We start from the raw sequence: 288358 nt of genomic DNA, 5'->3' as shown, positions 1-288358 counted from the left end.
ATGTATTTTTAGAACTGTGCTAAATTCCACCGGGCTTTTACATACTTTCAATGGTCAAAACTGGACAACGTAAGCAGAACTTGATTATTGTTTTGATATGTAAGACCTTTTGGAAGGAAAATAAACGCATTTATACTTTTTTTCTTTGCCCGACTATTCACTGAATCATCTATATCTTAATTTGTTAGAGCAAAGGATGTGGATTATTCTGTGTTTTGTATATTTTTCACAATAGTTTCATTCATACTTGGCGTAATCTTACTATAAAATCAACGCGTAAAAAGGTGTGTTCATCTGCACTTAAATATTAATGTCAGTTAATGATTGTGTGGTATTTACAAGACAGTTTACTATTCCATTGCATTTCAGTTACCCACATCTAGTGAATCAGTTACCCACTGACGAGATCATAACATGTATTCTGTTACCTTCCACATGGTCATATTTGCATGGCTATTTTCTTCTTTTATAGAAATTTACAGTTGAGCGACACGCTACACGGTCAGTATTGCCCTACAAACATATAAACTGAGGCATGCGAAATCTGACCTAAATCACCGTCGCCATTTTTGTAGAGCGTAACTACAGTTACCCACATCCGGTTGGGTACAGTGTATATTTAAGTTGTACCAAAGTCTATAAACATGATAGTTTCTGCTCCTCCTTCGCGCTCAGCATATAGGGAGTAGGACGACTGGTTCGCCCGTTGTCAGTATTATGCTACTTAGTTGGGTGTGTTGCTTGTTGTCTTCGACGACAAGCTTCAGTGATACATCACTATAAAAAGGGCAGCAGTTCCACTATATAAAAAGACACAACACGAATATACCACAGCCTCCCAAAACACACACTGCTTTCACGCAATACAGCGCAAAAAATAGGAGATCGCCCTTACATGACCCTGGCTGTAAATAAGACGCTAATTTAAACAAACAAACATACAAACATTGGGTTGTACATTTTACATCAACTACTAGGTTTTCCCAACATTTACCCTTGATAAAATATTTGTATTTGATTATGCAAGGAATAAGAACGATAATCGACGGGATCCGGATGAAGCATTTAAATATCGGGTTATTGCTATCAGAATAGTGATGTGCGTGTTGCTAAATGACAAACTATCAGAATATAAACAGACACTCCGGATGGAAAGCGTTGTATTTCAATTTTGCACATTCGCTGTACAAAGTTCCGATTGAGACTCCTTCGACTATAAATTATCCGGAAATAGGAAATGTATAAATCGATATTTCATTCTAGTTGTACAATAGATAAATATTAAAATAGAGACACGAATAAGCACAATAATATTTCAGCAAAACAGATGTTGTCCTCATAACTATTGAACGATAATGTCGTCGCATTTCAAATATAATCAAATGACATATAACAAAAGTCATAACATATAACAAAAGTCATAACATATAGCAAATGTCTGGACATTGATGACGACATCACATCGATTTCTTGTCCACAGCAGATTTCGCTGAAATAATGAATTATAAAAACACACTTCAAAACCTTCGTACGATGACTTAGCGACATTTCATTTGCATCTTTCTCTCCGCATACACTTCCAAATTCTTGAAACAAGTTTAATTGTACGTATAGAGTGATATAGTTGTCTCTTCAAGGGAAATCTCCATTTAACTCAAACAGCAGAGATGTAGGTCAGTAAGTTCGGGGTCACGGGTTTGACCACAGCAACAGCTCGTATCACTTATCTTGTATATTTATTGTTGAAAATCGTTTTTATGCTTATACTTTAGATCTTTGGCTTTGATCTCGTTAAATCGCGTTTCCTTGTCCACCGGTACTCTTTGTAGACGTAATTTAAGCATTCAGCACACACCGACTTCGTTCGGTTTACATCGTACCTTGGAGATGACTTCCGTTGACTGATGATGATACTTCACTACAAGAACGCTGTTTTCATTACAGTTTTTGTAATTCTTTTTCTTGGCATACAGCCAAGTGACAAATTTAGACATATCCATGGCAAAAACAAATAGAACGGGAACAATGAGAACGGCAATGGCCACGCACCCAATGTTCTTGGAGGATTCCCTGTCATCTGGGGCAGATACCAGCTTCCTTTTGTAAGAATTTGTCATCTTTTTGTTCACCTTGATTTCCTCCTGTAAAGTTTTTACCCTTTCTTCGAGTTCTTGCTTCGTCGACGGAACATTGTTGGTTTTGTTCACTTTACAATGACACTCCTGTCTACAGACTGTTGGGGGAGGGCTGAGGCATGAATCTGAAAAAAATATCGACACAAGGGGTGGGGTTTAGTTCTGTTGTCAGGACTTGCTTCGTATAATAAAAAGGAGTATTCATCACACAACCCGATAGATATCCAGTGACGTTAATCGTGTAATAATTTCATAGGCTCTAAATTTACTCTGACGTCATGTCACAATGACGCGACTTTAAGATTCGAGGACGTTGGGTCAAAATGGCAGTTTCCGCTACATTTAACATCTTTATGTATAAAATAATACAATTACGCTTATGTTTTACTTCTATTGTTTCAAATACGAACAATGAAATTAAAATAGTGAACTCAAAAATCAAAATTCAAAATTCAAAAATAGTCAACACAAATGCAATATTAAAAAAGGGGCACGAACAATTTAAACCAATTCAATTGTTTGAATTTGAACATATTTAAATCAATAACAAAACATATCGATATCCTATTTTTCTCTTTGTTTATTTTAATAGGCTTGAATGTTTATTGTTTCAACTATATACAAATTTCACGTTGGATATACATCAAATGCAGTCTTATCAAGAAGTTTCGTTTGGCTTTGCCATTGAAATATGAACAAGATTATGATAGAAAATGAAAGTGTCTTGAATAATCTAAAAGAGTAGAGAGAAAATAATAAATAAAGGATGGACTGGGGTCAGACATATCTTTAAAACGTTTAGAATATATTAGCAGGAATGAATTAACATGACTTACCTTCAACAGTACGATTCGATCTCGGGCAGCGACCTGAAATAAGTAAGTGGATTAGATTTGTTTTTAATATACTGTAAAAGTGGTTGATTTGTTTTTAATATACTGTAAAAGTGGTTGATTTGTTTTTAATATACTGTAAAAGTGGTTGATTTGATTTTAATATACTGTAAAAGTGGTCGATTTGTTTTTAATATACTGTAAAAGTGGTTGATTTGATTTTAATATACTGTAAAGGTGGATGATTTGTTTTTAATATACTGTAAAAGTGGATGATTTGTTTTTAATATACTGTAAAAGTGGTTGATTTGATTTTAATATACTGTAAAGATGGATGATTTTGTTTTTAATATACTGTAAAAGTGGTTGATTTGATTTTAATATACTGTAAAAGTGGATGATTTGTTTTTAATATACTGTAAAAGTGGTTGATTTGTTTTTAATATACTGTAAAAGTGGTTGATTTGTTTTTAATATACTGTAAAAGTGGTTGATTTGATTTTAATATACTGTAAAGGTGGATGATTTGTTTTTAATATACTGTAAAAGTGGTTGATTTGTTTTTAATATACTGTAAAAGTGGTCGTTTTTTTTTAATATACTGTAAAAGTGGTTGATTTGATTTTGATATACTGTAAAGATGGATGATTTGTTTTTTAATATACTGTAAAAGTGGTTGATTTGTTTTTAATATACTGTAAAAGTGGTCGATTTGTTTTTAATATACTGTAAAAGTGGTTGATTTGATTTTAATATACTGTAAAGGTGGATGATTTGTTTTTAATATACTGTAAAAGTGGTTGATTTGTTTTTAATATACTGTAAAAGTGGTTGATTTGATTTTGATATACTGTAAAAGTGGTCGATTTGTTTTAAATATACTGTAAAAGTGGTTGATTTGATTTTAATATACTGTAAAAGTGGTCGATTTGTTTTTAATATACTGTAAAAGTGGTTGATTTGATTTTAATATACTGTAAAGGTGGATGATTTGTTTTTAATATACTGTAAAGGTGGTTGATTTGTTAATTTCGCGATTTTCATTTCTTAAAACTTTCTCGGTGTTGTTATTATCGCGATAGATAAGCTTCAAGAAACAACATCATACGTGTACAAAATGTTACTTTTTGATATCAAGCAACCCTTGCCTTATTCTCGATACTCCAGGGGTTCCGATCCCATACGATCACTACATACCTGGACCCTTCATAGTTAAATTGGAGGCAACAAAACAGAACAGGTAATTTAGTCATTTGATGTACATCAAAAGAGCCGTTTCACGGTAAACTGTGGTTGATAGTGTGGCTTTGAAGTTGGGCGTCGCTCTCTCTTTAGTCTTCAAAGGACAATGTGCAGGCCTGTGATTGGTTTAGATATTTTCCTCTGAGTTGCCTCCAGTTTACCTTTGTCCAGGGGAATAGAGATCGTAAGTTATCGAAAGCCCCGGAGTATCGAGGATTAGTCCAGTCACTTACCAAGACAGGGATATCTACAATATTACTGGCGTGAATTCCATCTATCTCACCCTAGGGTAATGAAAAACTACAGGAGATTCTTGCACGTGCTCATATAGGGTAAAAAGGGTAAGATAAAAAGAATAATTCTTCCTCTCTGGGGTGAGACAGAGCATCTCCAACCTCGGGATATGATTCTTAAGCTGTCAAAAAACTCGGCAAAGCCTCGTCTTTGACAACTTAAGAATCTTACCCCTCGCATTGAGATTAATAGAATCTAACATGGGCCAGTTAGGTGGACAGGGATATCTCAACCCGAGTGGAAGATTTTGGCTAATAAACCCAAGGCTTGCCGAGGTTTGATGATCAAAATCTTTCACGAGGGTTGAGATATCCAAGTCCACCTAACTGGCCCATTTAAGATTCTTTTCCCCCATATCTTAACGAGAAATGTGAAAATTCAGTCTACATGATGAACGACTCTGTGCGCAAAAATGGTCGCCGCATGTACAGATGACGTCACTGTCTAGCATGTGTGAGCTGTCTGTTCCCTACCCCGGTAAAAGACAGAGTTATCTTTTCCCTAGCAACCGCGGGATAACTCTGTCAAGTATGGGATATTCTCCTGTCTCACCCCACAGGGTTGTGAAATAGTCTATTAATCTGAACCCTCCAGAAAGATTTGTTTCCGTGATTAATAACCGGTATTGAAAACTGCATTTTAACCTGGACAGTGGCCAACGTAACATTATCGTCTGTGGAAAATAATTTGGTTCCAGTCTTCATTACCTATAACTTCCACTTCACATAGGGTCAATGGTAGTTTGGTTTTGTTCCTCTTGATAATCTGCACAAATTGCCCTGTGACTGTTCGGGTACAGGGAAAGGTCATGGTTTTATCGTCAGGTACGATGTCTGCCTTATAATAACAAAGTATTGAGTTAAGCCAACGCCTGCTAGTCGTATTCCTGTGTGATGAGTTAGAAACGTTGATTTCAAAATCCGTCAGTCTTCTCTCTGTCAAAGATAAACCATAATGTGTCTTGCCCTCCAGGTAATATGTTATCGATATCGGATTTTTCTATGATTTATTGTTTTCAATGAATGTCATTATCTTGAACGGCAATATCTTTCAATGAATGTCATTATTATAAGTGATAATATTTTCAGTAAATGTCATTATCATCAATGGTAATATTTTCGATAAATTTCATAATTATGAATGGTAATATTTTCTAAGTTTTAGTTTGAATAATTAATCTGGTGCCACCACCGTATTCGTTATTCGGTTTTCAGTTTCATTATCGAAACTCAATAACCAAAACTAATCTAAGGATGTGTTTTACGTTTTCAAGTCTTTATACGATATCTATGTAAGTTTTACTGAATAACGAATAAAGTGCTGACACCGTATTCGTTATTCAAAATAGAAAACCAAATAGCAAATACGTGCTGACACCGGATTCGTTATTCAAACTGAATAATATAATAAAATATTTTATGTGTATGTGTAAACACTAAACCAGATATATGGTTAAAATGTCTCATGACAGCATGATTTATTTGTGACACTCCAGCTGATTTTAATTAATTCACATGTCACTAAGTACACAACTTTTGCTTGATTTCAATATAGATCTAATGTTTGTATAGTATTAAATACAAATTAAACATAGAAATATAAATCAGAATCTATTTTTAACAGTATATCCCGTTGTATTACTTACCGCTTGCCTTTCTATTAGTAACTGTGACGTTTACTATTTTAGCTGTACAGTTAAGGTCAACCATCCACCAGTGTATATCATCGTTTTCCTTGGTATGTGAACATGAGAACATACTTTCTTTAAACGAATTATTGATTTTATCGCCGTCAACAGCTCTTTGCGAGTCATAAAAAGTAGACGACTGGTTAGTCCTTTTGTTAAGAGCTATGTTAGTAAGCTCACAATGTCCATCTGTATATCGAAAAAAAAAATCAACTTGAACGCTATAGCTGTCTCGTATAGTTCATATGTACTATATGAATTTGTGTTATATAGTTTTAGCATTATATAATATGGTCTTATCAATATATGGTAAAACTTTTAGCAATATTAGATTTGATTTGGCCAATATATCATTTGCTTATACAACCACCTTATTATCTTTTCTCATGGTATTATTTTATTTCTTTTTCATATATCGATCTATGTCATCATTATCTGATTTGGTGACATCTTTGATTTACATTTATCTTTTTTTTTAAATTTTTTTTTTACCATTATATTATTTCATTTATCGTTATTTGATTTCCATACTGTCGTATTGTACATTAAGATATGACGGAAACTGCGGGTTTTCTTATCATAAACCGCTTCTTCATCATTAACTCCCTTGCCATCTAGGTAGGGCGTTAGAATTATGCCTGCTGTCTATTTTGCATTTTGTAGGATCTTATATTTTCTCCCCTTCCTAATTTTTATATTCTTCTTCCGTCTCGTTTTACACCGCCACACTGTTGGCCTCTAGTTGAGCGCTCGCGACCGTTTGCGGAAGTCTCTGGTTTCTGTCCCCTGGCCGAAACACACCATATTCTATAAATGTTGTAGTTTCAACTCTTATTCAGTTTTGAGCTTAAAAAGAGCTGGACAACTAGTTTGCCCGTTGTCAGTATAATGTGACCGGGGGGTGAGCTGTCTGATGTCACTTTTAGTGTGCTTCAGTAATATAGCACTATAAAATGGAAAAGAGTTCCACTATCGCAAGGAGACACAACATGGGCATACAGCAGCCTCCTTAAATATCAAGCTAGTCACACAAACACCCTAGATGTTAATATGACGTTAAATAAACAACCCTACTTACAAACATAAATGACAAATGTGAACATATGTTCTAACAGTGTTTAAGGTCAATCCTATATAGATCAAAAGTCTTTGCATTTTGCTTTCTGTAACTCAATTTCAAGATATCTCATTTTTGCATTTTCATTTTAGTGTCACATGCAACTATTTGATCCATCTTTTCCTCGTGCCATGAAATTAGTAGCCAAACATGTATATATCATTTACCTACGAATTGATGAAAACATGCATTTCGTTAACTGCAAAACAAATCTCAAGTACTTTGTTACCAAAATATCACAATTGAAGCACAATAGTTTTGTCGGTGATAGCTTACCTTAATGAATTTGCAAGGATTCGGCATCAATTTTTCACCCCAAAAATATTTTATTCAATATAAATGACAATATAATTTCTGGCTCTCACACCATTTTTCATATTTAAACATTTTAATTTGAAACTCAAACATTAATTACTCTCACTTTATTACAGAATATAGATATATTCAGTAGTTACACTTTTTAATTCATTCATTCATATCCGTTCAAAATGAATAATTGAATGGATAGTTAATTTCATTAATAAAATAATTATTTTCAGCAAATTTAGAAATTTTATAATGAAAATGAAGTTCGACATAAACTTACCATTCGCCCCGGCCGCTGACCCCAATACATGAAGTGGAGAAAACACAAATATCCAGAGCATTGTCATTTAGTTTTGTGCGAAACACTTTACTGCATGAAGAATTCTCAACACAAGTTGGAACAAAACTGACGTGATTTGAACAAAACAGATCGTTTATATCATTTTCGTACGTGATGGTTTGTTGGTGATACGCATATTTTAATCAATATTAAACATTTGATCTGACAGGAACTGAAGTCGCAGATAATTCATGATTCATAGACAGATGGTATATGGCCGGTTTGGTGGCAAAAATTGATCAACATTTTAAGGGGGCATTATGGTTTTAATACAAAACAAGTGTACAAAATTGAATTGGAAATACATATCTTAACTCGTATAATATAGTTGTCCAATTTCTGCCTTGACTGAATCCGGCGATGTCGCACTGGTGACCCCACCATGCGATAGTGCGACAAAGTGCCAAACAAAGAGCGACAGTAAACCAAGGGAATAGCGACAGGGCTACAATGCACCATGCGACAGTGCAGCAATGCGCCAAGCGAAGAGCAACAATGTGCCAACCGAAGAGCGACAGTGTGAGTTATTTGATAAACAACGATTAATAATTAATTAGTTAATTAGAGTTTGTAAAATTATTTGATAAAATCGACCTTATTCTAATTTCCGATTCCAATTTCCAAGAGACCTTGTAAGACTTACATTTCTTTAATATGCCTTTAATACGATGGTAAAATTGGAGTAAAGTAAGTAACTGTTATCAATGAAGATAGACGCTAATTCATCTGCTCCTGTTTTTGTTACAGAAAAAAATACCATTCGTCAGCGGTGTTGCATCTTTAAATGGTATTTGCAGTTCAAGTAATTATTTTACGAAGCTAGAGTGTTTTTCTTGTTAACCTTTCTGGGCTTTTTGTCTTTAACATGGCAGTTACAGTCATCTGATCTGAATAATTAATTATGATAACCTTTACTTATTGTGTTACGTCCGTCGTCATGGGCCGTCCGCCGTTTTTACTTGCGATTGAGCTGTAACGTGCCTAAAATGATAGTGACATGGTTCGAACGAAGTGCTGTTATTTTTTTGTCTCTCCGAAATAAAGGATGGTCCCCATTGTTTTTTACATTTATATTCTTATTTTGATACTTCACTGTGTTTCTTACTTTTCAAACTGTAAATATAATGGCAACGATTCCGATAAGGTTTTCTCTATATGAATATGGATACCTTAATTTTAATTTCATTAAGCGACGATGATTGTAAGACGATGTCGCGTATTTCTCACTGTTAGAACATATCTATACATTTCCACAAAAGTTACTTCTTTTGACGTCATGCGAACAAATTAGACTCTGTCTAATTGTACTTTACCGACGTTTTGGTAATTTGACACTTAGCTTAGTTGGTTTGGTATATGAAAAAGTGATCATTCTCCATGTTAATTAAGATATAACATGCGGATGTCTTTCTGATGACTATCACTGTTAATTCCATTAATTTAACACCTATCAATAAATGTTTATTATATTTATTCATTTCAATTTTTAAGAAATCGTTTCCATCGGCATCGCTGTTTAGGCTCAATTCAAGTTATTATGAAGCAAACATCTCGCTGAGTAGGCAATGAATAAAGTTGATGTTTTGACAACACATTCAAGACAATTATGTTGGAGACGGTCCCTTGTTTTCCAGCAATCAGCGTCCGTACACAGGATTAGTACGTCTGCCTGAAAACCGATGATGTTTATAATATATAAACTATAAACGATATATCATTTACAAGATATCGACCAGGAATTTTTTTTTTCGACCAGGAATAGTAAAAACACAGATTATACGAACCTTGTATGAACCTTTGTTTTTACAAGGGACAAAAATAAATTAACCCTTTTACTTCTATAATAGAGGTCATGTACGCGATTGAAACAATAACACGAAACATTATACAGAAGTATCATTATCTGAATACGACATAAAAATAGGAAATTCTCTATTCCTTGACGCAAAATATATGTACTTTATGATAGTTTTAATGAAATAGAGTCCTGTTTTATTTCTAGTTGATTCTTGACTGTTAGTGACCTTTTGTCATGTCCTTATAATGGTTAACCTTTACCAAACAACGATAAAGATATATGTTTGTATGTAGTTTATTTATAAATGGAGAATTATAAAAAAAATACAATAACATATGTATTGATTTTACTAACACTTCTATTTTATAACATTTATCTTGTTTACACATCAAAACCTTTTAAAGAAATTTGACAGAACTTTAATATTACATTTTGTCAACTCCACAAAATCAACCAGTGGTTGATGAAGCATAAAAAAGCAAAGCCGAAACAATACTCATCATTATGTCTGATCGTGTATATATGTGTCTAATTTACAAAAAGAAATAATATAGAATACATTTTTTTTTGCATTTGGTGCATTAGCAGTCAGAACGTCAATCTAAAAGGGCAAATATTTTTTCATGATGCGATTAATTATTTTAAATATTTGATGTAGAAGTAAAATTTGGTACAATGGTCGTAGTGGTGTAAATAAGTAATTTTTACTACTGAAGAAAATACTAATTCATCCGTTCGTTAACGGTTTAGCATCTTTTAAGATATTGATTAGTTCGTGATTAATCATAAATTCTATAACCCCGTTCATCTTGTGGTTCAAGATATCTGAAGAAAAATCAATGGATCAAAATGACAGAACATTAGCTTCAGTAATTAAAATTCTTTGATATCATTCAATTTAAATACAAAGAAATTCTTTTGGTAGTGAACTAGTGAACATAGTCCGTTTAATAACATAACTAGTGCGTGCTGACATGTCCTGAATATGATATTATATATATGTAAAACTATTATGACGTCGCATTGTTGTCTCGATAAAAGGAAGCGTCACATTTGAGTCAGATTTCACCTCTTTTTATAAAGAAACGAAATTTTAAATCTTGTCGAAATCCCAATAGAGGTGTATTTGTGATAACTATAATATTATACCAGTGGCTATGCAGTACAAAAATTATCACAGTCGTTTAATTAATAGTTTGGGGGTTTAATAGGGGGGCCGCGGTGGCCGAGTGGTTAAGATGTCCGGACATATTACCACAAGCCCTCCACCTCTGGGATGCGGGTTCGAATCCCATGTGGGGCAGTTGCCAGGTACTGACCGCTGACCGGTGGTTTTTCTCCGGGTTCTCCGGCTTTCCTCCACCAACAAACCTGGCACGTCCTTACATGACCCTGGCTGTTAATAGGACGTAAAACTAAAACAAACAAAATTAATAGTTTGAATCAAATGCCCGCAGCAAAACATAAAGGTTTCATAAATTATCAATAACATCAGAAAATATATATCGATGGCCTAAGATGAAGTTACGACACCAAACATATGTAAGATTGCCTTCGTAGTATACGATAACAATGGGGAGTCATTTCGCGGTTTTGCCGTCCCGCCTGGCGCATTGATAGTCAATTACCGCGCGGTATTTAGGACGAAATATAAGACGACCCGCGGTATGGAAATTAACATTTTGATAATTTTAATCGAATTGTTCAAAAGGTGATGATACGTGAATGACGTGCATGGTTTGTAATAATTTGATATAATGTATGACTGTCGATGAACAACCCCTGCAGTTCAAGTTAAAGGGGTTTTACTGTATACATAAGAAGTGGTCGTATTACGTAATAACATATACTATTGTAACAGGAGCTAGAAGGATCCAGTTTGTTTAGCGACTTCTATATTTACAACCCCGCCATACTCCACCTGAAACCCTAGCACACTATAACTAGAAACATGCCCCCATCCTGCCTTCTACTACCCACCTCGATAGACCTATCTGACACAGAAACTCAATCCTTCAACAAATCGATCTGAAATGGACAGAACACCCATCTACACACCCGACAGTAACAATACGCTGGATACAATGACATATGCATGACAGATACACGTCGATAAGACACACACGCACAGGACCATGACACAATATGTATTTTCATAAAACACAAACTATTTACAAGAATCTAATCCTAGATGTAGATGCTTCTGCGATGAATATAAATGGTTTTATTTCATAAACAGCTGTCTCCAATGTTGAAGTAAACATGTGATAGCACGTACACAATATTGACAATATCTGTTATGTTTGTAGAGCGAATAATATACTGTAAACTGCTGATTTTAGCGAAGTAATTTTTTTAGAAGATGTGGAAAACTGTAAATTATGATTTAGTATCGCGAATATAAATTAGCGTGATTCGGTGGTTCAAAACCAGAAATACACTTTTACAAAAATTTAGCGCTGTATATGAATTAGCGCTTTAAGAGCGCAAAAAGCGCTAAAATAAAACTAATGCTTAAAAAGATATGTTTACAGTATACATATATATGATACATCAAAGGTTACTCACTATCTAGATAACTGTACAGCAATAAAAAATAATTGTAATTAACATGTACATCATATAAGACGTTTGACATTTGTCAAAGAAACTACATATTTAATAAAGATAAATCCTCGGTCATTATTTAATTGTCCTAGGGCGATATAACATCATATGAACCTCAACAGAGGTCCATAATTGATAAATATATAATACCTGTACATCTTAGTGGATTCATAGGTCATCTACTAGGGTGATATAACATCATATGAACCTCAACAGAGGTCCATAATTGATAAATATGTAATACATGTACATCTTAGTGGATTCATAGGTCATAATTTAATTCTACTAGGGTGACATAACATCATATGAACCTCAACAGAGGTCCATAATTGATAAATATGTAATACATGTACATCTTAGTGGATTCATAGGTCATAATTTAATTCTACTAGGGTGACATAACATCATATGAACCTCAACAGAGGTCCATAATTGATAAATATGTAATGCATGCACATCATAGGTTATTCACTTTTACATAAAGGTAACTGTACAACAGTTAAACAATACACATTACTGACCAGAAATCGAATTCAGGCCCATGGTGTGGTAACCAGTGCAACGACCCTACAAACTGAGAACCAGAAATAATATCTGATAAATTCTGGTTACAAACTTTATGTTCAAATTTCAGCTATTACATCAAAACAAAACATTAATAAAAATCATCATTGTTAAATCTATACACTTTGTAATATATCAATGCCTGTCCATAACCTGGTATTCCTCCTTCAACAAACCTGACGCGTCCTTAACTGTTAACATTTTGGATTTACCTGTAGGGTAGTTTGTTATGACAGTAGTTATAGTCTTTTTCCTAAAAAGAGTACCAATGCCAACAGGTAAATTTACCTGTAAAAGTTACCTGTTGATCCTTATCTACATGTATATTGATTATCATTATAATTATTTTTAATTCCGATGAGTGTTCAGAATTAGTATCAGAAATATATCTTCATAATAAATGTTTCTGTTAATATCTATGAAAATATAATACATAGAATTCATGAATGAAATTGAATTAAATTCACGATGACTACTAATAGGACGTTATTAAACTAATAAACCATAGCCCAAAATATATAGTTAAACGATGACAGCACGCTCCAATGGTGTCACCTTGTAGTTGAAGTCCTATCTCTTCCGGAGTTGGTGTCCTACTTTCACTTTCACATTCATGACCTACAAAAACCTAAATATTCTTGACAAACGTATGGGAAACAGTTTTTGCGTAGTTTCGCGATCGAGCTAAAACACGAGTTGAATGTTTCGCAAATTAATTTTATAATTTTAAAATGCGAGATTAAGTTTCGCGAACAATTCTGTAGAACGTAATTACGAAACGGAAATACACTGAACATCTGATTGTGGATTACTATATCCGAGAATTACGATATTCGAGAATTTCTATATCCGTGAATTACTATATCCGTGAATTACTATATCCGTGAATTACTATACCCAAGAATTACGATAAAAATTATATATCCAAGAATAACTATATCATCCAAGAATAACTATATTCGTGAATTACTGTATTTTTTTTTACATATCCGAGAATTACTATATAAAGTATATATATCCAAGAATTACTATATTCAAGAATTACTATATTCAAGAATTACTATATTCAAGAATTACTATATTCAAGAATTACTATATCCAAGAATCAATACATTCGAAAATTACTATATACAAGAATTACTATATTCGAGAATTTGACGAAATTGACCAGATATAGTATTTTCAACAATAAATTGGTTTGAACACATATCAAATATTATTCATATGTACGTATTTTAAATGTCCGTGAATATGATTTGATCGTTCAACATAAAAAAAAGTATGGCTTATGTTGCTAAAGTAATAAGTTTCCTTGTAAGTAAATAGTCAGATTTTTTTTACAGAGCCTTCGTAGAAAATCCACTGACCTTCGGTCAGTTTCTGGATATGAGCGTTGACCTTACAACCAAACAGAGATGCAACGTTGGTAATGAGTTGAAACACATTAAGCTAATGCCATATCGAGGCTGGTTTGGATATATTAATGGTAATAACAAAAGTGATTGAATTAAAAGAATCTTTCACACCCTTTGGGGTGAGACTATAGAATCTCAACCCGAGGGGTAAGATTCTTAAGTTGTCAAACACGAGGCTTTGACGAATGTTTGACAGCTTAAGAATATTATCCCGAGGGTTGAGATCTCCTGTCTCACCCCAAAGGGGTTGAATGATTCTTTTTCTCTTACCCCGTGCACCACTTTTTGTCTCTAATGAACGTGTCACTTAGGCAAGCGTCTTCCTCGTCTTTGTAACGTCATTTCATTATAACACTATTTATAACACTATTACCGTGACGTCATGATACTGTTGTCATGACGTCATACCAATGTTGAGCACGTGCGAAGATCTCGTGTAGCTTGTCTTTACCCTAGTGTAAGATAGAAAAATCTCACACTTGTAAAACTGTGGATATCCCTGTTTGGGATATGAGAAATTTATCTTCTGCGAAGGGTATGCGGAGTTATTTTGATATTGGATTTTGTTTTGAACGGAAACATTCGTTATAATGCTTCCTGATGCGGGCATTGCAGTTAAAACTCAATGTGATAAGCAGACCTTGCAGATTCGATAAGACTTCGAAAAAAATAGAAAGTTCCTCAGAGTCCAACAGAACTGCTACCAGTCCGATAATCCAACTTATTCCCATTATAGTAGATATCTTTAGAGAGATAAGTATGTTGCTCTTACTCAAAGAACCTGACATGGATGTAGATGTAATATACACAAATATACAGATGAACAAAACAATGTTACCACACAACGCTAACACTACCGGAATGACAAAAGCAGACAATAAAAGATATATCTGTGTAAGGAAACAAAGTCTTCCCATGTACCATTCTGTAGAAGGCGTTGCGATTACATTTACAAGTTTAGTGGTGAGAACAATCGCCAATGGAACAGATGTACCTACTATAGCGTATTTGATTGTAACAAAAGATCTCTCTCGTTTAGAGAAGGACTCCAAACTTCTGATATCACTGTTTAAGCGAAATAGACAGAGGAACATAAAAACAAAGCTACCAAGCCAGGTGAAATGGTGGAAGATACCAAGCCATTCACACACACTATCTGCGACAGAAAGATTAGCCAACAACATAAAACAGGTTTGGGAAAGCAGTAGGAATACAACGAGAATCATTAACAAATCTGATTTTCCATCTCGTAATATTGGCACGATATGATACTGAAGCAGACAGCAAACTAGACCTATGATGGATAGAGAGGAGCATATAGTGTTAATGACAATTCGGTATTTGTGAGTGGTATCGTAATAAGGAGTTACTCGCTGGTTCTTAGACACAAATGTATCAACACACACATAGCATTCGCCGTCTACGTAAAAGATGTTACTAGGATCAATGCATATTCCTCCAATAGAGAAATTCTGATAATCGCCTGCAGCCTCAGTCGATATGTTTCTTACAGGATTGTTAGTACTGGAGTCGTTTGTGTTTGAATCTATCTTCACTGCAGGACAAGGCATATCATCATTGGCTGAGAATTCCTCTAAAACACATAATGGATTTCTAATTGGTATATTACATTTACATGACATCTTTTGTACATCCTCTATGATTTCCAACAAGCCTTCCCTTATCGGGTCATCGGTGTAATTTCTTACAGCATGGTAAACTCTATCTCTTAAGACTTCGACTGTGTCCGCCATCACACTCTTTTTAACGTTGACAGGAAAACGCCATTGAGCTATATAACACCCGGTTTCATTGGATCTACAGTCAGTAATATTCATATTCCCTATCAAATAATTAAAGGGAATTTTCCCAATGTCAGTTTTCATTACCATTGACAACGGGTCAATCAAACCAAGAACTTTTCGCAACAGCATTCGTGCATTCATAAGTTTTTGTCCTCCTTTAAGTACAAGATCTAGAACCAGTCCGTTGGAAACTCTTTTCACAACTTGACATTTACCCCCAGAAGGTTCTGAGCCGACAGGACAGTACAATCGTCGACATCCAATCTGTAAATAGTAAAACGTAACTGAATATGTATGTATTTTTGGAATCATGCTCGGTCAAATAAAGACTGGTAGAACTTGCTACAGACAGTAGTAAACACATTTGTATTGTAATAAAATAATATGATATATTCCAAACCTCCAGGAGTTTTGTCTGAAAATGCACATTTTTTCCACAAATTTTGTCCAAAGTTAAAATCAGCGTGAAAAAGTTATGCTAATCTTTCGTTTTTGATGACGTCATAATCGATCGTGCACGAGGACATTACTCTCGGAAACTATTGTTTTGTTTCTGGAATCTAGCGAGATTTTGCGGTGATGTATAATTAAACTAGCAGACAATCGTCACAATTCCAAATAACAAATTATGAGATGGTTGTCTGCAAAGCTCTGGTATCTATATAGACCATAAAGTCCATAAGAAGATAGTAGTTTAGCGCTGATATTTATATTATTAACTTATTTTGTCTCTGCATTAACAATGTTTAAGTTAGACCTGGAAAATCGTTTATCAACGACGATTTTATCCACAAGATGGAACAGCCATTTTGACTGTAATCAGTTGACGTAACCATGTCAACATTTCTGACGCCATAATAGTAATGTTTTGGGTGTCAGTTATATCTCCATATATCTCACCTTGCCTTGGTTAGTTTATATCATAGTAGAAGTGGTGAGTGAATGAAGATATTAACTATTGATTTTCTGAATCGATTTGAAGATTATTGACGTTATACAATTATTTCTTACCTCATCAGATAGCCAAACTTCCTTCTCACTGCATGGCACGACTTCAAGGCGGGGACGGAACAATGCGGAGACGTCGATTAAGCTACTCAGAGTTGGTACAGTCGGTAAAGTTGTATCCATGCGGTAAAAACACATTATCTTATCTATGAATTCCATGAATGTTGATCCGTATACATCAACTATACATTGGAAATTGCGATGATATTCTGACATTCAGAAATTCCGAACTAGTATTGGTGTAAATACGCGGTTTTCACACGAGGACATGTTAAGAACTTCAACACTCGTTGTTATTGTGTAGTTATATTCGTGATAGCAGTAGCGTAACTTTGCGGCAGTATCGTCTGGTACATTGAACTGGTACTTGCAATTTTTGTTACTCAACTTTAACATTAAAACGTCGAGCAATGTAAGAGACGAAGACAGTTCATGAACCATCTGATCAGTGCAGGAATAGTCAAGTACCCACGGAACGTATTTCGAGCGTCCATGGCATATCGCGCAATGTCTGTTTTTGAATGTTATATCAAGATCAGTATCAGAGACAGGGAAACGATCTAGGAAATGGCCAGTTGTTGGTTGTTCACACTTTTGTCTGACGTCACTACTTCCGGTCCACGACGTGGGACAAGATGATACCATATAGGCACTTTTTTGATGTATACTGTTGAATTCAATATGTTCACAAGTGGAATTCTGCAGAAAGGAATAAAACTGTTGATTATTCAATCTTCGTTCATTCCACTTTCCTATCCGGTCTTCTGCATCAAAACAACAGTTATCGTAAAATGGATACAATTCATCACAATTACAATAAATGTTATTTTTTCCGCTTGCACACGAGTATAATTCATCGTTACATCCATATATCGCTTCAAGGTAACGAGAATTCTTGTCTCCATCTGTACAAATCATCAATGTGATATAAGAACTAAACGTTAAATACCACAGATGATACATATTCATGATTATGTCCAATGTAGCAATTGAACTTAATATTAAGGAATCAATAGACTTCACACTGAAGATAACTATATACGGCGCTGTTTGCTTACAATATAAAATAAGAAATATAAAAACATCATAAATGATATTCTAATTTTATATGTACTGATAAACTTCTCACAACGCGCATGTGCGGTACTACATCATCAATTAAAGTATGATTGCTCGTGCTAGCCGTAAACTGACGACGCTACCTTCTTATACCATACAAAAGGCAAACCACTTCATGTAATTTGAATCCAAAATGATTTATAGAGTAATTTGAGTGTCTGTCGTTTTCACTTATAGTTTGGTTTGTTTATTTTTACGTCCTATTAACAGCCAGGGTCATGTAAGGACGTGCCAGGTTTGTTGGTGGAGGAAAGCCGGAGTACCCGGAGAAAAACCACCGACCAGCGGTCAGTACCTGGCAACTGCCCCACATGGGATTCGAACCCGCATCCCAGAGGTGGAGGGCTTGTGGTAATATGTCGGGACATCTTAACCACTCGGCCACCGCTTCACTTATAGACACAAATGTTAGGGATGTTAAGAAAAAAAAAAAAGTGTCGTACCTTTGTTTCTATATAGAGTCTATCATATCAAAGATGGTTATTTGAAGTAATTAATTCCCGGTAACGTATTATTAAACTAATTATTGTTGATCATATAACATTTTGATATGTTGGCAAATTGTACAGTAATAACCTTTTGGATGTTTTTAATTATTTTACCAAGGTGAGAAATTACTTCATATAGAATTCTGAAGGTATATAAACAATTGAAAAATAAGCTAATTAATTTATTTGTGTGAATATAATGGGTATGTATATGTATATATCCTAGATTTTGTTACATGGAACGAATTAACGATTTTATTAGATATAATTCATAATATTTTCAAATACAACGCATAGTCATGTTAGAAAGGGATTACAGAATTAGTGTGTTCTTATTAAGGTTAAAATGCAATGATGCTTATATAAAGTTAATTTATGAAAACTGTTATAAACATTTTAATACAGTAGAGATACAATAAAAATATATTGAAACAATGTCCTAGATTTAGCCAGAAGATTAATCGTTCGTTTCAAATCAAATAATAGCATTTTTCTGGTAGACTACTATAAAATGCTTATTATATATATATTAATTTAACATATAACAACACGCATGTGCAGTGACAGTACGGCATCATCAATTGAGGTATGATTGCTTGTGTCAGCCTTAAACTGACGACGCCTATTACGTATACAATACAAAGTCCTACCACCTCGTGTAATTTGAACTCGAAATGATTAATAGACTGATTTAATGTCTGTCGTATTTACTTATAGACACAAGTGTCGGGGATGTTAAGAAAAAGCGTACTTTTATTCTATTTAAAGTTGATGATATCAAAGATGATAATTTGAAGTGATTAATTACCCCGATAAAGTATAATTAAACTATTTATTGTTGATTATGTAACATTTTGATATGAGATATGTTCAAATTATTGTACAGTAATAACCTTTTCGACGTTTTTAATTATTTTACCAAGGTAGGAAATTACTTTATATAGAATTTTGATGATCTATAAACGATTGTAAAATACGCTAATTAATTCATTTGTGTGAATATGAATATATCCTAGATTTTGTTACATGGAACGAATTAACTATTTTATTAGATATAATTCACGATATTTTCAAATACAACGCATAGTCATGTTAGAAAGAGATTACAAAATTAGTGTGTTCTTATTAAGGTTAAAACACCATGATGCAGTTGAAAGTTAATTAATGAAAGACACATGTAGAGACACAGCAGAAACATAACGTAAGCAATGTCAGAATATCAAACGTTCGTTTCAAATTAAAATAATAACATTTTTCTGGTAGACTTATATTATTTAACCGTACTCAGTTTTATGGTATTACGTCTATGCATATTACAGTAATAGCTTTCTTGTCGGTATGTATCCATTATGGCGTCATTGTTTTGCGAGCGAAACTCGTGTCGTTTTTCTGAAAAGTATGACGTTACTCTCGAAAACATATGCCGTCACAATCAATGTCTAACTGCAAGGGCAGATAACCATGTAAAATGCAAATACGGAGTGACATATGACGGTCATTACATTAAAAGTAGTGGTACAAAATGTATATCTTTTGTATGTTGAATTATAGAAATATTGAACATGGCACATGTTCAATTCAGGATTGTGTTGTCGTCGTCTTCAAAACACCCATTCAATAGTTGTTTTAAGATAGAAAAAAAAGTTTTTTATGCACCGGGCTTTAACACGGTGCAAGGAACCTTTGAGATTGTTCTTAAAAATGTTAATACTGTTTGCTTGATGAGCTTTTTAATAATAAAATTAGAATGGAATATCTTATTGACTATAGCTTTGCATTGATCTCCTAAATGAAACGCTTAAAGATGCTCCATCACCGACAGCGAATAAACGATACTATCATTTAATCCTATATATATATATATATATATCTAATAAACACAACAATACGTATGAAATAATTTAATATCCTTTTTTTTGTGTATGCGCAATCAGTACTTCATTCTGTATAGAATATTGTGTCATGGATCTTTTTCGGGAAGCAATTAAATATTTTAATTTGAAATGAAATTATAATCTCAACCTTTTCAACGGTTGTAATGGTGTAAAGTAAGTAACATTTGTAACCGAAGGAGAATACTAATTCGTCTTCTCCTGCTTTTGATAGCCAAAATATCATTTGTCAGCGCTGTTGTTTCTTCAAATATTGATAAATACTGTTGGTAAAGGGGTATATGTTAAAAGTGTTGAAGGAAGACATCGTTACATATCACTTTAAACTGTAATAATCAGCGTTAAGATTACGTCAGGTTCTTAACAAACTTCATGCTTTACATTCTGTTTTCTATTTTATTTCATTCAATAAACATGTAAATAGAAAAATGGAAAAAAAATGAACTAATGTTTCTGTGTGTTCCACAGGGAAATTAAATTGATCGATGTAAGGATAATTTCAAAGATTCACGTCTTGGAGCGTGGAACATCTCAATTGAAATATCAAACTTTCATTAGGTTCTAATTAGGAAAAAACCCAGAATCGATACAAATAATTCTTATATCTGTCAGCGTCGTGATGACATGATGTGTTGATTTCACTCAATGTCTAAGCATTTGTACAATATATCCCCAAACGGGCAAGCATGAAACCGAAAAAAGAGATTTGGTTGTGTGGATACTTCATCCTGCTGTTGACCGACATCGGTAGGTAATAACACATCACCTTATATGATAATCATTTTAACGTCTTCTCTATCTTCAGTAAAGTATTTCTGATTGATGATTAGATATCCGAATAATTTAGATCGTTACTACCTCAATACGTAGTGTTATTCTATTCTAAAAATGTGTAAATGTGCTGGGTTTTGGGAAATATGGCCTTTCGACCCTTTGATTGGTCGAGATTTCAAACTTTGAACAGAACTAGTTTTTCTTGTCATTGTTACGTCATATAACTCTTGGTTATTGATTATGTAATTTTTATAGTTACAAAACATACTTGCTAAAACACGTTTATCCAATATTTGAGCAGTCCGGCAACTTATTCAAAGCAATTGTATAATGTAGTCAAATACAATGTAAATTCATTTTTTAACAACTAATACTATTTCCCGTTAAAGACGTGGAAAGATAGAGGTCACCTGCCCGATGTCATGGATTTCCCTTGGGCACTCCGGTTTCCTCCAACTTCAAGACCCCTTGCGAGCTTACATTTTCAAAAGCTATCGCGACGATAAAATTTAGTGCATTTGAAAATAGAATGCAAATCCCTGTTACTGCAAGGTAATAAGAAATAAATTAGTTATTAGCTTACCGCTAATAGTACACTTTCTGAACGATTTAATTGAATAAATCAAATGTTAATTTTCATCATGCGGGTCGTCTTATATTTCCAACTGTCATCTTAAGTCACGCGCGTTAGTTGAATATCACTGCCGGCAAAATGAATTGCTTTTTTATTTAGGAAAGGTAGTGGGCCTTTAAGGTATTTGTATAATTTGCTTTTTTCTTTAAAGTGGAATCGATGTGGGAGCCATTGATGATATACGACGTTGCAAGCGCCAACAGAACATCCCCGGAAGCTGCATGGAACACCGGATATAGTAACCAAACATATTCAGGCGAGATAGCTGAGGAATTGATTAACTCCCGTCAAAACTCAGAACCGATAGTTTCAACACGCATCAGGGACTGGGATACAGTACAACCAGTCAAGGTAAATAGTCGATATGTTTTGAGGATTATTTTGGTGATAGGAGGGGAGGTGGAGGAGGGTGGATGGGGATAGTAATACCTCGGTCTGTCCCGTTCTGTAATATCATGTCGCGTCCGATGTCCTAAAGACAATTTCGATATTATCTTATGTTTTGCCAATACGGAAATTATTAATTTTTCTTTGTTTTCATTCGAAATCTGACTTTCTGATCGGCTATTTCATTTCTTTCATATCACTATTTAAAAACTTCGTGGCGCGGAAAGCCGACGGTATCGTGACGGCACAATAGAAACATTGACGTTGCGTATTGACTCAGAAAATAATTGAATCGTACTTGTAAACGTATTTTATGTTATCTTGTAGTCTTGAAAATTGATTATAAACATTAATGTGATTATCTTTTTATATCATTGGGTTATGAAATGAATTTTGTTTATAAACTTACACATATTTTTTATTAAACGCGGACTCACACAGTTTGCAAACATAATTTCTTTGATAACCCGATGAAATTTAAAAAAAAATTACATCAATGCTTAAAGCGATTTTGGTAAATTATTATAAAAACGTGTCAAGCGTAGATAGATATGTCATTTTTTATTTAGAAAATTTTGAATAGCTGAACAAGGTTTATGCGAGATGTCTCATGATTTGTAAATATTCATAACATTTACAGATAATATCCGTTAGTTTTTGTTGCTGCTTGTACATTATACCTTCTACATATTGATCGTTCAAAATGTTGAGTAATTATTCAAATTTATCTTTGAATCATGAGTTTCCAGGCAGATGGGTCCTTGCCCAGAAACGTCCTTACATTGTTTTAATTAAACGGGGCTTCACAGTTTGAAAACAAAATTTCTTTTATACCCCGATAATATTAAAAAAAAGTTACATCAATGTTTATATCAATTTAATGTGAAGTGTTCTGTTGTCGGTTTTAGATCAGAGTTCGGGCGTTAGGGGAAGATTTAGAGGAAATGGAAACAGTCTACATCAACACGACGCTTGTAAAGAGCAGCGATTTCAAAGAGTGGTTGAAAGCAGAATACATCATCCAAGACAATGCTACCATCGACGTGACCTTATCCACAAGGTAATGGTTTCAACAGCTTAAATCCGCCTATCTCTAGTAACATTACAATTGTTGCAAATTTCAGCAACGAAATCTTGATATGTAAAAGTATATCCTTAGACCCAGAATTAATAGCAGTCAAACAGCAATATCTCGTAGCATTTCGATGGTCGCAAATTTCATCACCAAAATTTTTGGTATATCCTTTTACCCAGATTTTTTTCTCTCTAAGAAGTCAAAACAAAACAAAATTAAAATGAAATGATAAAAATAATAAAAAAAAGGACAAAAAAAAAATAAAAAAAACTAACAAAAATAAAAACAAAAAACCAAAAACAAAAAACTAAACTAAAAATAACAATAATAATCCGCGGAAAACGTGAGCTATGCAGTATGCTATAGTGCGGAATTCAATACTTTCTAGTAAATTATTTATTCAGATATTTAGTCGTCGGGATATTTTTGCGGTTTTCTACCAAATGGGGATGTTTTGATTTTGAAGTATTTATTTCTGGCCTTTCTTAGACACACAGATAGTGAATGTTATACAGAAGTGCATATAATTATGTTATATAATAAGTATACTCTATACCCCAGAGGTTACTATCACTGTCGTTATACTCAAACCTGGACGATCTCATACTAAAATTGCCTAGTCCTTTGATATATAACAAAGTAATCAAATAACGGTACACTGTGGTTGACTTTGTACTTTGAGGTGGGGCGTTGCCCTCTCCGTCACCTTCAAATGAAATATCTTCAGGCCTTTAATTAGTCATTTTTTTCTCCTGAACTTCCCCTAGTTTTACTGTGAAATAGTCCAGAGTTGGATAAAACGTCAGTGATAGTAACCCCTGAAGTATCAAAGCTTTATAATAACATGATTCGATAATTCACATCGGGGTAATTATGTTTATATGTTTAGGAACTTTGTGTTTGTGTACAACTACATGCGGAACCAATTGCTTAATGGAATGGCTCTGATGTGGGAACCCCTGAATACCGACGGCCCTGGTATACTGCTGATATCAAAGGGAATACGCATTGAGAATTATGATGGCAAGTACCTCAGACGTGTGACTGTTATATTATATAGAGGATAATCATTGTTTCCTGATTAATAACACTTATATTCCATGGAGTACGGGAACTTTGTTTCCTGATTAATAACACTTATATTCCATGGAGTGCGGGAACTTTGCAATTTTTGCAAAAGTGCGAAGCAATAATATGCCATCTATTCATATTTCGTCATTACATAATAGAGTTATCTTCCTTGCGGGTAGGTATCCATTGTGACGTCACCATATTATGAGCACAGCTGAGTTCGCTTTCATGGCGTCAAAATCAAGACGTACTTGCAAGGGGAGATAAATTTGCAACATGTACATACAGAGTATTACACATTTGGCTTCCTCGTCTGATTAGTCTACACCTGAGCTTTACAGAGAAAAAATCCATTCGTCAGCGGTGTAGCCCCTTTAATCAGATGGATATGGCAACATACCATTAGGGTCACGTTCTGGAGGCCTTTCGAAATGACCAATCGAATCGCTGTCTGTAGAACCTTCAAAGTGAATTTCATTGGACGAAATAATTTGAAAAGAACTGTCAGAATTACTTTCGGGTACGTAGTCATCACGCCAAAAGAACACAACAAAGCTAATTGTAATTGTATAATGTGACACAAGGCGTTTTCAATTGATGTATCAAGTTGTAAAAAATGCATTTTATCTGAAGTACAGGTGGTATAAAGGTCATCCGAACATGACCACTTATGAGATGTTGTCAGATCCTGTACTGAACGAAATGGTTAAAAGGATCTGTATTTTAAAGATGCTCCACTGTGACAGAGCATAAGCGATACACACCAGTTGAACAATCATTGTTGTTTAATCGTGTGTATATTTGCCAAATTAACGCATTTTTTTTTTCTTTAGGTACATGCGCAATCAGTACTTCATTTGATATCGGGTATAGTGCCATGGATTTTTTTTCTGGACACAATTTCTTATTTTTTTTATTTTTATCTTGAAGAAAAATAAGACGCTCAATCTTTTCGGTGTTGGTTATTGTGTAAAGTAACATTTGAAACGGAAGAAATTTTTTTATTAGTCTACACCTGAGTTTTATAGAGAAAAAAATCCATTCGTCAGCGGTGTAGCCCCTTTAGTCAGATAGATCATCCTGTGGACCTATTTAACCAATTGTTTATCCTGTTTGTCTTAGATATACGCCACAACCTCATGACACACCAGTACATCTCACAATACCCCGGGATGAGAATTGACACTGTCAACAATCACCAGGAGGAACGGATCAGCTCAAACAACACCAAAATTCGCTTGGCTGACTTTACGGAAAAAGAAATGATTTTTAGCTCATACTTACATAAGGTTCTGTACATATTAGAACCTAGAGTCAGAGTAAGTCTCATAACATTGGACACCCAAGGATCGTTCCTTACAACCTACTTTAATGAATGTGAAGACCGCCAGTGGAGAACGAATCAGGCACATTTACATAGTAAGAGAAAAATAGATAACCCGGACGCCGATAATCTAGAGACCGCCTCACACTCGAAGAACAGATTTGGTTATTAAATGAAATAAATAAAAACTAATAAAAATAAATAACTCTCTCAATCCAGAAAATTTGGACTGCGTATTTTCGGATTATCGAGTATTCACTGTATATAATGCTAACTTTTATTCATTATATTTTAAGGTTGGTTTCCGTTTATTAGCGCCAAATTTTGAAGTAATTTTATAAACTTTGTCCAAAACATATGAAAAAATATTTTTTTTGAAGAATCTAAATTGATTGCAAATACACGGAACCCAATTTAAATGTAAATTGGACCACCCATAATTCGGACAAAAATTCTCAGTTTGGACAGCAATGTTAGGGAACATTATTGTAATGTTACATATTGACTAAAAACAGAAAATTCGGCAGTCCGGAAATTCGTAATCCAGACGGTTTATCTAGTTATCGAAGATGTCCGGATTATCGAAGGTTCACTGTACCACAAAAACAGTGTAAACTAACAATGCTATAGCCCTTCAGGTAGGGCGTTGTAAAGGGTTGCCGCTTTAATTAAGAATATTATCTTTTCTCATTTTTCCTAACGTCTATCTTGACACCGCCTCACTTTTGGCTTTCTATTGAACGGTCGCCCCTGTGCGGAGACACTAAAATCTGTAAAAGTTTCTGGTCCTGCTTAGCGTTCGGCGTTAAGAGAGTGGGACGACTGGTTCGTCCGCTGTCAGTATAACGTGACTGGATGGATTGCTTCAGTGATATAGCACTATAAAAAGGGAAAGCGTTCAACTATACAAGAAGACACAGCACGAATATATCGCAGTCATCTAAAATACGCACACACGCTTACTAATGAAACACTAATAAATGTTGTTAATATTAGGGCAGGATTTTCCACGCTTGTCTCTTTTTATTTGATTAAATCATTCGTGCCAAGAAAAGTACCGGAATGTTTTTCACCAAAATTTTTGTGCGATATGACGCGTCGATTAAAAGTGAATATTCCTTGTTTCTTGATGAACAATTATTATGTTTCATCGAGTTAGGTGTAAAATATCGAAGTTTCAAACATACGAGATTAAATATAAATGTATTTATAAAGAAACAAGGACAATTCCATTTATTTTATTTGTGTTTTCGCTTTTATTTACAGAAGATCGTCACTGCTAGTTCCGCCAAAGGTTATTCCACCATTGTATTTTGGCCCTTTTTGCGATTATTACGTCGTTTTTTTAGCATAACGTCATATTTCTACACAAAAATATGACGTCATTTATGTGCACAAACTAATGACGCAACAATCAAAATGATGTTTTCACTGTCAATGCTGCATTACGATCTGTCAATAACAAGTGAAAATATGAAGTGATAAATAGCGCCTTTATATTCACTGTAAAACCTTATATTTGACTGCGTAATAAAACGAAATACTGGACTGTTTTGATTTCATCGATGTTTTAGGATGGACCACATCATGTGACAAACCCCGGCAATGTTCCCGTTGCGAAGATTGAGATCATAAATGACGATTTAATGGGATTCTCCAACTTTAGAATAGAGATATTATACACGTGTAAGTTTTTCTGTTTTTGTTTTACTAGATTTCTATTTCCTTTATATTAAACCAGAAATAAGTCAACACAAGCATTCAGTGTTTATATTCCTTGTTCCAAAAACTGACTTCTCGTTTTTAACAGTGATATTTTGAATTGATTTTGTTATGTATGACACTAAATACATGTAGTTATTAGATAAGGGAGATAACTCCTATAGCTTTATTATTGATACATCCTATAAAGTTCATATCATTAATTTAGGTTATAGAACTTTCTAGAATATTATCATGTATAAACAAATATGTTTGTAAACAAGTTGATTATAGTAGAGCTCTAGAATGATCTATTTCCAGAAAGTGCTGTGTGTTTATTTGTTTACTGTTTTTAGTTAGATATTTTTAGAAGTAGAAGGTTCTCCAATATTCTTGAATTAGGGTTTAGCTATATATACTCCAGCTGTCCAAGGCTAATCAGAACTGTAATGAGACCTGTAATTAGACATATCAAGAATTGTACAGCGCCATATAAGATTCTATTGGGAGAGCTATTGTGACTTTATCTGTGGATTATTACAACACTTTGTGTGGATTTATTCATACTGCCTGGAACTTTACAAATCAACTGTGGACATTCATTTTCCTCGTGGATTTTTGATTATTGTTCATTTGAAACCTGGAAGGATCAAGGATTATACCAGGACATTCGCATACAGATAAGTAACACTTTAAATCATCGTATTACTCTTGTGCCACCACCAATTACTTGAGATATTGTAAACCATCTCTGTATAATAGTGTTTATATAATTAAATTGTGTTTTGAATTTAGCTGCTGGTTTCTCATTTCTGTTATTCTGGGTCATAACAATTTGTTTATTTTGATTTCAGTTGTACCCTATGATGTTGCCAATTACTTAGTGATAGAAGGCTACTATCGTAAGTATTATGAATAAAAATATTGTATACAAATGTAAGGCACAATTTATACAAGTATTATATTGTTGATGCCTTTTGCTATTTTGATGCTTAATAAGTACACCACCTGGTACTGACTTCTGATTGGTTGCGTTGGGACAAAATGTCAAGATGGCGGCGGACAGGTTATGATAAACAGAGTTATAAAAGAAATTGTTTTTCGAAGACATCAACTACGTATAATGCTACTTTCAGAGTGTTTCTGGAACTGGATAAAAAACCCACGTAATATGTGACACTAAATTAAACAAGGCTTTCAAGCTGATCATGTGATTCCATTTATAATATAATCACGTAATGATTTCATTCACCATGTTATTACAAAATGATTGTATTCACCATCTAATTGTATAATGATTACGTGGATCATGTAAATACATAATGATTTATCTGGGAAATGCATATTGCGATGCACGTTTCTACAAATATCAGGGTGATGAACTTAACCCAATATAGTCAGTTAAGATCATAGTACTGTTGTCACATAGTATTATAGTCTAGTTAAGATAGTACAAATGTATCATAGTATTATAGTCTAGTTAAGATAAAACTATTATCTCATAGTATTATAGTTTAATTAAGATAGTAATAATGTTTCAGTTTTATAGTCTAGTATAGATAGTATTAATATACCTCTACTTTATTTACACTATTTAAAAGATACTTTGTTGAATTTACTAGCTCCCTGCTTTTTCCAAAAACCTCTCTCAGCTGTGTGTTAGTCATCGAACTAGCACACCCCTGGAAGCTAGCACACCCTTGCACTCGGGTATTTCCGTTTAACCAATCAGAATTGAGGTGGGCGGGACTTGTTTCCGATCACGCCATCAGTTGCTAGGTGACGTAACAATTGGACGGAGCTAGGCGGGACTTGTTTCCGATCACGCCATCAGTTGCTAAGTGACGTAACGATTGGACGGAGCTAGTTTCCGATCACGCCATCACCGTTGACGTACTCAGACGACGACGTTAGTATCGATCGGAAACTGTTACCGAACACGTCGTCATGTTTATCTTGTAAGTGATCATATGAGAGGCTTGTGAAAAAATGTAATGGGGTCAGAGGACAATACCTTTTACATGTATGTACAGTTGTTATGTATGTATTTAGGCTACCTGTAAGTGGTTAACGTCTCGGAATTTCAACAATATTTATATACAAATTTAGTATTTTGCCTAGTGGTATAAATGTTGAAATATCGAGAAATCATAGCGGAATCAAATTTTAACCCGCGGTTTATATAGAAGCAAAACAAAACGGACATAGAATCACAGTTATCATCTCAGAATAATTTGTATGATTGAAGATAAGATTACGTAGATCGATTACAATGTAAAAGTATCTCAATCTCCAATGGCCATTGCCGTACGCGACAGGAATAGAGAGAACGTTAGCGTATGAAAGAAATATATATTTTTAGTCTTATCATAGCTTTTGTATGTATCGGTATATTAAAACAGTTAAAGTATGGGAAATAGACAAGTCTCGGGAAACCAGAAACTTGCTATATCCCTCAACCCCATACTTTAACTGTATACTATTGCCTTATAGTATCATAGTCTAGTTTAGATATTACTATTGTCTCATGGTATTATAGTCTAGTTTAGATAGTACTAATGTCTCATAGTATTATAGTCTAGTTAAGATGGTACTTTTGTGTCATAGTATTATAGTCTAGTTAAGATAGTATTTTTATATCACAGTATTATCTAGTGATGGACTAGCAGCTTCGCCTGAGGCTCGGGTATTACTGTAAGTAATCAATGGCCTCTTAACTGGGCCACACTATCTTCAACAGTAGCAATAATTCTTTTTTGATATTTCATTTTATCCAGGTTTTTTAATGGCGAGGTCATAGACACTTTTTTATTATTAAGATATTTTACACCTTCAAATCTTAGTATAAATTATGATGGACAAGCTTTTCAGGACTTTTATCACCGCTGGCATTTGTTAACCACAGGAACCACGAAATTGAATCAAAAATAGCAATAACTGCATCAAAAAATCTTATTTTTCTTTTCTAGCACCACTACCATATTCTGAATCAAGTTCTGCTTCGGCGGTTAATCAAACGACAACCACCGAGTCGATGAATAATAGTAATTCAGCCTCGCATTCAACGGAATCATCTGATATAAATAACCAAATGACAGCCCCTAGCCCTGAACATACAATCACCATCAAAACGACAACCTCTGACGCAGCTGATCGAAACAGTCGTCAAACCACAGCAAACCAAGCACGTGATTCAACTGACCTTATGGAAACTGCTGTCACAAGCGATCGGCTCTCACTAGCTTTCGGAACAGCAAGTTTCACTGCAGAAAACACCACATTGACTGAAGGAACGTCATCATATTTTATACCGCCACAGACGGCAAAGGACGATATGAATGATGTTGATGAATCCACGGTTACCATAGCAACCGATACCGTAACAACATTAGCTGAAGATGTTTCGAGTGCCCAATCAACACCGCTGACACAAATAACAACTACCGACTCTTCGGATACACGCCAATCGACTGAACGAACAACAGGTAAATAGTTTGTTACACGTAACATTAACATTCTGGGTTATGAAATCGCAGTATGCGGTGAAATACCACCAATCTACGGCTACTATGGTTTTCTACAAGATACCTTGAAAGAATATACACTTCTCTTTTAATCACTGTAATATGACACGAGCCCCGTTTCAACATAAAAGACATCATAATGCTGTTGTTCTGGGTGTCACAAAAAGTTCACTTTGGCTTGGTTAGTTTATATAGTAAAGGTAATATAATAGAAAAAGTAATAGGTTAATGTAGATATTACACTAGTAACTTCTACGTTACTTTTTGTTCCTCTGGAAAAGATTGGAATGATAACGGTACTCCGCCTTGGCATATTACATAGTTTTATGTTCTTGTGGGAAGGTACTGATTGGGACGTCATGTGTTTTCGAGCGAAATGTCACGCTTTTCAGAGAAAACGACGTTTCAGAGAAAAATGATGACGTCACAATGGATACCTATACGCAAGGGAGGTAACTCTGTATTATGCAAAGACGGTATATGATTGTGAAAATATCGGGAAAACAAGTAATATAATTAATGTTTTTTGTTTATAAACAGGAATGTGTACAAGAGGGTGCCCATGTACACAGATGGTCTGGGGGAATACTACATTAGCAGATCTGGACCCAGAAACCCTCGCTGAAGTTCTCCAAATGATATTCGAATTGAAGGTTAGGTTGACTGTCGACAAGGTCACTCTCTCCACGTACAAAGCGAGGAAGAATAGCGCCACTGACAAACGAACGTCTGCTTCCGGTATTGGCGCAGTAAGTGTCGTCATCTTTGTTATCGTCATAACGGTTGTCGCCATGGCGGATGTGACTTCCTTTTTAAAGTCGGGAAAACGGACAAGGAGGAAGAAAGACAGAAAGTAGACTTTCTATGTTAAATGACCATTTCATGTACTGCAAATCAAATTATTTTTACGGTGACTTCATTTTATGTTTTTGTGTCAAAATACATTTTCAAAACGATTCAATTTCATTAAAACGCACTACAGTACTTGAAAAATTAAATTCTTCAGACGATTTTATTTTTGATAATTTCAATAGCCCGCAAAATAAGCAAAAAAATCGTACATTGAAAATCAGCTGGTTTATAGTGTTTCATTTTGACCTTTTGATAGAGTTCAATCTGAATTTTGGCAGTACTGCCAAATATGGTCATATTTAAACATACAGGGCAGTGAAATGTGTATTTACGGTCAGACCATGAAACTAAGATGCGGTCTACAATTTTTTATTTTTCCTTTCATAGTATTATTAGTATTTATGCAAGAGTTTTATCAAGTAAATAAATTGTACTACATTCTGTTTTGTCACTAATGGTTATACGGCATAATTCACGTTTGCCTTTATAATTTCCATAACATAATTCGTCAAACCCTAGGGTTTTAATACTTCACCCATTTTTGAAAAATGTAACTTAAAACTTCCATCGCAAGAACAAGTTTTTTTAATCCTTGATTGAAAATTAACCACATTAACTGTTATAATAGCCTGTATAAATTTATTTTTATCATATCGCCATTAAATTTAAAGTTTCAAAAGTTGCCTTTTTTTTTGTCTTTTGCAAAATAAATAAGGTTATTATTGTCGGTCGCAAGTACGCACAGTTGTTAACTGCTACTTTAATTGCAAGGGTGTTTGTCTTTTTTTCTGGAAACATGTAGATCTAAAACCTGCCTAATCGAACCCTTGTTTAGAGAACAATCAACCAAATAATTTTACATAGACCCGTTGGTAAAGTTTCTTAAAGTTTTGTAATGTTTTATCAAAACAACTGAATATAAGTAAGCTACTGTTTTCTATAATTAAAGTCTCGGTTCTCATATAACACTAGATAGAAAAAGTGTGCGTCCTTCTGCTCAAACTCGAACCAGAGAAGCCATTTTGAAATAAGGTGCATTTGCACTAAAACTATTATGTTTAACCTATTCATTGTCAAAATTGATATTTTGAACATTAATTTTAATCTGGATTTACAAATTCATATAATTGTTTTATAGAAACAATTACCTGTCAGAAAACATTTTTACTTGTGAGATTCATAATTAACCAGCCAATCAGTGGCCGTGACAAAATTCTATCCGGGGCACAATCTTTCACACACAGGGGCCATTTCAAAGGTCATTTTTTATTAAGTTATTTGTTTCCTTGTAAGGAAATAACAGTCGCAGCTCTAACGTCCTTGAAAGCGGAATATAGCGGGAAAACGTGGTAGATGAGGGCAGATCTAAAATAATGCAAACCAGCGTACATTCAAGGCGATGTAATTTTGACTTTTCCTGTTGTTTTCATATTATATTGGACCGGTAAGAGAGATTGCATTAGGAGTGACGTGTTACGTCATTTCAGATATTAACAAGCATGGCCACCAGTCCAAGAGTGCCAGAACGAGGCTTTATTATAGTCTGTATAAAAATGACCATATTGGATATAGTTATAATCTGTATCATAAAAGAGAACAACTAATAATACATTTATTTGTATAGACTGTATAATGTCTATATACCTGAAGACGACTAAATTTAGGATATTGTTTTTTTCTTTCTTCTTAACTGACTCTCTTCCTCCAAAGGTATCCCTTGACATTACCTCACTTCTGGCATTCAGGTGAGCGCGCGCCTCTGTGAGGTAGACCCTGGCCCAGACACACCCTAGTTTATAAGAATGGTAGTTTATGTTTCTGCTTAGCGTTCAGCATTAAGGAAGTGGGACGACTGGTTTGGAAGTTGTCAGTATAATGTGATCGAGTGGGGTGTGTTGTTTGGTGTCTTCGGCGGCATGCATTATTGTGATACGTACAATGTACATCGTACACGTAACTCACCACATACATGATAGGCCGCCCTTTCATAGCCCTGCCTGTTGATAGGGTGTTAATTTAATCGAAAAAATAAATATACCAATACCAAACTTCATACTAAAATGATCGAGTATCAAACACAAATTTATCAAATAGGATTTTAAACAATTTATGCAAAGCAAAAGTTCCATCTTGTATTTTTGTTTTATATTAATGCGTATCATTTTAGGATCTACGGACCAAGCTTATCACCAACGAAGTGTGACTACAAATAATATAATACATTTCGAAAATAAATCCCTTCGGAATGTTCTGATAGGATACAAAAAGTGTAATACAGACAGATCAGAAGAGCGCAAATCATACAAGGTCGCTTTTAAAAGAATTCGAAATTAAAATTGAGTTCATTTCTAAAGATAATTTTACAGACCCTAATTAACTTATTTATTATTAATCATTATTTGTTTAATATCGTTCTATATCATAACAATGACTTTGTATGGTATACTGATATATGCGAGACATGGACTTGTTTCTTTTGATCGATTTGAAATCTTGTATATTCGAATGTTAAATTAGATATAGAAATATCCTTGACATGATATCGTACGATTCACTTTTTAATTGACTGAGATACCTATCCGCGCCTTGATACTTTTAGATCGCTGTGCGTCATAAGTAATTCATGATATTTACGTACGTCTACAATATGTCTAATCAAGAAACCAAGCCGTGGTCTACAATCCCATTGTCACATTTTACAGCGAAGTTAATAATTATTAAATGACTTCTTCATATATGTTTTCATCTAAACATACATAACGCATAAAAACTGTTATTAAGAGCATACATTATGTTTTGCTGCAAATGCTTATTAAGCAGCCTTCTTGTATGTCATAGATTTGGAATTATGTTCACAGTTGAAATCATCAACCCTCATGGTTTCAATAGTATAGAGGGTCTTACGTATTGAAAAGAAGCCGTTCATAAGATTTTAAATTGTCTGACGTACATGTATATGACCATAAATAAAGATAAGGTCATTTATTTGAGTAAACTTAATAAATTGGTTTCCCTTCATCCCAGCATAATACAGACCTTATATCATGTTTTAAGGGAATTTAGCTCTTAAAAAGATGTCGTTTAGTGAAATTAATCCATGTGATTAAAAGGTCAAGATAAAGGCCAAATTCATTCATTAAAACAAGCCTTTAGCCCAAGCATGCTACATGCCCTATGTGAGTACCCTTGGCTTTTCGGTTATTGATATTTTGAATGAAAAGTTCACGTGGGGTTAATTTGATTTCTTGGCTATAATGTCAAATGTACAAAGTGGTTATGGTATTTCCGGAAAGTCAGTTTATGAACTGTGAATATGAAAGAAAAAAATCTTCACTGCGCATGCAATCAATTGCGTGTAAGTACGTGTACCAATGAAGATCTATATTTATATAAACATACATGTACATTAAATAAAAGCGATGAATCAAATAAAAGTTCTCTCAGCGGTTTATTCTAAAGAAAAACGCTATTTAAGTCGGTGGTTGGATTAAAATTTTGTGTTTTTCGTTTTTGATCAAATCTAGAGGTAAAACTGCCGTGACATCTACACTATCGGATCACCTCGTCATTTTCTCTGAAACTAGACTCGGAGGTAAGAAGTAACCATTTTGGACTACTTTTTGTAAAGATGGCGGCGCCAATTGTAACACGCTTCATCGTAATCAGTTAGCGAAAAGAGGACATTCGTCTTCGGCTGCATCTATGTCTTCTGTACATAGTATTTAGATAATGTTTCCTTTCATTTTAAATACGAATTATAACTAGAAATTTGATAAAGTACCTTGTTTTTTATTATGATAAAGTCGCTCTCTTTTGGGGCATTGTACAGCCAACAGCAGGCCTTGGTTTATAAGTTCCCACAAGAAACAGTTCCGTTTATATTAAAATTCATTAAACATATTACGACTTTGTTGTTTATTCATTTTTCAACCGTTTACGTTGTATATATACATGTAGTTCAAGAATGTAATATGACTGAAGGCAAGGTCTTAAAGGGTACAGCCAGATGTTTGAGTAACTGAATATACAAATTGACAGAATTTATGCAATACTACGAAAGTGAATATTGTCACAGTATGAAGTTTCAAACCTGACAACAGATAAACTTGATTGAAAGGTTTTTTCTTGAAATTAACAATAAATTTCGAAATGTGCAAGATGATATTCGTTGAAAATACGCGTATTTACAGTACATGTCTACAAAACTTTGACATTCGTTTACTCTTCAATGACGCTGTGAAAAGAATGGGATTCAATTTTCATAAACAAGGTCTGGAAAGCTTCATGAGAAAACAATTCCTAATATTGATTCCTGGTTTCTTCACACAGCCATTGTAAACGTTGAATATCCTGAGATCCAGCCCTCGTAAGAGGTGTTTAACCCTATAATACAATTTATCTTCGTTTACCAAGGTGCCTCGGTGAATTATGTTTTTTTAACCATTCAAGTGCTGATTGTACAGTATATCTTCGTACATTAAACTATTTACTTGTGTCGTTATTTGCCCACCAACGCTTGTTTATCATTGCAGTCCGGTATGTTTCTCGTGTTTGTATGTCATGGTTAAGAGAAACAAAATCCTTAAAGATGCTCCACCGCCGACAGACCATAAATGATACTCATCATTTGAACAACAATTGGTGTTTAATTGTATATATACATGTCTAATTAACACAAAAATGATATCAAATAATTTATTTTGCTTTTGGTGCATGCGCAGTCAGAACTTCATTCTATATAGAGCATAGTGCCATGGAATATTTTCGGGATGCAATTAATTATTTCTAATATTTTTATCTTGAAGTAAAATTAGAAGCTCAAACTTTCCAATGGCGGTAATGGTGTAAAGTACGTAACTTTTGTAATTGAAGAAAAATACCAAATCGTCTGATCCTGTTTTTGATAGTGAAAAATACAATTTATCAGCGGCGGAGCATCTTTAAAGAAATCCCAGTTGTTGTATTTATGTTCACAAATCAAGAGCCTAGGTCATTTAAGTGATTAAAATTCCCATGCATTAAGTAACTGACACACGAAAAGAAACTATTCCCATCACCTGGTACACCAACTACGCGATGAGATGGTTGACATGCTATGTGATTTGTCAGAGTAACATCATCTTCTTTTGAATAAACATTATCATAATTGACGTTCAATTTCCCCTGCATAGGTGGATACATTTTATTTGTTTGTGCAGTATTCAGGGTTTCAGCGGAGGATGTTTGACCAATGGTACACTGAGAGTGGATAAGATTTGTAAGATCTTGTTTGTTTGTTTGCTTTAATGTCCTATTAACATCCAGGGTCATGTAAGGACGGCCTCCCTTGTATGCAGTGTGTAGCGTGTGTGAAGTGCTGTTTTTGGAGAATGTGGTATGTTCATGTTGTTTCTTTTTGTATGGTGGAACTGTAGCCCTTTTTATATATAGTGCTATATCACTGAAGCATGCCGCCGAAGACACAAAGCAACACACCCCACCCGGTCACATTATACTGACAACGGGCGGACTAGTCGTCACACTCCTTGTTTGCTGAGCGCTACCAAGCAGGAGCAGAATTACCAGTATAATAGACTTTGGTGTGTCTCCGCCAGGGGACAGAACCTATAGCTTTCCTCATAACGGCGAGCGCTCAACTAAAGGCCAAAAGTGAGGCTGTGCCAAGGGAGGCATTAGGAAAGATAAAGTCAGTTAGGAAGAAGAGAAACGATAAGATCCTAAATTTAGTCGTTTTTTACGTTATGCAATATCGGCAGCATGTACAGTTCTAACGCCCTACCTACAGGACTTATGTAATGTATGATCAGATGGTTAACCGTTACGATCAACTGTTCTTGAATGAGTCAAATAGCTATGGTCGTGCTTGATATTTCTTTCAACGAATTTCTCGAAATCTTTAAAATGGGAAAAATAATCAGATCGTGGTTAATAAAGTTTCCAGCGGGCAGTCATGAACGTTTTGAAGATAAATTTGACTCTCTAATCACAATCTTTTGTTGAGAAAACATTACTAGTCTATTCGAAATCTTGATTACAAGCTGAAGACTGGTACAGCAGACGACACGAATGTCAGACGTTTCGCCACAAAATTTTCGGTTGAGTCGACATGTCCCAGACGTTTCGCTCCATAGCTAATTTATATTCTACATTGAAAATTTATATTAATTCGGATGTTATTAATTGATATATGTTGTAATTTAAATAAAACAAATGTATTCTTAGAAATTAACACAGTGTATTTTATTTTGAATAATGTTGATGTAAGTCCGAAATATCTATGTTTTTACTGTTTTGGACTTTCAATTTGCCCCAGACGTTTTGACTCGTTTAGAATTCAACATTTCGCTTGATTCAAATATTATGAAATTATTTATATTATTTATATTATTATTTTAAATAAAAAAATCATTCATTAAAATTAACATATGTAGTTTACTATTCACAATTTTAGTATTAGATTGAAACGTCAGGTTTATTTATAAGTTGGTGACTAAGTGTCGTTAGTGAGGCGAAAGGTCTGTGGTTTTTCCAAACCACTAAAACGCTTGGAAATAAAGAGTAATGGCAGTGAGTTTCTGCCGGATGAAGATTACGTCCGTCGGATCATAAAAGCGTTTGAACCGCTCGATTATATATAATAAGCTGACTTCAAAGCATCGCAATCACGCTGATGGGATTGTTAACAGTTGGTATATAATGGCGGCTGCAAACTGAAGCTGTCAGTGTTTAGGATTGAATTTGGAAGATTGTGGATTTTTTTTTTTTTACATTTTCATGTGTGTGTTACCTTAGAAGTGTTTCGCATTTCGTGCCCTTTGGGCACGACACCGCCCTTATGACAGGCCTATTATATGTAAAGAAATTAGTAGAAAGCATAAGTGTAAAATAAAGATGTTCTTTTTTTTTAAAATCACTTTCATAAAATGCTAGATTATATTAATGTATGGAATCGATTTTCTGTATCGGTTGTAATAATTAAGCATTAATGTATTTATCACAATTTGGCTTATTGGAGGGGATCAAGTGATTCGCATTTCTCTTTTTTAAAAAAATCTATCCTTGGAGTAATGGTAAAGAAAATGTTGGTCTAATGATTTATTTTCCCCATTACGTAATCCAACTATGAAACTGATGTCCCATAGTTGTTATGTCTTCAGATTTCTTGTAGTAACGCGACATTGTTCTGAAAAATATTTTTTTTATTACAAATATTGAAGTACCACTGGGAAAGAAGACGAGTTAATTGAAAAATCTTAAAATGAAATGCAAATGACCTTGTGCATCATCACATACAAGGCAACCTTTCTGATTGAAGGAGGGCAGTTTTTTTAACACAAGTCTGTTCCGCCAGGTGCATGCATCCTGCTTAAATTATTGTAATTGTATACATGGATGCAAAACTGCAAATATTCAATCAAATTTGTTTACATGCTTCATCAGTGATTTCGGTCGCGTGGCATCATCAGTTCAATCAACATATCATTAACTATTTAATTCTTTATATTTATTATTACCTTTATTCCCCAAATTAGAGATACAGAAAATAAGATATATAAATACAATGTACATCTACATATACAATAAAGGAAAATTATAATCGTAATTATTACAAACCCCTTTTCTGATTTTATTAATCAGTCTTTATAAGTATACATGTACTACTTATTCTTCAATCAATATACCGCTAATTTTATTAGTTTGTATTCATATTTTTCGAGAAGTTCATAGAATAGACGTAACCTTTAGAATTATATCCTCAATTGGCATTTTAAGAATAGGTGAAGATAAGAAAATTGCATATAATATTTTTTATCGCATGTATATTTATTTACATAAAAAAAGTCTACTTTTACGTCAGATTTAAAACGGTGACGGTTGCTAGGTTGGGTAACTACGGTAGTCAGGATGACCGAAGATATTGTTCCGATTGTTGAATGTTACAGCTGCAGTTTGAATTGAAATAGAACAATGACACCTTTAAATTATTTTTAAATATATTTTTTTTTAATTTGATAATATATCAATTAATGTCCATTTCGAATAAACAATGAGATAACCGAGGCGGAACGACTACCGGTACGTATCGTTGTCAGGGTAGTGATGCGGTCCGAAGTGGAGCGAGCTCCAATATTTGACCGAGGAAAGTAACTTAATATAGCCTATTGATGGTATGTCCATTGAGCTGCTGAATGTTTGTCATGTATGTGTCGGTCTACAAACGCGATAGAGTCTAAATTCTTTATAGTCATAACTTTTATTTCATTGTACGGAGGATAGACAAGTGTTTGTATGGTGTATGTAGGCCTATTTTGAATGCAAAGACGGGGGTAAAGCTGATGATACTGTTGCGGATAGGGTATTACCTGTAATGTTGTTTTCTTCTTCTGGAAACCTGTACATGACCTGTTCATCTATTGTTCACTTAGACGATCCCAGAATTGTTCTCCGACAATCAGATGTTGTGTATATTTAGGTGAGATGAGTGACCGTACACACATAAGTTGACGTAACTACTGTACTGAGTATGGAATTTCCCCGAACATTCCCAAGGAAAGCCCCTCGGTTGTAGCTCCGACAAGCGATTCATTTTGTTGTTTTTTACTGTTACAATGCTTGAACACATCTTCTGTTTTAATGTCAAATACATATATTTAATTGGAGCTAATAGAAACTCTTTATTGTTATTTTGAAATCCGTCAAGACTCAACTTATGACGCAAAATATTTTCGAAGCGTGAACTAGAAGTAGTCCGAACCTGCACTGCGTTTGTATTTATACGTCATAGCGATTACGCTAATTTGAACACAGCTCCCCTCCCATTGACTATGTAGGGGCATATGTAAATATATCGTTTTCTTATTTAAAAAACCCATGTTATATACACAACGAGATGCACACTGTATGTATCTTATCTGGTTTTTGGAACTGTCACCACACAAATATAATAAATATTTTGGTACAATAAAATCGATACTCTGGTATTTACTCATGTAAATGTATGTCTAATAAACACAAAACTTGAATTATGTAAAATAGTCTATATTTTAGTACATGCGCAATCAGTACTCTATACCACATAGGACATAGTGCTATATGTTTGGACTTTTTCTGAACGCAATTAATTATTTTTGATATTTATCTTGAAGCAAAATAAGAAGTTCAAACTTTTCAATGGCGGAAATGGTGTAGAGTAAGAAATTTTTTAAACTGAACAAATACTGAATCGCCTGCTGTTTTTGATAGAAAAAAATCCGTTGTCAGCGGTGTAGCATCTTTAATGATTAATAACGGACGAACTGAAGTACATTTAATGAACATTGTTCAAACAAGTATAATGTATTAAGGTATATATTCCATTTATGGAATTAAAGCTGACCGTTGTATGATTTTTTTTTCTAAAAAAAAATCATAGAAGAAAATAGTTTTGTCCGATGATTCTTGTTCGAACATGCTCATTCTAATAAATTCATGCAGATCACTATTTCACACATGTCTTGTAAAACTCAAATTTAGATACTATAAACCAGAGAGCTTGTTTAAGATCTTCTTTGTGATACAAAGAGCTATGAAACAGACGAAAATTTACGCTGTATGTTTCACAAGGGAGGAAACCCTCTGTGATACAGTCCTACAGGTAGCAGTAATTTGGCCGATGTCCGGCGGATTACAAAATACATCATTTTCATGTGCATTCATACAGTTAGGTTCGAGCCTATGTTCGAAGAAGTGGACGAGATGTTCAGATAGCTACACTTGGAAAGGTCGCCATTTTTAAATTACGTCATTACTGCATTTACATGTACCAACGCTGACAGAACTCTAGACCGTCGGAAAAAATGTTTCAGAATGGAAGGTAAGTTTAGTTGGTTGAAATTGGCATTATGTATATATCTTCGGTAATTGTTTATTTGTCAATGGCAAGTCTTATGGTATTATCAATTGATTTATTCTGAACGCACCCATAGTTTATTGACCCAGTTTCTATGAAAAGAATACGAAACAAGAAACATAACTACCGGTAACAAAGGTGAAGCTGCAGTAAAGGTCAATTTTGCCTAAATACAGATTTCTTCATTTTGACATAAAATTTACATCCATATTTGAGCTTAAATGGCTTAAACAGGCCTGACGAGGAGTATACATTGGTGATGGTTCATTGCACATTTTAATTATTTAAATCGTTAAAGATGTTCCACCGCTGACAGATGGCATTTTTTCTCCATCAAGAAAAGGAGTGGCGATAAAGTGTTTTTCTTCAGATACAAAAGTTTCTTACTTTACACCATTACCGTAAAGTCTGAGCTTCTAATTATAATTCAAGATAAAAATATTAAAAATAATTAATTGAATCCCGAAAAAATTCCATGACACTATGTTCTATATGGAATGAAGTTCTGACTTCGCATGCACCAAAAGCAAAATAAATTATTTTATATTATTTTTCGTGTTAATCATACATACATGTATATATACATGCTTAAACACCAATTATTGTTCAAATGATGATTATCATTCATGCTCTGTCAGCGGTGGAGCATCTTTCATTTTAATATGTCTCATTTAGCAGAATCCAGCATATAAACTGTCCATCCCCTCCCTCCCCCCCCCAAAAAAAAAAAGTTTTGTTACACGCGCATTTTTACAAATGTACATATAGTATGGAAATTAGTAAACCCTTTTGGAGGGCAGTGTATACCCAGAATACTCACACAAATAAATTAATTGGTGTCTTTTTCAGGCGTCTAAAGATCTTCAGAGTTCTATATGAAATAACATCCTACATTGGTAAAATAATTAACGGTATACAAAACTCTTCAGAGTTCTATATGAAATAACATCCTACATTGGTAAAATGATTAACAATATACAAAACGGTACTACAATGATGTTAACATATCTCATATCAAGACGTAAGATGATAAATAGTGGAATTAAATTTCGCCGGCGTCACTAATTACTTCGAATTACCACCACTTTGATATTATAGACTCTAAAATAGAACTAAAGTACGACTTTTTCTTATCATCCCCATATTTGTGTCTATAAGAAAATACGACAAACAATCTAATTACTCTATCAATCATTTTGAGTTCGAATTACACGAGGTGGCTGGCCTTTTTATTCTATACGCAGGTGGAGACGTCAATTTACTGGCACGAGCAACCATACCTCAATTGATAATCAATACACACGAGTTTACCATTTCCTATAAAACCAGAATTTGTTCTGTTGTGTTTTATATTTTGTATTTTATATTCTGAGCAAACAGCGTCGTATATAATAATCTACAGTGTGAAGTCCATTGCTTACCTGATATTTGGTTCAATTGCTGTATTGTACATAATCATGGACTTGTATAATCTACGGTACTTAACGTTTTGTTCTCATATCTTATTGATACTTTGTGAAAATGGAGACATGACTTCTCGTTACCTTGACGCCTTATTTAAATGCAATGATGATATTTACTCGTGTTCAAGCGGAATATATAACATTTATTGTAATTGTGATAAATTGTGCCCTTTTTACGATAACTGTTGTTTTGATGCAGAATCCCGGATAGGAAAGTGGAATGAAAGAAAATTGAACAATCAACAGTTTTATTCCTTTCTGCAGAATTCCACTTGTGAACATATTGAATTCAACAGTATACATCAAAAAAGTGCCCATATGGTATCATCTTGTCCCACGTCGTGGACCGGAAGTAGTGACGTCAGACAAAAGTGTGAACAACCAACAACTGGCCATTTCCTAGATCGTTTCCCTGTCTCTGATACTGATCTTGATATAACATTCAAAAACAGATATTGCTCGATTTGTCATGGAAGATCGAATCACGTTCCATGGGTACTTGAATATTCCTGCGCTGATCAGATGATTTATGATCTGTCTTCCTCTCTTACCATGCTCGAGTTTTTAATGCTAAAGTTGAGTGAAGAAAATTGTAAGTACCAGTTTAAGTTACCTGACGACACAGGCGCAACGCTACGCCGCTGCTACCAAGAATTCAACTACACACTTGAAACAAGTGTTGAAGTTATTAACATGACATCGTGTGAAAATCGCGTATTTACACCAATAAGAGTTCAGAAAGGATACGAGCTGGTGGAATATTATCGCAATTTTCAATGTATGGTTGATGTATATGGATCAACATTCACGGAATTTATACATAAAATACGATGTTTTACTCGCATGGAAACAACGTCACCGACTGTACCAACTCTGACTAGTTTGATCGATGTCTCCTCCTTGTTTCGTCACCACCAAGAAGTCGTGCCATGCAGTGAAAAGGAAGTTTGGCTATCTGATGAGGTAAGATATATTTCTAAAAGTTCAATTATCTTCAAGTCGTTTAAGAAAGTTTATTATTATTATATAGCAGCGTTAAATCTCGCTAGTTCGCTATTTATCCGTTTCTATAGCAAATTCTACCGGCGTGTGTTTGACCGAACTTGACTTAACAAATTCATATTTATTGAGTTAAACGTTTGAATATTTGCAGATAGGATGCCGACGATTGTACTGTCCTATCAGCTCAGAACCTTTTGGGGGTAAATGTCAAATTGTGAAAAGAGTTTCCAACGGACTTGCTCTAGATCTCGTACTTAAAGGAGGACGGAAAATAATGAATGAACGAATGCTGTTGCGAAATTTACTTGGTTTGGTTGAACCACTGTCAATTGCCCTGAACACGGATATTGGCAAAATTCCTTATAATTACTTGATAGGGAATATGAATATTACTGACTGTAGATCCAATGAAACCGGGTGTTATATAGCCCAATGGCGTCTTCCTATCAAGGTTGAAAAGAGGGTGATGGCGGCAAAAGTCGAAGTTTTGAGAGATACAGTTTACCATGTTGTAAGAAATTACACGGATGACCCTGTAAGGGAAGGTTTGATGGAAGTCATAGAGGATGTTCAAAATATGTCATGTAAATGTAATGTTACAATGAGAAATCCTTCATATGTATTAGAGGAATTCTCAGCCAATGATGATATGCATTGTCCTGCAGTGAAGATAGATTCCAACAAAAACGACTCAAGTAGTAACCCTACTATAAGAAATCAATCGACTGAGGCTACTGGCGATTATCAGAACTTCTCTCTTGGAGGAATATCCATTGATCCTAGTGACGTTTTTTACGTAGACGGTGAATGGTATGTGTGTGTAGATACATTTGTGTCTGAGTACCAGAGAGTAACTCCTGATTACGATACCACTCACAAATACCGAATTGTCATTAACACTATATGCTCCTCTCTATCCATCATAGGTCTGGTCTGCTGTCTGCTTCAGTATCGTATCGTGCCAATATTACGAGATGGAAAATCGGATTTGTTAATGATTCTCGTTGTATTCCTACTGCTTTCCCAAACCTGTTTTATGTTGTTGGCTAATCATTCTGTCGCAGATAGTGTGTGTGACTGGCTTGGTATGTTCCATCATTTCACCTGGCTCGGTAGTTTTGTCTTTATGTTCCTCTGTCTATTTCGCTTAAACATTGATATCAGAACTTTGGAGTCCTTCTCCAAACGAGAGAGATCTTTTGCCACAATCAAATACACTATAGTAGGCATATCTGTTCCTTTGGCAATTGTTCTCATTACTAAACTTGTAAATGTAATCGCCACGCCTACTACAGAATGGTACGGGGGAAGGCTGTGTTTCCTTACACAAAGGCATGTTTTACTGTTTGCTTTTGTCGTTCCGGTATCGTTGGCTTTATGTGGTAACGTTGTTTTGTTCATCTGTATATTTGTGTATATATCGTCTACATCCATGTCTGGCTCTTCGAGTAAAAACAGCATCCTTATCTCTCTAAAGATATCCACAATCATGGGGGTAAGCTGGATCATTGGGTTGGTAGCAGTTCTGTTGGACTCTGAGGAAATTTCTCTTCTTTTCGAAATCTTATCGAACCTGCAAGGTCTGTTTATCACATTGAGTTTTACCTGCAATGCCCGCGTCAGAAAGTATTATAACGAATGTTTCCTTTCAAAACAAAACTCAACGTCAACATAGCTCGGGATATCTTTCCGCATTTTCAATCACTTCTCTCATCCTCTTGTAGACCTGTAGTCATTAACGCGCCCACGCCCCCACGCCCCCCCCCCCCCCCCCCCCCCCACACACACACACACACACACACACACACACACACACACACACACACACACACACACACACACACACACACACACACACACACACACACACACACACACACACACACACACACACACACACACACACACACACACACACACACACACACACACACACACACACACACACACACACACACACACACACACACACACACACACACACACACACACACACACACACACACACACACACACACACACACACACACACACACACACACACACACACACACACACACACACACACAACACACACACACACACACACACACACACACACACACACACACACACACACACACACACACACACACACACACACACACACACACACACACACACACACACACACACACACACACACACACACACACACACACACACACACACACACACACTTAAAAAAAACAAAAAAAGGACAACACGATATTGTCCGTTGGATTTAGTTGGTGGGGGTGGGGTGAGGTGGGGGTTGGGAGGTTCGGGGGCAACGGTGACTGGGCTCTGAAGTTGTTCCGACACATTAAAAGTTATGAATCATCTCTGTTTGGATGAGAGATCAATGGTCGTGTCGAGTAGTAGCCAGATACTGACCGTAGGTCGATGTTTTTTCTCATTGATCCTTCTAACTCTTTCATCAGCCACAACCGTTTGGTCCACAAAGGCGTTTCTGACTAGTTACTTACAGGAAAACTATACTAAACAATAATGTTTTTGTGTTAATCTTGAATGATCAAACTATTTCCGGCCATGTCTGGCGCGAAAGTGTAAAAAAGGAACTGTAAATTATTCATAACGTGTTCAATGTACAGTAAGCCATTGTTTTTTTTCGCGTATACTCTTTTCCCATCTTTGTCAATTTCAGCATATTCCCGGTTCTAGTAATCCACAATCGAGGCCTATCTCTTAGTCGCAATAGCATTCGATAGATTTATTCACGAGGCAATTCATCTCGCGTTTAAACTAGCTGGCGTAATTGATCTACTGACAAGATTTGTGATTTCCTAATTACATGTATATAAAAGATCTGGCTCGGTTGAGACGCCTCAGTTTACCGATAAAAACCATGCGACATAATATTTTCATTATAGTGTTATAATTGTCATTATATTTATGACATGGTTGAACGGACAGAATTTGACACACTGGTTTTATTGAGTTTATTTCGTCCTGTTAACAGCCAAAATGATTTAAGGAAGGCATCTAGTGGATGTGGTGTCGTGTGTATGTGATTTATGATATGCATGTCTTTGTGAGGTTGCAATATATTAGTAATTGTAGACTTTTCCTTTGGATAGTGCTGACACTAAAACACGTCACCAAGGACAGCAAGCAACAGAACCCACCTGGACACATTATACTGAAAAAGGGCGAACCAGTCGTTCCGCTTCCTACAAATAACGAACTGATAATAATTTCTATATTTTTACATGCCACACCGCTTACGAATAATACATTTCTTTGTCAAAAATAGAGCCGACTAATTGACATTTGTCTTCAGTTACAAACGTAATTTACTTTACACCATTATAACTGCTGAAAAATTTGCGATTTTTTTAAAAAACTAATTCAAAATGAAATAAATAAATAATCAATTGCATGTTGTAAAACAATTTTTGGCACAATGCCCTATGTAGAATTACTGAATTCACATGCATGAAAAGCAAAGTAACTTATTTTATATGCATTTTTGTACTTATTAGACACACATATACACGATGAAACATCATGTGCTTTCATCGGCAGATCATCTATAAGGAATAGCTTTGCAATGGATTCACTTAGGACGTTGAACATTGTTTGGTTTCTTGAAGATGTCAAAATGAAATATCAAAATACTTTTAATCATCCTTTAAATTCATCGATGTATAAAAAAGATTCATCTATTTTGTATTGTATTTTGATAATTTTCTCTTCATTTAAATTTGTCCAAGTGTAGTAAAGTATAATACATATTTTATATTAATTCTACTTTGTATTGTAAACTGTTATTTCAAATTTATTGCGTGTTTATAAAAGTCATATATATTTCATGATAACTTTTACAACTTTAAACTTTCTGGCTTTAAGTGAAGTGTAACACCTTTAAAAAATTGCTATTGTTGTGTAACTTTATGGTGTATAATTCTACTTTGTATTGTAAACTGTTATTTTAAATTTATTGCGTGTTTATAAGAGTCATATATATTTCATGATAACTTTTGCAACTTAAAACTCTCTGGCTTTAAGTGAAGTGCAACACATTTAAAAAATTGCTATTGTTATTGTAACTTTATGGTGTATATAATAAAGAAAAAACAAATGTATTGAAAGTTGTATTGTATTTTCATTTTTGTTGTTTTTGTTTTGTAATTTTAATCGAAATGTGTTAATCTGTTATCTTTTACTTTGTAGCTGGTGATTTTCTGAATTTTGATTATCGTGATTATCCATCAGACCCACGAAAGAAAGAGCAATGGTTAAAACATTCCCTTTATAGCCTTTTAAACCGCTGATATTTAATTTTCTCGTTTTCAGCAAAAATCACGAAAATGTTGACGCGACAATTATTAAATACTGTATTCTTTCTTTACTGTTGTTTTCGCAGACCTTGTTGCAGCAATATTAGCGGTGTGCCTATGTGTTGCTACTAAACCCAATGTATGATAATTTCTTGTATTAACATTGTCAGTTAGGCCTTGGTGGCGTACTCATACCTTCATCAGAATTAAATAGGTCTCGAATAGACCGAGTTTAAGTCTGTGTAAAAATTCACCAAAAGAATATTACAATATTATTAAAATTTGTCAATATGAACATATATTATTATTAAAAAAATCATTTCAAATGGATTGAAGTCTTGCATTTATCTTCGTTTATCCACTTTGTCGATAGGATTATTTCATTGTTTCATTATTTCACTATTATTGTGTAGTCGGTTGTCTATTGCAACACACCAGAAGGCGCTAGCACCCATTGTTTCCCATAAATCATAGGCTGTTCCATCAAATGATGTTTTCTATATGCAGATGCATAAGTTTATCTTCTTTTATTTCTTTTCTCTATAAAACAGAAATTACTAGTTTATGGTACGTGTTCTATATACAAGCACATCCATGTTCTTAAGCAAAACTGGTCAAAATATTTTAAGACGACTATCCTATACATGTATATTATATACACATATTCATCTCGATTAAAAGATAAACGCGTTTTCCAATTAATGAAAAGTCGTTAATCTCACTGGATGATGATTAATGGAGGAAAGATCAGCTGTTTAATTTTACATCCTTTTAAAAAGAAACTAGAAACCATAATAAGTGTATAAAAATCACTCGACGCTCAATTCCAAGGATCAACAAGAGGTGAGAAAGGATTCTCTTTCATGAAGTACCTGTATATTATGTTATGTGATTGCTTCAATATCATAGTAGTTCTCTATCATATCATAAAACAGTGGTTCAAACAGAGTTCGTGTAAGCTTTGTTTTTACGATTGCTTGCCAATATCTTGTAATTGAATAATCGGGGCCGAATAATCGTTCATAATGGTATAATAGTCAATTCGATCTTTCGTGCTACAAATAAATTTGATTTAATTCAATATGAATTTTAAATGTAATGGAGTGAATTTTATTTTCCATTGTGTCAAGTTATCAAATTTAAAGATGCTCCACCGCTGACAAATGATATTTTTTCTCTATCAAAAGGAGCTGAAGAATTTATAATTTAGTACTTTTCTTTAGCTTCTTGAGCTTCTAATTTAATTTCAAGATACAAATATTAATTAAAAAAATAATTAATTGCATCCCAAAAAAAAATTCCGTGGCACTATGCTGCCCTATATGGAATGAAGTAATGATTGCACAAGTAATAAAAGCAAAACAAATTATGTGATATTTATATATTTTTGTTAATTAAAGATGCTCCACCGCCGACAGAGCATAAACGATACTCATTGTTTTAACAATAATTGGTGTTTAATCGTGAATACATATATGCCACTTATTTTTTTCCTGTATGCATATTTAACTGAGAGGAATTTATTCGTTAAACAGTTTATAAGTGACCTAATACGAAAAAAATATTTGACTCACAATACACATGTATCATGACTTTGCCTCGCCCGATACAAGTTTATTATAGTCCCAATATTTAACCATATTAGGTCACTAACAAATTGTGCAACACATAGGATATAGTCTAGAAAACACGACGGAATGTCTAGTTTATGTCAGGAGAGATAACTCTTTCAGAAATATATCACCCATGCATTTTGAGAAATATGTAATTTTTTTCGATATTCAACAATCATCGGTTTTCTTCGTCATCGCTTAAATAAATGTATGTCATTGTTTCATAGCTGCTGTTAACCATTTTTCTTTCGCGGTTATTAAATTTCGCGATTTCCATTTCAAAACCAGTTTGCGATGATTAAGATTCACGGATTTGCGAAAGTAAATCGTACGGTAATAAAGGTATGTATACTGTATATTGAGAAATTTGAATAATAATGGTTTCTCTATTTATTCCTATATTTCGTTGTCTAGCCTTAAATACTTTATTTTAGTTATCTTAACACCTGTTTACAAATACGTGTTTTTGATTCCATTCCAGGAAATTAATGGAATTTATCTAAAAACCATATTTGCGAAAAGAGACGGACATCTCAAATTTGTTGTTTTGATACCCTTATGAGTTGATTTTGAAGCCTTTGCTGGTTAATTACTGGCGAACATTGATGGACAAAATATAATTGTCACATATCATGAGCCAAAGACGGTCTCCTGCGCGTGTGAATGTTTGAAACGAGATTTAAACAAGACTGAAATCGCAGCAGAGAGAATCTTCAAAATGTCAATACACATTCAGACTCTCGCGAAACCATACAAAATACAGTGCAATAATGGTACCAACCTTAAGGAACATTTGGTAGAATTAATAACCAGAACCGCCATTGTTGACCTTTAACCTCTGAACAGATTCTGGCATACTAATGCTGGCACGTATGCCAACGGTGAACCAATGATAATGTAAATATACCAATTGCGCACTATTGAGAAAAATAGCTGGCTAAACGGATGTACAATGTATAATGGGCAAACAAATATTGAAGATATTCCACCGTTGCTTATTTTACAGCAATAACCTCCATTGACAAATTTGAGCTACTAATTTTTCTTCAAGATAAAAATATTAAAACTAATTAATTGCCATAAATTTCAAAGCATTATATCTCATATGGAATGGAGAACAGATTGCGCTTACACCAAAAGCAAAACAGGTTGTTTTATCTGATTTTTGTGTTAATTAGATATAGACGATTAACACCAATTATTGTTCAAATGATGAGTATCGTCTATGCTCTGTCGGCGAGGGATCATCTATGATGTAAAACAGAGGTAAAACTATACTGTTAGTTCGTCTAGGTGAAATAATATACCGAAGACAAATAGTATCCCCATTACTGCACAGCTCCAAAAACTAACAAGATGCAAAATACAACAAAGTGCATCTAGACGTTAAAGATTGGGGTCTATTTGATCCAAATGACCTTAAATGAACCTCAAGGTCACTCATATGAACATACCTGGTAGCCCCTCATTAAAGCATGCTATATGCCCAATATAATTACCCTAGACCTTTCGGGTAATGGGAAGAAGTCGTAAGTCGTTTAAATGAACACGGCGCACGATGACAGACGACGGAAGCTGACAAAAGGGCAGTCGACCTGCAATGAAATGATCTGGACAAACTTATTTAATCTTTTTATTATGTTCTTGTATCATCAATCTCATACTTTTATACTACTGGTAATTGCACATATACATCGATATCGATTCTCAATCCTGATATTTACCTGTAGTAAACTACATGCGTTGGATTTATAAATTATTTCAGGATATTAGTTTATGGGTATTTCTCAAATAATTTGTTAGTGAGGGTTGTAGCAGTTATCTCCCTTTAAACTATTGGCTGAAATTACATGCTTGGTATTTATTTTTTAAATTTTGTTACTATATAAGCGACCATGCTGCAGTGTTATTTTTGTAATGTTATAAGGGACCATCTAAGCTAAAAAAAACGCCATCAGACAAGCTAATATTTACAAGTGAACGCTGATCCAACAATTAGCGACACGTTTTATAGATTGTTATTCAAAGTTAACCTTTTGATCTAAAACACATCATGCATATGTGTTTGTAGTATTTATAACATATCAATGAAATACAATTTAACAAAGGATGGCAATTTATTGAATTTGATCCGTGCCCTATCCAGGCCATGAGCTCACCATCTACGGCACCAAATCGCTATATGTATACCGTATAGCCGTTTAATTGTGCGGACCAAAATTTTCGCGATTTGATCTAAAAACGAGAAAGTCATATGAAAGCCATTTTAAATTTTCGCGATATGGGTTTAAGGGTAAATATCACTCAACCATTTCTAATTATTTCGTGGATCAAATTTTCACTATCAATGTGCCGCGAAATCTCGAATATATCATTCCCATGAAAATAACCGGAAATACGGTATCCCAGCAAAGCCAGTGGTATGTTCTAAACTAACTTCTTAATACGCTGACATGGTGCTAGATTGTTATACCTACGGTAAATTTTGATTATTATTGACACAATTAGTAAACCATTGGTAACTATTTTTGCAATTGTAAGTCAAGGCTACCATCGATAAATTGCCACAAGGGCAGATAACTCTATAATATGCAAATACAGAATGAACGCACCCACAGATTAGTGACTCTATGTCTATCGATAAAGTACACAATGATGGAATATCAACTTTCAAACAATCAACACGACTACAAGTATGAAATTGAAAACATTGTACATCATCATTGATAAAACCTTAATATGTCTCACGTACCGAAGTATATACAGTCATCAACTCTAAAATAGGAAACAAGGCGTGACGTTGTGTGTCTTAACAACTGCGACATTTTTCGATATATATATGTATATGTGGATTTTAATCACATACAACAGACCTTCAAGCCAAATTTATTGCTTTTCCCGTCAATTCTTTCCAGCTCAGATTTCTTGAAATGCTTGGTCTCTTTATTGTGTCCGCAGGTGAACAGTCAGTTAACGGTCAGTTTAATGCTGGCCTAAGAAACCATATGTCCATTGGTGATGGCGTTCCTTGACCGCACATGCGTATGGTGAGAAGTTAATTAAAAGCTATAAAACCAGAATGTCTTTGTTTGTCCATCTTGGTATTTCTTATTCTGAGCAAACAACGCCGTCGATGATACATCTACAGTGTGAAGTCCATTGCTTCTTTGCTCTTCGATACAAATGCTGCATCGTACATAACCATGCACTTCTATTTTTTAGTGTACTTTTTTAAAACTATTTGCTCTATCCTATTGATACAATGTACACATGGAGACGAAAGTTCTCGTTTCCTTGAAGGCTTATATAAATGTTCTAATGATTTTTATTCATGTTCAAGCAGAACCAATTATTGCAATTGTGATGAATTGTGCCCATTTTACGACGATTGTTGTTTTGATGCAGAAGGCCGGATAGGAAAGTGGAACGAACGAAGATTAAACAATCAACAGTATTATTCCTTTCTGCAGTGTTCCACATGTGAATATATTGAATTTAACAGTATAAGTAAAAAAAGTGCCCATATGGTATCATCCTGCCCTAAGGTATGGACCGGAAGTAGTGACGTCAGACAAAAGTGTGAACAACCAACAACAGGACGTTTCCTAGATCGTTTCCCTGTCTCTGATACTGAACTTGATATTACCTTCAAAAACCGACATTGCGCGATTTGTCATGGACAATCGAACTACGTTCCTTTGACCCTTGAATATTCCTGCACTGATCAGATGGTTTATAAACTTTCCTCGTCTCTAACGATGCTCGAGGTTTTGATGCTAAAGTTGAGTAACGAAAATTGCAAGTACCAGTTCAAGTTACCGGAAAATACAGGCGCAACGTTACGCCACTGCTACCAGGAATTCAACTACACAATAACACCAAATGTTGAAGTTCTTAACATGTCCTCGTGTGAAAACCGCGTGCTTGCACCAATACAATTTCTGCGATTCGGAATGACGGAATATTATCGCAATTTTCAATGTATGGTTGATGTATATGGATCAACATTCATGGAACTCGTAGATATAATACGATGTTATTACCGCATAGATACAACTTTACCGTCTGTTCCAACTCTCAGTAGTTTGATCGACGTCTCCTCCTAGTTCAGTCACCATCAAGAAGCCGTACCATGCAGTGAGAAGGAAGTTTGGCTATCTGATGAGGTAAGATATACTTATAAAATGTCAATTAATTTTTTAAGTTTATTGTTATTATATATCACAGGTAAATCTCGCCATGATACAAGAACGAAATAAAATGTTCCGGGAACCAGATTGGGACCCTGGTACACCCTATCCTTCCCCATCTAAAGAAACGTTTTTTAAATACATTGATTACGTAATCCGCTCGGAATAAATTCGCTAGCAGATTTGAAACAAATTTCTGTCACCATATAACCATGCAATACTAATGTCTGTAGCATTTTCTACCAGTGTTTGTTTGACCACACTCGACTTAATAAATGCATTTATATCAAGTTCAATGTTTGACTATTCACAGATTGGATGTCGACGATTGTACTGTCCTGTCGGCTCAGAACCTTCTGTGGGTAAATGTCAAGTTGTTAAAAGAGTTTCCAACGGACTGGTTCTAGATCTCGTACTTAACGGAGGACGGAAAATAAGGAATGAACGAATGCTGTTGCGAAATGTTCTTGGTTTGGTTGAACCGTTGCTACTGGCTCTGAACATTGACACCAGAAATATCTTCTTTAATTATCTGATAGGGAATATGAATATTACTGACTGTAGATCCAATGAAACCGGGTGTTATATAGCCCAATGGCGTTTTCCTATGAACTTTAAAAATAATGTGATGGCGGCCAAAGTAGAAGTCTTAAGAGATATAGTTTATCGTGTTGTAAGAAATTACACCGATGACCCGGTAAGGGAAGGTTTGTTGGAAATCATAGAGGATGTACAAAACATGTCATGTAAATGTAATATAACAATCAGAAATCCTTTATATGTATTTGAGGAATTCTCAGTTAATGATGGTATGCCTTGTCCTGCAGTACAACTAGATTCAAACACAAACGACTCTAACAATCCTGTAAGAAATCTATCTAGTGAGGCTGCTGGCGATATTCAAAACTTTTTCCTTGGAGGACTATCCATTAATCCTAGTGACATTTTTTACGTAGACGGCGAATGTTATGTGTGTGTAGATACATTTGTGTCTAAGTACCAGCGAGTAACTCCTGATTACGATACCACTCACAAATACCGAATTGTCATTAACACTATATGCTCCTCTCTATCCATCATAGGTCTGGTCTGCTGTCTTCTTCAGTATCGTATCGTGCCAATAGTACGAGATGGAAAATCAGAATTGTTAATGATTCTCGTTGTATTCCTACTGCTTTCCCAAACCTGTTGTTGGCTAATCTTTCTGTCGCAGATAGTGTGTGTGACTGGCTTGGTATGTTCCATCATTTCACCTGGCTCGGTAGTTTTGTCTTTATGTTCCTCTGTCTATTTCGCTTAAACATTGATATTAGAAGTTTGGAGTCCTTCTCCAAACGAGAGAGATCTTTTGCCACAATCAAATACACTATAGTAGGCATATCTGTTCCTTTGGCAATTGTTCTCATTACTAAACTTGTAAATGTTATAGCTTCGCCTACAACAGATTGGTACGGAGGAATGCTCTGTTTTCTTACACAAACATACGTTTTATTGTCTGCTTTTGTCGTTCCGGTATTGTTGGCTTTATGTGGTAACGTTGTTTTGTTCATCTGTATATTTGTGTATATATCGTCTACATCCATGTCTGGCTCTTCGAGTAAAAACAGCATCATTATCTCTCTAAAGATATCCACAATCATGGGGGTAAGCTGGATCATTGGGTTGGTAGCAGTTCTGTTGGACTCTGAGGAAATTTCTCTTCTTTTCGAAATCTTATCGAACCTGCAAGGTCTGTTTATCACATTGAGTTTTACCTGCAATGCCCGCGTCAGGAAGTATTATACCGACTGCTTCCGCCGTGCAAACCAACGCTCAATATAAATAGTTCGGAATGTCTTTTCCATGAGACAAATCTTCATTGCCGTAATCATTAGTGTATCCATCCAGCCTCAATATGGAATTGGATTATACCTCAGTCACTCTGCTCTGATTTGAAGGACCACTTAACAAAAAGATTTTTTCCAAAACTTTCATAAATTTCCTATCTTAATTATCCCCCCTGTCAGAAATAGATTTAAAAATATCAATTTTTTTTAATATCCACATGTATTGCCCAACCCACGCATTAAGTACAATGTATTTGAAACTAATGCAACCTTAACACCCAATCAGCATGCTCTGAAACATTCACCTCTCTGTGACATATTATGCCCAAATGGAGATGTGGTTTGATTTTGAAGTCTCTTTAATTATTTCCGATATATTACCCCAAATGCTGCATCTGTGTTTGGAATTTAGTAATAGCCGGATACTTGGCGTAGGTCGATGGGTTTCTCTCCATGTTCTTGCTTATTATCTAACTCTTTAATCAGAAACGCCTTAGATAACCCTAGCAGTGAAAATGGAGTTAAACAAATAACAATCTGTTAATTATATATACGTTTTGGCGTATTGCGACACGCTTTATCCGTCAAAACGATCACAGGAATCTGTTCCACATCTGATGGAACTTTTTTCTGACCAAAACTAGAACAAGAACTTTTCGGTTAATGAAGCGTCATTCAGTCCCGCTAAAAAAGTGACGTCACATTCACCAAAATGACGTCATCTTTTACCATATCAAAAATCACGAATGACGATGTCTTCTTTTTCTTGGCTCATAGCAAAGGTATTTATTGTAAAGAAATTCTTTCATGGGTAATTATTGTATTTTGAGTATTTTCATATTATTTCAGAAATATTACACACTGAATAGAATTAATGGAACTGTTTGTGAAGGCGCTTATCTATTTCCCACGGTAGTACAAAGGAATGCACTCTCATTCGGTTTAATGAATGAATCTCGCTTCGAGCTAAACCAAATAAATAACTGGCAATTTGCTATCCTATTGACTGTCATAGTCTAGTCATCTCGGCTTTCCTAAACCTCTCACTTAATTAAGCCTTATATTGTAAGATAATAACCATGTATTCTCTATGTGCAAAAAAGTATATGCATGTTTCAGGTTACATGTCTGAAAAATAGGGTAGGTCGGTGGGGATTTTTTTTTTAAATTTTATTTTACTTCAGGAGGGGGGAGGGAGTTCAGTTTATTTAACATAACATTACAAAGTAATTTGTCTTTAAAGGCCCACTACCTTTCCGAAACGGCTTTTAATTTTTAAAATGGGACTGTAAAACAGGATCGATAACTTTGTAGAGTCTTAAAAAATATTAACTTACCGTTAATACTTCATTTATCATCCCCTTCTGAACGATTTGATTAAAATAAATGAAATGTTTATTTTCATAACGCGGGTCGTATTATGTTTCCCGCCGTCGTCCTAAATACCGCGCGGTAGTTGACTATCACTGCGCAAGACGGCAAAACAGAGAATTGACTCTCCACTGTTTTCATATATTACGCAGGAAATCTTGCATATGTTAGGTGTCATAACTTTATTTTAGGTCATCGGTATGCATTTTCTGATGTTATTAATGTTTTTTAAGATGAGAAAATATACAATTATATAATTCATATTGGTTTTGTGTTAATGCTGAACGATCAAACTACATATGTATATTCAGTCATGTAAGCTAAAAGATATATACATGTATATTACGTGTTGCTAAAGGTTTACTGAGAACAACCACTTTTCTGTCATGTATACGTATTTTCGAGTCTGGGTTAACTGTGGTAAATTCTTGGTTATATAATTCTCAATCAATGGCTTTTCAGCGTATTAATTTCAATAACGTTCTATGGAATGTTTCTCGAATAATTCACATCGCGGTTTATCTAGGTCGTAAAAAAAGCAAAAAAAAAGTTTTTCAAGAATCTTTATATTTCTGTAGGTCGTTTTACAGACGTGAGAGTGAAAGTAAGAAGCTCTGTAAAAGTTAAGATCTTAATATATACAATGAAACAACTATGGAGCGTATACTCAGGGACATCGTAGAACCATTATATAAACTTTATCTATTTTACATCGATTACGAAATAAGTTATACAACTTATGCAAATCACTCTCGATGGCCCGGATGTAAGCGCGCGAGGGATCTTAGTGTGGGAGGAAACTGGAGTGCCCGGAGAAAACCCACGTGATCGGGCATGTGACCCCTAACCTTTTCACGTCCTTGCCGGGTATCGAACCCCAGCCAGCTAGGTGAAAGGCGAGTGGCTTAACCACTACACCACCCGATCACCCTTAACCATAGAACCATTGTGTTATGGTTTATTAGTTTCACGTCTTGTTAACAGTCCGGGACATTTAAGGACGTATCAGGTTGTAAAGAGGAGGAATTTTAGGCATTTATACATTCAAAGTATATAGATTTTACAATGAAGATTTAGTATAAGTATTGTGTTTTCTATGCAGTCTCGTGTAAAACCAGTGGTTTGGTAAAGTTTGACCATATAGGAATATCCGATTGCTATCAGTCATCCGATGGGCATTTCTTCTGGTTCACTGTTCGTAGGGCCACGCCATCAACACAAATTCATTTTCAGTGGTGATTTAAGATTATTTTTGTGTTTCGATGTGTTATTATGTAGTTATGTAAAATATGTATTTAGTGAAGTTTGTACGTAAAGGTATTAACCGGCTTTTATCTTTTAGACAATACGTCTTGTTCTCAGTTTGTAGGGCGATGGTTACCACACCATGGACCTGAATTCGATTTCAATTATTAGTTATGATAAGTTTTGTGGTTTTTATGTAGTCTAGTAAAAATGAGTGGTTCGGTGAAGTTTGTACATAAAGATAATAACCGACGTTTATCAGTCAACTGAAAGAGCATGCTTCCGCTTCACAGTGTGTAGGGACGTTGGTTACCCTGCGAAATGATCTTTTTAAATTGGATCAAGGGTGTATATTAATATTAATATTTTATTGTTGTACGGTTAGCTACATAGTGAATCACCTTTGATGTATTATATATTTATTAACTATGTACCTTTGTTGAGGTACATACAGACATTGATATATTAATAAGTTTATATGTTTAACAATAATGATTTAGTATAAGGATAAAGTTTTCTTATAGTCTCGTGTAAAATGAGTGGTTTGAGGAAGTTTGCACATTAAGATAATAACCGGCTTTTTCAGTCATTCAAGGAGTCATTGCTTCTGGGTCTCCGTTTGTAGGGCCTTTGGTTACCACACCATTGACCTGATTTCAATGATGATTTATAATATTTTTTGTGTTTTGATGTAGTCGTGTAAAAATAGTTTTAAGTGAAGTTTGTACGGAAAGGTATTAACCAGCTTTTATCTGATTGACAATACGTCTTGTTCTCAGTTTGTAGGGCCGTTGGTTACCACACCATGGATATGAATTATGATAAGCATTGTGGTTTTTTATGTAGTCTTGTGTAAAAAGTGGTTTGCTGAAGTTTTAACATAAAGGTAATAACGGCTTTTATCAGTTATCTGAGGGATATAACTTCTGGTTCTTCTGGTTTGTAGGACTATTGGTGACCTGAATTTGATTTCAATGACTGCTTACGGTTAGTAGTATGTATTTGTATGTAATTTTGTGTAAAATAGCTATGTGGCGAAGTTTGTACATGAGATATCAACCGGCTTTTATCCATTAGACAACACGCCTTGTTCTTATTTTGTTAGGACGTTCTTTACCACGCTAGCTAGGAATGTGTATTATGTTTTATTTTGTAAAATTACCGAGAACGCGAATTACTTGTGCGACATTATACTTGTCACGTGACGAGGTAGTCCAGCCATGTGATACACTATGTCATAACATCGTAAGACACACGTGTAATAACAGTATTATATTTACATTTCACCAGAGTCTCACTATGTATTAGCGCAGTTGGCATTCATATAGTCAATGAACTTCAACCGCTTATTATACCCGGCAACTGATTGGCTGTTTATTTCAAAAATAAAAATGTTTTCTGACAGATAATTATTCCTAGAAAACAATGACATGAATTTGGAAATCCAAATTGATATTTATGTTTAAAATATCCATTTTGATGATAAATACGTTAGAATATCATTATTTTTTGGTTCAAAAAAGTTGTTTTCTATGTTGTAAATTTGTTCTGTACAATTTGTTGTAAACCACTGAAATGTGCAAACATAAATGACAATGTAAATAGTGACAGTATAGATAGATAATTTACAGCAATTCATCTCTGTATTCACACTTTCATTCATGCTGCTAGCGATTATATACTGGATATTAACAGTCTGTTCGAATATTGCGACCAACTATGAAAGATGCTCCACCGCTACATGCGAAATCAGAACGTCATTCCATACAGTGCATAGTGGCGTGAATTTTTTTCGGGACGCTTTTAATTATGTTTTTTAATTATTTTTGTCGTGACAAAAAAAGCTTAAAATTTCTGATTATGCTAATGTTGTAAAGTAAGTAATTTTTGTAACTTAAAAACCTAATTCGTTTGCTCATATTTTCTATAGAGAAAAAATACTATTCGTCAGTGATGGATCATCTTTAAAGATGAATCAAAGTTAAATTATTTCTGTTGTTATTGTCACTTAATGCTGTATGTAATAAAAGTAGAAGTATTTAAATTTGAATTAAATTTTTTTGTTAATTTTGTATCAAATTGCGTTTATCGATTACCATTTATATTTGTAAAAGATCACACAAGAAAGTCAGCAAAAGATAGAAATGATTTGAGTATTCATTCCATTCAAACGAGAATTCGACAATTTAAAATAAAATTTAAAAAAAATGGTAAAAAAATCTCAAATAAATTTCTGACTATGCGATTTTATGAAATACTCAAGCCTTCTATACTTCAGTTTTGTGGTGTTCGCAAAAACTGTAACTGCTGTGAAGCATACGGTAAAAGTGAATATTTTCACGGATGGTTAAATTACGCAAATATCAAGCATGCAAATTTCGCGTTGGGGTCATTTTAGCGAGTCATTTTGTGACACAAATCACACATTCACAAAATGTTATCCGATGGAAAATTCTTTTACGAAGTAACCTTCGCGTGATTAGGGGAACTGTCCCTCGCAAAAATTAATGTTTTACAGCCGTTTGAAAAATAATAATTAAAAAATATAATAATAAACTAAATAGATAAATCAATAATGTTAAATAAAATGAAAATCAATCATACAGCAATTGTGATTTGAATACCGCTAAATCTGAAACATTGTCTAAATTACCGAAAGAAAGTCAAACATATATCTCTGTAAATGGAAGCGAAAAACATATATTAGTAATAAACATAATATTCCTTCTTGTTTCTTAATGGATACCAATAATATTTCATCTCGTAAGGTGGAAACTTTGACGTCTTTCACTCATGCTTCGCACTCGTAACGTTTCTATCCCACTCGATGAAATATAACTGCTATTCATCAGGAAACCAGGAATATTCTCTATATCTACAGAAGAAAGATGTTGGCATATAGAAGATTGAAGAAAAATCCACGGAATGACATATGCCACCGGACTTTTATGTCGATGCAGAGAGCGCTTAAGAAAAGGTTTCCAAGTTGTCTTCAATCCCATGTTAATTATAATCATTATAGCGCCGTGCTAGACAACGTGATATATTAAATAAGCGTTAAACGATCTCCATCTTGGTATATATATTTTTTTTCGATCAAAAAAGGCTTTGATATAAGTACAATATATTACAAGTATTTCCGTCATTTATTATAATCATATTTTAAAGTGTCCACTCAAAGAATTTTTGTTGTGTTTTCACTTCATACTTACGAAGAGAAAACCAATTCTTATAGATTTATTATCATTTTATCACCGGGAAATCCGTTTCCGTATTTTCTGTCTTTTATTCGGGTATGGATGGTAACATGCGATGCCCATGATTCTAAAACATACATTAACGATTGTCGGCACAAGGTATAAGCTGATGAAATTCCGTTGATTTTTTCGTTTTGAAATGCGATAATTCCCCGATCCGTGTCAACTAAACAAATGCTTCTGGTTTTACGTAAAAACTACTGGCATATGTTCACGGATAAGTCTGATATTCCGGGGCGAACATGTTTTTATAATAATGTATCTCAAATAAAGGAAACATTACAAAACATAGCCGAACATTCCTAAAATTGTGTTAAATAGCGATTCCACCCTTATACAAGCGATTTCCCCGCGGTACCGCCTACACACGATGTGTGTAGAGTTATACATAGATATATATATATACTAGAGCTACATTATATGAAACAGACTATAGTTATACTATAAGCGCTTTATTGATACAGACTATAGCGGAACCTCGCTCCGGGGTTACCTGCCAAGATGGCTGCTGTGTACTAACGTGTTATGTTTACCATGCCAATTGAATACAGTTATAGAGTTTACCAGTGTCTCTACGTCATATATTCAACAACACAACAGTGTGTATGGTGAGAATTAGGGCCTAGTTTCTGTTACATAACATAAACATAGAAGTCGAAGTTTTAGATCGTTTATTACGTCCAATTCATAATTAATACATCAGAGGCGATACCTTTAACAACAGACACACCCTGTCACTCGGGTAACGTGCTTGGCCAAAGCCAGCATGGACAAAGCCAGCATTCAAAATCTACTTTCTGTCAGAGTTCCATCTCCGATTTCTCTCGCTCAGTCTCTAGTCTGGTTTTTGCTTCTCCGTTTCTCTGACTCTGTCTCGCTCCCTGTCTCGCTCTCCCCCAGTAGCTACCTTCCTACATATCCTTAATCTCGTGTGAATAGAGAGAAACATATGGCTAATTTTTGCAAGTATTTCATTTAGTGATCAATTAGTGATCAATTAACGCAATAATAATTGCAACTATATTATATATTATTAACATTCACACGGACTTGAATAATATTTACATTAATATCAATGTTGGAGACATCACATTGTCTCCGGCAACCACTGGAAGTACGATCAAATACACTTGCTAGTATTAACTGTCAACCAGCACCCATATTAATTGAGATAAATCACTCTCGGCGCCCCATTCCTTAATACGATGACAATTTAGAACATTGTTGTATTGAAATAAAATGCCTTCTCTCTAATCACACGAACTCTAGCTAGTACTATAACCTAAGAATATTCTACACAGTGTATGGATACATGATACAAATAAACTTCCAACACCCATCCAATATACTTCATTAATAAATCAATTAGTTATTAATTGATATTAATTACTATTACTATAATGCTATTTTGTTACATTTCATGATCCTTCTTTAAATTTAAGGAATCCCTTCACTAAAAATTTTCCATGGGAAAGCATTACGGATTTTAAGGAAGGCTCCTTAACTTCTATAATGTTTTCCTATGGACAGTTTTAAGTTAAGGGATTCCTTAAAGCTAAGGATTGTTCATGAAACTAGGCCCAGTAACAATTATAAGTAAACATAAAAGTCTTTAAAGTCTGGAATCGACAAGAAATGAAGCTGTCTTTTTCATTATAGCTATCAGATATACCTATGTTTTGCGCTAAGTTTCGGATAATTCCATATGTTATGTAGTGTTCAACAAAGGTTCAAACAAAGTTCGCCTATGTGTATTTCACTATAAATGTCCTAAAATGGTCAGAGATCAACAAGAAATAAAGCACGAGTCTTTACCCAATATAACTATTCTGGTATATCTATGTTTAGCGCTGTGGTACGGGAAATTCAATATTTTATGCCGTGTCCAACAAAGGTTCATATACTATAAAAGTCTTTAAACGCTCTGGAACCAAAAAGAAATATAACAGGATTCTTTATTATTCTAACTGTCATTATGTATTTAGATTTAGCGCTGAAGAAGACAATCCTATATTTAATGCTGTATTCAACAAAGGTTCAAATAGAGTTCATGTAAGCTTTGCTTTTACGATTCCTTGTCAATATCTTCTAAATGAGTGATCGTTCATAACTTTGTACTAGTCAACTCAATGATTTAGGTTAACAAAATAATGCATAACTTAGGAACAGTCAGTTTATTTTATACATTTTGTAATTTAATATTGAATAATCTTGTATTAAACTTGCATATTATTTTCAAATTGTACAGGAAAAAAAAATTAAGTTTAATTCAGATTTTTTTTTTGTGCTCACATTTTTATCTTAATAAATAACATATTTTAAACTTCTATCGTTTTGAAAGCTGAAATGTTAGTATTTCCCATTGTATTAATGTGTTAAGAAATATTTTTCTGAAATTCTAGATAATATGCTTTTTCATACTATCATTCTGATATGGCCAGAAAACGCTATACACTACAGGTTTAACACGACAAGCAATAACATAATGTTGATATAGCACTATAAAAAGGGCAACAGTTCCACTATACAAGAAGACACAACATGAATACACCGCAGTCTCCCAAAACACGCACCTCGCACAACATACACGCAACACACCGCATACATGGGAGGCCGTCCTACATGACCATAGCTGTTAATTGGACGTTAATTAATCAAACAAACAAACAAACATCCTTAAAAATGCTACACAGCTGACGATTTTTTTTATTGTTTTCTCTATACAAAACAGAAGCAGACGAATAAGTATTTTCTGCAGTTACAAAAGTTACTTTCTTTTCATCAAAACCACCATGGAAACGTTTGAACTGGTTTTTTCCTGAAGATAGAAATATAAAAATATAATTGTGTCTCGAAAATCTTCCCATGACAGGCTTCCCTATATAAAATGAACTTCTGATTGCGAATGCACTAAAAGCAAACTAAAAAATGTTATATGCATTTTTTTGTGTTGATTAGAGACATATCTTCACGATTAAACATTAGTTATTGTTCAAATGATGAGTATTATTTATGCTCTGTCAGCGTTGGACCATCTTTAAAATCTGCCAAAAGAAAGATTTTTAAAATGTGTAAATAAAATATGTTTTCACATCGCAACGGATTGTATCAATATAAACCTATAGATTGATTGTCACTTACGAGTCTTTTTTTTCAAATTATAGCTCCTTGCTAGATAGTGTTTTATATTATGTATTATTTAGACGAATATTATAAGTAATACATATTTTAAGTTCATACCGAAAAAAAATATATACACGTTTTTTCATTTGATCAAAAGTCGCAAATGCCCCTGAATGTTAGTAGATCGGGGACCAATACTTCTATATGTTTATCGTTGTTTGACGGAGATCAGCAATCATTAATGGATCGGTAATAGGTCTTTTCATTCTCGATAACCCTAAGGTTGCTATAATTGACATTATATCTACTCCTGGACTAACTCATAGTAAAACTAAAGGCAGCTCAAAAGAAAAGATCTTAACCAATCACAAGCCTGCAAAGATTTACTTTGAAGAATACCGAGAGAGCGACACCTATTTTAAAGACACAAAGTCAACCACAGTGTACCGTTATACGGTTCTTTTGATGTACATCATAGGACTAAATTAACTGCTCGTTCTCTTGCCTCCAGTTTTACGATGAGATAGTCCGGGGATGGATATAACATCAGTAATAGTATACCCTAAATTATCGAGGATGAGGTCGTTTATGATAGGCATTATGACGATTATGAAATATAATCCCCTGTTTTATTTCTTTCTTGATTGCTGAGTTTGACCGTTTTATGTAATTATCATTAGGTATACAATTATATGTCATGTTTACTTCGGATATCATTCAAATAGAATCATGTTTTATGTGATAGCGAGGCTCGAATTTTGCAGAAATCATTTCAACTCGTGACTGCGCCATAACAAAATAAAATACGGTTTTAGTCCCTTCTTAAATTAGCGAATATTTGTATTCCTATATATCACTTATTGAACATTACTTAGTTACTAAAAAGTGTCTTTGCATCCTGACCTTGGAAATTACTGTTGACTCGTAGATTGGTGTTTTGTTTGTAAATTTTGGCAAAATATGCAAAACAATGTACATTTTAGATTTCGGTACATATTTCTGTAACCAAATAACCATGCCCTTATATATAGCGCGCATCATGAAGATTGTCTGCAAAGCTCTGGCATCTCTTAAGACCATAGATGCCATAGGAAGATAGTTTAATGCTTAGATAGCATTCTTTGTATTAATATTAAAATTTGTATCTGTACGAAAGAAATAGTTGTAGTGGTAATGAATTACTATAGGTATCTATAGTAGATAAGGGGCAATGGGAATACCTAGAGGAGTTATCTTTCTTTTATCTCTAGTTATCAATACCATCAATGTCCTTTTGAAGGATGTTCAGAAATAACGACATTCCTTCATTTAGCGATAACGGAGAAATAAAACGATGATTGTTTAACATATTGAATGGCATTTCTCTCACTGAAAATACATATTTTACATTGCTGACATATTTCTGCAAGAGTTTTCTCTCTTGACATCATGCGGATCAGCCAGGCATTTTCGTTATCTATTGTTAAAGTTTATCTATTTATCCATCAGACGTAAATAACCAACACAATATGTTAACACAGAGGAGGGATGTCGGTACGAGATGGTAACCTCAGTGTGTAAGCGTGACGAGATGGTAACCTCAGTGTGTAAGCGTGACGAGATGGTAACCTCAGTGTGTAAGCGTGACGAGATGGTAACCTCAGTGTGTAAGCGTGACGAGATGGTAACCTCAGTGTGTAAGCGTGACGAGATGGTAAAAACTGTCGACAGTTGAGCTCATGCTTATAGTAATACATCCTCGCACTCGGCATGTTGTCAGTCCATTCGGCATGCCACTCGGCCTCACATTAGAGTGGCCGAATTGACTTCTGTAGAAGGATATTAAAAACCTAATAAAATAGAAATAATAAATTATATTTTTTCACTTTTTTTAATATGTCAAATTCATGGGCCATTTTACAGTTATTTAATTGAAAAAGCCTTTGACGGGATTAACTCGCTACACATTCTGTTAGGGACCTAATACCGGAAAATATTGGATCTAACACGTTTATGAGGATCGGCTTCGCTCTTTTGTTTAAATTTTTAATTAACCTTTTTCATTAACATTTTAACAAACATTTACTTAAATAGATTCCATTTGGCGGACATATCTTATGTACGTTAAGATTAATTACCGTATAAATGAATGGTGATCAGTTCATTTTCCATTTGAATGTTGCTATTTTTTTTTTGAATTTTTAACATTTTTATTGATAAAAGACTCATTAAAAGCTCAGTGATATCCATGGTAATTAATATAACTCTTTTAATGTCTATTCAGCTATGATTTTTCCACTTTAACGATAGTAATGTTTATTGTTAATACAGTTTGTAAAATTGAAATATTTATTTATTTGTTTATTTTTATTCAATTTTCATCATAATAAACACTACAAGACAGCACAAAACATAGACTTGCATATAGCTCCAACATTAACCATATCAGATCATTAACACATTGTGTAACTGATACTGTGTCAGTTTGAACAAGGAAAACATTTCTATTTCTCTTCGGTAACAATGCGGTGCATATCAACACCACAAACCTGTACGTGTTTAATACAAATTTTATCTCAGTTTCAGTTAATGATATTTACTTTGTTGATTTTTATCACGACTTCTACTGTGATATTGATACAGGTTGGTTTTCCGGTTTCACCACGACAGTAACACGTATAGGGTCAATACAAATTATACAATACGTATTAATCCATGAAGATTTAAACAATTCATATGAAAAGAAAAATATAGAACATATTCGCTCACACTCTCACTTCATACTCTGATTAGAAAAATGGATGAATGCTAGATGATAGGTGTTTATAATTAGTCGTGGTAATAGGTCTGGTCCCTAGGATACAAGCACAATATTATTTGTAATTTTTGTTTTGTCATTTGTCAATTGATTTATTATTTGATGTATCTAAAACTTGTTTTCACTCAATTCAGCTGTTGACTACTTACATAGTTCTATACTATAATTTAAAAACAATAAAAACAATAATCCCGCACAAACGTTATCAGGTATCGCGTGGTACGTACATAAGTGCATTATAATGATCCTGATAAAATAACAGCCATAAAAAGACCGGAGACAATAGAACAGGTAATCCAGTTCTTTGATGTACATCAAACGAGCAGTATAACTGTATGATGTGGTTGTCTGTTTGGCTTTGAAGTTGGGCGTCGTTCACTCTGTAACATTTAAATGAAATCTTTGCAGACCTATGATTGGTTAGGATGTTTTCGCTTAACTATAGGGTCTGATGGAACTTTTTCTAACTTGACCAAAAACTTGAACCTTCCGATGAATGAAACGTCATTCATTCCCGCTAAAACGTAACGTCACATTCACCGGTATGACGTCATTTTTACGATATCGAAAATCTCATATGGCGGTGTCGTCATTTTCTAGGCTCATGGCAAAGGTATGTGTTGTAAAGTAATTTTCTAATGGGTATTTATTGTTTTTTGAGTATTTTCATTCTGTTTCGGTGATATATCACACTGAAAAGAACTACGGATACTGTTTGTGAATGCGCTTATAATTCCCACGGCAGTGAAAAAGAGTACACTCTCATTCGGTTTGGTGAATGAATCTTTACCTCCGCATCAAAGAAGCGTCTCGCTTTTCGTTTTTTCAATTTGCTTTCGTTTTTAATGCCATAATGGTTTCAGGATAAACAGAATACACGGTCAGTATCTTACAATACAAGTTTTATTTTGGTGCTCGACACGGAAAGCCGAGATGACTCGGCAAAGCCTCGCATCAATATAAACATTGTATTGTTATTACGTAAGATACTGATCATGTATTATCTATTTATACCCAGTAGTATTAAGCATGTATCCCATCCAGTTCATTAACCCCTCTTAAGCTTCGCTAGCCAGGTTACCAACTGTTCTTTACTCAAGGAAATTTAATACTTCATCTAAAATAGGACAGAGCTTATAAAAACAATGTATCAATTGAACGACAAAGGAACCAGTTAATGATAAAAAGAAAAAAATAACATTGAATCAAATAAGCTGTTTTTAACCATTTTAAAAGTTATTTTTTGTCAAGTTTCAGGACAATGTGAAACGAGTCGCAGTTTGCTGACGTCATCATTTAAACTAAACATGACTTATTTAACGTGACTGGTAATACTGTTAAATCCCAGGATATATTAAACCTTATATCGTTCTTACATTTACATTTTCAATTTACCCTTCTCATTTAAAAAATGGAACAGACATTTATTTCAATATATTCTATTTCACGCATAAATGTACATTAATATCAATTACCGTATAAATGACGTCATAGACGGACGGTGATCAGTTCATTTTACATGTTTATATGGCAAATTAAGTTTTGATGATTGAAAAGTCTGAGTAGATCCGTGCTTTTATGTACCATGGTAGTTTATAAAATCCTTTAAATGGATATTCAGCTGTAATATCACCGTATTAAAAATGCAACATTTATACAATTTTAATCATCTGAATTTTCAGTATTCGCTAGCCTTAGGCAAGCATTAGTGCGACAATTACTTATGAAACTCTTATAAATCGAAGTAGTATTTAACCCCAGTCCATGGGGTAAAAACAAAAAAAAAAACAACCAGATCTATCACCAATTGCACCAAATAGAACATAACATCACGAGTACTACGACATCTATAATTTTCTAAACATTCAATGACACATATAAATTACAGTATATTTTATGTTTTTTTAAACAAAAATCTAAAATTTATTTACTTGTAAACAGAATCCTATCTGAGCGTAAAGAGAAAATTATATGCATATTATTTAAGCTTTGAATTTTTAATATGTTTTGTTGATTAAAACTGCACGGAGACTATAATGTTACAATATATTGCCACACGTCCTTCACGCCCGTGTTCCAAACCTGACTTTAGACAAGGTGTTGTTTTTTAAATCTGGATTCTATTGTTTTCCCACCTTCTAAACAAGGCACGTCCTTAAATGGCTTTACTGTTATAATTTGTTTCTGATACTGATTTTACAGATTTTGTTTTTCATTTACACATTTATATTTCCATGCCATGATTTAAGTAAAAGACAGCTGTTCTTCTACCCAAAATTATTTGGTTTAATATTCTCAAACAGAAAGTTATAAATCTTAATATATTGTTCACCATGACAGTTCGTATTTACATATTACAGAGTTATCTCCCTTGTTGGTAGCTATTGATTGTGACGTCATTTATTTGCGAGTGTAACGTCATACTATTCAGATAAAACACTCACAAAATTATTACATCACAAAACAGAACCTAACTGCAAGGGGGTAAATTTTGGTAATATGCGCTTAGACGGCGTAGTGATGCGGTTAGTCGTTGTCCAATTGTAGCCATAACAAACTGATAATGATGTTTGTTTTATAATCATATATGATGGATTTGCAAACAATATTATGACTAACAAAATAAGGAAATGTTAACGGCTAGCGATTCTTCATTTACTAAATAAACAATTTGTTTGTTTTGTAAAGTTCTAATGATGCTGTGAGATATATCATCATTATCTTTGACAAAACACAGATATATATTAAAATCCTCCATTTACAAAATAAACAACAGGCAAATATCGGAGAACTGATTTGCCTGGAAGATCGATATATCTCTTTGGGTGTGAGCGATTCCACTATACGTGTATCAAATTTCTATGATGCATTTATCTGTGGCAGATTACTGTGCATAAAGAATAGAAAATCGTCACTATTCGAGACAATTTTCATCCATGTTCAATGATGAGTATTAAATCGACCAGTCATTCTTTAGGTAAAATTCAATCAACCATGGCAAGACCAACGCGTACAGTAAACAATTTAGATTCCACTACGGGACAGCCGCTGTCCAATATAGCGGGACTTCTCTGCCTGTGAATAGATATACGGATATCAATATTCAAACACGAAGTGGTTTTATACTGAGCAGCTTGTCATACGCTGGTAACTAAATGGCGACTTTACGGAATGTATATCTGTCGATCATTTTCATCCTTTACGGTAAGTATTTACATGATAATACAACGTTCTTTTTGTGGTCAATTGCATGTTTTATTACATTATGATGATGATATTTATGTCGTTGTATTAGCGTAGTCGTTGTATTTGAATTATATCCACTAACCTTTAATGGTTAGTTGATCTAGAAGCTTATTGTGATAAAAATAACAATAAGATTAGAATCTATTCATCTTCTTTATGTTTAGCGATATAATATTGTATTCCATGGAAATTGTCACAACATCATCGATTTATTTTATATCTATATATACATGTATTATGGTAAATTAATGAGCCAAAGGGAGGTTTTAATCTTTAACATAATTTTTTGATCTCCTTACTTATAAATTACCTACACCATTTACTGTAACCCACTCTATTTTAGCGGGGTACACATTTTCCGCGTAATATTGCGCGCAAGTTCGGAAGAATATTGAAATATTTCGTGAATAAATGTATGATAATTTGATACATGTATGAATGCACGACTGTATGTAAGAACCATTGATCGCTAATTTTAGAAATCGCTAATATGATCAAAATACCGAAAACGTGAAATATTGTTATATTACCCGAAATATTATTATATTACACGAAATATTGTTATATTACCCAAAATATTATTATATTACCCGAAATATTATTATATTACCCGAAATATTATATTACCCGAAACATTGTTATATTACCCGAAATATTGTTATATTACCCGAAAAATTATTATATTACTCGAAATATTGTTATATAACCCGAAATATTGCTATATTACCCGAAAACAAAGTCGTTTTAAGTACAAAGTAGGAAATCTTCGTCAACATTGTCCGGTTTATAGTCATTATTTCCATTTCCCTATATGTTTTATGTTTAACATATTTTTCGTATCATGACACCAGCTGTTGAACTTAATACAAAGAATTCGGCGTGCTAGGGATTATCCGTTTGACAAACTATTGTTGTTGCCGAAACAGATTATAATATTGTGCAGTGCCTAATTGGTAGTGGTCTAAAACATAACTGGGTGATATCTTTCTGCCATCGTGCTATTTTACGTCGTTTTAAGGTTTCTCGACTTTGCTGAGAAAATCATGTCTACTAGCCGAGTTGTAACATAACTTGTTGAAATATTTTTTGTCAACATGATAAGCTTTCACATTAATTGTCGACATTATCATTTTTGAATGTTGAATGATGTCATTGCAATTGTTTCATTTTCATAAGCTAAGTCGACATTCGTCGCTTTGTAGATTAACAAGAACCTTCAGTTTGAAAATATTTTAATGTACTCCATTCAATTCATTGTTTCACACCTTACGTCTATGTGCCAATTCAATAATTAGTATATTATATACGTTTTAAATTATTCCAATACGACTTATTTTAGATTCACTTATTGATTCTTTCCCGTGTTTGTTTGTATATGGCCTATTGATATTCTATAAATAAGGCAATCCCATTAAAGTTAATTAAAGGATGGAAGACTTGGACATAAGTTTGGTCGATTTATTTCTTAATTAACTTAATAATGCTGTGGAAAATATTTAGATAGAAAAAGGATAGAGATATTTTGTATCGTAAAGTTGACAATGCGTCCTCATATTTTATAATGTTACATAATAGCGTATTTGAGTATATCAAGAAAGAATAATGAATTGCAAACTTAAGGATACAATTTATCACCTCGATGGAAAAAATGCATCGTTGGTCGTTTTGTCATTGAGTGGACTTTTTGTATCGTTAAGTTGACAATGCGTCATAACATTTGAATATCGCCTGAAATGTATTTACACTTTTACGGTGCTGTAATTACAATTGTCAAACATAGGTTATAAATAGTTTTCTACCACAATGTGTCATTATGTAATATTAGGATTGATCAACTTTATTGATATATGAATAAGATGAACAAAAAATGGGGCCGTTGTGGTTAAAGATGTCTCGACGTATTATCACAAGCCCTCCACCTCTGGGTCGCGAGTTCGAATCCCACGTGGGGCAGTTGCCAGGTACGGTCCGCTATCGGTAGTTTTTCTCCGGGTACTCCGGCTTTCCTCCGACAACAAATCATGGCCCTGGCTGTTAATAGGACGCTAAACTAATAAAACCAAGATAAATAAATTATTCTTCAACTAATTGATGCCGACATCTAAACTGCGATATCGATAGCTCCGTTAATGTGACATAGGTTCCTCATGGGATTCCGATCTATTCTTAGACACAGCATGCCAGGTAATCGTCTGATTTGATGTTATTAGTATAACTTCTATTAACCATTGCCCCACACAATTTTATCAATGGTACACAATTCAATGTCGAGCAGACACAAAGACATCAGAATATCATCGATTATTTTGGGTAATGGAATTAAACAAACGACAACTGGGAAATAGTAACGATTATGATGAATGGGGTGTAACAATTCGAAACGTATCAGTTAAACTGTGATATGTTAACTCAGAATCGTATCTTTTAAAGGCTTACTGCATGTAACTTTGCAAAATGGATTTTCCTTTTCAAAATGTGTATCGAGATTAATAATTTTGTTGAGTCCCAAAAAATATTAGCTTGCCGCTAATACTACACTTAACATCACTTTCTGAACAATACATTAATTTAAATGTCCTAATTACCGCATGTTAATTGACTATCATTGTTCCAGACGGAAAAACCAGCGAAATGAATCTTCCCTGTTAATATTTATTATACAGGCAATCTTGCATTTGTTTGGTGTGGTAATATTATCTGAAGCCATCGTTATGTATTTTCTGATGCTATGTTTTGTTTTTAAGAAATTTTGAATTTGTGATTCAGTATAGTAGTGAGCCTTTCAAAAATAATTTATTTTTCTCGTGAGATCTGTCAAGTGAAACCCTATATACAAAGGTCCTTTGATTTGTTAGATTAAAGTCTGAATTTAAATTGGTGGATGGTGTATTTTATATATATTCGCATTTTCAATGAATTCACTATTGTAAACACAGGCAAAGTATTCAGGGACTCTTTGACGTACAATAGTTAAAAAAAGTTATAACAATCGCCTTATCGTATAATTCAAACCTCCACGATTATGCCCTGTATGGAAACCGATCTCGCGATATTTAAAAGTCAAAACAGCATTCAGGTGCGTTCTACAAATGAAAAGGTACAATAACAATTAGTCTATGAAGTTCTTGGCTTATCACTCGGTTAAAGTAAAAGATATTGGTAAATAGTTTTTGTATCATGTTTATATATTGTTATCCTCAAAACACTTAAACATGCTCCACCGCTGACAAATGGTATTTTTTCACTATCAAAAACAGGAGCAGACGATTTAGTAATTTTCTTCAGTTACAAAAGTTACTTACTTTACACCATTACCACCATTGAAAAGTTTGAGCTTCTAATTTTACTTCAAGTTAAAAATATGAAAAATAATTAATTGCATCCCGAAAAAATTCCGTGGCACTATATCTTATATGGAATGAAGTAATGATTTGCGCATGCACCAAAGGCGAAATAAATTATTTTATGTATTTTTTTGTGTTAATTAGGCATATATATATACACGATTAAACACCAATTATTGTTCAAATGATGCATATCATTTATGCATTGTCGGCGGTGGAGCATCTTTAATAACTATTACTTTAATAGAAAAAAAAAATATTCTCGCTGATTTGAATTCTTGAGAACATTATTTACATTTTTACTTGACTCGATTTAATTTTATTCCACAAACACTAATCAAAGATGAAGCCCAACACTTTAAAACAAATATAGAAAACTTTAAAACAAAATCGTTATGGGTATTTCCAATCCGTCACGCATAGTTTGCTATATGCATCTTTTCAATACACGCAAATAATTTAGTGAGTAACTGTAAATATATTCACAGATTATCATCCTGAATCGTTTCAAAAATATTTTATCAATGAATTGTTAGCTTTAAATTAAAGTCTTTTCTTGCTGAAGATATGCCATATCTATATATAAAAATGGAGGATATAGCCTAAACATGTATATAAGTACCTAAAATATCACAGGACGCTTCAATGAAGGAAAAAACAATCACTTTTGAAGTTGGAGTTTTCCAAGTACTTTAAAGTTATATGGCTGTTCCTATCAAATATCACAAGACGCTTCAATGAATGAAAAATACAAAAACTTTTGAAGTTGGAGTTTTCCAATAAATGTGTAGTTTTAAAGTTATATGGCTGTAACTTTAGGGCTGTAACTGGGTGAAAATTTTGCCATGCTACTTTTTCTTCAGTAATCTATCAAATACCATTAGGTTGAATGGTTATAGCTGGGGTAATCATTGACATGGACTGACAATTATATATGATGCCTTATACACATTAGTCAGAACACAGGCGTTATACATTGTAACGTTCTTGTTTTGTATGACCTGTGTATGTTTAGATGGAAACATACCTGCAATAATAAATTTACAATTACTAATATTGCAGTAAAAATGTGAAATGAAATTGTACACAACAAGTTGGCTTCATGTTCTGACCGTATGTACTCCCTTTAGTGTACTGCAGATGTTAATATAATAATTTTTGACAGTACTTCCACAAATCATCTTGTAAAAATTAAAATCTTTAAATTGAAAGTATTGTAATTCTCAAAATGTCAGTATTTTTTGTGGTGAATAACATATTAAGTACTCTTCTTGTTTCGTGAGTATGACAATTAAGGCAATTATAACTTAAACTATGTATATATTGTGGCGCATGTGTCTATTCATTATCGATACTCCGGGGGTTACTATCACTGACGTAATATACACCTCTGGACTGTTCCATAGCTAAACTGGAGACAACAATAGACACAGGTAATTTGAACCTTTCGAGAAATTGCATGGAGACTGCTTCTTAAGATTGCAGAGAGCGACGCACAACTTCAATAATGCAACCACAGTGTACTGTTGTGAAATACTTTTGATCAAAGTATTAGATTATCCGTGTTTTCAGTTGCCTCCAGTTTTAGAATGAAATAGTCTAGGGGTGGATATTACGTCAGTGATAGTAACCCCTGGAGTATCGAGGGTGCGTTCTTTATATACTCCATCAATGTTGTTAAAAGGAAGTGCGTTTGAAAAATGAAGCTATCCCATAGCCAGTTATCTTCGCCGTCAAACATTTTCCCAATTTGGAGTAAAAGCAAGAAAATTTACTCTTAAAAGTTTTAGAATTTCGCGATTTGGCTGTACAGTATATAAATATATGTCTTTTTTTATACAGGTATGTTACATAAAAAAGCTTCAAATATATTTTTTCTCGATATTTCAGGGGTTACTATCACTGTCATTATACCTACCCCGAAATATTTCGTAGCAAAAAGGATATAATAACGATACACTGTTTTTGACTGATTTTTAAATTGGGTGTCGCTGTATTTATAATCTTCAAAAAAAATTCTCTGGAAACATAATCGGTTATTTTTTCTTCTTCTGAACTGTATTCAGATTTGCTAACAAATATTCAAGAGGTGGATATAACGGCAGTGAAAAAACCCCTTGACTATCGAGGATACAAGAAAACATGATTGCTAAACATAACTCGTGTTCACACAAGTCGCCTAACTGACACAAATAAATATGATTGGAATGTAACGGCATTAATTATTACTACAAACAACCAAAAAAGAACAACATACTGACTTTTCTAAGTTACCAGAAACACTGATACGTTTGAAAACGTCATTGGTACGGCCATTGATATATCTTTATTTCGTTGTGTCTGTGAAAACACCTCTTCATCAATGAGTCAGATATTGACACAAGCTACTTAACTAATAGAACCACTAATTTATTGTGCTCAACTTCTCAAACTCTGTCATCGATTCAACAAATATCACTTAATTGAACAAAAACTGATTCGCATAGCCCGAAATAGTACAATCGTTACACGGTAGACATATTGTCGAACGTCGACATAGCAATATTGGCTAGCTTTATATAATGGCTAGCATTTTTGCCTACAGGAAAACTTTTTTTCTCAGAATATTAGATCAAATATGCATTATTCGGAATGTTACCTTAATAGAATGTTTTAGTGTAAATATTTTTTCTATAAATGGACCAAGCTATAACCTATTTTATGATTATTTACACTGGTACAAACACGTACTGATTTAAGAGATCTACATTTAAAGGACACTTGAATAGTGTACTGTATACCTATCTAATAAATCAACGTGAAACAATATGAAAACAGTCCACCTATTTCGATTTTCTAATAAGTAAATTAGAATTAACAACTAGGAGATAATGTGGGATTTATTGAAACGATTCATGGATAGCTTTTATAATTATTGCTCGTCTAATTTGAAGTTTACGAAGTACTAGAAAATGTTCATATCAAATGGATTCTTGTTGTTTTTTCTTTGTTTTTATTTGTACGGCTCATCGACCACTATCATTTATGCTCAATAAGGTGTAATGAGTACACGGCATCAAGTACATTGCATGATAGACTGATAGCAAACATAATTCAAAATTTAAAAAAAGAGAAAACCCTTCGATCCCTTGAGCTTAAACGAAAATACTGATAAAATAACCATTAATTGTATAAAAGAACGAATATAACTTAACAATAACCAAAGTAAGATGTTATATTGAAATAAGATTAATATTCATCAATAGTGTACAATCTATGAATTATGAATACAATTACCCACGTGATAGATATTTGAATATTAAAAAAACAATAATGTTATCCATTCATGTCAGCCGAATGTCTCAAGGTAACCCTAAAGCAGAAATATTGCGTTAATTTTAACAGAATAATTATCTTCATGAAAGAGTGTATCTCTGATTGGTACATAATGTAAATGTCAAATCTTAATTAATCATACCAAATGATGCGTGAAATTACAGACCATCATTAGACCATATCATTTGGGAAATATACCACTCTAAATCTCAGGTGTATCATTTAAGGACTGATTTTAAATTTTACGGCATATACGGTTGTATCAACGCAGTTTGTAAAGAATATACTTTATGAAAAGCGTTATGGTCCTTTGAACTGAGTTCATATTACCGTAAACGCAGTCAAAGACCGAGCCTTATATTTACAGCATTGCTTTGGTTGTACACGGAATGAAGCTGGTCAACACGCTCACCATAAAATTTGATTATTTGTTTGTTTCTTGGTATTAATACTAGTACGGCTCATCGACAGCTAACGTCATTTATTGTCAATACGGTTAATTTCGATATAGGCATCAAGTGTATTGTATAGTAGGCCAATAACAAACATAATTCAAAATTAATAAAGAGAGAAAAAAACAACTTTGATCCATTGAGCTTAACAACAAATATGGATAAACTAGCCATTAATTGTGATGTATAAAATACGAATATTACTTAACATTATACAAGAGTAAAATATTTATAATCATATCCTTTATAATGACTCATATTAGCAAACACATATATCTGCTGTCGTGAGATAAATTATATCATTTCCATCGTTTTTAATCAAAATCATCTCTGTAAATTGTTTATATTGTTATTAATTTTATCTATTGATATAATTATTATTAACGAAACGTTACTTTTGTTGCAATATTTATATACATTACATTAATCCTCTTATTGATATAATGCATTTATATGACTATACAACCAGATACTATTATTGATATTATACAATTAGTTATTTTATAATTTGTACAGTAGCATTTGTATGAGTAATTAGGTAGCAGGCAATGGTGATGATAAGTTGTTACAAGCAAACACACTTTTGAAACATGCACATTCCATGTATAATGTTTACTAACAAACAGAGTTGAGTATTTATAATACAAATGTACAATTAATACCATTATCAGGTCATAGATAATAGGTCACCTTTTCGAACATGAATTAAATTGACCCTTAAGTAATTAAAAGCCTCCATCTAAAACCCCATTCACATAAATGAAGATTTTCTGTCAGCTCAAATTTTACACTTAGGTAATGCAACCATGCATTTGGAATTCTATTCTTCTTTGGAAAGCGAAAGAACTTGTTTAAAAAAACTTACTTTATTTTAACTTATTTTATTTCTGTGATTGTTATAGCAGCCATAAGCAGCACATTGCACCACACTGAATTTATAATGACAGTTTGTAATTATTTCATGTGAAACACAGGATAAGATAACTGTAAATTTAGGAGTTTAGCTCTATTGGTGTCTGTCTCATCAGCAGCGGTGAGCCAGTCGGTGAACCAGTGACGTGTGCTGGCTGACAGCCTCGTTATCGCAATATTTTTTTTGCATATCGAACAGCTGCCTAGATGGCCCTATGTCTAGCCTGGTATCTCAGTGTACGTATTTGCCATCACCATGGAGTTGGGGGTATTTCGGTGAACTTAAATGGGGCCCAATCTATAGACAACGTATCACTTTTAGTGTCACAAACCCTTTAAGAAAAAAATTCTTAGTTTTTTCAACATATGATTGAATAAATTCGATCTCACATACGACCGTGTATTCATCAATACTTTTATCAAATATTTCGCGAAATATTATAATTTTCTAGTTATTTCGCAACATTACGCGAAATTATGTTTCTTGAGAAAATAAAGGTATTTGCAGTAATGCATTATTTTATCGTGAAAGTGTTATTAAAAAGACAGCTGTTTAAATTTCACTTGATCTTCATGCCTTGTCGTTCTCTTCCAGCATTCCAATACGTCCATGCCTACAGCTACGCTTCTGAAAATGGACTTCGTACTCTCATATTCACAACAAACTCATACCAGATACAGGCAAGGCCATCTGCAACAGTAGTCGTCAACATCACGCTAAATATCATTACTTTCAACTCACTGGTAAGTTTGACAGAAATAAAAAAAAATGTCTCGTTGATTCTTGGAGTTCATGTTGGTACGAGATGGAAAAGCTCAGTGCGTAAGCGTGTATGAGATGTACGAACTAACATACCTTTTCAGTGTAAATATATTGTACTACTAGTCATTTACGTCTGATGAAGATAACAGTGTCGTTATCGAAACGTCACGGCTAATAAACTCGTTGTTTGTGTCAAATATCTATTTATATAACATTCCTTACCAACTAATAGAATATGTTTCACAACGTCATCGTTAAACTGTTTTTGGTAACCAGGAAGTTTATCGATGCATTATTTTTCTTTGTGTGGCAGGACGTTCGAAACCAAGCCTTGACAACGACAGGCTACTTCACGCTGGTGGGTATCTACATTTTTTAGGATTTCCTTCCAATGCATACATTATAGTTGTTAATATTCGTCTGCGTTTTAAGATCCCTAAATTGCGGATTAATCAAATATCGCGAAATTGAATACCTCGCGAAATTTATCAAAAGTATGGTTTCACGTATTATAGCTTGTCGAATGAGACTTCATTGACTCCATGAGACTTAAAATGTTAGAAAGATAATTCGCCAAAACAAATCCCCGTGAATAAGTTCAAAATAGTAACTCATGAAATTTACACCCGTGAACAACTTGCAGTGAGTGTTAAAAATATCTTGTCGAGGCTTTAACACATGGTAATGATATAAAATGACTATGCACTGTAATGTACAGATATAAAATTCAGTTAGTGTAGTGTAGTATTTCGTGATTTAGCCTCAGGTAATATGATGTGATATATATAATTATTATTATTATCGTTTCCCTCTGATATTGGATTGGTGGCTTTCTAGAGGTGGAGTGATATGCGACTTAACTGGAGTAATAACCCTACATACAACTCAGATATAGATGTGATATATTCCGACGAAGAAACAGTGTGGAGACCGCCTCTTATCTTAGAGAACTCGTAAGTAAACACGTGATATGGACCATTAACGATACTCCAGTGGTTACTATCACTGTTTTATATCCACCCCTGGGCCATCCTTAGCTCCAATGGTTACTATCACTGTTTTATATCCACCCCTGGGCCATCCTTAGCTCCAGTGGTTACTATCACTGTTTTATATCCACCCCTGGGCCATCCTTAGCTCCAGTGGCTACTATCACTGTTTTATATCCACCCCTGGGCCATCCTTAGCTCCAGTGGTTACTATCACTGTCTTTATATTCACCCCTGGGCCATCCTTAGCTCCAGTGGTTACTATCACTGTTTTATATCCACCCCTGGGCCATCCTTAGCTCCAGTGGTTACTATCACTGTTTTATATCCACCCCTGGGCCATCCTTAGCTCCAGTGGTTACTATCACTGTCTTTATATTCACCCCTGGGCCATCCTTAGCTCCAGTGGTTACTATCACTGTCTTTATATTCACCCCTGGGCCATCCTTAGCTCCAGTGGTTACTATCACTGTTTTATATCCACCCCTGGGCCATCCTTAGCTCCAGTGGTTACTATCACTGTTTTATATCCACCCCTGGGCCATCCTTAGCTCCAGTGGTTACTATCACTGTTTTATATCCACCCCTGGGCCATCCTTAGCTCCAGTGGCTACTATCACTGTTTTATATCCACCCCTGGGCCATCCTTAGCTCCAGTGGTTACTATCACTGTTTTATATCCACCCCTGGCCATCCTTAGCTCCAGTGGTTACTATCACTGTTTTATATCCACCCCTGGGCCTCCTTAGCTCCAGTGGTTACTATCACTGTTTTATATCCACCCCTGGGCCATCCTTAGCTCCAGTGGTTACTATCACTGTTTTATATCCACCCCTGGCCATCCTTAGCTCATGGTTACTATCACTGTTTTATATCCACCCCTGGGCCATCCTTAGCTCAGTGGTTACTATCACTGTTTTATATCCACCCCTGGGCCATCCTTAGCTCCAGTGGTTACTATCATCACTGTTTTATATCCACCCCTGGGCCATCCTTAGCTCCAGTGGTTACTATCACTGTTTTATATCCACCCCTGGGCCATCCTTAGCTCCAGTGGTTACTATCACTGTTTTATATCCACCCCTGGGCCATCCTTAGCTCCAGTGGTTACTATCACTGTTTTATATCCACCCCTGGGCCATCCTTAGCTCCAGTGGTTACTATCACTGTTTTATATCCACCCCTGGGCCATCCTTAGCTCCAGTGGTTACTATCACTGTTTTATATCCACCCCTGGGCCATCCTTAGCTCCAGTGGTTACTATCACTGTTTTATATCCACCCCTGGGCCATCCTTAGCTCCAGTGGTTACTATCACTGTTTTATATCCACCCCTGGGCCATCCTTAGCTCCAGTGGTTACTATCACTGTTTTATATCCACCCCTGGGCCATCCTTAGCTCCAGTGGTTACTATCACTGTTTTATATCCACCCCTGGGCCATCCTTAGCTCCAGTGGTTACTATCACTGTTTTATATCCACCCCTGGGCCAACTTTAGCTCCAGTGGTTACTATCACTGTCTTTATATTCACCCCTGGACCATAGTCGATACTACAGGGGCTATTATCACTGTCATTTAATCCACCCCCCGATCATTCTCGATACTACAGGAGCTACTGCCATTATCGTTATATTCACCCCTGAACCACCCGCGATACACCGGGGGCCTCAATCACTGTCGTTAAATCCACCCTTGGAATATTTCATAGCAAAACTAAAGGCAGTTCATGAGACAAAAAAAACCGGATCAATTACAGTTTTCCAGAGACCTGCTTTGATTCAATTGTTTTGATGTTCCTCAAAGGATCAAACTACCTTTTCATCTTTGTTTGCATACAGAACCTTTAGTTTTGATATAAAAAAAGGCCAAAGTATAAAAATAACACATATCGTCGATTAATGTTCATATGAGTCTTTTTTAGAAGTCATTAATTAAGAATTTACGGTCGCTACGAGTCGTTAATTTTTCATTACTGTAATCAACAGAACGTTTTTTGGGGTGTTCCATAAATATTGCAGGGATATGTAATAAATCCTTCCAAATGATGCGTGAAATTACGATACATCAGCGAAAGATATCATTTGGGAAATATGCCACATAAAATCTCAGATGTATCATTTAAATCTGATTTTAATTTAGACTGTGTATACGTATGACCGCGGTTTGTAAGGGATATACGTTATGAAGTGTGTTATGTTCGTATAAGCTGGGTTCATATTGTCGTATACGCAGTTTAAATGAAGATCAAGCCCTATATTTACAATGTTGCATTAGTTTACACAGAATGAAGCTGGTAAATACGCTCACCATAAATAATAGATAGACTGGGTTTACACTAAAGCTGATAAAGAGAATGGCTGATATTTACTATTAATATACATTTTCTCTTCATATTCAATCAAGTACGAAAAGATAAAGCTTTTAATTTGTAGTGAACACATGGGAATCCAGATGCATTGAAATGTCTCACAGCGTTGTTCGACGACATATGTAGATTTCATTCTGATTTGATACTGGGTCAGGCTGTTCTCCCTTCAGAAAATAGCGATTAATTGATACCACATTTAAATAAAAGAAACTACATCTGTTGTCGGATCCGTTTTATCAGCGTTAATTCAAATCAGTCAATTCGACCACCCAACACTTTGTAAACAGTTCAAATTCACGTTTATTCATCAGTATCATCAAATATATGCATTTCTTACCGAATACCAATGTCTCCTATCTTGATTTGCTGAGTTACACAGTAGTTGCTAACAGTAGTGGTGATAGATTAACCAAAATGTGTTTGCTGATATCCAAAATAATACCGACAGATTTTCCATTTCCGGTGCAGACAACCCAAGGAGCGCAACTCTAAAGGCGTGTAAAAAATAGGAAACGTCTGCCAGACAATATATCCGGAAAAAATATTATTCACCCAAAATCGGCATTTACATACCGGCCCCTTAATTGCTGCTGTTCTACATAGGAACACAATTATCTAGATTCTAAGTAAATGCACCAATTTTGTATCTAGATATGATAATTAACTGAAATTCAACTTATTGTGGCAAATAAAATGTTTCGAAAACACATAAAACTGTATGACTTCGAATCTTAATTTTCTGAGTCTCTTTTCCAATGTCCTACACATATTAGTAGTTTTATTCTCAATTATACGAGTCATTTTTTCTTCAAAGTTCACATATTACACATTAAATCATGAGTGCTCACATGTCACAAACATCAGATTCCAGAACGAGGCACAGTTTCTGAATTGGTCGCGTCAGAACCGAAGAGGCGGTCTTAACCTTTACGATTCTTACAGTGTCTTTGTTGTCCATGATAACCTCGAGCACTCGTCCCATGTTCCAAGCGTTTCTAGGAGAACTGTCCATCACTAGCACGAGATCACCGACTTTCAAGTTTTTCTCAGTTTTAGTCCATTTTTGTCTGCTCTGAAGCAAGGGCAGATACTCCTTGATCCATCTGGTCCAGAATATGTCAGCCAGATACTGAACTTGGCGCCATCTCCTCTTAACGTAATTGTCCGTTTTCTTGAAAGTTCCAGGAGGGAACCATTCACCTGGTCGAAGTAGAAGGAGGTGATTCGGTGTGAGTGCGCGCATGTCATTCGCGTCGTTCGATAACTCGGAAATTGGTCGACCATTGAGGATGGACTCGACCTCACAAAACAGAGTCTGGAGATTTTCATCGTCTAGCCGGACGGGTTGCTCGCGCATGACTGAATGTAACACCTTTCGAACAGATCTGATTAGCCTTTCCCACACACCACCGAAGTGTGAAGCCGAGGGAGGATTGAATTCCCAATGAATTCCTTTTGCAGCCATGCTGTCGCGAATCTTGTCACTATTAAGCCTCTGAACCTCTTCTCGCATTTCTCTTTCTGCACCAACTAAGTTAGTTCCGTTATCAGATCTGATGAACTCCGGTCTCCCTCGACGTGCGATGAATCTTCGAATCGCATCAATGCACGAGTCTGTGTCAAGAGAAAACGCTAACTCAAGATGAACTGCTCGCGTACTTAAACAGGTAAAGATCACTCCATATCTCTTCACGCAGCTACGACCACGCTTAGTCTCAAGTGGTCCGAAAAAGTCCATTCCGACTTTTGTAAAGGGTGGTTCGTCGGGAACCAGACGTTCGCGGGGTAGATTGGCCATCTTTTGCCTAGAACACGGAGCCTGATACTTTCGGCATATAACGCATCGCGACACCACTCGCTTTATTGACGCGTTTGCTCTGATAATCCAATACCTTTGACGAAGTACAGTCAAGATTGAGTTTTTCCCGAGATGTCCAACAGACCGATGTACGTCTTCGATTAGAAGTTGAGACATTCTCGATTCCTTGGGTAGAATTATGGGGTGTTTCGCGTCAAACGACATATCTGCGCGTTCAAGTCTTCCTCCTACACGCAAAAGGCCGTTGTCTATGTAAGGGTCCAGATCGCGAAGCTTCGATGACTTATTTACTTTACCACAACGTTGAAGTGATTCAAATTCCTCTTGAAAGTCTGTTCGCTGTACATACCGCGCGAGTGCCATCTCAGATCGGTTCAAAGCATCACTCGTCAGAAACAAAGATTTCACTCGTTTTGGCGCTTCTGCCAACCTACTTTGTCTATCGGCAAGTATCGCTGTTTCCATCATTTTTTCACGGTTCCGCGTGTTGGATTCAGATGACTTTATACGGTCAGTTATGTCTTTTGTCCGTTGAACAGCTGCTTTCAGATTTCCGATTGCCGTTAACATCCATGCGGTGATTCTTTTCAATTTCGTGTAATCCGAGAATCGCGTTAACAGTCTGTCCATTCCCTCACATGAATTGGTCTTGTCCAAGGATGCGGTGTTCACCACACGTTTCACTTCCGCGTCATCGTTTTCAATTGTTTTGTCCAGTTGGTACTCTGGCCATTCCGATTCCGATTTCCACAGGAAGTCTGGTCCGTTGATCCATTGCGGATTCTGCCGAAACTTGCCGATACTCAGACCACGAGAAGCACAATCAGCAGGGTTCTCTTTCGTATTGACGTACCTCCACTGATTTTCCTCTGTAGCTTCGCGAATGACCGATACACGATTGGCGACGAAAGTGTGGAAACGAGCGTTCTTATTGGCTATGTATCGCAACACTGATGTACTGTCTGTCCAGTAGAACGTTTCATTGATTGGGAATCCGAGTTCTTCCTTTATCATTTTACACAGCTTGACGGACGATGAAGCCGCTGTAAGCTCCATTCTTGGTACCGTTACAGTTTTCAATGGCGCAACTCGTGATTTCCCTAGTAGGAAAGAACAATGAATGCGACCGGTTTCGTCGATAAACCGAAGGTAAAACACCATTCCTAGGCCTGTATCACTCGCGTCCGAGAAGCTATGAAGCTGAACTGACGTCACATTCCCGAAGTCACTGGGTTTGTAACACCTCTCAACTTCAACGTTTTCTAGTTCATGTAGTTGCGAGATCCATGTGTTCCACTTGCGAAGATCGGTGTCAGTAATGTCGTCATTCCAACGTATTCCTTGTTTACACAAATTCTGTAGGATCGACTTGGCGGTCAAGATGAATGGCGACGCGATACCAAGAGGGTCATAGACTGAGCTGACCATCGAAAGGATTCCTCGTCGTGTAGGGGGTTGGTCTTTCACGTTTATCTGAAACCCCAGCGTATCTTTTTCTGTGAACCAATGTACACCCAAAGCACGTTCGACTGGTGAATCAGATTCAAGGTTTCGCTGTTTTGATGTCGCGCGGTTTTCCTCTGGGATTGCCTCTAGCACAGCCGCACTATTACTTGTCCATTTTGTGAGACGGAAGCCGCCTTCCTGACACAGAGCCGATAGATCGTTGATCAAAGCCTTTGCCTTTTCGTCGGATACGGTCGAAGTCAAGCAGTCGTCGACATACATGTTACGCTTGATGGTTTCCGTGATAATCGGTTCAAACTGATGACCTTTTTCTTCTGCTGTACATTTTAGCGCGAAGTTACAACAGCTCGGAGACGAGGTTGCTCCAAAGAGATGACTAACCATTCTGTACATTTTGGGTTCCTTGTCGAGATTTCCATCTGGCCACCAGAAGAACCTCAAACAGTCTCTATCACTTGGTGGAACGATCACCTGATGAAACATAGCCTCCACGTCACCTACGACAGCCACCTTTTCTTCGCGAAACCGGATTAGAACACCTAGCAGTTTGTTCGCGAGATCCGGACCTTGGAGGAGCTGACTGTTCAGAGATACGCCCATGTACGATGCAGAGCAATCAAATACGACACGGATTTTTTCAGGCTTTTTGGGGTGGTATACACCGTGATGAGGCAAATACCAAACACGACCGTCGTTTCTCTCAAGCTGATCATCAGGAACTGGCTCTGCGTAACCTTTGCTCAAAAGATTGTCCATAAAATTCACGTAGTCCGATCTGAATTTATGGTTTTTGACCAACTTATTTTTCAGGCTTTTGAGTCTCTGCGTGCCTTGCACATTGTTGTTTGGAAGTTTGACGTTGCGATCACGAAACGGAAGAGCTATACAGTAGTGACCGTTCTCAAAATGTACAGATTCCTCTACCTGTCTGAGGAAATGTTCGTCTTCTACAGAGTTTTCACGTTTGTCGTCGATAACACGCTCCGGGAAATCATGGTTGAATGATTTTCTAACAAGTTCATTTAACGTGATATCGCTTTCTACTTCTGCCCGATTCACATCCAGTTGTGATGCATCATCTCGTATGATATTCCACACGATCCAACCCAAGCGCGTTCTTGTGGCGTGAGGCGAGCCACTCGGACCGATAAGAACCTCAAATGGGGTGTAAGCGTCTGGGACGTTATTTCCCAACATGATTCCAATGTTCGCATCAATGTTCGGTATCGATATGTCAGAAAGATGAGACCACTTCGATATTTCTTCATGTTTCGGTATATGGTGCCGCGAGACTGGCATCTCCTCTTTAGTGTACACCTTTGGCAGACTGACTACGTTTTCCATGTCTAAGTCACAAACTTGAAGTCCATTCAAGGCGTAAGTGTTCATTTTGTAGGGATTACCCATAGTGTTCAGAGTAACCTGAGTTTTTTGACCACTTCCACCCAGTTGTTTCATTACGTGCTCCGTACAGAACGATACGCTGCTTCCGGAGTCAAAGAACGCGTAGGTTTCTACAGTATGAGGTCGATTCTTAAGTTTAACTTTAACGGGGATGATCGCCATAGCACATGAAACGTCTCCGGCCCCTACTCGACCTTCTTCGGCAGAATAATTCATATTTACGACGCCTTTCACATTAGTTTCGTCGCTTTGAGATTTCAGTTTTAAGTTCACTTTCGATTTGTCATGCAAAATCGTAGGATGTTGTCTGTTGCATGTCGCGCACTTCTGTCGATTTCTACATGTTCGCGATAAGTGTCCTTTCTTCAAACATCCAAAACATAGGCCTTTCTCACGTAAGTGTTTATATTTGTCTTCAAGGCCAATTGCCTTGATACCAGAACAGTCACCGACTGAATGTGAGCTAGAATCACAGTACGTGCACTTGAGTTCTTGACTAGGTCCAGTAGATTTGGGAGTTGCTTCAACGTTAGCTGCGTTAGAGACTGCTGTACTTTTCTCGATGGTTGGGAATTAGAAGTGCGTTTCGCTTGAACTTTGCTACTTTGTGAGCCGTTAACAGCTGCGGTTCCGTACGTGGGATCGTTCGCCTTCTTTGCTTCTGTTTTTACGAATGTAACAAAGTCTTTAAATCTCACACGACCTTTCATCTCTTTGGTACGGAAAACAATATTGCGCCACTTATCATGCATGTGGAAAGGTGATTTACACATAAGTCGCTTAATGTTCTCGGCGTATTCCAGAACATTCCCAGAATTCATGCTTTCCGCCGCGTTGTCGCATTCAACAAGAAATAATGCGAACTCGTCCAGCGATTTGGAGTCACCAGCACGTATTGTAGGCCAATCTAGAGCTCGTTTAATGAACGCAGTCGCTGTGACCTCACTGTCGCCATATCGCTCCTCTAACTGTCTCATAGCTGCATTATAAGCGCGATCTCCACTCAGATGTCCGAATCCTGAAACCACTTTGTATGCTTCCCCAGAAGTTAATTGTTCTAAATAATTCATCCGCTCGTCATCATTATCAGTGTTCGCGACAATCTTTGCCTGAAACTGTCGAAGGAACCTCCTATATTCGAGCGGATCACCGGTGAACTTTTTAATCTCTGGCATCGGTTTCCTCAGATGTTGAACAACAGAGTTTATAGCATCTTTTGTTGAATTAACAAGCGTTGCGTTATCTGTAATAGGCGTTTCAACGTGAATTGCATCATTCCGTTCGGTAGTAGGCGCGACCGGTCCGACAGAGTTCGAAAAGAGAGCGCGGTTTGGATTTGTTGTGTTTTGTCCGAACGAAGGCGCACTGGTTCTAATTGAGTTTGACAAGAACGGTACGTCATAATTAGTCGTGTTCTGTCCGAACAAAGGCGCACTGGTTCCAATTGAGCTTGACAAGGACTGTACGTCAGGATTTGTTGTCTTCTGTCTGAACGAAGGCGCACTGGTTCTAATAGGGCTCGACAAGAATGGTACGCTAGGATTTGTCGTGTTCTGTCCGAGCAAAGGCGCACTGGTTATTATAGAGTTCAACAATAATGGGCTATTATCACTCGCGACATAACGTTCGGGGGTAGGAATGTTGGGTTTGGCGTAGTAAGTTTGGGGAACAAATGCCTGTGTCCTACATTCACTAGCGTCAGTTTGTTCTAAGTCACTGAGCATTTTACTCTTTGCATTGGCTACAGCTAAATCTGTGTTTAATTGAAGTTCTTCCTCCTGAAGTTTTAAGGACACCTTGGCTATTTCAATCTCACGCCTTTTCTGCAGTGCCAGCTTTCTGGCTGATAATTCAATTTTTAATTGCTCTTCTTTCAGTCTTTTTGCTGATATTTTGCTCGATGATGTCGACCTGCTACTACCAGTACGAGAACCTTCATCATCTTCATCATCTTGTTCATGCTGACTTTTGCTGACAGATACTTTAACGAAATACTCCTCTATCTTAGCTTTGAAGTCTCGGAGAAACTCATCGCGGGCAATAAACGATCCGGTATAGAGGTCCCTTTGATCATTATCTGTCTCTCTTTGTAAATAATGTTCATGTATTTGGAGAAAGAGTTCATAGTTTTGCATCCATGACGTGTACTTTTTGCTTATTACTTTTACTGAAACATTGTCCGAGACCATTTCACTAATATAATCAGAAAGTCTCTTTAAAACTTGATAATGGTTGTTTAATTGATCAAGACTATAGTTTCTTCCGGTTTGTGTAAAAGTTCTGACACGTTGATCATGACGTTCGAGAGACGAACGTTCATCATTTATTTGGGCATCGGACGTTTCGGCCTTCATATTTTTTTGTTCTTGACCGTCGGTTTGCCTTTTATCTGCATCGACCTTGGAGAGGTTTTCAACATTACCGTCTATATTTTGACTCATATTGTTCATTTCGGTAATGTTGACTCACAATTTTGGTTAATGTTGTCGGATCCGTTTTATCAGCGTTAATTCAAATCAGTCAATTCGACCACCCAACACTTTGTAAACAGTTCAAATTCACGTTTATTCATCAGTATCATCAAATATATGCATTTCTTACCGAATACCAATGTCTCCTATCTGGATTTGCTGAGTTACACAGTAGTTGTTAACGATAATGGCGATAGATTAACCAAAATGTGTTTGCTGATATCCAAAATAATACCGACAGATTTTCCATTTCCGGTGCAGACAACCCAAGGGGCGCAACTCTAAAGGCGTGTAAAAAATAGGAGACGTCTGCCGGACAATATATCCGGAAAAAATATTATTCACCCAAAATCGGCATTTACATCTGTGATAAGAATTCAAACTTTTGTTTCAAATAAAAAATCGTCATCAGATATATTGAACTGTAGCAAAACTGAAGTGGGTCAATCACCGTACAATGTAGAGCTAGTAGAAGAAGAGATGTAATTTTCGAGCGGTTAAGCTTTTCCTGAAATTTGATTATTTCCGCGAAGACTTATCTTTGTGATATTTAATTGTCCGGAAGACACGCAAAATTTAATCGCACACAAAACATAAAAAAGGAAGAAAAAAAATCATACAACTGGTATTTCGGAAAAAAAGGTTTATCTTTTCGATGCCAATTATTTCTCTCTGTCAGGGTAGAAGATTATACAATTTTTTTCTATGTCAGAGATGAAGATTATGCAATATCTCTTCATTTCAGGGTAGAAGATGATACCAGATTTTTACAATTCACTGTTGAAAATTATACAATATTTTTCCATTTTAGAATAGAAGATATATCGGTGATGAGTGATGACTCTATTCCAATCAGAGTAGTTAATGACGGGACGCTCTCGTGGACGCCGTCAGGTATTTACACGACGCTTTGTGAGACTGACGTCACCTTCTACCCGTTTGACACTCAGACGTGTGACATCAGCATCAGTACCTGGGGCTACACAGCGAACGAAATCACACTCAACCTCGACACATCACCGATCGACTTCACCTATTTCAAGGAAAACGGAGAGTGGAGATATATATCGTATACCACTAGTGACAGAGATAAAGGAAGGGGAGGCAACTCCTTTTCGACCGTTTCCTACCATCTGGTGTTTAAGCGTCGCCCTGTCTACCATGTTCTAAATACGTTGACACCTACCATGCTTCTGGCCTTTCTGAGCTGTATGGCCTTCAAGCTACCGCCGGAGTCCGGAGAGAGAATAGGGTTTTCTTTAACAGTTCTATTGTCATACGCTGTTTACCTGACATTGGTCGCTGATAATATACCAACAACGTCTGTCAACACTTCTTTGTTGTGTAAGTTTTTTTGAACGTTAAGTATTACGCATCCTCGTTACAGGGGTTCTTATCACTTACGATGTCTTCACCCTAGACTATCTTATACTAAAATTGAAGGGCAGCTCAGCGGAAAAAAGCTGAACCAATCACAGGCCTGCAAAGATTTCCTTTGAAGACTACGGCGAGAGCGACGCCCAACATCAAGTCACACAGCAGAACGATGTACATTAAACGACTAAATTACCTGTTCTGTTTTGTTGCCTCGACTTTTTCCTATGGGATAGTCCAGGGTTGTAAGGATCGTAAGTGATCGGAACCCCTGGAAGATCGAGAATGCATTAAAATTTAGATATGAGTAGTTCGGCGGCACAGTCGTAACTCGAATTTTTTTTTTCAATAAAGAACAAAAATATTCTATTTTATGTAGTGTGACAAATATATATATTTTTTACGTGCTCACTTAATACATTCTTGGTAGGGCAGGATTGTTGTACGTAAGTGAAAACTATAGTTTTTGTAAGGGAAGATATCTATTTTGAACGTAAGATAAAAACACATCTTTTAATGTCAAAAAAAACAACAACATTGCATGTAGGTTGAAAGTATTTAAAAGTTTTACGAGAGCACGTAAAAGAAAAAAAACCCACTATATTAAAAAAATGTTTTTCATCATACAAAAAACAATCTTTTAACTGAGCTACTCTATTAAGAGACAACTCTCTTTTCAGAGACCACTTTTCGATTTCCTTTGAGAGGTCGCTTAAGACAGATTCAACTGTACATTAAAAAAAAACATGTCACTGTAAACATGAATATATTTCGGCGAGTGCTTTATTTAGTCTTTCATGATTTAGATAGGTCAACATTTCGCAACGTTTTATTCTTTTTCGATAGATACAACTAACAGAACATGGTTTTACATTGTATTTGTACAGAAAAAAAAAAATCACGCTAAAATGTCTTTGCGTAGTTAGCGTAATTTTTCCCTCGCGAAAATAAACACGTTAACAGTATAAAAATGTGTATTTTTCCACACAAAAAAATCCGAGATTCTGATTCTTCTTGTTAGTTCGCTGTTATAATATCGTTCTATCATCAGCTGTTTACTGTCGAAGTGAATTTTAACTAATTTAATTAGATCAACGCGCAGCTATATACTAATAAGCAAATCTTGACACATAAATAATTACACTATTGGTGCATAAGTTTGAGAACTGTGTTCCGTTTATCGATATTTTAAAGTTATCTACCTTGATGTTGCATAAAGATGCCTTTGTTTGATGAACGAAACTTACATCGTTTATGATGAAAAGTATGACGTTACATTCGCAAAATATGACATCACAATACATTATTGTAAATATGCATTTGATTCTTGTTAAAAGAAGGAATTTATTACCTAACGTGCTTTTTAATATTAAAAATGATCAATATAAAGGGATGTCCTTCTTATTTCTATTTCAGCCGTATACCTCGTATTCATCCTAGCACTAGGGATGGCATCCGTTGTTCTGACCATACTGGTTCTTGAATGCCACCATTCAGACCCGGAAACGGAAGTTCCGCCATGGCTTTTGAAGATTATCACCATACTGACGGTGATCACTTTCCAACAGAGAAAAGGACAATCCCATTTATGCTGCTATTCTAGGAAAAGAAACAACATTGGCAGTATGGAAATAACAAAAGAAAAACATCAAAGTCCTAATAAGGATGCCAAGACAATGGACGAAGTTCATGATGTTAAAGATACCATTACTAACCTTAGTTATACATGGTTGGAGGTCGGATATCTAATGGACAAAAGTTTCTTGCGAATGTTCCTAGTAACAGTTCTTTTTGTCACGGTTGGACTGTTGCTTGCACTCAGTATTGGATATGCTATACATTAGGAAAAGGCGTGGCAGTTTCAAAGATTTTAAAATACGTTTTACGGTCATAAAAAGTTAACTTTGTCGATCACAAATAATTCTGTGAAATTTATGTAAGTTGTCTATGACTTTTTGTTTAGCGACAGCTTCCATAAGAATGTTTTTTTTATAATATTTTTTTTGAGGAAAATTTTACATATACAAAAATACATTGTTATCTCACTCACAACATACACAACCACTCACGTTATATTAAGCATGATTTCAATATACTGCTCTCCTTATCATCATCAAATTACATTATTTATCCTTAAAGGTAACCAAACCCAACCAAACAAATACTTTTTTGTAAAATCTGATAAACGGAAGAAGAAATGGTGAAAAAACATATTAAAATAATTTCAATTTAATTTCTTAATGCTTATGAGATTGAACAAGTGTGTCTTGAATACAAAGTTGAAGGAAATCCTTGATTCATTACGATCGTCAGGCTGACAGGATAGTATGCAAATGAAGCTACGATGGATTGTGTTGTCGATGTTTCGCGCATGCGCATTGTTACGTACTATAAGTAAACAAAATGGCTGAAGGAAATCGTGTGAGAAAAATGTATTTGAATCGGCAACAAAGAGAAGGAAATTAGAATGGAATAGGTAGCACCCTAGGATATCTCTAGGGAATGAAATTCTGAGATTGCATGTAGCAATAGAAGAAACAGAAGCCACATCTCAAGCGGAACTCGCCCAGTGGTGAAATAACTCGTGTTTCGCCCAGTGGTGAAATAAATTTTAACACATATGCCAGCGCACATACAGCAGCAGACCAACTTTCCGTGCGTTCCATTTGCAGATTCGTACCAGTTTCACTAAAGTGATACGGCACCGCCAAAAGGAACGCGTTTGGATTTTTCCATGATGGCGGCACCCATATGAAAGATACGCTTCAAATATAAAAGCTAAGTATTTTCGGTGTTAACAATTAAATGGATATAAAAATAATACCTAAACAGCTTCATCACATATTGAAATAAACGATCCATGTAATTTTATCGGATATAAATACGCTCTGCCTTGTTTTCAACAAAGAAAACATTCCGGTGACAAATGAAGAATTTTGGTTCCGCCATCCTTGATACAAATGGTACGCTTCTGAAAATGAACCATTTGTACCGGTTCGGTTCGGCGGTTACAGCGCGTTCCATTACAGATACAGCGGGTTCGTACCACTTGTATCTGCAAATGGAACGAACGTGATATGTATGTTTGATGTACTAAGCTATAGAGTGTATGTAAGTAACTTGAAGTGTTAAAGATTAAATGATATGTATAAACAATCCATCGCACTTCGATTTGTTGTTGTTGTTTTTTTACTAAACATGCCGTGGCAAGACTGTCATTTATATCTACCATTTTGTTGCACGCTTCCGTTTGTTGGTGCGGCCTCGTTTTGGAAAAAAACACGTCATATTCTATGTAAAACTTGACTTCGATCTATTTTTAGAGGAGTATTATCCTGGTAAAGATAGGCAACTGACCACCCATATTGTTCGCTGTATGCATAAAAATGATCTGAAGATTATATCTATGTACAGGATATATTTCAATTTCGTAGTCTTTATACATTTTGTATTCCATTTAGCGAAACCTACCTTTAACACCATTTTACAATAACATTACATTTCAACATAACGTCAATATATAGTATCATTATCAGCCTGCCCCAATCATTATAATACACATACAATGTCTAAAAAGATCTAAATTTCTGACACGTCCATACATTACATGATAATAATAATTAACTTACATAATATATAATAATAATAATAAAAATACTGTTTACATAATTCCACCTGTTCCGAAATCAATACGATGTTTTTAGTGTTTCTGCAAAATTAATGTATTTTGATTTACTTACTTTTGAAGAAAATCAACTTTTTATGTCCCTGTTCCCCCAGTGCAAATATTCACTTGGAAGGTCTCTATCGCTACGGTGTTGACTCCGGTTGAAAACAAGCGTTCTGACGCCCTTCGAATTTGCGAATTTAAAATCAACAAAAGGAACGGAACAATATCAGTAAACAAGATATTTCCATCACTAATATTTAGATTAGTCAGGCATAAAAAAATCGATACCGGATAATTTGAATTTCCTGCAACAGTTACGATAGGAAAAAACTAAGATGTGAGTAAATAAATATTTAATTTCTTTTCTTTGATTACAATTTCTAAATTTGAGGATTTGATCCCGAACATTGAAGTGACGTCACTTTCTAGTCCTAAATAGGCCAGGGTGATTCGACCTCGAAAGCTGGCGTTTTGAAGGAATAAGCATGCATTTGAGGTATTATGTGCAGTTTGCACTCATATACAACATAACATAATTTGAAATATTTGTGTAAGTTTTCCTTGAAACATTTAATCACTTAAACGTCACTTTGACAAAAAGAAAAAGAAACAGTAGGCCTTGACTATCTTACTGCGTTTGTCGATGAAATTCTTCGTTTAGTAAATGAAATTCATGAAATATTGCACAAAAACATCATTAACATGCTTCCGAAACATATAGTTAATGATTCGAATTGAATATGTTTGACATTGCGTGTAAAAACTCTATATTGAGTTTTCCGCCGTCGAAAAAAGATGAAACCGGGGTACTGGGTCGCGACTAGTTATCGTGATTTTTTTCGTGTTTTTTTTTTTATTTTTTTTATAAAAGCAGTGATCGTTGAAGACCTAAAATTTATATGAACTATCTTTAGTCAAAAAGTTTCAGAATTAGCACTCATTTTCTATATTTTAGATGAGTGCATCAAATCGGACCTGTTCCCGACATCGGCTGTAGGCCTACAAGTTATCGTGGTTTTTTTTCAAATTAGTAGAATTGTACGATGCATACGCAGTAGGCTCGATCGAAAGATATAATATTAAAAAAATGATAGTGTTGTACAATTTCTCACATCATATAGATTTGATATTCCATGGTAGCGTTATAAAATAAAAACTGTCATTTTCTCCGTATCAACAAGGGTCTGCATGCATCCTCTCGGCGAAATCCAACCCATCCCCCTCTAGGGTGTCTTAACCGACGTTCGAGTATTTCGGCAAAAAATCGATAAACAACAAACAAACAAAGATTACAGTATACCAGGTATATTAATGAACAACAAAAAACTTTTGACATTTTTTGATTTGTGATCAATGTGTTATCATCATTTTTTCACTTCTCTTCATGTTGAAACCATGTACATGGCATTTACAACAGTTCTTCTATTAGGAGATACTAAATGATACATCATCAAATATTGCTAAGATAGGTGATTAAAATAACAGTGTTATCTACTTAATATAAAAATATCACTATACATATATAAAAAAGCAGGAATCTGGCTTAGTGTTAACGTGCAGATCTTCTGATCTTTCGATTATCACCACCGGCGGCAATTTTTTTTCCAACTTTTTTAATATATCACGCAAACATGCCTATTCAACTATCTCCAAAATATGGCGAGGGCTACATGTACATGTAGCTATTACTACAAAATATATTATTATATATCTGAGGATTTACATCGGATCGACGATCTTAAAGTAGGCCTGCAGGTTTTATTTTGGTGTCGACACGCAAAGACGAGATGACTCGGCAAAAACTCGTCACCTCATCTTATCGCACAAACGATTCAAGCATCGATATTGATAACAGCAAAATCAAAATGACTACCGCTGATAATATGGGTTGGTATATTCATTATTTACATAAACCATTCTAGACATTACAACAAATCATTTATTTCATCTAGGAAAATTATAATTTGCAAAATGCCATACACCGCCTGCAAGTACAGTAGACGTCCTAGGTCTATCGCTACCAACAATGCATTCAATCATGGTCTTATGTAACTTTACATCGATTATTTGCTCTAGATATATCAGTCTTCAACAGTTATGTTTAGAATTTTGAGTATGTGGAAGGAACCTGTGGACAAGATAAAAACAACCCATCTCTCGACTGGAAAATGTAATATTGGTCACCTCAGCCCAAGCGCAAGGACACGCACATTATTCATCATGTAAAATAATTGCTATGTATGTTATGTCCACATTACTGAATATTACGATAAATGAATTGTATGTAAATATCGGTAATCTTGTAATAAGGATATAAATTAATATTATTGTATTTTACATTAAATTCCAGTTAATATATATTGAGATTAGAACATGGAAACATTGGATTTATCCTAAAATGGATTATTGTGTGAGTGTGTTTAGCAAGTTGTTTGGGTATACGTTACCAAATATACACAAATCACCGTATAGTAAGCTTAAAAATGGAATTATTTCAACCCTTTTAGTGTTATATTTCATACCCAAATCACGTTATCGCGTGCTTCACCAAAGAATTCATAGTGCTCGGAACTCTAGTGATTTTATATTAACACAATAATGATTATAATATCAATAAGTATAATTAATCTAATTATTTTTTGTATTAAATTCCAGTTGATATGAGAAAGTATCTGTTTTACTGATGTCATGCCGTACGAGGTCTCCAAAGTTTGAAGAAGAAGTTGCTTAAATGGAAAAGTTGAAGCCGGACGACCATAGGGCAGGTGAGCTAATAATTAACAAAATTATATTTTATATTAAATTTCAGTCAATATCCTAAATTAATTGTTTTAATGATGATGTACGTGGTACGTGTATTCGATGTTGCTTTCCTCCAGTTTGGTCGGACCTTTGGCAGGTGTTTCAAATACAAGAAACGAATCGTTTTAAATCAAGATGGAATCTTGTCAACCGTTTTATAATTTTACATCACAGTTCCGTTTATTTTCTTATGTGACCTTTTTAAACTGATGACATGCCGTACGAGGTGTGTCCGACAATTCCTCTAAGTATTGAGAAATGTCTACATCAATGTCTAACGTCCTTGCTAACTCTAAAACTTCGCACACAGCTTCCAGTAAGTCTTTCCGTTGTGCCGCAGTGAATATGTTGTCTACACTGGTCTCCGTGAGGTTGCGTGGTGTCCGATGGCGTTCTCCTTCCCGGTTCACCCACGTACACCAGAAATCCCGCGGTGTAACCTGCAGACCCAGAAACCTTATAAGTCTGCATAATTCCTTTGTGAGATTATTTTGCATGTTTTCATAAACAAGAATCATTGACCTTCCTTTAAACAGCTTTATCCAGGACATATACTGTCTTTTCCATCCCTTCAGACACGTGGCCACATGTTTTTCCCATTCTAAAAGATAGACATACACACATATGTACTTCAGTCAGAGGAACAGATAAAACATTCAAACACATCAATAATTGTATTCGAGTATAACAAAATCTAATAGGTTTCAACTGAAAAAGCTGGGTTTTTTTAAATAAAATCTGAAACACGGTTGATTTTAAACATTTTGATCCATTTAGAAGCTCGATTTCTTCAAGTTGTATTTCCTGTAATATTCACTTGAGCAAATTGTTAAAACATACAATGTGTGAGTATGGATTCATATATATCGTGCTACAGATCCATAGAAACACAAACACATATTTCAGATAGAGGGAAAGGATGCCTTGCACCATGTTAAAATTTTTGGGTAATATCGGAAACCTGAGATGCACCACGTGATCGACGTCGGTGTAAAAAATCGAAAATTCCCGAGTCGTACATGTATCACGCGGCAAAACCCGTACCGATTGGAATAGATCGGAACAGTTCGGCCAGTTACGAACAATTTTAAATGTGGTACGCGATCAAAATAAATATTTATATTTAATATTTAATCGCTTTGCTTATACGAACAAAAGTCGGCAAATATTAAAGGATAAAAAAGAGAGGCGGATACAAATATGTAGAACACTTTAAATGTTACGCAAGGGAAAAACATTGTACAACTTTAATTAAAAAATGTGTGTTTGTTTTGCTTTCGTTTTACCAACAAAGAATCAACACGTTTATAGAATTCAGTGACTGAAATGTTATTCCTGTTGTTTGAGTTTCTATGTTTAAGTTTAACGGTTCACCGACAACGAAATCATTTGGCGCCAAGAGTAAAATATAATGATATATTGAAAAGTACATGTATTATGTTAAAACTAAGAAATGACGTTCTTAAAAATCAATGCTTCGCGGACGTTTAAATAGTTATGGTTTGTAAAATATTCTTTCATTTAAACAAGGTAAAAATCACATGAAAAAAGGCAAAAGCGATAAAGTGACAATGTCTTCTGTTCTATTAGTAAATTACCGTCTGTGGACTTTTCACCTTTTATGAAACAAAACAGCTAAACATAGATACTTATCATTATGTGGTCATGTTAAAATAATCACGTGGATGGTCATTAAAAAAATCAAATACCACGTGCACGTGACATAAAAATGAAGATCTACGCAATACCCAAAAGATATCGAGAAAAGGTCAATCATGACCAGTAAGCGTCTCCTTTCATGTGGCGAAACCCACAACACAACAACACAACCCCCAATCACAAGTGAAATGCGAATACATGTCACAATTTCAAATACATGTAGATCAGTAGCCGACCACATAACTACATATTTTAAATATCGCCACCCCTGTTGTACCGCCAAAGTGGCACTAGACTACTTACTAATTTATTCCTATTTTTACTCAGTACTTACTTGGCGAGTAGAACAAAGATGTATTGGCGTACGTTTTATGTTTCTCTATGTCGTTACGCTCTGATGAAGGTTTTATGCCGTCTTCCCCGTTTATATAGTGGAAGTAGGACTTTATCACGTACAGCGGGTTTCTTACGAGAATGATCGCATCAGTGAGTAGGGATATATCCAAGTTTTGTAATTTGTGACGTTTGTAAGTAATGCAGATTTTTCCACTGCGGTTGTTCAATCTGACGCTTTCCCCTTGAATTGTCACCCGTGTAACGGAACACGTGTAAATTCCTACAACACAGTAGTTTATATCAATCACAAGTCATTTACAGCAACACTATGATTTGAGAGCTCTGCTGGTGGGGTGTTGAATTGTACCTGCTGCCCCTATTGCACAATCGTAAAACACAACTAAATTTAGGATTTTTTTCTTTGTTATTCCTAATGTCTCCCTTTATACCACCTCACTTTTGGCCTTCTGTTGAGCGCTCGAAGTAGGCTCTGGGTTCTGTCCCTTAGCCGAGACACAACAAAGTCTATTAAAAACGGTAAAGTCTACTCTTGCTCAGCGCTCAGCATACAGAGAGTCTGGTTCGCCCGTTGTCAGTAAAATATGACTAAGTGGGGCGTGATGCTTTGTGTCCTCGGCAGCATCCTTCATTGATAAAGCAATATCGAAAGGTCAAGAGTTCCACTATTCAAGACGACATAACACAGACATACCGCAGTCTCCCAAAACACACAAAACGCACATTACACTACATACACGCTACACATGCATACATGAGAGACCATCCTTGCACGACCCTGACTGGTAATATGACGTTAATAAATCAAATATATAAACTAGGATTGAAAACCTATGAAAGTTAAGCAGTTTTCCATATTGCTAACATTACCTGAAAGATTCTCTACAAGATGTCTGGTCCAAGAACTCCCAGATGCCTGAAAACTTAACATTCCGGTACGTCGAGGAGTATTGCTGCTTAGTAATCCCAGCTTTCTTTCCGGACATGAATCATTTCTAAACGTGTCATGTAGTTTTCCCAGGTCATACTTCCAATCAACACTCGTAAACGGTTCTTCTCTTAAGGTCACACTATCCAGACGTGGATGTTCTATCTTGTGTGGTATGTTCTTTAGAGGGTTTACACCTTGGTTAAGATATTGATTTTCGGTAATATATATTAACACAGATAGAAAAGTTAAATAAACTCCAGTCATGATGATAATACGTGAATGTTGCAGAATTACCCTCAGAGATACAGCCATATTGGCTTGGCGTTTGTATGTCGTCTGAAGAAACGTAACCTGCAACTAAGACTACAACGTAAATTACCACTGACAGTTGATGGTGTGTGTGTATATATACGGTTATTTTTATACAGCTTATTACGCATCACATAGTTTGAGTGGTTATTAAAGACCAATTTTTAAAGTGTGCTTAAAAAAACCCGGATATGTATAATGTATAAACATATCGCACTTTTGGGATAATATGAATAAGACTATGTAATGACACTGAACCGTGGCAGTTGATGACTTTACATATTAGCCGAGTCTTTTTTTTAATCTTCACTATGCATAAATGTTTACGCTTGCAGTACGATAACATATTTTCTATTCATCTAATTTTAATACGAGCATTTTCAGTATGCAATATTTTATTATTTTTTTTGTCGTGAAGAATAATACACTATATCTGTCGTAGCATGCTCACAAGCATCCTTGATACTCCAGGGGTTACTGTAACTGACGTTATATCCACCCTTAGGGTAGTAGTATTATTACATGCAATGGTTTTTAAAGGTTCTGTAGTTTTACTAGTACATGTACTATCTAAATCTTTGATAAGTTCCATGCTTGTTACAGTTACCTCCCTTTGCTCAGGGCATGACTTTTTCGGTAAGTGCCGAAGGTTCCCGAATGCTCCAGAGCTATTTAAATTTCTCGTTTACAGAAATTGCCGAATTGGTCTTTTTCTGTTATGGCCAGTTTGTTTTCTCTTTAGAAATTTTAGAATTTCATGACGGCTGTTTAATGATCTGTTATGTCGTTTCCTGGCTAATCACAAAATGTAATTGATAGAATAAGGTAGTGCCAAGATGAGACTACATATGAAGTTACAGAGACATATCTTCAGTTCTTGTTAGATTCTCTTCAAATTATAGAGAGCGCAGCGAACGGGCCAAAGGCCCGTTCGCGAAGCGAACTCTTGTGATAGAGGTGTCTCGGTAACGTTATTCTATGTAACTCATCCATATATGTAGAGTTGGAAAACTTTATCAAAAACCGGAAACAGGAAGTCAACACAAGTTCCAGCGTTGCGCAGGACAGTATCCAAAGCCGTACTATCGCGTGATAACAAAATCACACTCTCGCATGATTTCAAACAAGTATGTTTTAGCACTCAGAATAGAGAATTTGTTTCGTTCATTCAGCCATTATTAGATATTAAATATGTACATATTGATATTGACATATGATTGAAACCATACATGCATACATACAAGCATACATACAGATACACACAAACATTCAATAATACATGTACATACAAACATACACTCATACACACTACATACATACATATACACACAATCAGCATAATTACATAACATACATAGATACATACATACATACATAGATACATACATACATAATTACATAACATACATAGATACATACATACATACATAGATACATACATACATACATACATACATACATACATACATACATACATACATACATACATACATACATACATACATACATACATACATACATACATACATACATACATACATACATTACATACATACATACATGCATACATACACACTTACATGTACATACATACATACATACATACATACAGCCAGACAGACAGACATACAGACAAACATACATACATACATAAACACACACACCCTTCCACACACAAACATACAAAGACATATACATACATACATACATATATATAATGTACCATATAACCATAACACATTCATACATATATGTTTATATATATTACATACTTACATGCATACATACATTTTCAGATTTTTTTGCTGATGTACATTTCTCGATGTTTTCATCATAGTGCTTTTACAGAATTTTAACTTTTATTTACTTATAATATATAATATTTGGGCATTTATTGGTACAGTATTGAATTTCTGATAAAACATGCGAAGAAAGTAATGATTTTATTTCAAAACAAATATTAAAGGTAATTGGGTATTTACCAGCCCGACACAACAAGTCCATTTTGAAAAATACAAGCAAAGTAAATAACTCCTATATAGCATCTTTAATATAATTTTACATTTGTTGTAATTTTTTATATATGTTAGAAACCACATCAACAGGAACTGTTTTCTTTTGTTGGGATTTGCAATAAAGCCAAAGTTCATTGTAAATCTGTCTCTTAATAAGGATTTTTGAATGTTCTACATGTATTTGTTTGTTGTTGTGCTTTACATCATTTCTATTCTTCCAAATTATCCATTTCATAATACAAATAACTCTCTTTACTAAGATAGAAAAATCATTGCTACCTTGGTAGACGAGAGTTACATTTTCTTCAATCTGTAGTATTTCGATAGTGTACCCAGGTATAATATCTTTCATTCAAGTTTCTACATAGTTTGGTATATTCACATTTAAAAAACAGATGAGAGATATCTTCATTTTCTCTTTTACAAAAATGACATTTGCCATCAGAAATTCCGAATTTACGTATTTTCATTTCTGTATAAAGAATTTGATGTACACACTTCCATTGAAGTTCTTTTATGTTTAGACAAGACAATATATTAAAACAGTTCTGCCATATATTAATCCACATGGAAACTGTTTTAGGTATACATTTTCCCACTTTGTTTGTATTTTGGGTTCTACTTGATTTCTCAACTTCTCGATAATATGCTCCATGTAAGTTTTTATATTCAACAACAGTGTTATTCCTATCTAATGTTCTCAATGCAGTGTCGATAAAGGGATACGCCATGTTGTCACTAAAAGGTAATTCCCCTTTAAGTAATTCTTTTTTATATTTTTCTGGTAAGGCTGATTTAATCCTTGCCATTTCAGCAATACAGTTTCTTTTATCAGTAAGTGTTTCGTACATTTCGTGGTCGTTTTTAAATTTTTTATGACGTGTATCCCATATGTCTTCAATTAAGTGTATTCCACTTTTTGTAAAGGAATTAAAGAACAGTGGTTTACTGTTAAATCGAATCATGTGGTTGCCAAATAGTTCTTGTTATTTAAGATCATTTTAGTGTTTCTTGGCTTATTGGCTTTTAAGAACTTTGACGAATATACTAAGAGATTTCTCTTTAAAATATATAAACGTGTGAGATTTAAAGAGTTGGTATCGGAACATTTGCAAATAAAATTATCTACAAGAAATTTGCCTTCTAGTGATTTCAGCCAGTGTTTACCTATGGCATTCCAAATAGTTGTTTCGTCGTGTATGATTTTATAAATCAATTTTATTTGTTTGGCTTGGGTAAACAATGTGATATCTGTAATACCGAATCCCCCTTTAGATTGGTTTGAGCAGATTACTTCTCGTTTTATCATTTCTGGTTTCCCATCCCATATAAATTTATAGATAACTGTTTCTTGGCTTATTGGCTTTTAAGAACTTTGACGAATATACTAAGAGATTTCTCTTTAAAATATATAAACGTGTGAGATTTAAAGAGTTGGTATCGGAACATTTGCAAATAAAATTATCTACAAGAAATTTGCCTTCTAGTGATTTCAGCCAGTGTTTACCTATGGCATTCCAAATAGTTGTTTCGTCGTGTATGATTTTATAAATCAATTTTATTTGTTTGGCTTGGGTAAACAATGTGATATCTGTAATACCGAATCCCCCTTTAGATTGGTTTGAGCAGATTACTTCTCGTTTTATCATTTCTGGTTTCCCATCCCATATACATTTCTAGATAACTGAGTCCAAGTCTTTCAAATATTTTTCAGGAATACCACGGGCTTCTATTTCATACCCTACCGAAGATATAATCAGTGATCGAATAATATTTTTTTTTTCCGAAAAGGGAGGGATAACTTGTTTTCCAGGTTTGTAAACAACTTTGAATCTTATTTAACTTTTCCTTCCATAGTGCATCATCATCAACAATATTTCCATATAAGACTCCTTGCGTTCTAACATATGTCGTTGACCAATTTATAGCTCTAAACTGCAAGGCTTTATTTTTCCATCTACCAATGTAGATACCGGTTGTTTTTTCAAAGTTGACTTTTGATCCAGAAGCTTTTTCGTACATGCTAATAACTTTAAAAGGCTCGGTAATTGATGGTTCATCTTTTAAGAATAATTGGTGAACGTCTGCAAACAAATTTAGCTTTGATTCAATTTGACCTGGTAATAATATTCCATTTATGTTATCATCCTTACGTATAAAGCAGGCTAAGGGTTCTGCTTGAATAATATATATTATTTGCGCGATAGGACAGCCTTGCCTCGCAGATCTTGATACCGGGACATATTCTGATAAGAAATCATTAGTTTTGATACATGTTTTCGAGTCTCTAAAAAACATCTGAATCCAACCTCTGGATTTTCCTCCCAAAATTAAACCTTTCCAAACATTCATCGACCCAACCCCATTCATCTCTATCGAAAGCTTTCTGCTGATCTAAAAATATAACGGCTCCCTCCTCATTTTCGAAATTACTGTATTCAAATATTTCTTTCATGAGTCTATTTGCTACCGCTATGTTTCTGCCTGGAACAAATCCCTTTTGGTCGGAATGAATTATATATGGAAGTAATAATTTGATTCTATTGGCCAATGTTTTTGCAATGATTTTGTAATCCACATTCAGCATCGTAAGAGGTCTCCAATTTCTGATATCCTCTCTATCTCCGTTTTTGTACAGCAATGTCAGAATTCCTTTTGTTTGAGATTTTGATAAACTATTATTCGTGCATATTTCCTGTATTAATTCCAGAAAATCTTTCTCCTGTTTTTCGAATAAAAGCCCGGTGCCTTTCCAAAACGAAAGATAAAAGTTCCTTAAAACAATAACAATGCGCGAAAATGTATATTGTGGTCTCAGATGGACTGATATGCATTCGTTTTACTATGAAATAGTCCAGTAGTCTAGTGAACGGAGCCCCTGGAGTATCGTGGATGCTTGATTTAGGTCAAGCCCCGTAACTTAAGATATATACTATGCATAAATAGGAACCAAGCTTAACCTACAAATCAACGGTAAATTTTGATAAATGTTCTCAGAAGGACGGACCAGTGACGAAAGGCGACTTGAATATATATTATTTAAGGCAAAGCCTATCTGAGAGCGCAGCAGTCAATCCATTCTTTCGTTTGTTGTTGTTTTTAAATGTGTATCTAAATAGATTTTAACTGCGAAAGAGTAATCTCCCCTGACCTATCAGTCTTATCGATATTGACATGTGTTTTGTTTTTATAGCTTATTGGGTGCGCTGAATAACTGTACTGCTAGAAACCATTTATATAATGATTAATTATTAGAATCATAGCTTTGCTGAATTACTGGCATTGAGTTTGTAACAAGAAAAACAATATTGAACATACATGTAGAATACTTCTACTTTCACTTTCTGTAAAAATACGTGACTGCGGCTACAAATTATATCTCAACGTCATTCTCCGTTGCCAGGCGGAAAATTCCGAAGCAACTGCTCACGTAAAACGGCTTTCAAATTAAGATTCAGGAGAAAATGTAATTGTAAGATTCAGGTAAGAATAAATTGGAAGGTTTATCTTTCACTAATGTTTTTATTTTGAATTTTTCCAAGCGTTACTTGTTTTTAATCACGCGAGAGTGTGATTTTGTAATCACGCGAGAGTGTGGCTTTGGATACTATCTTGCGCGATGCTGGATCTTGTGTTGACTTCCTGTTTCCGGTTTTTGAGAAAGTTTTCCAACTCTACATATATTGGATGATTTACATAGAATAACGTTACCGAGACACCTCTATCACAAGAGTTCGCTTCGGCCCGTTCGCTGCGCTCTCTATAAATTTATGATGTTATATAACCCTGTATTTACATGACATTGAGCTGCGCTCTTCTGAGGCTTTGCCTTAAATTCATATTATCTGTTATTATATCACTTTGAAAAAAACGCTGATTTTTTTTAGCCAAGTATTGTAGCTAAATGATTGACCTTGTCTTTTGCGGTCATAGGGTTGGCTGGCATGATTGCTAGACGTTTTTGTAGTTGCAGATTTGAAAATATTATTGAATCTTGACAGAAATATCACGCAGATAATGGAAACAAATGTTTTTAAATTTAAAGATGTTCCACCGCTAATGAATGGTATTTTTTCTCTGTCAAAAACACGAGCAGACGAATTAGTATTTTTCTTTGGTTACCAAAGTTACTTCCTTTACACCATTACCACCATTGTAAAAAAATTGAGCTTATTATTTAATTCAAGATCAAAACTTTAAGAAATATTTAATTGAATTCCGAATAAATCCCATGGTACTATGGCCTATTTAGAATGAAGTAATGATTGCGCATGTACCAAAAGCAAAAACAATATATTTTTTTGAGTATATCAGACACATCTATACACGATTAAACATCAGCTATTGTTAAAATGGTTTATGCTTTGTAAGTGGAGGAGCATTTTTAATCAAATCGGACTGCAATGACAGTAATATATCAAACCGTATTTTATTTCGTACTAGCAATAAGCAAAATACATAATTTCATATAATTTCAATTAAATAAAATAATCCAACAGTTCATATTATAATTAGATGTCACAAATACAAGAATAATTGAAAAAGTACAATATGTGCATTTAAAGGTCCACCACCGGTTTTTTTAAAACAACAATAACATAATAAAACGTATATTAATATCCAGTAAGATGAGGTTACAACACCAAATCAATGCAAGATTCTCTCCACACCTATATTAATAATGAAGATTCATTGCGCTGTTTTGCCGTCAACTAACGCGTGGTAATTAGGACGACGGCGGTGAGTACAAGACACATGTGTTCAAAATATTTTAATTAAATTGTTAAGAAGATGATAATGACTAAATGGTTAATTGTAAGGTAACAAGTTTTCCGACTCTACAAACTATCAATATTGTTTTACATTTCCAACAATGAAAAAAGGTAGTGGACTTAAGTATGTAGTATCATGGTAAGGGAGACAGATCATGCAGACGCTTGATTATGACAGTTCCCCAAGCTCTTCAAGCATTTTAGTGACCGCGATTCGATGAATATCCCCTTTTCTGAAGTTTGAATTTATGAATATATTATTTTATTAGTTTTAAAAATAACAACACTAATGACCCTATCAATCTGATATTGCTATTTTATTGTACATATATATTGATTAAATTTTTTTAATTATTTTAAAGCCAAAAGTAGTAACATTTAGGCTATATTGTAACAGGAAAAACTACAGTGAATGTATAAAACGTATTTATAATAAAGGGAGATAATTCTTCTGTAATTAACTTTTTTTTTTCAATGAAGAATGAAGGTTTTCTGGTGCTAAAAATGCAACAATTGTGGTTCAATTTTCTTGAAAAATGAGGGATTAAAAACAACCATGTAACTTTTTAGTTTATCAGTTTTATATGAAAAGTTGAACATCACAATTGGAACTTTTTTCATTTTTATGAGAATGTTTTAGGTAATTTACATGCAATTTTTTTACTTACTTTCCACCAAAATTTTCACTGAAAACAAACAATGACGAAAAGTAAAGTGATTTTTCTTGAAAAAAACCCCATTGATATCTATCATATTTCAATATACATATATTATGCAAATTTTTTTTACAGAGTGGATTTAATACATACTAAAGCTGTTTACGTGTCACGTGTAGAAACTACTCAAAAATTGCAAATTAGAATATTTACAAATAAGATCTGAAAATGATTTGACAGTACTGTCAAAATTACTGTCAGACCAGGAAGTCAAATTGTTGTCTACAATTTCATTTCACATTTTGACAGTATTACTAGTAATTGTAAATTGATTTATTCAGCTAAACATACATATGACATAAAAACAAGTAGTTTACAGTGCATAACATATGTGTTCTAACTAACGCTTATAAGAAATCTTATCTATTTGTCTGCCCTTTTGAGTAATTTTCATTTATTACTAATAAACCTCGTGGTTTTAAAAATGTTACTGAAGAAAAAATTACATGTCAACATTTTCGGACAGTTACGGTACAAAAACTTCAGAATTAATGCAATAGTATAATACACATACTTATATGGGACCTTATGAACGTCAGTATAATGATACAATTTTTACAAAAGTACATGTATTTAGAGTCTAAATCAAGCACATCTCCATATTATTTTTTGGCATTTTGAACTTTATTATGAATTATTATTTCCAAAAATCTATATTAGAAACAAACAACTTAGTCATTAAATTTTTTTAACTTTACACCAGAGAATATCCATACAGCATTTACATTTAATTGAATCACAAATGTACGGTTTACAGCGGGTATGAAAGCTACGATAAGTGTACTGTTATATATTCATTGATATTCACTTGCCACTTCTAATATATATTCGCGAAACACACAGCAATGTTGCTAAATACATTCAAGCATTGCTAAAATATTTTGCTGTTTTTGACAATTATATATTGTGCTAAATATTAATTGATTCCATGACATGATAGCCATTAAAAATATAAGAAACAGTGAATTATTTTCATTTGTTGTCGATGCCGTAATGCTGCGGGAAACGTGGCGTCATAATCCCACTTATTGTTGAAACATATGAATGGCTCAAATATAATCAGATGATCAATCGAATTCGGTGTCAATGACGGAACAGGAAAAGAATATGTGTATTTTAAAATATGCACCTGTCATGAGAATAAATAATATTCATTTGGGTAAAAAAAATTAAATATAAGAAATCAATTTTTGTTTTGTTGAGGTTATGAGCGTAATGATAATGGACCCATGTAAATTTTATGTAAACCAGCATCGCTAGGGTTATATAATTTAGAAGCGAGGTGACATAATTTACACGTGTAACATTATCATTATACAATCATAACCTCAACAAAATAGAAATATAATCCTTATATAATTAACACAGAAAACGTGACCATTATTACTTATGTTTAACTGGCAACGTCAATTGATCACCGTCAAAATGGCTGTTACATATCGTGCATTAAATCATCAGTGATAAATTATTTTTCTGGTCTAACGTAAACAATGTTAATGCAAACAATCTCAAAATTAGATAAAAATGTAAATATAAACACTAAATTGTCATTTATTTCCACCAAAAATTATCACTGAAAATTAAGAAGTAAACCACATTTTACTGAAAAAGCATTGATATTTATCATATCAATTAAACAATATATATCATGGAACATTTTGTTAAAGATTTTAATTTACGAAGCGAATTTAGTGCATTCTAATGCTTTTTTACAGGTGTAGAAAATACTCCAAAATGAAAAATAAGAATGTTGATATAGAAAAAAATGGATGGTTCAAATTCTTCGACACTTTGACAGAAGATCCATACTTCATAAAAATATGAAAAATATTGAAAATCGGGGAATTTTTTTTGGAATGTGAGACTTCCACCTTAAACTAGCAAAATGATAATTCAGGGAATTTTTTTCTAACAATCGCCAAACAACATTTACACATGTGAATATTTATCTTAATCAGTAATTATGCATAACAAAAATAAAGAAAAAAGTAAACAGGTTTTTATTTCAACTGCCTCATGTCAAAGATAAAGGTAATATTTTAAAAGATACTGTAAGGCAGACGAACTGTTATTTTTACTTTATTAATATAATTTATTTTACTCTTCAATATCAACAGCATTGACAACTGAAGTATTCTATTCTTTGTCTTTCTTTGTGTCCTCTTTGAGTCGGTGTTGTGTGTTGTTGTTGAGTAAGTTGTGTATAAGTCAAATGCTGAGTTGTGGTTTCAGTACTTTATTCCTCATGACAAAGTATGGCCCAGTACTCATGGTCGAGTACTGGGGGAGTGACACTATAAAATGGTTTCGATGGCGTTTATATAAGCCAACATGTATGTGTTGAGTAATATCTATAAATCAATGTCAATCACAGAGTCATTCTAAGTTACATCAAAATGCTGACCATTAGCAGACATGATAAATCACAGTCATGTGTAACTGTTCGGTTAAATATAGCTTTCATTGATGTCTGGACCACATGTTACGCGACACGACGACAGGTCCCTAAGGCTACATATACAGACATGGGTTAAAGGGATGTACAGTTTACAGATAATATATTTAAATTAAACTTTTCCATATAATACCACACAACATATATTTTGTATTTAAAATAATTAATTACATCCCGAAGAACAATGCATGTGGAATGAGGTACTGATTGCACGGACAACAAAGGCAATATGAATTTTTTTATACAATTTTTTTTGTTTTTGTAAATTAAACATACATTATAAATAGATATAGAGAATTAGAAATTGATTATAAACCAAATGATAAATATTGTTCATGCTCTGACCGCAATAGTGTATCTTTACTCAAATACTATTCAAATGAAGACATGGCATTAAACTCTGATTAAGAATACAAGAACAATAGTTTGTATAGTTACACAAGAAATGGTTGTAATTATTTGAAATCGGAAATTTAAATAAGCATTGCTTACAGTAATTGTAATGCATACCTGCCTTGGCTTCGATTTCTTCACAAAACCAAACTCATCGATGTCGTTTGTCATTTTTGGAGAAAAGTCCGTTTTAAATTTCGCCCGTCGTGAAGTTTAGTATATAAAATACATGTATTTGTTTCGAAGATGTGTTAATAAAAAGCCATCATCTTCATTATCGTGTGATTTCTATATCTTCTTACATTTGAAAATGTTAAAGAATGCTATCTTAAACTCTTCACAAAACAGAAGGCATGCACATAGATTCCCTAAAGCTGACAATAACGCGATACTGTCAAGAATAGAAACCAACATATCTCTGTCTCTCTTTTGAAATGGAGATCCTGACGAAACTATAGAGTGCATTGAATATAAAAACAACGCTACCGTATTTGGTAATTCTGCCACCAGAAATATACACACATTTATAAGTGACATGTGTACTATCTGAGTTAATTTTTCGCTTGTTGTTCCTCCTGGCTTCTGTAATGGACCGCGATTTCTTATATACTGCACGTATAGACGTATTCCAGTGACCTCAATCATAACCAAGAGAAGGCAGGGTATCAGTTGGAGTGTCACAGTTCTTATCAGAAATCCGTATCTATTCAGAAGAAATATGTCGTCGTTGAGACCGTTTACAAGAGTTAACATGGCCAATACATTTGTATTATATTGTTCCTTTGATTCCACCACGATCGACTCGAGTCTACTGATCATTAGTCCGCCCGGTAGAAATACTAAAATTATAAACAAAGAACAAAGGATAATGTATATGCGGGCGTATTTAGTCTTTAGATAAAAGCGAGCCTTCAGAGGGAAACGGATAATAAGAAATTTCTGAACAGAAATACCTAGGATTATCAACATGGAGAAAGAGTGAAATACAGGAGGGAGCAATTGCATTGACACAATTATGACAATACAGAGATAATATGGTATGAAATCTGTGTAGCCCTGAACAACGATAAAGTAGAAAATGACAGGAATTTGGAAAAGGACTGTACATGCATCAAAAATCGATTTCATACGTAGTAGATAGATGTTGCAGTTAGTCGACATGCGCCAAAATAGAATGAAAAAAATGAATCCGTTTATCATTGTGGTGAATATTCCAATACTTGGTAAAATGTAAATATAATAGATCTCATTCCATTGTGAATCCAAATATTGTGATTCGATACTGAAGACATATTTCCGTTTGTAATAATACTCGTCACAGATGTTAGGAAATCCACTTCCGTTACAGAAAAGCTCAAAAAATCTCCATTTGGTTACGGCTACATCCGGATTGGCGGTTTCGAACCGGTCTACCATTTCAAAACAGTTCATGAATCCGTCAGAGGTCGTGTCGTTAAATACTTCCTCACAGAATCCAAATGCCCTCCCATGGTCAGTCGCACATAACACATAGTCGCGTACCACATCAGGTGATAGTCTATCACAAAATACAACCAGTTTGGTAAACCATGTCAGCATTAACACCATAAAGTCAGATGGTGCGTCACTGAAGTGTAACAATATTTCTGCCATCATTCCTAAACAAAAATCGTATCTGGCCTTCCCTGGGTAATCTCGGTTCCATTCAGTGCAGATACGGCTGGTGTTTACCATTTTGATATATACCCTTATCACACCTTATATTCGTATGTAACGTTTTTGTTAGGCAAAGGTATGAAATATTTCCGGCAAATTGTCGAGCTGATGAAAACGTCTTCAAATTGGTTAAACGTTGTTCTCTGAAAATTCAGTCCCGTCGACCCAGTTAATGGAGACAATTTCGTATGACTTGCAGAAACGAAAGCAATTGATGGATCGCCAGCTGTCAATCAAACCGCACATGACTTGACATTTTGCATTGTGTATGCTACTATATTTGTTCCGAAATTGAATATGTACACGTGCGTTTGCGAGCACGAGGCGTGGCTATATTACACCTTGCGATAGCTCATTACGTCGCTGAAGTCTATAAAGACACCTAGTAAGGATCACATAGCTGACAAAAATGGATTTATAAAAGATGTAGGTTCAGTTATATATGTAAAATCTGAATCCGAACCTATTGACGTAATTTGTTATCGCATGAATATCTCTCTACGTACTTAACAAATTGTATCTATTCTGAACCCTCACGATACCATTGGATTAAAAACCTATTGGAACAAAAAACAACAAAAATCGATTTATTTGGGGTTATCGCGACATACAGATGACATACATCATATTGAAGTTTACAAATTACCACTGACATTAAGATAATCGTCAAATCATAGATATTTCAAAGTAATTGATTCAGTTGAGTTGGTATGATGCTTTATAGCAATCATTGATTTCGTAGGCATCGTATTGCTATTTATTAAATATGGTATCTCGCTTAAAGTTTATGTAATAAAACAATCGCTATATACTATAAGACTCTTTCATATGTGGATATGAAGGATAGGGATATTCTACCCGAGGGTCACAAAATGTAGTAAAATCCGAGGCTTGCCGAGGGTTTTGCAACATTTTGTGATCTCGAGGGTAGAATATCCCTATAATTCACATCCACTTATGAAAGAGTATTTTTCTTTCATACCTCGACGTTTTATTGCAATTTTACAACTACAATATCCCGCCATTCTGGAATAAATTCGAAGAAATCCACGGCTGAAAGTCAATTTTTCATAAATTACCTGATATTTTCAACAAAACTTCCGTTGTTTGCATCTTTTATAGTAAAATCAGTCAGGTTTGTGAAAAAAGGTAAAAATTGACCGAGGAAATACAAGTTTTGTTGACGCCGTGACGGCACGAGGCTTTATTGCATGGGAAGCCATGCAATACAGCCTCAGGCGGCATGAGTTTATTGCCCTAGACCAGCCAATATTACACCCGTAGGTATGAAAGAAATGTACTTATGGGGCTTTTATGTGCTATATTTTTATACTCACGAATAAAAAAACAAAACATTTTGAGACTTGCTAACAATATTTTCAATACATAGGTTTTAATTTTACAAATAAGAGCTGAAAATAATTTTGATAGTGCAGTCAAAGTTACTGTCTGACCATGAAGTCAAATTGTTGTCTACAATTTCATTTCACATTTTTACAGTATTGTAAGTAATTGTAAAGTAATTTATACGGCTAAATATACATATGACATATTAAAAGCATGAAATATACAGTGCATAAAATCCGTGTTTTAACTTACGTTTATAAGGAATCATATTTATTTGTCTGTTCATTTGAATAACTTTCACTACTTTATTTATTCAACATCATGCTGTTAATAGGGTTACAGAAGAATAAAAAACTTGTCAAAATGTTCGGACAGTTACGCCACGTAAAACTTTAGAATTAATGCAAAAGAATAATACACATACTTATATGGTACATGTACCTCAAGAACGTCAGTTTAATGATATAATATTTACAAAAGCACACGAATTTACATTCTAATTCTAGCACAACACCATATTATTTTTATGGCATTTTTAACTTTGGTATTAATTCTTATTTCCAAAAGGCTATACTAGAAACAAACAACAGCTTAGCCTTTTGACTTTACACCAAAGTAGTTCCTTATAGTGTTTTCATCTCAATTTAATCACAAATGTATGGTTTACAACGGGCATGAAAGCTACGGTAAGTATCCTGTAATATTTTCATTGTTATTCATGTCCATTTGCAACTTCAACTATATAAATTAGCCAAGCCAAAAATGAAGTTTATGAGGATATATTTAGTTTGTACTGGTGTGGATTCAATAAACATGCTTCGTAGTATTATCATTATCAGTGTATAACGATAGTAAAACACAAGCGGCGATTCTGTTGTGGAGATAATCGATCAATGAGGGTAACTCTATAAAAAAAATCGGATATCAGTGCGCGAAACATACAGACATGTTGCTAACGATATTTAAGTATTGCTAAAACATTTTGCTAATTTTGGCAATTATATATCGTACTAATTATTAATAGATTTTATGACATGGTGACCATTACAATTATAAGAAACGGGAACTATTTTCTTTTGTTGTCAATGCCGCAATGCGGTTGGAATCGTGGGGTCATGAACCCACTTGATGGAAACATACATGTATGGATGGCCGATTATAATCAGCTGTTCAGTGCAATTCGTTGACGATGACGGAAGAGAAAAAATATGGGTATTTAAAAAATATTCAACTGTCGCGAGAATAAATAATATTCATTTGCGTGAAAAACTGTAATTATAGAGAATAGATTTTTATTTTGTTGAGGTTATGAGGGTATAATGATAATGTATATGTAAACCGGCTTCGCCGGGGTTTCATAATTTAGACGCCGTGGTTACATAATTTACACATGCGCCATTATTATCATACCCTCAAAGCCTCAACAAAATAGACATATAATACTTTAATAACTGAAACCAAAAACGTGACCATTATGACGTCAGTTATGTTGACATGGCAACGTCAACTGATCTGTCAAAATGGCTGTTCCATCTCATGGATTACATCATCATTGATAAACGATTTTCCTGGTCTAACTTATACAATGCTAATGCAAACACTCCCAAAAGTTGTTAATAATGTAAATATAAACAATAAACTATTTTCTTATGGAATATATGGTCTGATACCAGAGTTAGAAGCTAGCGCGCATTATGAAGATTGTAATAATATATATGTATGTTATCATAAGTTTAATAATCAACATTTCTATCACATTCTTAATGTGCTGTAAGAACACATCTCCAATAAAAATCAAACTCTAGGTTACAGTATTTTAACCTAAAATAACTCTGCTAGGTATTTTACGTACACGGGACCACGGTGACCTGCGAATAACATATCTTCTGATTTGTTAAAAAAAACTATCCTTAACCACGTCTTTACTCTTTATTTCTTTTCAACAAAATGGATGTTGCCAAATTAGTAATGCTTTTACATACATGACGATATAAGATGTCATTGCTATAACATTGAGAGCAGCCGAACAAATAGGGAGCTATAACTAAAACTCAGAAACGAAAGTAATCTGTAATTTAGCGTTTTGGATAAGTTTCTGATGTTACATAAACATCTAATAGCAAAAACGCAAAACTTTAGCACTAGTCTAATGTTATGTATACATGTAGTCGCTAATATTCACCAGGTTTTTAATTTCGCTAAATTTACGGACCCATCCAAATTAGCGAAATTTATTTTACTCCAAAAATATTAACAAAATCATGGTTTCACATATTATAGCATGTCTAATGAATGACGCTTTCAAATGTGACATAGATGATTCGCAAAGATAAGTCCCCGCAAATATGTTCCAAACAGTAAATCGTAAAACTTTACATGCATCTGCGAAATTTAAAGTCTATTCACAGTATATAAACATGTTTGTGCATCTACGTTTAATCGTTTTGGAGTTACAATATACTGTTATTTTTTTATTTTTGTTTTCATAGTAACAGATAAAAAACCAAAAATAGAAGGTTCCGGACAGCAAAAGGTACAACTATGACCCTAGCATAACATATACACAAAGTTTCGTGGAGATAAGTTGAATGGTGTCGGAGTAAGGTGACTTTAAATCTGTTATTACATATGCAATTTCCAGCTTGCCTCATGTCGGTGAAGTAACAACACACATACATTGATGACGTCGTTAGCAATGCAAGACGTGACGTCAAAATTCGATAAAAGCAGATCGGCCAAGATCGGCCCTGTTGCAGTCAACGTAAAAATCAGTTCGGCCAAAATCGGCCCTGTTGCAGTCTAAGGGTGAAAGTCGGGATTTTTGTATGCCTATATATCTTATATATCTTAGTTTTACTTGAACATAACTTATTTGATGTAAATTGTCTCTGCATCCGTCTTAACCTTAGATATCACTGTTAACTCGTAGATTGCTGTGATGTTTGTAAATTTTGGCAAAATATGAAAAAAAATGTACATTTTATTCTCGCAAGTTCACAGGGTATGGTACATATTTCTGTCACCAAATAACCATTAAAATTTATGTAATAATGTTATTCCCATACTAATGGCTAACAGGCAATATTTTTTTACAATTAATGATGAGAAATATATTCAACATTTCCTTTTATACTTCGTTATAATGTCCTTTGGCATTATGCTATTGTATAGTTGTTATATTTAGCGGATGCAAAATTTCACGATTTATTGTTGATAACTTGTTCACGGAGATTTACTTTCGAGATTTATATTCTTGAAGCCTTTTTAAAATTATATGTGCAGTCACTGGGCGATTTTTTTTTGCATGTTATTTTTTCTTATTTATCTATTGAAAACCATAAGGGTTGATGAATTAAGCCGTGGAAATCATTCAAATGCCTTCAGATGCCTTATAAACGTTAGTTACAACATAGAAATTTTATATATTCTATATAGTGACCTTTCGCTTGATTCCTTTAATGGCGATAAGAAGTACTAATAATCAATTTTGCTTCCATGCGTTGTATACAGAAACCGGTATAGTGGTCAGGGTGACTTTCTAGACCTGTTACAAGTTCGCAAGGTAAACAATTTACTGTAGTACGGTTATTGGTACACATGACCTATATATCGTTTGACCATAGCATTCCAAGGTCGATAAAACCTACCATTCACACAGTCGCGTTTGGTTGATGTTTCGCACAATACAATACGCTTGGCTAATTACGGAATGTATTGGTTCAGAAAATAGAATGACAGGTGAGAAAATGGAATGGTTTGGATATTTTCCTGATCCTTCTTCACCACAAACACATACCAGTTGGTTTTACTCCATGATTCGGGGACGGTATAGACAAAACAATTCATGATAATAACAATAATAATAATATAAAGTATAGTATTATAGTAACCTTCGCTTATTATAACTATAACTGATAATGTAGTTTTATTTATCTATATTGTCCATAACTTTAGTACATTCGTGTCTCGTAAGCCAATCAATGGCTGGGTAGTTTTACTATTGAAGGATATTTTTGTAATTGTATATAAATGCACCAAAGGGAAATAGCAATTATTTGATATTATTTTTACGTTCATTAGGCTTTATATATACAATGCTTAAGCACCAATTGATATTCAAATAATGAGTATCGTTTATACTCTGTCGGCGGTGAGAGTGAAAGTGACATAAATAAAATCAATATATTTCTAGAAAGTACCAAAAACCGGAGAGAATGTAGGTCTGATAATAGTACAATAGTATATAGTAGCAAATATGTTCCTAGGTTATTTTTTATGATTATGTGAATCGATTGCTTTGTCATGATATCGCTAGATTCCGAGACTCCCGTATTGGTATAACTGTTACAGTTTCTTGTACGTATGCTTGTGAGAACACTTTTGATATAATTTGGTACCATCATGCCGTTCAATGTTTTAACAGCAGCGATGTTTATTTCAAATTTTGACGAATTTTTACTTAACATCAGTATCTAACAATTGCTCCCAATGTAAATAATACATGTACATGTATATATTTACATTTTGCCACAGCGACTCCCATTACTCTAATGATAATCGTGATCTGCATTATGAGCCAATAAATGCAGTCCAAACTGGGTGTAGTAATATCTACATAAATGAATGCGATGTTTTGTTTACTGATTCTATGTTAGTCCGCGCGGGAAAATTGACATTGTAGTTGAATGAACCAGTTTGGTTATGAAAATTATAAACAAAATCTTTACAATGTCTGGATAATTAAGCTAATAAGTAAACTGAATAGCTATTAAAAAGCATTGAAGTTTTGTTATCTTTTCAATTTTTTATAGGGACTATTTTTATCACATTAATCTTGGCTGTTGGCGGTGGAGCATATTTGATTAAGTGTAAAGTATACATACATAGTTTGCATATCACAGAGATAGAGAAATATATATTGTTCATAAAGAGTTAGTTCCCTTTGTTATCAATTTCCAGTACGTAAAATTTAGTTATGTCCCTTTGCAAGACCAAAGGATCATGTGAAGTATTTTGCAAATGCAAGCCTGAAAAAAATGTTGTCAACAAATTTTGATTTTCTGATTACCATACATTTCATCAGTTATTTTCACCCACCAACAAACTCCAATTCATATTACATCTGATAAAGATGCTCCATCGCTGACAAATGGTAATTTCCACTATCTAAAACAGGAGCAGATGATTTAGTATTTTATCGGTTACAAAAGTCACTTACTTTACACCACTACCACCATTGAAAACTTTGAGCTTCTAATTTTAATTCAAATTAAAAGTATGGAAAATAATTAATTGCATCCCGAAAAAAATCAGTGGCACTATATCCTATATCGAATGAAGTACTGATTGCACATGCACCAAAGGCAAAATAAATTATTTTATATTATTTTTTGTGTTAATAAGACATATATATATATATATATATATATAATTAAACACCAATTATTGTTCAAATGATGAATATCATTTATGCTCTGTCAGCGGTGGAGCATCTTTAATGTAATAATCAATGTCTTTTGTATAACATTGTTTTGCTAATGTTTCTATAATGTGGTGGAGTATGGTAACCCCAACACAAACTTTTTGTTTTATTTTTTTTGTAATTTTTATTTCGATGTTTTCATTTTCTTATGTGTTATAAATTCCCGTATATGTTATAAGGGGTGTGTCATGTTTTTACAATGCAATGTGTATATTGAAATTTTAATATTTAATATTAAGATTAAAATGTCACCATATATTTCAATTTGGTGGCCATGATCATTCAAATTCTTTTAAAGTTTTTTTGTGACAGAACTGAAGATGCATAAATCATATACATCTCATTTGAGATTTTATCAAACTCGACTCGAACTTTTTATTTTTTGCCTGCTTGCCAAGGCTTGCAAAAATAGAATCCTTTTAGACTCATTTCATAAATTCTCATATGAAATATACTCATTTAAAGTTATCTGTGTCGTATCTGTGCGAAAATTTTGACTCGCTATTTTTTTCTTCAGTAATCAATCGAAAATCATCATGTATGATAAATAAAATTGAAAATCATTGAAATGAACAGACAAACATGTTTGATGCTTTAAAACCAATAGTTACAACACAGAATTTCTGCACTGCAAAAATTATTTCTATGCCTAATGCATGTTATATGGAAACAACCTGTAGAAATTACTGTATAAACAATAATACTGTTAGCATTTGAAATTAAATTAATACCTCAACTTAGTTTCATGGTTTTACCGTATGTTTTCATTCAATGCACTGTAAATGTTAAATAATGTTGTTTTTTCAAACCTGCCAAATATAATTTTCAGTGCTTATATAATATGTGTATTTGTAAAAATTAAAACCTATGCACTGTAAGCATTGTAATTTACAAAATATTGGTTATCTTTTTGTTGCAAATGAAATATTAAAAGCTCTTTTTGATTCGTGGGTATGAAAAATAACGGCACATATAACTTTAATATCCTGCTATATATAAGAATCGTGTTTGTTGGTTTCGACTCGTTTCCCATACTCCTACACCGATATACCCTCTACTACGGATACGAATGGGTGAGTATATAGACTGTTCTATTCCTATTACCAAACGTAACAGGCAAGCACAAACACGGCCACGCCGTGACGACATGTATAGGGTGAATATCTATAACAACACGAATGTTACGCGTGATCGAGCAGTTAACCTTTTGACCTGTTACTTCGATCATATTATTCCGTTAGAGTTTTTTGGGGTGCAGGGATTAATTAGATTTGCATTTTAAACTATGTCGGTTTAAGTATTTGTAGTTAACATCAGGTATAACTTGAAGGCAGAGACCCTTAAAAATAAAGACAAGTGCGCTATCATATTATTCCTTGTTTGAATTAGTGATATTGTGTATGCTTTTTAGACATACCTTAACATATTTAAGTTTTTAGACATTTAACATTTATCGGGGCTTACCTTACACATGGATGTTGCTTATTATAGTATACACATTAATGAGGAATCTTCTAAGGTTTAACCATAATTACACATTATAAAACAATACATTATTAATACAGATCTCCTAAAATTTTGATGCTGTCATGAAACGGTAATACATTTGCATGAATTTCGTTAACGTCGATGCCAAAAATACCACATTATACGAGATAAACAGCTTAACTGAAGATTAAGTGATTTCTTTCAAGCTTTTCTTCTTATTATATAATTTCAAAGTAATTCTTGTTAATGTATTTTTTTTATTTAATTTCTTCCACGGACCGTATCTCCAATTCATCTAATGACAAAGTAGAATTGAATAATTGATGCATTGTAGCAAATATTAGTACAACTTCCAGGGTTGCGTGGCACTAAGTTTGCAATTTTTTACACACAAAAACGCCATCATTTTCTAACATGTTTTCACATTTTACGTACTTTGATAGAAATATATAAAAATATAAACAAATAATAAATAAAAAAAAGATTTTGTTATGGATATTTTGTATTGGGGCCTTTGGTAGCAGTAGGTTAATGGTATATACATGTACAAGTACTTGCACTACATAACCAATACCCTTCTGAAATTCAACCTTGTGCACTTGAACCTGATCAATTACTTATACCATATCATCATTATGATAATTAAATATGCGTATAGAACGATTCTCTTTCGAGATTGGCTAATACATGTGTTTCTAAACAGGTGAGAATACAGGACGACATGGTCACGCTACAAGCGTTCTGTGTTGGTGGTTACCATTCTGAAGTGAAGTTTATTTGTGTAAGGTATTGTGGTGAGTGGCGAGTATAAAAGGCAGCGATTCCAAAGGCAGCGGTACATTAGGCCTTCAATCACAGTCGGACAACAACCAGACATTTCATCTCATCCCCACCGTACCCATCATACCAAAATGCCACCTAAAGGAGCACCGTCCAAATCTAGGTATTCTCTTACATATTTTAATGTAAGGGCTCGAGGCGAGCTCTCAAGACTCTTGTTCACGCAAGCCGGAATAGCGTTTGAGGATATTCGAGTGGAACAAGCTGATTGGCCAAAGCTAAAACCAGGTTAGTATTCGAGACGTGTGCAACATATTTCACTCAAATCTACAGGTGCAATACTGGCTGGTTTCGTCATACATCCGAGTGCACTACTTGCTTGCCTCGTGCAATACTCATGCCGCCTGAGTCTGTATTACACATGCAATTCATCTCGTATAGTCACAGCGTCAATATTTTTTCTACAATTTTTCTCGATATTTTGTTCAGCACATGTGCTGGTTTTATTATGAAATATGTAAACAATAAGAATTGGGTTGAAAATATCACACAATGTTTGTGATTCGATAAATGACTTGCGGCAGCGTATTTTTTTCGCTCAAAATATTTTCAAAATAGCTGTATATCAAACTAATAAAAACAAATAAAACATATTTACTATTTTCTCGGTATTTATTTCCAGATACTGGACGTTTTACAATGAAAGATGCAAACGACGGGATTTTCTTTGAAAATATCACACAATTTTCATGTTTAGAATATTTAATTCAAATTGATGGACTGTCATAGTTGTAAAATTTCAATTTTGAGGTATTAGAGACAAAATAGCCTTTCTCATTTGAAGATATGAAGAACATAAGGATATTCTACCCTCGGGATAAAAAAGATGCATGTAAACCCTCAGCAAGCCTCGGCTTTTATAATATTTTGTTGCGTTGCGTAGAATACCCCTATGCTTAATATTCACGTGTGAAAGAGCATTATAATGTCACTCGTTTCATAAAGTCTCATATTTAAATCTGATATATATCATAAATCTGATATAGACTTTTTCACAATGTGCATATGAAGGATCACAAACATTTGTGATCCCGAGGATAAAATATCCCTCATATCCACGTTTGAAGAGTATTTTTCCTTCATACCTTGACGTTTTTTTGAAATTTTACAACTATAAAAGCCCGTCATCTTGAAATCAGTTCGAAGAAAACAGCGCCTACAAGTCAATTCTTCATATATGCATAATCGCGTGATATTTTCAACGCGAATAACGTTATTATGGTTCACTACAGTAAAACCAGCCTAGTTTCTGAAAACAAAAGTTAAAATTTTACCGAGAAAATAGTAATTTTGTTGACGACTTCACGTCAAGAGGCTGTATTGCATTGGCAGTCATGTAATACAGCCTCAGGCGACATGAGTGTATTGCATGAAATAAACCAGTATTACACCCGAAGGTGTGAAGAAGAATTATTCATATCGTGATTTCATGACAATATCGCCTATCCAATTATTAACGAGTTTGATAAATTTTATATCACATCGTCACGAGTGTCAGATTATATTTATCACTTAACTTTAATTAATTGCGATATAAGTAAAACTTTTAATTTCGTCTCTATATGATAACGTAGAGCTTTGATGTGACGTTTCAGTCTACTAAGACAATCATGCGACGTCATATATATATATCATGACGTCAAAACTACATGTGACTTCATAATAGTGTTATTACACAAGTGTCTTACTATTTATGACATGGCCGTATGACATGGCTGGACGGGCCAGTTATGCGATGAATATGATATTTACCGTCCTTGTTGTATATATTCCGGCTCCCAATTTTCTTTGATGGGTTTTGATTAGGCTAGCGTTTCCGCTGAATATATTTTGTGTTTGCATATTACAGAGTTATCTGTCCTTGTGGAAAGGTATTTATTGTGACGTCATATGTAATGTCACCTTTTTCGGAGAAAACGACATGAAATATACACACACAATAATCACGTCACAATGGATACCTACATTGTACTTGCAAGGGAGATAACCCTGTCATTTAAAAAGATGGAATATATATTATATATATACACATTTCTATTATAGTAAAAATCAAATAGTTTCTTGTGAAGGTATTCAAATGAAAATTAAACGAAGAAAAAAAACCAAAATCTCGAAGATTTTTTCGCAAGGCCTTTCTGTCTTCGCGGGCGTTTTCAGGCTTTAATCTTTTCCTTCATCCTGTTCAAAGTCTGAAGTTTTAACTGGTATATACCACTATTGGTGACATACATGACATTTTGCAAGTCTGAACACGCCTGCGAAGGCAAGGCAGAAAGACCTTTTTTTAATTTTTATGTGTGTGTATTCATACATGTGAAACAAATATCAAAACAAATCTAACATACTATCGCATATAAATGTATATATACTATATTTGTTTTGATATTTGTTTGTTGTTTCATATTTTATTTCATCACAAGGACATACTTCATTTCTTTATTCTATATATTTAATTTCAGATACGCCCAACGGAACATTGCCAGTATTGAATGTTGATGGGAAGAAATTTGGACAGAGTATGGCAATTGCTAGGTATTTAGCTGCTGAATTCGGTGAGTGTTGTTCCTCTTTTTAAAGTCATATAAAGATTTGTCTCCCGTGTTTTTATTTTTTTCTTGTAAAAAATACGTCTGTAGTCACATATAGTAAGTTGGTTGTGTATTTATTGTGATTGTTTATATTTAAATAATGTGAATGTATGGTTTGTAATAAAGAGAGAGAGAGAGATGTAAGCTTGTTTTAAAATGAAATTATGAAATATGGAAATTGTGTGAAAGTCCTTCTACGAAAGGAATATACACATGTATATTGTATAAAAATGTAATTTTTTATAAAACATTGTAAAAAAGTCATAGTCTAGACACAGTGTGTTATCTGCATCCGATACCTGGTACAGGGGATACCGTGATCAGCAAGGTGGTTTCTGCCAGTTGTCACATGGCGGTTCACGTAGGTGTACTACCCTATCCCGTAACAGGTCAGAAGGGTGGGTTTGTTTATAAAAAAAGTTATCTGAATCCGAATTCATAGAATATGAGATACGGTTATTCAAATTTTTATAAAAAACTGTCGGTGTGCATACAACCATCCTTGCTTGTATCACATGCTAATATAATGTCTGCAATATTCTGAGCAGGGGTTAAAACAGGACTGATCAATGGAGGGCAACGACTGTTTCTATCAGACCAAAAACATATGTCTGTTTATCGTTACATTGGCAAACAAATAGGGTCCATAGGTTGAGAGGATTTTTTGTGTGTCTTTCACTCTAAAATATTGACCGGAAACGCAGTCTGAGATCGAAATCCCGACTTTTAATTTTTTTTACGTAGAAAAGTGGGAAAAAAATAGGGTAGGAGATTATAAAATTTGGGTCGATCGGGTAACCCTAAACAGACATATTATTTGGCCTTATATAATACTATGTACATTAAGTGAATCTAATGTTTGTTTCATGTAGTCTGACCTGACGGTATGACACATGCATGTAGATACAATATCAACATTGCAATTCGACATTTCCATTGTTTGCAGGATTATACGGAAAGACCAAGCTAGATAACCTTGCAGCTGATGAAATGTTATGTGAAATCGTGGATCTGATGACTGAGGTGTTTAAACCAATATTTGAACAAGATGCTGCTAAAAAGGTATATCATATCACTACTGGTATATAATTTAATTTCTAATGTTATACTGATTTCTATTGGTTAGATATTCGGGGTTATTTTTCCAGAGACCGTAAAAATTGTACGGCAAGTGATTTCGTAAACTATGTTAACAGTGAAGATTCATTTCGCTGTTTCGCCGTCTGGCGCGGTGATAGTCAACTAACGCTCGGTAATTAGGACGACGGCAGGAAACACAAGACGACACGCATTATGAAAATCAACATTTAAATCATTTAATTGAATTGTTCCAAATATGTTGACAAGTGTAGTATTAACGGTAAGCTAATAACTTTTGCGATTCTCCAAAATCATCAATCTCGTTTCACATTCCCATTTTAACTATTAAAAGTCGTTTCGGAAAGGTAGTTACAGATGTTTAAGAGTTAAAGACATTGAATATGTTTCACCGGCGACAAAGCATAAACGATACTCATTTCAACAATGACTGATGTTTTAACTTGTATGTATGTGTCTAATTCAAATAAAAACATTAAAAAAAAATATATATATTTTGCTCTTTGTGCATGCGCAACCAGTACTTCATTCCATACAGGTCATAGTGTCATGGTTTTTTCGGAAATCAATTAAGTAAAATAAGAAGCTCAAACTTTTCATTGTTGGTAATGGTGTAAAGTAACTTATTTTTGTAACTGAAGAAATTCACTAATTCGTCTGCTACGGTTTTCGATAGCGAAAAGATACCATTCACCAACGGAGGATCATCTTTGATATATTCAAAACAACGAAATTTGTAGATTTAAAGATTCCCCTCCGCTGACAGAATATAAACAATACTAAAAAATTACGCGGAAATGGGACAATTTTATGTGAAAGTAAACAGAATGACAAAGATTTTATTTTGAACAATAAATTATGTTAGATTGTGTATATATTAGCCTTATTAACACAAAATATAAATAAAATGACTTATTTTGTTCTTGGCGCATGCGCAATCAGTACTTCATTCCATAGAAGACCTTTTTTTAATTTTCGGAACTCGAAACTATTTTTAATATTTTTTATCTTAAAACTCGAACTTATCAACAATGAAAATGGTGTCAAGTTAGATACTTTTGTAACCGAAGAAAAAATATTGTTCGTCTACTCCTGTGTTTGATAGCGAATTTTTTTTTTAATTCGTCTGTAGTGGAGCATCTTTAATATATCCAAAGTTGTCATTTGCATTGTCCCTTCATTCTATTCCTTCGTTTTCCATTTGGGTATGTCTGGAGCTGTAGTGTCATAGTTCGCCGGTCCGCACTTTATCCGCCAGACAATGTAATGTATGGACATAAGGTTTATTCGTCGCCCAAACCAGTTTGAAAATAAATTTCATTGTTAATATCCTTTTTTCAAGGCTGAGCTTTCAAAGAAGCTCGACGAAACTACTATTCCTGGATTTCTAAAGAGGGTTGAAGGAAAAATCGGCAAATCTGGTTACATCGTAGGAGATGGGGTGAGTATCTATCCATGTGCAATGTACCTCAAACTGCAATTTTGTTATTTTCTTAAAACGTATTCCTTGGTGGATACACATGTACACTATCTAATGCACAGTTGCTAATATTCGAGGAATTTTAAATTCGCGAAACCATCCATATTCGCGAAATTTAATGCATGTACCTCGCAAAATTGAATACCTCACAAAATTTATCAAAACTATGTTTACATACATGTATTACAGCCTGTCGTACGAGTGTCGGTTTCGAAGGCTACACAGATATCCTTCAAGAATTCTGTATTTTCATAATACTGAGTTATCTGCCCTTGCGGGTAGGTATTGATTGTGACGTCATGTGTTTGCGAGCGTAACGTCATACTTTTCGGAGAAAACGACGTAAATTGCGCTCGCAAAATAATGACGTTACAATTATTGATACTTACCCGTAAGAGAGCAAATATGTGAAGACAGAATAATCCCCCGCGAATGAGTTCTAAACTGTCAATCGCAAAATTTTACATCCACGAAATTTAACACTTATACAATATAAACAGTTTGCTTAGTATAGTGTATAATAAATACAGTTAAACAGGGTTTAACGAACCTCTGGAGACCAACAAAATAATACTTCGTAATACACATAATACAATATAACAGGATAAATCGCTTCGTTACAAGTATCGTTCGTTATAGTCCGAAGGTTTAAGCTTCATTTTTGGCCGAATCGTTCACTTTGTGATACGAGTATGAAATTCGGTACACCATTACTATAACCTAAAATAATGTATTACTGTATTAGGTCGTAGTAATGAAGCACTGAAGTTCGTGCTAGCATCACAAAGTGCACGATTTTATGCTTAAGCATCCGGACTATTATATACATGTACATTATACAGATATATTATGGTAACATTGACGGGACCGAAAATCGATACGTTATAACTATGAATTCATTGTAATGGTATTCGTTATAAACGTGTTTCACTGTACATCTGTCTAAGAAATTCGGTTATGATTGTAAAGTAAAATGAATATGACATTTTTCTTTCCGCCATTAGTCGCTTCGTCATTATTTCATGGTTTAATGTAGGCTAGATCGGTGTACTGACTGACGTTTTGATACAGTATTCTGGTATTTCGGCATGCCTATACCTCCAAACCCGATTAACCTCAGTCATTTCAAAATAATCGAAATAATAAGCAAACCGATCCAGATGACATCTCACCAAGTTCTTGTTTCTTTTGCTGCAGATAACCGTAGCTGATATTGGATTTTTAGACGTCATGAGTGGTATCATGGGCAGGGGAAACACTACATGTCTAGATAAATTCCCAAAGGCCAAGGCTCTTATGGAAAAAGTCAAATCACAACCGAAACTTAAGGCATACCTTGCTAAACGTCCTGATTCGCAAATGTGAAGTGTTCAAAGTGTTTAATCATGGCTTGTTGAAAACATTACCTCATTTACACGAGACGATCTCCATCTGTAGTATACAACGGTATCTCTATTGCTGCCGATTGTGATGATCGTCGATCGACAAAAGTGTTTCTGACTGACCGAAGCAATCGCCATATAAACTCCCGAATGAAAAGTAGTTCGTTGTGCATATACATGTAGAGCAATACATTTAGGATTGCCAATTCTTAAATTATATGAAATAAAAAAATAAAATCGACATATCAGTAGTAAGCGTTTTCATTGTGTTTAGACGGGTCTTTAATTTTTTTTTATTCGAGACAGATATCGACGTCACTGTTTATATTTAAATTGCCACTGTACATAACCTATTTGTTGCTACTATACATAATGATTTACGGTTAGCCTTACGGAGTTACGTCCCTTGAAACATACTTTTTAATAAGAGTTATTCTTCTTGGTACTACGCTAAGTAAACGTATTATACATTTTGTTTGTAATGCGACAGAATTGCTTACAACACCTAATAATAATTATAGTTAATCATTTCATCTAGTATTTTAACGCAATTGACGAGCATTAATTTATGTTTTATAATTTCAATATGTAAATTGGCGTTAGAATTAATGCGTAGCCAAAATTTTATACTAACTCTCTTCCTATCCAGAGGATTTTGCTAGCCAAATGTGGTTACAATCCATGCATAACTCTATAGCTAGTGGCGATTTTAAAGAATTTACCTATATTTCCTCTATTACATTATCCTGTATTTCCTGTTCCATAGCAACAGACCATGACCAGGTATTCATCAATTACTGGACATTGGAACATATTCGGGTATTGACCAGTGACAGACATAGACCTGTATTAAACTCGTCTGTCAATTAAAAATTTGGTTTTGAAATAACTGTTGAACTTATACACATTAGGCCATGGGCTAGGAGGGTCTCACATGCACCCCCCCCCCCCCAAGCCTAAGAACTAATATTTTTCTTAACCCTTATGACCCACTGATCACAAATCAAAATGTTAACATTGCATAAGTTGGGATGAACTTCCGGTTATGGCATCATCAAGATGGCCGCCATCTCGAATTTCACTAAAAAAAAATGAAAAATAGTCATAACATTGACATTTTTCAACCGAAGTAGACAAATGAGGTATCAAAAATGACCACAATAGAAACAACAAATACATATCAGGACCAAATAATCTAATATACGTAGGGATTTGTACGCAGGAAATGAAAAAAATACGATTTTAAGCTCAAATATGGAAATTTTGCAGCATTTTTTTCATATTTGGATTGACGAAGCAAAAATGTTTCCCAACAACAAATTATTATTCGTAATAAGTTATTTGATCTCTTGTCAATCAGTAAAAACAATAACAAAAATATACAGAAATTAGAAATGCAAAAGAGAATTATTGTTATACCATCATTTAGTTTACAAAACATCACCGGATACGTATACAGGGCAGTTGATTGTTATCTAAATGGGACTTCAAATTACGAATTTGAAATGCATTTGGCGATTTAAAAACAGCATTGGCGAAAGAAAATTTTTCATGAACCCAAAGTTTTCCTCCCACTACAAATATTCCATACGGCGAATACGGTGAAATTCGCCAATTCTAGCCATACACAAGACAAAGGGGCACTGGCTTGATAATTAGGTAAACAAAAGAGGTGCGAACACTCCCTGACCATCATCCAGATCCCAGTTACTAATTACCTGCCTGGGGCTGTTTCCACCCGGGCTTGGTAGTGTCACACGTGTGTATTACAGTGAAGTTAATCGGCCGATTGGGAAGACAATTACCTGGCCTTCAATACATTTTGTGATTACAGCTAGTGAGCATCACATCGAAAACAAACACAGCTTACAACTGTAAATGATTTACTCACGTTGGCCTAACTGTCCCCCAAGTCACAAAGTTTGCAATCGTAATGGCCGCCATCTTGGATAATTGTAATAGTCGGCCCATATCGGTACAACTTCAGGATTTCATTAAAAATCATGTTTAAAAAAATAGGAAGGGATTTTTTTTCGAGAATTTTTGTGTACATATTTGAAAAAAAATACATTATGAAAAAAAAAAATATAAATACATTTTAATCAATTAAATTTTAAGAAAATTTCACTTTTTCTCTCTCAAATTAGATTTATTTTTTTATTATTTCAACTGATACTGTAACAGGTTTGACACAGTTTTTTTTAATTAAGTACTTCTGTTGTGATGAAAATTAAGTTAATATTTCCATTCAATTAAGCCCCGTATTTTATATATATATATTTCAATAAAATATATAAAGGTATTTGGATTGAAATACATGTTTAATTGGCATTGTTTCCCCTTCTTTTAATCAATATAAAAGATATAAAAAAATTGTCCTCGTGAAGAATACCCAGGTAGATCGACACGCGACCCGCAAATTTTAATTGGCGAATCCAATTTTTGACCCAGAGCTAGCCCTGTAATCCATTTTCATATTCGAAATTTTTTAGACTAGTAGCGTCTCAAACTGAATTATTACAGCAAAACGCCAACTAATAGCTACATAGTATCAAATTAAAACTGAGACAAGTCTGTCATTCCGTAAATACCATGACACTTTCCGAAACGTTTTGTGTCTTTTAGAATGAACACATCCATTGTTATTTCCTGTGTATAACGTAATGAAATGTCAGATGGTTACTACACTGTCACATATTTCTTTCACTGGTTTCTCGCCTCGATGCTCTATCAAATGAAGAGAATCGGGCATGTCTGGTAGCGGTAGCTGGTAATCAGAGTAATCGAGATATCAGTATCAAATTCGTAAGTAAGTCAGTAAGTGTTGTGCTGTAATAATTTTTTTTGAGACGTTGCTAATCTCCAAAATTTCAAAAATGACAATTGATTATGTGAAATTGTGACTTGTCTAACCGAGATATTCTGTCAACTTTACATTATTTTTTCTACTTATAAATCGTCAATAGTTAATGTTCTATTTAAGTAAATTATAATACACCAGGAAATTTTAGTGTCAGCGGTTTGGAGTTCGAAAAATAGCATACGCCCATTATACGCACCCTTGTTTTGTAAACATAATGAGGGTATAACAATAATTTTCGTTTGCATTTCTATATATTTTTGCTTTGTTTTTTTCTGATTGATAATTGATAAATAACTGATTACGAATAAATTTGTTGCTGGGAAACATTTTTGCTGCGTCAAGCCAAATATGAAAAATTTGCTGAAAAATACCAATTTTTGAGCCTAAAATCGCATTTTTTTTTCATTTCCTGCGTACAAATCACTACATATATTGGATTATTTGGTCCTGATATGTATTTGTTGTTCTATTGTGGTCATTTTGATACCTCATTTGTCTACTTCAGCTGAAAAATGTCCATGTTATGACTATTTTTATTTTTTGGTAAAATTCGACATGGCGGCCATCTTGATGACGTCATAACCGGAACTTATACAATGTTAACATTGGTTTTTTGTTATTGTTGTTTAAACTTATTGATAAGTTATCAAAAAACTGATTAGAAATAATAGTTTGCTATGGGGAAACATTTTTGCTGCGTCAAGCCAAATATGAAAAGTTTGCTGAAAAATCACCATTTTTGAACTTAAAAATCCTATTTTTTCATTTTCTGCGTAGAAATTCCTACGTATATTAATTTTTTTTGGTTCTGATATGGATGTGTTGTTCTATTGTGGTCATTTTGATACCTCATTTGTCTACTTCGGTTGAAAAAATGTCAATGTTATGACTATTTTTCATTTTTTGAAATTCGAGATGGCGGCCATCTTGATGACGTCATAACCGGAACTTATACAATGTTAACATTGGTTTTTTGTTATTGTTGTTTAAACTTATTGATAAGTTATCAAAAAACTGATTAGAAATAATAGTTTGCTATGGGGAAACATTTTTGCTGCGTCAAGCCAAATATGAAAAGTTTGCTGAAAAATCACCATTTTTGAACTTAAAAAATCCTATTTTTTCATTTTCTGCGTAGAAATCCCTACGTAAATTAAATTTTTTGGTTCTGATATGGATGTGTTGTTCTATTGTGGTCATTTTGATACCTCATTTGTCTACTTCGGTTTTAAAATAACTGTTGGCCATGGGCTAGTCAATGTTATGACTATTTTTCATTTTTTGAAATTCGAGATGGCGGCCATCTTGATGACGTCATAACCGGAAGTTCATCCCAACTTAGGCAATGTTAACATTTAGATTTGTGATCAGTTGGTCGTAATAAGGGTTAAGAAAAAAGTGGTTCGGATGTGGTGGGGGGGGGGGGGGGGGGTGCATGTGGGACCCTCCTAGCCCATGGCCTACATTTAGTTCATCATAAGCCATATGTAAGTGTTGTTATACCCGTTGAAACATCGTGAAATTTACAAATTGCGGTTAGTTGGACACTCATCTGTCCGGCGAACAACACGATATGAAAGACAAATCGAGTAACTCACCATAATAATATATTGACATATTTTGACAGAAGAATATGATACCTATGGTGACTTTCTATCACTTGAAACCGCTTTTTTTCAAAACATAAATGTTACAACCGTTATATGAGTCAAAATTTCCCTTCATATATCGCGTCAATTTAAGCATTCTATTCAACCCGTTGTATTGTAACAAACTATCCGTCCTATATTTATGCAATCACATTTCCAATGACGTCATGATAGCAGGATCTATATATCGTAACGTTTTCCACCAACCTAATCTTAGCACGCTAACTTTCAAAATTCATTTTATCTTGTCACACTGGCCAGACTTCTTGAATTAAAGGGAAACTACTCCTACAAACGTATCACTGTATTACCTCCCTTATCCCACTATATCATTTCACAGTCGTTCTTTGTTGTTGAGAATTTGTTGCCATTTAAGTCGGCGGATTTTCTCCGGGGAACTCTGGATGTCCTCCACAAGCATACCTTGTATTCACAGCTGTAAATAAGACATCTTACGATTCTCAAAGGGCACACCCGTGTATACCGAGCAACATGTCAAGTATAAGGTTGACCTCATAATTTAAGTCGACCCAAGTTAACGAGGTGTTGACATGTCACATACCTACGGAGGAATTGAAAAACAAGCAAACACAGTCTTTCATCAGTGCATAGGTTTATTAAAGTTTTGTCTTCTGAAAAATCATGTTTTCCTTTCTTACTTAAGAATAGAAACAACGTTTTCCGTGTATTTTCTATATATATATATATACACACATATATATATAATTTACAGCTAGTGGAATGTAAACAAAACTTCTATAAATAGCACTGATGCCATAAAACACACTTTATACCACGTCATCGTTCTCTAGAAGATTGTGACGTCACATTTCTAATGTTTAACTGTGGTAAATGAAGAAAAGAATGCGCCCATTAATAATATCCCCATTTAGATTCAACATGTAGCTAAGCCGAAAGGAAATTTTAAAAACAACAAAAATCTGATAAAATGTCAACTACTTCTAACAATCTAAGAATCTTGTCAAATGTAATTTCGAAAAGCAAGATATTTGATATATTTCTTTCTTGCTTTTCTTTTTTAATCAGTTTCCCCCCTAAAATTTCAGAACTTAAAAAATCGTCTTGTGAGTTTAGAAACAACATAAAAGATGAAAAAGTACAATATATCACTAACATATTTCCACAATAATCCTTGAATTGGTTTCATGAGACCAAAAGCAACAACAAAAATGAAAAAAAAAAACATAATTCTAGCTCTGAACATATCGCTACAAAGAAGATAAATTCAGAATACTAGGCTTAGCCGACACACAACCAAAGCCATCAGCAAATATACCTTGGATCGGCTTTACTGTATGCATAGGACTGACACGGGAATAGGTGATGATACTATTTAGGCCATATCTGTAGGTCACAGGATTATACATCTTTTTTCCACATAAAGTGTAATGTGTGGTATTATCAGAACAATTCCGGTCAAACTGTATTTACTGTATGACGATACAAATATTGATCACAAAGTAGAAGTAACAGGATTCCGTATGGCTATAATTTTTCGAAATTGTTGATGTGAAATTGCTGAAGGCTATTTGAGTTTTGAACCTGGATGAGGCAATATGTTTTTAGTTGAACAAATAAAAGTTGTATACTGTTTGGCTGTATCTTCACAAAATCAAATCAATATTATTACGAATGACTTGGTACTGTTACGTGTTCATTTGACAAATATATGATAATATTGACAACAAATCTTCACGTGTTTAAACACAAAAAAAACTTAAATGAGAGATTGGTATTTGAATGGATAAGATATGAATTTTGGCATCAAATATTAATTTCATTTATATTAAACTATACATGTATCAACAGGAAGAAAACATTTCATAATTAATACTTGGCTTTGCCCCATGTGCTGAGTGATTAGACTTGTTGTACGATGAGCATGCGCAGTGAAACTAGAACACACTAACGTCACTTATCCTGCTGTTGCATAAAAATCGAAAATAAAATTTTAAGTTGTCATGTCATCTCAATTTGCATACAAATATATACAGGTAAATTAATCAGAGTTTCGATTTTAGACTCGGATATCTAAACGATTTTCGTAATTGTTAATATTCTGTGTAAGTTTGAATGCACAGTTACATCCTGTACATGGGAAATTATATCGAAATCAAATTCCAATGATATTAAATATGCAAATGTGTTCGACCATGTTTGTATTGGTATGAAATATACGATAATCTTAATGTTCTCTCCTTGACAATCTACACTCTATGCTAGAAGAAAAATTGAAAGATTGAAAAAGGGATGCATAAATATACACTTGTACGTAAATGTATATATATCTATGATATATGTACATACACGTATACTACTTGAAGATATTTCTGACAGTGAAATTGAAAATGAAACAATATTTACAAAAACAGCATCACTAATTCAATAATATGGAATATGTTAACATTCAAACTTCCAACGTCTTACTTAGCGATCATGCATTCGTTCATTTACTCATATATGTATATTTTTTACACACACATCCATTAACACTTACCATTAACAAAATGATCAGGCTTAAAAATAAACCTGGAAATTTTGGCGTTTTCTAACAACTACAATTTTGTGTCTGTTTGTATTAAAAGTAAAAAAAAATGAATTCATCGTGCTTTTAAAAGTGTAGGGGAGAGACACTTATGCGAGGGTTTTATCATTTAAGCCCCTCCCACACGATCACGCCAAAATTACTAATAACCAATCACAACAGCACACTTATCATCAAAAAAACCAATGAGCATAGAGAATGATAATAAAGACACGTTGTTCACACCACACTTGTGATTGCTTGAGACATTGAATTGAATTTTATTTCAGGCAAATAACAGTCATCTAATTTAGAAGAGAATATCACATGACTTATGATATTTATGATTTTGTATGATTTTCTTTTCAAAAGACAATAACCAAACACGATTTCAAAAGATATAACTAGAATTTAAAAAAAGTTTTAAGCATGGTTTCTTTGGGTATTTGAATGACTTTAACAATCGGGAATATTTGAATATATCATCAAAGTATTAATTTAGCTGCTAGCGTCATATTCATAAACAATCTTACCGATAGTGTGACGTCATAATATTCACAACCAATCAACGCAAAGACAATGACACACCGAATTCATACCACGTCACACTTTTAAAACTTTTAAAATGGCTTATTGATACATTGAAATTGAAAATTAAATTGATAATGTGCTTTTGTTTATTTCGAATTCACTGGGGTTTTTGTGTGTCTTCAAAACCGAAAACATCTGTTAAAGTCAGTCCTTGAATAATTATAAATCCAATTTTTACTATTTTTACTACTTTTTAAAAAGAAGAAGTTTTACAATATTATTTCGAGATTTATTTGAATTGTGTTATCGATGTAATAATCAATATCATTGACCCCCACCTTTTACCCCTTCCAGTTTCCTCATTTATACATCAAGATTCAGATTCAGAACGACACATTTAGGTTTCATCCATATATAGAAACACATCGAGATAAATTACTTTCGTACATAAAATAATATAACAAATAAGTTGTGTTTTAAATACTATAAATGACGCCCATTACGTCACAGATTCGGTGGTATTGTCATGGTAACAAGATGGGCGTATTCATCACAGTTTGCTTCAACGCATCAACCCGAAATGTCTTTTAACACTATTCTAATATTTTGCTTAAAATAATAGACTATCCGAATAATTAACAATTCACAGTTAAAACACAATGTAACAGACTACGAGTATAAAAATGACATTTTCTATCTCTTCATTTTAACAGAATTAGCGAAATTAGAATCATATCTTCAAAACATTTTTTTGTAAACAAGTAAACAAGAAAAGGAACCACAGTCAAGGTTCCACCTTTTACCATATGCACTTACTACGTCTAAACCTAATTGGTATTTAATACACACTGCGTTTTTATCGTCAATGCAATATTCTAATAAAAGTAATGACTATTCATAAATATATCGCAAATTAAGTGGTAACCATTTTGTTTCATCCACACCAAGTATGTTGGCAAATACATGTAGTTAAGTGGTAGAACACATATAGTTATCATACGGCTTTCTTTTTTTTGCAAAATTGTCTAGAAATATAATACATAGCAAATAGGTTAAGTTTGCTGAACAAACAAAAAAACGTATAAATCCTAAGCAATACTTGCTTAAGGTGGGTGTGAGAATGATGCGATTCATTGCAATTGCAGAGCATCATGCTTCACAAAACATGTGCCGAGGCCAAGTCACAGGTTCCATATCTTTGGTAGGTTTTTCTTTTAGGCATTCTACTTGGTACTTTGGACCTGGTAAGGACCCGTGAAGAATATCGAACCCTTCCAGGGAAATATCCGCCTCCAGGCAACCCTTAATACACATGCGTAGTCAAGTGCAAACATGCACGTAGAGCAACAAGTTAAGTTGGACGGTGACTTGTTAAGCCCGTGTGTTGGTAAATCGTCTACATATCAAGTTCAATTAGGCATTCCATTCCCACGCTTTTATCAGAAATGTTGTACATAAAGAGTTTGTTGTGGTGATTTTTCTGATTGCCATCATCGTTTAAACCTCTGTTTCCAAGCATGAACTCGTAACTGTTCCATTCGTGAACGAATGGGACATCAACGTCTGGGCCAGTGCCTGTCTTTCGTCTTGTGTTTCGGAGAGCGAATAGTACTGGATTTTCACTAGTTTCAGAAGCTTTTGAGCTTCTAGTCAAACGTTACTATTGTCATCACTAATTTGGTTCGCATGTTTGATTAAAGGTTTATTTCTGTAATGATTCCAAAGTTGCAAAATGATTTCTGATACTAGCACGTCATTAGCATTTTTACCCACCAGTCTTAGCACGAAAATACCATCCTGACGAAGGTATTGTTCTGCAAATTTTACCGCCATCTTTTTGTCAAGTTCTGATTTGTAGCAATCATTGATGCGTAGGAATTTCTTGAGATATCGAATACGATGTTGTCTAAATATCATTGTATAACACCACACAAGAAAATTGGCCGAACTTAGAACTGATACGAAAACCAGCCAGAACCAGATGAAAATAAAGATTTTTTCGTTAAATAAGTTGATTGGTAAAACACACTGTACAGTATAATCTTGAACTGTAGCCAGTTTTCGAATTCTAAAATCACACAATGTAACTCTCGGAAACCTTGGTGATTCCTTCCAGTCTATTCCATTGGCCAAATGGTCAAGAACTTCAAGCCCGTAAGCATTGTAGTTAGTGCCCAGGAACTCGTTTAATATAAACAACTGTCCAATAGCATTAGACATGTACAGTAGTTTTATAAACATATATATTGTAACCAAGTAGTTCCCGTAGCGTTTTCCGCAGACAATACAACAGTACTTTGATATGGTTTGACGCAAGCGTATGAAACACCCTGATCTGTATTCGCGTGCATTTTCAAGCCATCTGTCCATGTATCGTACGATATGTTTAATAGTTCTTTCCCTATCGTCTGGAGATATGTACTGTGTTTCTGCGGCGAGTGTCACAATCTTATCAAGATTGACGCCAGCCGATGCTGTTAATATACGCCAAAGTATGCATGGCACCTTGAATAGGAATGCCTGGAACAATAGAATCATGGGAACCCACTGATAATACGTAATTTCCCGCTCGGTGCGCACCGTCCGTTCCTTGGGTATATCGTCATCGATATGTACGTAGTACGTATTTGAGATCCAGCAGACGTTGTTTGTATAGTCAACCATGGAATCCTCGAATTCGGCAGGACACCAACAATGGATCGGCTCGCCAACATACTGCTTGGTGCTGACGACGATGGTGAAGATGATAAATATGATGGTAGTGTACAAATGATTCAGGCGATCGATCCAATCATCATCATATCGACCCTTCAACCGTGCATAGGTGGCGAAGCTCCCCAGAACACTGTCAAGCCTGAAAAGACAAAAGAAAGCAGTCAGTATACACTTAAATGTTGGAGTAATTAAAGGATGATGGCATACATTTCCAACGAAAAAGGGAGATAATCAGTGTCCTGAGGTAATTCATTTGAGAAAACCAAGGGAGATAATTCACGTGCAGTGATAAAAGAAGACAATCAAATAAGGAAAATAGTTAATTGATATTCAGTGATTTGATGCAGATAGCGGAATTAACATACGGCAAATGTTTAACATATCAGCCGGAACATAACTAGCCAGATCCATGTAGAACTGAACTTTTTTTCATGAAAATAATGTGTCCCGTAAATAAGTATGGAAGATACGTTGGTAAGTTAATACGCAGTGCTTTGATTCAGCTATGTATTTAACATACTGCAATCGTTTAACATATCAAAATTTGGTCAGTTTGTTAAAGATATAGAAACCCTTCGTATATATTGCAAGGCAAAGAAATAACAGTTACTTTAGTTACGCTTTACAGCAACCGTAAATATCGCAAAGATGAATAATGCTAACTAAAATGTACCATCTACAATGCCTTTCGATAAAATGAAGCACATTTGGTTTTTCTTAATGTAATGAATTAATAAGACTTTTGATATTATAATTGGTTTTTTTTTTATTTAAACGTAATTAAAGTTTAAATGAGTGTTATTGTGTAAAAAAATAATAACAATATTTTGTAACAATTCTTCCATCTTTTTTAAGGAACAATGATTTTGCCTAAACCTCAATTTACTACATCGTGTATAGGTCAAAGTTCATATAACAGCTAATGCGGATGTTAAGGGTTTATATAGCTACCTGCATATCCGATTGGTCATTTATAAAGTGACGTATGCATATACGGTTGGCCATTTATATGTGACGTAATGATTTGAACTACGGATGTGGTAAGTGTCATTAAATATCCTTTAAAAGGTCTCTGGGGATAGATGTACGTGCGATAGTGAACAATCTCAATACGCATGGAAATCATCCGAGATCGATATTGTAATTTTACAACCGGGAAATACCGGGTGCTATTCTATGAATAATTCACTCCGAAGGATGAAAATCGCCCCGCTCCTAATATGAACAAGTCGCATAGAGGCCCGAACGGGGTAAATGTGTCAGGTCCTGAAGCTAGGTTATAAATCATATGAGTAATTCGTTATTTTTATCCTCGACTAGGAACTGTAACAGAATCAACAATCATAACTATACAACTAATTATAGTCAAAAAATGATTGTTCATTCTTCATGAATATGCATATATATGTACGCAGAGTATTGGCTCCAATTTCTCGAAACAAAGGTGCAGACGTAATTCAAAACTTACGTTTGTTTCCTTATGTAATTTATATGAAAACTTGAGACTTACGTCAGTTTTTTACTTCAGTTTGTTTAGAGCAATCTAGGCCTGATCGTTAAGAATGACGTTATAAGATATACGTATGTGATTGATAAGAGATGAAAAGTCAGCTAATTGTGAATAATTATGATAATAATCATAGAATAAACAAATGAAGAGCTTAAGAGGATGTTGGAGGGTTTAGGAATGACATAACAGAAAATGTAAATGATCAATGAGCAAATCATGGAATGGTCTGTCAGAAAGGCTGTCAGAAGAATGTTTTAAAAAGTTGAATGGAATATTCATATGCAAGTTTAGGCTATGATTATACAGTATATGGGAGGTAAATTGGTTTTTGGTCGATTGAAGGGTTTACGAATGCGGTTGTAAAGTACTAAGAGTTCTGAAATATATCCCTGTTTACGAACCAAATATGATTCGTTTTGCTTCATATTAAGGAAATTTTAAGGTATTTGCGCATTAGGATACCGTTCAGACAGTGTACAACACAAAGGTTCAATCCTAAAAATAATATTTTATGAAGTATTGAAAAACACTATAATTTTACTCATTTTTTAGTAATCAATTTAACACACACCTACACACAGTCGGTGGGCCAAAACTGTGCTATCTTTTTAATAGCATCCACCGTCCTTTTACTCATTCACCCCTGAAATTTCATAATGAACTGATCTAGTCTTTGATATAGAAAAGTTTAAATGTGCTTTTAAGGGTGAATGAGTTAGCTCTATTTTATTAACCACCTCTAGGGTTTGACAGAAATGGCAGTTTAATTGTACCTTATCAGTCGCCACTCCTAGGGCCTTTTTATCACGCATCAATCACATTTTCTGGACCATTCAACACCATAAAACATGCACCATTACAGGGAACAATGCATTCAAGATTACACCCTGTGAGTCCCGCAAGACAAAGTACAAGGATAGAGTACATAAGCATGATGTTCAGGCTAGGCTGAAAGGTGGGGTGGGGTGAGGGGGGGGGGAGGAAGGGTAAGAACATTGACAATATTTCACATTTCTGATATCGAGCAAGACATTCAACACGTTGAACATGCATTCTGCGATTGTGACGTAGCAGAAATATTTCTTATAAAGAAAAGTTGTAGAATATATGTTTATTCATTTTTTTATGAAATCGGTTAACGAAAATCCTTTGTTTTCCTGAATATGGATGAAATAGTCCCGTGACTTAAAAAAACATGAAAAAAATATAAAAATACCGTAATAATAATAAGATATAATACATGTTTATATCAAGCTGCTTGGATATCCCATTCTTCATTCCTCGATCGAAATTACAATATAAATGTAAGTGAACTGATTTTGTTTCATGCAATCAATATCAATTTCAATAAACCAATGCTATATCCCATTTTTAATCAAGAATGTAATTAGATATTGGTAAGAACTATAAAGTATTTCCATAAGAAAAACAAAAAATATGTATTTATAGATATTTTGATAAAACAAAATACCTAAATAAAAAAAAAGTATATGATTTCTATTTGTCGCTATCTTTGGTAACAAAGTCTTCTAAGGCTTTATAAACGGAAGGTCATTGTTGGATTGATTGATGGTTGATAAAACGTCCTATTAACAGCCAGAGTCATTTGAGGGATGCCCCGTGTGTAGGTAGTGTGTTGCGTTGGTGAAGTGCGTGTGCGATTGGGAGACTGCGGTATGTTCATGTTGTGACAATAGAGGAACTTTTGCCCTATTTATAGTGTGGCCTCACTGAAATATACCACGAGAGATATAGAACAAGCACACAAAAAACTACCAAACAACAATATGCAATCAATACTCAGAATAACCAAGCGTGATATTTTAAGACGAAATTTTATAGCCGTATTTCAAGCAATTCACACAGCCTGGAGACAGCCTGCCTGAATACAAACATAAGTAGGCGATGCCTTAGTCTAGTTCAAAACTTGGGAGCTTAGCCTCATTGTCATATCGTCGCTTACTCGTGGAGTAACTGGTCTATACAATTTTATATTGAATTTTGATGATCATGTGTGTGTTAGGTGTGGTAGACACCACAGTCTTGGAAAACATATTGCCGTGCCTATCGGCTTTCTAGGTTAGACTTGGAGCTTTGCATGTGGCATTCTCAAGCTGTCGATCGATAACCAGAGACGGGTTTATCTTGAATGCTATCAAAACTGTAACACGGTTGTATCGCCGTACAATAAACCCGTATCCATGTGGAGTATGGTGTGTCTGTACTTCGAAACTACCGCCAGAGTGATCAATGTAGTTTTCATGTGTGGTACAGAAATATTCTCGGCGCTTTTGTCATTTGTCGTAGTACTAGCCCGAGGTGTAGTAATGGTTGGTGCCTGTTATTTTCTTCGTGTGTTGCCCACTTTCTCCCAGTCAACATGGAACTTGCAAAGCGATGCATTGCACTGCTTTTCTGTGTTTCACTTCATTTAATCATAAAAACTTCATTTGTGTGTGTAGCACAATAGTTTGTGAAGAATTGTTAACCAAACATATAAAGGCAATTCTTTGCCTATAACCCCTTTATGGAGAAATCTTGTTGAGAAGCATTACGTTGAATGCTAGGGTGGTGTTTATATTTTTAATATGAAGTAATAGTTGTAGTTTTCATCGGGGGCACGATTACTTACTACTCTTCCATAGAATTAGGATATCGATTATTTTCTCGTATGAAAGGTTCAAATACGCGCATATTCCAGTTATGTTGCTTCCTCTGTCTAGGTTGACGTCATGGTAATAAGTAAAGTGTCCATGGCACAAATAAGAGAACATGGCTTTGTAATAACTTCTTGGACGTTTTCATGCGCTAGTATCATCGTTAATATGCTACCTAAATCATCAAACTTTGGAGAAGTTCAATGATGTAAGGAGGAACGCTCATACTTAGGGAACGTAGCGGATGTAGATATCGGTAGCCAATCATAACCTGACTTTATTAATTATATTCTTTAATACACAATGTGATAATAAATTATTGATCACGCATACATGTGGATATATGGCTAAATCTTTTTTTCTTTCTTTTTTTTTAAATTTAGCCAATCACACCAATTCAGTTAATGTTGTCAAGGAATGCGTCCAACAAAATGGACTCAAAGAAATGTAAGTACCGCATATGGAAATAATGTTATTTAAATAGTAATACAATGTTTATCAATATTATATTTTGATTATGACGAAATTATATTATTTCATACATATTTAAGCACTAAACGAGTTATAAGGCAAATGCTATGTATACATAAATACATGTTTCCTTTTATAAGATGTCTGGTCAATGTTAATCAAACAATATTAAATGTCATTAGCCTTGGCGTAAAAACTTAAAATATTTCACTATTAAAACAAAACGAAAGTTTACACGTAAAATATAGTATGTTTCCATATAAGTAATTGTCAATTATGCATTTAAATGTAACAATACATGTGCTTTTGGATTTCACTATGTTTGACAGAGAAACAATAAGAACTGATAACAAATTTCATAAATCATCATATTAAATACAGGAATTTCGAGATACCAAACCGACGTGAGTAAAATAAGATTAACCGTCAATAAATTTCAACTTCCGGTGATTGTGACGAACAAAACACCCTAAAATATGACGTCATAATCACCGCAAAGTGCGACTAATCGACCATCAATCATACTTTACCCACGTCGATTCGGTATCTCGAACCCGACATATCAGTTTCACATTCCTTTCGCATGGCCTAATTCATCAGAAGAATCAATGGCGTATATCAATGGTGAGGCAGAATAAAGTTCCGTTTGTATTGACATGTAAATATGACTTATGCAATAAGGACGTGAGCGTCAGATGTGAGATGTAAGGCGATTTGTCTTCCTCTGAAGACCACTTGACAGAGAGCACGAAGACCAAGGGTAGAGCATCTGTCAACATACCATGGTTTTATCTATATATACATATATTATAGCCATTGGTGAATGCAATGATGCTGATACTATTTTCGATAACGTTTAAGATGGCGACTTAAATGACTCAGTATTCAGAAAAAAATATTTAAAAAGATAAAAACGCAGCACAATAAGAAAAACCCTAATTGCAATTATTTAACGATACACAGACAAAGATAAAAACGAAAAAGGAAAATTATAAACATGTCAGTAGACTATACAAAACTATTTGGTTTGAATTTTTCGTTTAACATCCTGTGAACAGCTAGGGTCATTTAAGGACATGCCAAATAGAAAGCACACTGACCAGTGGTCAGCACCTGGCAGAGGGGAAGAGCGTATAGTAATATTTCGGGATATCTAAACAACTCAGCCACCACTACATAAACATTTACATAAAAACACTCCATAGAGATATATATTTCCAGAACAGCAAATTCCGCCCACATCATGATGAATTATCATAATGGGATGTAAGTATCATTTACTCTTCCAAAATTTGTTACATGGAACTAAAATATAAACAAAGCTCCTGATTATCTCATGAACATTTGAAGTATACTACTGTATAGATGCTATCATTCGCGGGGAGGGGTGGGGTTTGGGTATTAATTTCGCTAAATTCGCGGATTTATCCAAATTTGTGAAAATTAATCAATAACATTCGCGAACATTAGCCCCAACGAAATAAATTCCATTTTTCCCGCAAAATTTTAAAACTATACAGTATAAAACATTTTAGTCTAGTAAGGTTATTTGACCCATTTTTCAGTCTCCAACCTCACGATCGAAATCATTAGAAGCTACTGCCTCATAATCTCTAACGATATGACAAGTTGAAAGGTCATAAAGCAACATCCAATCAACATGTCCGATCTTTTTTTTAAATTGAAGTGTAATTTGGTAAAATGATTCTGACATGCTTGTAAGGGTCTAATGTGTCAAAGATATAAAGCACATTTTGATCATGACCACTAATCGAAGCTTTAAAGCAACGAAAAGATGCCCATAGGATTCACAGTAAAACATGTAAAAAGGATGACCTGTTTGGTATTACGTCTAAATAGGATATGAAGTTTAATGGTGTGCAAAGAATGATCTATATATAAAACACTAGCTTCTACTTGTTCATATACATTATCGATTTTTCATGTCCTGTTAAAGGCAATTTACATTGTATAACTGACTTTTTTGCAAATTAGCATGGAAATCAGCAAATGTTTTGTTTTTACCAAGTATAATGCATTTATTCCCAGGAGTGATTCTAGATTAAAGGAATCGTCTTCTGGCAACAGTCTCGTTCTACGATAGAGTTCTTTGATGCGATACAACCGTAGAATGGGTCGTTTAGCTTACGCAATGGGTAAGCTAGTCTACCCACATTGTCTACAATGTAATCTTTTGTAAAGACCAGATGCAGTAAACTATAATGAACATTCACATATGAAGCGTCTCAGAGGATCAATTGAAACGATACATCCATACGACGATCAATCTACAAGAATCGATCTTACTTGTGGGCCAAGTTACCTAACACTTTTAGTCAGGGGCACAGCTCTCATTTATCCATAGACAGTATTCATGGCGATTTTCCAACAGTAATTCATTTCGAAATTTACCAGCAATGAAGATGGAACAAAGGCCTCATTTTACTGGCCTAATGGCTCCTTCGCAGAGAAAGAAATCATTAACGAATACAAGTTTGAAGATTATCTAAGATGGTTGCCTTCCCTCCCATTATTTTGCATTTCTGAGTTGAGTTGGCATTAGAACTCTGGCCGGTATAGTCCGGTATGGTTTGTTTGATGTGTGGGATATGGTCGTGGAGTTTGGAGTCGGTCCATGGTCCCGATAAAGAGTCTCATTACTATGATATAGACTTGTCGAGGCAAACGATTGTGAATAGTATACAAAACACATATACAATATCTGAATTTTGCGCATTGCGAAGTGACATATAACACTTGTCTCCATTGTACACAAGACATGCACTTCCCCTAATTGTACTAAGAAAACTTTAAATAGCATACCAACTGCTGTAATTAGAGTACCATGTAATCATCTGTGAAATATCGTTTATATTACACCATCTACAGCAGTGTATCACGCTCGTTTCAAAATAACCTAAAAATGTCTCTGCGGAGACGCACAATCGATATTAGGTGCTTTTTAATGGAGCAAAAAGACAAAAGAGAGATGATAGCCTTTTCTATTCGCTCATCCTCGTTTATGAATAAACCTTTAGTATCACACGGGTGGGAAGCAGATCGTTATTCGTGTAACCAAGAGCAATGAATGCCAAAACGTAATCTTGAAAAATAACCTCGACCTCGAAAAACTAGACGCCGAATATTCTGTTATTACCTATAACTAAAATCGGGATGATTTCCCATGACAATTCTAAAGCAATAAACACAGTCGAGTTTACATGTGAGAAAGGCAGGGGCAGACAATTATCATAGACAAAAGAATAATTGATGAAAGAGCATCAGTTATAAATGTCTATTGGTAAAATGGAAACACGTCTTATTGACGAATAAGGTTATTTGTAACGAAACAACTTCATAAATATGTAATTATGCACTCCAAGGCGTGAACATCGACAAAAAAGATATTTGCAAAGACACATTTGATGTAGTACTGTACCTACTTTCATTTAAACCTTTCATCGTCAGGCAAAATATGCCAAATTCAAGGTCAATCTACACATTTCGCTTTGATGTCACAAACATTCACTTCCTATAACATCTTCTTAATTCCATAATTGGTTCCTTCCACAACAGTAAAACATAAACATTCCAAGAATATCGTTTCATGGTAATCATATTTTCTAACAAGTTGCTGGAAATCAACCTAAATATGCTAGTGCTCACTTTACATACCGAATATGACATAATTTTGGTGCAATTTTATATAATTCTATTTGAATTTCATCGCTATTACCCTGCTGAATTAAAAAAACAAACCTCACGCGTTACTCATCGTTTTGAATCTACCTATTCGTCAGAAGTAGACTTGGTCGACGCCACCATTATCGGGTATTGATCTTTTTATCTCGAATTACGTCTGATTAGCAATGTAAGAGTGTAAATATACTTACAATAACGTCGACATCGAAATAAACAGTACTGAAGACTCCATGTATAAGAGACACTATCAACCCCATTGGGTGACAGTGAACTTGCATCAGATTTCATTCACAATCGTATCATCACGAGATTTAGTTCTACACTGCACGAGGTTTACTCTTGCACCGTAAAGGTCACATACCAAACAGCTCTCTTGCTGAATCGATTTCCCAATCAATTAATTTATGCTGAGATCGTGATTCGTGGTAAAACATGAGGTATTCCATAAACTGACTTGCATCTATCCTGATGATCTCTCCAATGATGTGTATATAAGATTCTTTGGACAGGTAGCGATATCTGATACTATCACTTTAAACAATATGTCTATATAGTGAAACAACGCTTACACGAAAGGGTCGTCTCTGAAAAGACAGCATTACAAAACTTTCCACCTGTTGCACAATGTCACACCTTCTGCGAACTGTTCCGCAGTTCAGTATAGTATGTGAGCAGGCGAGCCGCAGTGTTGGCTCAAAGATGTATTGTAGATAAAGGGATATCCAGTATTGGGTTCGACAGGATCGTTGATGTGGGAACTGAATATATATCTGATTATGTATTGGAACTTACCTTTTCATGTGAAGACCCGTTAGCTAGAAGTGTTTTGGAACAGAACCGTGCCATACACCTTGCATAATTAATGTCACTTTCTAGTTACCCGCTATGTAATTCGGTAGCCATGTTTATTCTGGCCGTTGCCGAAGACTAGTGTAATTTTACTAGCCAACGTTTATTCTATTAAGTCATTCCGCCTCACTGCACAGTATCAGCCGTTTGTTGTGAAACACGTCTTTCAATCGATTTATATTAATGGTTTTAATAAGTAATGGTGTCTGTATGGCAAGACAGCACTTTACTATAAGGCATTGAAAAAGGTAATTTCCTGGTTTGTTTCAAAGTGGAAATATGTAAATCTAGGATTAGTTTATTATTAATAGAAGAATTGTGAAGAAAACATAAATGACACTAATGTCCTCAAAAGGTAACACAACACTTATATCTTAAACATTATCAATTTAAGACCACCAACGTTGAGCCAATATCACAGGCTAATTGCAAAAACCACAATAAATGTAGTATCCAAGTGATTCAACATTAATGATAATCCTATAAATATCGTCAAAATAAATAAGTATCAGTAATATTCAGTAATATATATATATATACCTGTTCTGAATTTGTGATTCATTATGATTTTATGCTTATCGGTTCACTTTATTACTCTTATTGTTTCAATACATGTAGGCATTGCTCTCTTGTGCAATTTTATTTCATTTTATTCTTGAAATAAGATTTTGATGAAATCGAAATTGACATTTTCGTCATAATTCTAAAAAAATATGGTGATTTGGAGAGTTTTGGAGGTGTTCGTGGGTTGCAATATTGGTGGTGAGCATCACGTGTCAGACAGATTTTTAAAAATCTTGCATTTGTTATATTATTGCTTTCATGGCAACTATTTATACAACGGAAATGTCTACACATCTGATCACCATTTGGGCTTCGAACCCCACAACTTATTTTTTGTGTCCAAAACTCTTTGGCCTTGAACTATGGTATTACATCTTATTTACATAAATAGACATCAAATTTTGTTGATAGAAAATTAAAAAATTCCAGGAATTTAAAACACCAGAAAACCACAATTTACATCACATAGTTATCCGACTTGTGATCTAAATTTCGGAAGAAAAGACCTAGACACCGGATTATTGTTTTATTGTTACACCAAAAGCGGTGACGTAATCAAAAGCTGTATAACAAATCACAATCAGCGGAACATTTCCCTACAACAGATTTATCCTGTGTTTGACCTATATTGCAAATATTTTGTTTTATATTAATTAATGCGTATTTGACGAATATATATATATATGTGTGTATAAATATTTACCCAGAATGATAACGAGGCTTAGTGTCAGGCAAAGCCACATACGGAGCAATACTATGTATTCGTATACATCAGTGTATGGATTGATCAGACCATGCTCGTGGTAATTGAACCAGTTCATCTATGCCACACCAAACAAACACAAACTGATGGGAATAGATGTTCTGTCAACACAGAGGATTTACTAAACCACTAGACAAAACAAGTTCTGTTCTCCCTCCCCAAAGGATGTTTGTGGCCAAATTTGGTTACAATCCATGCAGAACTCTAGGACAAGTAGCGATTTATAGGATTTACCTCTATTTCCTCTATTGGGCCCGCCCCTCCTGCCCCCGTAGGGTCAGAGCCAAAATTTATACAAGTTCTGTTCCCCCTCCCCCAAGGATGCTTGTGGCCAAATTTGGTTACAATCCATGCAGAACTCTATGACTAGTAGCGATTTAAAGGAAATGTTGACGGACGGACGGACGGACGGACGGACGGACGGACGGACGGACGGACGGACGACGGACGACGGACGCCGCGCCATGACATAAGCTCTCCGGCCCTTCGGGCCAGGTGAGCTAAAAATCTTGCATTTGTTATATTATTGCTTTCATGGCAACTATTTATACAACGGAAATGTCTACACATCTGATCACCATTTGGGCTTCGAACCCCACAACTTATTTTTTGTGTCCAAAACTCTTTGGCCTTGAACTATGGTATTACATCTTATTTACATAAATAGACATCAAATTTTGTTGATAGAAAATTCTAAAATTCCAGGAACTTATAACACCAGAACACCACAATTTACATCACATAGTTATCCGACTTGTGTTCTAAATTTCGGAAGAAAAGACCTAGACACCGGATTATTGTTACACCAAAAGCGGTGACGTAATCAAAAGCTGTATAACAAATCACAATCAGCGGAACATTTCCCTACAACAGATTTATCCTGTGTTTGACCTATATTGCAAATATTTTGTTTTATATTGATTAATGCGTATTTGACGAATATATATATATGTGTGTATAAATATTTACCCAGAATGATAACGAGGCTTAGTGTCAGGCAAAGCCACATACGGAGCAATACTATGTATTCGGATACATCAGTGTATGGATTGATCAGACCATGCTCGTGGTAATTGAACCAGTTCATCTATGCCACACCAAACAAACACAAACTGATGGGAATAGATGTTCTGTCAACATAGAGGATTTACTAAACCACTAGACACAACCCTGTCACAATCAACAGGCGTCGTCCGGTTTTGATAATTACGGAGTTATCCGCTCTTTAAAGTAATGTTTGATTGCTACATCGTTGGATTATGTTGAAAATTACGTCGCTGAATAAATTATGACGTTACACTCGCAAACCTATGACGTCACAATCACTTCCTATAAAGAAAAGAAAGATAATCACTCCGGTGTATATTTATTTCAAGTATATATAACCATTTTATTAATGTTTACATTATATTTTTTACTATAATACTATCCTTATCATTTCGTCAACAAGCATATATCATAATATCTTAGGTATGAATTATAAAAAAATAATAATTTGCAAAATTGCCAATTAAAAGCTTTTTTCAGGACATTTTGAAAAAGGACGTAAATCTATCGCTGATATCATGTAAACTAAGTTATTGTAATAAGTTTTGTGATAAAATTCATGGGGAATTAAAAATCACGAAATGTAATGGCCGAAAAGATATTTCAGGCACAACAACAGCAGACATTTATATACATGTCAATCTAAATCGCAATGTTAGTTGGCAACAAAATTGCGCTTATTTGCAGTACTGTAAAGCAACTTTCTTTCGCGTAGGATTTGCTTTTGCGAATTTCGCGATCTAAGTCAATTTCGCTAATATTTGTCTCCGCGAATTACCATGTAAATTATATTTTTTGATAGGAAATTTTATTTAATTTATGAATCTGCGAGTTGCAAACTTCGCAAAATTGTTTTGAGATGAAAATCGCGAAATTTAATAGCCGCAAAAAAAAGTTCATTACAGTATCCTGTCCTGAGAGTGAGGATAAAATCATACAACAAACATCAATAAAGTCCCGGATGTTTTACGCTCACTTCTATTTACACTATTGATGTGCCGGCGTAGGAACATTGTACTGCAAATATCTCACCAGCGAAGGTTGAACTTTGACCTATTCAAGTACTTCTCCGAAGTCAGGAAAGATTACCGTTATATGAGGAATATATTACCGTCATCAGATGTCTTTTCCAATGCTCGTCAAACTTTGTCCATAAAGGTTCCGAAGCAGAAATATACAGGGATTACACTTCGATTTTTGTATGAGTAATCCCAAGCGAATTTCCTGACAATAACTTATTGCAAACAGTGGGGCTAAAGTGGTCTAAAATTAGATCTTATATTTGTTCTTTCATCAATGTTAGATCAATGATTACAGTAAGTCTGTCGTAAAATATACTTCCAATCTGTTCATCGGACATAATTCGATAAGATCGAAAAATGCAGCACACAGGACTTAGGGAAAACAAAATCAATAAACGTAAATATATTAAGATGAAAAGACACTTTTCGAAGACATCTGCTTATTTCAAGACGCATGAATAATTCTCAGTTGATGGCCTACATTTCACTTGCAAAATAATTTCAATAAATTATATGTCTGTATATTTATGCATAGAAAAAAGTTCTGCGTATTGTTATGCCGTACAAACAGCTGCTAAAAATTAAAAAAAAAATTAAAAAAAAAAAGCCAGACTATTCACTGTTTTACTACATACAATGTACCCTAATAAGTACATTAAACTTTAGCTGTAGACTTTGAAAGCGCCATTCATGAGAAGAAAGGGGTGTGATATTCAAAACCATTACGAAGCGATACATTTTGCGAATTTGGTGAAATGCAACACCCACACCCTCTTGCAAATATAAGCATGTATTCAGTACGTAGAGGTGAATGGATGGTGGTTGAATGCCATCCGTTTTACCTAATAATATTAAACCTCTAATTAATATCTTAATAACACTTCTCCTTCGACAAGATTTCTTTATTACATTTGGTCGCATTATCTGTGTAAACCGAGTACGTTATCGATGCTCTTTATGAAAAATTGAACGTAAATCAAGTTACAATATGCAAAGATATATTAACCAGGGACTCTTTATGTATATTTTCTGCCTTTTCTATTACTGCTACATTCAGTTTCTACCTCAATGCCTTATGTCCCTAAAGAGGGATGAAACGTGATTGTAATAGGTCAGAAAAGCATATTAATAGTGCTGGAATCCCACGACAATCATTGTATGGCATTAATTTAGCTAACTTTAGCGTGTAATCATTCAACCGTATCTAATTTGATCAGTCACGAATACTGAGTAATTGTAAAATATATATGTTGGCTTCAGAGTTCCGGATGAGTGAATATATACTTATCATCACATTGCTGTGACTTGTCTGTCTTTGATACGTGATTTATGTCACATCAGAGCTTTATATTAACTATATTTAGAAATATTTTGAAATATTTATAGATAACAACAGCAAATCAGTGAGTGTATATTTCGAATGAGTCTCAAACGCCTTCGACATGCCTCTGAGTTGAAAGTTTTAAATAATACTGGAAGCATATGCATGAAGTCATCTAAATATGACTTCTTCAATGAACGCTGTCGTTCATTTATCATTAAAAACTTTAGTTCTTATAAAAGAATGTCTATGCTATTAAAACCTAAACTCAAACTCAAACCAGTCACCAAAATTGTTATCATAATCTTCGCAAATCGCGCAATATTAGAATATCCAAATTGCGCAACTATATTTCGCAAACAATCTGAATAATTTACCATTAAAGACTTTAGTTCTTATAAACGAATATTTATGTTATCAACACGTAAACTAAAACTAAAACTTATCACCAGACTTGTTATCAGAATATTCACAGATTGTGCAACATCAGAATATTCAAATTGCGCAACTTCATTTCGCAAACAATCTGAATCATCTTTGATATTGTTCTTTTTACACACATTTGTACGCGAAAACATTACAAATATGAAAACACGAGCTAAACCAAAGTTTTGTTTAGTTTTCAAAAAACACAATTGTGTCTCTTTCCTCTCAGAAGTAGACAGAAGAATTGAATTTGATGTAAATACATTAAAATCAATTTTAAGTTTGCTGTATATAGAAGTGAATCGGTATGATTTGCGTTGCCGTGGTGTCTACAGATATATTCCAGCAGGAATTCTGGCGCTTGTTACTCAGTAAAAACATACGTTTGTATATATAAAACAACGATTTATATGCCGAACCATAAATCATATCTAATAGTTTTATACTGGTAGTAACACGTTATAAGATTTAAATGATTTATTTTGTTAAAATCAGATTTTGATAATGCTTAGATTTGTTTTGTTTCTGCCAATTTAATGTAAGACTTCATTGCCAATTTAGGTGTAGAACTTCATTCAAGACATTACAACTTAATTTACTATGCCGTCGCTTATGTCAGAATTATTGATGTTTAATTAGTCATTTCAAGTGAAAAATATGAATAAATATACAAATATATGTGCATACAAATAAAACATATTTTTCAGGACGTCGATATTCAAAAACCGAAGTCTAGATACCAAAGAGTAGAGATGAGTACAATAAATATGTTCCGCATTGCCATGACATCACATCCCGTTTGACAGCATCTGTCACGTGATTAGACTTTTCAAGAACCCGGATGTTGGTGCAGCCCCGAGTGTCAAGGGGTATCGGGCTTAAGCTGTTTGAGAGTTTGCCAAAAACGCCATAATGACAGAGTCTTAGCCTGAACGACATGCTTGGCAGACCGACTATTTACATAGTTACTGTACGATACGGCTTTTATGCAGCTTTTTGGATTGACTAACAAAGAATTATATGGAAGGTTGCCATACACCAACATCAAGACGCTTCCACGCTTCAACTTCAAGCACTTTACGTTGAAACCCAACTTACCTTCGCAATGACTTACGTTTGCGTTTTCATGACTAGCGATTTTTTCACAGTGATTTAATCCCGCGATTGATTTATAGTTACAAGAAATTGTTGACTTACAGTTGAAACGTTTTATTTTCATGTATTGTAAACGCCCGCAAAACGCACGATATATAGGACCTTTCATGAGTGACTATGTGATATGGAATTTATCAAATTCGTTAAATTATTGATTATGCTACTCGCCTAAAGGCTCGTGGCTTATCAAAATTGTTTAACGAGTTTGATGAATTTCATATCACATCGTCACGAGTGTAAGATAATATTTATCACAAAAATTTTATTGATAGCAACATAAGTAAAACTTTTCATTTCGTCTCTTTATAAAACAGTAGAAATCTGGTTGGGTGGTGGATGAAAGTCGGAGTACCCGGAGAAAAACCACTGACCAGCGCTCAGTACCGAGCAACTGCCTCAAATGGGATATTCGAACCCGCATCGTGTGACGTGGCTGGACGGGCCAGTTATGTGATTACATGTAACCACACTCGAAAATCATTCGATTAAAACTAACCGATATTACGCAATCTGTAATGTTTGAGATTTACCCTATCAAGGGTTAACGATATTTTACATCGCAAATCGTTGAAAATAAATACAGTTTAGATACAGGACTACAATTTGTCCTCTTTTCCAGTAACATTGATAAAATAATTGATATTTCACTAAAATATCATAAAACACTTCAAAATATAATATGGTTTTTTTCGTAGTTGCAATTGAATTCAAAATAAACCATTAAAACTAAAGCCTAAATATTATTAACTACAAAAATGTCAAAGTCTCAAAACACGGAAAAAAACACAAACGACTATTCAAAATCCTAAATAGTTCCCATGATCACAAAATACATGTAAGTCCCATATCACGGGAAAAAACACCCATAGTATTCCGAATCATAAATATTTCTAACCATAAAATAAGTCCAAAATCAGAGGAAAAAACACCGACGGTATTCAAATCCATAACCTTTTAAACAATAAAATAAGTCCAAAAACACCGAAAGGTATTCAAAATCTATAACCTTTCTAACCATAAAATAAGTCCAAAATCACAGAATGGTATTCAAAATCTATAACCTTTCCAACCATAAAATAAGTCCCAAACCATTGCAAAAGCACCCAGAATATTTCAAATCTTAAATATTTCTAACCTCAAAATATGTCCCAAACCTATGAAAAAAATGCCCACGACTTTTGTATGTTATACTACAATACATACACATATACAGACAATCCCATCGTGGGGATACGAGATCTAAGGTAACTCGGTACACTATCGATCTTTAACTGTAAATGAAACGCAGAAAAGGTGCAGAGGCGGACATCCCTGATAGTTATCCCACGTAAAATGAGTAACTCTCCAGTGACAACGCCTTTTGAAATGGCAATTCAATAAAGATTACGATTTTTTCTGACTCAGATTATTAATGTCCGAGTTGCCTTTCTCGGCTCATTTATCTTAATCATGCTGATTGATTGTTTTACAAATAGAAAACAATTTCACGACTTTCGTTATGATATTTATTTTCTGAGAAAACAATTCGCGTTTTCTCACCATCAAAAATATTTTAAACCATATAGATTCTTGTCATTCTTCAATTTAATTTGCGGATATTTAATTTCGAGGAAAATAAAGCGAAATTTATGATCCTGCTAATATAAGTCACTACTGTAAGCGAACTATTTTTCGCGTACTATTTATTCTCGCCAATTCCGCGATCCAAGTAAAGATTATCCACGCGAATATACGTCTACATCACGTATTTTGAATGGAATTTCCATCCGTTTTTTTTGTTTTATAAATCCGCGAATGATATATATAAACTGTATAGCTTATTTTACATCGATTACGAAACAAGTTATACAACTGATAAAAACAACTTACGATTTCCCGGATTAAAGCACACGAGGGGCCTTCGAATAGGAGGAAACCGGAGTGCCCGTAGTATGAAAACCCAGGTGATCGCGAATGGTACTCTTCACAAGCTTGTCTTGAAAGTTAAGTCGCGAAATCTAATAGCCGCGGAGGGAATATGAATTACGGTATATAATATAAGGAAGGTTCGGATTGAAAGTAATGGTATTTGATATCGATACGCCGAGGACTGACAAGTCAAGGTTGAGGCCTATATCGCCTTGTCGTCAAGGTAAATTTGTTGTTAAGATCCATCGACAATATCTGATTGTGCTGGAATGCGAACGTGACTTTTTTAGAGTTGTTGGAACGCCGCGATGAAAGTCTTTTCAACAATAGGTAAATGACTATCGATTTTAAGGTAAGATATTATGTTCAATAATGGTAAAGAGGCTAGAATCGTCTGAATATTTCATATCGTAAAATTTCATGGCGTAATAATGGTCAACAATGTCTGTGCTACGTGCGGCATTGTATCTAAATAAAGACACGTTGTTTCATCAATAGTATATATTATTCACATGTGATCGTCTGCGAAATAATGAATAACACAATGGATGGAGGATTTCAAGAAGCCAGTCAATTGTTTTACAACAGTTCAGTCAACCTACTATTCAGGCTGCATTGTCTCCTAGACTTAATTACACAATGCTGAGTTCATCTGTTTTTTTTTTTTTTTTTTTTTTTTTTTTTAATTGATATATTGAACATATCAGTATTTTTGTAAACTTTACTCGGATTATGGTCTGAATCCCTATTTTATGATATGTTAAACGCTTGATCAATTTTGTGATATTTTGATATTTTTTTTCATTTGCTATGCCTAAACATCTGGACTCACTTTCATATTAATGCAAAGTCGCATACCAAAACACACAATAATGCATTTAAAACATTTTTTTTAGAAAATTCTGAATTGAGAAATTGCTTCATGAATATCTTCTCATAAAAATCACAAAGAAAGCACTATTTAATAAAGTAGATAGACATTTTGATATATAACTGGGCGGGACCTGATTTTCGTTTGTAACTTTTCTTTTGAAATGAGCTATATTAAGATATATGTGTTAGAAAACTTTATAAATGTATACATTATAATACATGATGATCAATTTTATGAGGCCAATTCGTAGCCTTCTAAATGTATCAACTACAGGCATAGGGCTTATAAGCATTTACACTCTTGTGAATGCTAACTTCTTCATCTATGAACATAAAACCCCACACATGTTCCGTATTTTCTATAAATTAAACAACGGATGGGACGGTGGTGAACTGGTACTAAATTAAACAAACAGATCTGACCAGTGTCGGAGACAGATAAATATACAAGACCCACCATAATACCACACAAACATATCCCCATGGAATGTAAAACAGTTCTGGATAGCTGTCAAATTAACTCGTACTGCAAATGTGAACATTTTGGTGTGTTGATATTTTCACTAAGTCATTTTTCAAACTGTTTATAGTGTAATATGTTTCGCGGTGTAATATTTTTGCGGTGTAATAATCTTCGAGGTGTGGTATTTTGAGCGGCATGGATTTTGTAGTGGTATGGTATTTTTAGCAGTATGGTATTTTTTGTGATATGGTATTTTTGGGGTATGGTATTTTTATGCGGTATGGTATTTTTTGCGGTATGGTATCTTCCCCAGTATGAAAATATTGGCGCTGTATATGTATGTCTAATTTTTCGTTCCTCAAATTTTGAACTTATTAATATTTTCGCGAGTCGATTTGCATGTATTCGCATGATTAATATGTCATGAAAAGGAAATCAGCCAATATTGTTACAACGCGAATACCTACAACTTTAACAGTATTCATATTGAATAAAGAATGTTCTTTGTGAAGTTGATAAAAACGATTGTTATTTTGTATGCTAAGGTATCTAAAGACATCGACCCAACGTGAGAACGGAAATTAGTTGTTATATTGATCGACTGCTGATGAAAGCATTTAGAACAAGAAAACATGTTTTATCTACTCCATATCAATGTTCTTACCGTTAAAAATCTAAATTCGTCGAAGGTCAGACCACAATTTAATGTTAAGCAGATATTTTAAAGATCCAAAATAGAGATAATTATCTTTTTCAACAACTTATGATATTATCATATAGAGAATGGATACAAAAAGATATGTTTGAATTTCAAAAATTCTTCAATCGATTGCTAAATGTCTTTCTGGAGGAAATCGATATTTAGCTTTGACAAAGAATTAATGATTATTTTTGTATTACGAAATGTTCAGTTTTTTTAGACATTGCGAGTGCCTTTGTAAATTATTGTTGGATTTTTCATGTGGGAGGCTACTGTGTAAACATATAAATTTTATAGGTAGCCAAGTCGGAAATTTATAACTCTTTACACATCATGTCAAAAAAAAAAAAAAAAAAAAAAATACACCACAGATGTCATGGCAATGGATGAACATGTCGACAACTACGCGAGACAGCCAAATCAACATTTATTCAAGGTATCATATCAAATATTTATGAAGCCTGATAGTTGATATCAACCGATGAACAGTTAAATATACTCTGATCTCAAATGTAACAATAACTTTCCGGCAAAAGATATTGATTAAGCATATCTTAATATTGACACGATGTGTAGCGAGGCTAATTAGCGTTCATTATCAATAAGGCATAGCATAATAGCGTGAATTATAGATTATATAGAGTTTAACATGAAAATACACACACAGAATAACAGGCTTAAACTCGCTGTATCAGAGTCAACATTGAAGTATGTCGTAGTAAAATTACAAATATATTATTTTTTATCTTTTTTAGAAAGCATTGGCATTGATAAATGGACTAACTGGATGAATGTAAACAAAGCTAACACCCAATAACAATATAAAATAGAGGCCATTTTCGGAAGGAAAATAGTCAATGTTTTGGGAGGGAAAACTTTACAATACAACAATATACCTGTATAATTCACTGTGAAATGTTCAATACTTTGGGTATGAAAAATACAATACAACAGCATATCTGAACATGAGAAATGTTAACTGCTGACACGAATACTCAAACATGTATATTCAATATTTTGGAGGGATTGGGACATAAAATGTAATAAAATCGTGCATAATTCATTGTTGAAGGTCATATATATTTTGAATACTTTAGGAGGGGAAATTTAAAAGGCAACAGCATCGAACGTATTTAATATTTGGAGGGGGTGAGGGGGTATACAATTACAACAGCATCAGTGTATGTTACAATGTAACAGAACGCATTTCTGTTTCATTTGTGACAAGGAAAGATCGGATGTGTGGCGGGGGGGGGGGGGGGGGGGGGGGGGATCGAGACACAATATATTGTAATATTATAAATGTGTGTTCCATTACATTGTTGATATGAATACACATATCCAATGCTTTCGGAGGGGGAAAATCATTGTACAATCTAAAAGCTTACATGTCTATCTCATTGTTGATATGAATAGACATAATTATTCAATGCTTGCGGAGATATGCGTGTATAATGTAGAAGTCTGTATGTATGTTTCATTGCAGATATGAATACACATATCCAATACTTTCGGAGGGGGAATTATACGTGTACAATGTAAAAGCTTACATGTTTATTTCATTTTTTTTTTTTGACATGAGTAGACATATACAATGCTTTGGGCTTTAGGAGGAGGGAGATACAATGAAACAGCAGTGTATATTTCATTGTTAACAACTAAACGTACAATGGAAACAAATGCGTACCATTCACGTCCATCATTGTAATTGCTGCGACCCCTATCGGTAATCGCTTTTTTTTTTTTTTTTTTTTTTTTTTCAAAACCTTTTTTTTATTCAATAGTACATGTTGAATATAATACAATGTCCCTTCCACCGAAGGCCTCTCTTACAAATTTCCATATTTCTACATATTTTACTCTCTCTCTCACCCATCCAATATAGTACTTTATACTTATTTATATACATGTATAAATATATTTCTTGAAAAGACTTTTCTTATTTTAAGTTTTAAATTTTGTGTTTAATTGACCACTTAAGCATTATTTTACAGTGCGGTCTACAATATCTGCATATATATTGAATTATCAAAAAAGGAAATGTTAATATATAAAGTTAGAGTTTTGATATTACAGTAGATAAGATATTTGCTGGTAATAAATAAGGGGAGGTAACTCCTTCTACAAAGAGAATTGTATAAGGGAGACAACTCCTATATACAAACCGTATTATTCCTTCCTCTCATTTCTCATTCACTCTCTATTCATACCGCAACTGAAGTTCTGTACATAGTAGTTCAAATTCTATATATAGTAGAAATAATTCAGAAAGATTATGATATTTTGACTATGCTATGGCATTTGATAACATTTTGTACAGTTCCTTTTTTCTTGAATTTTGACATTTCAAATAATTCCCAATATTTTCTATAATAATGCTTTTAAAGATAATAAGTGCAGATTGGACACTTATATTCTTGTTTTGGTACTTCACAATATTTCTAACTTTCCATACTGTAAATTTAGTGCTGATAACAATTGTTTCCAATAAATCTTTCTCTTCATCTTCATAATTACCTAGCAGAAATTTTGCTTCATTACTAAATATATCAATAATTTTCTGTTTCCAAGTGATTTGATTAGAAATATTGTGTTTTATACAAGACAAGAGATTTTGGACATAATTACATGTATAAAATAAATGACACAGTGTTTCAGCATTTTCACAAAAATGACATTTTCCATCCGATCTATTCATTAACTGCAATTTTGTTTCAGTAAAAAATGATTCTATGTAAAAAATTCCACTCAAATTGTTTAATTTTTTGTGAAATAGCAATATACTGAAATTTTGTCCATATTATTTGCCAATTCTTTTTATCTAAATTACTGTTTTGGAAATATTCTTTCCATTTTACTTCTGCAATGGGTTCACAATCCGGCATCAGAATTTTTTGTATATATTTCTCTTTTAGCTTTTCAGAAGAAATTAGTGTTTCTTTATTCAATTTGTTGTTTTTAATAATTATTTTTAAATCAGAATTTATATACTGTTCAGTATCTTGAACATAGTTATCTCTGAGTATTTGTAAAAAATTTTGTGGAATTGAATTTTTAATAATAGTAAATTCTGCTATCCAGTTATTTTTTTTGTGTAGCTTTCTTAGAAGTAGCTCACTATCAATGAACTTTTTTTCATCTTCATTCCAAATATCTTTAATTTTTGTCAGCTGTGACCGTAAAAAGGATTTAAAACATTGTGATTTACCATTTACCATTAAATTGGTATTTCTAAAAAGGTTTTGGTTCATAATTTCATTTTTACTAGTGGCAGGGATTTTGGTTCTGAAAGTTGACCATGCTTTGATACATTTTTGATAAAAGACAGGTATTCCACTTAAATCTAGTCCTTGTAGATTGGAGCAATTACATATAAAATATTTTGTGTTATGTATTTCATCAAACTTTTGTAGGAAGTGTTTCCCAAATGCATTCCAATTATCCAATTTTGACTGCAGTATCCTGTATGTAGTCTTCACATATTTACTTAATATAAAAACATCAATATCTACCATATTAATTCCTCCTTTATTTTTATTGTTACAGCACGTTTTTCTATTAACAAGATTAATTTTGCTATCCCATATGAAATTCCATACAATCAAGTTAATTTCATTTTTGTACTTTTCTGGGATACCTCTAGCTTCAATTTCGAAGCTTATTGTAGATAATATTAGAGACCTGATAATCAACACTTTACCTCCAATACTAAGGTTTCTAGTTTTCCATATTTGCACACAGTTTTTTATTTTTTGAACTTTATCCTTCCATAGATTGTCTATATCAATATTATATCCATGATGTATACCTAAAGTTTTGACAGAATTTTTTGTCCATTTTATCTTATCAAATACTGGTTTCTTATTTTTCCATTTCCCTAGATATATAGCTTCAGTTTTATCATAATTTATCTTTGAGCCTGATGCTCTCTCATATATTTCAAATAGTTCAAAGGATTGTGTAATAGATTCTTCAGTTCTGTGAAAATGTTGCAGATCATCAGCAAATCCATTTAATTTTACTTCTGAATTATTGGTATTTGGTAATTTGATTCCTTTAATATCCGAAGTTGCTCGTATAGTACATGCCAGTGGTTCTGCTTGTAAAATGTACATTATTGGCGCCATTGGGCAACCCTGTCTCGCTGATCTTGATAACTGAAAATATCTTGAAGTAAAACCATTTGTTTCTATACAAGTTGTAGCATTACCTACAAGCATTTTTATCCAATTACAATATTTTAGGTCCAAAATTAAATTTTTCAAAGCAATGAAATATCCAATCCCATTCTATTCTATCAAAGGCTTTTTGTTGATCAATGAATACAATGGCTCCATTCTCTTCCTCAATATCACAATATTCAATTATGTCTTGTAATTGTCTGTTGGCATTCATGATATTTCTTCCTGGCACAAAACCCTTTTGGTCTGTATGTATAATTTTAGCAAGAAGAGGTTTGATTCTATTACTGATAACCTTTGCAATAATTTTATAGTCTGTATTTAGTAGCGTTAGAGGCCGCCAATTTTTTATATCTTCTCTTTCACCCTTTTTGAATAGTAGCTTCAGTATTCCCTTCCCCTGAGATTTAGACATAGTATTATATTTAAATACATATTTTATTACCTCCAGAAATTCTTGCTTAATTATTTCCCAGTATTTTTTGTAAAATTCTGCTATAATTCCATCCTCTCCTGGAGATTTATTGTTTTTAAGAGTTCTTATAGCTGAGTATATTTCTTCATCTTCTATATCTCTGTCTGTTTTCTCTTTATCATCTTCACATATTTTATTTTCAATGAATTGAGTTAAATATTCTGCATTCTCTTTATCCCATCCTTCTGTTTTAAAAAGTTTTTCATAGAAATTCACTTGTTCTTGTAGAATATTTTTTTATTCCAGTTTTATAGTTCCCATCTGCAGATTTTATTCTATACCACTGCTTCTTCTGTGCATTATTTTTCTCTAAATTAAAGAAATAAGCTGTTGATTTTTCGTTTTCTTCAAAGTTTTGTATTCTTGACCTTATCCGTGCAGCATTAGCTTTGTTAGTGTAGTGTTCTTTAATACTTTTTTCTAACTTTTGAATATCTTCTCTGAAACCATTTTCTTCCCTTAACTTTTCTAATGTTTTCTCATCCTCTTTTATTATCTTATCTTTTGTACTTAGAATTTTACCAATTTCCATAGACAACTCCTTTATTTGAATTTTAGTCACTTCCCACCATTCCAATATGTTTGTATATTTATTAATATTAGTAACCCAGGATCTCCAACAGTTTTTGAAAGCTTGTGAAAATAGTGTGTGTTCTAAAACTTTAACACTCATCTTCCAGTTTCCCGGTCCACGCTCTATTTCTTGTGGTAATAATTTAACTAATATCATATTATGGTCACTATATGGACAAAATTTTATACAAGGGTCACTGAAAAGGTGTCGCATCTTAGAAGGAGTGAACATATTGTCAATTCTTGATTCTGAATGACATCTCTTAAATGTAAATTTCTTCTTAATAACATATTGAGAACGCCATATATCCTCAAGATTTTTTTCACTAATCAGGATGCTTAATTCTCTTTGTCCTATATCTTGTTTGTTAAGTGCTGGTTTTCTATCTATGCTATTATTTAGCGTGCAATTAAAATCTCCCACTAAAATACATTCTGATAATTGACCTTTGTTGTCATCTATTATCTTACTTGTTTGTGTGAAAAAATCTTTACGTTCATTACCATGGTTAGGTGCATACACATTGTACAGTTCAAATAGTTTATCTTCAGATTCTATGTTGGCTGATATAATTCTGCCATTACCACATTTGTGTTTTTCTGATACATTTGCTGCAAAAATATTTTTCCATAAGATTGCTACCCCCTTTGATGAATTAGTGCCATTATTCCACATGCTTCCACCCCCCTTAGTTATGTCTTTCCATTGTTTGCTCCATGAAATTTGGTCAGTGTCTGTGCAGTGAGTTTCTTGTAAACATATTATATCTATTTTTTGGCTCTGCAACCAATACATCACTTTTTCTCTTTTCTTATTGTCTCTCAAACCATTTACATTTATACTGCTAATCGTTACATAATTTTTGTTTGCAGATGGCATTATGAATAATGTCTATTATGAGGAACCACTTTTCATTGATTCCCTTACCTGTTAACACTATGTGGAAAAAGTATACACAGAGAAATACTAAATGAACTACAGATATAGGGTAATTTACATTATAGGTTTGTGTTTGCATTAAGAAACTTAAGATGCGATTTTCTGTGTTTTTTTGGATAATCTATCCTCTGGTGGAGTGGAATTGTCACTTAACAGACGTTTCTTAAAATTTGGATCGACTGGGGTTTTGGGTCCTTCATCGTTATTAGCAATAATGTTGCTAGCACGTATGAATTCCCACATGACACTCCACATTTTTTTTGCCCCGTCTTTGTTTACATGTACGCCAGATGCGTCGTTCTTGTCATACATACTACCAATGGGATGACCTTCTTTAGTCAGACCCTCATAGCAATCTATCAAATACAGATTATCCTTGCTATTACATAATTTCTCAAGGAAAGTATTCACCTTCAGCACTGCCTCATTGAAAGCTTGAGGCCTAGTACCTTTCGCCTTCCTTTTCAAAATCGTACATACACCGATTTTTGTGTGGTCCGGAAATGCCTTGCCGACTTTTCCAAGCGCATCTATGACCCTGATCATTACTTGATCAGTGTCGTTCTTGGTTGTCATAATATCGTTAGTGGAAGGGTGAATATAACATTTCCTATTTGTTCATTTGTCATGTTTTTTGCCTTATCAATGAGTCTGTCTATTTCTCCAAATGAAGCACCATTGATGGACGCGTTGCAAACGTTGTCATTAACAATGTCCATTCGGTTCGCGTTAGATGCTCCCAAGATGACTGTTGGTACACAAGGCGCTTTTTGTCCGTCCTCCAGATTCGTTTGCGGTATTTCCTCATTGTTTATGTTTTTGTTCTCGTCATCAGTACACACGACCTCGGAACACGTGGATATGTTGTTGTCCTCCTCTATCTCAGCTGCGTATTCTCCGTATTGTTCGAAGCGAGTTCGTTGGAGACAGTCACGTTGAATATGGCCTGTTTCTTTACAGAAGTGACACTGTCTGGAGGTGACAGTGCAGTCTCTGATAAGGTGGTCAGAACTACCACAACGATGACATTTTCGAATAGTCTCATTCTTATTCGGACATTGGTATGAGGGATGGCTTGTCTGGCCACATCTAAAACACGGTGTCCGATTGTTGTCACCGAATAAGCGGACCGAGAAACGCCCAAAGTTCGCTGTTAAAGGTAAGGCGGATACACAATTTACAAGTGACACGTATCTTGTCCCATTTTCTATATCGGTCCCCTTGATTTTTCCTCTTTTCAGCGTTCCACTTACCACTTCACCATATTTTGATATCTGTGCACAAATAAATTCGTCTGACATTTCAACTGGAGCATCCTTTATGGTAACGTTGGTAATATTTTTTTCAACACTAGTGAAGCGAATTGTCTGGTAGTCTATCACTACACCGTCTTTTAAAAGCGATGTTTTAGATGATTCGTCTTTTAATGTTACCACACAAGTTTTGTCTAATATTTGTATAGAACGTACTCGTTCTTTGTTGATTATTTGTTCAACCGCGTAAAGAATTTTTTCATGGGTTAGTCCCTTCAAAAATCCGTGATAAAAATGTACAGACATCGGTCTAGTGAGTAGGTCTGACATACTGTACCGTATATAATGTGGTAATCATGTACATGTAGATATGTAGATCTGTAGATCTGTATACACACTAATCGCTAATCCTTAAAGTCAGCGTCCGAGTAAGTGGTCACGTGACTTGAGAGAAACATTGATGATTAATACGGTGGTATTAATGGGCTTACAATAATCAATAAACATAATTCATGAATAATACAAATAGGTATTACACATATTAATGCAATACATCTAAAATGTCAATACGTGCGGTGGAGGTGTGTGTGATATTAGACCCGATACACAAACACCGTCACCTCTCGTCTCATTAGTATCATTTCACATAGATAACATTGTGATTGAGAGACAATATCATATTTCATGACATTATCTAGCTTATGATTTATCTCATTATCGTTGTTAAATATACGAGAGGCTTGTATGTGAGGATTCATTAAGGGTTGTGACAAGCATCGGATTCACAATTTTATGCGGAATAGATTTTCGGTTTCGCCTGTAATGTAACATAGAAATAGTGTTTATCACCTATATGACTTTGCCTATTGCTAGGTTTTGTCTCACCGACTAATGTTAGTGTTCTGTCGGCGTATACCTATGATGTATCTTATTACCAATATACACCCACATTTTGTGAACACTTATAAGGCATTGAACCATGTACTTCAGGTCAATGAATTAACGCTGAAATCTCGTTTCGTCGAGTTTTGCTGAAAATTAGCATTTATAACCAAGTTAAATCGCGCTAATTCTAGTTTCTACTCATATGTGTGTTAAATAACATTATATAGCTATTTCATTCTACTATAGTAATTTTTTTCGCTGATATTTAAAATCTACTAATTATCATTTATTATGTACAATCTTGTTCTAAAACTTGGACACGCCATTCGAAAACCCAAGAGTCAAATGTCAACCACAATTGTCATTCTCACAGCTGCATGACATATGCTTTATATGAAACATTGCCCCGTGATTGTATCTCTGTAAATTTTGCAGCCATCCTCAGCAACGGAAACCCTTAGCAACTATGTGCACAATCTTTGATTCATAACTATTTATAATCAAAAGACATTTTGTCCAACTGATATAAGCAATAGTAAGCTGTGTTGTTATAAGCTTACTACGTTTAAGCAATAGTAAACATGTGTGCTGCTACAAGCTTACTACGTTTAAGCAATAGTAAACATTTGTGCTGCTACAAGCTTACTACGTTTAAGCAATAGTAAACATTTGTGCTGCTACATGCTTACTACGTTTAAGCAATAGTAAACATGTGTGCTGCTACATGCTTACTACGTTTAAGCAATAGTAAACATGTGTGCTGCTACAAGCTTACTACGTTTAAGCAATAGTAAACATGTGTGCTGCTACATGCTTACTACGTTTAAGCAATAGTAAACATGTGTGCTGCTACAAGCTTACTACGTTTAAGCAATAGTAAACATTTGTGCTGCTACATGCTTACTACGTTTAAGCAATAGTAAACATTTGTGCTGCTACAAGCTTACTACGTTTAAGCAATAGTAAACATTTGTGCTGCTACATGCTTACTACGTTTAAGCAATAGTAAACATTTGTGCTGCTACATGCTTACTACGTTTAAGCAATAGTAAACATGTGTGCTGCTACATGCTTACTACGTTTAAGCAATAGTAAACATTTGTGCTGCTACATGCTTACTACGTTTAAGCAATAGTAAACATTTGTGCTGCTACATGCTTACTACGTTTTAGCAATAGTAAACATGTGTGCTGCTACAAGCTTACTACTTTTAAGCAATAGTAAATATTTGTGCCGTTATAAGCGTACTACGCTTGTAAATTGTAGTGTGTTACACATGACCATATGTACTGGACAGCAATTAATTTGCCCCTGAATCCGATAGGTCCCTAGAGAGGGCGCTAGGTGTTAAAGTAACCATTAACCAACAGGGAGCTGTAATGAGTGTTGATTGGCTACATCTGACTCATAAATGCGTATCAGTGAATGGTCAAGGGAACTGTTGCTATGGACGCCAATAGTCAGCCATCTTGTTTAGTTTGCTTATATTCACGGAAATGTTTCAACCTATATTTCATAATTTTGACCAGAAAGTTTATAAAGAAATACAATATTATTCTATCTGGTATGACAGAGAATTCTTCTACAGTATATTGTATATGTATTATGCCTGAATTGGAAGTTAATTACGCCATTCTAATCATAAGAAAGTTATTTTATTGTTTATCATAGATAGTAAACAATACCAGAGGATATATTCATTCATATCGATATATTTAGATTTTGGTAAATGACCTTATCCTCATGATTATAATGGAGATGAGATATCTCCAAAAATATTATACAAATGTATCATGGTATGAATTGCATAATGGCGTCTTGTTCAATCCACCATTATTTTATTTCAACAAAATTTATTGCATACGCAAAATATTTGACATCAGCTAAAAAAACTATATAAGTCCTCTAAACAACTCCAGTATGGAGCTTCAGAATGTACGTTTTATTAATTCATAATAACATCTAAAATAAAAATTGTAACATACTAGTGTATAGAGCCTATGTGAATCTTTGTGGAGTTTAGTTTCAGTTATGAATTATAATACACGGTGTATGAATGTACAGTACTAGCTCATAATGTTTATGAAATCATAAAGGATCAATCATTATTATTTCATTGTATAAAACCTCATTGTAGAAAATATTTGTACCTAAATATCATAAAGTTTCGTTTTATTTTTTGTTGCATTTTTTTCTACAATTATATACAATATTTGTGTACTTAACTCAACATTTAGGTTTTTAATTTAAAGAATGATATGCAAATGTATCTGTGTATGATGTCCTTGTATTTAAAACGAGAAGTGGAATTTAAAAAAGAATGTTGTAATAATTGTTTTGTGCACTTTTTGTTTCACTGTCTTACAAAATCCTGACATGTTGTATTGAACAACTTATGATATTACATCATGTCTATATATAGAATTTATTGACATATGTTCGTACAATGTTGCATAGGGTTCCCAAATATAGCATGCCGTGTTCATAATATGTCATTCATAATTAAAGCAAAATTAATATACATAAATCACTACGCGTCGATTAACTGTTTGTATTTTATAAATATATTGATCATTTCATGTAGATATATAAGAAATTCTATAAATAGTTATATATATTCTTTATATAAATATGATTGGAATAGACTACTGTATAACTTAAAATTTATGTTGTGTAGATATTTGCATATTTTCGTGTGTGACGTAAAATTCACGAATATAAAAACACCAACGAAATCTGTTTTAAATATGATTGGAATCAATATTTCATCGGAATATAAACCTATTGACCACGAAAGTAGAATCCCGCGAATATTTCATAATACACAGTATATACCAGGACATATACTGTAATTGTTATCAGTCTACCATAAAACTACCACTGACCACGAAACTAAATACCCGCGAATATTTCATTATATACAGCATGCAGAGCAAAAATAACCGTTATCATTTTACTATAAAAATACTACTGACCACGAAAGAAAATACTCGCGAATATTTCTTATTTTGCGGTATACAAATCACTTTATCATTTTTACTATAAAACAGAATGTGTTAAGTACATTTGTACCCCTGACCTCCCCAGCCCTCGTCATCAAGTCTAAATATAGTAACAGTGACACATGATGAGGATGGACACTAAACATGTTACTCAATACTACGCCCACCGTCACGAGCCCACGTGCACTAGGCTATAGACATTGCACGAGAGATGATGGTCTAGGTCTTTATATGGTATTATTCTCACAAATTTATACAAAAATTTCTATTTTCAAACAAATACCCAAGATCCAAACAAGTATATACTTCGAATGTTGTCCTAAGCTGAACTCAAAATGATTTTTTTTTCAGCAGCACATTAGATGTACAATGCATTCTTTTCAGAAATATTTTATTGCAACAACTTAGTAAATGGAAACAGACTGTTCAAACACATGGTTACATAGTTCTGTGGTAAATGTTCATTACGAATTCCCAATGCGTTTGTCCATATAGTTACACATTTGATAATAATATAACATGATTGATTGAAATATGCTAGGACCCGATTAGCTAACATGTTACATTAAATATGACAACCAGATTACATATGTGTCGCGTCCCGACTCCAAATGATATTTTTAACCCTAGTCTTCAAACAATAACAGTATAGGGAATCTTGAAATCAGATTTGAAAACACACTATTATGATTGACTCGATATTCGAGTTTACAAACCAGAAACAGAAAATGGAGTTTTGATTGATATACTTACATCATTTCCTCTTGTGGAGCTGTTTTATAAAATTGCGTGTGTTTTCTAAAAAACGTACATATCATCCTCAGGAATGTCGGTCTATCACCTATTCAATGATCGGCCGCCCCAAGCCAGAACCATTCTCACTTTATCCATAGGAACCCTTCCAAACCGCACAATCTAATCCAAAATGGGAGTATGCTACTACCCCACAACACATATCCACCACAGCATCCGACAACCTCGGCCTCCCATACTCATTCCTTCAATAGCTTTGCCTAAGCCGTGAGCACAAAACAATACACACAGTACCAACACAGTGTCTTGTTAAGCGAAGCTTGTGTGGCGTTCAATGATTACCATAGGCAGGCAGGCCATCTCTCCGATATTCTAAACCAATATTCTCTACTGAAGCCAGGCAGGTAAGCAGACTCCACAGTCAAGCCACTATACAGAAGCGCCAGGTAAACGAACGCCAGAGAAAATCAATTGTCGTTTTAAGGTTTAGCCTGTTTTTGTATTGGGAAAAGAAACTTGTTGTATGGCGTCTGTACACAGCGCTTTACTGGGGTAAAATGCATCAATATTTAAGTTCATTTTAACCTCTCGAAAACCAGGTTATTGCTATTACCGTGCAAACAACTCCATAATTTTCTCTTTGTTCAGTGTAATAGATTTGAAATACAATATTTCATTGTAGCAGCACATGAAAAATCAATAATTACCTCCCTTGGGACGCAACTTCCTCTGACATGCAGAGACTCTCATGGCTGAGGTGCGTTCGATGTAGCTTATAGTTAGGTGAATATAGGCGAGTTCGATGCCAGTATTGTCTTTTGAATAGGCAGACCTTTTCGGATCAATATTCAGCATGAACAAAGACATACGTGTCAATTTCGATAAAACACAAAAATTCGAGAAAGGGAAAACAGAACATTAAACATTTTGTAAAGATGGTTGGAACGCAAGCTTTGTCTCAGGTGGACTGGGAACAGCACACGAATCGATACAACAGCGCTAGTACCTTTGTACAACTTTCACAGAACCCCAGACTGCGCTACAGTGCCGAGAACGTTTCTTAGGCAGGCCATACTCGGGCGGAAAAAAAGAGAGACGTCTATAAAATATGTACGAACAAGCGATTAACTCCGATCGAGTGTGGTAAAATGAAGATATCTCCCGTTGCTTTATATGCTTTAATTGTCGTTGAAAACGTTAAAGGAAGTTTGTCGTGAATGCTTAAGTATACGTAAACTTGTAATGGAGAAAATATATTTGGTGGCTCTCATGCAAGTTTCAGTGGGTAATGAGAAAACAAATTGCGATTTATTACGTGAAGAAAATTAGGTATCAAACAACATCCATCCACCAAAGATCATTAAAACTCAATTAGAAAGATAAATTGAGTGTTCTTGTCTTCCGAGTTGTGGGTAAAATTATCACCAGCAATGCGCATGTTTTTGTGCTTTGCTCATGCGCTTGAGTGGGCTTCGGAATTTGTTGTAGTGTGAAAGGCTGGGAGAAGCGGTGTCGGGTTGGTGTACTGGTACAACGATATTGTCAGTTGTACGATACGCTTTTCGCCATTTCATTCCGGCATGGCACCTTTCATTGGCTACAGGCAGGTTGTAAAGCAATGGTGTTAAAGTAATTTCCAAAACGGGAAAATTTCACGAGGTGTAGTAGCGTAGGAGAATTATTGGTACTAAACCACGAGCGCTCGTAACCTTTCACCTCGGATTCCTAGACATTTGATTGTTTGCATTCTAATATATCTACTTCAGATAGTTTGTTTACCACCGACGCGAAGGAGATTTGTAAGCAACACTCACGACATTAGTCATGGAACCATGTGTGTCAATTTGTACGTTTATTATCTGAAATATTCTTTAGATCTGGGCAAATATTTATATAACTCATGATTTATTCTCAAATTTGTCTTTATTTGTAAATATAACAATAATAAATTGGAGTTTTACAAGGAAATGTTTAAAGAAATGTTAGTGAGGTATCACACAGATTATTTGGTGTGTTCCCGCTACGCCTACATTCTATAACAATAGGTAAAAAGATCAAAGAAAGTGTAATTATAGTCTGTTTCATACAAGTTTCTTATACCTGTACTTCGTCTACTTACCTGGAGTTTACCTATGTGTGCATGTAGAATTATTGTAATTTACTAGAAATGATAGTAATATATATATATTACATGTACATTATAGAATCGTCATCGTGATGAAATATCACATTATAATACATTTATTATGATTAATACATTAATGGAAAAAATATATTGATAATTTCCTGCAAAAATGTGTTGTGAAATGCACATTCTTACGGCATCATAATCTTCGTCGTGAAAATATGTGATTTGTTACATCATATTCTCGATAATTAAACCTGCAGTATGTACACTATTGAATGAAATATCACCTATAACACTCTCTAAGTCACATCATACACCACACTAATTTGTATATGATGATTTGGAAAGAAGTTAAACTTACAAAAATATGCATGTAACTATGAAATATCATGTTGTATGCGTTCGATTTTAAGGTTTGTAATACCTATTTTTTCTGAATACATGAAATTTTGCTAATTCCCCTAGTCGTTGCCATAGATTTCACATCATTTTTTTTTTTTTTTTTTTTTTTACAAAATAAATGTTAGTTCTCCTTACGAATGTACATGTAGTTTGCTGTTCATTTGATCAGAAAGTAGAAATCTCATAAAAATCCGTATATTTTGCCATGGGTTGTATAACTTATGAACTTAATTAAGGACTACATGTATGGATTGTGCCCTTTTTGTCTCACAAACATTTTTCAAATTTGTTATTCAGGATGAAATTCAAATATCGAGTACAAATTCCTTGATACAATAGATATAACGGTTGTACAAATGTATAGCATTGCGGCTGCAGTTGTTATGGTAACCATCCTAACATGATATACATAAACTACATAAAAACAGAAACTGGAACTTGTGTCAGTTATTTGATTTGCTAAATATAGAAAACATAGAGTGCATCATTTAACAAAACTTATATTTATCTTCTATCACATTAAACTTCTCTCGGTTTTTATTTAGAATACTACAACAAGTTCCGGTTCGCCGGTGACTTTCGAACTATGGTAAATAAATAATAAAACAAGCGCTATGTGCCGTGTTATTGGGACCAAATGTCCGGAATATAGGATATTTATTTGAATTAAGATATTACTTGAAAGCTAATGCTAAATTGTGTATAAACGTTTCATAAATATATAGACAAAATATCGTGAAGGTCAAATAATATCCAACATATTGTCGATTTTTAAGGTCGTTCTTTGGGATTTATCTATTATGTATGTACTTCTAGTTCCGGTATAAATGCTTCACGTGCTACAGACACAGCCCAGTGGCTCGTCGCTACGCTCGAGTACCTGTTTTCACACATAGTAATCTCTCTGTACCAGACGAAGCCATAAATGATTCAATTATACCGATTGTTTGCCTAAGTAAAGCTCAAAGTTAAATATGATCAATGACTTAGATTAGGCAAATAAAAAGTGATATACTCCTGAAGCGTCAACAAGCTTCAGGGGTATACTTGAATAATATATAGCTTTACTTTGCGACCGTACGATGTTCTGTTGACTGGCAAAAACGCCAAACGACCGCATTTTACGGGTGTATCCAATATCAGTGTACATTTATTACCTCCCTTTGCTTGTGTATTTAATAGCAGTTGAATCTAATTGCTGTCTAGATTTAGATTTCTGATAGCATGAACGTAATGGCAATAAATTGCTGATTACATTTACATTGAAATGTACACGCGATGTCTATGTACATAGATATCGGCTAATTTATACACTAGTTTCCTAACCGAGTAAAAACTTAAAATATATACAATGACAGTTATGAAGAAATAATTTTACACGCTTGCATCTAAATTATTTTTTTCTTCTCCATGGACAAAATGTGACAAATTTTAGGAGAAAATTATGTATGTTAAGTCATCAAAATACAGGGAAATGCCACAAAGCTGAGGTTAACATGTAAAGTGCAAGTACACCGACCAAAGTAATGATATTCTCTTATTGATATATACACGACAGTTAGCAAAAACACCTCATTTCTCATACCGAAAAGTGAAACAATTGAATCACGGTACAAAGTAAACCATTTTGAATTTTATATTTTACAAAATATTGATTACTAATTTTTTATATACTTCATGAAAAGACAAAATTTTACTTTTTAATTTGCTATTCGAACGTACAGCAATGGAATTATCACTTGAATTGCCAACAAGCAAATGACACATTGCAACTTTCAAATTATACATTTTCTGTAAAAGTAGTAACGATTGTATATCAAACTAATTCAAAGTCCTTGATGGTTTTTTTTTTATTTAAACATTGCATCATAATAATATGCCTCAAGGATACGCAACAATAATAATTTTAATAAACTAACTTGCATTATCATTCATTTTTACGGACCCATTCTTCTAGACCGTTGCTATCAACTAGGTTGTCTAAATTTTAGCCAATCAGAGTGCTTTTCCGACATTACCTCCAACAACATCTCGTACTTCCTGTTTCACTTTGCATTATATTGGTAACACTCAATGGTGAAATTATGTTTACAGGGGATTTGTAACAATAACACCAGGCCCGGATTTCTCGAAACAAAAGTGCAGACTTAAGTCAAAACTTAAGTTTCTCCTTATGTAACTTATATTAAAATTACTGACTTAAGTCAGTTTTTGACTTAAGTTTGTTTCGAGAAATCGTGGCCTGGTCCCTATTTCACGAACATTTGTTAACTCTCAGTCATTTCTTAACTTAAGATTACCCATAGGAAAGCATATAAGAAGTTAAGGGAAAAAAAACATAAGTTAAGGACACTTTCTGAAAATTGTAATGTTTTCTATGAATAATTCTAAGTTAAGAAATTCCTTAAAGTTATGGATTATTCATGAAGCTGTCAACAAATATCAAGATAGGGTATATGATATCATTTTAATACCGCTTCCCAAACCGAAGACTAATCTAGCGAAATGTGAATACAGAGTGAAATATCTATATTTGCAATCAACAACAAATGTCATTAATTTAGATCTTCAACGTATTTTCCCTTGTAAATATATACACAGACCGACCATAAATGTCCGTCCCATCTCTCCTAATGATACACATACCATACACATCAGTTAAGGGTCTTAATTATATAGATTGATGTGCGTTCTCAGTCACAAAAGACTCTCTTAAGAATGGCCGAACAAGTATAGGGGTCAGTCTCCGGACACATATTGACCAAAATAAATAAACGAAAGAAAAAATACACATATTAGGGGATAGAGACATCTGACCGAGTGAGATACTGATGCATCGTGGCAGATAAATACTGGTCAGTTTTTAATAACATAGAAGGGTTCTTATAAACTGTTTGGCTATATATCCGACTGACCAATGGCCCGCCCGGCCGCAGACTTGACAGAGAAAATATCACTTAATTAATGTATATTGTGATAAAATTGTGTACCGCTGGTAACAAAACAGTGCTTACGATTCATTCCAGAAATAGTGGGAGCTGAACATATTGACCAAGTCCATCTTGATGAATTACCCTATATGTACAATGAAACCTCGATAATCCGTCAGCTGATTGTCCGGAAACCTCACAATCCGGATGGAATGCCAGGGAACAGATTTTAATATCAACCAAACAATTATGTTTCATCAGTACGGAAAACTTACAAACCGTACGATTTGGACTGAGGACGCAAATTTATGTCCGGATTATCGAGGTTTTATTGTTTATAATGTAGTTTGAGTTATGTATCAATATGATTATAGCGGTTTAATTAACGTCAGTTCTACTTTTAATTCGTCCATTCATGTAATCGTCATTGTATCTATAGAATACCCAAACACCATTCTTTCTTCCACGGACTTATGCTTTCAGCTTTACTCTGAGATGGTCAAGGGGTGGGTATAACGTCAGTGATAGTAACCCCTGGAGTGTTTGAGAATAGAGATCAGCATGCCTAATGTTATCTTAAAATGATTCCACTTCTACGATAGAAAACAAAGTATGTAATACAGAATGTGACATCAAATGACGTAATGTACATTTTGTACATGCATAATTTCCTATTTTCACTGGTTTTTTCCTTTTGTCTTTTATATTATAACTGTTCCTGCTGTGGTTCTCCGGTAAATAGACAGTGATCTACAACATATATATTCTTACACTAACTGGTCTAAGATCATCCCAATTTGACCACTCTAGCCGATACAGAACCAAGTTGAGACAGTAATTCCATTATAGTCTCGGTGTAGCTGCTAGTTTTAGGCATGACCAATGAATGACAGCTGACCAGTCGCCAAGCGACTTTTCCGTCACTCTCGTGGCGGAATCAATACTTCAGTGACACGAGAAAAGTTAATCAAAGTAAAACCCACGGCCACATATAGATCTCAAAATGATTAGCTACAGCGACTAGATGTGTCCTCCCCATCACCGCGCGCCATTGCTGGACTGTTCAACGACTTTCCCGCGTAATATCGATCACGTGTTGATCAGTGTTCTGTCAGAGCTTAAGTTTTAATCAACTTCTTTCCGTTGGTTTAATCACCTAGATGACTCGGGATTTCTACTTTGATCTCCGGAAGCTTACTTATTAGCCGTTAGTACACTGTCGCCGTTGTTTACCTGTCGAGAAAAGCTCAGATGCGCATCGTACATTGTAGCTGTGACCAAGAATGGCAGACATCTCAGTTTTCATACATATGCAGTACGTATATTTCGCGCATTTACAATAATGCATGATATTTGACGTTCCACCATGAAATCGGAGAAAGGAAGTTTCTTAATGAGGTAAAAACGGTATAAAGCTAGTATATTAATATTCCGAAATAAAAGGCAAAAATAAATTCAAAATTAAATCAAAAATCATTTCTATGGAATATATATTCAACCACTATTGGGCCTTCTTCAGTCCAAAATAACACTAACACAACGTGTTCGTCTACGTCATGTTTGTTTACATCTATTGTCATAATTTCTGACTTTTGCCCTGTCCGACTGCGTCCAAGCATGTCTCCTCGTTTGCCATCCTTAACGCATTTTGTTGTCAGAAGAAAAGATAAAATGATGGGGGAAAGTTATAAAAAACTAGATAAAGCCCTTGTACATCCATTTTTTTGAATCGGGTAGTTTTGAGATTCACTTTGGTGAATGTTTTACTGACATTTCTTTGCTTATTTATATTTATATAATATTTGTTATTCAACATTTCAGTAAATGGTACCAATTTCATTTCGATTTCACCAAATGTAGTGACGCCATTGAATACAAGTGGTTAACATTCTGAACTACTCTGTGTCTGTACTCAGATTCATAAGAGTTACTCCCCTTCGTTTCTCTCCGTCACTACTGACGGAGTGGGTGAAGCAAAGGGACCTAACTCTGAGTGTACGATTAGAGACCAATTTGCTTTTTCTACATCGGTGTTAATTTTGCATTATAGCGTCAATTTTCTGTCAACTTTAATTTTTTTTTATTTATTAATTTATTGATTTTTGGTGGTTTTTTCTACCGTTTCTATCGCATTTTTTCTCCACTGTGATGTTTTTTATCCCTACGCAACTGTGTATCGTATTAACAAAGACCATTTAATCAGACTTGCGATACATGTTTCCTGATAAAAGGTAAATTGATCAGTCAGACTACCTGTATAATGTTACAGGTAAAACTATCGACCATAAAATGCATCCTCTACAGAAAGATTAAGCGAGTCAAACACACTATTTATGATTAAAAACATGATTACAAAACCATCATTTTGTCCCAGTAATCTTTTTGCTCTTAGCTGTTTTGATCATATGACTAATTAGCTGTGTAATCACATCCGTAGTACTTGTACATTGTATTTATCTATATACAGTAACACCTGTCTTAGAGACCACCTCTGTATAAAGACCACCTGCTTAATAAGATCACCTTCTTACATCCCAAATAGTCTATTCCCACACAATTTATTGAAACATATGGTTACGTAGTCAAACCTGTCTTAGAGAGCACCTCTGTATAAAGACAACCTGGTTAATAAGACCACTTTTCTGGGATTCCAAATGACCAATGTCAGCATAATTCAACTTGCGTATATAGACCACCTGAATATAAAGACCATTTATCCTCTGTCCATTGCAGGCTCATCCCCGATATTTCAGGGGTTACAATCACTGACGTTGAAACGTCAATGAGAGGAAACCCTGGGGTATCGAGGCTATTGTAGGTTTGACTGTTTGACATATGTATACAACATAGATAAAATGATCCTTGCTGAAGAAACAATAGGAAACAATATGAATATAGAATGAATCTAATATATACATGTACACTGTCCGCCTCATGACAAAGTCTGAGTTTTTGTTTTGCTATTTTTTCCATGTACATATTACAGATATATCAACTACAAATCTACACAGGTGATTCTTCATTACTCTTTTTAATGTAAAATATTACAGTCCTTGATGTATGAGCCCAAGCATTACATAATCTTCAAAGCAATCGACTTCCTTGATGGCATTGCCGTTAGGTAAAATCGATTAAACTCTCGGTATTGATTGCATTACATGTATCGGACGTATATTGGCATGGTCTTTTTCAATTAACATAATTTTAATTGAAACCTATACATACACCCTCGTATGACTACGTTTTATATGTTTCCATCAAATAAAATGATAACGAAAAAAACTGATGTCCTATTGAAAAGACGATTCTGATTATAAATTCTTATCAGTATTTTCAGTTCCCAAATGTACGTGCGCAAATTACACAGGTGCGCAAATTACACAGGTGCGCAAATTACACAGGTGCGCAAATTACACAGGTGCGCAAATTACACGAGTGCGCAAACTACACAGGTTTTATGATATGAACGAGGTTAGTAGTAGAAATTAAAAGCCTACTTTATGACTCTATTACCCACTTCGGTGTGTTAATATGTGTATATATAGGATCCTGGTTGACAATTGAAACACATTTCACATATTTTCCAACCTTCCCGATTTATGTGGGAGTCTCACGAAAAATAATTGAGATTAGGCATATTCCCGTTTTGATTGTGATTTCCTGAATTGTTATTGAATTTCGTCCTATCATCGATATTGTAATGAGAAAGACAAAGTTTCCGGAAATAAACCACAACGCTACACTATTGTCAACTTCCCCAGTTAGTCCCTAATGTGTGACTCAGGACATATCATGTATTCACATCATTATATACTTCATGGTTTATTGAGAAATGTATTATATCTCCATAACATCAAAAAATATATTCAAGAGAGTCCTCAATCGACATATATATTGACTTGAATTGTCGTGCTTTTACAAACTCCGTAAAAAATACATGTTAGATGACTCAAACCCATTCAAACGTGTTTGGCCTTGGGTCTGTTTTGGTACCCAAATCCAAACATCCGGAATTTCCGTCCGTTTTCGGTTCAATAACTATTTATTATAACATTAATCAATCGTCTGTATGGGGCGACAATACGGATGAGCTTATTTAGTATTCATTACTTAATAGCGATGGTCAGCGTTCATAGGACGAGTGACCATTAAGGTCAATAAAACTCGTGGCCGGAGTATCTTAATGGTCGGACAGAGTATTGTTGATATTTATTTTGCTATCGGGATTCGACTAATGTATGTACTTGTCAACAGTTAAAGATATATACTGGTTAATTCTATCGGAATTCCAGAAATGTATAAAGCAAACTTTAACCATGGCTCCACATATTACTTTTGTATTGATTTCCGTTTTTTCTAAATAAAAGAATAATATTACATTCTTCTTCTTCTATGTAGTCAACGGTCTATTATACATTCTGTAGTTTAAATGATGTTACCTTTTTTGCATAATAATATTTTTCACGTAAATACTGGAGAGGTTGCATAGTTCATTTCATTCTACAACAATTGATCAACGAATGAACAGTAAAAGTATGTGGATAAATTTTCTCCATTTTTTCTTTGAGGAGATACATTCCATGATCAAATGGTTGATAAATATTCATATTCGGAAAGAGAGAGAAACATATGAATTGTTTTTATAGTAAATTGATACATGTTAGCTATGCTGTACATATATACAAAAGTATACTACTCCCGTGTCTAATCGTAATGTTAAATACAATAGCGATTGTACTTCATTTATATACAAAACATTATGGATTATAGACTTCGTAGCTTTACTATCGATATCTTTTTTGGATAAATCCATATGATCCCATTTGCGAGCTATTTGAAATACAATAGTTAAGTTATAATGCATCATACAATGTAACATGGATTGAAATACAGTTGTTCCTTAGGGTCCGTTGTGTCCCCCACTCGGCACAAATAATAGGATCGAGTTGTTCATTAGTACAAATATGTATAGAATTTGATTTTTTCCGTTATCATTACCCATCGCTTTGTCTATACATATATATTCTGCTTATTTCCTTTTTACCTGAATTAATGATTTAACTTACAGGCACATACTTATTGATACATAATAAACACATTTCTTACACTTTTGTCTACGCTAACGGCAAACATCCTATAATTTCCAGACCGGAAGTTACGTGCGATTATTTACCGCGGGACTGATTATTTACTGCGGGGCTGTAATTAATCATACTACCCATTTCTTTCCGACCTCGGGTTCTCACTCAGAAGCAGACGATCGATAAAACGAAAAACAAAATTGAAATATAAAATGCAAGCTCAATAAAACCACAGTGTTGGAACAGTGAATAAAGATCTACATTGCTGGAGGCTGAAATCGACCAGGTCAGAAAAAACAACGTTTATTGGCAATTTGATAGATGAAAAATGCACCATGGCATTTGCAAGTTTGAGCCTGGTGTGTGTGTACGACAGTTGGTTCTATTGAATTTGAATTGAACGGGAAGGTCATATTCGTTACTATGTTATTAAAACGGAAATTGAAGAGTGCAAGAATAAATAAAATTCAATTAAAATGACGCATTTCGATATGTACTCTATATGAAATTTAAATGTTATAACAATGATGCAAATGTGAAGGAATTTTTTATTATTCCACGGAGAGGAAATGTAGTTATAGATTTTATAATACTTTGATAACAACATGGGATTATATTTCAAAAAGAAAAATAGTGAAAACACTATAGAAAAAAGCTGATGAAGACTATGATGAAAGATAATACATCATGTTTCAACGCATCTCATTAAGACAAAATGCTTTTAGGCATTAAAAACCAGGTGATGCATTAATCGGGTATTTTCAGCGATTTCCGTAAACGAGAAAATATTTTCTTATTCAATCGGAAACTTTCGTCATTTTCCGTAAACAAGAACATATTTTCTCGTTTACGGGAAGTCTCGAAGGTTCCCGATCGGTTGATACATTATGGAGCCTCACATTGGGCAAAACGGTTTGCTGAACATTTAAAACAGTTAACACCCCATGTGACTAACTTATAATTTCATCATATTAATCGAGTGTTTAACCTGTGTGAAAAAATATATTGAATATTTAATGAGTAGTTATAAACGTGTGAATGACACACGTACACCCGTATCGAGCTATTTTTTACTTTAATCGATGCCATGTTTATTTTAGCAACGTGTCGCTAAATTTTTTGTAATGTTTCGAAATGAAGAAAGTCAATATTGAGTTATAAATTCGATAACCTATATTGAATTACTCTCTAACGGCGGTCAATAAGTGAAATGAAATATGAAAAATCGTTGTGTGAACATAGAGATAATTTACAAGGGATATCTTTATTAAATTAAGATAGATGTAGAAGTATAATTCAGCCATCTTTTCTCGCCCAAATCAACTTTTTCAGTTACGCCAATGAGGTATTCATCATGATTTCAGCAAAAATAACCTGACCGTTATCACTATGAAAAAACGGCGAATAAACAAGTGTCCTTATTCTTATTCGCATATTATATCTGCTGGTATTCTAAGCGTACACAAATACATATCAATAAAATTAATAGTATATGGGAATTTTGATTTTGCGTCTTGCCAAATGATATGATGAGAAAGAAACGAAATTTGTGATAATTTAAAGCTAGAGTTCAAAGAACAAAAAAAAAAAAATAAATAAATAAAATAAAATAAAATGTCTCGAACCCGTGACCTGGATATTGACAATGACGTCATATCGAAAACAAAACAGACCAATCACAGGCCTGCAGAGACTTACTTTGAAGATTACAGAGAGAGTGATGCACAATTTCAAAGCAAGACAGTCAAAAAATACAATTTCTTTTATGTACATTAGAGGATCAAATTAGTTGGATCTTATATTGCCTCCAGTTTTACCAGTAGATAGTCCAGGGGTGGATATAACGTCAGTGATAGTAACCCCTAGAGTATCAAGGACACCAGTCGACAGTTCTTTTAATTTCTAAAACACCTGTGGAATACAGTTTTACTGAATGACATGCGTTGACTTGATGTGTACAAATATTCCTGAAGACATATTTAGAATTATGAAACATTCAAGAAGTATGCGTTCTTCACCAAATCTGCCTGACGGCCTTATTATAAGTGTAAACAGCTGCGGAGTAGTTGCTATGTCCAGAAAAAAGAAGCGAAAAATCGATAATTAAGCATTGTACATGAATAAAATCGCTATAACATTTCTAGCGATTGAACAATAACCAACTGGCCCTTGTCTCAATTCGTCTGTCGGCGCAACATCTTACATCGATGCTGAATCTTAAGACTCTGGATTTCTATAAATCAATCGATAAGTTTACATGAATTCTACTTTATACAGAAAACTTTGAAAGACATAAAATATCATGTTCATCTTTATGGCGATATTTTGACGTAAAGCATCAAAACAACTTTGCTTTATGAGAAGAAGAAACTATTTGTATCGACTTTGCACGAAGTACAGAATTAATTGATATTGATATATAACTGAAAAGTACACAGCAGGAATATTCGATTGATATTTGGAAGGAGTTGTGTCCCTTTGCATGATACAGTCCTATAGAGAAACATACAAGTCATAAAATACTAATTTTTTGATATGTAGAATTACCAAGCACAAGTATACAAAACAATTAAAACACCACTGAGTACAATGTTAAGTGTGTAATACGAAACGGTTAAACAGGTTTAATTTCAGGCAATACAATTCGATATTTATAAATTAAAAGATGTAATTTTGCATTTTGATAAAAAAGTTAATGCGAACAATTTTAATGTTTGCGGGATTTAGAAATGGCCTATAAAAAGCTAAGATCCATTTAAAATATGATCTATCCCTTGAATGGGTTTTTGAAAGTGTAGGATGCATGGGAAATGTGTTGTGTCTCCTTGCGATATTGAAATTTCCTTTTCCCTGTCATAGCTATACATCACCAAAGCGTATTGCCCAAGACACTCGGTTTTGCATCCGGGTACTCCGATAAGAATTCGCTTTGATACCTTAAGTACTCTCAATAGTGCTCTTGGGGTTTTAGACTCGACGACTTATAGCTTTTATATAGCAAATTAAACACATTGGTCGCACCACGCAAAAACTCATGAATATGTAATTTATTCATAGCTATCAAGAGTATACTTAAACAGGGCTCAGAGATATTAACAATGGGCTGCTCATTGACTACTATTCAAGTTTATCCTTATATTGCAAGGCTTTCAAACAATTTCATTTATATCCATAGATCCAATAAGAATGTTGGGAAATTCACAACAGGTGAAGCCTTTACTCATTTCATATTTATGCTCTCCCCCCACCCTTTCCCAATGATTTCGCCATATTCTGGCGTAGGTCGATTCTTCTACGAGATACTCCAGATTTCCTTCACATTTTTAACACGCATCGTTTTTAAACTTAAACTGGTCGTTAGTAGGCTGTTAACAAAAGTTGACCAATTCACAAAATGTCATATTTTAGTTTCTTTTTAATAATTTTTTAACAAATGGTAGAATTGAAAAAATGAAATAAATAAATCTCCGAATGCGCAACGAGAAAGTGCACGTGGTTACCTACTTCCGGTATAAAGGAAAGATGGAGTTTATATGTCTTAACCACTAATCCGATTGTAATCATTTTTTTACGAAACTAGAGGTGGGCAAGGTTTCCGGAATGGCCCGTTTGATTTCCGGGACGAATCGCAGGTTTTTATCCGGACCGACAATCTTGAAAAATGTAAGCTTATGTAAAATGACAATTTTATTAAGATCTATGAAGAATAAACTATATAGACTATTTCTATCGATCGATGAGTTATGATTCACACTTTACATTGAAAGGTGCGTTCTATTCCGTCTGTAGGCATGCTCGTCATGATCACCGATAAAAAAAGAGCGTGTTTGCAGGTTTAGGCGCGTTCCATTCTAGCCTTACAGTCTCTGTTTATCAATGGTATGCCAGGGGTATGTGTATATGAGCTGAGAGCGACCTAGATTCCTGGAAAACTCAATTCTACGTCAGAAAATGTTTGTTTGATGATTCAATAAAGGAGTGTTTTCGTTTTGCAAAATCTAATTTTCACCAAGTGAGGGTTTTGGCATATAAACTGCCTGCTATTCCCCATGGAGTACGCTCCTGTCGATATGCGTATGAAAATTTTCAGTTTAGTTTTGTTGCGCAATAGCCTAAAACATATTATCAGTATATCATATTTAAATAGCCTTCCCGGTACACTTTAAACATCCAGATAAGCAGATCTATGGGGGGGAAACGTAGTTATATCGAATTGTATGCTACAAAACGTACAATAGTTAATGTTTTCTCAATAATAAATTCTGATACGAGTTAATGTTGCCAAATTAATGCGAAATGTAATTTGTACTCCCCTTCATTTGTATTAGTCTCTCATGAATTATAACCTCTTTTTTAGCTTCAGTATTTAGCAATCCTGTGCATTGGAATACTATTAAAACAGTTATACAAATTAAAAACGTTTTAATCCGCAAAGTCCACGGAGAAACTAGAAATCCTTTCAAGGAGTATATCTTTTTCAAAAAACTTACATGTAACCGACCCCGGTGATATTTCACCCAAAACATTCGAGCTACCGTATTTTTCACAGTGACACTAACTGCCTTTCAGCCTGGCCATTTATATGACAAAGGTGACTTTGTACACATCATACTTTTAGTTTCGATACGTCAAACATAAAATATTTACTGGTTGTGCAACAGAGCCTTTACATGAAAACAAAATGGCTGTCCAGAACAAAGCTAATGGAGACATCAGTCCATTGGAGCGTGACCATAAAACGCTTACTTGTTATAATAAATTCTACATTAGGAAATACAGTAGAACCCAGCAACTTCATCTTTATATTTAACTTCTTCAATTGCATCCTCGATACTCCAGGGGTTCCGATCACTTACGATCTCTACATCCCTGGACTATCTTATATAGTAAAATCAGAGACAGCTCAGCGAAAAACATTTGACCAATCGCAGGCCAGCAAAGATTTCCTTTGAATACTGCAGAGAGAGCGACGCCAAACTTCAAAGCCACGCAATCGACCACAGTGTACCATTATACGGACTTTTGATGTACATCAAAGGACTAAATTACCTGTTCTGTTCTGTTGCCTCCAGTTTTACGATGAGATAGTCCAGGGGTGTAGAGATCGTATGTGATCGGAACCCCTGGAGTATCGAGGATGCTTCTATTGGAAATAACAGTAGAACTAAAAAAATCCTCTATATTTTTTGCACAAGTGAAAAATATCAAAGTTTCCACCTCATGAGATAAAATATTACTGGTATTCATCTAGAAATATTATCTATTAATTGGGAAGACGCAATAGAACTCACCAACTTCATATATATATATTTAATATCCTATATTGGGAAAAACAGTAGAATTCAACAACTTCATCTTTAAAAAAAAATAAAAACCATTTCCTTTAAACGTTTTTCTGTGTCCCTAAAATATTTTACCATTACACAAAGTCCAAAGCTATGGAACTGCCTTTTTTGTCCTTTTGGTGGTCAGTTAGGATAGGTTGGACTATTAGTAGTATAGCAAAAACGGAAGGATAGAAATTACAAATGTACAACATCGAGATCAGGTTATACATCAGTACGTGCTTGTAATAGTATCCTTTGTAACTTCATCAGAACTGTATAATGCTGTCTTTCTAAAGCATACACCTCGCATTTTGTACCATACCTTAGCTAAATACACACTATTTTTAACGGAAATGTCAATTATTTTCATCATAAAGTAAAAGATATTGAAGCAAATTTTAGAATATAACGATATTATTATACCAAGAAATTGAAGCGTTGGGTACAGATTTCGTTAAAACAAAGGTTAGACATAAAACAATGATGTTATTGTTGGCTGTATTGTTACTTATAGCATATGGTGGCATCCGCAATTGCAGAAAGCTGCATTTAACATTTTATGAAATAAAATATTGTATTTCTAACTGAATTTGATTTTTTGTGTATATATATCTGCATGAAGACTGTTTTTGTCATACGTATAGACATGGTTGAGACATCAGACAATATATACATGTATATCATTCATTACGTAATTCAAAGCAGAGGTTATTGTTGAACGATGATAATTTCAAGAGTTTCCCATATAGGTCATGGAGATAAAAAAACACCAGTATATTTGAAGAAACAATACCATTGACCAATGCTCAGCAAATGGAATCTGCCCAATATGGGCCAAGCATGAGTGACCGGGAATTTTAATTACTCCACTACCGTTAAAATCAAGTAAAGCATTTATCGACATTGCAAAAATATGTACTGCAAAACCAATTAACTGTTGTCATTTCACAAATGTTTACGGAGTTTGTCTATAAGAAATGTTAATTAAAGGCATGCTTTGTCTAGAATCAGCATCGCGTGCAAATTGGAAAAGTATTCTTCTGGGAAGGTTTCCAGCAAACAGCAGACGGCGTCAAAAGAATACATTTGCAGGTGGCAAGGTTCAAATGAGAAACATACGCAGAGTAATTGACTTATAAGGTTAACATTGCGCATGTCATTTCCGACGGACGTAGTTTTCAATAACAATGTTTAATAAACATATTGCTGAATATTGAGGAATAAGTATACATTTGGCCTTCGTCAACGTTGCTTTGTCGTGAAATTAAAGGTTAAACCAGTTTTGTAGTCGATATGAGTTTAATTATCGTTATTTTGCTCTGTCACGTTATGTACATCAAATGAGACTGGCAACATCTTCAGTATACCTTACGATTGTATGTATATATCTAGTATTACAAAATGTAATAACCAATAGCATATAGTCGCAAGTTTATAAAGCCTAATTAATTTGTTAGCGTCTACGTTAGATATTTGAGCGATTGCCCTTCCTTCTTCAAAGTAACTCTCACAACTAAATGAAAAACGTCATCTTATTTCTGGTCTGTGTCACAATACCTGTTTTATAAACTCAATTTCTGTAAACCGACTATCTTTCGCGCGAGATTTATTTTCGCAAATTTCACGATTTACGAAAATTCAAGAAATTTTCTATCTGCGAATTAATATTATCATCACTTTTATTTATTAGAATTTTCATTCAATTTGAAATCCACGAATGTCGATCCTTGTGAAATTATTTTGAAAAAGTAATTGTGAAATCTGGCAGCCATGAAAAAAGTTGTTTTACAGTAACATGTGTTCGATAACTTATCTGACTAAATAAAACCAGTATTTATCAATTATATTTTCACTTTCTTAACATTAGCAACAATTGACTCCATGATGTATCATGATTCAAATGTTTGTCTTTAAATTGACTGAGGATGCCAGCAAATATAAAGACCACTACATCTGCAGTTTAAAAATGTCCTTCTTAGAGGTTATTAGACGGATGGGAATTGCTTATATATTTTTCTTTATAATTGAAAAAAAAAACAGTATGAGAAAATAAGATGGGATACGTTATGTGTGGGCTTACTACACCCATGTACGTGTTTCTAAACATGACGTACTTTTTTTAATTAACCTAATTGATAATTAAGCTAGGTTTGAAGACATCTACTATCTTACCCGTCCGGTATGAAGTATTCCGCCAATGTGTCCATGATGGATTCTCCTCCGCCATGGCGGCCATGGTGACCATGATGGCGGCCCCCATGGTGGTGACTTCCGTGTGCGTGCGCACCATGCGCATGCGCACCTGGTTGCAAATGATGGTGAGCACTATTGTGGTTATGATGTGCTTTTGCAGCGACGTGTCGACCCGTCGGCATTGAGAAATCATGTGATATCAACAAACAATAAACGGGTATTACATCCACATATGATACTGTAGTGGAGACTCCATTTTACCACCAGACGAGTATTTTGAAAAGGAAGACAGCCACTTTTTACACAAGACAGAGAAAAACTTCTTCACGAATTCACCAAATATACTAAACACTCCAAAGAATAATTGGTTGATCGAATATATTTTTGAGTAACCAATCAGAAAGTACTAAGCAGTATGAAATATTTTTCCTGGTTCAGACGCATGCGTACTCCGTTCTCCAGACGCGTTGATAACAAAGTGTTCAAAAAGATATTAACCAACATGAATTACCTCCCGTCACGCACCTGATGTCGAAAATCACACATATAGCTGCCTATCCGAAGACTGGTCATGCATTTCCCACTAACATTTCCATTTTAAGACAAATTACTGTATATGAACCTGAGCATAAAATTCCCGTAATAACAGAATATATCACAAAACTTGGTCGAAAGCAGTAAACGTACTATGAAAAACAATGCTAAAACGGTAAATTTGCATAGATGTTATAAGGAAATCGGAAAGATCCAAAAACAACAACTTCAATGAGCAGTTCTTTTCACCGAAAATTTAGAAATAAATTCCAGCATCAGTCAAAATCCGTTCGACTCTTTTCTCAGGAGCTAAAGAATTCGAACACTTTTGCATTCCAGGGTTTTGGACTCGGTTTATGTCCCGTGATGGCCTCTCGAAACAATAGATTTTCGCTTGGTGTTTTCTTGAGATTTCCAGACAGATAGCACCACACAGAAATCTTAAAACACAACAAACTTTTTAAGATAAGATGAACTTCCGGCTACACTTCACTATCTCAAGTTCACGTGACCCTAAAATATCTGAATCCCTCTAGACCTCCAAATTTCTCTCTCTGGCAAAAAAGCTCCCTGAAAATTTCCAATATGGCTACCGGTCTACTGGTGTCTGTTTGCTCAGAAACACAATCTTGTTCGGTTAACGATGTATCTATTTTTAAAATAAGCTTTTGCAACATTATTAGTTACAACACGTAAGTATATGCGATTATTTTCTCTACACGGCTGTTCAATTTCGCACGTTCTTATTTGTTCTTGGGACGGAGCGATCCTGAAGGAACGGTAGCCTGATCAAAAACTAGGGAGATCACGAAAACTGACTAACACTGTACTAAATATGAAATATGAATATAACATTTCCATTCAGAGTTCATTGTCCAAAGTGTAGCACACTGCTTATGAAAAATTCTCTTTCATCACCATTACTTTTCCATTCAGCAAATGCTAATCCCAACAGAAAATAATAATTATACCTGAGCCAATTAATTAATTGCATTTATATTTTTTCCGTCTGCGCATGCGTAATGAATGTCGAAGCTAATTAGCATGACAGAGTACTCGCTGGGGAATAAAAACATATGCACTGTCACTATTGGCGACACAGATGATTGGAGTCAAACTAACAACAAATGTACAGGTAAGAATACTTCAATCATTTGATGCAAACGTCAACCTTCGACTCTGTCTCCTTGATCAGGTAAGTTCTAAATAAATGTCTTCATTAAGCCGATGATGTCTTTTCTGTACCAAACTCACCTTGAATGGTAATGATATCTTCCTATATGAACACCCTCAATGGGGTATTTCGAAAAACCACCTCCCGAGTAATTCCAAAAACGTTTTCGAATAAGCCATATAGGAGTCACCTGTTTGACACAAAACGCTCTTTAACTCAATTTGTGGCAACCAATCGGGAACCACCGGTCACATTCTAATACCACACGTTCAAAAATTCATGTGTCCATTCTTTAAACGTCATCTCTATTCCCTTAAATGGGCGTGTAAATGACGTCACAGGGTCTCCTCGACCCTGCCAATGATCCTAACACAGAATCTTCTAAAGTGTGTCTGGAGGCATCCCGTGGACGTGAATTTGGCGCCCTTTTCCTGTGAAGTTGAGATCTGGTAGCACGATGGAAGAGCAGCCCCATGTGGTAAGCTTTCTAAAGACCCGGTCCGATATGCAACTTTAGTTGTTCTACCTTGCCTTTCGGCCCAACAATTTGGCCGATTCATCTTCACATGTCCCCCTGAGAGTTAATGAAGAATTCTCCTGGATTTATAATAGGCCGGTAATCAAGCATGAACGATCACCCTTGGGTCCTTAGGGAGCTAGAGGTACTACGGAAGACTACGAGGCCCCTGTCCGCATGCCCAGACATCCGATGTATAGTCGCTCATTACCATACAATCATAGACGTGTTAGGGTTAGCCGAGAAAACTTTATGAAAACACATGAATAGGATGTGATATCGTATCTGAAAACGCTTCAACTGGCATGGAAATAAAATAAGGGAGACCCTTGTGAATTCAGAGACGATTCCAACTAAACTGTAAGCTGCAAGATAAAAGATCAACATAGATGATCACTAAGTGAATAATGAGGATCGCGAGGGGTGAACCCTGACAGAAAACACTTTGAAGTCAGTCATCATTCTTTCCTCCAACATCATTCAGAAGTTAACTTGATAATATTGGCGGCTGTGTATTCCCACGAGCTGATTTTAAAAAGACATAAAAAATGATTTCATTGAATTAAATTCCCCTGGCTGTTATCGTTTCCAAGTCATATATTCAGCACACGAATTTTCCTTCCGATAAAGATTCCCGTTTGAAAAACCCCTTAAAGGTGCCCCTGTGAAACAATCTGCAACTTCAACAGTCGTGGCCAATGTCAAATAAACTATGGCAGGATCATACCGTCTGACAGAACGCAGTTGTATAGGGAGAACACAATGGAAAAAAATATCTACACATTTTACTGCAGAATATATCAGATAATCAAATACAGGCGTTGCTGAAGGTTCCTTCCTTGTCTAGGCTCCATTCATAGACATCAAAATGTGATTGGATGTGGTAATTAAATTACTAACGGTATTTCACGCGTAAAAATTCCAAACGGGGTGACGTGAGAGCGTATCTGAAATACGCCGGAAACACAATTATATCTACTAAATTTCGGACCAGAGAGAGAGAGAAAACCCGGGTTATCGTTTTTTACGTTTGTATGCTATATGTTAGCATTGCAAACACAAATTTAATGAATAGGCCAATTTTAATGGAAAGTTCGTTCGCTGGACGGCAGTTGCAGTTACTGAAAAGGTTCAATTCATGGATTATAGTGTTTCTTAAAATATATATATGCATGATGGACAGGATATTTTTTTAATGATTCGTTTTAAGATCCAAGTGTCTTGTAATCACCAACCTATGACATCAGATGACGTCATATCCGGTAGGTTTGTTTTCAGATTTCAAATTTCAGCAGATGGTTGCTCGGCATGTCATCACTAGGTCATTTTAATCCGAACATATTGGTTCGCTGATTTGAGAACATATGCCGTCAAATGCCATATTTTGCAAATATTTGACGTCATATCCAGTTCACGGCATACATTGACTTAATAAATGGTGTTTAGTGAATCCCTGGTGACGCTATGGGATTGATTAACATGTAAATCTACACAAGAGCGTAAAATGTTGATCTAATTCGGGAATTAGAACGATCTGACATCGACATAATTTCCTATTGACTTACCATCCAAATCATATTGTATTCGTAAGTAATTAGATAAAGAAAAACTGATGTCTGTTCCCGAACAATTTGATAAATCGCAGTGAGCTTAATTAACCTTAACCCATAATTATTGCTTGTGAATTTAGGTATTTATAATTGGATTTTACAGTTATGTCCAAGTATTCGAATAAATATAAAGTAATATGATTGGCTCCAAACGGCATCGATAGTCTTTTGTTTACTGTTTTAAATGATTTTGATAAATTTGCGTCAAATATCTTAATTTTCTATAAATTACGTTGTCAAGTATCCGGAAATCATACCATTGTGTGTATTTGAAGAATTGACGATTCAAATTTAAATTGCAGACCATTTTGTTTACAGAAACAGGCAAACGCTTTCTCGTTAATTATCCTTTTTAGACAACGCGAATGTGATTCAGAGACGGAAATAAGAAACCCTTTCATAAAAAACAAAATGTGTGATAATTCATAGATTGATCAATTTCCTTTTAGAATGATGGATGCGCAATTACACAGGAAATTAAATTGCCAAAAACTAGTAGATTTAATGATAAATGGTTATCTATCGAACCTTTATACGGGCCATGCACTATACGCTTGAATATAGCTCTTTTTAAATGTATATATATGCTATTTATGGTTTCTAGCAGTTTCTGGCACTTTAGAGAAGTATGTAAATGATATTTATGTTTCCTAGCACTTTATATAAGTATATGAATGATAGTTATGTTTTCTAGGACTTTGTGAAGGTATATGAATGATATTTCAATTAAGAAAAAAAAATCTTAATTAAGAGATCAGGAAGCATTGCTTAATATAGACCGAAATCGGGTATATACATAGTAGATATATACACACATACTGTTCGGCATCTTTAAAATTTGGTATTCACTCTTACTTTTCTACCTCTAAGTCAACGTGACTCATATCAAATCATATAGTTTACATGTTACTGATGTTGCATCTTGATGTTGGCTAGTGCGTAGTTTGCTTCCAGTCCAAGCAAGTAAGGAACGAATAAAGTCGGAGAAAATGCTCCTTAAATCACATGTTTAATGATTGCGATGAGATCAAACTTCGCACAACATTGTCTACATAAGTTCTTTATATCTGATAATATGTCAAAAGTGTAGAAATACCTCCACATTTATATATTCATTGCATGTGTATACTTGATAACATTCTTCTTGTAGGCAACTATGATGTTCGAAGTAACCCGAGTGGAATTGACACACGTGATTGAATCATTAAACATACATAAACACCAGAGGAACACCGAATAATTATAACAATAACATGCGAATTGCGTGACCTAAACAATATTGTTTCACACAAGGTGTTATTAATGTATATTTCGACATCATTTTAACATTATATAATAACTAGACTTTGGGGTCTATGTCTTTGATTTGTAAGTAATTTAACGATTTAATTTATGTATCAAATAATGATTAGCAGTTCAATGATGAAAATGTTACGCTACAGTTAAGTCAATGTTCTGTGGCAAAACGGTAGCTTGCTGCAAATAGCAGTGATACGAATAACTTCGTATATCCACCTTTTTTTGCGGAGGTGATTTTTTTTTCAAATTTGCGGGACATTGCTATGATAGCGAAAAAAATAAATACTTAATATTGTGAAATGGTTAGTAAATATTTACACTAAAAGTAGGATCGGACAATTATGAAATCTTTCTAATTTAATATATGGTACATACATGGTCACAATGCTATCAGTGTCCTTTATTTCAAACCTCTGTTTTTTCATTCTTGGTATCTTAAACTTAGTTTTAGAAGACACATGTGCGATGACAATGTGTGACAACATTAAGCTGTATCCGAGGTCAAGAATGTCAAGTGTGATTTGATTTCCTATTACAAAAAACTGAGGATAATCCGTCAAAACAGTTTTTAAAGTTTGACCTTTTGCCAATAACTTGTAAAACTAATAAAGGTATTTTAAATATCACATAATGTAGGAGTATCAATGTCTGAAAACTATAAGAATATAAAGCATGGATCTGTAACACTGAATCGTAAGTCGTCGTCAGGTTTGAGAACTGATATGCTCGTGAAATGTTATATGTGCCATCTTAAAAAATCAATAGCTTTATATAAGGACACGAACTGCCTGAAAGGGTCGAGAAAGTCGTATCTATTTCTAAGAATAGACATGGTATTTCGTCACGATAGGATCAGCTTTCTCTGTTGAGTGACATAACAGGTCAAGGACACCGGATAAACATGTTGTCACGTGACCTTAAGATTTTTAATAATTTCCTTTCGCGGACCTGACTTAAGCAATAACAATTATCCCATATTGTGTTATTATGTTTAAAATTAAATATGTATTTGCGGCTCGATGTAGAATGGGTTGATGAGGTAACGATGAACAGAATACTGTCAACCAGTCTGTTTTTGCGTGCTATTTTTTCGCGATTTTTGCGATCAGAGTTAATTTGCGAAGGTTAATTCCCACGAATTACACATATCTGTATTGAAAGAGATTGCCAGTCAATTTTTAAATTCGCAAATGTTAATCTTCGCGAACTTGTTTTGAAATGGAAATCGCGAAATTTAGTAACCGCGAATGGAAGTTGGTTTAGAGTGGTTCGAGTGATGTTAAAGTTTTCATAACCTGCTAAGTGGTTGATAAGAGCTTTATCTGAAAATAAATAAATCTAGAAAATACCAAGACAAAAAATGTTATCAAGAATCATTTTTTCTGTTCTATATATATATATATACTATTCAGAGGTGTCGTCACAAATGGCGAAATTTACTTGTAAGCATAGATGAGAAATACGACGACCAAGGTTTTGCAGCAGGGCCTCAACAGTCTTGAACCTTTTTATCGAAGGTTGCGCTTATCTAACAAAAGGTAATGATTAAATTATACAGAATCAGTTATTTTAAAGTATTTCCGTGTAATCAAACTTAGAAATATTTGGAAACATTCCAATTTCAAGAAATAATATTTCTTGCTTCCTGTTGCATATTGATTTTTGTGCATTAAATTGACTTTTTTTTTTCTTTTTTTTTTCTACTTTTCAAAATCAAATTATCAAATACAAAAGTGATTAATAACGTTTTAATAAACAAAATTGTTTTGATTAGAAATATAAAATCAGTTTTTTAGACAATACTATCGAACAAAATAACACTATAATACAGAATTATTTATTTTAAAGTATTTCTGAGCAACCAAATTTGGAAACATACCAATTTCAGGAAAGAACCTTAAAAGTTCGGAATGCAACTAAGACTTGGTCTAATTCTTTTAATTATGAAAAAGAAAAATCATATTGACATTTTTCAGTAGGTATAATTGCATTTTAGTAACATAAGCTGTTAAAAAGCCTCAAAGGTACATTCAATTTAATGAATGACAAATTACATACGTCACTGCCAGTAGGAACATATGGCATGATGCTACAGAGGCCGTGTATAAAGTATAAGGTGGAGGTTCTCCCAGAATCCAATAAGACAGATCTTATGGAAGAGGCATAAACATTTTCGAATCACCTGGGATTTATTTACCGTACCAAGGAACCTTATTATCAGGAAAATGTATGATCACAATGGAAAGTATACGACATAATATAGAAATAGACATCTACGTAAGAAAGAATCATCATATTGAAAGAAACAATAGCGAAGAAACGCCCAATAAGAACTATTGATCAACTGTCAAATTATAAGCTCATATCAAATGTTTCGTTCGTTTAGGGCGAGTTCGAATAACGTGAAGGGAGAAAAACCACTTTAATGAAATGGTATTTCACATATGGAGTTTAGGTAATGATTATGTGTCGCATCGAATATCACGATATGATAGATACATTTGATAGATAAGGGTTTTTTTAAATTCAAAGACAATAAAGAATGTCACATAAAACATTATTTTTTGTACAACAATAAATACGTCAACATTTTTGTGCTAACTCTGAATGACACACTTCCTCTATAGACGAACTGTGTTGTTGTCATGGAAACCTTGTTGTGTATGTCATATTGGATTTTGACACATTCTGCACCAACAGAATAAACAATGGCATCTCAGTTGTCTCGGTAGAAATGATATGCCATGTTTTGTTTTGTTTACCTTTTTCACGCGTACTCGTTTTTATTTAAGCTAGGTGTAAGTGGTACGTAATATACAAACCACTATACTATTAACTTTCTCAGTGATCTTCAGCATAACATACAAACTCTAAAATGATGATATAATGACAAGGAGTTTAAAGTACGATCAATATTTTATGTGTCTATTGATAAATCATTTGAATCCAAAAAATACCTAAATATCTACTCAAACCCAGTTTTTTTAGAAAATTGAATTTAGGCGTATGTTATTCAATCACAGTTTGACATATATATTCGGTAAGCAATAGACATCCTGTCTTCCTAAAACAATTTGTTAGAAATAGTAGGAGGTCAAAACGTGGCATCTCTGTCTCTGTTTTCCTTAAATGTCTTGGCAGCAGCCGTAAACAGTTGACCTACTTTTCAAACCGTAAAATCTTTTAAACTGTTTTTGGTACACTTCCTCGGTCTGCGTGACTTACTGCTATTGCGAGGTTTTACGCATCGAATGTATTTATGTTGAAGAACAGGAAGCACCTTTGATTTGGCGCAGACGACAGCTAATTCAGACTCGACGATTGCGCCCGCTTCATACACAGACAGGATTTTTTCGTGTCAGTCTACCGTTAGTTAGCTTAAGAAGACCACAGGCCATTTTGTTGTAATAAATTTATGAGATTAATGTTTGATGTCGAGGACCAGGGATTATTTTGAGCATAAAAAATAACAATTTGCTAACACATGACGATTTTCTGGACTTACTGCGAGAGATTTATGTCATAACCATAAAACTATGATCGTCAATTTGCACGCACGGTAATATTTTCCGAAGTGCACGTGCGTCGCGAACACGCACGTTGACCGGAGGTGTTCTTCAGGGCCGGACATTATATCCCCTCGTTTTTTATGTTTATTAATTCTTTGGAATATCGATACTCGCGAGATTTGTCTCATAGCCCAAAGTCACGGAACAAAAGCCATGCACATTAGACTGTAGGTTAAATCACACTGTTTGTTAATATGAAGCCATAAACAACACGATATTATTAATGAATAATTTAAATCAGCAAGCATGACGATTGTAAATATCAAATACATAATTAAACACAGTTTTATTATCTCTCTTGTTTTGCCCTTTCATAAGCGTAGTTAGGAGTTTGATCTTTATATGCGTATGACACGTGCATGTGACTCGCAACATAAAACAAAACATTATTTGTTTTGTCTTTATTATTTGTTTTTGTTTATAAAGTTTGTGTATATTTACATTTTTATGTTTTTATTTCTATTTTTTAAATTTCACGTGTCTATGTATTTACCGGACACTTTTAGATATAAGCAATAATTAAAACCAAAAGGATTGATCTGATTACTGCAATAACTTATAAATATCCTACCTCCATGACATTAGCGTTCCAGGAAATGTTCATACCAGAGCCATACGTTTGTTTTAGCGAGCTGGTTGAACTAACAAAGTTGAAGAGCTTTGTAAACACGTAGACGTTCAGTGATGTTATGTGCTCCTGATCAACATCAATGACTAGTAAGTTCATACACATCAATACCAAGCAAGGCAATTAAAGAATATCGATAATTTCAAATATTGTGTAGAGTAGATTTCGTTCCGTATGTTTTATCAATATATAGGTTATCAAGTACGAAAGACATCATGTCGCGACGTCATGTGAAAATGTTAAAAATGAGGTGGTGACACGGAAACAATTCGAATTCAATGGACTATTTGAATTTATTGTCACGATTTTAATAAAAAAAAACTTAGTGATATTATGAAGTGACATCAGTTTTAAACTTTTTTTTTTCCTTCAAAAATTAGGGTTTGATCTAAGCCGGAATATGCTCATAATGTCCTTACGCCTTGTAGAAATTGTTCATTCGAACAAAATAGATGGTTTCAGAATGAAGTCACCAAGTTTTGTTGTTTAATAATTATACTCGTGCTCTATGCTAGTTTTGCTAAAATCCTTATTGAGCAAAACAAGTTACAGAACAATACAAATAGCACCTATTATGTTCAATCTATCCCATACAAAAATAACTCAATATTAATCTGTTTTTAAGATGCTAATGAATATCAAAACCACGCATGCCTACGTCACTGCATTCTGCGCAAAAGAAATTAATTAATATTATATGTCATAGATTGTTTCCACAAATAAGAAAGAGTAAGGATAACAATAATTCTTCAAAACCTAACAAACATGTCGGTTAGGCTTCCATTCACTGTGTTCATAAATCCATTTATCCACCTCAATAGAGGTAAACCATTGGAAAAACACATTCAACATTTTCGATTTTGCAGTTCAATAATCAAGTTCCGTTTATTGTAACATTTGAAAAATAAAAGAATCAGAATGGCTTATACATTGATTAGTACTATACAGCCGTGTCACTACAAAGTCGTGGGGAGGCATATTATCTGTGCTGGTTAACCAGCGAATCTCACAATAGAGGTGTAGTACTCTCATGGCGGGTTGGACACTTTTGGCAGAAACTGATTAGATTTAGGAGCCCACTGACTGTTACATTGTACTCTTAAGTAGCAATACGGGAATAAAAGAAATGTCAACCAACACCTCTCACATAATTTTTTTCATCAGCCCCGATGGGGGTTCTCAAACCTACTCCAACGCATTTTGCTTGTGTGGCTTCAAAAGTTCTGAGTTCAGTCAAATCATGTCATTGTTTATTTACCTACACCAATTGTTTATAATGGTAACTGTGTGTATATGTCATCTGACTCAATGTTGACGTCATTCTGAGAAATTGCATCAATAATAGTTTTAGACCCTTTATTGTTGATCAAAGCATAATATCAAAACATGTTATTGACGTAAATCATGCGTGACGGTTTAAACAGGTGGGATGCGCATGTGGCGAACATCTTTGAAGTTTAAACAATATCATCAACAAGGGACGTGGAAATAAATGAAGCTATGGAGATGTGTGTGGGATTATATCGACACACTCCAGCGAGTAGGAAGGGGGAGAGGTCCCGCTGAGGAACGGATCGATACCGAATATCATACACGCATAAACGTGCTAACAGAATATCTCCGGGCAATTGCCTTATAACAGCAGAGTTATCTAACCTGAATCAATATTTGACCAAGGAAAAAATAAGACGAGAAACAGACGAACCTGCTATAAGTGATACATCATTCTATATAAAGTACTGACAAGTCAACTTCATTTGATAAAATTTACTCTATAATTCTCTTTGTAATTTGGTTTGGTTTGTTTATTTTTACGTCCTATTAACAGCCAGGGTCATGTAAGGACGTGCCAGGTTTGTTGATGGAGGAAAGCCGGAGTACCCGGAGAAAAACCACCGACCAGCGGTCAGTACCAGGCAACTGCCCCACATGGGATTCGAACCCGCATCCCAGAGGTGGAGGGCTTGTGGTAATATGTCGAGACATCTAAATTCTCTTTGTAAAGAAGACCTGCTGCTTATTAGGGCCTTTGGATTCATTGAAAAATTAAAACATTTACTATAATTTAATATACGTATAGGTTATAAATCCAGTATAAAAAAGTATTGAGATAATTTTTGAGTTTTTTTTGCATACCTTATGTTAAAAGTACATTTAATTGAAATTTGATATAAGTAGGATTGGTAAAAAGTATTTGAAAAAAAATCACGTTTGATAAGAATATTATTGAAATGTTTCTGACAGAAGCCATCGTTTTGGAAATAGGAATGTGTAGCATGCATGAAACACATATACACATATTGAATGCAAGATGTGGAAACACAACAGTATTTGCAACATGCATGTCCATTTCTGTGTGGGAAGGAACTCATGACCCCGAGCTGAAGAAGAAGAATAACGGTCGAAAGCTAGAAATGATTCTCCTGGTTTTTCTTCTGATCGATCCAGACGCCAGAATATCACTAGAGTGCTAACCGGTAACAGGAGTTGTCCAGGAACACTGTTATTAATAGCATGGTAAAAGATGGCGTTTCAATCAAACGTATGATTAGGAATCAATAACGTTAAGGATGCTCATCCCGTATTTAAATTCATGACGCACTGGCGGTTAGGGATAACTGTATTGCTGTAATTATCGGCATACGCCCTGCTAACTAACCTTGCTTATCGGGATGAAATCAATTCATTTTTATATTTAAAAAAATACAGATATATGATTGATCATAAAATATAACAAACAAACAAAATTCGATATCTTTACATACACGTATAACTTTCTTATCATAAACCCATAATAAAAGTTATAATATTACACGTAAATCAACACTATATACTTATTTGAAGACGAAATTTTTTTTAATAATCATTGTTGATTTTATCGAATACAATAGTATTTTATTTAAAACAAAAACAAATAAATAAATATATTTATTTTCCACGTTTGGACTTTTTTCAAGAAACACTGAGTTAATTATTGTTATTGAAATAATTTGTTATTGTTATTTAGATATAGAGATTGCTCAATTTAGAAGGTTTCCAAGAGATGGTTATCGATAGTTAATTATGAAAAAATATAAATCCAATTCAGGAGACAGAGCATCCACTAATACCCAATGAGAAATCTGATTGTCATTTAATGTTGATATCATACACAAAGATCACTTTCATATCCATTTTCCCTGCTGTGGTAACGAGTTATCATTACCTTGCGTAGTGATACATCTGAAACATGTTGCGGTGACAACATAACCGGAAGTGGTCTTCGTTTAACAATTAAATTTGATTGATTATCCTGCTGCTGATAATTTTATTTCATTAATTTCAATTCATTGATTTTTGTCATATTGATAAGAGGTTAATAATGAAATCGTCGTTCAAGCATACATATCACAATGACCTTTGACCTAAGCCTATCAAAGTCATCTTTTTATCTTGTGCGGAAGACTGATAACTTCCGTTTTGTAGCGATACAGCGCAGACACACGTCAAGGAGAAACATGATGAATGTCGTGAAATCTTGCAGAGTCATCTAAATAGAAAGTTGCTGTTATGAAACAATTTCATAATAAAGCAATTTCATCATTCATAACGCTATTCCGAACGGTGGATTTGTAGACAGTTATTTGTTTACATGAATGCGTTTTATATTCAAATGTCAGATCGTCTATCTTAGAGAAATTATAACATTTGTTGGATTACAAATATATTCAAATTAAATTACAGTATTTGTTTTAAATATATTTGGGATCATTATACTCTGTATTTGCATATTAAAGAGTCGACTTTGACGGTTAGGTGATAATTGTGACGTCATGTGTTTGCGAGCGTAACGTCATGCATATAAAACGCCTTTGAGTTCGCTCAAAAATCATGACGTCACAATTAATATCTACACAGAAGGGAGGTAACTTTGTAATAAAAATGAAACGAGCAATTCACCGCTACTATATTCACGCGACAAGCAAAAACTAAAACGAGAAATGGCACCAGCAGAATAATAACTACCTAAAATATAATAGTATAAAATAAACGTAAAACATGAAAAAGATTTCCTTAGCAAATATCAGCTTGAAAAAGTTCACAATAAAAATCCCAATGGGATTGCATTTAAGGAAATGGAAGATGTACATGTACCATGGGAATATATCGTACAATGGCGGATGAAATGAAGTGCGCATGCGTCAAATGGGTTGTAATGATTTCAGACCTATCATGCATACCAATAACTCATATTTTATGGCATTTATTAATGGATTATCATAAGCTTTTGTTATTTGCAGCTGGGTTACCTGCCAAGACAACAAGCGTCGTAATTCATCTCGCCACCATGGGAATGAAAGCTGTCACTTCTACAAGGACAAGTCCATACAATATTTCGGGATTTCTTTCTAAAGGAATTCACTTGACATCACCGTCTTGTATAATGAATTATCGATGTAATATTTCATATTTGGCAGCTTATCTCATATATTCATATAAAAACTTAATCTACATATGTAATTGGGTACTTACTGGTTTGTCATTGTTTATATATAGAACATGATCTGATTGGCTAGCAGGTTCGGTACGGCGCGATACCATACTCGACAAAAGAACGGAAGTAACTTCCGGTTAGGCTATGATGGAAAGTGTATTTGATTTTCACGAAAACCAATTCATCGCATTCTGAATTTCTAATAACGTATACAATTTCTTAGCTCTGCATATTTACATAAAGCTAATTGTGTAGTTTCGTACGAATAATCAATATTGTAAATCTTTCTAAGCTTTGTTCACGCCATTGGATAGCTATAGTTCGATTCTCCTCCTTTTCGAATGTCAATATAAACATCATAGTATCTAAGGAACCACCTCATCGAACGAGCCCAAACACAATGACATCCTTCATACATTTCAACTCTTAGCTTCCCCGAAGTGTATAAGAACACGTGAAACTGTTCCATAGTTGTAGCTACGACTCACTTCATCAAGGTTGAAGAGGAAAACTAATATATACAGAGGCTTACTTGATAGCATAACATGAGACTCGATAGGCTAATAAATACATGAATACCCACTTGAAGTTCCATGTAAAATTTATTTGATTAGATAACTACGATGCATGCTAAAAACCATTTCAACTTTGCATGAAATCGGGTATTTAAAAACAGTTAAAATTGATATCTACTATGTGATGACAATTGATAATAAATATTCAATATTATATTATTATCAATATTATGATAGCGTTGGTTTGTATTTTTCATGAGATGCATTTTTTTCAAATGTCATATGTTAATGGACAATTCCATCCCTCCGATCATAAACTACAAAGAGGGTTTGCCGGCATGCATTTTTAAAGCTAAGATTAATTAAGTCATTGAAGATTTAACCTAGATTGTATTAAATACCAGCAAATTGTATTGGAAATGATAGGATATATAACAAATATATTAATGCATATTGTGTATGTTTACATGTAATAAACCATTTCTACTCTTCAAGTTTGTTTTTACTTAAACATAATACGTAAATGAGTTATCCAACTTTGTATTGTATTTCTATTTATGTTATTCCATCTTTGCATATTACAGAGTTAGCTCCCTTGCGGGTAGGTATCGATTGTTACGTCATTATTTTGTTAGAGCAATTCGCGTCCGAAACGTATGATGTGGCGCTCCCAAAGACATGACGTCACAATGAATACCTACCCGCAAGTGCAGATAACTCTGTAATATGCTAATTCGGAATTGATATTTCACTAAAATAACAGGACCATACAACCTATAATTCATCCTGAGCTCATCGAGTATTATCGCGGTAATATCGATGTAATATCTATTCCCCGAGGAGTTCCGCATGACCTACAATTAAGTATTGTCCTCCCTGAAATGTTTAACCATTTCCCATCTCATGTATTGATAGGAAAGTGTAGATTACGTGCATGTATGAAATATCGCACAAAATTGCTCGATCTTTTGATTGTAAAGCAGAATATCTAAATTATGAAATGGCAGTTTTATATTTTGCTTTATTCTATGTATTTCACAGGTTTGCAGGTAACTAGCCCTTTGGTTTTTTTTGGGTTTTTTTTTTTTTGGGTTTTTTTTTTTTTAATTCTAATTTTGTTCTTTTTTATAGCAAAACGTGTTTTCGGCGTGAGTACACTGTTGCGAGTTAGCTTTGAAACCGGATTATACGGAGAAAACCTACCAACCTACAGTTTGTACCTGGCAACTGCCCCAGTAAGGAAATATAAATAAACCACAGCCTAAACAAAATGCATGCATAGCCATCAAACAGACATAGGCAAAAGTAACATAGGATTATTTATCATATAAATCGATAAAACACAAAACAAACACAACAACGGGATTTCCAAGGCAACAAGCATACGGATGCAAATCTTACTTTGAATAGGTCTTTCATATGATGTTCAAATACGTCGATATAACACAAACTGATGTAAAAGCAAGTCTGAACGGAAATACACTCTTTATGATAAATAAAAGCCTTAGAGAGTTCACTTTTTTTTGGCGGTGATTTAATTTCGCTTTTTCACACCTATCGACTTTTTTCACGGCAACTTATTTTCGCGATTTTAAGTTCCATGGTACTTATAGTTGAAATAATATTAACAATATTTGCGAATAATAATCGCCCGCAAAATACGCAAAGGTTTATTTCTCGCGAAAATTTGCTGGTTTGCAGTAACTGATCTGATAAAGGCTTGTATATTTCACCTTGCGTATTTCGGTGACAGGGGAAGGACACCATGCAATTTTTATACTATATATATTGTATGTCCGTACCGAGGTTTACCAGACTCTCTCCAGTTTTTGTTTGTAATTGTTGACTGAGAAACTATCTACCGTCTAATAAGTCTGGTAACATCGACACAGTCGCGTGTCTTCCGATTTTCTATTAATAGTCTCGAGCAGTTAATCACACTAATTGATTCTAAGCCATGTTAATTTCAGAACAGCGAAACGAATCAGGAAATATATTTCATATTTTTTTTCGTTGATGGAGTCTCCGCGCACGGAACAAGAACGAGAAATCGACATCGATACTCTACCATTGCCTCGCATTGATAACGTGTCGTCTAAACGGACAGGTCGATTTAGCATTCTGTATTAAATACACACATTAATCATTGTATCGACATTACTTTGCTATTCGTAGTTTTTTTAGCTCCAGTAGTAAAGCTTGATACATTTCGTTTCTAAATCAAAATATTGTCTGTTACTGATGATAGAAGCGCCACTCAAGTAGGAATGCTAAAATATAAATGACTGCTTTTTGAAGTTAATACCCATGTCATTATATAAAGCAAAAACATGTTTTGACGGGTCTTAAATAAGACTTCGAAATGCATAGTGATAACGTATTAAATATTCATAGGCGATCAGGGTAAATATGATATCACAAAATTGGTTTGCATATTTGTGTTATCAAGTTCACCTCTGCCATCGTACTTAGTGGTATATTACGAAAATGGTAATCATGTACAGTATATACTATACTATGCTAGGTCCCTGTCCAGTCGAATTCGGTGTAAATGGTTCGTAATAATTCTAAGTGAATGATTCGTCTGAAACAGAAGACCCTATGAACGAATTGTTTTAAATATATCAGGGCCCAGTTTCATGAACGTTCCTTAAATTTAATGAATCTCTTAATTTAAAATTCTCCATTGAAAAACATTACGGATTTTAAGAAGGGTTCCTTAACTTAAGATTGTTCCTTAACTTATACAATGCTTTCCAATCGGGATATTTATAAGTTAAGAAATTCCTTAAAGTTGAAGACTGTTCATGAAACTGGATCCAATACATGTTAGGAGAAAGACATCTAACATTAGACCTACCAATAGCAGATCTATCAACCATAAAACGGTAGCGCCATCTGTCATATAAATATATCCCGAAGAATGCGTCGGTCCCGATATCAACTTCAATAAGACGAAATCCATTGTTCTTTTAATTTGATTCAATTAATGTCAACGGATCAGCGATAATTGGGCGAGATCGCCGTAAACAGTTAACGTAACCCTGTTTTATAAGCTTTTATCAGCGTAACTGTCCGCACCAAATGCCGTTTCCACCGTTACACCATAAACATTGATAATAAACAGCTATTTTCAATTTACGTTATGTTAAAACATTTTTCTTTAAACTATGTCTTTGAAGGGCTTTAATGGTTCCTGTTTAGCTTAAGTGTCGGTTTGATATTGTCTTAATGTTTCCATGTGGCATTTAATCTCGCTATACAGAAGCATACGTTGGTGGTTTCACATGGGGGTAGAACAAAACATTGCTGGTGACACATCGGTGAATTCTCGTCGTGGTCCTTCAAGTCTATGTCATCAAGTACCAGGGCATTCGGTAATGTTATAAAGAATATGACCGAATGCACTTTGAAAAGGTTCAAATGAACGAACTAATATTAACACTAATGGTATTTATATGTACAAATTGTTTGAAAAAACGATATCAGAAAGTATCCCGTCTTTGCATACCACAGAGTTAGCTCCCTTGCGGGTAGGTTTCGATTGTTACGTCATTATTTTGTGAACGGAATATACGTCGTTTTCTCTTAAACGAATGACGTTACGCTCTCAAACACATGACGTCACACTCAATACCTACCTGCAAGTGCAGATAACTCTGTAATATGCAAATTCGGAATATGCAAGATGACATTTTTGTCTCTATCGTGCGATTAATATGTTTTTTTTTTATTATTATTTTTTAAATTCATTTGTTGTTTTTATAATCCAATATCATTAAAACCCATTTGAGTTGTTAAATCGATAAATGGTAAATTTAAACATCGCAACAAGCTATAAACATTAATCATCTTAGTCAAAAAGATCCTTTGAAAACAGACATTTTGATTTTTCGGTTGGGGGAAAAATGAGAAATATATTGAAACTGCTCCAATTGGTAGATAAATGATATTGGAAGGTTCCACTTTCAAAATACATATGTCTTTCTACTGTTATACAAATTGATATGTTTCCTTCTAATACTCGTGTGTTTGAGACACAAATAGGGAAAGAATTGTAAAGAAGGGGGGTAAAACAAATCTCTTGTAAACAATAACGTTATTTATGAGTGAGTAACACATATCCTTGGCATGTCCCTAGCGACATATCAAATATCCTACTTCTCGATACTGGCGGATGCTGGGAGAAATCTGTGCTATATTTAGCCATCGAGGCTCATTATTTTCATTGAATAATCGCTGTTTGCTGGTATAAACAAGCGATATGTATAAAATTCGATATGTTCCGCTGCCATGGCTACTTTCAAACCGCTCAGACGAGGTACATGCTGTCGACCAGTACATATTGCATATGATTTCTAACTCTACATCATGTCAATAAAACAACATTTAAAAAAAAATGTTATATGATTTTAAGACACTTTCAACACTTAAAGCTTAGAGCAATTTATCGTCAATAAATCTGTACAAAAATGATATTTTTGAAATCATTTCTAAAACTCAAATTATTTCGATATTGTTCAAACGCGGTTAAAATAGCAAAAATAATTATTTGTTGTAAGAGAGTACTTAACAAATATGGAGTTATGACCTACTTGGAGTATAGTAAAAGGGTTTTGAATTAATCTTTATCTACATATTATGCATATTCAAGTACCGTAAACCATATATGTCTCATCGAATCAGAATATTTTATTGAAATGTATTTAAATTTAATCAACTTATCTGCAAGATTTATCTCCGAGAACCTAATTTGAAACGGAAATAAAGATTTAGTACTTGCAAAAAAGATAAGTTGGTTTGCATTTCATTGTTTAACGCTACTTTTCTTAAATGATTAAACATATATGAAACACATTTTCTTAGAAATAGTGCTAACACCAAATGCCCTGTGATTATTTCTTAAATGGTCAGCAGAATTCCCCGAGGACCTGTTTGGGGTTTAATTCTCAGGAAAGGTCCGGATACGAGAAATCCAATTTGTAATGGCATTTTCTAAATCAGGATTTGGCGACTGAAAAACAATAATCTATCGACATCAATACGGCCCACAATCCCTCGACAACCCTCGATAAATTGGCTTTTCTGCCAACACGCCAAATAAAGAAAAGGCGTAAAGATCGACAATGGTGCGTCAACCACAGACAGCATTAACAGCTTCATTCAGCGGCCGAATCAATTGTACTTTAAGATTTGTGAATGAAAAAATAATAAAAACTGCTGAAAAACCGAATAATAAAATTTTATAATTCATTATAAGGCTTTGTGGTATTTAAATCATTAAATGAATTTTCAGAACGGTTCTTCTTGAACGTGTAATATATGAGTCTGTTGTCATAAATCTAGCCCTTGGCGAAATTAGAAGTGCTACCAGTAGCACAGCTAGGGTATAAATCGTACATATAAGATGACCTTCAATAACCTTCGACATTATGTGACCGAGCCACCAGAGGCCGTATTACAGGAAGTGACCAATTGTACCCACTACGGCCAGTATGGACACAAGTGTGATGACCGACCGTATACACCTTTCACTCTGAATCGTCATTGTCCAGCAGATTTGACATTACTCTGACTTATTAGGAAAAATTGAATTGTCACTCGGAGTACGAATATTCTATCACAAATATCCTGTCTGGTTGTTAGATGTTTCCCGGCTTCTATCTCCCCCTTTTATGCCGTAATGGATTGCCTCCACCATTGATTTGGTCGGCCCAAACTCAATTTGAAGGGAGAAGCAAGATGAAATCTGACCAATTAGTATAAAGAGAATTGACATTTCTGTAGAATGTGATTAGGGTAAATCTAATAATTGTTACTGGAGTGTGTGAATGGACGTGCGGACTACTCGGTATGGTACATATGTTACACTAGGTCATTCACTGACCAGTTCTCGCACACTCGGTAGTGTATCTCTAAACAATAGGCATTGTATCAAAATCTAATCAAATATGAAATAACGTTATATACCATAAAATAATTAAATAATGGCATTGTATAAAAACACAGTCAAATATGAAATAATCGTCATATACCATAAAATATTTTTATAAAGGCATTGTATAAAAACACAATTATATATCAAATAAACGTCATATCTTATACAACAATTTCAAGATAAAATAATGTTAAAATATAATTCACGAGTAATGAACAGTATTCATCGTGTCAAAATCATCATTACATATTAAATAAAGGTCATGTAATTATTATAAATGTTAATGAGATTAAAATGAAATATATAGCTTTAATATCATTTCTGTTCCTAAAAAAGTGTAATGAATAATATCCATTTTATCTAAATCACTTTAAAAATATGAAAAAAACATAATTAATTATACAACAATTTCAAAATAAAATATACAATTTTGATCACATTTCACATCCTAATGGTACCTAACGGGTGAAGAGTAATAGTCATTGCATCAGAAACACAATTAAATATGAAGTAATTGTCATAATTTTTTCAATAATTTGGAAAAACTGAATGTATATTTTAGATGAAATTCATGTTCCTAATGGAAATAAGTGATGAACAGCTGTCATTTTTATCAAAAGCACCATTAAACATGAAATAAATGTCATATATAATACAACAGTATAAAAACAAAATTTATATTTTGATACAAATTCTATTCCAAATGGAAACGAGTGATGTGTTTAACGGCGGGAGGTAAACGTAACACCTGTTGGTCGATGACCGAATTATAAAATATTGTAAAAAAAGATTAACGTATTGCTATTGATATTGAAATTTGTTCAAATAAACGGAAGTAAGAATCAAAGAAGACAACATTAAATTTCCTTCCACGAAATTATACAACTGTACTGCATGATGAAAAAGACAAAACCTGGTATTATGAAGAAATACGTATTTTACTGTTTCCAATACTGCAAACACATAAATGATACATTACAACAAAGAAAAAAATCCTGCAACTTGCAGCAACTCTGACCCCAAGTATAGTAAAAAGTCTTAACCCACAATGAATGATAAATCCATCAGTTTTATCTTACCCGCGTAGGAATCTAGAAAGACATATTCCCTATTGAGGGATAGAAGAAAGGATAACGTTAAAGAATGTATGTTCTTGACGTTTACATGACCTCCAAAAAGGATGTGGAAATGTTTAAGATAAAAGGTTACTAGGTTTTAGAGCCTAAAAGGTAGGAGGCTGGTCGTCAACCTTCCTCGGATTATTCCCGTAAAAACTTTACATCCGGACAATAATGTCGTAAAACCAGAACATAAACACGTGTGTTAGCATCATTATGTTGTGCCTTCCCTCTTTAAGATTTTGTACACGGAGCTATGCCGTGACAGATAATTCGATTTCTCGCCTCCATTCATGGGATCTTACCCAACATATATATCTGACAATGCACTCTTCTTTGCGTGCGTGGAAAACGTTGGGGTATGAGGAGAACAGTGCCAACAGCGTTACTGCTTTGGTATGAATATAAACCCTGTAGGCCAAGAGTAAAAAGGATCTTCTTAAATATGTAAACCACATTTAATGGAATATCTAGAAAATGTATTTTATAGACAATGGAAAGTAAAACAAACGTTGTCCGTATGTCCGTATATACAGATGCCATAGCGAAAAATTCAACAGAATGTACAAACATCAAAGAGTGCATGACCTTAAAACGCTGATAACGCAGAATTGCTATTGTTTAACGCGTACCAAAAGCCCCTGATACAGAGTCAAATAAACATCACAAACCTCATTGAGGTCAATTAGTACAAGGAGAGAAAAAACAATTTCTCAATGAGTCAAACAAATATTAGAGTAAGAGTCGTATCTTGTCATTTGAAACCAAATACACATTTGAAAAAATATCATCTTCCAATATGATGGGTGGCATCCTGTCAAAATAACAATGAATATAGTGGCAAATAGATCGGATCATTGTCATATGAAGTGATGAACAATGCGACAGAAATACCCTTCAAATATTAGCCTTAATAACGTTAAAAGAGAATATTAGCACCACATTATATTATTTGATTAAGCCCATTAACATGAAAGCCCTATTCAGTATTTTGGAGATAGTAGCAATAAAGGAAAACTATTTCGCTGTGTCACAGAAACTAATTTGCCTGTAGTTTGGCACCTTAATAAAAACCATTATTGACTGACTTGATTCAATCAAATCTGGTCTACCATTAGGGGTTAATTAGTAACTTGACGCATGATGGATTAATTAGGGTCAGCTAAAAGGTGTAAAAGGTCGTTTTTGTCTATTTCATTTACCAAAGTCGAATCTCAGATATCACGTATCTTTATAGAGTTAAGTGGTTGAACGAAACCAAGCACTACCGCTCCCTGGAAATGATACATCTCAGAATATAGGCATCCCTGCTTTATGTACGCTAAACATAGAAAAAACTAAATTGGATGTGTCATACATTTTAGCATTTCTTGAACAATTACTTTGTTTTTGTATCTCACGACTTTTTGGTATTTGATGCTTGACAAGATTTCGGTTAAGCCTTTATAGCATCTTTGGTGTGTAGTATGTTTTGTTGTTTTTCTTTTGTATAATACAAATGGCCAAGTTAAGATATTCCTTCATGTTATCGTTAATCATTCATTTAATAAATCACCAATGATTATATTGGTTGTTAATAGGACGTAAAAGTAAACAAGTTCAAAACCATAATTACATCAATAAATTAAAAAAAAATATGATTGGTATTCCTCTTCCTCCTAAAACAGCCATTTACAGGCTCCTTGACTTGTAGATTGAAACACCGAAAGATTTGGTACCAGAATGTTCTCGCCACATCAAGAAATGTTTTGTACGTATTGAACTTAGTCTTGGTCGTCTAAGGACACCATCAAAGATTTAAATTTTACAAATATACATATATGTCATAACACGGCAAAACCAAACATAACTTGTTATTATGGCATCATTTATGTATTAAAAACCATAAGGTCTGATGAATAAAGTTATGAAAGTCATTCAAAGGCACTAATAAATATATATCTCATATATGTATGATCTCTTATAAACATTAGTTACAATTCACAGGATGTTTGCACTGTAAATGCTATTTTTCTTTTTTCTTTATATTTGTTTAGATGAAAACGTTTCATCAGAAGTATTTTTTACAATTTCTAATAACTCTTGTAACAATGTTAAACGAAACTGTAGACTGCAACCTTGAATCATGGTTTGACCATATGTAACCCTCCCGATGCACTGTAGACGTAAATCTTATTATTTTTGACCAGTACGACAAAAATACACTCTGAGCTCTTATTTATTTGCGTAAAATTAAAATCTAATATATTGTAATTACTGTTATTACACAAAGGTGGTGAATGACATCTCGAGAGTTCTGTATGGACATAACAGCACACAGAGGAAGATAATGTAAACAACCTTTTTGATTTTTCTACGACGAGATCAATATTTTACTACTAAAATAACAAAAATAATGTGAACAGAAATTAAACAGGGTTTATTTTTCACAACGAACCTATTTAATTCTAAAAGTTTCAAGATATCACCCTTTAGCTTCTATAACAACCTGACCGAACTGAACTAATCCGACTCGGCCCTAATGTACCCCATACCACCAGTCATATATCAGATCCCGTCCAACCTGACACGTGTAGAAAGTAGTTTTCTATCAATAACGTTTTCCGTATAAATCCCGTCAGTAAAACAGCTTACATGTCCTAAATACGTTATAGATGTACCAGACGGGTATAAGAGCTGTCTTAACTGTTGTAATATATCGCCCCCCGTATAATAAAAATGACACCGCCAACCCGATCAATTTAAGATACCAATATGAAATACGTATTCCATAATTTTGGCCTTGTCGAACTGCGATAATAGCAAAGCCATCGCACGTCCTCCGTGACCTAAGTCTAATAGCTATTCTTTATAATGTTGAAAGCTATTTGCTTGCAGAAATAAATATAGTTCAATAATATCAATTTATCAGTGTCTTTGGTGGTCTAACAAATGATTCTCAGATGTTCCTTGGAATTGTTTGTAATAATAAGTACACTATTTGTAGCGTATGTCAACAGATTGGCAACGCTGTATAGTATGGTAGTAAAATTCGCAATAACGTGTCTTTTGAAAATTAATTTGAATATTAGCTGGCTGTTGTCATGGCAACTCAACATTAAAGATATGGGTAATTTGATTGAAACAACAAACACGACGGTTGGTTTTGTTAAATTTTACCGTGAAATTATCCTTGACATACTACACGTACATCCTTCTTTCATTAAACTAACACAAAAGGACAACGAATGAGGTATTTTAGCTATTGAGGCCAATGAGAAACGGAGTAGGATTATACGCCCCTGTGTTCGGGAATGTAACATGATTAGGTCTAGTTTTATTCTTAGTTCACGTTATATATTTTCATACGTAAACTGTTCACTTGCTGGAGAAAAATATGAAGAATACATCGAAAACTAAATACGAAACTATAAATACGAAACTATTAATTCTGACTTTTGTGGTACAGCACTTTAACGCTTTAACCACTCGGGAACTGCTCAGTGTTAATGTGTCTTATACTCTATCCTTTCTCTTATTCGTGACAGCAAATACTTTTACACTAACTTGACAATTGTAAGGAACTTTGGCCATCTTTATATATGGAAATCATTTAAAATCAGAATAATATTCATCTAAGAATCTTTTGAAATATTTCTTTGTATTTCTAAATATTTTTTTAAACGGGAACACAAATATAACAACCAGAAACTTATATAAAATTATGAACGAAACATAAAAAAGAATTCTGTTCAAGACACATGATACTTCGTTTCAATGGAAACTGTTAATGAACGCGACATGACTTACTATAGCGTTAAGGGAGAGATGGACAAGAATACCGTTAACCGCCGCTCTGGTGAAATTATTAATTCATTTATCCCTGATAATCCTAAATGGACTGTTCTAGTCTTTGAACTAGACGAGTTCAAATGTGTCTTCGGGGTGAATAAGTAAATGAAATAAAGCATATCGTCGTTTACTAACGTGGTAGTGCTTATTTCCTACATATCAGCCGATTTGACCCTCAGAGCTGGATATTTAATGTGATTACATATGAACACCTTGTTCCTATCACAACCCTATCGGCATGGATTTGTTTACATGTACATCTGACCGTATTTCAACCTTTCTGTACATTCCTCCGAAATCTGACAATATTGTAAACAATTTATACCAACTACCAACAGAAGGCCCTGCTAGAAAGGCTAACAGTATTAAAATACACCAACATATCTGAAGGTTTTCTAAATTTTATCAAAATCTATGTACATCATCTTATATCAAATTGTTGTGAAATTATATTTCAAACTTAATAGATATCACATGAGTTTTGAAATCTATGAAGTTTAATTTCCATGCAACTGTCATCCGCAGGGAGAAAATATACAACTTAAACAATAGAAATTCTTTGTTCACAAATTATCGTTCTATTGGCCATTCTCAGGCACAAGAGACAAAAACAAAAAACATTTTAATTTTCTTGTCTGATAATGACAACAATTTCAATATTTGTATTCGTTATCAACGTCACAATGTTTTGATAAACCGCAAATGTATATCATATAAACATTATGTCGCTCGAGTAAATCAAGTCAAAATGCAATAATTTGCAGAAAAACATATTACGAAATAAACGACCACACATCAAATATAGTATAAATTTTATCATTGTTATATGAACTACAAAATGTGGAAAAATAACTTAGAAAAAACAATCTTCAAATTATTGTTAAAATTACACACCAAACAACGTCAAACTAACTGCATAGACAAAATAAACACTAGACTAGAAAATAAGACGTTTTTGCAGTATAAAATAACATTATGTGCACTTAATATTTTACCATATTCCCCAAAATTAATATTTTTTTCTTTTAAAAATATTTTAAAAGACAAAGCGGCCTGTGAATTCTACAGATTTGCCTGAACTGTCTTACTCACATGGATCTGTTAATTGCGATATCACTCTAACGGGGCCGTACAATGGCGATGTTTTCTGCTAAAATATAAAAATACAAGCTGGTCTGTCACTAGAGTAAGAACGAATCGGTCATGTTTTACCCTTTGGAGGTCATTAGTGACACAATTCTTTTACAATATTATAAAATCAAACACTGAATTCCAAAATGTTTTATGATATTACGGGTTAAGCCAAAAGTTTTACCTATATGTGAAAAGTTTTATTTAACTAGCATTTTTTTAAAGTTACTACAACTAATCAACCTTGACATAAATGTACGTATTTCAAAAAAGAAATATCTTAATGGATACTTTTCTTAACGTTTTGATTAGCAGGTTTTGTTTCATTATGAACCCTAGGTATTTACTTTTGGTACAAGAACTTAATTTATTTATTACAGTAAATAATTTGCGGTATTAAATATGCTATTTTGTAGCAATTAAAATAATCTTTAATATTGATATGTTTCAGTAATTGTTCAAACATAGTTGATGACGCAACAAAAGATGTTGAAAGATGTAAAGTCAAATATGAATAAAAATAGACTTCCAATTTATTATTTAGGATACAAACTTTTTGGATTCATTATCTTAAATTGCAGTTTTAATGGATACTCTCAAGGGGTTAAATTATTACACAGCTATACAAATATAATCTGCTTGGTAAAATAGACGAAGATTAAGTGATAGTGAACTGGAAATTTATATATTATGTTTCCGTATATTATATAAGTGCGTATTTTATAGAAGATATCAATTCGAATGGATTGAGTAGTTATTGTTATTTCACAAAAAGAAATTGTATATTGATGTGTTAGGCTAGTATTATATCACGCGTTAAATTCAGAACATTATTTCTTTTTCTTCTTTGAATTATATTTACTAACGATAAATATTAGGATAAAAACATAAGATAACCCTTTCCTCATTTAACGCCCGTGTGAAGTAAAACATCTATCAGATGGGAAAAAAGACTTTGCACACGTAAACCGAATCTAGGTTTATAGATATGAAACACAAGTACTACATCATATTATTTAACCTTATCAGTAAGAAATTATGCTACATAATATATATGTTAATCGCAAAACTGAATGAAATTTTGATATATGATAGATCTATTGATATTAAACTAATTTAAACTAATTTGTATTGAGAAAATGTCAGAAAGGTGATATAAAAATAAATTGTTTTGACACTTATGGTTCAAACTAAATTAATTACTTAATCAACTCTATAATTGATCATGCACGCTGTTGTCTATTTCGTTTCATAAATTAATGCAAATGACATTGATGAGCATGTAGTAAATAACCATGTTAATTTAATATCTCTATTTAATGTCGGATTATGGCTGTAAAACCACGTGTGCATTTTCCACACCATGTCCTCCTATCTAATAACCATGTAAATAAGGGATGCTTAAATAACCAGACGTAATTGAATATCTCACATATGACCATCATTTATATGCAGGCTTTTAGGGTTTATTCATAGAAACCAAATCCACTTCGGGGATTTTTTTTTATCTACTATGTTATCCTGTTTTATACCTAATACCAATTATACTGTGAATCTGTACTTATAACATGTGACGAGATGAGTATCCCCCCAAACCAAATCAACACTCTGTATCTCTCCCCCCAATCGATGGCCGACCTATATATCGACATGAATCTTCACCATCACTCAACACATGGTGATGATGGTTACTGGCCGCCATATTTAAAACGAATAACAGTCATAATCAGGTATTGATGGTACTATTCCCGCAGGAGCAGAGCGGCATTTTAACGATTTATTAGACTAACATAAAACAGTACAGCCTGATTTGTGTGAACATAAATACATACAGACAATGTACAGTATGTTAGACACAGAGAAAACCTTCCTGATAAAATTACCATCATCTTCACCAAATCTGGATTTGATGACAAATCGATCAATACTTTAAATACAAATGAACGATTTTTACCAGACGTTCATGACAAACATGGTTGATACTGGGTTAGCGATGATTTCGTAATATATTTACATATGTTTTTTTTTTCGTATTGGCGTTTCTCCCATATGGTAGAACCGGATGTAAGCATATCTGTCAACACAGACAATACATGACAGTCTAGCACATCGACAACTAAACAGACTACAATATACATAGGATTACAACATACAAAATAACAACCTAACTGCCGTATAGTGTATTTATTGATTCATTAAACCCTGTGGTCTGGTCCCTACAGTTGACAGGTTACCATTTATAATTTACACTCTAATATTATATACTTACAATCCGTGATGGTGTTGAAAGCTGTGCAGCATTGTCACTCAGTCGGTACCAATGACATTGGGTAGCATGTCCGTAAGTCGACAAGTAGTTCAAATATTAGGTAAGGCCGAACAGTTTCTATCGCCGATAACAGAAATAAAAACCAGATGAACGTGGAACGTTTGTTGTCACAAGGCTAGCTGTTTCCGTCTGAAGAGACACACGCTTTACAAGCACGAGGCGCGACACTGCCACGCATCCAATGGGCGACAACGAAGATAGTCAAACACAAGGCGAGTCCTGAGACTCAAATGTTCTGATCAGTTGACGTATAAAGTCTAATGTCTAATAGAAAACGAGATATCGGTTGGTGAGAATGGAGGCTAAGCAGGATTAAACCGGAGAGATGATCAACACTACATAGGCAAAGCAATTGCTAGTTGTAAGTCTCTGAGGGAAAATCAATCCATCCTGGTGTATCACCTGTGCCTCATGGCTCACAACAATCGCCAGGCTATCACCACGACGCACAACTCAGATTGGAACCTAGCAATTAATGGACCCACAGCTACAATGTCACAGAGAGAAAAATGGCATGCTCAAGTCACCAACGCGTGGACATTACACCGCCTAGCATCTGATAGTGACCACTACTGACCACTTCTGACCACAGAAGGAGGTGATACCATTATATGGTCAGTGGTATGGGCAACACTTTTTAGGCCATGACGTCAATTCTGGAGATCGATGACCAGCAGAATGTCACATTGGTAACGTAAACCTGCAGGACACTTATGTTTTGGTGGCAATAAATAGCTGAAAATCGCATTTGTCTCGGTATTGATCCAGAGGTGGCTTTAGCCAAATGACCGGTAATTGCTAAAGAAGATTGGTTCACGTTCGATTATGTTCTACAAAAACAATGTTATCAATTCGTGTTTTTGCCGGATATGAGAGAACAGTTCATGTGACCTTAAAACTGAAAGTTGTATCCGGTTTCATATATAGTAAACGCCATTTAAGCATGTCCACAAATATGGCGGCTGTCTGTTAGTCCAGCGTCATCACAGTGTTTACAGAAACACAATACCGCAGTAAAGAAGGCGTTTAAACAATATAAACGTCAACTGTACACGTGGCTGTCAGATGCGATAAAAAGGCAAATCACTGACCATTCTTTGGTATCAATACAGCAAATCCCAGAGGGATAGCAGGCGACTCGTTTAGTAAAAACACCCCAAACACTTGGTCCTTGTCCGAAACAACAACGTTATCCTTTGGGATCTATGGTGATGTGTTATACGCAAATATGGCGTCGGTCCAGTAATGTGTACAAATATACAACGATACCCCAGGGATAGAGTATGCTAAGTCACTATATAGTGGTCTACGTTTTACTGTAAATCGTCTTCCTTGCACGTTAAGTCCAGCGGGGACTGATTTAAGTAGTATAATTCTCTTGTGTAAATGTATTTGTTTGACCACTTATCACTGATCAGAAATCACATTATTTAATAGGATGCTACATTAATGGTTGTAGAATTATATTTTGTTGATGACACAGATTCTAAAAAAATATCCAATCAATCTCGCCATCACGTTTTCGTTGCCTTTGATATGCTACCTTCATTCAAACTTTTCCCTGACCTAGATAGTTTGATATCGTGATGTCGTTAGGAAAACATAATTATGTCTCGTTTTAGTGGTTTTTACTTAAGTAGAATGCAGACAATATGAATTAAATGCTCGATGCCATCAGCTTAGAGACTGGATTGTTTAGAAGTCTAATATCGCTGAGATACCAGGCATGGTAGCTATTTGTCACAGTCGCTGACCAAGTCTCAGAATCGATGACTGCAGGGGAAAACTAATACTGGAAGAATAATTATTCTGGAAATGTCAAGAAATCTTCCAATTTCTTGATAAAAATGCCATTTCACTACATTGAATGAGTAGATTCGGACCGTCAGTGTATCCAATTTATCGTTACCGTATGCAGTCCAGCGTTTTCATCAGGGTCGCTAGATAGGCAAACCTTTTAGCTAACTTAGGTTGAGTAAAGAATGCCCATGCTAGTGTGGTCAAATGAAATCTCGTTTATTAACGTCATTCACGTGATTGCATCTTGGCACGCGCTATAGAACAGCCACACGTACAAATCTAAACATATCAAGTAATTCTACGCACTACAAGGTCTTGACTGGGTTTTAGTGGATCAAGAAAAACCAGACCCGCTAAATGCAATGAGAATTTCTCTCAACATATGCTCCATACTACCGTCCATCTGATAGGTTCTCTATAGGGCGGTCGTTTGGTCAGACCACCGCTTTCCAACAGTTTGAAGCGTAAACAAAATATTACATCAATGTTAGGGTATGGGAGATGAAGCTTCTGTGGTGAAAAACGGAACGAAAGAGTAATGTTCTGATAGATGGGGCCCAAAACGGGAAATGCAATATTAACTATTTTACAAAAACATGTTTAAAATTCAGCGATACAAATTGATAAATCAATTTGAAATGAGATAAAAGATTACCTCAGCGGTATAAAACAGTTTGTAGTTTCAATTCCGATTGTGTTTCTCATGTTTTCTTAGTAATTAAATGCGGTAAAAAAACTTTATTTTTAAATATATTATAGCAAAACTAACTTTTGAAGAATGAAGCTGATGATTTTGTACTAAGTGTTAATGATAATTATATTTTTGTTATTTACCCTAAAGGATTTTACATACGTATCTTGTTGTTTGTGAGTTTGTTAGTGTTTACCAACCTTTAATCCCAAAATATATTTGTGTATGTGTGTGTTTTTCTATTTCAAATCGTTTTTATAGAACAAAGTTTATGACTAATTGATGCAATGAAGTTTATGCTTTGTATTTATCTGAAACATAAACGCAAGTTAAAGACATAATTTGTTTAAGCTACATTCAAAACCGGTGTTTTTGTTACTTTTCTCTGATAAAAGCACAATCATGCATTTGTATTACTGGTTTTAAGATACACAACTTCGCTGTGCCAGATGTTGCTGACAAATGTTTGTAGATAAATTCTCTATGACGTTGAACCCTTAATAATGAACTTATAAATTAAAAGTGCAGCTACGAAGAATCGTGTCCCTGGTTTTACTGATTAATCTCAAGGGTATTGTTGTGGTTTCGATACAATGGTTTTCCATTTTTGAAATTGCACCTTAAGGCAGGTTTCAATAAGTTAATAGCGAGAGCGATTTCGGTATCCGGCACCTAACCGTGGGATTAGAGACAGATTTATGTTCATAAAATAAAGTAAATCGTCAGCAGGATTTTTGACCTAATTTGAAATATTTCCAATGTTGGAATTGTAATTCTTTATTAGGGTTCATTTTCGAGGGCTTACTATCGATTGGAACACAAAATCGTTATTTCGAGCTTGATGCATAGCTTAAAAAAGGTATTCGTCAACGAACACAGATAAAGTATAGGTGTTGAAAGATTTCTTATTATATTCTAAAAGTTCTAAAAGGTTATATTTGAATACAAATATAAAAACCAAAAAAGATTTTATAACGAAATTGAACAGAATGTGTTTTACTAAATGTCAAACTGTTTTTGATTTTGAGTCATATCCAATATAGACAAAATGAAAATCAGTTACGAAAACACTAGTATAATTGAGTTTCATCCCCAACCCCCAACCCCCAACTCCCCCCACCCCCACCCCCATCCCACAAAAAACCGACCTGTCTGTCTCTTATACAAATCGTTACCCATTCCATCAAAAATATAAAAACAAGAAATATCTAAAAACAAACAAAAACAAAAAAGGAGATAAAAAACCTACACAATTTTTCTTTGTCAGGATAATTCTATTTGATCTTAATTTTATGAAAAATTTAAAACTGCCTCAGCGAGGACCCAGCGGTAGTGCTTTGTGGAATGCAGTCTTCTGCGCTATTTTTGTTATCTACGGCAATGTCTGACAGTGTGTCGATGTACCAGGTATATGAACTGCCTTTGTCCTGAGTCCTTTATTGGAGTTTTATTAGTATTTGGTCAGGAAGATTGCCTTTGTATGGACAGGATGCTATTTTTGATACTAATATTAAATTATCTACATTAGTTCCGGCTCGACAACGTTGATGAATTGAATTATATAGTACGATGTTCATATGTGTGTGTCGAATTGTCTTTACAAATGTTCAAGTGCATCGAAGCATGAAATCCCTACATATTCAAGCCTTTTATTGATTTATCAACAGGAATGTAAATCAATTGTTCCCTGAACCGTTTTTATTGTGCTTGCCTTATTTATCAATAGATTGCGGATATATATATACCCATATACTGAACAAACAAAAATGATAAATAATTTTCGTGGTGATTTTATTTTCATGTTTATTTTATCTACAGCTTGCGACTTCCTTTGGTCTGGGCATATGTCTCATCAATGGCGTAGTAATATCTTACAGGAAGAAGTCCCCCAATTATTTTGGAACTTAATTGGGAAATATTGAACGATAAACGATGGTTCGTCATTTTAGTATATGAACGCTTAAAGCTTAAATGATTAATTAAATTATAATAATCTCATTGGTTACAATACCTGCTTATTGCGTCTGCTAATATATATTCCGTCTTTTCATATTACGGAGTTAGTACCTTGCCAGACGGTATCCATTGTTACGTCATTGTTTTGTGGGCGCAATTTGGTTCGTTTTCTCCGAAAAGTATGACGTTACGCTCGCAAACACATGACGTCACAAGCAATACCTTCCCACAAGGGCAGATAACAATGTAATATGCAAACACAGAATAACATGTCGTTGAAAACATTTGTTAAACCTGCTAGTTTCCCAAAGGATATTTTTCGTTGTTTCAGGGCAAATACATATAGTAGCAAAACTTTGTTCCGCGAAAACATACAAAATGTGTACATACACGTTTTTTTATAACCCAGATCCCCATAAACTATATCATAACGCATAACGAAAGTTTCTTTTATAATATATCACTCAATTACTATACTGTATATTGATCTGATATAGTATAAGAAACAACTTTTCAAAGTTTCCAAATAATTCAATTTCGTTGATTGGGTACATTAGGTATGTTTGATGTATGTTTTCTCAGCGTCAAACAAATTTGTAACATTAATAAGGCCTACGAGCAAAATTAAACCGTTTCTATTTTCGTCAGACCTGAAGGTCACTACCGTGAGTCTGTTAAGGAACGTGGTGCGCAATATGGCTTAATGAATGCCATTACGTACTGCAAGCTAATCCATCATTCATAGACCCACCAATCACACATTAGAATGGCGTATGTAGAACACCAATAAGGCAAAATATATTTTCAAATTTATATACACGGTATTGTTTTGTCATTGATATATACTGCGAGGAGGTCGTCTAGCTTAAAATGAAAAAAAGAGATTCTTCTTGAGTATACGTATATGTAACGGTGTTCACGTCTTTTATCAAACGAATTGGAATTCAATACTCTTTGACGTCATTTATAACTAAAAAAGATTTTATTCACGTTACCATGTTTTTTGTTATAATTTAGCCATTTGGACAAACTGTTCACATCCCTATAAAATATTAATGAAGAAATAAAGATATTTATATTGTTGTTTCGAAAGTAATTTGCAGTGCGTGGGAAAACATTCTGCTGAACTTTGATGGCATGATCATGTGTGCTAACTTGACCATTTGGTATCGTTAGAGACTGGCCTTATTAAACAGGTATATTTGAAACAGGTGTGGTCGCTAAGACAGGTTCTACTCTTTATGCACATCGCATCAGTAAACGAACGAAATACCGATCCAAAGAAAAAACAGAAAGAAAGTCACATAGCAAATAAAAAAGTATGTTAAACAACTGGTCGGACGCATCATGAAGAATCGATCGTAGATATTATAACATAACTACCTGTCACAAGGGAAGAACAGATATAACAGAGATGAAGTCAGTATAATGGACAATTTGAAAGATTATCTGAATGTCAAATAACTCTTTAAGATAATATCTTTAAGACCGGATATTCTGAGTGATGAATAACTTGTGATAAAATACTTTTCTGAAATGCCAGTGATGCAAATAACTGAAAACGTGATAAGTTTATCATTTACTCATTGTATTATGAATGCATTAATTTTTTGAACGAAGAATATAAAATGTGTACAAAACATCTGGTTGTTAATTCCTTTAAGGACTGGAGACTAAATTGATGATAAGTGAAATTGACAGTCACAATTTGCGTTATAGCGTTTATCTCTAAAATAAAGTATCTTCACATAAACATGTGAGTCTTGGTGATATGACTCATTTCAAGTATGATATTAAGACTTATCCCGCCTCAGAAAAGAATCTTGTATTCCTATTGGTTAAAATGACGTCACGTGATATCCAATATATAGCCGTATTAGGTTAGTAGAAATCGTATTAGGTTTGGACGATAGAGTTATCGTTCTTTGCCCCTAACGTCATTAGCAACAAGATGGCGGTCAAGTAACGCTTCGCGACGACGGCAATCAAATGATATGGAGACAAAATGTTTGAATGATAGCGCTGATGACCACTTTCAAAGCAAACCGAAGTCGCCTCGCCCTATACAATTTTATTTTAGACCCAATATTTCCCCGTATTAGGTCACTAACAAACTGTGTAACTAATAACATTAATTATTTCTCTTATCATTTTTGTAATGCGATAAAATGTATAAGGTCTCATTTTCCAGAAACTTATATAATAACGTTAGAATTGTTATATGCCAAGTTCACAAAGACTGGCGAATGACATATATATCTTTAATACCTACAGGTGATACTCTTGCTGATCTCATGCAATACACTCATGTCGCCTGAGGCTGTATTACATGACTGTCAATGCAATACAGCCTCTTGACGTCATGGCGTCAACAAAATCACTATTTTCTCGGTAAAATTTTTCACTTTTTTTTTCCAAAAACTAGGTTGGTTGTACAATGTACTATAACTATGTAAAAAACGGGATTTGCGTTGAAAATATCGCATAATTTTCATGTATGAAGAACTGACTTGCAGTCGCGGTGTTCTTCAAACTTATATCCGAATGGCGGACTATCATACTTACAAAATGGCAATACATTTCACATTTTTTATGTTCATGTCATCATTTTTAGTTAATAAATTTATTTAATCTTCTAATAAATATACACAACTTTTGCTTTATATAGATTTCCTGTTTATATAGTGATCGCCCAAACATACAATACAATGAATAAATCAAATTTAAGTGTATATCAATCAAAATATATTTTCAAAAATATGATGAAATATTACATGTGTAGAAACATACGTTTAAACAGAAAATAATTATTATATAGATATTTAGGTATCACTAAAATGATAGTACAAACAAATTAGACCCCTCAACACGGTCCGTTTATGGAGACGATTTTGCAAATTTGATTGACTGATCGTCCCGATAGCACAGCTGTGCGGTGTGCGATCCGAACCGCATAGCTGTGCACACGATGTGCGGACGATGTATACACGATGTGCGCACGCAGTTTTTGGAGCGTTGTGCGGTCACACAACTGTATAACGTCAAAAAGCGAAAGAAATCAGAAACCTTGGGTTTTACATGTTGTGACCTTAGGGTAGAATATCCATATCCTTCATATCCCACATATTAAATAGTCTCATTATATATTACAAATGTTGATTTTTGTTGACATTTTTCTTTTGTTTGTATTTAACACATTTGACTGTAAGTTTTGATAAATATTATCAATCAAAGTGTTTTATCTTATTTAATTGATTAGTTGGAATAATAGCCTCCTAATCAAATATATTTGTACATTTTTTTCTATAATTTTATTTCAACATGGCGGACATATAAAAACACATTTTTTTTTTATTTTTTTTTTAAAATCTTTTGTCAACATTATTGAATTTGAAATAATATCTCAAACAATGTCAGTTCAATATACTGGGATCAGGATGTGATACAGCAGGGAAACATACCGTAACGCTGGCGGGCGTCTTGAAGTCAAGAAACAATTTTGGCTTCAATATAAAAATCAATTTATGACATATCATGCAAATTTCAAAAATAGATCGAATCTATATGATGAGTGTTGGACGTCTATTGACACTGGGTAGATAAAAAACTAAATTAGTCTTTCTTGTTAAATATCTTATGTTTAAACCATATAAAGAACTAAAGGTTGATAGTCAGCCCTAGACAAGAAGAAATCGTTAAATTTCGACAGAAATTTCATTATATTATCAAGTATCAACCATTAAAAGAGCAAAAACAATTCAAAATTAATAATTTGATAGTGATTATCATATATTAAGTATTGTATAATTATAAATAATAATCAAAATATGTAAATTATTGCAAAATTAAACACGCTTCAAAATGTTCAGGTATATCAATTAGGATACTAAGATCTAATAAAAAAATGATTACATGACAAGTTTAACAAACCCCCTAATCAATATGTAAAACATATTACCAGTGTCGACATTCTACTTTAAGCAATCGATCAATTTCCATCCAGGTGACCAAATATAACACAAGTTTTACCTTAGTCAAAATCAATTAATAACAAAGCATTCATGTGACCTAGATGAATATACATCTCCGGAACTCTTGTAACGCACCATAATACAAAACAATGACGCAGTGTTTAAGAACAAAACGGAAGAAAACAATTAAGTGCTCTTAGATCGATGGTTGAGCACAGTTTACCATGCGCTGCCATGTTGCTAAGGGCATCTCTTGTTTCAATCTTCGACTTGGATGTTGCATGAAGTGTTGGTTAACCAGGGTCTTGCGTTATCTTGACTAAAGGGTGACATTGGTTAATTAGTTATGCGTTTGTTTTCTTCCAGCATTCTGTAATGAATTAAGGCCAGCTTTTATAGGTTCACGTTCTTTTGAATCATTACGGTGTTTAAACATGCCGGTAATTAAATTACAAGATACATGACTGGGTAGAGATGTGGTCGGCAGAGCTTTAACCATGATGATGAAACCTCAGGAATTTTGTCTAATACCGTGCAGCATGAATTTGATAATATCAATAAAACAATTGAATATTGCGTTAAACAGGTTTAAACCCACTGCATCTACGATTCAAATAAATAGCCAAGCGTGTATGAAGTAATATAATAGCTCGGGTCGATTTTTTTTCAAACTTTAAAAGACTGAATGAAAATGTAAGGACTGTTTCGTAATTAAAATATTTCATAATGATAAAAGTTGCCCTGTAAATTAGACTTGATTTCACAAACACATTGAGTGTGTTTGTCAGTGTAAAAAAATAATTGAATTCAATCTAAACAAAATTATATTTCAACCTGGCACCTGTCTATTTTGATAGTGTACATAAGGTCTGCGGTAAATGTATTATCCTCAGGGTAAATTTAACATGGTGAATTAAAGTCATTCATTTCGACAACGATGTAACTATTTTACATGAATATAAGAAAAACTCCGAGTATTTTATAGGCTTATTGTACTATACATATACAACAAATTTTGCAGGTCTGTGATCGGTCAGTATCTTTCTCCTGAACTGCGATTTTCCAGGGGTGGATATAACGTTAGTGATAGTAACCTCTTGAGTATAGATGATGCTAATTTTGCGACATATTGATGTTAGAAATATACAAGTAGATAACATGCATCCGTTCACATTGATTAAGTAATTATGACAGCTATATGAAACATTTTAGCATGTGACTGTCATTCGGAACCCATTATACATATTGATTTTTACTAAACACTTAATGCTATCCTGTTTTTACCTCTCGGACCGTACTGGTGTGGTCTTGGATATTTCCTGGTGAACAGACAGGAGCGATTCACTTTTTGAAGCAAGGCCAGCTAGTTCCATTTTGTAGCACGACATGAAGACGAAAGAGGATAAGCAAATGTGTAAATGACCACTGACCCGTCTTTATAACCCTACTTGCATTGTGTTATTATGGCCACTTGACCACTAATGTGAATAATTTTATTCCAGATTTATTTATCAACATGCCCCAACAGCTAATGATATAACGTCGATAATTAAAGTGTGTCAATTCATCTCTAAATTAATGTCCGTATTAATAACATTCTAAACCGCTTGTATTTCAATCAACGACCAACTTTGCCGATTTACAATACAGTTAAAGATTAAAAAAAATGGCTCGTTTCGTTCGGTAATTGTAAAACACTGGCGGTTCTACTAGAAAAATTTACAATGTCCAACAAAGACACATTAGCTATAATATTATAATAAAATTTGAAAAGTTATATTACAGTACCGTAATATCCATACTCAAGAATTAAGAAGAGCTTTTATACACCATCACAAATGACCATCCTTTTCAGAATTTCTATACTTATAATTCCTAGGTTTTAATTTTACAAGTACAAATAAGAGCTTGAAATGTTTTTTAGCAGTACTATATTATATTGACATCTATAGCACAGTGAAATAAAACAAGTTGTGGTCTACAATTTCATTTCACATTTTGAAGTGTCATTAGTAATTGTAAAGGGATTTCTGCATGTATGTTGCCATCTTTACATACATAAGGCATAAAAACAAAAAAAATTACAGTGCTTAAATTATGTGTTGTAACTAATGTTTATAAGGCATCATACATTTTTTCTGTCCAATAAAATGATATTTATAGATTTAAAATGCATCAAACCATGTGGTTTGCAATAGATTGCTGAAGAAAACATAGCAGTTTTTGCTATTTAGTTTCTTTCAGCTTAATAATAGGGTACTGCAATTGACTATTTGACTGTGCAGATTGTTTTTATTGACGTTATAGAGTTTCGGGATATCCAATAAAAAATAAGTTAAAAAAAATGTTTAAAGTTAATTTCCTTTTTTATTTGATCTTTATTATGAGGCAATTCATTTAATGTTATCTTTATATCACTAGTGTTCCATAAAATGCTTTGGGACTTAAATGACTTTGAAGATAGCCGGCGGCGGTCATCTTGTTGACCTTATTAACTATAGACCATCGGTTCCGCGTAGGACATCTAACATTATTTAATCCTCTGCAGACACAAAAACACCCATTTTCTATTAATGTGCACGATCAATAGGCGTTATAATGACTTAATAGCCATCAAACGGCGTAGGAATACACGGGCAATTCACGCAGACATAAACACTTGTTACTATATAAAACACATAGTCCGCATGACAACCAGTAATTACTATAGATACTGGTGGTTGTCCCATATCTAACCAAGCACCGACGTCCAAGCGCCCCTCCCGGACCTAAATCTTCGTGATGGTAGTAGTGTATGTGACGCCAGTACGTTTGCTGAGCAAGGAAAGAGAACTCGCAGACGACTTCCCGTCAACACAGTACATTCCCGATTAACCTCTAATTCATGGATGAATACATCCGTAAGAGATACAGACGTTTATGGTATTTTAAATATTTGAAACATTATTCAATTGCAGTAAATATATTTTGTTTAAGTACAAAAACGGTTCGAATAACAGACATAGCCTACATCAAATTATCTCCCTAAATGAATATATCATTAAACTTGATCATACATAGCAGATATGGTTATGAAGCTGCTTCTATGATCATATAGCCTTTCTTAACTTAACTTATTTACCCTCTTCTTATCAAAATTATTTGCAGTTCCTACATGTCATGAAAGAGATTGGATTCAGAAATAAGAACAATTTAACCCTCGCCATTTAAATATCTATAACACATAATCAATTGGACAGTGCTGTTTATATTTACTATGGGTTATCGGTGTCAAAGTGCTTTGGTAGGATAAGAGGAAAAAGACCTGCTGCATGGATTTTGTATTGGGAAATGATTTTTACATCAGCTCACATGATTGCATATGTGAAGCCTATGATTTATTATTGTTCAATATGTTTGATGGTATTCTTAATTCTTCCTCAAACATCCCGTATTTTATAATAAACCACGCACTATGTGACTGAATTTTCATGGTTTACACCAATGTACGTCTATGTATAACTAACGGGTACTTTTCCAGTACGGATAATCTCGAAATTAACAAAACTTGTACCATGGAATAAACCCAGGCGCGGGTTTTACGTGGGAAATAACTGTGAAAGAGCTTTATATCTCGCTGAAAAAATATCACGTTCATTTTTTTTTCTTTTACTATTTGTTCATCATCATATTATTTTACTTAAAAATATATATATGAAAATAATATTTTGTTAACTACAACAAAAATGCATATATAGTGGTCAAAACATACCGAAAGCTTAACTCGCTTTTGTCATGTATAATATTTTGAAATGTAACATCTAGATAAAGGTAGGACAGAATTATGGATCAATATACACATTTTAATTGTACCGTCTGCTTCTATATTGCATAAATACTATTGATCGATGGCTGCAGGTGACTAGGTGGCGATCGGAGACGTCAACAGATCGATACATATACCACACAAATTAACACACAAGTCATTATACATCAGAGATCAGAGGCTTCAAAGATATCGGTTTGTACGAGTTACCTCCCTTATTCTCTGATAGAAAGAAAGGCTTTTCCCTTTGACATCTGGTGGCTTAGTACGGCCATCTGATGATGTCGTGTTGCCGTTTTGTCGTTTTGCCGCGGTTTCAAATTGCGACAACACTATATTTGATAAATAAAATGTCGTTTTGTCGCATTTTCAAAACACGCCATGACGACAACACGACAAAGCGACAACACATCACGATGACATTTTGAACGTGTTAAGAAGAGCATATAGATTGTCGTGTTGGTTTAAATGTCATGTTGTCGCTTTTAAAGATAAAGGAGGTAAAAATATTCTTCCAGTCAATCAAAGATGGCATGCGTTATAATAGTAAGCTGTTCAGTAAAGCGTCTATTTGGAAACGGGGGTCGTATGTTTGATATCAAGAAAAAATCACCGACCTACACAATATACACGAGGGAATTATACGTCGTGCCAAACGTTCAACATTATTTACCTTTTAAAACGACTCCATCCAAAAGAAAAAGGGGTATACATTGTGTAGTAAAAAGGCCGAGGTCAGAGCATTTGGAAGATTTGATGCAATGTCATCTCAAACTGACATAATTAGCTACCATTACACTAGCTGCAATAGCGTGGCTCAGAAGACTTTTAGACAGATAATGGCGATGTCTTTTGAAAGGTATAATAGGCCGGGTACGTATATTCGTTCTACCATTACTGTTGGATATCATATTTAACTTCTTTTTCTTAATCAGGAATACCATGACATACAAAGTGAAATTTTAGAAAGATTTTCCCCTATTTGCTCTTGTACATGCAAGACACAACATACTGTAATTCTAGGCAAATTAATATATTAATCATATTAGCTATTCTGGTTTATAGCAGAACTCCCGGTTTCAGTTAAAAAGTACAAAGTGCACCAAAAAAACTAGATATCCATTTGCTGTTAAAATAGAATCCATTAGAAAAAATAAATCGTCTGGTATTAAACATTTATTTTCATTCAACTCTTTTAAGTATGGCATAAACGCTTGCTGTTATGGCAAAGTGTATATTCATTTAATGCACTTTTAAATATCAAACATAACCAACAATTTCCCAGACATTGAACCAATATTTAACTTAAAACACATTCTGAGCATTATAAATTCACATTAACATTTTTATATATCGGCTGATGACGTCTTTTATCTTCAACATGGATAAACTGTCCTCAAACAAGACCACATTTAGTTGTTATTTATGCATATATTCACGATCACAAACAGAAAATTAATATGGGTAGGTGTTTTAGTTATAAATTTCAAACTGAAATAAATTTCAATAAATTATCGATAATAATGCAAGTATTGTTGTGATGACCGAACGGAAATACGACCATCAGACATAATGGTCAAGTAGCATCACATCAAACGTGTTGGGTGTATATTGATATGGTAGGTAAATACTGACGACATTCAACATACCACATCTATTAAATGGAAAAACCATAAGGTCTTTGTTACAAGGTGACTGTGACTATAATTCACATTGTAATTCATGCAATATTATTGAATATTGTGTTTAGTATGACCTTGTCACGACGAAATCAATTATCATTTCCCATCAATAAGATCGCTCGATGTTGTATTAAAAGTTACAAATCCCGACAGAAACGATATTTTAATCAGAAAAGGTCGATCTTCGAAAAAAAGCTGTCAGAACTTCGAATACAATGAATTCATTAAAAATTATTGTCATTTATTGTAAATTTATAACATTCTAATAATCTAATATTTTGTATCCATTTGTAAGCGACAAAAACGTTGATGTAGCATAATATGATGAGAAACAACCAGTATGTTGGATGTGGTAGTAAATGTTAAGAAAGCATTATCATGTTCAATATGTTTAATATGCCAGGTTTGTTGTTGCAGGAAAGCCGGAGTACCCAGAGAAAAACCACCGATCGGCGGTAAGTACCCGGCAACTGACCCAAATGGTATTCGAACTCGCGACCCAGAGGTGGAGGATTGTGTTATATATAATATGTCGATACATCTTAACCACTCTGCCACAGAAGCACAATCCCCACCCCACATGATGAATAGAAAGAAGCGACCAACATTAGTGTCACATGACCAACATTAGTGCCACATGAGAAAAGAGTTTTGAAGAAGTCGTTGACTATGCTATACAAACACATGGAATCCAAAATCACTCGATCAGACGAAACACAACTTGTCTCATATGATTACATTGTGTTAATGGAAGCAACTGAGCAAACTTATGGCAAAACACACAAACACATATGTGCTAAATTTAGACTGTTGATTTCTTATGAAACAGAAATTGCATCGATAATTTTTTTCGGTTTTGTTCTTTAACCACGTGTATATTATTCATTGGTTTCATTATTTACACTCACTGCTGCCAATTATGTGTAAAAGACAACAGCAGCCCAAGTGTCCTATATACCAATCCCTCCCAGACAGGATTTGATGGTTAACACATGGCTGTATTAACTCTGCCTCTTTTGGAACATGTCTATATCTGATTCAATGAATCGAACGCACCCATTCTAACTCTCGCATGATCTCGTTTATCTAGACGTAACCGGAAAAAAAACGAGAACAGATATCGATATTTTTTAAGTAGGTACACTGTGAGACATTAATGAGCCCGCTCACTCTGACAAAGAGTTTTGATCTCAAGTGTGTTATACAGAATACAGTTAAAGAACATGGCGGCGAATTTCTGCCGTCGTTTAATTTAAGGTTGAAATAATGATTAATACTTTTTTTTTTTACTTTTTTTTCAGATAAAAATGCTAGTGCACACACCTAGCATGATACATTTGTATATCGAAGGTACGAAGAATGGCTACACAAATAGTCCAGGAAGGAGTCAATGCATTTATATTTATTTTTTGAGATTTAGTAGAAGTTATTGAAATATTTTCAAGAATAATTTGCTATGTTATTTCGATCAAAAAACGAGACTAATAAAAATAAGCAATTGAACGGACCGACGTTGCGATACCATTATATGAAAAAACCGGCATTGCATGACAATGCCATTATATTATTCTTAGTCGACTTTTGAAGATAAAGGTCGACCTCCGATATAAATATCTCAACTAGTCGACTAGCCGCATTATCTCGACGATATATATAACGATGTCCAAAATATTCCGCCATGAAGAAAAGTCACGTGATTTGCATCAGCCATATCGTTATATATGTATATTGCTATATAAATCGGTTATTAGTAAACATTTGTATACACTATAACTGGTCCGCTAAGCCATGTTAAAAGGCTATATAATACAGATCGCGTAAGACATTAATGTGACGTCACTTGTGATAATTACGTCATTATCCAAATATGACGTCGTACGATTGTCACGGCACAAGGAAACGTCACATCCGAGGCTGATTTCGCCTCTTGTGAATAATGTTAGGAAATTGAATATTTTGTCTATAATTCCAAAAATATTAGTATATGTGAAAAATAGAATATCATATGTGTATAAATATAATGTATACAAATCAGCAAAATAGTGAACTGGTTAAATAGCATAATCAGATTTTTTATGTATATACATATGGATAGTTTATCTATGTTTGCAATGGAGTATTTGAGCTCAAGAGTGCGCTTTAACATAAGGTATGGCGTCTGATGTCATCACTCTATTTTAATATAAATCATTTACTCCGCAGTACATTGTATATGATAATATTGATAAGCAGGTGTTTACGTATGAGTGCGGATTATAGTCAGCTTTCATTAAGAGCTAATTAAAATACTCATCGCAAGCGAATTGTTTACAAACCGATGAACACACACGTGAAGGATTCAATTATAGACACATGAGTTGATTGCCGCCATTAATATTTCAAGCGTCTAAATGACAATGATCAATTTAAAGCGTCTCGCGGGAGCGATTTACCTGTTTTCGTCATGGCGTACCGCTGATGTGTTAAGACACTGGCACACTAGCTATCAACACAGTATCCATCATTTAATCAATTAGGTGATGTTTTTAATGTCGACATATGATGCTAATTAGAGAGTTAATATATAGCGTTATAGATTGATTCAGGTAAATGTAGTAAAGCAAACGTAATAGCATTGTTTATAGGCGGTTATTAGCCATTATGGCGAATTCGATGCGTTGGAATTTTGTTAATTGGTAATAGAACAACAAATTAAAAAAAAAAAGATTGGTCAAATTCGGTCAATGAAATTCGAATATTTCATAGAAAATTTACTTTTTGTTTCACTCTGTCACAACGTGAAATGCAATACAGTAATAAAGATAGACTCTTCACAACGCTTTAAAATAGTTGTAGATACAAAATATATACACCTATTCGTATTCTGCTTTTAATTACGATCATGTTGGTACACAATATTGTTTTATTACCAAAATTCATAAATCATAATGACATGCGTACACTGTAAACCTATATTCATGACGTATCTACAGTCCCACTCATCGCCATTATATAAACAGTGACGAAAGATCAACATGTTCACACTTGTCATTGTTTATGCATAGCATTGAATACAAAAGCGCGAGAATATATTTGGACAAACGTATATGACGGCTTTACAACTCCCTTGAGTTAATATATGTCATCTACAATTATTCCTTGTATTGTCCATTTACTGTTCTCGCTGGTAAAGAAGACCTTGGACTATGGACAATAGTTCGAAAGTGACAATAAAAACTCTCCCTTGATATCTGCTAGTGTTTAGGGAAATCAATTGTCGCAAAATTACCAACAGACCTAGTTTTTCGTAAAAAATAATCATGACGACAAGAACAACACAGATAGTGGACAAGTTAAAGATAAGTTGTCCGAAATTCCGATAAAGTACTCTATTTAGAGCATGAGCAACATGGCGGATGTGTGAGCATCAATCTAATTTCGACGGATGTCTGTCATTTGATCTATAAATAGAACACGCCACATGGAAGTATTTGCAATGGCAAATAGACGTTCATTTGAATGAATTCGTTTGTTTGCATCAAATGCCAGCGCGAGATTTTGCTGTGCATCTGAACACAGCGAGGTGTTGTGTAGTTGGCCTTTGACCCGATAATTTGTTTTCCAAATGTCACAAACAATAGTGAAGATGCATAATGAAGCAAGAAAAAATGCTATCCACAGATTTGTCAACGCTAACCACAAAAGTTCTGAAAATAGCATCAACCGTTTTACTCAATTCCCAAGTCACAATACTGTCTTGGGGTAAATAGCATTAGACTTCCCAGGACTGTCATCAAGCTAAATCAGTGTTACCGTCATTTGAAACAGCGGATAAAGCATTGTTATGTAACAAGACACATATTTAATAAGGATATGCTAAGTATTAGTGGTTTATCCCAATGCACTTTGTTTTCATTTTTTTTGTCTTTGTTTTTAATGATCCAAATTTAGATATCTCCGTCATCATAATGATGTTAGACAATATGTACATAGCCAACTGTTTTGTCGGAAAACTAACGTCAAGTTCACCATTGAAAAATTGCTTGGTGGAAAAATTTTCACTTTTGTAAGTCTTCGATTTTGCAACCCTGGTTCAAATTTGGTGCTCAAAACAGATATCTTTAATTCGAACACCGCATTACCAAGGTCATCTTTGAAACCCCAGGGGTTACTATAACTGACGTTATATTCAACCGTAGACTATCTCATAGTAAAACGGGAGGCAACAAAACAGGTAACTTAGTCCTTTGATGTACATCCAAAAAGATGTACCGAGGTGAATCTCCACAAATATGTCTATATGTATTGAATAAACTGTTATCACAAATGAACTCTGATGAATCCTGTGGAAGTGTGAAGGACCCATATGCTATCTGGTCTCCGGTATCCAACTTGATCTAATAACAACAACTGGACGGCAGTAATTGAGCTGGCGTCTTAATAAGGTTACGCTAAGATCAATGCATTTTTTTTCCAGAAGACAATAAAATAGATACTATCTTTACGCCGGGGAGCAGTAGGAACTGATAGTGAGCCTCACGTATGTGTCTGCGTGTTTTGTGTATATAAATGTATTTTTCAATTGTGATATATATTTATTATTGATTGTAAATTGTTTCAGGAGAAATCCCAATAAAGAATTTGTGTAGACTATAAACAGGGGCTATGTTTCAAAAATGTTATTTTTAGTCCAAATTTATGGGTAAAATCACCCAATACGTGTAATGATATGTGTACTGCAGAATTCGTCAGTGACACTAAGAAAGAACAACAAAAATTTATTGAGCACAAAAGACATGAAACATCGTATATAATTCCCTAACAAAATAGAAAAGTCCACACAGAATTAGACTTAAAATTCTTTTTAGATTTTTCTGTACCCATTGAAATTCTTTTCAATGTTCAACTAGCTTTTGCTTTACTACGTTTGTCATACCATATCATACCTAAGTTTAATTGGGTGGATTCCGTAACAGTTCCTTATACAGTTCGAAAGAATAACATTTATTTGATTTTTTTTTTGTGCTGAAATAAATGTCAGAGCCACATCATTCGGCATGACTTTATGGCAGCAAGGCATTTTAATACATGTTATCAAATATCTAGTATTTACTTTATGTTAAGAATTTTCACACTTTCTTGACGTTTTACAGGAAGGAAGTCCCTGTTATGGTCGTATAGTAGGCACATAAATAAACGTGAAAGGTACTGATAATACGACGCTAACACGTGGCCGCTTCAGAGGCTTGGTGTCAAGGAAAAATCATTCGACACTGGATTAGAGGAAATGAATGACAATTAGACATCAAGAAATGATGACGATAATCAAAGAACTATGTCAGAATTGGTGTCAATGAGACACCAACAGCTATGGACACATGAACAATTGTGTCCATGAGACACCAACAGCTATAGACACATGCACAATTATGTCAATGAGACACCAACAGCTATGGACACATGAACAATTGTGTCAATGAGACACCAACAGCTATGGACACATGAACAATTGTGTCCATGAGACACAAACAGCTATGGACACATGAACAATTGTGTCCATGAGACACCAACAGCTATGGACACATGAACAATTGTGTCCATGAGACACAACAGTATGACACATGAACAGTTGTGAATGAGACACCAACAGCTATGGACACATGAACAATTGTGTCCATGAGACACCAACAGCTATGGACACATGAACAATTGTGTCCATGAGACACCAACAGCTATGGACACATGAACAATTGTGTCCATGAGACACAAACAGCTATGGACACATGAACAATTGTGTCCATGAGACACAAACAGCTATGTACACATGAACAATTGTGTCCATGAGACACCAACAGCTATGTACACATGAACAATTGTGTCCATGAGACACCAACAGCTATGTACACATGAGCAATTGTGTCCATGAGACACCAACAGCTATGGACACATGAACAATTGTGTCTATGAGACACAGACAGCTATGGACACATGAACAATTGTGTCCATGAGACACAAACAGCTATGGACACATGAACAATTGTGTCCATGAGACACAAACAGCTATGGACACATGAACAATTGTGTCCATGAGACACCAACAGCTATGGACACATGAACAATTGTGTCCATGAGACACCAACAGCTATGGACACATGACCGATTGTGTCAAAAAGACATCAACAGCCTATGGACACATGACCAATTGTGTCAAAAAGACAACTACAGCTTTGGACACATGGACAATTATGTCAATAACAATTGACAGTGTCATATGACGCTTTGTGTCAATGATACACTAACTGTCGTAATAAAAACCTTAAAATAAAGCGTCCGGAAGACGATATATGCTAAAGCAGTTTATGGGCCGTTCCGAAACCGTACGGATTACTATTTTTTTCCTCCATTCAAGCTGACAGTGTACACCTTTGTTTATAATTTCCCTTATTTGTACCCTTAATTTCCAGTCGTAAGAAAATGGACAGGAATCTCACCTACTTTTCAATTTTCTCCCGCTGTTCGGTATATCGGACAAAGTAGTTCTTAATTGATTGGATGTTCTCTGCCAGGAGACGTTCAGGGAATCGATGGAACGAACCATTCCGGTCCAATTCGGAATCCTATATACGTCATGAATGAAACCTATTTTTTGAATTTAGCCTAACAGTTATGTTATTTTTTTACTGTGTGAAAAAATATAGATAAAAAAACATACAGAACAGATAATGACAAACTAAGAATATGATATATGACACAATAGAGAATAAAACGCACAAAAATAATATTATTTCGTTATATAAATATCAATGTCATGCTTGACGACGAAAATGTGCTTGATGCTCTGTTTGGGATACGGCGTAAAACGCGACCTTTTTTATTACTAAGATTTTTTTATTGGAAATATTTTCCATTTTGAATTTAAAGTCAAGTTCACGGTCTGATGTTATTTTCATATCAAAACCTACATTGCGTTTTATTGATTGAATTCTGCAGACGTTCGTGAATTTATTTAAAATACTCCCCCCTGCCCCCTTCCATCATAAGGTCAAATATGTCGACACCTTTTAATCATGATTGCTCAAAGTCCTATTGTATTAAGTTTGTCTCCCACATTTCTTCTTTCATGGTCACCATTCCAGACAAAAATCGTCCATTTTGCTGTTATTAATATTACACAGAAGACTGTTAATTCTTATTTTCGAAATAAAACAAAATGATTAGCTTATTATGTTCCTCATATAAGAAACCGTAGATTGTAATAAATGTCATGCTGTTATAGAGGAAGTCTGTTATTAGCTATCCTATCATATCTACATTAAATTTGACCTAGTTTGGTATGTACATGTATCCATATTGATTTCAAAAGCAGTGACGATTACGGGTCGAGCCGCCCGCAGTCCTTAAGTCGTTGGTTGGTAAAACAATGACATGGCCTGATGCTGTACACAAAAGCATACTGTGTTCTTAATATAGTTATTTCAGAATAGCTCTATATGCTTGTATGTGACAGTTTATTTGTTGCTATGGTTACAAGAACACACTAGACAAGAGTCGGAAGGGCACATATTTCGTCACGTCTGAAACAGGACTTGGCGGATCGTCATTTTCCATGCTAAGTCTATATATGTATGCATGGTTCGTGAATTGTCACATTGGCCCTATTACTGACCATGTTACTAACATGTCTGAATTTTTATTATTGGTATATGATAAACAATATAAAATTGATATCGTTATTTGAATATATATGCATTATGTAATATGGATGTAGTGGAACCCGATCGATTATATTGAAATACTGGTTAACTTGAAAGAATTATAATCCATGCTCAAACATATCAATATTCTTACTCTGTGGTTATATTTAAATCTTGATAATTTGAAGCAATTCTACTTTCCCCATTCACTTCAATAAAACAAGGTTCCACTTTATTGTTATGAGCAATAATATCATATACTAGTTACATATCACATATTTAACTGAATACATTTCTCTGTAAATTATTTGTTATTGTCATATTTGAAAATTAATTTAAATATGTTGTTATGTAATGTAGATATAACGTTGGTTTTGATTTGATTAGTTTAAGGTCTTGTTAACAGTCAGGGTCATTTAAATACGTAGTGGAGGAATGCATGAGCGTCTGGAGAAAAATCAACGACAAGCGGTCAATACCTAGCATTAACTTCCCCACATGGGATTCGAACTCGGAACCCAGAGGTGGATGACTTGTTGTGATATGTCGAGCGATTTTAACCACTAGGCCACCGCGGCCCCCACTAAGACGATATAACAAAAATACTTAATTTACTCTAATCATAAACGTCGAATTGACATTACATATGACGATGTCATGTTGTCTTTTATAGACTGATAAACTAAAGTCAATACAAATATAAGCACAATTGAGTCCTGTTGAAATGGATGAAATGTTTATACCATCATTCACTTTAATATCACATTGAATGTGACCTTGATATGAAGGTAACGAAACATGAAGGTGACAACACATATAATATTCAGCAAGCATGTTAATAATTCAACATGTTCGCGTACAGGATAAAGGCAATAAAACCCAACAACACATGTCATCTTCATTTCCATTTTTACAATGATGTGTCATTCGAAACCAAAATCACAAGACTTTTGTGAAAGTCTTATATAATCGAAAATTATCGTTTCACAGAGTTTTTATATATATAATTATATTGATTTTAGTTACAAGCACAGTCTTCATTTTGCCTTTTGACCATTCTAATTATAGACATGTGTATTTTCAAAAAAAGTTCATAGTAACTAAGCATTTGAATAATGTAAATACTTAAACCATAAATACTAGTCTATTTTTGGACATGATATCTTTAATTAGCTACTTTGGTTTCTGAAATCAATGAAAGGCGAACGTCTTTGTTACATAGATGCATATGCTAACAAAGAGTTAATCAAAACCTGCAATAAAATAGAGTTGATTTGTATTTCCCACGGCGATAGGAAATGTTGCATACTGCCACATTCTGATACATTTTACATGAGATTGGCGGAACAGGTGAGACGGCTTCCTGTCTCAATAACACATCCTTATTTGGGCATAAACAACTCGGCTCGTAAGGCTTGTAAGGCCGCTAGTCTTTGTGAAACATATTGACCTCCTTCTCCAGCATGTTAGTATGTGTTGTGAAAAGTGCATGGGATTGTGTCAGATTTTGAGTTCAGTAGCAAGCCGAGCACAGGTAGGGAAAACCCAGTTAAGGCAGTAGTCTGAACAACGTAGTAGAATCTCTTTTACACAACACTAGGCCTGCCGTGACTGGGATTGTCAAGAAATTATATTGAATTGTGGTCGATATTGCACAACATCGAGTCATTAAGTGGGTAGGTCTGATATCGAGGTTCCCCAACAAGCGACTGATGCATTTCATGTTTATCAAATTCGAGTAAGTTAATTTTCAATTTTAGAAAAGAGAAAAAAACAAAAGCTTGTTTATCCCATAACTCTTTATTCATACCATGGCAACCATTTTTCATTGAGTGAATCTTATTACATGTACCACACAATGTGTAATGATATCTTTCCGTCTTGAACAGAAAACCAAAAGTAAAATCCACTGTGAAAAGAAGTCCGAAGTTTAAAGCCAATCGGAATCAAGAGGTATTAAAACTGACCAATCAGAAGCGCCGGTTTACAAACTGGGGTATGTAAGCATAAACAATAACCAACTACTATGGAATTTATCACATGTTTTTGTAGGTTTTTTTCATGGGATAATCATATTTGTTTTACAGAGGTACGTTCTAGCGATCAACTAAAGAAGAATCAAAATAGGACTAAGTATAAGTTTAGAAAGAAACCAAACTGTCGAATAAAGAGAATCCCTGGTAAACATAAATTGGATGAAGAGTATCAATGGTGAAGTTATATCGTACAACTGTAAATCACGACAGCCTACCCAAATACATTGACTCAGAATTGTATAATCCCTGAACTACAATTCAACTACAATGTATGTTGTGTGACCAAGTTGTTTTGAAAATAGAAAACAACTAAAGGTGCTTAAGACCTTTTATGTCCCGCATAGTTAATTTAGTAAGGACATGTTTTAACATTAGGGAGGCAATACAGCAGAGCCAAATACTACAATGAATGTGTCTAGAAGTCGTAAGTGGATATTTTGCGTACAATACGCTTTCATTAAACTGGACTTTAGGCCGAATAGAACAAATTCATCAAACACAACAATTAAAGACTGCGACTAAAATTATTCGTTCACACCAGGATTTTATCAAACAATAATTCACAGAAAATACCAGATATATACCATATTCGACCCAATCTCTATTAGCGCCCCCTTCCCCTCCCTCGTTTACCTTTATAGTTCAGTTACATTAAATTAATCGCAGAATGGAAATATGGAAACTGTGTAGGTTTCTTTATGAGGCAAATTGGGTTTTTTTGGGGTTTTTTTTGTGTAATGTTTTTGAGAAAGATTAGTACGAGTTTCGTACTATTAAGCGCCTCCTTAATTTTGATTTTTTAAGTGTTATGGGCGCTTATTGGGTCGAATACGGTGAGTAGGTCTATGGTATGACTATGTTGTCGAATTTAATAGTGTTTATGATATGTCAATGTAAAATTATTTCAAGATGAACTACACATTAACATGCTTCGTTGTCGACCTTCTTTTCACCGAGATCAACGGGTAACACAATTTATGAGATACTTTTATTGAACTGTAGCTTGAAATGAAGTTTAACTCTCTTCAGATAGTTATATTACTAGCGCAAATGCGAATATTATCCTTTGTCTTGAATAATACATATCTTGCAGGTTTTGTTTACTTACTAACTTACTGACTAGGAAAGGCGAAAATCGACAATCGACCTTATACCGTAATGTACTACTACCGTATGGTAAAGTAAAGTTCTTATGTACATGTACTCATTTTCGTTCAAAGAAGACGATATTGTTTGACCTAATCTATATATAGTAACATTAAATTGTTTCGCTTTATGACCTTCTTTATCTTTCATTTGTTACTATTTCCATGATCAATAAAACAGAACTGATCCGTTTGGAAATCTCTGGTTAAAAGAGACTTAATACTATGCTGTAGATCACGTAAACATTTATCTCAATGTTTCCAAATAAAAACCACTTATAGCTATGTCTAATATATAATTAAATATTGCGGTATATACGAAAGATCCCCTTCTAATGTAGTTAATAAATCTACGGTTGCTAGTTCTTTGCGACGCTTCTAGTCGGTTCAATTCGACGCTTGAAACAAATTATTTGGGTAGTGCGCTGGGTTAACCAGAGCGTACTGTGTAGAGTACGGGGACATCCATCTTGACTGTGGAATCATGGGAGGGGGGAGAGGATACTCATATATCTTTTGGAACACAATAGGGAACGAAGATGTACGGCATTGTGGCCCAGAAACTCACGAATCTGTATCAAAGACCCGACACGATGGCAAAATCGATACTACCGAGCCGGTGCTTTGTTTAAGTGTAATTTTACCCTCATTTCACAAGCCTTTGATCCAGCGTATTTCTGTGTAACTTGGTACAGATATTAATTTTCCAATAACCTAGAAATGGAATGTCAAAGTCTAGACATTTGTTATTGAATATCTAAATGTGACATTCCTAATGTGTGACTGCAGAATGAGTTCTTAACTGACTTGAACAGTCATTATTGTTCCGAAGGCATGGTATTTGGAAATGAACCACCTCTACAGTTCGTAATTTATAGACAATGATAGAAGAACTGACAAACAAAGCATGCGGGTAGCATCGGTATAGTACACAAGCGATGTTGGTTTCATTGTTTCTCTGGGACACCTCCGAGTACTTCAGCACATGTGAACAGTCTTTAAGCTAAATAAAATTAAGTGTTTCCTAAAATATTGACATTTAGGATGAAATAATCCTTCTTCTGTTGTAGTACAACTTCTCTGTAGTTGGAATACGCGCCTGTGATCACATAAGAGTTGTGTTTATAGATTTCAGTATGACTGCGCTGTACCACATCTGACAACGACCTTACAATGTATGGAGTGATTGTTGAAGCTAACGTTATATTTCAAGATGCACCATAAAGCGTAAACGATACCCATAATTTGAACAATAATTGGTGTTTAATCGTGTATATGTTAACACTAATTAACACAGGCAATAAAACATAACTAATTTTGCTTTTTGTACATACATGATCAGTACTACATTCCATATAGGAAATAGTGCAACGGAATTCTTTCGGGATGCAATTAATCATTTTTAATTTTTTGATCTTAAAGTAAAATAAGAAGCTCAAATTTTTTAAAGATTGTAATGGTGTAAAGTAAGTAGCATTTATAACTGAAGAAAATAACTAATTCGTCTGCTCCTGTTTTTGATAGAGAAAAAATATCATTCGTCATGGAGCATTTATGTAGACATACATTAATAGTACCATCTTGTACGATGAGCCTTGTCACATTGAACTAGCAGTTGTAGCAATGATCAACTGATTAATTAAAAATGCATGGGGCCAATGCCACATTTTATTGGAATGCTGAAAATTATTCTCAATAATTAATTACATATGGATACAAACAAAGAAGCTATCTATTTCTGTCACTCAGTGAAACTAATGAATATTTTCAACAAAGGAAAGTGAAACTTAATGAATATTATGTGTCTATATTGTACACCAGACACCATGGTAATACAACAATCTTAGCTGAATTATTTTTAAACAAATAAGAATTTACGAAACATGTTGTTATGTAAGTTGTGATTGGCTAAGCCAAAAGACTTTCATGCTCTCGAAGTATGATTTATGAAATATCATCAGTTCTATTAGATTTGATATAGAACTAGAATGTCCCTGTAAAATGTACATTAAAACTATTTTTTATTCATTGTCATGCTTATCCTCTTTCATATTCGATATAAATAAAAAAAACAATCACAATTCGATATAAATTTCCTTTTGCAAATCTTTATCGAGTCTTTCTTGCACAACATACTCTCATAATATTCACATTTGTAATATAATATTTGTCTTTTCAATGTTAACAAACTAACCGTGACCAAAGTAGCCCGGTATATGTTGTTTCCTACAAATATGTTCTTCTCATGTTGGCAAATACCTAACAAAACTTTTATGAGTACAGATGGACGAAAAGTCAACGAAAACTCTTGGTGATTAGCAAGAAACGAAGATATCAAAAGAGTTGTCTGTCCATTACACTAATATAGGTTGATGTTTTCGGCAATGTTTCAAATTAGGTTATGGGAAATCCTAATAAGTGAACGTTTTAATCAATGTCATTAAAAGTCTTAAAACACTGAGGGTTTCACCCGTGTGGTTTGTAAAATGCTTCGAAAAGGTAGAACTATACACAAGGCACAACCTACAACGACTCGGATGAATTTACCGAATCCTCCCAACAATTCAACACACTTGCACTATTTATAGTCCTTTCTAAGGCAACCATACGATGTACTTCAATTGCCGTATGTGTTTTTGATATGAATACAAACAAAAATGGAAATTTTGATACACTAAGCTTACAATGCATCATGCTGGGCATTGATTCATATTATGTCTCGAGGATTAGATTCGTATCTTCCCTAAGCTATAAACAGATAATTTAGCGATACGATCATCTGACCTTCAAACTGGGTCTCATTGTTATCGTTTATCTCTTGACCAATATTCACCTAGCTATCAGCCACCATTGCTAATAAAAACTTGGAATAACCAAACACACTATCACACAGGTGAAATGAAAACTTCCATCGAGCAATTTTATTCCATCCTAGATTTCATATAAGGCATTGATTATAATGTAGAATGTCGCTATCCCCGTAACATGCAGTAAGGCGCATTGATTGAAATGTCCCGCCTGGTCCGGATATACTGCCTCCTATTGGGAATCACAACATACTATCGGGGAAAATCAATCAACGCGACTTATCGTACCATTCAAGGAACGGAACCGAGAAGCTCGAATAGCACAATCAGAATGATCGTCAAAACCGGAAATTGAATGACATAATCTGTGAGAGGAGAACGTTTTAGGAGATGAAATATATTGTTTATCCTGAAAGCTGGCCCACAAAATATAATTTTCCACTGAATTACTTTATGTTTTCAGATCAATGGAGTTTTATATATAGTAATTTTAAAAAAACAACAAAAAAACATATAAAGTAATAACGTGATAGTTTATTGTAGAATAGGGTATATACCCCTAAGCTTACTATCATATAAATTACTTCATTATAGAGAGATAAAGCTCCGGCATGATAGAGCAGTGAGGTCTGCGACACGATTCGATAGGTTTGAAAATCAAAGTCATATCAACGTTTTATCATTATAGACATGAAAGCGTCAATATCGTTCAGGAAAATGACAAGCTTGATTAAAATATACATCAATTCGAGATAATGGAAAGGTTATTCACATCATCACTGTGCTTGATTTAAAGCAATGCTGTGCATTCGGTTAACAAGGTAAAATCCACACCATACAAAAATGAAGGATTGTTGCTGAGTATGTCTGTAAAACTGTTGACAGACATGTTTGTTCTTTTAGATTAGTTTGTATCACCAAAACTGTGTAGCATGGTTCCATACATAAAGCGTGAACCGGAAGTGACGTCTAATATAGGCTTTAAAGACATGTAGACAAAAGAGGAATTTATGTCGGGATTTTACATACATGGATGATTTCCGTTCAGATCTTATAAATTAAAACATGTTGACCCAATATGCAAAATACCAGGTATCGCCATCTCCCTTCATGAACACCAGACCACACCCTCATCTGGTTTGGTAACCACTGTTCGAGGTGACCTGTCTGATATATCAAACGAACAAAAATTCAAATTGAAAGTGCAGAAATACAACAAGTGCATTAGTCTCAATACTTACCATACAATGTCCATATAGGCTTCAAACATGTACATCTATCAAGTGTATTCTGGAGGCTTCATGTGAACTCACATATAGACAAAAATATATGTATATATTTACTTAGCTATGGCGAAATCACGTGATCTCTCAGAAAAGTACCGTTACGTACATTTATATCCATAACATGACTCTATGCCCATTCATGTCGGACGTATACACGTAAAGCTTTCCAAACGGTTGCGTGTTTGAGTTCATTACGATCGACTTCAGAATAAACTCCTCGCAAAAAATGACATTCGAATTGAATTTTAAGTTAATCTTCTAAATAATTTATTGTAATGAACATAAAATCAAATATTCAAACGCAAAGCAAACTAACCCAAACAAGTTCTTGTTTGTTTTTTCTGATATTATATCCAGAGCATTATCTGAGCTTTATTCGCATTCCAGCATCAGCTTTATCGACATGCGATGTGTATTCGGCGAGTCAGACGACAAAATGCAACAAGGGTCGTTAAATATATATATGTGTGTGTGTGTATGAGTACCTATATTTGTTATCTATAAATCGATAAATACTAAACCTAGATAGGACTTACAAGGATCTAGGAATACCGAAGGGGGGTAACTCCAATTAAGGGACTGCTTAAAGGCGGACAATTTGCACGAGGCCTTTTATAGCAACATAAATAAAGTGCTTTATCATAATCATAATAATTGGTTTTGGTTTTAAATATACGTTTGAAAGCTGAAATAGGTAAAAAATTAAAACAAATCGGGTTTTTTTCTTGCTTTGGATAATATTACCTAAGTATGTAATTTTTATCTAGATCTAGTTCCAGTTTGTATTTCAAGTCCCAATGTGGGGCCGCGGTGGCCAAGTGGTTAAGATGTCTCGACTTATTACCACAAAACCTCCACCTCTGGGTCGCGAGTTCCAATCCCATGTGGGGCACTTGCCAGGAACTGACCACTGGTCGGTGATTTTTCTCTGGGTACTTCGATTTTCCTCCACCAACAACCTGGCATGACCTTACATGACCCTGGCTGTTAATAGGACGTTAAACTAAAAAAAAAACCAAAGTATTTTAAGGCCATGGGCTGTACGTTATATTATATGTTAACTATCCGATCTGGAGTTTCGAACTAGCCACTCAAATGGTTAGACGCAGGTTTTTAGGTAACTAGATAGAGAGAGGGGCAGGAGTAGGGAGGGGGTAGACACGGGGTTCAATATTTCTGGTATAAAATAACATTACACTTTTAGCGCATTTCATGTGAAGAGCAATCCGCTTTGGGTTGTTTAAAATTTGGAAATTTTGAGACTTATTTAGGATAACTTTTTTGTTACATTTACATTTCGTTAATTGTTAATTGTTGAAATATGAATCCACCAAAAAGTCCAAATTTGCATTATATTTTCTCAGATACATCATGACAGCTTTTGCTTGTCTGGGCCTCATACCATCATACCATTCATTGATACCACACATGGGACAAAATCCACTTACGTGCACCACAAGTATAGCAAAGCTAATGCATTGTGGATTCTATTTCTGATATATCGACTACGCTCAGCCATTCATATCTTAGAACATCACTCAAATACGGTCGTCTAAGGACAATGGAAACAGTGTAAAATCTCTTAATAAGTAAATATGACATGTTCTTACTAAAACGGTCGCCTGGTATCGATTTCATCACGTGATCAGTGTGCCTGCTTTTTATTCCCAAGGTGGTGTTTGATTCAAGTTTGCTCTAATTGGCTGAAATTGATCACGTGTTATTTTGTTGATGCCCGTTGAGAGGAACTTTATGACTTATTCAGCTAAACAGATGGCTGTCTCTTTATTCTTTCAAAAAATATGTCTACTTGAATGCAGTCAATGACATTTTGTTTACCAAAGCAAACGCTAAATCCATGGACATTTGTTGGAGAAAAATTGGTGGCAGCAAATGCCATAACCAAATCGATATTGCATTAAGCTGACAATAATTTTGTTAGGTAAACCGACAAAGTATTATATACGATAGAAGAAGCGAGGTGATCGGAGTATAGTTAGATTGTCGGATTTACTTTACTGTTATGCTAGACAATGTATGCTAAGATCAAAGATCGCTCTCGAACATATTACTAATTGATGTCTGAACTATATAAGTCTATATATATATGTAATAAGATTAAAAATATAAGATCAAAATTGATCCCTTATATCTATACCATTTGTAGATGTTGTTACAATCAAGCTATACGAAACATATTGATAATGACTATTATTAGCTCTTCAACAACAGTTGTTGAAACTACATTTGTAGTCCGAATGCTGTTAACATGCTTTTATATTAAACTCGACGCCATAGACGGTACGATCGTTGCCGTTTACGAAAGTCGGAAAGGTCGAGACTCATTTTTCGGGAGAGTTCGGTTTTTATCGGAATTTGCTGAAATATGAATCCTGACAGATACCTACTATCATATGTATTGTGACTCAAAGAGTTTTTGTGACTTCGATTTTTGGAAGAAATGTTGTATTGAAATTTAAATAAATTTCAAGCAAAGTAACTATAAAGCGAAATTCAATTTCAAAATGGTGTTGTTTTTATTGCATAAGCCATAAAATTTTGATATATTAAATATTGTTCAAAGACAGAAATATCTTCGTCCGAACGTTCTTTAAGCATGCCAGTGTTGCTATGATATTTCGTATTGAAGATAAAATATCAATAACAAAAGAAAGAAAAATCCATTTTCCTAAAAAAATAATACAATGAACATTTTTATATTTATCACAATTCTCCTGATAACCGCAAAATTTATGAAGGATTGTCAAGAAATATTTTCTTTTACCATACAGAAATTCTTACCACATAATTCCTGTTACTACGAGGCTACAACTACGAATGTAAAGTTAACATTCTACGTAATGACATTAGTTTACGCGTAAATGTCAGCCAGGCTAACCTACTCGTTCATAAAGGTAAAAAAGCGAATGTGTTTTTGTATTTCCTTGGAGATATCTACTATGGTACAACATGATCACGTCTCGACTAGGTAGGTATTTAGTTATATCTCTTCTTCTATAGCCAAACTGATTCTATATGGGCTCTTTTTGTTATATATCGGTTTACGTACTCTCTAAATCGTCAAACCATCAGAACGATAGTCGTTTGTGAGTAATTATAGACAAAACAGAATGTAATAAGAATTGTAACTCACTGTTACACAAGGCTACAATACAATATATTATAAAATTAAGCGATACATTTTCAAAGAAAACAATTGAAATAGTTTTAAGCTGGATACACTTTTCAATAAATCAAGAAAATGTCTGTGTATCTATTGAGACAAACACAACCTATTAGTATATCAATATAAAAAGCAGATATCGAATAGCAGTGTGTGCAATTATTAATTTAGGACCAGGAAATCGAGAACCGGAATATTAAAGTTCCCATAGACCGTCCCATTACAAGCATGATATCCAGTGAGGTAAGGGACAAGAACCGTTACGATATTTGACATGTTGATAAGGTTTTTTTTAGGCAAAAGCTTCAGTAAAAGCACAAAGTAAATAATTGTATTGGCTATGTTCAAGTTCGGATTCCATTAGATTAAAAATGAATATATATTTATGTTGAAAACTCAAGAAATTATGCTGCATCATTTGAAGGCAGATTTGAGGTGCACAAGTCCTAATATCACCTAGTTTATTCCCCTAGCCTGAAAACATCGTCATGACACGCGCTCGCGTGAGGACGGATGTAAATACCAGTCTCACGAGTGCGGTCACGTCGACTCTACTGGTCTGCTCAGACGAGACTAAGTGTCTCAAAGGATTGATTGAAAGACGAAATAATGACCAGGTCGAGGACTAGTAAAATGTCCTGGGTCATATCCAAAGCTGTCGCACAGAATTCCTTACTCCATAGTTATGTTGTTTTCATCATGTAAGTTCTCTGATTTACTTGTTCAGTACATTTCAGTAGTTATCAAAAGGAAAGTGATTACGGGCATGGGCGAGGATAGTAGATTGATATCATTAAGATATTGCATTGTAATAAATATTAATAATGAAAGAAATAACGTTTTGATAAGAAAAATATTTTGCATGAAAATCATCACTAAAATTCCATATCCGATGAAGTAAGTCTAAAAATCGAAGTTTAAGTAGTATGAATATGTTTTGCCTCAATAAAAGTAATTGAGATGGCATATTCTTTATGAAGTTTTATCATTATGAATATTAAATTTTGTTATATAATTTTAGCTATATGGTAGGAATAAATAATGATATATACCATATTCCGGCCGAATGATGAACTAACTCAATTCGGTAATCTTTAATCTTATGGGTCAAGACTTTTACCAGAACAATGACCTTATGGGTCATCGAGACGACAAGGAGGTTCGATGTCATGTATGTACTGACTTCTTCAAGACAGAGAAGCCTTTCTTTGACCACATTTAATCAATCAGAGGCCCATGTTTAAGAAATCTGACGATGATGATGGAGGTCAGATAGATGTGGTTCATGACGAAGATTGAGAACTGGACATTACATTATCATACTTTGAGTTTGTCGGTTATTTGATTGGCGTATCAATTGTTATACATAACGGAAAGACTGAGAGTGGCTATGGTATTGTATAATGTAAAGCGACCAATAATACAATGCATGTTTTTTTTTCATTTGCTCATGCTATTGTTCATAAAAATTAGGTGGGTAATAAAGGCATTGACCTCTTCTAACTCTGGTATGTCTCGCTTAAAAGTAATTTTCTTCGAGAACCATTTCATCTGTTTTTAAAGGTATAAAATCAGTAGTTTTTTCGTGTTTTGTAGATGATGCCCTCTTAGACAAAAGCACTGAATGTATGCAACTGCAACTTTTAGTGTAACGTTCAGTCATCTATTCTTTCTCTCTATAGTCATTATCAAAATGTTTTGTTCAGAAACCGCCCAAAACATTTACATATGGTACATGTTTTTATTTAAACACCCAAGCCTAGTAAAACATAGCCTATTTTTAAAGATTTTTTCAGCGCTGTTCTTTATTCAAAGTATATTCCTTTGTTTTGTGTATTTTCTTCGGCATTATTAAGGCTTTTTTCGTGTTGGGAATTTAGGGTAATTTGGTTTCGAAACAATACAAACCCTTCAAATGTCACATTTCTAATCAACGCATGGAACGTGCTCCTTGACACAGGTACAAGGTTTAACACGTACTACATCTCAGGTGAGGGTACAATACCGAAAACGGAATTACTAGATACTGGTCGCATATACCACGAGGGCATGTGGAGACGATTAGAAAGCCCGACCCTAGACTGGGACTATCAGCCAACACATTTCGGCGTGTTAGTTTCCATTAGGTGAGCACCAATGGGGTGGCGGTAGTTTCCTAACTTAACTTTCCTAAACTTCTGGATATTGAGCCTCCCTGCTAGGCAATTCTCTCCACAAAATTGATACCTTAAATTATGTATAACTTTCATGGTACTTTCTGGTTTTCGTTGGTTACCCAAACATCCTTCTACGATGGCTGACTTTCATTTTATTTCTACGAAAGATTCCAATGATTCTATACGATACATTTCTTTTTAGATATGTGTTTTGTGCAAAAAATTACTTCTGGTTTGTATAATGTTATGACAAAACGATTTCTTCAATGGAAGGATTGTATGCATTTTAATGTCACTTTGAAGTCACAGTCCGCAAACCTAAACGTCTTGACCTTATAGATGATATCATTCAATGAAATGGACAAAAAAATCTACGTGCGTTTGATTTCGTAAATTATGGGATCACAAGTAAATTGTAAAAGTAAATCAGCATAAATATAAATAAACAAACTTCATTCCCAATAGCATTGCGAATGTAAAATCATACTTTTCAATAAACACGAAGTAAGTTTCACTCAAAAAATAATGACGTCATAATGGATTGGCCTGCAAGGGAGGTAACTCTTTAATATTCAAAGACAGGATTATACATGTGGTAATGGGATCGACATCAGTATAAATAACTGTAATGAATACAGGCCCGTAGATGAATCAGTACAGCTTATGATGTGTTAGGAATATCGATTTAATTATTAGCAACCTTTGATATTGTATACATGTCTATATCAGTTACAATTTCTATATTACAGTTTCAATTACAAACACGAGCTGGACGACATGATACATATACATGTGTGTCGGAGCATTAATAATGGGATTATGAAATTGTACTCACTGACCCAAAGGGGGCTGACGTCACGTGAATGACGCAAAGCCTAGCTTGGTACTGCAATCAAATTGGATACCATACTCTTGGTCTCACATGAACTTAATATGCAACTAGATATATTGAAAATCATTTAAAGATATGCATTTTTCCTATAATAAAGATGATGCATTTCAATATATCTGCTGATTGGAGTATAGGTAAAGTAGTACCTTTAGTGTGATGAAATTAAAGTCAAAATTGCATCTTTAAATATTTTTGGATTTTTGAAGCTGAAAATGTGTGTGGGGTATGTTCTTTATAATAAACTTCACATCTATGATATTCAAAGATGAAGATATCAATAACCCTTTGCATAACAAAAGGTAACTGTTTCAGGGAACAAACCACAAAAATAAACTTGTCTAAGTTATCTTTTACGATGGCCAGCGTGTAATTTCTATACATATGGTAAGTTTACAATAGAAAATCTGTGTGTAAGTAGCAAGTGTTTGTGTTTATTTTGTGTTGTTATTGAAAACAATACCATTGATAAATACATATGTATGGCTGGACTTAACGAGTCCTGGACTTATAATTTTTCTTTGGAACTCATCAAAATTGTGAGAACCCGTTATCTTTCTTTCTCCTGTCTGGAGATTCATCAGAATTTGAAAATAGGTGTTTCGGACTCGTCTTAAGAATTATACATAGATAAAAGAATCTAATTATTGATCAATATGAAATTTTCCAATGATATATAAGAATTGTTTAAACACTCAGAGATAAGCACAAGATCTACTTTAACACAAATGTTACATGAGTTTTAGAGTTGTTTTGGGTTAGTTTCGTGTCGTGACACATACTAGGAGAGTTTATATACAATTGCATCAGGTTCACACATTTTCTCTTCTTTGCAGCGCCATATTCACTTTTCTGGCGGCGGTTTTCACGGAAATGCATCTACAGCATAAATAATACAAATCAACATTGGCACAGGGCAAAGTGGCTGTCACTACGAAAGCCGGAAATAGCAAATCATAGCACCGCAGTCAGACTCAACGATGTCTCTGAGTGGATGTAATTGTTTTCTGTGTAGATTCCCGTCCTTTTATCATTTAGCAAAATGCTAACTTTGGTTATTAAATTACGTATGTTTTGAGTTTCGGTATTGAACTTATTAAAGATAATTTCGTTCAAAAGATATTTTGAAATTATATATAAACATGATAGACATAAGTGATATGAAGTATTATCAATATTATATGGGTTAAATATGCTAAAGTATGTATGGGAAATTCCTTGCTGCACTTTGTAAATGCCAGGTTCATATATGACATTCATGCATCAAATGAAAAATAAAAATATTTTGAAAAGAAACAAACATAATTATTTGTTTCTCAGTTTCTCTAACAAAGACAGATGCATTGAGGCGAGCAAAGAATGCACCAGCAAGCAGTTCTGAATTGCACACGTATAGCACAATTGAATTACCTGCTCGCACTTTGTATTGTGTATGTTCAATTTCACGCCAACATCTCGCAATAGCGTATACCTTTTTGGGATAGGTAGCTATTAAGGCAAACATCGAGCGATTGTCTTTAATAATTGAAACTCAATTATAGCATGTTGTACTATTAGAAAGGTCTTTGAAAGCATATTAAGCATCCATAGTTGATATGCCCAGTAAGGAATAACTATTTACATCAACACATACATCCTATAAATATCCTATTATTTTAAATCAACATAAATCATTCCAGGAATTCGAAATTAACTTGAGATATCGCAACTGTATTATTTACAGATATATTATATATATATATATAGTTTTAGCCAAGTGGTATTTATACACAGGTTAAATTGTGTTGCTATTGGCCATTCAAGTTTCTAGGAAACCATTTAGGATATAATGCAGGTATAAGTCATTCAATTCCTTTTATATAATAAGCATGCTTATGTTTAATGATTTTCTTTTTTGTAAATATATGTAGTGAGTAATAAAACAATACATCAGGGCTGAAATGCATGCTTTAGTACAGTAACTTCCAGTGAGTCTACGGTTTTTTGTCGCCTATAAACTGTCGTACTCAAAATGACAGTCATCAGCCTATAAACTCTCATACTCAAAACGAAAGTCATCGGCCTATAAACTGTCGTACTCAAAATGAAAGTCATCGGCCTATAAACTGTCGTACTCAAAATGAAAGTCATCGGCCTATAAACTCTCGTACTCAAAACGAAAGTCATCATCCTATAAACTCTCATACTTAAAACGAAAGTCATCGGCCTATAAACTGTCGTTCTCAAAACGAAAGTCATCGGCCTATAAACTGTCGTACTCAAAACGAAAGTCATCAGCCTATAAACTCTTATACTCAAAATGAAATTCATCAGCCTATAAACTCTCATACTGAAAATGAAAGTAAGTGGCCTATAAACTCAAAATGAACAACACATAGTGTGCAGACATAGATCCTATCACAGTTAAGCGCCAACTAATTTAGTCCATGATATAGTCTTTAATGTCGTAATGGTTTTAAAGCCGAATATTCCCGAGGGACCAGTTTACACTAGAAACTAATGAAGGGAAATTACATGCAAATACATGTTCATTATCTCCCGGGAGGGGCAGTGGCTTCTGTGGCTGAACGGATGCAGCTATGATAAGACCGTTAACTGGGGCTGCATCTAGCATTTACCATATCTGCGTACGCTAAAATTCAGAGGCGTGAACTGTTTTACGTTGTAAATACATGCAACATCATTATTCAGGCGATTAATATAAGGCGACACTTGGGATCTGTTTTTCACCATATTGTCTGTTCCCCGTGCATAAGAAGTTTTGATTCACACCAGCAAGCCGTCTACTTCAGCTCAAATGAGTCTTATGAATCCAGATCTCATCGGAAAGACAGAGCATGAATATTATTACCATGATGGCAGAATTTCTATACTAGGATATCAGTAACTCTCTAGCACGCTAGAAAATCATATGAATTGAAAAAAAAATCGTATATGTTACACACATATATTTTACCTCCGAACAGTGACTTTCAATGCTCTGATCGAATAAAAGATATAAAAAGTTATACATCCATGTAGACTTTGTCTTACATAATATTCCGGCATATTATGGAGTTAAAGAGTTTCCAGAGATAACGATGTATTTTAACTTTAATATAATGACGTCACAATTGATACTATTTCTCGATGCAAATAACCCTTTAATAGTGAACAAACACAATACAGTTGAAACTGGTTAATACGGTTTCCATTAATCCGGTTTCCATTAACCCAGTTTCCATTAATCCGGTTTTCATTAACCCAGTTTCCATTAATCCGGTATCCATTAACCCAGTTTCCATTAATCCGGTTTCTATTAACCCAGTTTTCCATTAATCTGGTTTCCATTAGCCCAGTTTTTACATTAATCCGGTATCCTCATTTTCTTGTCACATTTTCAAATCTCTATGTATAAATGCACCATCAAATTTCAACCGGAGCGACCGAGGGGAGATAGTCAGCCTACGCCAGTCGCTTCTTTAACTAGTTTGATATAAAAATGGATGTGTCTGGATTCACGAGGCACCATTATAGATGTATTTGCTTGAAAATCACTATAAATGTCTTATTTATATCTACAAATAACACTTATGTTAATCATAATGAATAGTGTTAAAATGAATACAATAAGTATTTGATGATATAGTTCATTTCTGATCATTGCAACCCGAAGACATTGGTCTACATTTGCAATACCAATATATCTAACAAGCATTGCACAAGTACAAAGTACATATTAATTTCAAAAGTACTTTCAATAAAGCGCCATACTCGGTCATATTCCGTAGCTTTCCAGTTTTTGTCCATACACCATGTCTACATGTACAGATGACCGGATTTTTTGGGAATAGATCAGTTTGTAATTTGTACTTTCCAAGAAATATTTTACAGTGGATATGATCTTGAATAGCAATACTTCGTGCAAAAGGGCAATTTTTAGTTAACTGAATTTCAAATTCCCTTGCGTGTGTGTTTTCTTCTGTAAAAGGGCACCAACGTTTGGATATCTAAGATTAACATAGTATTTAGGTCAATACGTTCAAATATTTACCTCATCAAATGTCAATCAATGTATATTGATTAGACGCGAGAATGCCTTTAATTATGTTTTGTTTATTTGTAGGGAGGAGGCTATGTTCTGGACAAAAGGCATAGATACAATGTATGTAGCTAGGATTTCTCGTCTGTTGAAGACTAACAAAGCGGACCTCGACTGTACACCATAACTGTTCCACAGGAATATTGATCACACATTTATCTTCACATTTGCCATACGTATTTACTCAATAAACGTTCAGGTTCGTACAGAGCATTCAGAGAACATGTGGGGCAATGATAAACAGGCCGAAGCATGCAGGGGAATCTAAGGCTTTCTCTTTATATTAGACAAACGGGATTAATAACTTCCGACTATACCGCTGTCTGGTTATTCTGATCTCGCGGAAAGTTAATTTCGCGGTGTCCTTATTCATATTAACTTGCGGGGTATATATATATATATATATTTATATTTTTATTTATTTACCATTTAGTATACATATAATTTATAGTAAATTGCATGTTAGATAAAGGGGATAGACGCATGTGAATAAAATACGCAGGGGGGATTGGGGTGGTATGATTTAATTTCCGGGGGAGAAAATTTTGCACTTTCTTCGCATTTCTTTCTGACGCTATACTATGCTGAGAAATCTAGTGCGCCTTATAATTCTGCGATACATCGATATCAAACCCAAAAAAAACATTATATAAAATCATATTCTAAGTAAAAGAAATTGTAAGAATACAAATTAAATTTGCATTGATTTTCTATGACATTATCCCTTTACGTGTCATCTTTTCCTTTATATTTTGAAAAACAAATAATCTTATATTATTTAAATCAGTGGTTTTAAAGTATAAACACGTTTCATTGAATCCAATTTCCATATCCTAGTCCATATCATCACTGAAAAAAATCAAAAACCAAAAACTACACAATATTTGATGTATTTTGTATATTTAGTAAAACTACATACATCGTATGCACAATCTATACTTCGTCACAATAGAAATATGGACACAAAAGGTCGGTTCGGTCTGTTTTGGCCTAATAAAGATAACATAATGGACTATTGTTCCATTCCTTGTTCCATGTAAATGTGTATTCTATGTCCATTTTAGAGCAGCTTCCTTGTTTCCACAGGTGAGCCTTACGACCTTTAAAAGGTTAGCGAATCGAAAAGATAAAATATAATCTTAAATCTTCATTTGCATGAGAATGTCAAAAAGGACTAGATGTGCATGTTTTTTTATAAAGTCGAATCCGGTAAAACAAGCGCTCCTTATAATTATAAAGCAAAGACGCTAATAAACATAGTAGCAAGATTATTTGGTGACAGAAATATGTAACGAACCCTGGACAATGTACAATGTTTTACATATCTTGTCAAAATCTGCACACCACACAACAATCTTCGAATCAGCAGTATTACCTAAGGTTATGCCCGATGCATACACACTTTTTATCAATTATGTTATTTAAAGTACAACTAAGAAGAGATATATAGGCATACAGAATATCCCTGGTGTAAACAGGATCTGAAACCTTAACGATATGACATGGAGTTTAATCTAGACAACGTAACCAGTCATATGTGCTTAGAGATCAATGTCTTTCTTTCTTTTTCTTCTCAACAAATGTTTGAACAGATCAAAATCCAAAAATATCGGACAAGGCTATGACAAAATGATGCACTGTACAAGTTTTTAATTTGATATCCTTCTGCTTCATTTTCAAGAGTTATGCTCTCAGGAATAAGGTTTCCTTGTGAGATGACGTTTCCCCTTTTAACAGATGGTTTCATTGTAGAAATTTCAATACAAGGAAACATATTATTCACATGTAAAGTACAGACATTCAAATCCATGACAGAGGAATGGCATCACACTGTAAGATTTTGACACACACTTTGGTAACCCTTATTGACAGATAACATTTTATCATTTTTTAGTCAACAATTGTTATTTTATGAAAGACTATTTACTTTCTCTTTGTTTATCACCATAACAAGCGGTACACTGTATGTACTCATTCAACTAAACTCACCGTATACAACTGGGTACGGTGTGTGTATTGTTCACTTGCATTTTAATGTTGCGGTTTGATTACCTCAAATTGTTCTTATACATGTAAATGCTTCCAAATATAAGATGTGTTTGGTTATTTATTACAATAAATATATACATTATATGTATATGAGTTTTTGTGGTTTCTAAATATTCAGAAACAAGACCTTTGTGAGATAAACCCAAAATAAATTCCTTTTTATTTTACTTTGATCTTATATAATCTAATTAACAAAAATATTAAAGATGCTCAGCGCAGACAGAACATACATAACATTTATCATTTAAACAATAATTGATGCTTTACTCATATATGTATTTCTACTGAACACACAATTACATGAAATAATTGAACTTTTTGTGCAATCACTAACTCATTCCATATAAATATAGAACAAAGTGTCATGGATTTATTTTGGGATGCAATTAATTATTTTGATTACTTTTGTGTTGAAGTAAAAGAAGAAGATCAAACATTTCAATAACGCTAATAGTGTAAAAAAGTAACTTGTATTACTGAAGAAAAATACTTATTCATTTGTTCCTGTTTTGATTGGCTAAAAATAACCATTCTTAATGTAGCATCCTTAATTAAAATATTACTATACGAACAGCTAATACATAAAAAGAAAATATAATTATGTTGGGTAAGTTGGTGTGCTTAAAAAATATATAAGACCATTTATTAATAAACAATGATAACCTGAATGCTATACTCAGTTCAGCATCATAAATTACTCGTCTGGTATATTGTAGTTTTGACAACATGTCATGTCAACCGGTAATAGTCCCCGATTACACGAATCCTTTTTTCACAAAGGAATTGTCATTATGGATAATGTATATCAAACGATAAATATAATGGAATATTGAACGGTTATGCTTGCCATGAGTTTTAATGTTACAATCATAATGAACCGTCTGGTATAATTGATGGTAGATCGATATCGTATTCTCTATCAAGCAAACAATAGACAGATATATACTATGACCTCTTTGTGTCGCCTTTGTCAAAACGGAACATCAATCCTAAAAAATCTTTTGCGATTTGTAACAAATGACATCTTGATCGCATTATAAGTGAGTTTATTATTAATAAAAGATGATTATGTCAGCAAGCCATGTCATATTTAATCAGTTTAACATCCGTCCACCTAAGCTGTAATACACTATATGGTTCCGATTCTAAGAATTGTGTACAGTGATGGTTCTGCAGCAAAAGTACAGTTACACTTTGATATATATTTATATAAATTTATTACATAATCCGCCTGATATCCAGTGGTGTCGCCCGTGTAATATTTTTGCATATGTCACTAGTGTAATATGACCTGGAGCGATTTTCATTGGCGGAGAATTCATTGTGAGGATTACGAGGACGGCAAGACACAATGATCTCTGCTGATTTTCGAAATACATTTTGACGTTAAATTCTTTGTTATGTAGGTATTTGTTGATATGTGATAAAAGTATCTGAAATATATTGTTCATTTCATATGAGGTTTTATGAAACTCGTCTCGAAGTTTAATTTTTGCTCGCCATGGCTCGCAAAAATGAAAACTTCTTTGACTCATTTCATAAAATCTCATATGAAATGAACACTCATGTAAGGTCCTATATATAATTGGCATTTGTTGTGCTGAGCATATCACCACAATTTTGTTATATGAAAGTCCAGCTCATATTTTCCTTTAATTCTCCAGGAACCTTTTTCGGTCTTAGACTTCGAGAATTTCAAATTTGCCCTTCGAAGTGTTATTCAGAAGATATCCAAGTCGATAATGAAGAGTAAAATTCACTAATGGTAAACTCTAAAATATGTGACAAAAATAATCAAAACATCCATTTATCAGCAGCAAAAGTGCTGACAACAGTCCAAATTTTCCATGTTGATATCCCGATAGCCATGGGACAACAAAAGAACATTTCTTTCCAGAAATTCTACAAATATAACGACAATGCTCCCACTGTCAATATTCACAGTTTTCAGGATGAATTCTGCACCACTCCATATGTCTTTTAAGTTTTTGCTGTTTCTATAGGTTGGCGAACCGGAAACTAATTATCGCAAGCCAAGTTTCATTATTTTACCTATGCCAAAATATAGCAAGTTATGTAATGTAGAAAACGCAATTTAAATTGGAAAATGTGTGAAGTGCAGTGTATTCCACAACAAGCAGTATGTTGTTACTTGGATTTAGTTTTTCTAGAGATGTGATTGTGAGGAAATAATTATAGGAATGTGTTGTGAGCAGGGAATGCTAATCTTTCTTTTCCATGTACAAGCCACAAAGTGATTACTACTTCAAAAGATGTTGAAAGTTATATGGTCAACCAAGCAGCAAAAACCAATGTTGAACACCCTAGTTAGTATAAGTATAATATGCCTCACATGGATACTACAGTACATACTGTTATATCAAAAGTGGGATATATTTTACTAGTCTTATTTGCAATATCCTTAATCGTGAACACAAATCAACCTTATATCAAGTAAAATAAGAGCACTTAAATGCAAATAAGTTTAGTATCCTTAAGTTATATCATATACGTTAAATCACAGTGTACTGGCTAATTCTGCTGAAAGTTTGTCTTCGTTCATTGACCAGCCCAGTTGCAGGAAATCAGTATTATGTAAATGTTTCTCAGAAAACTGTATAAAACGAGAAACTTACAATCGTTATTTAACACAAAGCTTGAGAAAAAATGAAAGTGATATTGATATTTTCATATGGTATATATATATGTGTATATAGCTCTTTTTAAATTTTGACGAAGATATATTGCACGTTAATTCCCAACTGACATTAAATACTAAAATACACTTGATCTCAACCGACCCAATCTGAACACTAATGAGACAAAGCTTTGATTAGAATCAGATTTCAATATTAAACGAAGTCACATTTTACTTACTATATAGAGCTGTCAATTTCTATTCAAAAATCAATTTCAACGAAATTTTATCTTAAGATATATTGAAATGGGATTGAACAACAGACTATGCTTATGTAAATTATATGTCAGGATATATACGTCGATGTTTCTTTTTTATTAAGGTGATCATTCTAAGTAGCAACCGTATCGTTTGGTTGTATGCCGACCACCTTCAGATAGTAAAATAACCATATAATGGTAACTTGAAATAATACACAAAAGACATTTTTAACAACAGAAGTCTTCGTTTGTTAGACTTATCAAGTAACTGTTTCTTTCCCTTTACATCATTCTTTGTAATAAATGAATAAATAATAGGAGGATAGAAAAACAAAGATAACGAAAATGCAGACAGCTAGCTAGACAGATAAGGAAGAAATAATTGAATGTCCATGGACTTCAATAAAGGAGACTTATTATTGGAGCTTTTATCGACAAAAAAATGTCTACAGACTGAGAGATGGCGCCGCTGTCCAGAACGACATCATCCACCGTCCCCCTCCCTCTAGGAAAAAAATCTCGAGTTTTCTCGGATGTTCTACGATACGTTAGTTCAACATATTCTGTATATTCCAGGAATTGCTCCTGTGTTATTTAAGGGCACTGGGACAATGTACTATATCTATACAGCATTGGAATGGCCCGATAGCGTCTCCATGGGAATTCATAACTATATGTGTAAATATAATGATTTCTTTGTGTAATTATTAACTCGGCTATGCATAGCGATAGCGGTGTGATTTCCCGTGGGATTCGAATCATTCAATATCAGAAACAGGAATCTATGAACAGAGTTTCATGATATAAACATATACTAATGTATAAACTTTATAAAGCACTTCTTACTTTGAGTAGTCATGCATATCTTGTTCTGGTAACCTCCTCGACGATTTCTTGTGAACCCTCCAATAAGGGAGAATTTTCATTCAAATCCATTCAAAGTAAAAATCCAACTAAACTCAAACTTGCATCTAGAATGCCAAATATTGGCGCGTAGAGCTGAGTGGTACAGGCGACAGTCTTTAGCAGACGATGTTGACACTTGAAAACACCTTGTAATGCTGGGGCATAGTACTACGGCTCGTATTCTCCCCCATTCGCTGAAACACCGAAACTACGTCCAGAAACAAATGTCAATGCTCACCGAAGCCTTCCTGGAATACTGTCCTCTAGTTTTTGGTATAGTAGTAGTCGGTCCCACTGTACACTCCAGCTACGGACGTACGGAATGGCGCGCGCTCCAATTTTTACAATCTGGAGTTACTTCAGTAATAAAGATTATCACATCACTAAGCGGCCTTGCATGGATTCAAAGAACCCGGATGATCAACAACAGGCCTATGAAGGAATACAGCGACATTATATTTTAATGATCCACTAATGATACACTCTTGTATTAGCGTGAACAGTGAGACCCCAACGCACCACTAGGCCGAGTTATCGATCAGTGTGATAAAAGCGCTTGGGACGATGCATACACTAACGGGTTGGATAGTGTGTTTGTTTTTATAGATATTTAAGTTTATTGAACATGTATTGATAAAGGTTAGACATGTACAGCAGGTTTGGTAGGGACTGCTGAGTGTGTTTGTCTTAAACCCAGTTACGTCGCGCGTTCTTTCTTTTGTTGACAACTAGCGACATCTATTTATAGGAGAATGTTTCAGCAGCCAATTTCATAATGATTTAATCTCTGTATGTTTCGCCACTGTTGGGAAACTAAAGCCCGGAGGCCAAGCTGTCCACGATCCATTGTATATATAGTTAATCTCAATACTGTATCGATAGATGGTGATGCGGGGTATGTGCAATAATTCGCTTAGTTGTGTCCAGTAGTTCAAATTCATGTGCAAAACAAAATTGGATATATCGGTATAGTTTAAGCGTCTTATGAAAAGAATATTATTTTTTTTAAAGCCCAAGCATGAACAAATAACTAAACTTAATACAGTTGAAGATCCTAATGATATAACAGACTATTATACAAATATATGTTTTAAATCATATATTTAAGTTTAAATTTGCGAATACTTCTTAATGAATGTTGATATTGACAACATAACGCAGATCATTCCAGTTTAATGTTCTGAAACCAGCCATGTTTATACTGTCGCAAAAGGAAGGACATTGGTAAGAACAAATATTGTAGATGAGCATAGGTAATTAAGACAGACGAAAAACATACTGAAAGACATATACATATTAATCATAAAACAATTACATTTATATCGATAGCCTTTTATAGAATTAAAGCACCAGCCAAATTCATACTGGTCCGTGTAAGAAATATGTAAACAATGTCGGATTGTTTCTCTACTTTGCTGTTTGGGTAACTGTTAGCTAACTACTGTGTATTTATAATGACAATGGTGGAAAAATGTTTAGAATTAGTGATTTAATATAATTTGTTGATTATGATATAGTAATAAATATTACAGCGTTATATGTAACAGTAAGCCATTATTTTCTAAGGTTATAAAGCCATAGACGTAATTTGTTCAATTACTATATGGAAACTAAATGCAGCGTCGTTTTAAACAAGGGTCCATGAGATAAACAAGGTACAGATTTGCATTAAGACCAACACAGATACCATAAGACAAAGCTTCATTGAATTACATAACCTTTGCATCAGTCAAATCACAAAATAACGAATAATTTCACATTTTAAGTAAATTTCGAAAAAAAAACAGCTGGATAACGTTATTAGATTTTTTTCTCTAAGATAGATTTACAGGATATTTTTGACAAATTTTGTTTTACTTACTGAAAATGACATGGTATCTATTTACTAACAAACAACTCATTTTTGCGCACGATTGAATTTTGCGTATATCGCAGATATAATAATTTTGCGAAAAATAATACCTTCATACCCGCGAAGTCGCGCGTTGCAGTAAAATTGTTTGCAAATCGCGAGATTGAATTACCATGAAAATAAATAGAATCGTAAGGCATAAGATTAAAGTTTTTAGAAGGCGCAAAAATTGGTACACTTAAAGTATAAAATCTATAGCTTCAAAAGAACTGATCTAGAATCGATCTTCTGAGTTTAGTACTCTCAGGTGAGTTAAACATGGTCTATAGAGCAAAGTATACTATTTAAACATGTATCAGCATCGATATAGCTCGGCTTCAAGTGTCGCTTTGATCGTTCAGGAAGTTACCAGGAGGATAAATATTTTAACAGGTAGAAATAATAAAACGCTTGTTGTTGTATACCTGTATAAAATAGCCGGTAATTGCTGATACAATATAGAGGTTCATGGGATTGATCTTACGTTCGGATCGCTCGCTTGTTGATAAAACTCCATTCGGGACGTTTTGTAACTTATTGTTACGGTATGTATTTAGACTTTAGATTGATTTTTAGTCATTTATCGTTCAAGCGAATCGATTTTTATCAATCGATATTAAAGCGAAAATATAGCAAATCATGAAACACTTGAACAAGTTAATAATGTACAGTAAAATCATTTTGTATGAAAATATTGTTTTAATACAATTTTTATATATTGTTTTAAGTAGGTATATAATTATCTTAACCGAAATGTTTATTGATTTTTTTAATTGTAAATGTAAAACAAATTTTACAAATTAGTAGAGTTGCAAGTTATTCGCTTACCAGTAATTCTATTTTAGTCATGTACAATATAAATATGAATCAAATGTTAATTTGAATGACTCCGGTCGTCTTGCCGGGCGTCGTAGCGATTTGAACCACCATAGTAAACAGTTTTACATATGGAGTCTTCCATTTTTTTTTGGTTGTTGTAGCTTCATCGTAGTCCACTGATATTGATGTGCAGACAGTTAAATTATTTTTAACTTTATTTTTTATTTTCGAAAGCGTTGTCAGCCATTTATATTTGTTTTCACTTATTGCTTAAAATTTTCAAATGCTTTCAGCTTTAAAAATTATTCTAAAATAAATATAGAGAAAGCTACACAACTATTGCGCAAACATTACAAATTATTATGTAATTGAAGTTTATTTTGGTACCGAAATCGGATGCAAACAAATAAAATAGACAAATTGATATAGTTTTACACAGACAAACAACATCACTGAATTTCCGCTATTAACGTTTTTATCATGTAACGAAGCATAGTCAGCTTAACGGTAAAAATTTATAAAATAAATAATATTTATAGTGCTTTTTAAATTTGACCAAAACAAAGCTTGTTTTATGATATCCATACCAGTATTGAGGTATTTTGTATTTCCTTTCCAATTCAATAAAAAAAACAATTTATAAGGATACGATGAGCTTGTGTTTTTGTCAGGGAAGCTAACAAAGAAATCCTGGTACTTGTTGCGATGGATTATGTCTATATATAGGCAAAGGGAGGATGTTGGTACCGAGGTAAGGAGATATTACATATGTAGGAATAATCATATTATAAGCCTTCACGGTAAAGTACGCTTTAATTAGAGGAGTTTCCTTGGATAGGCGATCTTTACAAATTCCATTTGACTCCCGGTTTAGCACTAGAGCTTGGACGTAATCCGTCGGAGAACAGGACACTCCGATGACCGGAAGTCATTGATTATACAGCATTTGGTCAATATGGTCAGGTCAAACCACAAAGCTGAATGACCTTCGCGTGGATTCTCTCCCAGTATATGACCACCGCTGAAGTACAGACCGCTACATCGTCCAGGCCATGTGTGCTCAACAGTTAGACATCCCACGCACCCGATATTATGTATTTACAAAATCACTTAATACTCTTTCAGACAATTTCATGTAATATTAAGCTAGATATAGGTCACATCAATCTATCATTCGACGTGATTAGTTCAGAAACCAGAAATTTTTGTAGAGGCCCATGCAAAAGAGTTAAGAACCATTTTCCAGCGATATTCCTGATTCAACCTCTGAAAATCGACTTAATAACGCGGGCTTATAAATTTCGCGGATGACGCGAACAATAAAAAATTCCGAAAACAAATCGTCGCGAAAAAATTGTCAGCTACATGTACAAAGGAAACTTGTTAGTATAACTACGAAATGTAATTGTTGCGAAAATGTCCGACACGAAGCCATGTAAAGAGACACCATGAAAATAAATGAGTTTATTGTATTTTGAATCTGCTATGGAAATTGATGCCAAAAAATGAATTTTGTCTTTTATCGATGTATGCGTGTATCGAGATGCAATTGCAACTAGACAGACACATTAACAATCACGGTCCATTCTTGGTAGTCTCGAGTTAAATTCACAAGAAAAAAACATATCATTGAATTAAAACAATAGCTATTCTATTCCTTTTTGTTTACTACTCTTACGCCTGCTAAGTAAATCCTTCGCCGGTATCAAATGTAGTTCATGAACTTGATACCATTTACGACTATTTTGACCGACTCTAACTCTACAAAAAACGACGTTTCAAATCTAGATCCTAGATCTCTACAAAAAGCAAGCGACGCGATCATATCATTTGAATATCAAATTCATTGTTATTTTCTCTTTTTTATAAATGGTCGTTAAAAACCAACACCTGAAATATTTGGAATAGGTTCGATATTATAATGAGGAAAAACGGTATAAAGCTAGTATACTAATAATCCGAAATAAAAGGCCAAAATAAATTCAAAGTAAAATTAAAATCATTTTTATCATTTTCATTTTTATCGATATTTGCTGACACACAATGACACACATACACAATAGTAGATCGGGACTGATTATGTGATAAAGTGTTTCCAGGCCAGATTGTATTCTTTCATTTCTTGTAAATATCAATATTCTTACATGACACTATTCAACAGCATTTCTAATAAAAACCTAAATTACAAAAGAAAATATCGATTACTGTTTTGGCAACAAAATATTGCGTTGTTTGTTTTTCAATCGACGATAAAAAAATATGGCATTGTTACAGAATGCAATGCAATGTTCATATTGTAAGGTAAAATATTCAATTATCATCGTCATTGGTATTCTAAGTATTACAAGAATATTCATATTAACAATACTTTTGTTATCACAACAACTTGAGGTATACTAAGGTTAAGATCGTCATATATCTCAAGATAAATTATAATTCTGACCATGTATATGTATATTCTTTGCCAAATATACGAGAGAACGGTTACAAGTTAACAATTTTAGATAAGTGATGTGGCGTTCTTAATATCTGACGAATTTTTTCACTATATAGATACTTATATAAACTGTCCATTATATTATCAGTTCAAATAGACTGTGGAATTTTTAAGTAAGCTGCTTTATTTGGTTTGCATACGGCCTTACATTACAGTTCCGGCCTCTAAAGGAGAGTCACAACGACACTTCATTGCTTAGATAGGTAGGAAATACTGTTCCCTTGACCAGTAAAAAATAAAATCTAATTCGGTACACACTGGTCTGCTGAAAATTTGTAAAGGTATAGAGTATTCAAAATTCGATACTTCGACAGAAGGTATCATAAACTAAATGAAAAAAAAGAAAACATAAACAAAAACAAACAAAAACCAACCAAACAAACAAACAAAAAGCATGAAAACTCGAAACTGAATAGATTTGCTAAAGCTGATACGACCATTAGAGGAAAGTTAGACAATAAGAAGATTTTAAATTGCAACTTTGACTGGGACAAAGAACGTGTGAGATATTTTTGCAATTATCTGAAATCATAATTATGAAATTAAAGATAGCAAAATACATGTATTTGTAATGAAAAAATGCACCAACGCCATCGAGGATAATATGAGTATTACACCTGCGGGGAGCCTCAGGGTATTCGTGCATGTTCGTGGGTAAATGTCAAGTAGCTGAAAGTGGGTGTCTGTATAGTTACCATGGCAACTGTAAATATAAAATATCTGCCAATTGTTCTATTTTTAAAGGAAACAGGGTGTACATGTTACGTATATAAAAATTATATACATTGCATTGAAAATTGATCTCCAACCAGCGTCATCAGTATGACCCAATAAAAAAATAAGTCAAAGGAATAATATCCGAACTAATTATTTTCCGTTATAGACAAATGTAGAGTTTCTTCAAATATCACGTCTTTTTAATAAAATATCATTTTATATCACTCATGTTCTAATTATCTGCATTCAACCAGAAAAATCTCCATTAATCTGCTAATCAACTTGCTGTCACAAACGTAACAGGAACTACATGATATCGTTTTAAATGGGCTTCTACTATACATGTAGTTATTAAAATGCAGATCTTTAGAAAATCAAGTTTCGGAGTCCTGTACTAGTGAATGTTATATAATTCGTGATTTTTTCCAGTGATAAAAGGGATAAAACAACTGACGCGTGACAATATAGTGTATCAACAACTGACTGTATGATACATTGTATGTGACAAAATCCTGAATTCTGTTCATAATTCTTTCTTCATATTGAATGATTCCCAAAGTATGAACGCCTTGCAATTTTAGTAGGTTTTAAAGATGTTCCACCGCCGACAGACCATAAATGATACTCACCATTTGAACATTAATTGGTGTTTAATCGTGTATATATATATTTGTCTATACCAAATAACACAAAATAATTTATTTTGCTTTTGGTGCATGCGCAGTCAGCACTTCATTCTAAATAGAACATAGTGCCACAGATTTTTTTCGGGATGCAATTAATTATTTCTAATATTTTTATCTTGAAGTAAAATTAGAAGCTCAAACTTTCCAATGGTGGTAATAGTGTAAAATAAGTAACTTTTGTAATTGAAGAAAATTACCAAATTGTCTAATCCTGTTTTTGATAGTGAAAGAAAAAAACCATTTGTCAGCGGTGGAGCATCTTTAATTGTAAATAATGTATATAGGGATATGGTCGCCTTATACATGTGCGGGCAAGTGAGATTTTTTTTTACCTCGATTGGCATAGCTTTTTGTTTGGTTTGGTCTGATTAGTTAAACGTCCTATTAGACAATGTCATTTAAAGTTATGCCTGAATCAAAAACTAAAAGAAGGCCGGAGCACCCGGTCAAAATTCCATTTACCAGCGGATAATATCTTGGTGCCGCGGTGGCAGAATGCTTATTATCTCCCGACATATAACCAAAAGCCCTTCACCACGAGTTTGAACCCACGTGGGACAAATGCAAGTCGGTAAAGCCAGTCTTAGAAACAAGTGTGTCTTTATATACCCTACCTTCCATGTGTTAGAAATTATGTTATTTAAAACCATCCTCTTTGATAGTTCTATACGTTACATCTGACAATAAACAAGAAAGGTGAAGGGAAAACAAATATTTTACTTTAATTTTGATGGCACATATTAAATTTACAATTAGACTTAGTTTAACGTATTTCGATTTGTGTTAAATGCATCTTAACATTGTGATGATTTCATTATAATTAATGATAAAAAAATAATCGCTTATTAAATATTTATCAACATATTGTGAGATCTTACATCACATGAATAAAGAGAATGTGTTATATGATGAACGTAAAGCTATATTGCTTAGCTTGTTTATTCACGAGAAAACATCCTTTTTATAATCTGATTTCGATGAAATTGATTAATGCTGAATATAAAACGTATTAATCGCAAAGTGCGAACAGATGGGTGGAGCAACATAAGTGCCATGTCTCAATGATTCCCGCTAATATGTAGCTGTGACATGTCACTTTGACGTCAGAATGACATAAAGTGACGCGTCCAAGTGCAGAGGACACTTAAGAAGCCCGAGCTATCGTCTGCTCACATCTCGTGACACTTCGTCGAATGACTACATCGTGCAATTTCTGATCAAACTGAAATTATTTTATTGCTCGGCAACGTTGTTATGCAGTATAATCAATGGAATAAATGTACACAACTTTGTATTCTCTCACATCACAAGCAGATTCATCATTTGTATATATGACGTCTATCATTTTCTAAAAAAATACTGTACAAATTTGCCGTGATAAACTTCTGCGAAATTACTTTATTCGAGAAATTCGCAAAAGTTAATGGCGGACGACAGTAACTTCTCCCGTGGAAACGAAGCATTTTATCGTTACTAACAACTCAATATTGATCAAAAATGGATCTGTATCTTAAAAGATTTCAGTAAAACAGAATCCGTTCTTCTTAAAACTTAAAACATCGATAATCAATATAATTAAAACTCGATGTTCATTATCATCTACTCCGTAAACTCGGAGTTTACGGAATAGATAATAAAAATAATGAAGATCGAATTTTAATTAGATTGTTCGATACTTAACTGTATTTACAAACAAATGTTGGTTTAGGAATGATACCAAAGGTTGTTTTTTCAACAGGTATTAGAAATGTAGCTGTTTTGAGACAGAATGTTATGCTCCTTATCCAGATAATTACTGTATAATTGCTAATATTTGCGGGATGGATATTTTTGCTAAATTCGTGGATCCATCCAAATTCGGGAAAGTTAATACCTCTCAAAATTCTTCAAAAGTGTGGTATAACATTTCATGGCCTGTCTTATGAATAATGCTTTCAAAGGCTCTCACAGATTATTCGTGAAAATAAATCCCCACGAATAAGTTCCAAAAGATAAACCGCGAAATTTTACACCTGCGGAATTTAAAAACTATACAGTAATGTGTTCCTCAACTCGGTAGAAAGACAACTAATCTAGGTCTCGGTAGGGTTCAAATGAACATTATCCAGCAGACAGTCTTCCATCTCATATTGTCATTACATTTGTACATTGTGACCATTTTACTCTCTTTTGTTTGCTAATACAAATACAGTTTTCTTCTTGATGGGTTTTAAGAATTTCTATGAATTCTTTGATAGAAAAATATTTCCGCCTTAATGGTATTGTTTTCGTTTTGTAAATAAGAATTAACTTGGAAAGTTGTTTGTGTAACATGTATATACGTAAAACAAATCAGGGTGAATTCTCATCATAAACTGGGGAAAAAATCATTTGAATTCAATTCAATATAATTCAATCTATTCCCGTAAGATTTAAATGTAATGGGCCTTTTTTCTATGAAATAATTACGCCAATGTATCACCCATTCATAAACGGGCGTTAAAAACGACAAAGTCATCTCTTCGTAATGAGAAGATAACTTATTTTCTTTTAAACCAATGAAATTAATCGTTACAATCCAGATTGAATTGCATGGTTACAACAAGATATTTAAACAGATATTCCACAAGCTGTTGTAAATCAACATTTTTTTCGCGTCGGCATGATTTTGCGTTTACACGTCCAAGGACATTTTTAAGGCGAGTTTATATTTCAATTTACAGCGAAAAACGCCCCATTGTTTTTTTGTTATAAATTAAATTTCGCGGCGATTTTATTTCGCGAACTCATATCGGCCGCGAAATCCGCAAAATAAGATGGCGTACAATAATATGGAATTGATATGAGCAACCGGCCGTATATACAAAATTTCTAATGAATGAAATAGCAAAGATTATACGAGACTGCAAAATATCAATCTTACCAAATTATCGCGTTTTATTTAGCGTTATATATGAATGTACGATTGGAAATTTTAATTTTTGCACAAAAAAAAAAAAAAAAAAAAAATATCGGAAACATGCATGGTTTCACAACATTGTTGTTATGAAATGTCATCACTTTTTATAGCGCGCTCGAAACGCTGACTAAACATATGTTCCGTTATGGAGAAACTCCCACTCGTTGCAATACTCTGATTGTGTTTTGAAGTTAACAAAAGTCTTTAATTTCTAGATATCCATCAACCGATATGAAGAAATCCCTTGAGAGAAACTTTTTGGTATTGAAAAGTAAAGTCTGGTCCAATTTGCACAGAAGATGTGAAACTTCCAGATAAAAAATATCCTTGAAAACCTGGATTTTATATAAATAATAAATCATAAGTTCACTGCCAATAACGCAACCTATATGTAAGATCTTTTAAAAAAACGCGAAAAATTCACATGAGTGCGAGCCCAGACGAAGTAGAGAAAAGCAATACATTCTATCATCAAAAATAAAAAATGTTTGGAATGGTTCCAAAACTTTGACATTTCCAATGCGGAAAAAATGCTTTTGAGACAAACTCTCCCTTCTTACTTGTAGATTATGATTTTGTTGTTTCTTTTGCTGTTTATTGTTTGTATATTTTATTGATCGCACAGTCGGTCGCATAGAGGTGGTCATGTAGCTAAATAAACAAAAATCCGGCTTTCTACCACAACCAAAACCAGGTACTTCCTTTAATTACTTTGTCTGTTCTGACGATGTGACGTCAATTTAAAGTATGTTACATTGCATATAATATACATTTACAAAGCTAACATACGTGTTTCGAGAGTTGATTTAAATATCTCAGAAGGACAGCGTCCTTGTCAAAACAAATACTTAAACTACTGGTATACATGTCCATTATAAGACTAAATTATAGAATATGGATCCATACGCGTGCGCTAGTAACATAAGTCGAATTTTTTTACAACAGTCAATAATACCATTTGTACAGTAATTTTTTATCGAAATTTTCGAGTAATAAGCTAATTAAATACTGACACATTTGTTGGAGGATAACATCACAAAAATGTATCATTATCAAATTCGATTTGAAATCAGATCGAATAATGTTTGTTCTTTAGATAGGGTTTAGCCTTTTAATTATACTTTTTATATTATTATCGTTGGCCACTTTTAAGGGAGTGGGACGACTGGTTCGCCCGTTGTCGGTATAATGTGACCGAGTTGGGTGTGTTGCTTGATGTCTTCGGCGGCATGCTGCAGTGATATAGCACTGTAAAAAGGGCAACAGTTCCACTATACAAGTAGAAACAACACGAATATACTATCAAAAACACGCACTACACACTACATTCACGCTACACACCGCATACATGGGAGACCGTCCTTACATGACACTGGCTGTTAATCAATCAAACAAACAAACAGAACTCGATAACCTTGATTATCGAAATAAAAAAATCTAGATAAGAATATCTAAGCATACTCCACATACAAAAAAACCCAAAGAATTAAATTAATTGAAAATGGCCACCGTAAGGTGACAGATTTATTATCAAAAAGAAAAAACTCAGATCAAAGTAATATAACAAATACAATTTAAACAAATTGACATATAATTCAGTGCCATAAAATCATGTAAAAGGATTATGAAAAATAACATAATCCTGAACATCGCAGTATAGATATTAAGGTGTTCGATAGAACGACGCCACAGAGTTAACAATATCTGAAATAGGAATATTTAACTTTCCCACCAAAACAGTATGAAATATTTTTTGATACATAAATAGGTTTAAGTCATTGATCGCATACGCCTACAAAAAGTCTCCCCGTATCTTTGTTATTTTTACGGGTGTCTTTGTAACATATATCACAGTTATCCATTCTTTATAAAACTTCCGTATATCCTTATATGGCCTACAACAGCGAAGCCCAATGTTTCCTGTGGTTAAACAGATCGCATAACTAAGTTAGCCTAATTCTTTACGGAGTAAAACATTTGTTTTTGTCGGGCTTCGTTTCGTTAAATTTTATTTTGCACTCTGTAATTTCATTAACCGGCGTGCGACACCTACTGAGTCGAGGATTTATGAGAGCGCGTTCGTGTACGATGTACTGCGCTCTTCGCCAATACTATAGTAGTAATCTGGTAGCATTAAATCACAGAGTACTGTTAATCACAATCGAACTCACCCGACACGAATCGCCATTTTTATCTCCAATCGTAAAAGATTTATTGAAGGAAAGCTAGCCTGCTCATTTCGCGGTTAACTTTAATTACTATAATACAACCTGAAGGTGACTGTGGGACTGGAGAGAAAACATTCTGTATGTAGTGAAGGACACATGTGTGGTAGAGAATTCGAAACAAACCAACGTGTCTATCCAGGTTTAGGGGCCGCGGTGGCCGAGTGGTTAAGATGTACCGACATATAACCACATGCCCTCCACCTCTGGGTCGCGAGTTCGAATCCTATGTGGGGCAGTCGTCAGGTACTGACCGCTGGTCGGTGGTTTTTCTGCGGGTACTCCGGCTTTCTTCCACCAACAAACCTGACACGTCCTTAAATGACCCTGGCTGTTAATAGGACGTTAAACTAATCAAACCAAACTATCCAGGTTACAATTGAGGCTATGCGCATGCGTACTGAGTTCTGGCACTCACACTGGCCTGTACACAAGTAGTGGTTTGATTAGATAAATAAACGTCCTATTAACAGCCATTGTCATTTAAGGACGGCCTCCCATGTGTGTAGTGTACTGTGTGTATTTTGACGTCTATATCCGTGGTATATCCGTGTTGTGTCTCCATCTGATAGAGGAGCTTACCCTCAGAAACTACACTGTACTATTTTAATAATAAGGAATAGAACGAATACATGTATCCAGCCTAATATTCTTTCCAAGATGTATAATTTGTCAAAAAGTCTTTTGAGCTACAATATTGCAACTAGGCCAAGGAATTCCTCACAGGGGTGAGCACTTAATTGAAAGCCATACGCACAATTGCTGTTTTAAGCATGAAAAACTATGTTCAATCCTTCTTATCAATATCTAGGAGGAGATGTGACGAACTTTATATCATGTTTTCATCAAAGAAGTATTTTTTGGAAAAAATATTTTGGTGTTGAAATGAACTACGAATATGTACACTTTCCGGTAAAATGTTCATTGAAAGACTCAAATTACCCACAAGTAATTACAGTATGAAATTATCAAATTCATCCGCGTTACTACCGCAAGAAATCGTTAGAAGCGAGAAAATTGTTAACATATCATTCCTTCCCCCACACCCTTCCCTAGCGTAAAACTTTCTAAAATGGTGAAAGGAATTTTACACACGTCAATCAAAACCTTATAAGTAAAGCAAAAAAATCGTCTGTTTAGGGTTACAATGGCAAAACAATAGGGTAGGTAGGTCGGGATTTTTTAAGTGTCTTACACTCTAAAGTAATGGCCTGAACCGAAGTCTGAGATTAAAATCCAGTTTTTTAATTTAAATAAAGTAAATAAAAAACTGAGCATTGCAAACTAACGTTTATCAAGTAATCTTCGGTGATATAGCACTATGACAAGGGCAACAGTCATAACACGAACATACCGCAGTCTCCAAAAACGCGCACCTCACACTTCACACACGCTACATACTACATACATAGGAGGTCGTCCTTACATGATCATGGCTGTTAATATGACGTTAAAATAATCAATCAATCAAACAAATGTTCCAGATAATGCGATAACGTACAATGCACAAAAACCAAAGCAGCTCCTCAAACTCCGAATACCTAATAAAATCAATCAACAAAAACAAATCTGAAGCGTTTGCCAAATCATTTATTTTCCTATAGCACGGATATCTGAGTACGAAATGATATAAAATGTCATACAATTGGCCAGAATCCGGAAATGTTCCGATATTCAGCATCCCCTGTGTCTATTTCATTACATCGCCCCTTTATCGCAGACATTGGTAGTCACATCAACAAAGGCCTCCGTCGACTAACGCCACAGTATTTCATAGCTCGAGAGTTAATTTTACACAGCGAAGATATATTGCCAAAATCTGTTGTGGTTTTCATTGAGATGTTTTGTAAAGAACGCAAATTTAGGTCCGTATGCCCATTACATTGTATCATTCATTGAAAACAATAGGCCGAACGAGATTTTTTGTTGTATTTGGTCACAGGATGTGATCATATTTATGATCATGGTCAATCTCACTGATTTCTATATATAGAAGCCCGGATATATTACATTTGTACCACAGGCTAATAAAACCGAAACCCAATCATGCATATTTCACGAAGTAAAAATAGGCCTATATTACAATTTATTACATTCGAAAGCAACACAATATATTTTGGTAAAGGGGCTTAAGTCACGATTTATTTGCATAGATATCGGCCTTGTTATCTTTGTCTTTTTTTAAGTATATTAAGAGATTATCTAGTGAGGTAGACTGAAATAGGAGAAGTTTGTATTTCGCGCAACTCGCTATAGAATTGTGCATTGTATAATCTTTATTACATGTCGCCGATTGTGAATATCTTTTTGATACCTTCCAGGATTCATCCGAAACCAAATTCAGTGACCGATTTCTCCTGCCGTACGATTTGCAATAACAAAAAAGGGCGTAGGTGTGTTTTGTTTTTCTGTGATATTCCCATGACAATGAAAGCAAACATCTACTTTTTAGGATTCCTAGATAAATACTTGTTCCCCCGAACAGATAAACCATGATGGAATAATGACGTTCATTCTGAGGTTTCTGAGAAAACACTGAACCACCGATATGCTAATTACAAACATCTGTATTTGCTTGACCAACTTTCATTTTGAACTTTACGAACATACTACAATATAGCTGCAATCAAGGACGTATATGAAATCTTTTAGACAGAAAATCGTGTCGTCTTTAGAGCTACAATTGGTGCATATTACTGCTAATGGAGCAAAGTAATGATTATGCAAATCATTATAAAACGTTTGTTTGCATTTTATCGTACTTGTTTGATATCGCTTACCTACTCGGCAATAAAACTGAACCACATAAATTATCAAATCCTCATCGAGGCATTATTTTTTTACAGAATACATATGACGATTTTTCTGAAGAGCAAGTCCACAAATCGTGAATTTGACGTCTTGTGAGCGGTACGGTAGATATTAAGAATGGTAGTTATGTTTGTTTTGGACAAAAATAATATATTTAAATAAATGTATACGCATAAAATAATCGGAAACTTACGAAAAAGTATAGAAAACTGTGCCCGAGTGATGTTCGGAGGCAGTGCTCCACTACGACACATAGGGACCAATTCGTACCCGGCCGAAAAGTATAGTAGGCCGGGTACGTATATTCGTTCTAACTACAATGCACCAACTTAACAAACCCCTATTTATAAAAGAGAGCAACATGTCATATATATCTCATAATTGGTAAAGTAGTGAAAATATTTTGTTATACGTGTATGCCGCAAAATATCCCAACATCGTCATTTTAATCTTTAAAGAGCTTGTCATGAAAATATTGCGTTCAACATTACATTGTATGTACCAGAGTTGCTTCTCTTCGTTCTTAAAAGTTTCTATCAGTCTTCGAAAAACTCCAAAGACAGCCATAACTCCCGAATATGTTTCAACGCTGATTCAAGTCGGTGTGGTAATATCATTGTGAGAGAAGCAGGTATGAATGAAATATTTAGGAAAGAGTAATTAAATAGAAAGATGAGTGTATAGATATCATTATTTTGTTTGAGTTTTAATAATTACGCTTTCTGTGTTAACTTTGTTATAGTTTACTACTGAATGTCTTTGGTGTTAGATGCCAAAAAACTAATGAAAACAACGTGCTTTTGTAGTTACTTAATTTTGTATTCTTATTTCGAACCTTTGTTTTCACGACGATTTAAGTTCACGATTCTAATGTTTACGTTTTCTCGAGTTAAACGGATATTCAGTACCTTTCGTGGATTCTTATCATTACTTTACACGTGTATAGTACTACGTAGAATATGATTTTTACCGATTTTTTTCTAGTCCCTTAAAACGTCTAAAATTATCAATGAACACTCTGGTGGGTCAATATTGATATAAATTGTAGCTAATTCTCAGATCTCTGTGTCTAAGATATACTGTATCCTCTATTTCCTGGAATTTTAAAAATCTGTTTTACTACTCATCGTAAGACATATAAAACAATTTAAATTACGTCATTGTCATCCTATCCTCATTAGACATACAGTATTGTATTTTCTAATCATTTTTTTCGAAGCTTCCTTGTCTTAACGTATTTTAAGCTATTTTACATATAGTTATCATTACAAAAGTAATATTAATTTGTTGAGTACACATGCACTTGTCAACAAGTGCATACGTACTCTAAACAGTGTTGTGGATTGGTTGACTTCGTTACAGGACACTGATCAGCTTCTATTCATTGATGATTTTTTTCGATTTTTTTTCGTCGAACTTTGACCTTTTTAATTAAAATCTCAAAGCATCACCTGACTTTAATTTCCGAAGAAACACATCAATACCCAATAGTCGTAAATATCACCAATTGAATTCAATTTTATTGCTCATACGTGCATGTCATATCAATTAAAAGTAACCATAAACGTTGATTTAAGACACACTTACTGCACATGTACTGTGGATATAGTTAATTCAAAATAACTAATAGGAGTTGCCTCCCTTGACTACACAGTAGTTTCACATTTGTCAATACCAACTGAATATCAATGCTAATAGTAGATTTGTTGTATTGTTGAAGCCACTTTGTCGCGACAGTGTGATTTTAACAATTTACTGAACATTTTACAATTTAAACAATTGCGTGTCTCGATCAATAAAAAAAAATAAATAAACAAAAACTACAGCATTGCCCATATGAATAACCTGGTTAATGATTGCGTTCGATATCAACAATATCGAATAGTTGTCGGAATCTTTAATATGCTCCATCACTGACAAATTGTATTTTTGTCTATATTAAAAACAGGAGCAAACGAATTAGTATTTTTCTTAAGCTACTAAAGTTACTTACTTTACACCACCATGGAAATGTTTGAGCTTTTATCATTTTACTTCAAGATAAACAAATTAAAAATAATCATTTGCGTCCAAAAAAAATATTGCGTCCAAAAAAAAAAAAAAAAAATAAATAAAAAAAATAAAAAAAAAACAGAGGTACTACGTCCTATATGAAATTAAGTACTGATTACGCATGCAATGACCGAAAAGAAAAATAGACACATATAATTTATATATATAAACACGATTATAACATCAGTAATTGTTCAAATTGATGAGTGCTTGTTTACGCTCTTTTGGTGGTGGAGCATATTTAAACAAAATGTGAAATTAAGAAAGTGGTAATTGATGTTATTTGACTATATTGATATCATTACATGATCAAACTTATATGTATATTAAACACTTTCACAGATATAGATATGGAGGGTAGGGTTAATTATTGATACTTCAGCCAAGGGTCACAAAATGTTAGTTAAACTAGAGGCCATCCTCGATATTCCAGGGGTTCCGGATTCACTTACGATCTCTACACCCCTGGACTATATATAGTAAAAACTGGAGGTAACAGAATAGAACAGGTAATTTAGTCCTTTGATGGACCATCGAAAGAGCCGTATAAACGGTACACTGTGGTTGACTGTGTGGGCTTTGATGTTAAGGCGTCGCTCTCTCTGTATTCTTCAAAGGAATCTTTGCTAGCCTGTGATTGGTCAAATGTTTTCCGCTTGAGCTGCCTTCATTTCACTATAAGATAGTCCAGGGGTGTAGAGATCGTAAGAGATCAGAACCCCTGGAGTATCGAGAATGACTAGAGGCATGTTGAGATTTTTACGCTATTTTTGTGATCCCGAGGGTAGCATATCCCAATCCTTCATATCGACATATGAAAGGTTTTTCACTCATACTTTTTATTACATTTTTTGTTACATTTTTTAACAATTTTACAGTTATCACATCCCACCATTTTGAAAATTGTTCCGAGTATTCAAGTTGCATTATATTTTAATACATGCTATCAGAAATGCGCACCAGCACCGAAGTGTATAGTATTTAAGTTACATTTACCAGAAAATGACGGAATTTTGACATGCAACTTTTTCTTCAGTAGTCTATCGAAATATATTCTGTTTTGATGAATTAAGATGTGGAAATTATTCACTGACACAGATATAGATGTATTATGCCTTACAAACAAGTTATAACACAAAAAAGTGGGTACCATAATACCAAGGACGAATATGAGTCACACTTATAAATCCTTGCGTAATACATATGTATAGTTCCTGATTTTATGCTTTAGGCATATTTAGATCAAAACGTATCTGAAGAATATATATATCACTGAAAAAAATGCGAAATGAAATGGTAGCACTACCTAAATTCTCACAAAAATCTGAATGTACTCTCATCATAAACCGCCTCGCAGTTTATTTAGAGTACACTCCGATTTTTGTGTTTATGTCACCATAACATAATGTTATATTCAAGTTAATCCCTAAATAATTAGGTAATTTATTCTAAATAATGTTATTGACGTTTAGAAGAACCTTTTTTCGGAAACGTAGACATTTAAGACACTCATCATAGTACACGAGATTGCAGAAAAATGTTTTTAAAATTGTAAAAGTAAAAATCTGGACCAGTAATGTTTGCGCTATTTTTAAAACCACCACTGTTTAGATCTAAGCCAGTAGGAAACTACGCCTGAGGCAAAAGTAGGCCTAGATAAAATATTTTCTTGTACGAAAACCGACGTTAAGATACTAAAGTTCATGAGCAAATGAAACGAGATTTTTTATTAAGTAGTTTCATTGAGTCCATCTTCGGTAAGTATTGTAATATACATGCATACTGAAATGATACATATACTCCACACAAGCTCCGTTGATGTTTTTACTTCTTGTTTTAAAATTATAGTAACAACTCAATAACTAATTAAACTGCATTACTGCACTAATGTGACATTATTTACTTTTGGATAAATGCAAAATCTAAAGAAAACATTATACACAATAATGATTTACATGAGGCAGGATGGCCTGCTCGGTGTCTTGGCAGAGTGTTTTAGTGAGAGAAAAAAAGCGAAAGTCAAATCATTAAAAGGAGACACAGCTCGGACATATTGAATAAGTTATAGTCACACAGGTACGCATGGCAGGGCATAGAGGGGAGACCTTCAAAAATGCCGCTTGAATTAAGGTTAGAGACATGTAAGGACGTGTCTGGTTTGTTAGTGGCGAAAGTCAAAGTATCCGGAGAGAAAAACCACCGACAGTGGTCTGTACCTGGCAACTGCCCAATATGGGATTCAAACTCGCTACCCAGAGGTGGAGGGCTTGTGGTAATATGCAACCACAACACTGCGACCCACTGATCAACCAACTTTGTTTCAAATCTTAGTGCTAATGCCTAGCGATGACATTCTCGATACTCCAGGGGTTCCGATCACTTACGATCTCTACACCCCTTGAATATCTCATAGTGAAATTGAAGGCAGCTCAGCGGAAAACATTCGACCAATCACAGGCTAGCAAAGATTTCCTTTGAAGACTACAGAGAGAGCGACGCCTGACATCAAAGCCACACAGTCAACCACAGTGTACCGTTATACGGCTCTTTTGATGTTCATCAAAGGACTAAATTACCTGTTCTATTCTGTTGCCTCCAGTTTTACTATGAGATATAGTCCAGGGGTGTAGAGATCGTAAGTGATCGGAACCCCTGGAATATCGAGGGTCGCGGTGGCCGAGTGGTTAAGATGTACAGACATATTACCACATGCCCTCCACCTCTGGGTCGCGAGTTCGAATCCCATGTGAGGCAGTTGCCAGGTACTGACCGCTGGTCGGTGGGTTTTTTTCCGGGTACTCCAGCTTTCCTACACCAACAAACCTAGCACGTCCTTAAATGACCCTGGCTGTTAATAGGACGTTAAACTAATCAAACCAAATCGAGGATGAGCGATGATGGATTACTAAAAAGCTCAGCGAGCTACAATAAATATAAGTATACTATAATATACATCATGTAAACATTCTAAAAAAAAATGACAGGTAATGAAACGATGTTATGTAACCTGATATTGAGTTGATGTGCCGGTGTTCGATCAAACGCATCTAATTGATGCATTTGATATTTACCTATCGTCAAAGAACCTAAAATACCATTAGCTTGACAGCGATTCTACGCCATAGCTTTTAGAAATGTCCCATATTTTCCTATCAATGAAAATTTGAACCTGTGTTCTCCTTAAACAGAATTGCAGTAAATAAAGAATTTACATGTCGATGGATTCGTAAGGCATAAGGAACGAGTCGAGTATGTCTTCCCTCAAACATACATTCGAAATAAAAACAATCAAGACATTTTTCTAGTATATGAACGAACCTTTGACATTAGTTCACTAATTAAGTCTTTCATTTCAGACCGTTTGCAGAGAATGAAAAGCTATATAAAGGTATGAGAAATATCGATAAAATTTAAGCATGTGCGAAGTCACTTTCATAGTACATCATCATTGTACCACTGTACCAAATATTTCGTAAGAATAGATTTCTCATGATTCTTCAAAAGCAGCCGCCATGGAAGAATATGAAATTACTTAAGAAACGGTTTTATTGTTTGTCCTTTGTTTTCCCGTAGTCCGTATAATGTGACTTGGTGGAGTGTGTTGTTCTTCATCTTTGGTGGTATGCTTCAGTGAGACAGCACTACAAAAAGTTTCACAATCACAAGGAGACACAAAATGAATATAACATAGCCTCCCAAAACATACAGACATTCACACACACACAGCACTGCACAAATGGAAGACTGTCCTCAAATCACTCTTGTCGAAAGACGAAACCAATTAACCCACCAACCCCCAACACCCAACAACCAACCAACAACCCAACCAACAAACAACCAACTCAACATCAAAGACCAACCCAACTCAACCAACAAACCAACCAACCAAACAACCAACCAACCAACCAACTCAAACCAAACCAACCAACCACAAACAACCAAACCAACCAAACCAACCAACCAACTCAACACAAAACCAACAACCAACCAACCAACCCAAAACCCAAAGACCAACCTACCAACCAACCAACCAACCAACAACCAAGACCAACCAACCAACCAATCAACAACCCACTCAACAACTCAAAGACCAAACAACCAACCAACAACCAACAAACAAAAACAACTCAACAAACTCAAACAACCAACCACAACCAACCAACACCAAAGACACAAAACTCCAAACACTCAAAGACCAACCAACTCAAAACCAACCAACCAACCACCAACCAACCAAAACAACCCAACTCAACAACCAAAGACCAAACCAACCAACCAACACCACAACCAACCAACAACCCAACAACTCAAAAAACCAACCAACAACCAACAAACCAACAACAACAACCAACCAACCAACCAAACCAACCAACCAAAAGACCAAACACAACAACAACCAACTCAACAACCAAGACCAACCAACCAACCAACTCAACATCAAACCAACCAACAACCAACCAACCAACAACAACATCCAAAGACCAACCTACCAACCAACCAACATCCAACCAACCAAACTCAACAACAACCCAACAATCCAAAGACCAACAACCAACCAACAAACAAACAAACAAAACCCAACCACCAACCAACTCAACAACCAAGACCAACCAAACAACCAACCAACAATCCAAAGACCAACTATCCAACCAACCAAAAGACCAACAAACTAACCAATCAACCAACATTTCTGCTTAACTTTTAATAGATCAAACATAAAAACCTTACTATGATGATTTTATTTTATTACTGAAACATTTTGGTCTAGGCATGCTGGAATCAGACACGTCTGAAAATAAGTAAGATATTTTTACAGTACATGTACATTTGCATGACTCAGTATATTTACATAAACATACTATTCATTCTTGATTTTACCAGCAGAAATCATGTCACCGTGACCCTTTTAGTAAATACGACCTAAGTATCATTGGGACCGTCTGGTGCGGCGGGTTTTGTAGAACGAAAACTTTAGTGCCAGTTTAAGGAGACACTTATATCTAGTCGAGGAAGAGCGCCATTGATCCGCAGACGAGACAATTCGGAGCGGAAAGTTCCGTGCCAAAAACACATCTCGTGCATGGTTCCTAGAATAGTCTACACAAAGGAATAAGCAGAAGCCAAATCTCCATGTGTATTATTGAAACTAGATGCAGATGTGCATTGGTAATTTCAAACATGTAAGCCTAACCACAAGTAGACTTTTACATGATGTTCCATGCTAAAAGCATGCTATATTCATGACACATTTTGAAAGGTTATGATATATAGAGCAGATATGCACAATTGTATTTTTAGACAAACGTATAAAGTTTACTTTTTTGTTTAGCTAGGTGTTAAGTGCAGATGTCTTGAAATGATTGGGAAATCGGTAAATTGTGTTACTTCATAATGTTGTTGCTCACAGTCCATCGAGTTGGACAAATGGTAATAAGTCAAGCAAGAGGAAAATAGCATCATTATCTTTTTAGGAAACACTATTCCTTACTATGCAATTTCTATGCACACATTTAAGATGAAAAAAAACCCAATTATGTAAAAATAAAAATAACTTATATATATATATAATAACAGCTGTTAAATGGTGAAAGTATCCTATAATTTTGTATAATGGATACTCTCTTAGGGCTTAGTTTCTTCCGTATATCTTAACAGAAGGGAACTCTACCAGTGCAAATAGCTTTTTAACCAATTTAATGCAAGAGTTGACTAATTCATATGTTTCTCCAGTTACAAAATTGACATTCTTTACACTTTTACCAACATTAAAAACTTCAAGTTCCTGATTCCCGACATATTACAACATGCCCTCCATCTCGCGAGTTCGAATTCAATGTGGGGCAGTTGCCAGGAAATGACCGCTGGTCGCTGGGCACTCCGGCTTTCCTACACCAACAAACCTGGCACGTCCTTATATGACCCTGACTGTTAATGAAACGTTAAACTAATAAACGCAAATACAAAGTTCTTCAATTTCCTTTGAAGTCAATGATTTAAAGAAAACGAATCAATGATATTCTCAAGTACAACTACAACCGAAGTCTCCAAAAACGAATAACTACCTGAAAAAAAAAGGTTTGGGGTTTTATTAGTTTAACGTCCTATTCAGAGCCAGGGTCATGCAAGGATGTACCAGGTTTGTTGGTGGAGGAAAGCCGTAGTATCCGGAGAAAAAAACACTGATCAGCGGTCAGTACCTGGGAACTGCCTCACATGGGATTCGAACTCGCCACCCAGAAATGAAGGGCTTGTGGTAATATGTCGAGACATGAAAGAAAATATATACATGTGTATGTTTGCATGTTTTTTAATTTTGCACAAAATTTGGTACAATACACATTGTACTTTTTTACATATCACTCTGTTTCTTTATTGTACCAGAGTTTAAGAACTTTTTTAGAAAATGCAACATCTACTTTTAATTACCGAAACTTTCCCACTGCAATTTCTAAAACATTCGTAGTGATGTATGAAATACAGTTATGCCATGACATCAGGCATCGTCGGGGAAAATAATGAAATTTAAAAACTCAGTCTTAAAAATTGAAACCGAAAAGGACAATGATAAGAACAATGGGGATAGACAAGTGACGATGTAAATTTGATGGGTTTTTCTACTTCATCTACTTGACGAGAAAAGTAAATGTTCAATTGTATATCGTTAATGTTCAGGGTGAGGGACAGACGAAAACAAGATCACTTGCATTGTCACAAATTGAAACTATGCTAAAATTTGAATTGACAGGTTCTAGTAGGATGGCATGGTGTTCTGTTAAAAATTACCCAAGGATGAACTGTTACCGAGTCTAAGATATGGTATATATTTTGTTATGTTGAATAGAAAACTATAAAACGAATAAACATATTTTCTTTCATACCTACGTGTGTAATACTGGCTGGTCTAGGGCAATACCCTCATGTCGCCTGAGGCTGTATTGCATGGCTACCCGTGCAATAAAGTCTCGTGACGTCACGGCGGCAACAACATTTCTATTTCCTTGGTAAAATTTCACAAACTTTACTGGTTTTAATATTGAAAATGAAAACAACAGAATTTGTGCTGAAAATATCACGTAATTTTTCATTTATGAAAAATTGACTTTCAGCCGTGGATTTCTTCTAATTTATTTCAAAATGGTGGGATATTATAGTTGTAAAATTGCAATAAAACGTCCAGGTATAAAATAAAAACACTCTTTCATAAGTGGATATGAAGAATAGGGATATTCTATCCTCAGGCTCATAAAATGTTTCAAAACCCTCAACAAGCCTCGGGTTTTACTACGTTTTGAGACCCTCGGGTAGAATATCCCTATCCTTCATATTCACATATGAAAGAGTCTTATATTCCGTCTTACCTATTGGTGTAATACTGTTTTTTCTTTCATACCTACGGGTGTAATATTGGTTGGTTTAGGGCAATACACTCATGCCGCCTGAGGCTGTAATGCATGGCTACCCATGCAAAAAAGCTTCGTGACGTCACGGCGTAAACATAATTTCTTTTTCCTCGGTAAAATTTTAACTTTTTTTTCACAAACTTGACTGGTTTTACTATAAAAGACGCAAACAACGGAATTTTGTTGAAAATATCACGTAATTTTTCATGTATGAAACATTTCAGCTGTGGATTTCTTCGAATTTATTTCAAAATGGCGGGATATTATAGTTGTAAAATTGCAATAAAACGTCCAGGTATGAAAGAAAAATACTCTTTCATAAATGGATATGAAGAATAGGGATATGAAGGATAGGGATATTCTACCCTCGGGAACACAAAATGTTGCAAAACCCTCGGCAAGCCTCGGGTTTTACTACATTTTGTGACCCTCGAGTAGAATATCCCTATCCTTCATATCCACATATGAAAGAGTCTTACAATCCCATGCAGTACGCCCGTGTCGTCCGGGGCTGTATTACATTGCCATACATGCAATACAACCCTGTGATAACACTGCATCAACACATTTAATTTTTCTTTGAAATAGTTTTAAATATATTTTTTAGATGATCTGTTGTAGTATAAAAAATGTAAACAACGGGATTTCCGTTAAAGATATCACGCAATTTTCATATATGGATAATTAACTTTAAGTCGCAGATTTCTTAAAACTTATTTCAAAATGGCGGTTTATCGTTATATGATATTTGAAAAATTTAAATAAAACGCTGAAGTTTGAGAGAGAAATATTTTCTTGTCCTTCATATTCACATCTGAAAGAGTCTCATAGTATAACATATTGCATATGACTTATATTTTTATTTAATTTCGGTAAAACGAAATTAAAGAAAATTTCAATTTGGCAATTAAAAGAATATGTCATGTTGTATTTAGCGTCAAGGCTGCATAATAATCTTTGTCTTTCATTTAATGAACTGCTGGGAAAATAGCAATGTAGCACAACACAAACATACTGCAGTCTCCCAAAAGTCAAAAATGTCCATCAAAGGCACCACATTACCGACATTTGCTATTTTTAGAATGTTAAGCCTATCATCAAACAAGTTGATGAACCTGGAACGTCTTCAATAAGAACGCAGTCGTATAGTAAACAACATTCTTAAAAATAGTATAATGGTTCAGGTTAATGAAATGCGCTCATATGGACCGAAAGAAAGTTCCATAGTTTTTTTTATATTTGATGTACAGTTTATTTAACAAATGTCAAAAACATTCTCTATTGTGCATGTT

The 288358-nt window shown here is 34.3% G+C and overlaps 8 protein-coding genes across 11 annotated transcripts in view; 5 read left to right on the top strand and 3 right to left on the bottom strand.

The window, feature by feature from the left end:
* Positions 1-8076, bottom strand: part of LOC138310626 (uncharacterized) — a 10228-nt gene extending 2152 nt beyond the window's left edge. Inside the window, exons 1-5 of the mRNA XM_069251906.1 lie at positions 7895-8076; positions 6150-6380; positions 5212-5439; positions 2972-3004; positions 1-2260 (exon numbers count right to left, since the gene is read on the bottom strand). The exon at positions 1-2260 is cut by the window's left edge and continues 2152 nt beyond it. Of these exons, the coding sequence (XP_069108007.1) occupies positions 1845-2260; positions 2972-3004; positions 5212-5439; positions 6150-6380; positions 7895-7961 (975 nt within the window). The 5' untranslated portion in view covers positions 7962-8076 and the 3' untranslated portion in view covers positions 1-1844. The remainder of the gene's footprint in view (positions 2261-2971; positions 3005-5211; positions 5440-6149; positions 6381-7894) is intronic.
* A 22684-nt stretch (positions 8077-30760) lies between these two features.
* LOC138311179 (uncharacterized) lies at positions 30761-32611 on the top strand. The gene is made up of 2 exons (XM_069252661.1): positions 30761-31101; positions 31681-32611. The coding sequence occupies exons 1-2, from the start codon at positions 30822-30824 to the stop codon at positions 31995-31997; spliced, it is 597 nt and encodes a 198-aa protein (XP_069108762.1). The 5' UTR covers positions 30761-30821; the 3' UTR covers positions 31998-32611.
* Positions 32612-43662: 11051 nt separating this feature from the next.
* LOC138310869 (uncharacterized) lies at positions 43663-46021 on the top strand. Its single transcript, XM_069252199.1, has 2 exons — positions 43663-44307; positions 44498-46021. Exons 1-2 carry the CDS (start codon positions 43663-43665, stop codon positions 46019-46021), a joined length of 2169 nt encoding a protein of 722 aa, XP_069108300.1.
* Positions 46022-71185: 25164 nt separating this feature from the next.
* On the top strand, positions 71186-94577 carry LOC138310686 (acetylcholine receptor subunit alpha-like). The gene is made up of 6 exons (XM_069252009.1): positions 71186-71294; positions 79955-80103; positions 80436-80480; positions 80960-81075; positions 91453-91985; positions 93432-94577. The coding sequence occupies exons 1-6, from the start codon at positions 71246-71248 to the stop codon at positions 93857-93859; spliced, it is 1320 nt and encodes a 439-aa protein (XP_069108110.1). The 5' UTR covers positions 71186-71245; the 3' UTR covers positions 93860-94577.
* A 2413-nt stretch (positions 94578-96990) lies between these two features.
* LOC138311115 (WSCD family member GA21586-like) lies at positions 96991-101897 on the bottom strand. Its single transcript, XM_069252559.1, has 3 exons — positions 101371-101897; positions 100481-100762; positions 96991-99088 (listed from the first exon to the last, which is right to left on the bottom strand). The coding sequence occupies exons 1-3, from the start codon at positions 101741-101743 to the stop codon at positions 98676-98678; spliced, it is 1068 nt and encodes a 355-aa protein (XP_069108660.1). The 5' UTR covers positions 101744-101897; the 3' UTR covers positions 96991-98675.
* Positions 101898-122873: 20976 nt separating this feature from the next.
* LOC138310559 (hematopoietic prostaglandin D synthase-like) lies at positions 122874-129732 on the top strand. Its single transcript, XM_069251829.1, has 5 exons — positions 122874-123171; positions 125403-125495; positions 126478-126593; positions 127972-128070; positions 129307-129732. Exons 1-5 carry the CDS (start codon positions 123015-123017, stop codon positions 129472-129474), a joined length of 633 nt encoding a protein of 210 aa, XP_069107930.1. The 5' UTR covers positions 122874-123014; the 3' UTR covers positions 129475-129732.
* Positions 129733-134599: 4867 nt separating this feature from the next.
* Positions 134600-263500, bottom strand: LOC138310501 (innexin unc-9-like). Of its 4 annotated transcripts, none has more exons than XM_069251749.1 (2): positions 262971-263500; positions 134600-139933 (listed from the first exon to the last, which is right to left on the bottom strand). In XM_069251749.1, the coding sequence occupies exons 1-2, from the start codon at positions 263048-263050 to the stop codon at positions 138730-138732; spliced, it is 1284 nt and encodes a 427-aa protein (XP_069107850.1). In that variant the 5' UTR covers positions 263051-263500; the 3' UTR covers positions 134600-138729. The 4 variants fall into 4 exon arrangements, with proteins under 4 accessions (XP_069107850.1, XP_069107852.1, XP_069107853.1 ...); XM_069251751.1 differs by lacking the exon at positions 262971-263500 and adding an exon at positions 217956-218919; XM_069251752.1 differs by lacking the exon at positions 262971-263500 and adding an exon at positions 215648-215705.
* A 19902-nt stretch (positions 263501-283402) lies between these two features.
* LOC138310866 (sporozoite surface protein 2-like) lies at positions 283403-284371 on the top strand. The gene has a single exon (XM_069252198.1). It carries the CDS (start codon positions 283403-283405, stop codon positions 284369-284371), a length of 969 nt encoding a protein of 322 aa, XP_069108299.1.
* Positions 284372-288358: the final 3987 nt, after the last annotated feature.

The sequence above is a fragment of the Argopecten irradians genome, chromosome 16 (genome assembly GCF_041381155.1).
Source record: "Argopecten irradians isolate NY chromosome 16, Ai_NY, whole genome shotgun sequence".
Taxonomy (NCBI): Eukaryota; Metazoa; Mollusca; class Bivalvia; order Pectinida; family Pectinidae; genus Argopecten; species Argopecten irradians.
Note: the sequence above shows the minus strand (reverse complement) of the source record. Positions and strands in the feature narration are given on the sequence as shown.

Excerpts from the sequence above, each read along its gene's own strand:
- LOC138311179 (XM_069252661.1), top strand. The coding sequence starts at position 30,822 with ATGGAAACTGCTGTCACAAGCGATCGGCTCTCACTAGCTTTCGGAACA. Across the intron at positions 31,102-31,680 it reads ATCGACTGAACGAACAACAG|GAATGTGTACAAGAGGGTGC; the intron begins GTAAATAGTTTG and ends GTTTATAAACAG.
- LOC138310869 (XM_069252199.1), top strand. The coding sequence starts at position 43,663 with ATGGTATCATCTTGTCCCACGTCGTGGACCGGAAGTAGTGACGTCAGA. Across the intron at positions 44,308-44,497 it reads AAGTTTGGCTATCTGATGAG|ATAGGATGCCGACGATTGTA; the intron begins GTAAGATATATT and ends GAATATTTGCAG.
- LOC138310686 (XM_069252009.1), top strand. The coding sequence starts at position 71,246 with ATGGCGACTTTACGGAATGTATATCTGTCGATCATTTTCATCCTTTAC. Across the intron at positions 80,481-80,959 it reads CGACAGGCTACTTCACGCTG|AGGTGGAGTGATATGCGACT; the intron begins GTGGGTATCTAC and ends GTGGCTTTCTAG. Across the intron at positions 81,076-91,452 it reads CCTCTTATCTTAGAGAACTC|AATAGAAGATATATCGGTGA; the intron begins GTAAGTAAACAC and ends TTTCCATTTTAG.
- LOC138311115 (XM_069252559.1), bottom strand. The coding sequence starts at position 101,743 with ATGGCTGTATCTCTGAGGGTAATTCTGCAACATTCACGTATTATCATC. Across the intron at positions 100,763-101,370 it reads TCTTGTAGAGAATCTTTCAG|GAATTTACACGTGTTCCGTT; the intron begins GTAATGTTAGCA and ends ACTGTGTTGTAG. Across the intron at positions 99,089-100,480 it reads ATCTTTGTTCTACTCGCCAA|AATGGGAAAAACATGTGGCC; the intron begins GTAAGTACTGAG and ends TCTATCTTTTAG.
- LOC138310559 (XM_069251829.1), top strand. The coding sequence starts at position 123,015 with ATGCCACCTAAAGGAGCACCGTCCAAATCTAGGTATTCTCTTACATAT. Across the intron at positions 126,594-127,971 it reads AACAAGATGCTGCTAAAAAG|GCTGAGCTTTCAAAGAAGCT; the intron begins GTATATCATATC and ends CCTTTTTTCAAG. Across the intron at positions 128,071-129,306 it reads GTTACATCGTAGGAGATGGG|ATAACCGTAGCTGATATTGG; the intron begins GTGAGTATCTAT and ends CTTTTGCTGCAG.
- LOC138310501 (XM_069251749.1), bottom strand. The coding sequence starts at position 263,050 with ATGAAAATTCTCCCTTATTGGAGGGTTCACAAGAAATCGTCGAGGAGG. Across the intron at positions 139,934-262,970 it reads GATATGCATGACTACTCAAA|GCTTGACAGTGTTCTGGGGA; the intron begins GTAAGAAGTGCT and ends TTGTCTTTTCAG.
- LOC138310866 (XM_069252198.1), top strand. The coding sequence starts at position 283,403 with ATGGAAGACTGTCCTCAAATCACTCTTGTCGAAAGACGAAACCAATTA.